This window comes from Rhamphochromis longiceps, linkage group LG12 (genome assembly GCF_057381845.1).
Source record: "Rhamphochromis longiceps isolate RC_006_pf linkage group LG12, R_longiceps_female_GT1.1, whole genome shotgun sequence".
NCBI lineage: Eukaryota > Metazoa > Chordata > Actinopteri > Cichliformes > Cichlidae > Rhamphochromis > Rhamphochromis longiceps.
The window spans coordinates 5,004,907-5,248,699 of NC_140568.1; the positions used below are offsets into that span (position 1 = coordinate 5,004,907).

At 42.7% G+C, this 243,793-nt stretch overlaps 1 protein-coding gene and 1 pseudogene across 1 annotated transcript; one reads left to right on the top strand and one right to left on the bottom strand.

The window, feature by feature from the left end:
- Window positions 1-54,586: 54,586 nt before the first annotated feature.
- Window positions 54,587-59,555, top strand: LOC146656670 (interferon-induced protein 44-like). Its single transcript, XM_085425765.1, has 7 exons — window positions 54,587-54,593; window positions 55,013-55,046; window positions 56,785-56,986; window positions 57,426-57,587; window positions 57,994-58,162; window positions 59,175-59,275; window positions 59,388-59,555. The coding sequence occupies exons 1-7, from the start codon at window positions 54,587-54,589 to the stop codon at window positions 59,553-59,555; spliced, it is 843 nt and encodes a 280-aa protein (XP_085281891.1).
- A 52,992-nt stretch (window positions 59,556-112,547) lies between these two features.
- Window positions 112,548-241,187, bottom strand: LOC146656671 (uncharacterized; annotated as a pseudogene).
- Between the last annotated feature and the right edge of the window lie 2,606 nt (window positions 241,188-243,793).

Here is a 243,793-nt window from a genome sequence, read left to right on the forward strand (position 1 = left end):
TGTGCGAAACGAAGCCGTGATAGAATTATGTTGGATTCTGTACGGCATAAACTTTGGAGAGTGCCCCGGGTCCGATGATGAAAACTTAAAAAACTGGGCCCTGGCTACGGTGGCGCATTCCGTGAAATACCATGTGTACAAGCCTCGAGAGCAACAGGACGCAGAGGCCCTGGTGGTTATGTTCGCAAATGACCACGTATCTACAACAGCACGCGAGATGTCCGACGAATCGCCGCCGCCGCTGCCCAGTCAAACATACAAACCCGACCGCGAGCTTGAGAGTAAAATACGCGCAAACGCTAGATACTCCACTGGCGAGAAGCTCTCGCGTCGCACGGATAAGGTAACGGACGAGTTATACGCCGACATATCCACTGCAGTGGATGTGATGGACGTGGCTCCGATTTCCATGGAAGCCAGAGCGCAAGACCCGGAGGACGTGACTTTAGCCATTCTGTTGTGTTTCCCCAGAGTCGCGGAAAACGCGATAGATCAACTGACGTTCGAGCCGCCTGGGAGAAAATGCTACGTGACGGAGTTGTGGCCTGTGTTTGTGAATTCCACCAGGGCTTGTTACCAGTTATTTAGAGCGCTGGCCATTCCGGTCGCCCCGAGCCCGGCGTACTTACTTGAACTGTTGGCCAGGGGCTGGAGAGGCCTACCCAAACGCACGCTGCAACGGTTCCTGCCCATGACAGCGGGCCCGTGTTGGCACGTGGATCGCAAACACTACGACGTTTACTTCTTAGGTCCACTGGGGAATCTCGTGTCGTTGGGGGTGATGACGGAGAGCGACAGAGGGGCGATCGTCGAAGCGCTTCACCGCGGACTCGTGCCCTGCTTTGCAGGTCGAGGCGATAGCTCGTGCGATCGCCTCTTGAGCTCGACTTTAACGCTGAGCTTTTCCGCGTGCGGGGTCACGGCGCTGTCTCGGTCTAGCCAGGCCGTCGCCTCGGCTCTTGCGTGCGACTTGGTCTGCGTTACTTCGGGAGGACTGTTATATTTCGCGGCTTGGTATCTCATGGTGTATCTATCGGCTATATACGCTCACCCGACGTTACGGAGCAAGTTGTTACAGTCGGGGTCCGACGCCGACAAGTGCCTGTGTCGCACGTTTGACATTTCCGACGCGGCCGACTCGGTCGTGGAGTACAGAAGCGGGGAAATGTCAAAGGCCACGCGCTTGGTGTTTCGGGACATGCTCGCCGAACACACCCGCCTCAGACTGGTGCAGCTTTACGTGCCCGAGATGCTGACACAGCTGCCTTACGTACGTTGCACGGCCCTGCTACCGGGAACCGTGAAGATGGCTATAGAAAGCAGAGACCGTTGGTTCGCCGAACATCACGCTCGAGCCAGTCGACGCGAGGCCGATGCTGATACGGGGCCTAAGTTCGAGTACCTGGGTAACATAGTGTACGGTCTTCACAGCAGCATTAAGGGCAAACTGAGCGCAGACACAATGAGACCCGTGGCGACGTCGCTGGTGGACGGCACCGTCCGAGACTTTGATTTGTGGTGCGATTCGCTATTCGTGTACAGTACGGACCACGGTGACACAGAAGAATCGCTCCGTGGCACACTGGAGGACGGTGACACTACTTTCACGGACGTTGCAGAATCAGTCGACGAGGGTCTCTTGTCGACACCGGACAAGCCGATCGACGAGACGACAAATTCAAATACAACCACCGGTGAGGAGACTACACGTCGACCCGATGCCGACGTCGAGGTGGACATGTTGACACTGAGTGTAGCTAACCTTAGCGTGTCCCAGGGCGTCGTACCAAGACAACACTGTGTATGCAAGGGACTTGTGGTCGACAGCGTCGAGAATCTGGGGTTTGACGAGGAGGACGCGTTCTTGGCGAAGCTGGCCCATGCAAACGAAGAGGAGTACACAGTAAATGACGATCCCGTGATAAACAATCCCTGTATGACCAACATAGGTCGGACATCATACAGTGTACGGGGGTCCAAGGACCACCACGACGTGAACGCTGACAACATTTATCCATGGTTGATACAAGCGTTATGGGTGCTCACGACTAAACGGTCCCATGCTACTAGCGAGCCCAGGACACCAGAAACGCTCGCAGTTATGGTACATTTGATAGTGAAAAGACTCCCCAGTCAACCCAGTACGCTTTCGGTGTGCAACGATATTGTGCAACTGCGTGAAATCTGCGACAGAGAGCGTGAGTTTGTCCCGATAACGGCTATAGTCGGAGGTATGTTTGGGCTGGACATCCAAGTGATCGCGCACGGAAGCGAATACAACGTGTTCAATCAGCACTATGTAAACCGGCCCCACGGTGCGTTGCATTTGACCCGGCGCGGTTGGTGTGTCATCAGCGATCGACCTACACCACGGAGATCGATACCCGTGGGTGACACCTTGAATGAATATCTTCGCTTGAATGACGTTGCAGTGAAACCGGTGAAAGGCGACGGGTACTGTGGATTTCACACCGCTTCGGTGTTATTGGACCGGGGGCAAGAATGTTCATTCGAGGCACGAGACATATTGGTACGAAAAACGGCGGCTCATATCTTTGCGCAAAGAGCGAAGAACCGAGAATTTACAGTGTACCTTAACGACAATAAAGTCGACGGTGAAAACGCTTTGTACACTCTGCTTATGACACCGGAGAGATGGCTTTCGGTGGAAGAAGTACATTTCATCTTATTAGCCCACGGGAAAAACTCTCTGTGCATAACAAAGAACTCATACCCTCTGTACAGCGATGAACATGTTTATTTCCACATTGACAATAATCATTTCCAACCTATTATTAGGGCAACAATGCCCTGAGCGGTCCTTGAATGTACAATAAAGAGCGGTCCTTGAATGTACAATAAAAAAAAACAAGCACTCGTAGACATACAGCAAAATGTAATCTGTGTGTGTATAATAAAGAACCCTCGCCCTCTGTACAGAGACGAACATGTTCATTTTCACATTGACAAGAATAAAAATCACTTATATATATATAGTAAATGAAACCCAGTGCAGCAGGGACTAGTTGTGGCACTCATTAAAGCATTAAAGCAAACACACAGGCGTGCACGCGCATAAATTGGCATTCATATATACATGTACTGGTCAAAGTGAACAGGGACACGAATCAGTCGTCGTAATAAACACTGTAACGTGTGTTCATATAGTCAACATCACGGTTCAATGCATGCGCGTATCTCTGATTGCTCTCAGTGTCAGGGACGGGCGATGCGGGTTGGGGAGGTTGCTCTGTTTCGAGAGAAGGTGGTGTTTGTGGTAGCGACACGGCTGGGGTCGGTATAGAAATTGACCCGCGGGGGGCTGTGCTCTTGGATGGTCTTGGCGCAGGAAGTGGTCTTTGAGCAGGAGCGGTTTCGTTGGGCTCACGTGCAGGAATCCTCGTTGTGGTCAAAGAACGACGCCGTGTGGTCGAAGAAGGATGTTGTTTATTTTTCGATGAACGTTGTGGGATCAACGTAGGCAGTGGCAGAGCGTCCGCTGTCTGTACCGGTTCGACTATTATGACCTTGTTCCACTTGACGTACTGATTGTGTATTTGCACATGAAACGGAGCAAACGGTGCAGAGTGGCAGTTTGTCGTCGGTACAGTGAAAGGTTGATATGTTTCACATTCACCCAGGAGAGACAATATGTCCACGTCCCGCACGTCTTGCTGTGTTAACTGCTCATACATGCTATAGAAAACCTCTATGTCGCCATCGGGAACGTCGTCTTCGTAATCGTTGTCATAGTCGGGCAGGTTTTCCCACTCAGGTACAAATTGGTCGAGGTCTAACGTTCTGAGCGTGTCGGTGATGGCACGCACACCACCCGGCACTGGCCCAATGGGACTGTCAAAGACCTCTTTCCCGTTCTTGCGCGCGTGCACCTGCGAATTCAGTTTGGACGTGATGTGATCGAGCAGACATGCCAGCAAATCCACTTTGAAGCGCGCGCCGTCTCTCCATATCCTACCAGGGTGTAGTCTCAACAGGGGAAACCCGAGTATACTCATTGTGAGGATTTGTGCTTTGATAAGACAAGTGGTGACGTGGTACGCCAGCGTACACTTTTGGCTGTCGGTCATATTTGCCAATCCGTCCGGACTCCCTAAATTCCGTTCGCCCACATGCTCCCCGACAAAGGCCCCGGTGACGCCTGTGTCCGTGAAGGGCATCTTCATGAGGTGCAAGGCGAATGTCCTTGCCACAAACGGGTGTATCTGCAACCGCGTGTGTATGTCCAGTACAGTCTCCAATAACTCTGCGTCTTCGGAGAAAATCCTGTGGATCAAAAGCCCGGCGATGTTCTGTGCGGTCAGTACTTGGCCCAAGTACAAGGCTTCTGTGCTCTTGATGTCGAAAATGGAATCTATTCTCATGCCGATCGGGAATTCGTTGACGTGTAGACACACGTAGCGAAACCCCCGCTCGGGTGGCTTCGATAGATCTACTGCGTAGTATACCCTAGCGCCCGTCTTGCAGTTTATTGTCACCGATGGTATATCCGATCGTGTGTAGGTGAATTCCTTCGGACGGGTAAATTTTCTTGTCAGTCTAGAACATACGTATATGCCCATAATGTAGTTCGAGTTGATATCCTCGACAGCTGTTCTGTAAACATCGGACGCCTGCTGAGCGTTGGCATTGCAACCGTGCGTGCAAACGACTTTCTCTAAGCCCACGGTGGGGTTGGTTTGAGGCGTGTCGGGGGTTTTCCTTAGCATTAGCTTAGTTGTATAGCCTTTGTGTTTCTGGATCTCGAAGGCTGTCGTGAAAGCCATTGTGAAGCAGTGGATTTCTTTGGGCGCGCCGTGCACTGTCACCGCTCACAGGGCTCTCGAGTCGGACGTCATGTACGGCCTGGGTTGGCTGGTCTCCATGACTCGGACCCGCTGGCGTGTCATCGCAACCACCCATCTGCTCACACTGTGGCGCCACCGTTTGCTTCTTGCGTTTGTCTGTGTTACTCAAAGCCAATAAGTCACAGTCTTCGCCATTTCTAACATGCATTTTGTCGGCCGCTACATTGGGAAACAAGCCCGAGATCATGGTGTCGACATCAAAAGAGGCTACATCGTAGGGGTCTACCTCCTCGCCGTCTACCTCCTCGCCGTCTACCTCCATGTTCAGCATTGGAGCAACGATGTCGTAGGAATGATTTGTGGCGTTGTGCAGCATCAGCGCGGAAGCGTCTATAGTATCGAGATCCTCGACGGGTGCCATCAGCGGATATCCAGCGTTTAAATCATCGACGTCCGCCAGCGAGGTCCCAGTGTTGAACAAGCGGCTGTCGAATGGAAAGCTGATGGAATGGCATGGCTCACTCGGGACAACGTTGTCCCCTATACTTGGAAATGTGATGTTGTGGGTGTCGTCGTTATGGGGAAAGTTCATTAGCTCTATGATGATGGGCTCATCGGTGTGCATTTCAACATAAGACACTTTAGGTCGAGCGCTGCCGTTGTCCTGCGGATCGCTGCCGCTGTCAGGAGCAAAGGGCCTCTTACCGGGTCCGTGGTAGGCATTATCACTAGCTTGGCTACGACGGAATTCATGTCGGCGCATTATCATGTCGTTGGGCATAGACACACACATAGCGTTCACTGTGAGTGCACTTGTCAGTCCTCTGAGAGATCCTTCAGATGGCACGGTTTGCTTCGGTGGTATCTCGATGACGGTGACGCGGACAGGTTCGGTCAGGCCGATCTCCGACAGCCGATCTCTCATAACGCTGTCGTCCGTCACGCTGTCGCCCAGCCAGACATAGCCGCTGTCCACTAGCGAGACGCATCGGACGCCAAACGATTCGGGTTGTAACGCGTCCCAAGTGCTCAGATCACGGAAGCCTTCTTTGACAAGAGTAAGAACTGCGACTCGATAGTATGGGCACTGTCCGACGCGTCACTACTCCACCAACCGTCCACTGCACTCTCGACATCGCCGGTGAGGGGTAGCAATACCTGCACCATTATCCCACAACAGGCCTTCCTCAGGCTCGTCTCGTCCGCCGCACTGTTTACTGCCCTGTACATCTTACTCATACAGACATAGGGTAATAAAGACACGACGTCCCACGTGCGCGTGTTCACTAGCAACGTCTTGATCAAGTCTCGGTGGGTAGCATACAGTTGCCTGGGAGGCACTGTGTTTTTCTCGTACATATCCCTGAAGCAGCCCAACACGCCTGCGGCAACCCTGTGCCTGGTCACGGGTAGAATGGGATTGCCGTCATAGCGTTCCCGCGTCAGCCACGACTCGAGAGGAATCCAGATCTCGTGTAATGATACAATTGCACGCAGTGACAGCACGGTGCAGTCCACAGACTCCTCCAACACCAGCGAGTCCAGCCTGGGGGCGAGCGGTTTGCAACACGGCAGCGACAGATCTAAGGACTCCCAATCTGTGGTGTTGTACGTTGTCACAGCGGCGTCCAAGACTGTATCGATGTGAAGCTTAGGCACGGGTGTCTGTAGCGAATACACGACAGAGTTGTTATTTGCACGTGCAACGCTTTGTAATGTCGGAGACGTACATAGCGAAGCGTTGTACGCGTCGTCCTCGCACCACACGTCGCGGCATATGCACGCACTCTTGACAAACGAGTAGAGGGGCTCCGGTGTTCTATCTGCAAATTTGTCGTGTACAGGGTTCCACGTGCCGTGGGTTGTGGTGTTGGGTATTTCAAGATAATAAGGGATCTTGAGATTCAGTACCTTAGAGCTTTGTCGGTTCGTGTATCTCCACCACAGCTTTAGGAAAGTGATATCCTTATTCTGTCTATCGTGAAAGGTCAATGGCGTCTCTCCGTGCCTGTACTTGCTGTAGATGACAAGCACCAGTTCCTGCCTGCTCGCCTGATCGCTGTGTAACACGTGTCGTTTGTTCTTCACTGACCCCAGAAACAACATCACAAAATATGGCGTGTGGTACACAGCTAAGTGTTCCAAGTGCTTCAGAGACAACTGTTCCAAATCCGACATCTCACACCACGGTCCTCCATTCTCGACCCCGTAGGCGACGGTTCCGTCGGCGCTCGGAGCCATTGTCACGCCATTGCACAATGCGCATCGATTGTCAGTGGCTACTCCGGAAAAAAACGCACTCAATTTAAGTTGACATTGTTGAGTGCGACACGGTTTGTCTTTATGAATGTAGCAGAAATCACAATACTGTCCATGGTCATGGCCGCTGACCGCGGCGATGTATGACTCCTGGTAATAGTACAGATGGTTGAGAGCACTTTGGGTCGTTTCGAAAGTCACGTCGTTGTGCAAGGCTCCAGAATGCAGCGCTTTGGCAATGCGCTTCCACTCTGCAACACCATAATCCTGTTGAGCCATGACACTGTCCTGAAATACAAAGCATGAAACAGTATGGACTAGATGATAGTGTGCTTTATAAATAGTGTATAGTGCTACCCCAGTCTTTGCCTGATGGTGTACTACCTCAGTCTTTGTCTGATGGTAGCCCCAGCAGTGGCAATTTATTCACACACACACACACACACACACCAAACGAAGGAGACAACTTAGAGTATCGCACAATACGACGATCAAAGCCTGAACATGTTAAGCGAAGTGTCTGCGTCTGGTACAGTGTGGCACAACATCATCTTGTACTGAGCGTTCTCCCAGCGGTAATACAGTGTGTGCTGAACGGCAAGGCCTTGACAGTCAGCGGCGTCTGTTTTGAGTGTCCATTCGATCAAGTCTGCCTTCATCTCATCTGTTATGTTCACGTCTGCGTATCTATCACCACAAGTGTAAGGCGTTGGATGGCACGAACCCATTGAGGGTAACGTGTACCAGACGTCGAGCGGTTTACCTTGACAAGGCGAGCCCATCCTGCTTCTAGGGCCCGTAACATGGCCGATTGCGGCCGTAGCTGCGGCTAAATCGCCGGTGAAATGTGTGTGTGTGAAAAACGACATGCCGGCGTGAGGAGGCTGCGGTAAAACGCCGGTGAATGTGTCCATGTCCACTAGTATATACCGGACTCCGAGAGTTTCGGCAGTGTAGTCTACCATCTGCACGTCCGAGGGCAATTCGTTGGAGTGGCCAAAGAGCCAACTCAACACTTTGCACTCTGTGTTCTGCACGTCGCCGTTGTGGTTAGACCATAAGATGGCTTTCATGCCTTTGATCCTGGGTATGGCGTGGACGCATCTCGTTCTGGTGTCGAACGCCCTCCACCGTAGGTCCAACACATACATCCTCTCTGTCCTGATGGCCACTTCGTAACGCTCGGAGGCTGACATGTATCCGGGTGGATGCACCGACTCCACGATACCCAACGCTGCGGCCTCTCCGAATATCCTATTGCCGTACTCGGGCGTGAGCCTACTCTGTTTGCGCGTCACAATGTACATGGCGCTGTAGTTATCGCAGCCCGGGAACATGTCAATCGTTATGGCGTTCGGCAGCTCGGGGTCGACGGCTGCTCGGTTAAGGTTGAATTGTTCAATCACAGCTACGGGTCTGTCCACTGTGCAGCCAAAGTGCGTAGGCCTTCTCCTGTACACGTAAAGCCCCGGAGGCAGCCACTTGGATCTCTGTATCTGATACACAACCACAGCGTCGCAACACTTGGTGTAGTCCGTGCTGCGATGGTTCAATATCCATCTGTGCGCCGTGACGACTTGGCTCATCTCGAAGGCCCATAGCGGCCTGCCGCCGGATCGCGCTCGATATTCTGCTGCTCTCGCGGAGACCCGGTCGTGTCTCACGTGATCGACTCGTCGCACTATATCACCGGCTTTGCCGTCTGTACGCTGATCACAAGGACAGCGTGCCTTTGTCGAACTGGAGGTCTGCTGCAGCAGTACGTGTACGCTGTGGGCAAAGTTGAACCTGTGATCTAGACACGGGTTCACCGACATCATTTCAGTCAGACGGAAGCCTTCCGCCCCGGGGACGTACACCATGTCGTCTATCACAGGCATGGGCTCCAGCGACAGTGCTTTGAATAGAGCACAGCAAAGCCCTCGGTTCGCCATCGAAAACGCTTTGTTGTCCGCGACTCGGGTTCCAGAAGAGCTGCTGAGAGATTGCGAGACGAAACGCAAAGACGCACTGGTCAGGTCTGTGTGCAAAGCTACGAACTTGTACAGGCGCGTATCTATGACGAGCTACAAAGACACGCGGAGCGGCCGACTGGGTAAACCCGGACACAAAAAACACAACAGCAATGACTCGAAGTGCCTAGTGTGTCGGGTGACCTTGGTGAAAAGCAGCAAAGACAGACACAGAGCAGGCGTCAAGCTTCGGTGTCCCTGCAACGTGAGAGTTTGCAGCATGTGTTTAGGAGGCAATCCTACATGGTACTTAAGTCAGCCGCACTTCACGTCGTGTGAGGTCATGTCGCGCTTTGTGTGCGGGATATGCTCGACCTTTCAGGATGCTGTGGAAAAAGTGTGCTGTCTTTGGCTCTGTGCCGGATGCTCGGCCGGGCGTAGCGCGGGCGAGCCTTTAGTCAAATGTTCACGAGAGACTACACGTGGCAAGCGTCGTGAAATGTGCACGTTGTGGCCAAAGACGAGATCTGCGGCGGACTGCCCGGCGGATGACACACGGCGCGTTTGCGACGTGAGCAAAGTGGACCGTTATAGACAGGAGATCAGACATCGTGTACTGCGCAAAGTGTCGCAAAGCAGACACATTTCTCCATCTGACATCAAAGTATTGTTTCATGACACGCACGCCGCGTCCGAGCCGTGTGCGTGTGATTCCACTCAGGGATCGGCTCTGTGCACAAGCTGCACTCCGGTGCTGACCATAATGGAACTGCTGGCTAAGAACCCCAAGCCCCTGATGGCGTCTCTCGCAGAGAGAGCTATACCGGGTAGAGCCCTCGTTCGACACACGTACAATAGAGACCTGTTACTGCAAATGTTAAACGATCAACGTTTGCCATTTTGTTCAAACGCACATAACTGCAAAGGCATGCTGGTCAGTGCAGCCGACGGCAAACGCCGGCCGCTGAGAGCATTGATATCACCTCAAGCGTACGCCGACGTCGCGAGGTGTGACAACGACACCACGAACACATACGGAGCAAGCCCTACGGCTTGCATATTGTGTTTGCTGTTCAACCAGTCGAGCTCTGTGTCACGCATGCTGAGCTCAGAATCACTGTACCTAGAGCCACCGCCAGCTGGACCCGTGTACTATTTCAACATAAAGTTGTCACCTGACCTTGGAATACCACAAGTCGACATTGGAGAATATCACAATTACACAGTGTGCTTTAAAGGCACGGCGGGCTGCTTCAAACCTACATTCTATTACAACTGGAGAGACGTGTTGGCTGCATTACGGATTGACAACGTGGGAAAGGTAACACTCTCACCTCTGTGTTGAACGAAGTGAAGCTCGACGGAATCCTGGGCTTGAACTGGTGTGAACTGGTGTGAACTGGACGAAGCGGTGTCCTGTGTGTGCATATTCGAGAAAATCACAATTAATTACACGGGCTGCTTCAAATCCACATTCTGGCTGCATTACAGATTGACAACGTGGAAAACGCAACTCTCACCTCTGTATTGAACGAAGTGAAGCTCGACGGAATCCTGGGCTTGAACTGGTGTGAACTGGACGAAGCGGTGTCCTGTGTGTGCATATTCGAGGAAATCACAATTAATTACACGGGCTGCTTCAAATCCACATTCTGGCTGCATTACAGATTGACAACGTGGAAAACGCAACTCTCACCTCTGTGTTGAACGAAGTGAAGCTCGACGGAATCCTGGGCTTGAACTGGTGTGAACTGGTGTGAACTGGACGAAGCGGTGTCCTGTGTGTGCATATTCGAGAAAATCACAATTAATTACACGGGCTGCTTCAAATCCACATTCTGGCTGCATTACAGATTGACAACGTGGAAAACGCAACTCTCACCTCTGTATTGAACGAAGTGAAGCTCGACGGAATCCTGGGCTTGAACTGGTGTGAACTGGACGAAGCGGTGTCCTGTGTGTGCATATTCGAGGAAATCACAATTAATTACACGGGCTGCTTCAAATCCACATTCTGGCTGCATTACAGATTGACAACGTGGAAAACGCAACTCTCACCTCTGTGTTGAACGAAGTGAAGCTCGACGGAATCCTGGGCTTGAACTGGTGTGAACTGGTGTGAACTGGACGAAGCGGTGTCCTGTGTGTGCATATTCGAGAAAATCACAATTAATTACACGGGCTGCTTCAAATCCACATTCTGGCTGCATTACAGATTGACAACGTGGAAAACGCAACTCTCACCTCTGTATTGAACGAAGTGAAGCTCGACGGAATCCTGGGCTTGAACTGGTGTGAACTGGACGAAGCGGTGTCCTGTGTGTGCATATTCGAGGAAATCACAATTAATTACACGGGCTGCTTCAAATCCACATTCTGGCTGCATTACAGATTGACAACGTGGAAAACGCAACTCTCACCTCTGTGTTGAACGAAGTGAAGCTCGACGGAATCCTGGATGTGAACTGGTGTGAACTGGACGAAGCGGTCTCCTGTGTGTGCATATTCGAGAAAATCACAATTAATTACACGGGCTGCTTCAAATCCACATTCTGGCTGCATTACAGATTGACAACGTGGAAAACGCAACTCTCACCTCTGTGTTGAACGAAGTGAAGCTCGACGGAATCCTGGGCTTGAACTGGTGTGAACTGGACGAAGCGGTGTCCTGTGTGTGCATATTCGAGAAAATCACAATTAATTACACGGTCTGCTTCAACACTAGGTTTACTAACCTGCGCAAATTTGCGTAACTTCCCTAAACCCAACACCCCTAGAATTACTGGCTTTTTTAAAAAAAAAAATTCTGGTGCAAGTCCCGAGGTGTCCATCACCCCTGCTGAGATTTTCACAGGTCATCAGCTCGTTTCTCCTCCGGCCTTTGTTGTGCAAACCACCCATTATCCTTGAGGCCTGGCACATTTGCATTTGCTCACTCAGAGTTGCTCAGATCCAAGGCAGGCCAAACCTCTGTGTTACAACTTTCAGAAATGCCTGCCGTATCTATACAAAATATGCCACACATTGACTGACCTGTAAATATAAAAGACACACATTCACACCTTCCTCGACTCTCAGCACAGATCTTCCATTGTGCCATGCAGGTGCAAGAGAGCTGCAACAGGAAGCGCAGCAGGTTTACCTTTGCGACATGTCAGAAATTCACCTGTGCCAAATTCAGGGATGATGGATACTGGGTCTGCAAACGCTGTAAAGTCTGAAACACTTGGAAATAAAACAGACGTGTGTACCCGTATATTGTGAATGTGTGTCTTTTGCATGTAGGTTGTAACACAGACGTTTGGCCTGCCTTGGATCTGAGTAAACAAATGCCAATGTTACACACACACACACACTCACACACACACACACACACAGCAAATCTGGTTCTCGTCGACCCACAGCACGGTTCTCGCCGACCCACAGCCGTGTTGCCGATGAAGAATAAAGCCAGCTGCTGACCTGTGTGAGTGCTACTATTGTTCTGAAACCATGGACACGAAGGTCGCGGTACCTGTCAAGACATACGATGGTGATGTGTTCCTTGTTAAAGTATGCCCGAGAGGTACGGGTTGCAATACTCCTATAGATGACATTAACGTCAAGGGACGCGTGGAGCTTGGAATCCACCTCGACCTCTGTAAATGGGAAGCCTACCCATGTTCACTCGGGTGTGACCTCACCTCATTGCCGACCGACATTGTAGTGTCCACATGCAGTGGGAGTGTGCGTTTGGGAGACACGTACCACATTATGGCAAAAGGCGACGTTGTGGTAAACGACAACCTGGACTCGCTTGCAAAAGGCCCAGCTAAACGTGATGAACTGCGAGTGCACCTTAACAAGGACGAACGCTCCTGTGTCGTCTACGCTGCCGGTGCGGACCCCGATCGGCGCGACCACGGCGTATGCATTATCGCCTCTAACTTCATAGAACCGAATGGTAGATTGGTGGCCGAAGAACTCGAGGTGATGGAAAGACCTGGGTACACGAAACTCGAACCACAGACTGGGGTGAACAATGAGGTAGATGGCTCCATGATAGTGGACTTTTACATACGCCCCATCGCCCCGGATTTACAATATGACAAGTTTTGGTTTTCCCTTAACCCTGTGAGCGAACAATGTTTTCAACCTCCAGCTAATGTGAAGACGCGCAGGGCGGGAAGCCCCGATCAGGTCCGTGGGGGGCTGACGATATGCAGAGGAGATGCATCTGTCTTCATAACGGCAGCAGGCATGGTTCACCTTAACGGACCTGTGTGGGTGCACGTTGGTACTAGCACAGATCAGGAGAGCCGTGGAGTCAGAACGGTGGTTGTGTTTGAGTGAATGTTTTCATTTTGTCAATGTGATGTCCCGAACACAATTGTACACTGTTGGTCACGCAAAGATCACATCTGTTGTTACTACACCAGACTGTACATAAAACCAAATAAAGTTTGTCTTGTACGTACTATAAACCGAGTCTGTGAACGTTTTGGTATTACACAGCACACGTACTCATACATAGCCGATGACACAGAATTCAAGCTGATACGTGGTAGCCCCTTTGTGTATTTCTTTTGTTTTATTTGACAAATGGTGATTACAATGTCAACACATACAGTAGTGACAAGGATTGACAAGAACTAATATTGCACATAGAAACTAACATAATGCTTTTCCTGGCCAAAAATAACAGTGACTGAATTACATGCTCATGTTGTACCAGTGAGATGGGAATGTATCCCAATATACACATTTATGGTGGCCCTGAGAGGCCAAACGGACTGCAACTTCAGAAAAACACTTACAAAAAAGGAAAATGCTGCAAAAAGAAAAACGCTGCAAAGCAATCGGTGTAATCTATCAGAACAGGTAAAACAGCAATGTGACTTGCAGTGTAAATTATTTATTTCATTTTATGCAGGTTAAATGTCACATCTGTTCTGCATTTCTTACACAAACAAAAGCACCTCCCCAGTGTTTAGGCATTACAGAGCCAAACATGAAAATAAGACAAACACACCGAGAATGAACACAGGTCGGCCTATATAGACACTGAGCAGCTTTATTGTCATTTTTTTTAATTGATACGCATTTTATTATTTTCAAATCAAGCATCTGGGAAGACTATTCTGGACTAGGCAGTCCTGAATTTTATTATAAAGGACTGCCAACCCCTTAGTATTGTGGAGCGTGTCGGAGATAAACATTCCAAGATCAAAGGATCCTTTTAACGTACTGAGGGAATAGGAAGACATCTCATCTGAACCTTTTCCACATGGCTTTACAGTTTTTGTGTACCCCAGCTTCATCTGTGCCAGTGAGTTTTCCAAAGCTGGGGAAATTGCGTCAAAAAAAAGGGCAATAGACTGAATGTAAAAAAAAAACATTGGATAAACCTATTTTTCTGAATAGAAATCTATAATAAACTCTGAGTCAAATAGGTAATAAAACACATTCACAATACTTTCATTTTAATCAGTTAATGTCATTCACAATATATTTTAAAGATGTCTACAATATTTGCAATATAAAAGATATAAAATGATTCTATGGACAGTACAATACCTTACAGTGTATATAAGTATGACTAGGTCATTGAATCACTGTCTGTTGTGAGTCTCAAGTAAGTTGCCTGTGTAACGCGGTTAAAGGACCAGGGCGGGCGCCTGACTGCAGCTTCATGGATAATGAGCCATCAGAAGTAGTTTCGACTATGGAGCCTGAGTGTGTGAATAAAACACAGGAAACCGAAATGGAGCTCAAAAATATATAGATATATTGTGTATGTTACGATAAATATATAGACAGATATACAAAAAAGAAAAAAAAAAATATATGCATATATATCACAAACAAAAATACTTTTAACAATACAAAACAGCGTCTTAGGTTCCAAAAGGAGGTGGGATGAGGTTTAGGCCAGTATGAGATTCAGTTTAGTTCCATGGACCTGTGATAGGTCATGTGTCAACGGTTTAATTCAGTCCATAGGTTTATGATTCCCACCACAACGAAGCAGTGGCCGGGTGGCTCGCCATCCCGACATCCAAACGGACAAAACTACAAAAATCAAATCACTAGTTCAACTCTAGATACGCGGAGCGTTGGAACTGCAGGTCGGGGACGTTGGAACTGCAGGTCGGGGACGTTGGAACTGCAGGTCGGGAGCGTTGGAACTGCAGGTCGGGAGCGTTGGAGCTGCAGGTCGGGAGCGTTGGTGCTGCAGGTCGGCGGCTTTGGTGCTGCAGGTCGGGAGCGTTGGTGCTGCAGCTCGGGAGCGTTGGTGCTGCAGGTCGGGGGCTTTGGTGCTGCAGGTCGGGAGCGTTGGTGCTGCAGACAGACAATTAGTTATTTTAAACTTTTCTAGCAGTCCTTCGGTTATTACCATCTGTTAATACCATCTGTCACTGAGATATATATATTTGTGAGGTAATTATTGTAGTTTTAGTGGTTTGTGCTACATAAACAGTTGGAAGTGAGTGACCATGTGCAGAGTATGGATGGGCCGTCCGTGTCGCAGGAGGTAATCGACGTGGACAGACCATCCGTGCAGGAGGCAATCGACGTGGACGGACCGTCCGCGTTGCAGGCGACAATCGACGCATCTTTCAATGAACCCCAACGGTCAATGTCCTCTACGCCTTCTGTGTCAATCGGAAGACCTACGGACCTATACACGTGTCCCTGTTGTTACGAACGGACACACATGTGTGTGTTTAACTGTGGACACGTTGCATGTGAGAATTGCATCCTGAAAAGCGTGACAGTGTCAGGGTTGCGAAGGTGTTTCTACTGTAAAAGCCGGTGGACGTGGTACCGGTTCGTCCGTATGAGTAGCGTGTCACAGGATGTAATCTTTTCGGATTGTGCTAAGGCTAAGATGTACATCAAGCCTTGCGGTCACGCTAGCTGTGAATGTCCTAATCCTGTTTGTTCAGAATGTGTACGCGGAGAAACGGTCAGGTTGTATCTTTAAGTGTAACATGTGTCACGCATAGACATAGTCTTGTGCACCTGTACTCTACTACGTTTTAGCAAGAGAATGGGCGTGTGTTTGCTTGCATTGTGATGTTTGTACATGTATGTGTTGACATTGTAATCACCATTTGTCAAATAAAACAAAAAAAACCCCAAAAAAACACAAAGGGGTTACCACGTATCAGCTTGAATTCTGTGTCATCGGCTATGTATGAGTACGTGTGCTGTGTAATACCAAAACGTTCACAGACTCAGTTTATAGTACGTACAAGACAAACTTTATTTGGTTTTATGTACAGTCTGCGGTAGTAACAACAGATGTGATCTTTGCGTGACCAACTGTGTATAATTATGTTCGGGAGATCACATTGACAAAATGAAGACATTCACTTAATCACAACCACCGTTCTGACTCCACGGCTCTCCTGATCCGGTGCTAGTACCAACGTGCACCCACACAGGTCCGTCAGCTTCCAATTTACAGAGGTCGCGGTGGATTCCAAGCTCCACGCGTCCCTTGATGCTAATATCATTTACAATAAACTCTGAGTCAAATGGGTAATGCAACACATTCACAATGCTTTCATTTTAATTTTCAGTTAATGTCATTCACAATATATTTTAAAGATGTCTACAATATTATTATATTATATTATATATATATTATAAATCAAAGACGTCTAAAGTAATTTATTTATATTACAAATCAAACAGAAGTAGTACGAAGTGGATCTGGCGGGCCTCTGTCACCGAGAGAAGTGTTATCTGCGAAGCAATTGCCAATATATGACATAGAAAGTTACACATTTCTTGTGATTCATGTTTATTGTGGCACAATGTACAAAGCGGCAATCGTAGTACATAGGAAACATGGTAAGATGTTATATTTGTCATTCCGCGGCGTTGCTGATACACACTTGCATTAGTCCCTTCTTCTGTGTACGTTGTGTTAGTGTGTACATTCAACATACCCTAGGATGTAAGGGCGGCCTCTGCCGGCCGTGCACCATATCAACATACCCGGAGACGGAAAAAAGGCGGCCTCTGCTGGCCGCGCGCCATAGAGCCTGCGCGAAAATGCAGGTATTTCAACTAGGAGGATCTCTGCCTGGAAGGAAAGGCGAGGCTCGCGCGGGTAACGCCTTTAGGGCCGCCCGCGACAGGGGGGTGCGTTTTTAAAACGCCCCCCTGTGGCTGTATATTTTTTTACAGCGTGAAGAAAGCTTTGGCGTCGAGGCGCTTGTTTCCCTTAACCCTTGTGCGCCCGCCTGTTCTCGGGGCGTGGGTCGTGGTGACCCCCCGAGGTGTGTGTGTGTGTGTGTGTGTTGTGTGTGTGTGTGTGTGTGTGTTGTGTGTGTTGTTATTAGGATGGTATTGATGATGATGATGATGATGATGATGATGATGATGATGATGATGGTGATGATGATGATGGTGGTGGTGGTGGTGGTGGCGATGGGGGGTCTTGGCAACCCCCCTGGGGGGAGCATATGTGTGTTTTATGGTGATTAGGGTGGGGGTCGCTAGGACCCCACCCTCGGGCATATGTGATGATGATGATGATGATGATGATGATAGGGTTGGGGTCGCTAGGACCCCCATGGGGCATATGTGATGATGATGATGATGATAGGGTGGGGGTCGCTAGGACCCCCTCGGGGCATATGTGATGATGATGATGATGATGATGATGATGATGATGATAAGGTTGGGGTCGCTAGGACCCCCACGGGGCATATGTGATGATGATGATGATGATGATGATGATGATAGGGTGGGGGTCACTAGGACCCCCTCGGGGCATATGTGATGATGATGATGATGATAGGTTTGGGGTCACTAGGACCCCCACGGGGGCATATATTGTGTTATGATGATGATGATGATGATGATGATGATGATGATGACGATAGGGTGGGGGTCACTAGGACCACACCGCGGGGCGCTCGTGTTATCACGGCGTTGTCGGTGGCGTCCGGGGAGCGGCGGCGCGGGAAGAAGAAGCAGCGCAGTTGGGACAGTACGTGACGGCGCAGTTTGTACACACGTGCGCTCGGCACTCGCGGCACAGGATCTTGGTCTTGACGTCTTTGCTCCTGGGACACACGCGACACCTTCGCCTCTTGACCGGAGAGGAGTCGCGTGGCGTAGCGTTGTTAGAGGCTGCCTCAGCGGTAGCGTCTCGGGCCGCCACTCTGCCTCCTCCTCCTCCTCCTCCTCGCGCTAAAGCCGCCCTGGCTTCGAGCATGGGGCGCGCGAGCGCTTTGCCCAGTCGCTCGAGGAAGAGCCTTCGCTTGTTGAGCTTGCCCGGCATCCAGTCGGGGTGAATTTCCCTCCACAGCACGAACGCGTTGTAGGCCGCCACGTCGACCATGTTGTGGAAAAGGGCCACGGGCCACCTGCGGGTCTTTCTCCTGCAGCTGTACGTGCTCACGACCTTGTCCAGGTTGTCGACACCTCCCTTGGTGCGGTTGTAATGCAGCACCAGGGGCGGTTTTTGCCCCCTTCATGACAGGATCATGAACGCCACCTGCAGCGCGGCCGGCGACGTCCTCTTGCCAAATCTCCCGAGTCCGCCGACCCACCGGGGCGGCGCCTGCTTCTTCTTCCTCTCCCTCTCGGCGGTTCGACTCACCTTGCGAGCCGCCGTCCTGGCAGAGTTGCGACGCCATTTCGTAACCGCGATCCTCTTCCCCGAAATACCTATCCACCCCATCGTTTTCGTCCTCCTGATCCTCCGAGTGGCTTTCCTCCTCGTCGTCTGCGAGCGTTCGGGCCGTCGGGTCGTCGTTGTCGTCCCCCTCGGCCTCTTGCTCCTCTTCCTCCTCGCTCTCGTCCTCCTCCAAGTTCTCCTGTAGCTGCTGCTGCTGCTGCTGCTGCTGCCGCCGCTGCTCTTGGTCTTCCTCGACCCCTAGCCCTCGATAGCGAAACGTGGCCGGTCGCAACAACGGAGCCACCGGAGCCGACCACGCAGCGTACTCCAAATGCGATGGCGATGGCGACGGCGACGGTGATGGTGAGCAGGAGGAGGAGGAGGAGGAGGAGGACACCGCTGGCGATTGCGATCTGCCTGTACCGACCTTAGTGCTCTTTGGCTCCCACGGTCTAGTGCGTGACATTGTCTTCTTCGTCTTATTCTTTCTCGTTGGCGGCACCTTGTCGCCGTTGTTGTTGTTGTTGTTGTTGTTGTTGTTGTACAGCACGCGCCCGGACACTGCCTCTGTAACCTCTGTAACCTGTAACCCCGACACGCTTAGTACCCGCCATCCACGCTCTTATCATCTCGCCGCGCGACGCGCTGTGCTTTCGCCGGGGTGTTTCTCGACCACCTTTTACAAGACTTTATCGTCCACGCTTGCACGTGTGGTCTCTGTCCTACTCACGTCTCTCTCTCTCTCTCTCGCTCGCTCTCTCTCTCTCTCCAATCCCATCCCATCCCCATCCCATCCCCTCGGGGGGGATCTCGCGACCCCAACCTCCTCCCTCCCTCCCTCAGCGGGGGACCCGCATTCCCCCCCCCGAGCCCGCCATCCCATCCCATCCCATCCCATCCCATCCCATTCCATCCCCTCCCCTCCCCTCCCCTCCCATCCCATCCCCTCCCATCCCCTCGGGGGGGGATCTCGCGACCCCAACCTCCTCCCTCCCTCCGCGGGGGACCCGCATCCCCCGACCCCGCCGCTCTCCCCCTGGCGGGTGCATCAGGGTTAAAAGTAGAACGGGAGGAGAGTCTTCAGTTTTCAGGCCCCTCTTCTGTGGAACCAGCTTCCAGTTTGGAATTGGGAGACAGACACTATCTCTAATTTCAAGATTAGGCTTCAAACTTTCCTTTTTGCTAAAGCATATAGTTAGGGCTGGACCAGGTGACCCTGAATCCTCCCTTAGTTATGCTGCAATAAATGTAGGCTGCCGGGGATTCCCATGATGCATTGAGTTTTTCCTTTCCAGTCACCTTTCTCACTCACTATGTTTTAATCGACCTCTTTGCATTGAATGTTATCTGTTATTAACCTCTGTCTCTCTTCCACAGCATGTCTTTATCCTGTCTTCCTTCTCTCACCCCAAACAGTCGCAGAAGATGGCCGCCCCTCCCTGTGCCTGGTTCTGCCGGAGGTTTCTTCCTGGGAAAGGGAGTTTTTCCTTCCCACTGTCGCCAAAGTGCTTACTCATAAGGGGTCATATAATTTTTGGGTTTTTCTCTGTATCTACTGTGCAATATAAAGTGCCTTGAGACGACTTTTGGCGCTATATAAATAAAATTGAATTGAATTGAATTAACTGAGAATTGTCCATATTCACAGCTGAATTGACTCGTTGAGGACACGGTCTATTTCATGTTTAACAATTCTAATTAACAGATTGAAAACAGCAATACTAAGGGAAGAATATGCAGTGCCACACTATCAGATGCTTTCTGGAGGGACCCCGAACCGCCGGAGGAAACAACTCTCAACTTCACATCATCATCATCATCATCGTCTCCATCCTCCATATCCTCGGCCCTTCTACTCCGCGCTTGCAACCGCTTAGCTTTACAGAGGGCAGTGTTCACGTAAACCAGCCAAAGTGGGGACCTCGGACTCTCCCTGCCTCCTAGACCTCCGACCTCCTTCTACTCCGTTCTCCTGCTCCTTGCAGGTGAGCGCTTAGTCGGATGGGCCCTGGGTTATGCCTAAACCGGCCTTCGCGAGGACCAGGGGTGCTCTCTACTCCGTGTGTACACTGTGACCCCCTAGTAATCGCGATGGAGTATTTTGCAACCCCAATGCACATTCGTAAGTTACGATGGCAAACACTGGGGTCTGGAGGGACCCAGAACCACCGGAGGAAACAACTCTCAACTTCACATCACCACCATCATCATCATCATCATCATCATCATTGTCTCCTTCTCGGCAGTGTTCGCGTAAACCGGCCTAAGTGAGGACCTTGGACTCTCCCTGCCTCCTAGTCCTCCTTCCTCCTTCTGCTAAGTTCTCCTGCTCCTCGCAGGCAAGTGCTTAGGCCGATGGGCCCTGGGATACGCGTAAACCGGCCTCCATGAGGACCTCGGACTCTCCATTGCTTCTCGTCTTCCTTGCTCCTTCACCATTGTTCTCCTGCACCTCGCTAGTGAAAGAGCAGCTGCTTGGCCTGCCTTTTACGTGAACACCGCCCTCCGTTTGTACTTCAGACACTCCTTGCCTCCTCGTCATGCTTGCTCCCTCTACATCGTTCTCATGCTCCTCACTAGCGTACGCTTAGGTCTGCGGAGGGAGGGTTTCGCAAACACCCCCCTTCGGTGAGGACCTCGGGCTCTCTCTTGCTCCTCGTCCTCCTTGCTCCCTCTACATTGTTCTCAAGCGCCTCGCCAGTGAAAGAGCAGCTGTTTGGCCTGCCTATTACGTGAACATCGCCCTCCAGTTGGACCTCGTGCTCTCCGTGCCTCCTCGTCCTCCTTGCTCCCTCTACACCGTTCTCAAGCGCCTCGCTAGCGTACGCTTAGCTCTGCAGAGGGCGGGTTACAGGAACACAGCCCTCCGTTTGGACCTCGGACTCTCCGTGCCTCCTCATCCTCCTTTCTCTTTTTTAAAACATTTTCCTCGCACTCACGCACCTCGCTGGCGAGCCCTTAACTTTGCGGAGGGCGGGTTCCATGAACACCACCGTCTGTGAGGACCCCAGTACCCCCTAAACACACACACACACACACACACACACACACACACACACACACACACACACACACACACACACACACACACACACAGGAGGCAGTGAGGAGGAGAAGGATGTTGTTGCTACGCCTGCGTCGCAAAACCATGGCTCATTGTGTTTGCGCCCGGAGCAGCTATGGGGGAAACACATGGGACAACCAACCAGTTTTGGGCCGTGGTTTATTCAACGTGTATTTTCAGTGTGGTTTAACTTGCTAATCTGATCTGAAAGACTTTCCTTGAATGTCCTTTAATTTCACTTCGTTTTTCTTTCTTCTTTTCTTAGCTTACTGAAAATCTTGGCGACCAAAGGCCGGATCCAGGGATGTGTGCTGCTTGTGGTACTCGCGTTATTGTCATGATCCTGGGTCTTTTTGACCCAGCGTTTTGTGTTTTCTATTAGTGTGATTTTGGTTCTGTTCTTCCTCAGTTTAGTGTTTATTCTTTTTTACCCGTGTATTCCTGTGTCAAGTCCGCATTTCTTAGTCTTTGTCCTTGCATGTGTAAGTTGCTGTTTCATTGTGAAGGTCTGCATCTTATGTGAGTGTTTTCAGTTTGCCTCCCTTGTCTTGTCACGTTAATCACTCCCAGCTGTGTGTAATCTCCCTGTTTCTCTGAGTGTATTTAAGTCGTGTATTCTGTCATAGTAGTTGCTGGTTCGTCTGCGTTTCTCTCTCCGTCGTCCTGTGTGGTTTTTCCCTATCTTCTCCTCGTCTTCCTGCATCTCGGTTTCTTATCTCAAGATTTCAGGTTTTTTTTCCTTAGTTGTTCCCAGTTTAGGTTTTCTTAGTTTTGAGCTCACCCTCGCCATCTCTGTTTATACTGATACTGTCCGACGTGGAGCGTGATGCGGCGGAGGGCCAGCGGCAAGACGCCGAGCTTGACGGTTGGGCATCTTCTTTATTCGTCGATACCGTGAAAACTCCTCACGCCTCGTTTCATTCCTTCCATTCAACGTCTCCGGATCACCTGCAACATTGAAGTGGACGACGTCAAGGTCGGCACCGCGGCGGAGACGCTGTTGCATGAGCTGAAATCGGCGAGGAAAATCTTCGACGCCATCACCGAGGCCTACGATGAACTGGTGGGAGAGGATGTGGTGAAAATCGGCCAGCTGCGGCTGGACACAGAGTGTTACAAAGGAGATTACTGAGATTCGTTTGTCACGAAAGGCTGATTCTTTGAATGCACGCATCCTATGGTGATATTTTTATAATGGTACAGGATAGGTACTCCGGAAGTATCTAATCGATTCCATATGTGTGACTAATCACATCCAGTGGGAAAAAAGGAGGGGTCTGTGGAGGGAGGAGAATAAAAACAGAGGGGCCGGCGCACACTTTTCTATGCGCAGACAAGATGGAGCCTTTCACTCTGCAGCCCTGCGTTCCTCTGTACTTGGACGGGGAAGAGATCTGCTCTCCCGACGCCGTAAGCATGGGAGGCAGCAGCAGCGGCTGGTCCTCATCGGTGATCAGCGACACCCCCATCACTGTCTACAGTAACAGATGCGATGCGGCCGATGCTCCGTGGAGAGAAGAGAAAAATAAGAGCGTCTTCATGTTCCGCAGCCAGATACCGGCTCCGAGGAGCTTTGGGGAGAATGGCCTCTACCTTTTGAGGGGTGTGGAAAGTGGGGCTACGTCTTCAAATACGAGCTGGGAGAGCTTTGGTTCTATCAGCTTAATGAAGGAGAAAGCTTGATGGAATCGAGCAACCTTGTGAAGCTGACTTCCGGTGACTGGGCCGTGCTGAAGCTGCTGATTGTGCTGGTTATCGGAGAGGCTAGCGAGGATTTTCCTATTCCAGAAGAGGAAGATGTTGCTCCTAAAAGATGCCGGAGAGAGGAGGATGATCCTCCTCCTCCACCTCCTTCTCCTTCTGACTCACCAGGAGAATCCCCTGCAGTGGCTGCTGAAAACTCTCCTGAGAATGATGAGAATTTCTCCGTTGAAATAGAGGTTGATTCTCCTCCCCACCTCGCTACTGAAAACACTCCGGACAAACAGGACCCCCCTGTAGAGGATGATTCCTCCGATTAGGATGATTCCTCCGTTGAAATAGATGAGGATGATTCTCCTCTCCACATTGCTGCTGAAAAAACTTCAGAAAAGGAAGATGAGGATAAAGAAAATATTCCCACAGCTTCAGAAAAGAGGATGATGAGGATAAAGAAAATGTTCCCCCAGCCGAAAAAACTCTGGAGAAAGAGGATGATGAGGAGAAAGCTTCAGAAGAAGAAGAAGAGGATCTTCCTCCTCCTCCTCCTCCCCGGAACGGGGGCATACGCTTCAAGGACGGAGAAATGGCCAAGAGTAAAATAATCTTGTCAACCGTCTGGTCTTCCGGAACCACAGCCACGGGGAGATGGAGACTGCGGGCCAGCCTGCGCTCAACGGATGAGTCTGATGCACCTGACATTTTTGTCATGGAGAAATTCAACCCCGACTGCGGTTTATTTCGCAACATGATGGTTTTACCCACCAAAGAATGGATCATAAGGATGCTGCAAGTAAGGAAGGATATTACAATTATTTTTCAAAGTTGCCGCTGCTGTTAAATTGTTATTTCTCTTCTTCTTTCTTCTGTTTAGTTTTCTCAAATTCAAATTCAAATTCAAATTTTATTTGTCACGTACACAGTCATACACAGTACGATATGTAGTGAAATGCTTGGACAACTGCTCGTGACCTAAAGAAAACAAAAAAGGAAAAGGCTATGAATAAGTAATTTCTACAGTTTATTTTCTATCTGTTCACTGCAACTGAGAAATAATACTTACCTCTTTAGCATTTATGGACCCTTACTTCTTCAAAGGGATAGAAAAGGTGATATAGAGAAGTAAGACAAAAGGCACAAGATAGGAGAGAGCAGAGAGGAGAGCCGGAAGGGGGGTGTTGGGTCTGTGTTTCCACATGCCCCGCTAGTTTAGAGACTTACTCTCGTGAAGGAAAAACAAAGCAACAGCGGTCAATCGATTTACTTGCGCAAGGGAGGCCTCGTCGGTATCTCAGGAACGCACTTCGAATCCTACCACAAAATGACCACGACTCCGGCCTCCGCTCGCTGCCTTTTATTGGAAAAAACAGTTAAAAGTTTGCACAAGCACCTCCCCTCGTAAAACCCCCCTTGGTTACAAAGACAAGGCACTGTGTGTGTGTGTGTGTGTGTGTGTGTGTGTGTGTGTGTGTGTGTGTGTGTGTGTGTGTGTGTGCACGTGTAAGCACGTGTATGCACACGTGTGTGTGTCATGGGGGTGCGTTTGTGTGACCTCCTGCTGACCAAAAGGGTCATAAAAGCAGGAAGCTTACAACACCAGAAACAGATCTATGAAAGAATATGTCACTACAATCCAACTGTATACAGACATAGGCATTCAGACACATCAGTTGATTTTATTGTTTGTCCATGAGGCTTTCAGCTAACTTCAAAGCTGTAGCTTGGTCAACACCCCTTTTTATGACTCCTATAACCCCTCAAATCTTCTCACTGTAGGCATCCTGTTGGGGTTAGAGTCAACTGGTGAATCATCTGCATCTACAACTCTTCTCCTTTCCTGTTGTCTCTGCAGAAAAAGCTTTGTAAAAGAAATTGGATCAAGCTGTTTATGATCTTATTGGCTCAAAGCTTCAACCAGCTTAGATATGTGTGCATAATGTAAATGTAAACAAACGGCTTCTCTGTTTACATCCTTTCTTGCAGAGGACAAAAAGAATAGGTGATATTGCACAAATTCCATGGTAAATCTCCAACATGGACTGATCCATTGCCCTTCATACACATGGGTAACTGTCCTGCTTCCAGTTTGTTTAGCTGTTCAATACTTGGGGTCAGGATAGCAGGTCTGTCGTACCAGAACAATTCACCTTCCCAGCTACTGGCGAATCAACATTCCATTCAGGTTCAGTGAAGTTGAAAAGTTGGCAGTGTTCCAAGTATGTTTACTCCTGGGTGTGTTGCTCAGGCAAGCAAACAAACTGTCTCACTCTCTGTGGCTATATAGCCACAGCCCAGAAGAACGTGTAGACAGTGGTATGTGTGCACAAGCATACCAATTAGTCTTGCTGTTTATGTGAGCGGTTGTCTTCATAAACTGCCACCAGTAGTTGGTTGAAAACCCATGCAGGTACTGGGTGTGGTATGCTCTGTCCCAGTGTGCTCCTGTTAATCCACTCAGGATCGACAGGCTCAAGAAGGTGGACAGCACATTCCTTAGCCATCCTAAATTGGGTTCTGGATCCATTGGTTTCTTCACCAGGATTGAAACGAGAAGTCCTAGAGATATACTCCCCCCTTTGTACCCTGGACTTTTCACCATTACCCAGAGTCAGCCAGGAAGTGTGTTACCTTTTTGCAGTGCGCTTGATGTATCCAAATGTTTCTCTCAGCAATCTTCACTGCTGTGGGCGTCTTCAGCAGAACCTGATAGGGACCTTCCCACCATGGACTGGACCAGCACTTCCTCTCCATGGCCATTATCAGCATCCAATCTCCAGATTTCAGACTCTGCTCCTGTGGAGAAAAAGAATCATCTGGCAAATCATTTGTTCTCATGACTTCTTTACGTTTAAACATTTTAAGCATCCAATCTGCTAATGTGTTCTCTCTTCTGCTTTTCTATCATCACTACAGAAAACTAAAACCCTAAATAGTCTACCATATATAATCTCAAAGCGTCTCAGACCGTTCTCTGTATCCTCATGTACATCTTAACTAATTCTATACAGTCTAACCATGTCCTGCCTGTTTCTTCCACTGTTTTCCTAAGTCTTAGTTTTACTGTCCCATTAGTTCTCTCTACCAACCCTGCACTTTGTGGGTGATATGAACAATGATGCTGTAGATGCTGTGCCATTAATCCAATCACTTTATATACATAGTGTGGACCATTATCACTATAAATAGTCTCTGAAATCCCGTGTTCCGGATGATATTCTTACATATTGCTTTGGCAACCAAAATGGCATCTGCTTGCCTAGTTGGGACGATTTCTACCCACTTTGAAAAAGGGCACACTATCACTGGACAGTACTTATAGTTATTACAGTTGGACAGCTCTATAAAGTCCATGTGAATAACTTGAAATGGGTAACTGGGTCTGGGGGATTTCCCTCTCTTAGGTCTCAAATTACCCTGAGAATTGTGCTTGCAACATATCATACATGACCTGCAAAATTTTTTTTGTAAGTATTTAATGCTAGACTATGAAAATGTTGCTCTACTGCTGCCATCATCCCTCCTGTTGAGACATGGCACGACCTATGGCTCAAAACAGCAGCAGTCTCATATAAATTCTCAGGCAATATTGGTTTATCACACAGATAATAAACATCATCCTGCAAGCTCGCTCCTTTTGTCAGCCACAACTGTTTTTCTGCAGTAGGTGAGTGGGCCTGCATGTCTGCCAATGCATCTCGTATAATAGCCAATGTCTGCAATGTTTTGCAGGAGTGTGGCGTGTTCTGCAGGTTTCCCTGTAGAGATTGTCATACCCCGTCTTGCCCACTGCGCTGCAAAGAAATGTAATGTACCAAATGCATATTGGCTATCAGTGTATATTGTCTCTCTGCAGCTTTACACGCTTCCGTTAAAACTACTATCTCTGCTTCTTAAGCAGATATGAAACATGCTAGTTGTCCTGCACAGATAACTTTCTCACTATCTACTACAGCAAAACCTGTTTTAGCCTGTCCCTCTGCTGTTGTAAAGCTCAAACCATCAACAAACCAAAACTTTCCCTCAACGAGTGGCACATCTGTTAAGTCATCCCTTGGCTTACACTCCGTCTCCACGTGCTCTCTACACTCATGAGAAGTGCCCTCTTCCTTTGTTGGCAAAAGGGTTGATGGATTCAGAATTGTGCACCGTTTTATGGTTATGTGTGGTTGTAAGAGTAACAATGACATTAGAGACAAGAGTCTTGTAGGTGACAGAAATGTAGTTTTAGTCTGTAGTAGTAAACATCTACCTCGTGTGGAACTAACAGTGTCAAAGGGGTGAAATAAAACTATATTCCGGAACATTGTACAGCTTGAGCCACTGCACACACTGATCTCACACACGGAGGTAAAGCACAAGCAACTAGAGCTAATCTTTTAGGATAGTAAGTTACTGGCTTCATTTTTAGGAAAAGTGCTGTTAGTTATTTCACAGTCACCTGGCATTTGTGCTGTTCACAGAACCACGAGTCCATCGCTGGACCTCCTCTGCGCTGTCACTTTTGGAGCTTGGCACGCTCCTTTCATCCTTCAGTTGCTCATGTTCTAACGCCGCGGACGATTTAAGGCAGAGCACGTCGTACACCTTAGTTGTCTTCCTCAACGTCAACGTTGAATCTCTTCCACTCCTTATGGTTGTTTGCTGTGCGAAGACTCCTCTCGATGATCTCCTGGAAGCCCAATAGCACAGCTCTCTGCGCGATGTCTGCTGTGCTGAAGGTGATCTCTGATCCTTCTGAAGCGCCTCTCCTGGCCTCAGCTTCCATATTGTGGACGCTCCTCTCAGTCACTCCTTCTCGTCATGGCACCTCATGACACCTGCAAATTAAAAAATTGACACTCCTCTTGTGCCATACGGCACTCGCCATGTGTCAACTCCACACAATGAGACATGTACAAGAATGTTGCACATTCTCTCTAAAACAATCTCCAGGGTTTGTCTCTTGGAGCAGCTCCACTCCACTTGTAACCATGTCAAAACTTTAGTCGGCAGTTAAATGTTAAGATTTGTTTAACTCCCAGCTCCATCCGGAGCCTGTATCCTAGAAGACAAAGTCTTTAAGTTAAAACAACTTCACATTTGCAACCAACTGCAACTCATAAGAGTAATAAAGTATTCAGCATCACAGAAACAAGTATCATTGCAGGTTTATTCTAAACCCATTAAACTCATATTTTTCTCCATAATTTGCTCCAAATCATTGAACATCTCAACGTCATTCCACATTGTAATCAGTGACTTTCCTCAAGTTTGTCACCCACCATGAGCTCAATAGTGGTCAGATAATGAGCCCCATATTAACTATTCTGTAACCACTGCACATCTGTTCAATTGTCACTTGTCTGTCTGTGCTGAATCCTTTATAAGCACTCTTAAAGAAAAACAACAATTAGCCACACACAGTTCATCCTGGGGGCCAGGCGTCGGTCATCCAGATTCCAGAGGTGCTGTAAAATGTCAAAAAGTTAACACTCTGCTGTAAAAAGAAGTAACACTGGTTTCAAACACAGTATGTGTCACACTGTATTCACTTCTCCCCTGTAACATTCACATTTTCTCCAACATTTTCTCAACAACACAGTGTAATTTCATCACCAACATATAGCCTGTAACCACAGTTTTCTTCACACAATAAATCAGTAATCCTGTTGTAGGAAAACATCATTAAATTGTGTCCTGCTGTAAATCACATGACCAAATTACATGATTAACCCACTGCTGTAGAAAAGAAATGTAAATGTTAGTGCTGTGCAGGTGTATACACTCTTTCTCACAGTGACTTCTGTGAGCAACACAAAGTGGTGAATAACACCCCCTTGGTAAATTCAAAAACCCAGAAAAATTACAACTAAAAAGGTTAAATTTGCAGAGTTCAAATAGTCATGTGACCCAAGTTTCCTCCTGTGGTGTCCTCCTGCTCCTGCAACAGAGACACACACAGAGATACATCCACACCTTTGTCAGGTGGGGGTTAACTTCGCATAGTGGTGTTACTTCAGTCAGTCTTGTCAGCTCTTGTCAGCTTTTAACAGGCAGTCAGTTCCCCATTTTGTTTTATTTTCACTCATTATTCATTCATTGATTCTTTCTTTGCTGACAGTGGACTTTATCGTCGCATTTTGTTTCCACCCTCAGCAAAACAACGACATTAACAAGAAAAAAATTTAGACTGGATTACCTCGCTGAATCCTTATAGAAAAGGGGACTCGCTTCCTAATTGTCCCAAATAAGTGGCTTTCTCCTGAGCCCATTTTAATTTTGGAGACACTCACTTTGCAACCGTTCACAACAACATGTTGTGTAGTTCTTCCTATTCAACGTTCAGATCTGCTTAGATGACAAAGAATGTTATCAAAACTTTCAGTGCACTGTGAAAGTAACAAAAGAAAAGGAATAAAAGAAAAGGAAAGAAAGGAAAGGCCTTGTTAAGTCATGACGCGTGTTCTTCATCTCAGGGGGGAAATCATACCAAACCTAATTGGCAGGCTCAACTTAGTAACAAAAGACAAATCATCAGCCAGTTCAATCTCAAACATTCATCAAATCAGCCACACACAACATACAGCATAACCCTGTTGTCTCATCACATAATGAGTTTCTTCTCATGTTAAAACTTCTTCACACACCAGAAACTCAACAATTAGCTCACTCAGCTCACTCATGCAAGACCCCTCATCAGCATTCTGTTTTCTCCCTATGATGCAACCATTTGTCCTACTAATAATATATTCAGTCCACTAGTCTACGTATCATTTTCATCTTACTAGTGACTTGGACAAGATGACAAACAGAATCTCATACTTAAGATGCTGACTGGTCTTCATGAGTGTGTGAGATTATTTTGTTATCATATGTTACCTTATATGTGAGATCAAAGTAGTTGCATTATGATACTGTTGTAGATCATATTATACCCTTAATATAGAGGGGGTGATCAGTATGTAGTTTTAGTTTGCCTTAGACCTCTGACTTTAAAGAGTGTGAAAATCATTAGATCTGTTGGATGGACCTGTATTATGTTGAATGTCTTACATTGTTTCAAAGGAGTTGTTAGGATAAAGTATGTTATTTTAATCTCACTGATATCATTTACATGAACTGTTATTATTTCATTGTTACTTCATTAGTCTGCATCAGTTTATCATCAATATTATCATGTATCACTTATCATTTAGTAAACCTGCTACAATAGAATTCTAGATACAATACTCTATCAGTTAGTAAAAGCACCAGTTTAGCTGGGGGTCCAGTCAGGCCGCAGTAAAGTCATATGAGGACACTCAACTTTGGTTGGCCTGAACTCACAATATCACAAAACTGCACACTTAGATACACACTTGGTTATGTTCCCAGAATAAACCGGAGTGGGAACATCTGGAGGCCATATAAGGAGAACTTTCTGACTGAGGGGAAGTTATCATTTCCAGTAAGATCTAATTGTGACGTCATCATTGCCATAAAAGCCTTGTGAGAGGGGTGTTCGGGGGAGATCGGCTCTTAGAGGCTTGTGATGCTCATCTTCCCCATATGTACATATGTATAATAAAATCACTATTCTGGCATCTACTGAGACCATGCAGTCGTTTGTCTTCTCCTCAAAACTCGAATCATGACATTTTTGGTGCCGAAAACCCGGTTTGAGGGGAGACTAATGGACCTTGGCTGACGGTCTAGTGGTGTCAGACGGACAGCCAGGAGGCCGACTGAGTGATGGGCCCCGGAATAGGAGAGGTAAGCACCACCTGTTGACGTCCAAAGGTGCTGAATTGGAAATTAGGGTAAATTAAATGTTCACTCAGTGGGGCTTCTGTTCTGTTCTGATCTTGAGTAATTAGTTTTAAAAATAGGGAATATTGGTCTGACTAAATTTATTGCTGTTTATTTTGGGGGTGAATTTTGAGCTAAGAGGTTATATGTGTTTAAGACAATACGGTTTAAAGTGTTCAAAGAAGAGGTGGGTTGACTGGATGCCAGCCAGTCGCTCGGTAGTGTAGGGAATTTGGTTTTTATTGATCAGCAGAAATTCGGTTTCGGGCGTCAGGTAATTAAACTGGAGGCGGAGACCTCGCAGTGATGCTTATAATATATTGAGTAAACTTGTTTAGAACTGGGGCCGGGCCCCTAAGAGCGCAGCTGCTCAGCGCCGTGGCGGCGACTCCTGATCGTGGACGCATGGTCAGGTTATTGCCCGGTTGGTTGCCGGGGGAGGTCGAGCACCCCGAAGAACCAAAGTGGTCGACGGAGATCACTTTCCTTACTGCGCTATTTTGATTGACAGAGTCGGACTCGGCTGTATCCTGTTAACATTAGGGGCTTGGGAACTTTAAGTAAAGCCAAAAGCGTGATCTGGGATAGTTCACGTGGCTGGTGGAGGTCCCGGTTTTTCCTGGTGGGGAAGCAGTTAGAAATGAATTAGTTTAGAAACTTGACCGCGGCCGGCGAGGGCGTTCCCGACGCGGGGGATTGACCAGCAAGGCATGGCCTGGGCTGAAAGATGCTTTTAAATTGGTCTAAAAGTTAGGAATACCGGTATAGAAATAGAGAAATAAAGAAGATAAGCTGTTCTGGCATATAGTGTTTTCTGTTGTGTCATCCTGTTAAATCTGAAACTCCTGCTAAACTTCCTCTCTACAAACTTATTTCTCTTCTCTTCCTCTTTCTCTCAGATGGGATTCTGTGTGTGTATGTGTGCTGGAGCAAAAAGGAAAAGGGTCTCTCTCTCTCTGTCTCTGTGAGAGAAAAAAGGTGGGGGCCGAGTGAGTCCGCGGGGCCGAGCGGGTCCGCGGGAGCGAGCGTGTATGCTGTATGGGGAAGAATGAGGAAGAAGGGAGTGAGAAGGAGCGAGTGAAAAGAGTAACCGAGTGTTTGGTGATTTTTATTATTTCAGAGGCTGTGTGTAAGAGTTTTGACTATATTGATTAAATTCTATGGTTTTGGAGTTGGTGACTTTAGCTGTGAGAGTTGTGATAAGAGCAGGTTTTTCTCTTGTTGTGATGTTAAGTATAAATTGAATAGACTGTGATTAATCTGTCATTTTCTGCCTATTGTGCTGCGTGGAAGACACAGAAGTGTAGAAATGTTTGTGGTTTATCTTTGTTTGACGTTTTATATAGAAGGGAGTTGGTTGATTCAGGGTGATTTCTCCCGTTTAAGGGAGGAGTTGGATTATTGTTATGTTAAAGCTTTGCTGTTGGTGTATGAGTGTGAATTTTTGCAGGTGTAACCCCTGGTCAGCTTCTCTTTCCAGCGCTGTGTGAATAAAACTCTCTGGACTCGAAGTGGGTAGAGCTCAGGCGTGATTTATTCCCCTGCAATAACATGGGACATGAATAACCATGGGTTTCAGCAACAGGATTCCGCCCAAACTATTGAGAGAAGTTTCAAAATTATTAGACACGACAGCCTCCTCTAGCTGTTAGCCGCTAGCTCCACGTGTCCATTTTTCCTACCGTCTAATCTATTAACTGCAAAACACGGTCATAAACCTGAAATCTACTCAAATACTACCGTATGGGCAGTTCATGCAGTTAGTGCACTGTCATATTAGCTTCAAAGAGGATTTTCAAATATGTTTTAAACTCATGCTCTGTGAGAGCGGACGGAGAGGAACTTACCACAGCGAAAGCTTCATTGCTACTAACGATAGGCTTAGGGGGTAGCCCGTTTACCAGTAGCAGACTTCCGCTGCGGATTTTCAAAATAAAAGTTCCAAAATAAACCCATGGTTGCGATCCCAAGTTTAACAGGAATTTAACAACAACAAAACCATATTCATTCTTTTACATCGTTACACTGGCTTCGCATGTTTAAATTGATGCATAGGAGTTTGTGAGTGGGAAATTGTCTCCAAGAGGGGGAGCAGTGATAGTGGAGGTCACCTTCTTCCCCTGCTGGACACAAGAGAAAATATGATTTGGAGTGTTGTGGAGGAAAATAATTAGTAACAACATCAAGCAGTTTTTGTGTTTTGTGTTTAGTGTCTTTATACAGGTGGTTTTTTCTTAACCTGGAAACCTGAGTATGGCAGCAGAAGACAGGCCAAGCTGTGGCTAAAAATTCACGGCTGGACACCAGAGTTGTCCCCACCGGGGAAAAAGAAAGAATGAAGTGTTAGGCAGGTTTTTCTTGCTGAACTGCTCCTGGTGCTGTGTCCCTGAATCTCACCAGTGTTAACCTCTGGTGGAAGACATGGAAAAAAAGGAAAAGATGTTCCTGGTAAATGGCTGAAACAAATAAAATCACACACAACCAGAGTAAGGTATGAGAAGGGTGTGGAACAGACACATGTGCGTGTTAGAGAAATGCCTCGTTTGAGAAAAAAGTTAAATTAACCCAAATACAGACGCACCCACACATGCAATGAAGAAAGCAGCTTACACTCACTGAACATTAACAAAATACATAGGTACTGCAATGAAGACCTGCTTACACTTATACACATGACATAAGCTGGTATTTCTGACCAGGGAAAGGGAACTTGGTAGTTTAAGTGCTCATGAGAGTAATAAAATGTCTCAGTTGTGTTTCTTCAGGTGGAAAATAAACAGACCTGGATCAATTCTCCACGTGCAGCGGTTGGAAGGAAAAACCTATAGGTTAACTTGACTGGATATGTTAAGGCAAGTTTCTGGTTGAATTGTTCACAGCGCCATGTCTCGATAAACCTGACAAGTGGGCCCTAACTTCTGGCTGAAGACCAGGAATGCTGTTAATAATGTGGGAACTTAAAATTTGGGTTAGCAAATTGGGGAAAGAAAACTGACAGCTTAAGTGGAGAAGTGTGCAGGAGTTTGAAACAAGAGTTTGCAAAAACAACATATGCAAATTAACATTGACAAGCAGAGAATGCATTAACCTTATAAGGATAAGCTCATAATAATTAATGCAGAGACATTGATTAAACCTGGCTAAGAACACAAACATACACAATGAAGAAACAGCTTACATACGGGTGCACGTACAAGCAGGGTTAAAGAAGCGACACTTAACATACACCTGTTTTTGAATGGTATAGTTTATCCACTGCTGACAAATAAACTCTCGGGGTTGCAGGACAACAACTTAACTTCAAAAGAAAAGACACTGGTCTGACCATCCAGTGACGACACGATAAATTTAGTGGTTAAAAGAGTCAAATTGGGACATGTTTTTGTTGATTGCTTAAGACAAATGATTATTGAATGACAGAAAATTCCTTTTTAGGTTTTTAGGCATGATTTTAAGAATTTTAACACATACCTGTGTTGTCCTGCCAACTTGGGGGGGTTATGAGTTAATGATATGGTGAGAAAAAAAAACAAAAAAAGGGGGGGAGAGGAGGCCCCGTTGTTTCTCCCCTCTCTGAATAACACAGCCAACACAACATCATTTTCCTGTTCGCCTGTTTTTGTTTTGTTTTTGTTTTTTCTTTATGTTTGATTACAGGCTGCTTTGATGGCCCTGAAAGCTGGAGCTGACCTGGACTCCTACCCTCCCCTCTACCATCGTTGCCCTCTCCGCTAACATATTTGACCCTTTGACCCCTGAAGGCCACAGCAGCTGGACTCACAACAACAACTTGAGGATGTCAACAGTGCTGCAGAAAGCAATCTCATGCAGCGGAGATGGAGAACGCTAAAGCTTCAGCTGACAGAGCTGTGCCGAGACGCGCATTAAGCCAGGAGGAAAAGGGAGGGTGAGCAAAAGAATGCTGACCTCTGAGAAGAGCCGAACAGCAGAGCTGCAGAAGGCCGTGGAGCAAAGTAAGGACAACATAAATAGACTCCGATCTGACGTGGAAGGAAAATACTCTGAGGTTTTTGCCCTCAGTAAGAGCTTAAGGCATCAGAGCAGAAACTGAGCATGGCTCCGGAGGAGCTGGTTGCTAATTGAACTCATCAGTCAGACTTGGAGTCCCACATACAGGACTTGAAATCAGGCGGAAGCTTGCTGGAGCAGGAGGTCGCCAGACCTGACCCAAAGCTCCAACAGCAGGAGAAAGCCCTGAAGGAGCTACAGAAGCAAAAGGGTCAAGTTACAAGGAGAAGATGCAGGCAGCTGCAACAACGGATGCAAACAGACCCAAAGAGGAGGGCAGGACCCCAGGGCAGGCTTCAGGCTGCTGGTTTACCTAAACGACAGAACAGGAAGGTGATGAACACAAACACACACCAACACACGAACACACACTTCTGCATGCGCCGACTTAGAATGAAAAGAAACACACACATGAACACTTATGCACTTGTTGAGTGAGTGAAAACTGATACATACCCATGCACCAAAATCAAAATGTTGATTCAATTCACTAAGAAGTGACACACAATGCTCCGGCTGCTGCAATGAAGAATGCTTTACTGACAAAGGCTCAATGCTGCAAACAACAAATCCAAATACAGAATCTGTTACAATAATAAGCCCAGAGGGCATTTGTGTGGTCTGGGGAGCAGAGTCCAGAGCAGTTTGGTTATGAAAACGATGGCTGTGCGAGATATCTGGGGCTTAAGGCCTCGACTCAATTGTTTACTGTACACTAAAAAAGAAAAGAAAACAGCCTGAGCAGTGGTGCAGAGTGAAAACGATGAATTAACAGTGTGAGTCTTATTTCAGAGCGCCACATAATTGTGATGGAGATTTAATAAAAGGAGGAACACACGGACAAAAGAAGAAGAGAAAGGGGGGGCCAGCCCTTGACCAGGATTGCCTCAGGTATTAAAGTTCTGTACTAAATTCTGGTTTCCAGTGTGAGAAAAGTCACGCAGTGCCAGTAGTAGAGCTGGGGTGAGTGATGATTCTAAATTACTGTAAGTAAACCATTGTAGACCCGTTCAAGTTTCATGATAACTAGGATGTAGACTTTGTTGAACCCTGGGCAATTTGAAACGGTAAGATTTGAGTGACCAAGTAGCAGTTGAATAAAAGTTATTGAATAAGTGTTGAGATAAACTGGCAGAATTAAGAGAACTAAAACATTTCAAGAGCTCAAATGACTCAATATGGAAACGGTTCAATTTTGTTTCACGAACGCAAAACATATAGGTTTATGAATATGAAAAGGTTGAGGTGGTATTGATTTGACTCTGTTTAGGTTTAGGTTTGGCATTTTTACTGATAGGAGGAATATTCAGTGACCAGTCCTAAGACCCGGGCGTCTGCATTTTTGTTTTTGTTATCTTTCATTTTATTTTGATTTATATTTTGAACAGTGCACTGATTTTTGTTTCTGAATCTTTTCTTTAAGCAGATCTGCACATCGGAAATTACAAGCATTTTTCTTTTTGAAATGAGCTCATTTTGCTGAGGGCGGAAATCTAAATGCGGCGAGGGTTTCCACTATCAGCAAAGAAAGAATGGATGAAAGAAAGAATGGATGAATGAATGAATGAATGGATGAAAGATTGGGAATAAAAACAAACGGACTGACTGGTAAAAGATGACAAGACTTGACTACGACTTAAGGTTAACCTCCACCTAGATAGGACAAAAGGGTGGATGAATTTATGTGTTTCTTTTTACAGGAGCGGATAGATGACAGCGACATCTGAGGTTGCATGACGATTTAACTTTACCCACCTGCGCAGCGTTAACATTTTCATTTTCTTCTCTACAGCGTTACAGTTCTTAATGTTTTCCGTTTTACAGGAAATCTTTTTATAGCACCTCTGGAATGTGGATGCCTGACCACGGTCAGTGTGCTGCTAATGTTTGCTTTGCTTTGGTAAGAATGCGTGCAGTAGAAAACAGACAAGTGACATGAAAACACAGAATAATAATAAAATAAGTAATAATAACAAATAACCAATTTGGGGACAGTTTAACCTAGAGCTCACTAACTGGCCATTAGGGGGCTCTTAGTGATAAACAAGTGGAGTAACATTGCCCAAGTGTGAATAAAACAAATTGCGGCAATAATAGTGATTTACTGATCGGAGAGAACCTGAACATGATACTTGTCTGTTGTGCTGAATCTTTTATTACTCTTATGATTTACAGGTGGTTGTAAATAAGCTGTTTGATTTGACAGATTTGCTTTTTAGGTGAATTGGGAGTTAAAGGAGCTTAACAGGTAACTGCTGACTAATGTTTTTACACAGGGTTACAGGTTGGCGGGAGAGTGTTTTAGAGAGGATGTGTAATGTTCTTGTGCAGTTTGCAGTGGGGAGATTGCAAATACAACTAGAACGATTAATTGAGACTAATTAAAACTAACCTGACACTGAGGAGGTTCTATATAAGGAAGAATTAAGACAGGTATAAAGTGCATTTGACCTTTAATTGCAGGTGTGACCATGAAGATTTTTGGTACATATTGCAGGTTGTTGCTCATTATAGAATTGTGCTCAGGTTCATAAAGGCAAAAGCTATAGAAGGGGTCTATGATTTAGTTTGTGTTTTAATAATTAGGTATGGCAAAATTAAAGGTTTTTAGGCAATTTAGGGGACCAGTGAGAAGCATAATTAGATGATCAGAAACTGAGTACTGCCCTTAAGTGGAAGTTAGAAGTAAGAATGCCCCAATTTGTTTTGAGGTCTGTTGTTCACTTTTATACACACATTGCAAATGTGCTTATAAGGAGCTGGCACTTGGTCATGTGAAGGTCAAAAGCTTCATCCGACAACGGATCGGATTGATATATTGGAGCTATTGACTTCACGTGCAGAGGGTTAAATGCATGCACGCTTACACACATAAGCATAGCATAGGATTGGAATAAACAAAGTCAACGACATTAGGTTGGGAGAGCCAGCGAGGGAGAGGTGTTGGCTTTCTGTCTCTTGCAGAGAAAGGAACAGACACCAGACGGGGACACGGAGATATGAGGACCCTTCACATCAACTGGGGTCAAGTGTCATGGCCTTTGGGCTCCTTGAGAAGATGGATCCCATAACCACAGCAATAACCAGGAAGGGGTTGGCGAAAACTAGGAACACCAGAGACCAACGAGGTTCGAGAGGCTCTGGGCAAAAAGGGGGACACGGCGGTGACAATGGACAACAAACACACAGATCTTTGTTTGAAAGTGGGGCAGAATAATCCCCAGATCTGTGTAACGACTAAAGGGTGGTCTAACCCCGGAAGTCGAAGAAAGAAGCTGAGAATCACCCAACTGGAAGATACTGGTAGCTGCACCAATAAAATAAAGGTTAAAAGCCCGTTAGACAGAGGGGCTATTCTAAGTACATTTGAAGGGTATAAGTGGCGTAAAAAGGGGGTGGAAAACCGGAGCACCAAAATAAAGCTGTGGGAGAATTGGGGACTGATGGGAGTGTCATCTGTAACTGCTGTCATGGGTGTAAATCTAACTTTGCTTGCATCTGAACTGCGTAAAGGCAGAGGTCATCCCCCATATGGTCCACCCGTTAAAGGGGGACAGAGGGTCTCAGGACCAAGGAGATGTGGACGTTGCAACATTAGAGTGGATGATGTAAGGAATCTCTTTGAGATAAGAGATTAAAGGGGGAATGTGAGATTATTTTGTTATCATATGTTACCTTATATGTGAGATCAAAGTAGTTGCATTATGATACTGTTGTAGATCATATTATACCCTTAATATAGAGGGGGTGATCAGTATGTAGTTTTAGTTTGCCTTAGACCTCTGACTTTAACCCTTGTGTGGTGTTCATATTTTTGTTACTCAGCCAGTGTTCATGGGTCTGGTGGACCCGCTAGAGTTTTGGCTTTCCAAATTAACACTATCAAACAATTGTATGTTAAATTACTCAACAGATGTTTACTTCATCCCAATTACAAGCCATATGAACAGTAAACATGGTTAATTTTTTCCCTTTACCTTTGTTAGATCACATTTATGAATGAATGTGCTTCTCGTTTTGTTTTGTTTTTATAAAATGTTATAAAAAAATAAATCAGTTGTAATCAAGTGGAGTGAGTGGAAAGACAACACATTTACACGTGAAGCAATATGTTTCACAACTAAATGGGATCAGCTGCTCATCAATGGTGACATTAGGCCCAGGGATGTAAAACAGGGGCAGGTGGTGCACACACTTATCCCACACTGTCCTGATGGCAGCAAGCTTGTCTCACTGCCGTCGAGCTGGTCTGTCGTCTCGGTTATCAAAACGGATAATCCTGGAAATTTTGTGGAAGTTTTCCAGAGACATTGATGCATGGAAAGGTTCTTGCCGGTTTCTGCATCCCACAAGATTCTGTAGATTCCCCTTTGGACCTGAAAACTCCTGCAAGGATAAGAACCCCAAAGTAGGCCTTTGGGGTTCTTAGATGAATTTGGTCCATATCCTTCCACCTCTCTCAAAAAACACCTTCCTTCTAGATTACTGCAATGCAGAATAATTTTCTGGATGGAATCTGGGATGAAAAGCTCAAATGAAGACTTGATGTCCTGCACATGAGTAACTGTCAGCCGTGTTGGCCCTGGCTTATCACAGTAACAGCTCTGTAGGGTGGCTCATTTCTTGGGCAAGAAGACCATTCAATTTCACCAGTTATTGACATCCATATTTCTTCACTTGCTGTCTGGTGGGCTTGTTCTGGTCCTGGAGCTGGCTGCAGATGGGGTACTCGTCTTCGTTTTGTTACTAAATGATGCTCAACTTCATCCTCTTCTTCAAAGTCACTGTCAGACTGAATTTTCAGAAATGTGAAATATTCTGAAACCTCTTTGTCAACATCATCATCCGAAGTCCCTCTCTTCCAAAATCAATCAGATGGCCCTCGCAGCAGATAATCTTTTGCCATCTTGATCAGTTGTGATAAAGAACCACACTGGCAAAGTCTTATTTATAGTATTATGCCCCTAATTTGCAGGTGGGACAGGGTATGAGAAAATACAATTTGGATCCCTCAAGAAAGAGGGTAAAATGTGTGGGAATGTAAGAGCAGACGGTGTTGATAGTTGAATTTTCAACAATGTTGCAACTTTGTGCAGGAGCAGGAGGGGAAGAAAACACTATCAGCAGCACCAGAAAGGAGGAGGACAGAGTATGGGAACACAGGACCTGCACTTTCAACACTTTTATTAGACCTGGGTCCAGTGGACCCGAACACCTTGTATGTAATGTAAATGCGTGGGGGGAGGTACAGTATGAGGTCATTGAAGATTAGTTCGGATTTATGTTCTTCACAGAAAATAAGCCAAAGCCAATGAATTTCAGGTTGAAAAAATAATTAATTGTTTAATTTTTCTTTTGAGAAAAACTGAAAACGGGTCTCACAGACCCGAACACCATACAAGGGTTAAAGAGTGTGAAAATCATTAGATCTGTTGGATGGACCTGTATTATGTTGAATGTCTTACATTGTTTCAAAGGAGTTGTTAGGATAAAGTATGTTATTTTAATCTCACTGATATCATTTACATGCACTGTTATTATTTCATTATTACTTCATTAGTCTGCATCAGTTTATCATCAATATTATCATGTATCACTTATCATTTAGTAAACCTGCTACAATAGAATTCTAGATACAATACTCTATCAGTTAGTAAAAGCACCAGTTTAGCTGGGGGTCCAGTCAGGCCGCAGTAAAGTCATATGAGGACACTCAACTTTGGTTGGCCTGAACTCACAATATCACAAAACTGCACACTTAGATACACACTTGGTTATGTTCCCAGAATAAACCGGAGTGGGAACATCTGGAGGCCATATAAGGAGAACTTTCTGACTGAGGGGAAGTTATCATTTCCAGTAAGATCTAATTGTGACGTCATCATTGCAATAAAAGCCTTGTGAGAGGGGTGTTCGGGGGAGATCGGCTCTTAGAGGCTTGTGATGCTCATCTTCCCCATATGTACATATGTATAATAAAATCACTATTCTGGCATCTACTGAGACCATGCAGTCGTTTGTCTTCTCCTCAAAACTCGAATCATGACAAGTGTCATTGTATGTGTATACGCATGTAGGGTTAGTATAGTTAATGCATTTTCTGTTTGTGTGTGTTTTTGTGTACCTCTCTCATCACATTTTCATTATTCTCATGACTGCTTAAACAACACACATCTCTCTCTCTGTGTGTTTTTTTTAACCCTCCTTTCTTCAAAACAGAAAGTGGCATTATAGTTGTTTCAGGCTGAGAAACACCAAACACTCTTCATGTTATCAATCATGTTTCATCCACACAACTATTTTATTTCTTTTGTGTCCACTGGGAAGGTGACCTGCAGAATCATGTCTGCCCCAGCTGGATACCTTCTCACTCACATACTTTCACACCTCTCTGTAACTCACACACACCATGACGTCAGACACAATCACCTGCTTTTCGCCAAAACAAAAACATGATGCTGATGTTACAAAAGTCTCACACACGAATCAGGATGCAGAAAAGCTGTTGCCCATCTGAGGTGTGAGGAAGAAACTGAAGTCACGGATAGCTGCTTGCTCGAGATATCATAGCTCTGTTTCCCTCCCTCTGATACGTTCAACTGACTCCTGCTCTGAAAATGTGTAGCTTGCTCATCTGCTTAAAAGCAACTGCATACAAAACGACAATCAGACTCACTCACGCAGACCACGTCTGGCCCGCACATGCACAAAATAGGCCTACCGCTTGCGTCTACACGCACAGCTTGCACACTCTGTTGAAAGCTCTCAAATGCCCCATATGGCGGAGAATTCAACCATCGGACACTCTCCAACGCCCCAAATGGCAGAGATTCCGAACTCTCCTCACGGCGGAGTCACTGAACCTAGGTTGTCTCTACGCCCCAAACGGCGGAGAAGCCTGTGTCTCTCTCACGCGGCTAGCGTGCTCCTGTACCTGCGTTCAACACACGGTCATATAGCCGCTCTCTAAGGCCTTCTGTACTCACTATTCGTGTTGTTTTCGTCCATGGGAAAGTCTCTGGATCCCATCAATCGCCATCCAACCCGAGGGGAGACGCAAACTGTCCAGCCTGGTGACAAAGTTAACCACCAGGTCTTTCAACAGGCATCCCAGACGTTTGCTGCTAGCAGACTGCGGCGGCATCATCTCCCTCTCCTCGGTGGATGTGATGTGTTGGGTTCCGGCTCGGAAGGACCAAATAAATGTTGGGTCTGTGTTTCCAGATGCCCCGCTAGTTTGGAGACTTACTCTCGTGAAGGAAAAACAAAGCAACAGCGGTCAATCAATTTACTTGCGCAAGGGAGGCCTCGTCAGTATCTCAGGAACGCACTTCGAATCCTACCACAAAATGACCACGACTCCGGCCTCCGCTCGCTGCCTTTTATTGGAATAAACAGTTACAAGTTTGCACAAGCACCTCCCCTCGTAAAACCCCCCTTGGTTACAAAGACAAGGCACTGTGTGTGTCTGTGTGTGTGTGCACGTGTAAGCACGTGTATGCGCGTGTGTTTGTGTGTCATGGGGGTGCGTTTGTGTGACCTCCTGCTGACCAAAAGGGTCATAAAAGCAGGAAGCTTACAACACAAGAAACAGATCTGTCAGATAGGATGTATCTACAATAAAACCTCCCTCAGCACAGAGTGGCTGGAGAGGTGATCAGGATCAAAGGAATGGCTTTGATCCTACTGCTTGAACTAAGACTTTACAAATTTAAGAAACACAATGACACATTCAACAATTAGACTTAACAGGGGGCACCCGATCTGGCTTGCCACACCTCCCTGCCGGATCGGGCTGTACGCTCTACCTCCCCATTGCCTCCCACAAAAGGGAAGAAGAGCAGAGAGGAGAAGAGCGGAATGTTTCTTTTCTCTCACGGTTAGCTGACTGCCTTAGCTGCCCAAGTGATGTCGGCCCTTTTTTAAAGTTTTAACCTTTATTTTCAATTCAGTTTTGTTTATACATCACAACTTTAAAACAGTAGTCTGAGGCACTTTGTACTATAAATTCTAAAATATCCGAGAGGGATAATCTGAGCGATTCATTCTTATTTAAAGTAACAAACGTTTTAAAACAAAACCAAACACAGCTTGAATAAATAGTAAGCTGAAGCTTTGAATTTTTCTTACCTTTATGGTGAAACATCTGTCGGAGGTGGTTGCTGGTATGACATCCATCTTATTAGCCAGACGTCTCCCATTCCCAGTGATGACTGACAGAATTGAGGCTTCATCGTTAGGTTCTGTACACTACCACAATGAATTTTAAACGAAACAACTCAGAACTGCAGAGTTTTTGTCACGGACCCGGCTCTGGGGACTCGGGGTCCGTGGGCAGTGGGGACTCTGACTGTTATTGTTATTGTTTTTGTTATTATTATTATTTGGTGTGTTGTCTGCACTGCCCCTGTGCACATCTGTATGTAGGCAGGTGTGTGTGTGTGTGTGTGTTTTTCCTTTCTGCTGTGGCCAAGTTACAGGCACCTTCAGCTCTGGGGGCGTGGTCTACCTTGAGGGCTGGCCACACCCGAAGTCCTGGCCGCACACCTGCTCCTCATCTGGGCTCGTCGGGGGAGTTATTTAGATGAGCGATGGAGCTTCCACCGACGCTGGATTATTGCGTTTGACTACACGTCAGTCTTCAAACTAGTCAAGTGTGAGTGTATGCCTGCTGGAATAAGTGTTAACGGCTGCCTCTATTGTTTTCCCCTCAGGAGGAGTGTGGGACGAGAAGGAGCAGTGAGCACGGGGAGTGCAGAGACACTGGGGCAGAGAGCACTACACGGGGACTTTTGGGAAGAAGACACTACACGGGAGTCTGGGAAACTGGGGATTTATTGTTGTTTATTTCACCACCTTGTAAATAAACACTGTTGCACTGAAGAGTCTGGCGTTTGGGTCCTATTCCCCCATCTCCCCACGGTCTGCCAGCCAGACCGTGACAGTTTTAGCTTTAATTCAGGGGTTGAACAAAGTTGCATAAAAAGGTGAGTAACCAAAGCAATTTTTAACACAATGCCTTTGTTTCAACAGCTCAAAAGTAATAGGAGAAAAAAACTAAATGTTCATTTTTAATATTTGGTTGAAAACCCTTTGCTGGGAATGACAGCCTGAAGTACTGAACTCATGGATATCACCTGATGCTAGGTTTACTCCTTTTTAATGCTATGGCAGGCCTTAACTGCAGTGGCTTTCAGTTGCTGTTTGTTTCTGGGCAAGATTGTGTACTTACCTCGCTCTTTTTGCTTCAGTCTCCTCATCATGCTGCTACTCAGCTGCTTACTTCCATGGTCTTCATGAAATAGATTCACACCACCTCTGCTTGTCGCTCTGCAGTTCAATACCATCTTCAACCTTCCCTGGCATCCTGCCACTGTCTCTCCGGAAAACCAAGGAATTTATGTCCAACAATGGTAACTATTACTCAAGCTTGCACGCTACCCAGACCTTCACCTCCCATTCCAAGTCTCAAGAGCTCTGTGTGCCACGTAAGCCAATCTTACCTTTGCTTCATTAATTCTACAATGAAAAAAATGTAAATGCAACACTTTTGTTTTTGCTCCTATTTTTCATTAACTGAGCGCAAACATCTGAAATTTTTTCTACAAACACAAAACATGTATGACTCTCAAATATTGTTCTCAAATCTTTATAAATCTCTATTAGTGAGAACTTTTCCTTTACCAAGATAATCCATCTCACCTCATAGGTGTGGATTATCAAGGGGCTGATTAGACAGCATGAATATTGCACAGGTGTGCCTTAGATTGCCCACAATAAAAGGCCACCCTGAAATGTGCAGTTTGATCAAACAGCACAATGTCACCTTTGAGGGATCGTGCAATTGGCATGCTGACTGCAGGAATGTCTACCAGAGCTCTTGCCCGTGAAATGAATGTTCATTTCTCTACCATAAGCCGTCTCCAAAGGCGTTTCAGAAAATTTGGCAGTACATCCAACCCCGGCCTCAAAACCGCAGACCACGTGTAACCACACCAGCCCAGGACCTTCACATCCAGCATGTTCGCCTCCATGATCGCCTGAGACCAGCCACCCGGACAGCTGCAGCATGGTTTGCATAACCAAAGAATTTCTGCACAAACTGTCAGAAACCATCTCAGGGAAGCTCATCTGCATGCTCGTTGTCCTCCTCAGGGTCTGGACCTGACTGCAGTTTGTCGTCATAACCGACTTGAGTGGGCAAACACTCCCATTCGATGGTGTTTGGCACATTGGAGAGGCGTTCTGTTCACAGATGAGTCCCGGTTTTCACTGATGATTATGATAAAAATTGGAAGAGATCAGCCCATGTACGGTATCTTAATTTATCATCCACCTGGGTCTGCTGCATCATTTCTGGCAGACTTGCAAGAACTTTTAACTTCCACTATTAAACTGGGCAAGGTCATAATTGTTGGAGACTTCAACATTCATGCAGGGGACTCTTCAATCAGTGCCAATAAGGAGTTCCTGAGCATCACAGACTTTTAATTTTGTTCAGCATGTATCAGGTCCTACTCACACTGCTGGGCACACTCTGGACTTGGTCTTCACTTATGGCATTTCCCTTGACCACTTGAATTTAAATGACGTTGTAGTGACCATAATTCAGTCTCTTTTAATGTGTCTGTCAACTCAGAGTGTCTTCCCCAAGGTTTTATTAGGCGTAGGCTCTTTATTGATGACTCTGTTATTTCTAAATTTTCTTTCCTTTTTGATTTTGAAACTTTTTTTTGACGGTGTTGAGCTCCCTATTAACTCTTTTAATGAGTCTTTCATTTAAGGAACATCTCTAAACTCCAACATATGGTTTCCTCAGCTGAATTAGAAAAAAATTGTTCATGCATTTGTGCCATCGCGTTTAGATTATTGTAATGCCCTGTTTACCAGCTTGGACAAATCATCTCTTTCTCGCCTCCAAGCTATACAAAATGTAGCGGCCGGGCTACTAACTTGTTCTAGCAAGCGTGCTCACATTACTCCCATTTTATATTCTTTACTTTGGCTTGCAATAGATTTTAGAATTCGTTTTAAAATTCTTGTTTTAACATACAGAGCACTAAATGGCCAGGCCCCAGATTATTTATCCAAGTTTCTTATAAATTACACTGCTGCTTGTTGTCTTCGCTCACAGGCTGGATGACAAAAGGGGACAGAGCCTTTCAGTCTGTGGCACCAAGGCTGTGGAACAGTCTACCACCACAACTACCTTTGGTTGACTCTGTGGAATCCTTTAAAAAGCATTTAAATCCTTTTTTTGTTTAACAGGCCTTCTGTTAATCAACACTTTTGAATTGTTTTGAATTTTCTTTGTTTATGTTGTCTATTTTATTACTTAATGTTTTCTTTATTTTAACCTTTGTGTACAGTGCTTTGTGATGCCTGTCTACGAAAAGCGCTTAATAGATAAACCTTACCTTACCTCAAGCCTTACAATCATGCTGCACCTGGATGCATGCCATGCCCCCTCTTGCGTGAACAGTTCTGGTGGGCGACCGCGGGGCCAGCAGCTGAGGTGAAACAGTTCTGGTGTGCCCGGCCACGTGGCCAACAGCTGAGGCTAAACAATCCCCACGCGATGGTGTGGGAGCCGCCGGTGGCAGAGCAGCTTCAGGTGACAAGGCAGGTGCGGAAACCCCTGGCTGAGGAGAGGGAGAGCTCACAGCCGGCCGTAAAGGCTGTGGCTGCAGGTCAGGGAACTGAACTGGAGGATGAATGGGTGACTGAGCCACAGACTGGATGGGAGACTGGACTACAGGCGACTGCTGCCTGAGCTAATAAACTGGGGGCTTGAGCCATAAACAGATCTGTTAATTTAATGAGGGAATATTCTACTTCTTTGCTTTAATAAACTTCTGGGTTGCTTTGGCTGTATGTTTTGGGTCATTGTCCATCTGTATAATCAAGCACCGCCCCATTAGTTTAACTAAATTTAGCTGGATTTGAGCAGACAGAATTCTTTCTGCTGCTTCACAACAGTAAACACTAGTGTCCCGGTGCCACTGGGAGCCATGCACACCCAAGGAATCACACTGCCTGTCATGAATCGCTGTGTGGCAGGCAAGCAGGAGTGGTGGACCCAAAATGCAGAACTCAGACACGGAAGTGAAACTTAAGGCGCAGCTTTATTGCTTAGAAAAACCTCGTACAAACTAAACTCACCAAAAGAAAACCAAAAGTCAGAACAGAGGAACCAAGGACTGAAACACTGGAAAGAAACACTAAACTGGAGCAGGAGACCAAACACTAGGAACATAGAAGCAGAACACACAGCTAGTTGAGGGTACGACGCGACACTGACACAGAAACACAGGGCTTAAATACACAGACGGCAGTAATCAAGGGATGAGAGACAGGAGGGGAACACACCTGGGAGAAATCACAGCTGACGAGACAGGGGAAACGTAAACTGAGCACACTCACATATGACACAAACCTTCACAATAAAACAGGAAACTCAGACACATGGAACCAGACAAGACATTGAACTAACCAGACAGATTCACAAACAGATGGGGTGACACCATAGACAGAGACAGACTCAAAGGCAGACCAAATATAACACACAGAACTCAAACAATAATAATCATCATCATCATAAACTAGAAAATGATAACTAAAAGCGCAGGGTCACCGACCCAGGACCATGACAGTACCCCCCCCCCCCCTCAAGGGCTGGCTCCAGACAGCCCAGCAGAAACACAAAAACGGACCAAAACCAAAAAAGAAAAGCACCCGACCAGGGCGGGCGGAGGGGGCCCAGGACGGAGGGACAGAGTCCAAAAAGGCCCAGATGGTCAAGTTCAGGAGGCCGACCATGCGAATGGCAGCGGGGCCGGTCCCGATGCCGGCCACGCAGTAGGCAGTGGCGTGGAAACAGTTCTGGGGGCCGACCGTGCGGACGGCAACAGCGGCGTGGAAACAGTTCTGGGGGCCGACCGTGCGGACGGCAACAGCGGCGTGGAAACAAGTCCGGAGGCCGGCCACGTGGAAGGCAGTGGCGGCGTTCAGGAGGGCGTCCACGGTGGCGGAGATGCCCAACAGGCGGCCAGGCAGATGACCGACGTGGAGGTGGTAGTAGGGGACCTGAAGGCTGCGTGGCCCCTGCAGCCCCAGGTGAAGCGGAGGCTGGACCAGACGAGGCGGAAGCTGAAGCGGAGGCTGGACCAGACGAGGCGGAAGCTGATGCGGAGGGTGGACCAGACGAGGCGGACGCTGATGCGGAGGGTGGACCAGGCGAGGCTGAAGCAGAAGCGGAGGCTGGACCAGGCGAGGCAGCAGCTGATGAGGAGGCTGAAGCCGGGCCAGGCGAAGCAGCTGATGAGGAGGCTGAAGCCGGGCCAGGCGAAGCAGCTGATGAGGAGGCTGGACCAGACGAGGATGAAGACACAGAGGCTGGACCAGACGAGGATGAAGACACAGAGGCTGGACCAGACGGGGATGCAGAGGCTGGACCAGACGGGGATGCAGAGGCTGGACCAGACGGGGATGCAGAGGCTGGACCAGACAAGGCTGAAGACACGGAGGCCGGACCAGGCGAGGGTGAAGACACGGAGGCCGGACCAGGCGAGGGTGAAGACACGGAGGCCGGACCAGGCGAGGATGAAGCAGTGGCATGCGCTGGACCAGGCGACGCTGAGGATGCTGAATCCGGACCAGGCGACGGCGTAGAGGATGCAGCAGAGGCCGGGCCAGGCAACGGCGTGGAGGATGCAGACGGAGGCGCTGCAGCAGGTGGCGGCATGGATGAAACTGCTGCTGCAAGCGTGGATGAGGCTGCTGGTGGAGCAGCTGGTGGCTGGACGGGCTCCTCGGGCCCCCCAGCTGACGAGGAAGGAGGCTGGACGGGCTCCTCGGGCCCCCCAGCTGACGAGGCAGAAGGCTGGACGGGCTCCTCGGGCCCCCCAGCAAAAACAGTCTCAGAACCAGTGGGCACTGGAGCCCCTGGCACACACAGAACAGAACCAGCAGGTGCGGAGACCTCTGGCAGGAACACAACAGAACCAGCAGGCACACGGGCCTCTGGCAGGAACGCAACAGAACCAGCAGGCACACGGGCCTCTGGCAGGAACGCAACAGAACCAGCAGGCGCGGGGACCTCTGGCAGGAACGCAACAGAACCAGCAGGCGCGGGGACCTCTGGCAGGCACAGATCGGAACCAGCAGGCGCGGGGACCTCTGGCAGGCACAGATCGGAACCAGCAGGCACACGGGCCTCTGGCAGGCACAGATCGGAACCAGAAGGCACACGGGCCTCTGGCAGGGACAGAACAGAACCAGGCACACGGGCTTCTGGCAGGGACAGAACAGAACCAGGCACACGGGCCTCTGGCAAACACATGGCAGACTGCAGCTGCACAGAGCATTGAGTCTGCTCAGGCAGCAACGGCCGGGTGCGGTCCTCAGCTGGCTTCTTAACCGCCAGGGGTCCAGAGTCTGCTGGGGGCTGAAACCCAGCCTCTGGGGAGGCCCTGGAGTGAATCTCAGTCTCAGAACTGGCCAGCTTTTGAGGACTGATAACAATATTGTTTGGTTTGTCTCTCTGATTAGGATTCAAGGTTGTGGAACAGTTCTGTAAGGGTTGGATAGACATAGCTTGCTGTACCGGAGGTGTAGGTGAAGATGATGGCAGTATAGGTGGCTGAGCTGAGGGCAACTGAAGAAAAGGTCGGGAAAATGATGGTTGTGAAGTTGGAAACCGAGCTGACGATAAGGCTGATGATTCCTCTACCAACTGAGCTATTGACTGGGCTAAGGATTGAAATAAGGTTTGTAGTAAGTCAGGCTGTGGATGTGACTGTGCTATGGGAAGCGAGGCTGAATGTGGTGGAGGTGGTGACTGAGCTTCGGGCCGGGCGGCTCACAGAGCTTCGGGCCGGGCGGCTAATAGAGCTTCGGGCCGGGCGGCTAACAGAGCTTCGGGCCGGGCGGCTAACAGAGCTGACATAGCCCCAGAATAAACAGTTCCAGATGAAACAGTCTTAACTCCTGGGTCCGAAGGAGCATCAGAAGCACAGTCTTTTGAACCAAAGTGGAAACGATCGCTCTCAAAATGAATACTGTCATTTTCTGGAACAGGAGGAACAGAAGATCTAGAGTTCATGAAGCTGACGTTAGCGGCCTTGGGGGAAACGGTACGTTTATCCCTCGACACAGAAGGCGAATGTAGGGGGACTTTGTCACTCACCCTAGGCGGTTGGTCGAGAAGAGTCCCAGGCTCCTGCCGGAGCCGTGAGTGCTGGCAGCACGTTCGCCGCTTCCAAGTAGAAGAGGAAGCAGCACTGGCAGAATGTGACAAGGAATGACTCGGCTGTGGCTGCTCCTGCTGTGAAGTGGAAACGCTGGGTGAGTCGGGTGGCACTATAATGATCCCTAACATCTTGTAGAAAGCTTGAGCTGGTGTAAGCTGGTTGCTCGCGGTCTCATAGTAATCCTCCCGGGACCGGCGGGAGCGTTTTCTGTGAGACCGGGGCATCCGGGGGGAAGAAGCAGGTGAGTGGACCGAAGGGTAAGCAGCTAGTGAGGAACGGCAGCACGGAGGCCCTCCAAGCGCTAGCCGGGTCCCGTCAAAGGCTGAGCTGCGCTTCCTCAGTGAGTCTGCTGGATCCATACTGGTCGCGTCGTTCTGTCATGAATCGCTGTGTGGCAGGCAAGCAGGAGTGGTGGACCCAAAATGCAGAACTCAGACACGGAAGTGAAACTTAAGGCGCAGCTTTATTGCTGGGAAAAACCTCGTACAAACTAAATTCACCAAAAGAAAACCAAAAGTCAGAACAGAGGAACCAAGGACTGAAACACTGGAAAGAAACACTAAACTGGAGCAGGAGACCAAACACTAGGAACATAGAAGCAGAACACACAGCTAGTTGAGGGTACGACGCGACACTGACACAGAGAAACACAGGGCTTAAATACACAGACGGCAGTAATCAAGGGATGAGAGACAGGAGGGGAACACACCTGGGAGAAATCACAGCTGACGAGACAGGGGAAACGTAAACTGAGCACACTCACATATGACACAAACCTTCACAATAAAACAGGAAACTCAGACACATGGAACCAGACAAGACATTGAACTAACCAGACAGATTCACAAACAGATGGGGTGACACCATAGACAGAGACAGACTCAAAGGCAGACCAAATATAACACACAGAACTCAAACAATAATAATCATCATCATCATAAACTAGAAAATGATAACTAAAAGCGCAGGGTCACCGACCCAGGACCATGACACTGCCTCCGCAATGTTTTACAGATGATGTGAATTGCTTTGGATCATGAACTGTTTCACAACTTCTCCATATCTGTCCAAAGGATGCTTTTCCAGAACTGTGCTAGTCCATGTCCACTATATAACTATATTTGTAATATGTTTCAGTAAACAGGTTGAAAAAAACAAAAAAACTTGTGTTGTGTGTAATTGTATATTTTCCTTTTCCTCACTTTGTCTTTCACTCCAGCCTGGCACCCGACAGGATAACTGATCTGAATCTGGGCAGCAGTGGCTCCAAGTGTATGTAAATACAGAGCCAATCTGCTCAGCGTGACCCCCTCCCCCCCATAAAAAAAATGTATAGAGTATGGAGCTTGCATGTCCTCCTCTGCTACTTTTTTCATGTCATCCTACTTTGGTTTCCTCCCACAGACCAAAGACACGCTGCTATAGGGGTTAGATTAGTTTGTGAATGTAAATCGCCCATAATTGTGAATAGCTATCGGTCTCTCCATTAGCTATGTGATAGCCTGGTGACCTGTCCAAGGTGTACCCAGCCTCCAGTCCTTTTATAGCAAGGATAGGCTCTAGCCCCCGGTGACACTGATAAGGATAAGAGGAAGAGAATAGATGAAATGTTAATTACAAAATACCATAATGATATTACTTAACTTTGTTGGGATTGGCACTGTATAAACAAAGTTGGATTGAACTGTACCAGTGAAAATGGTGTGCCTCAAAGTGCTTTGCATCATTTTGGGGTATTTACCTTACAATATTATTATATCACTAGTATGGGCTTTTTGTCACTGGTGCTTTGTATGAAAATAATCATTATTAATTTTGGGAAACCATGCCAAACATATTAAATCATGTCAAACATATCCCCAATAAAACCAGATTGAGTCCACCTCAGTTGTGATTAACAGTAAAATACTAAGGGTCAAAACCATTAACTAACAGAGTGAGACTTCTTAAAATTCTGGGCACTAAAAGCAGTTTACACAACTGTACCCCTCCCTGAACATGGTTCTGCCGGATGTTTCTTCCTGTTAAAACTGAGTTTTTCCTTCCCACTATCGCCAAAGTGCTTGCTCATAGGGGGGTCATATGATTGTTGGGTTTTTCTCTGTATGTATTATTGTAGGCTCTACCTTACAATATAAAGCACCTTCAGGCGACTGTTGTTGTGATTTGGCGCTAATTAAATAAAACTGAATTGAACTGACTGCAATTAGCAGATGACCTACTCTACCTCAAAAGCTACAGCCACACCATTGATGTTCCACAAAATTTGATGTATTGGGCAAAAGTGCCCTCTAGTGTTAAGGGATGCTATTACTCTGTCCTGTGCAGTAGACTATTACTACTGATCTTTGTCTTTAAAAGCCCAGTACAACCAAGTACATGATTGTGTGTGGCCATGTGTGTATGTGAAGACTGATTGTGTGTTGTTGTCTATTTAGAGTCTACTTATCAGAAGAATGCTGATATAAGCGCATTAGGTATTGCAGCAGAGAGTGAAAGTGAAAGTCACAGTGTGACATCATACAGTTTATAAAAGCAGGAGACTCTTTCCAGTGATCATCCTGTCACTTCTGTTTCTTCCTCTGCATCCAAACTACGACCACCAGATCATGAGTTCTTGTGAGTAAAGACATTTCACTTCATATTGTAAATATTTTATGTGACTGATGCTGTTTTATTGTAGAAATTAGTTCAATGAAGATTATTAAGAAATGTGTTCAGTAATATCTAAAGAAATGTGACACTCAGTTTAACCAAACATGTATTTTTATGTTATCGTGTTATCTTTAGTTGTCATCACTAAAAATCAGTGTCATCGCTAAGACCATCAGCAGTCACATTTAAATTCTGCTGTTGTCATCTGCAGTTCACCACAGACGTTTCTGCCTAAACAATTTTAATGTAAATTCATGGAATCACTTATTGTATTTAGGGTGATTTCCTTATAGACAGTAGTCAAGTTGGTTCATGATGGCAAGTGGCACGTTTAAGCACAGGACATTAAGCAGAACGAAGTGACAGCAATATAGCACAAAATGTATGACAAACCGAATCCACTAATTGAAATTGCCAGTTAACTGGTTTTGTTTGAATAAATTAAAATTTGAAGCACTCATGCTGAAACATTCCAATTTGTGCCGTTTCACTGCTGGACTTCACTTTGCAGTTGTTTGGCTTTAATTTTTCATTGATATAATAATAATAATAACTTTATTTATAAAGCGCTTTCAGACAAAGTGCTGTAAAGCTATTTGAAAGTTAAGAGATAATAAAGAGTCAAAGTTGACTGAACAGACTCACAGATTTGGGGAAAAGTGCAAAGAAGGTTCATTTACAAAACACAGAATTACTATATACAGAATGTGAGGAGAGTACAGGGGTTCCAGGGTTCTACGGGGTATGGTGAGGGGAATTCTACACATGCTCGATGATATGCTCCCACGCTCCCCTTCGGCCAGGCCACACACACTCTGCTCCTGCCACACAACACGTTTCTCTTTACTCCACTCCACTCTTGCGACTTCACTCATGCTCAGGAAATCCAACACGTTCTCACTCCCTAAGCTTAATATTTTATGCCAGGTGACAAATCGTCAACATTTTACGCTTTCGTGTACCCAACACATTTCTAAATGACAACATCGGAAAAAGGAGAACACATGAGAATCGTTTGGACTCAATCTACACATATTCGTTCATTTTCTTAAAATCGCTTTGGAAAACACTATTTTACGTCATTTAACTGCTGGTTAATGTTAGGAATAAGGTGATTGTTAGGGTTAGGGATAAGGTTAGGTTTGGAATATATGGCTGGAACGTCTACTACCGGGGGACCGTCATTCCACTGGAATTCAGCCATAACCCAGCTTGGACCATAACAAACTCAGGAACGCCGCGGGACGTGACAAAATGTCAGTATACTATGCCCCGGGAGTGAGAACGGGCTGGGAAATCCAGGGATGAGAATCAGGGATGGAACTAGGAAATCTATATACAAAACAGACGACAGATCAAGACCAGGAATTTCACAAGGAAACATAAGAGAAGGTTTGAGCCAGCCCACGCATTCCAGTAACGAGAAGCACTGAGCCACTGCTTTAAATTCACTGTCTTAAATATTGCCTGGGAGTAGCAGGATAATGACAGGTGAATAACTGCTTGCAGGTGTGGTGGGCAAAAGAGGAAGTCAACAGTGAGTTCCACACAGACAAAAAGGAGACAGGAGAGAAATAGTGAGCGAGAGAACCCCCCCCCCCCCCCAAAAAAAAAAAAAAACCCTACAAACTATGTACCCTGTAGCCTTACTGAGATGGCCGGGCAGATACAGGGACAGTGACAATATATTCATGAACATGAATTGTTTGTATAGGCTTGTCTTCAAAGTGTTGCTTTCCAGTGTTTTATGTATGTTCACTACATGTTTTTCTCTCTCCTAAACCTGTGATCCCAGCTTTTCTCTGCGAGTCAGATGATTTCTGAAAAGTATTAATTTTATTATGATAAAATACCATGATTATTCTCTTTGAATGAGGATAATGAATTTGTTTCTTCTCTCTTCCCTTCAGCTCTGGCTGAACCATGGAGGAGAGTTTCTTGGGGGTGAGTCTTCTTTTATTTAAATCCATTGATACTGGAAAATGACTGGAACCAGCTAAACATCACTACCTACCAATTACAGCTACTCCTCTCATCCTCTTTAAATGCAGCGCCGTGAAATGCTGGGAAAGTGCAAAGAATATTTTACAAGGTGGCCATTAAAACTGGATAATCTTAAAAGTAGAGATAGTGTCTGTCTCCCGAATCCAAACTGGAAGCTGGTTCCACAGAAGAGGGGCCTGAAAACTGAAGGCTCTCCCTCCCATTCTACTTTTAAATACTCTAGGAACAACAAGTAAATTGCAAGTATGGTTCGTTTGTGAAGCACTTTGTTGTACTTGTGACTTTTAAATGTGCTATAGAAATAAAATTGAAATTGAAATTGAAATTGAAGTAGGCCTGCAGTGTGAGAGCGAAGTGCTCTAATAGGGTGATATGGTACTACAAGGTCATTAAGATAAGATGGGGCCTGATTATTTAAGACCTTGTATGTGAGAAGCAGGATTTTGAATTCAATTCAATTCAATTCAATTCTCCAATACAGGAAAAATCTGCTCTCTCTGTAATGAGATGAGATAGTCTTTATTTGTCAGTTGCAGTTGCTCACAACCGAGATGACAGACCTTGCTGACTGTACATACAATGCACAAACATCACATTGGGGAGACAGGTTAGGCTAGGTAGCAAGGGAAAAAAAAACATCGAAATGTGTAACACAAAAGGTTATTCCAGGAATGCACAGATATCAACACACCATAACACAATAAAACACATACAAGCAACATGGGGGAATATTTCAGTGTGTACAGCTGGATTTGGGACTGCTGCAAATTTCGATTGCACCTCCAGCTGTTCCGCTGTCCACATCGGATGGGAGGAGGCGTTGGATTTGGGGGAGGGAGGGTGCGTATCAGTATCAGTGTACATGTTTTGTGCATGTGTGTGTGTGTGTGTGTGTGTGTGTGTGTGTGTGTATCCCATGTTCAGCTGAGAGAAAGTGCCACCATGCCCGGTTAAGCAAAGGTCAACATTCTCCAGTGGACCCAGGTGGCCTTGAAGGAGGCAACAATCCTGTTATCGTGGGAAGAATTTGTTGTTCCAGTCAGCTTTGACCTTGGCAGGCCTTCAGCTGGCATTAGTGGGATAGCCGCATAAGTGAACAATTGGGACAATCAGGCTCTCCCAAGCCCAGGAGGGTGTCAATTTCTTTACGGGAACAGTTGATCAAATCCATAATTCTTTAGGTTTTAGAAAACAAGACTGAGAAACTCTGTGAGGGTTAGAGTTAGACGAGACTAGACAAAGACATACAAGCAGCAGCGGGGAAGATAAGGGAGGGAGAGGGTGAAAGATGTGTCCGCCTACTCCTAGAGCAAAAAAAAAAAAATTCAGTACTCAGTACTCGTGCTGCAGCATTATTCACTTTCAATTAACTTTTAGGGCTGAGTACAATAACATCAGTTTTCTCTTAATTTAGAAGAAGAAAGTTAGAGGCCATCCAGGTCTTTACACCTTCAATGCATTCTTGCAGTTTAACTAATTGGTGTGTGTTATCTGGCGTCATGGACAGATGGGAGCATTAGGTATCATCAGCATAGAAGTGAAAATGTATGCTACTGATGCTGCCCGAGGGAAGCATGTATTGTGTTAACATGAAGAAACTAGAGTCTATTAGACTTTTGGAACAAAAAAAAAGTAAAATCCAGAAATCTAGATCATGTAAGTTTGTTCTTTTGAACAGAAACAACAACAGAGATCTTAAGTATGTGAGAGAATACAGGCCAGAAAACAGACAAATCAGCCATCTCCGAGTTCTTCTGCATGGACCTGTCGGATGTGGAAAGTCCAGCTTCATCAACTCTGTCAGCACTGTCCTCCGAGGACGAATCGGAATTCCTGCTTTGGCCAGTGCAACCACCTCTGACAGAAGTTTCACCATAAAGGTAAGAAAACTTCAACACTTCAGCTCACTATTTATTCAAGTTGTGTTTGTTTTTGTTTTAAAACTTTACTTTAAAAAAAATGAATCATTGGGATTCTCCTTCTCTGATATTTTAGAATTTACAGTACAAAGTGCCTCAGACTACTCTTTAAAAGTTGTGATGTATAAACAAAACTGAAGTGACAGAATGAGCCAAGGAGGGGAAACAAAAAGGTGGGAACATTAGGTGACAGAAAACTGAATAGAGAGTATGAAAAACCCAAGAGATGTTAGGACAACATGACATAGGGCAGGAAGAAGTGACCGTGAGTCACATGGACAAAGAGAGGGAGAAAAAACAGAAGGAGACAAGAGAAACTGGAGTAACAGCTGAAACAGAAAGAGGGAACATAAGACTTTTCTGTCAAAACAAACTAACATATGATCTGTTTCTCTTTCAGTTTGAAACTCATAAAATGCCAAAAACAGGAAGAGGAAGCTCCGCTACATATTACCCTGTGGTCTTCAATGACATCATGGGCCTGGAGGAGGGGACTAACTCTGGTGTTCATCCTCATGACATTGAACTGGCCATGAAGGGTCATGTGAGGGAGGGTCATAAGGTATGGCCAGTCATTTTATTCAATGTGATGCTTCAGGTGTTTTCCGCATATTAGTACTTACCTTGGGCACTACACTCAGACCTCAGTGCAGTTAAACTGTAACTACAAATGAGGTGATTGTAGCTCATGAGGTGGAGCAGGTCATCTACTGATCAGAAGATTAGTGGTTCATTCCCTGGCTCCTGCAGTCTGCATGCACTTTAAAAGAATCAGTCCTAACCATCCATTTACCATCCTCAACACACTTTAAATAAACTTAAACCATCAATGTATGTAATGTATGAATAACATTATAAAAAAGCTCCCATATCTAACTCCAAACAGCCTGCATTGTGGCAGATCATCTTTACTTATTTTTAAAGGGCTTAAAACTGGATTGAATTTCAATGTTTTTTACTGCTTCCAGTTCAACCCGGTGGCTCCACTGTCACCAAGAGATCCTGGCTACAACGACAACCCCTATGCAGATGATAGAGTTCATGTTCTGGTCTGTGTGCTTTCTGCCAATGCATCAGAAATCAAGCAATCAGTTCTGCAGAAGATGAATAGTGTGAGACAAACAGCCAGCGACCTGGGTAAGATCTCATATTAGGTTGTTCTAACAGTGCAGCCGGTCACTGATCTAAATCTGTCTAACACAATTCTGCCAAATATGGTTTCAGTTTGATGACAGAAAAGTTAAAGCAGTTTTAAGAAACATTTTAGCCAGTTATAATAATAATGGATTGGATTTATATAGCGCTTTTCAAGGCACCCAAAGCACTTTGCAATACCACTATTCATTCACTCTCACATTCATACACTGGTGGAGGCAGCTACGGTTGTAGCCACAGCTGCCCTGGGGCAGACTGACAGAAGCGAGGCTGCCATATCGCGCCATCGGCCCCTCTGGCCAACACCAGTAGGCGGTAGGGTAAAGTGTCTTGCCCAGGGACACAACGACCAGGACAGAGAGCCCAGGGATCGAACCGGCGACCTTCCGGTTACAGATGCGATTCCCAACCCCCTGAGCCACGGGCCCCTATAGACAAAGATTCCATGATATATTGAATGTACACATGCAGACATGCACACACTGGGGTCTGTACTGTACATATCTTACTGTGTAATACTCTGTACTGCTGAGATGGTTTGAACATGTAGAGAGGAGGGAGAGTGGATATACTGGACAAGGATGATGAAGATGGAGCTGCCAGGCAGGAAAGGTTCATTAATGTAGTAAAGGACACTCAGAGACCTGGTGTGATAGAAGAGGATGCTGGGGTAAGAGAAGATGGAGGCAGATGATCCACTGCAGCAAACCCTAAAGAGAGCAGCTGGAAAAATTTTCTTGCTTATTAATTAGCACATGGTATTTTTGAGTATATAAAAGACTGGAAGTATGGAGTATATGGCAAACAACCCTACAAGTTTGAGATTTTGCCTCTGTAATACTGCTATTAAAAAAAGTCAAATGAATACATCTCAGTAATCTTATTTTTAACCACGTTTAAATCCTCAAAAAAGTAGGACTGCAGAAATAAAACAGCAGAAATTAAAAATTTACATAAGGATTTTTATGGTGTGAATGAGTGTTTCGGTTTCCAGGGATTCCTCAAATGGCGATGATTACCAAAATCGACGAGGCCTGTCCTGAAACTGAGAAGAACCTGAAGAACGTGTATAAGAGCAAATATGTGAAGAAGAAGGTGAGCATGTTTAAGTATGTACAGACATACATGTGATGTATTGTGTAGTGTACTGTACTGTGATGGAAGAGCACAAAACCTGAAAATGACGTGGTGTTTCTTTAACACTCAGATGGAAGAGTTCAGCGCTGCGGTGGGAATCCCAATGAACTGCATCTTTCCTGTGAAAAATTACAGCAATGAAATTGACATGAATGAGGATGTTGACACACTGATTCTTAGTGCGCTCAGAAAAATGCTTGACTTTGGAGATGACTTCATAGAAAAACAGATCGATTAGAGAAAAATCCTAAAATACTGTCTGAAAAAGGTCTATTGTTGAATTAGACACCATATCTAGTGAAAAATCTGAGTTGGTAGTGTGTTAGGAAAGAAGAAAACCTTTTTCTTGTGTATTCATCAAACAGAAAAATATTGCTTTTATTTGATATATAAACATCTATCAGAGGTCCTCCCCAGTCTGTTTGTTCATCTTATTCTACATTCCATCACATCAGAAAAGAATCAGGAATCATAAAGAAATGTGAATATTACTTCCATCTGATACCACATATTCGCTGCATTCTTCTGTCTACAAATTCAACAGATGTTAAAAAGAGACCACGTGAGTCTGTCTGAAACAGACCTGCACTCAAATAAAACACAGAGCGGTCAGAACATCCATTCATTGAAGAAATATCACTGTCAATTCATAATAAAGTCCTTCATAATCTGATACACAATTTGGTATTATAAGCCAAATAAGAGAATGAGGTGGAGACCAAGTCTCACATCTGTGATTGGGGACATGACTGTCTGATATCTAATGACCAATTTGATTCATTGATTGATAATACTTTATTTGATTTGTTTTCAATTTTGGCTCATTTTGACTTGATAGACCATGTTTTTAAAAAAGATGGTTATCTTTTCATATTTTCATTCTTTGCAGGGGTGGTGGTACGTTTTAAACATTTAAAATAGCCTGTTACAGTAACTTAAAATTTCACAGCTTTTTCATGATATGTGATCATTAAAGTACAATAAACTGTAAACTCTTCCACTTCGATGTTGAATGGTTTGTCTGGTGTACCACTGTTTAATCACTGACTGCCCTCACTGAGGCAAAGGACGTATCTCCGGAGATACGTCCTGCACGGCACACTACAACAGGTCTCTAAATGACGACAGTTTTATTACAGACTCTCCCACACTAGTCTAAACAACAGTGTTACACAAGCATTCAGTAGTAACGTTGCATGGTGTACTCTGAGGTTATTTTCTATTAGCTGCAAAGCATCTTTTCTCAGCTCCAGCGAGGCTGCAACCCCTTCCCTACTCCATTCTAGTAAATTTCCACTGGCAGATGGTTCCCTGTTATCAACTTCTGCAGACAAGCGTGGGCAAGAGTCTCGGACATTTCTATCACTAAAGGACATGTGGTCTAAGGCCTTCTCAGGGGCCATGTCAATTTAATAATAATGGATTGCATTTATATAGTGCTTGTCTAGGCACCCAAAGCGCTTTACAATTCCACTATTCATTCACACACTGATGGAGGCACAGCTGGCCTGGGGCAAACTGACAGAAGCAAGGCTGCGATATCACGCCATCGGCCCCTCTGACCAACACCAGTAGGCGGTAGGGTAAAGCGTCTTGCCCAAGGACACAATGACCAGGACAGAGAGCAGGGGGATCGAACCGGCAACCTTCCGGTTACAGATGAGCTTCCCAATCCCCTGAACCACGGTCGCCCCATACTAGACTATATGGTTATATGACACTTTGGTTAATATAAAGCATAGCATTTAGGCACTTCGTGTAATTTCATTTTTCACATCTCACATTGCCCATATACCTGTGATAGGTTTGTAGCATAAACCTATTTGCTGGAACGTTGAAGGCAATATAATTACACCGCAAAGCTAGACATGAAGTAGGTGAATTTCTTCATGTTACTCGTGCACGGGAGAGAACCGGACAAACGCCGTTCCTTCGCTTGGCTCCAATTGCTCTCGTCCGTTCTCCCGTACCACTGTCCTTTTATTGAGGTTACATGAATATGCATAGGTTCATTAACATATGACGTCTACATACACACAAAGAGTACCTTGCCTGTGTGTGTGTGTGTGTGTGTGTGTGTGTGTGTGTGTGTGTGTGTGTGTGTGTGTGTGGTCAAGATGTGACCCTGTGAAGACTCCCCAAAGCTGGTGCCAGGACGTCTAGGTCCATCTAACAAAAGGCTCTTATACTTAAACAGATATACGTGTGCTTGCTATACCATAAATCAAGGATAAACTCTCCTAGGGAGTATGTGGTTTATACCAAGGACACTCTGAGGAATGTATGCAGTCCCTTCTACAGCTACACAGAGTTAATACAGACCTCTTTAGGATGAGACATTCTTTCAATCCACCAATGATTATATACTTCTAAGCATATATGAGTAAATATTTCTAAGCATAAATGACAATCAACAATACAAACCTATCAACCTGAGACTGCATTTTTTTTCTAAGATTGATTTGGTACGGAGGTATCACCAGGTTCCCGTGCACGCTTAAGATTTCCCCAAAACTGCTGTCATTACTCCATTCGGCCTTTTCAAGCTTTTACGCATGCCTTTTGGCCTGAAGGGGTGTCGAACTCCAGGCCTCTAGGGCAGGTGTCCTGCAGGTTTTAGATCTCGCCCTGGGTCAACACACCAGAATCAAATGATTAGTTCAACACCAGGCTTCTCGAGAACTTCAAGGCTTGTTGAGGAGGTAATTTGGCCATTTAAATCAGCTGTGTTGTATCAAGAACACATCTATATCCTGTAGGACAATGGCCCTCGAGGCCTGGAGTTTGACATCTGTGATCTAGATGATATAGTGGTAGCCAGCAGTTCGGAGGGACAGGACATGTTGAACTTGCATCAGGTTTTTCAGAGATTGGCAGCACAGTTCGGAGGGACAGGACATGTTGAACTTGCATCAGGTTTTTCAGAGATTGGCAGCACATGGCATAATCATTAACCTGTCAAAATGTCAGTTTTGTTTGCCAGTCCTATAGTTCCTGGGAAATTGTATTTCCGCAGAGAGTGTGGTTCCATTGCCAGACAAGGTCCAGGCAGTCTCTGCGCATCGCTACTTTATTGTGATGGAAGGGTTTGCATGTCCCAGGAATCCTAGGGGCTATGTTTACAGGGGGCTTTTTGCCCCCTGGTACGGTTTTCCTTGAAAAATTGGTCCTGGTTGAGGGACCACACAAAGAGTGATTAAGAAGACCCCTATGACAAGACAATCGAGGGAACAGTTTACCCTGACCAGGACAGGGTTAATAAGGCCTTGCCCTGAAGCCAGGCCTGCGGAGGGTGCCTGAGGGCGAGCATCTGGCGACCGGGCCTTAGTCCATGGGGCCAGGCCGTGCATAGCTCGAAAAAGGGACATGGGCACATCTTCCTGCAAGCCCACAAACTGCAGGAGGCACCGTAGGGGTCCGGTGCATTGTGAGCTGGGCGGCGGCCAGGATTGGAGTTCCTGGCGGACTGATCCCCGGTTACCAAGACTGACAATTGGGACATTGAATGTCACCTCTGTGGTGGGGAAGGAGCTGAGTTAGGGCTTGAGGTTGAGAAGTACTGGCTCTATATAATCGGGCTCACCTCGACGCACGGCCTGTGCTCTGGAACCACTCTCTTGGAGAGGGGCTGGACTCAGTCTCAGTCTGGAGTTGTGCCTGGTGAAAGGTAGCGGGCTGGGGTTATGTCCGCTCGGCTTACTGCCTGTATGTTGGGGTTTATACCAGTGGACGAGAGGGTTTGTTCCATTCATCTTTGGTTCAGGGAATGGGTCCTGACCATTATCTGTGATTATGTGCCAAGTGGCAGTTCAGAGTACCCAGCCTTCTTGGAGTCCCTGGGTTGGGCACTGGAGGGTGGTCCTTCTGGGGACTCTATTGTTCTACTGGGGGACTTCAATGCTCACGTGGGCAATGACAGGGAGACCTGGAGGGGCGTGATTGGGAGGAACGGCCTCCCGGTGTCAGGGCTCTGTGTGCGGGTAGGCCGAGATGAGGATCCAAACGCAGGACTTGAACACAGAATTGTAACTCAAAATCTCAGCTTTATTGCTGGAGAAAACAAAAAATGAACTGAACAAAGAATACTGGCAAGAGAGAACTGAAACACACGGGCATAATTCTGAGGGTATGACGCGACACTGAGCACAGGAAAACTGTGTTATGATCCAATGTTGTGTTTTCTTTATGTGTGACTCCTCCCACCAGAGAATGGCTGTGGGTTTCTTCCCCTTTTCTCTCTTAGGAGGTGGACACCTGGGCGTGCCTGCTGAGTAGCTGGGTGGAGTCTCTTCCTGTCCTTGGATTGGATAATTGGCTAATCACCTCCAGTATTTAACTACCAGATGACAGCCACCTGGCCCTCCTCTCTCCTAACCGCCACCATCCAACAAAGAACCTGTGTTTTGATTCGTTGCTGTGTAGAGCTTCTTTGACAAAGTGATTTGCAAGTATAACCTCGTGTGTGTGTTTGTGTCTGGTGTTAGTACTTCAATTTTGTAAATAGCTGTAAATAGATTTGTCAAGTAGCAATCGTGTATTTTGTTCTCCTTGTATATATCCTTCACTGCAGCAGCCTAGTAGGCGTGAGAAGCCATTTTTGTTGATTAAGTTTTCTCCTGTTTTTCATTTAGAAAGTTAGGTAAGTGAATTGTCTTTTGTTTGGTTTTCATTTTGTGTAGGAAAGCGCAGGGACCATTAGGGAGTTTTGTTTGTTATTTTTGGCACTGCTCACTGCTGAAGAAAATAAATGGCTGCTTAGCACTTTAAAAAAATATTGTTGTTGGTGTTCTTGCTTGGGTGGTGTGTGAGTGGGCCAACTTCTTGTTGCGTTCAATACTCGCATAGACTAAGAACGTAACAACTGTCTCACTGAAAATGTTCACGCACAGTCATGCGGTCAACGGCAGCACATTTACATCAGTCAGACAGCGCACACAGACATATAGCATACTTAAGTCAAGCGTACTCATATTAGTAAATATGCACACATAGTCAGACTCAGGGAGCATCTCGCCACACTTTTTTTTTCTCTCTCTCTCCTTCTGATGTATTCTCTCCACCTGTTTAAGCAACACACAAAGCGTATCCCCCTAGTTATACAAACACATCTATGGGTACACTGAGGTTCATTACATGGAATATAAATGGAGCTGGCTCCAGAGAAAAGAGGTTAAAAATATTTAACCAACTCAAAAAACTACAGGCAGATGTTGTCATTTTACAAGAGACCCACAGACCTCTTAGAGGTTTGAATGAACTTAAAACACCTGAGTTTCCTAATGTGTTCTCAGCTTGTTATAATTCTAGACAAAGGGGAGTAGCAATTTTAATACATAAAAATATTAATTTCACAGTACTCGATACAGTTATAGATCCAGAGGGCAGATTCTTAATCATTAAACTATCTATACTTGATAAAAAGCTATGTATTGAAAGTGTATATGGTCCAAATGTTGATGATCCCTCATTCTTTCACGGTTTTTTCAGTGCACTCTCTGAACACTTAGATGGCACACTTGTTCTTGGAGGCGACCTCAACCTTGGACTAAATGAAGAAATGGATAGGCTCAATACAGCAGGAACTCAGCGTAATTGGCAGTCCACAAATATAATCAAAGAGTATATGAGCGACTTTGGTCTTTGCGATGCATGGCACTCCCTTCACCCCACCAGTAAAGAATATACTTTTTCCTCACAAGTTCATCACTCCTACTCTCGTCTGGATTATTTTTTGGTCAGCAGCTCACTGCTGAGCGACATTTCAGACACTGAGATTCACCCTATAGCTGTCAGCGATCATGGTCCTGTATCTTTAACACTAATGCACAAGAATAATACTACGCCAAGTCAAATCTGGAGATTTAATATATCACTACTTAAAGATGAAGACTCTATAAAATATTTTAAAAAAGAGTGGACTTCATATTTAGACTATAATGACACTCCCGGAACATCAGCTTCTGTTCTATGGGAAGCAGGGAAAGCTGTGATGAGAGGTAAAATAATTTCTTTCTCATCACATAAAAAGAAAAAAGAAAACAAAAAATATTCAGGAATTAGAAAAAACCCTCAAATCACTAGAAGAAGCCTACGTGTCCCACCAAGATCAGGAAACATTGCACACAATACGCAAAACAAAACTAGAATTAAACGAGATAATTGTTTAAAAAAAATTCTTAGTACAAAGACTACGCTTACAAAATTATGAACATGGTAATAAATCCGGTAAATTTCTAGCAAACCAGCTAAAAGTAAATAAAGAAAAAACAACTATATGTGCTGTTCAAGATTCATCTGGGAACACAATATGTGACCCGAAACAAATAAACAACATTTTCAGGGATTTCTAAAAAACGTTGTATTCACCACAAATAAATCCATCTACAAACGAAATTGATCAGTTTTTGGACAACATAACTCTTTCAAAATTATTAGACACTCAAGCAATGGCACTGGATTCCCCACTGATGCCTGGTGAACTCCAGGAAGCCCTGATATGTACGCCCAATAATAAGGCTCCAGGTCCAGACGGCTTTCCTGCAGAATTCTACAAAGAATTCTGGACGATTCTAGCCCCATTTTTTTTACAGAATATTGTTAGAAATGAAAGAAATGGGCAGACTTCCATCAAATATAAATTCTGCAAACATTAATCTACTGCTAAAACCAGGCAAAGACCCTGTATATCCCTCAATCCAATATCCCTTATAAATGTAGACCTTAAAATAATCTGCAAAGCTCTCTCAAAGAGACTAGAGAAAATAACCCCCCTCTTAATTCATCCTGACCAAACTGGTTTCATAAAAGGCAGGCACTCATCAACAAATACAGGTAGATTACTTAATTTGATAGACTACTCATACAGTAAAAACATCGAAATATAAACATATTTTCTTTAGATGCAGAAAAAGCGTTTGACAGAGTTAATTCGACATTTCTATTCACAACTTTACACAAATGTGGTTTTGGAACCTCTTTCATTAACTGGTTGAAAAATATTATATAATTCCCCAACAGCTTGTGTCAAAACAAATGACCAAATATCCCCTAGCTTCTGTCTCCTGAGGGGCACCAGGCATGGATGCCCACTCTCCCCTTCACTGTTTGCAATTTTTATTGAACCACTAGCAGCAGCAATTATACAGAATACAGTAATTAAGGGCATAAAATGCAAGAACGTGGAACATAAAATCAGCCTTTATGCGGATGATGTGTTACTTTTCTCCAAAACTCACAAACCAATCTCTCTGGGGTAATTGCATTGATAAACTCTTTCGCAGGAATATCAGATTACTCAATTAACTGGTCAAAATCTAAAGTCCTTCCGATTAGTTGCTCCTTCCATAATTCATCCTCTACACCACTACAATCGGGAAATATAACATATTTAGGTATTAATGTTTCTCCCAAGCTTGCACATCTAACTAAATTAAACCATATCCCACTTTTAAAGAAAATAGAAGGCGAACTGGCTAAATGGAAATGTCTACCCATATCACTCATGGGAAGGGTTGCCACTATAAAAATGATGGTCTTACCAAAAATAAATTATTTATTCTCAATGATCCCAACTAAACCGCCACAAGATTGGTTCAGATCTCTAGATTCATATATGTCCAAATTCCTTTGGAAAGATAAACCCCCATGTATAAGCACAAAAGACCAAGGATAAAGGAGACTTAGAACTACTTAACTTTCAGCACTACTTCTTAGCCAACAGGCTTCAATTTATCTCAAGATGGCTCAAACATACCTTCTCAGATGAACCTTGGCTAGATGTAGAACAAGCACTTTGCAATAATCTAGAGATTTCAGACCTACCATTTATCAGCTCAAACATCCAATGACATGAATGCTTCAAAAGCGTCAACATCAGCTCTTCTCTGACAGCATGGTGGGAGTTTCTGAAATTGACAGTCTTCCTTAATCCGATGCAAACATACACCTATCTGGAACAACCCTGACATATACAAAACAATAATATGATAAAATTTCCAGATTGGAGTGGTAAAGGAATCATATACTTAGAAAATATATTAGAAGGAACAGAATTTATTCCATTTGACAGACTAGTTACACAATATGGGATCAACAAGAAAAGATTTTTAGAATATCAACAAATTAAATCCATAGTAAAAAAGAAATTTAAATCCGGTCAAGCTGAACTACAAACACCATCAAGTGTGGTACAATTTCTTACTCTTAAAACACTGAAATTACTTTCCAAAATATACAGAATGTTTTCTAAAACAGATGAATCAATATCACTTCCTATTGCAAAATGGGAAGCGGATTTCAGAATCAGAATCAGAATCAGAATCGTGTTTATTGGCCAAGTATATGCACAGACACATACAGGGAATTTGGTTCTGGCAGATGGTGGCTCTCAAGCACAGCAATGTAAATCACTCACACACACACACACACACACACACACACGTGTCTATATACACACATTACACATACATACAAAAAGCTGTGTAAACCAACTATAAATAACTAATCTAAACTTATATATATAAAATACAGAAATGAAATGAGGTGGAATGAATACTACAAAATGTACATAAGGTGCAGCTGCAGTCTGGCAGTGGGAGCAGTGTGACAGGTCAACTGTTAAGAAGGGAGATGGCGAGGGGAAAGAAACTGTTCCTGTGTCCGGTGGTCCTGGTCTGCAGGCTTCTGTACCGTCTGCCAGAGGGCAGCAGATCAAAAAGTCTGTGTCCAGGGTGTGAGGGGTCTGTGATGATTTTCCCTGCCCGTTTCCTGGTTCTTGAGATGTACAGATCCTGGATGGAGGGCAGGGGGGCGCCGATGATCCTTTCTGCTGCCCGTACAGTCCGCTGCAGTCTGCTCCTGTCCTGTTTAGTGGCTGATACATACCAGACTGTGATGGAGGAGCACAGGACAGACTCAATGACCGCAGTGTAGAACTGGATCAGCAGCTCCTGTGGAAGACTGTACTTGTCCAGTTGGCTCAGGAAGTACATCCTCTGCTCGGTCTTTTTGAGGATGGAGTTGATGTTGGTCTCCCACTTCAGGTCCTGGGAGATGGTGGTACCCAGGAACTTGAAGATCTTCACAGTCGACACAGGGCTGTCTGATATGGTGAGGGGGAGCAGAGTTGAGGGATGTCTCCTGAGGTCCACTGTCATCTCTACAGTTTTAAGAGTGTTCAGCTCAAGATTTGCTGACTGCACCAGAGTACCAGCCGCTCAACTTCCTGCCGGTATGCAGACTCATCACCATCCTGAATGAGGCCAATGACAGTGGTGTCATCTGCAAACTTTAGGAGTTTAACAGCCGAGTTATTGGAGGTGCAATCGTTAGTGTAGAGGGAGAACAGTAGTGGTGAGAGGACACATCCTTGAGGGGCACCAATACTGAGGGACCGAGTTTCAGAGGTGATCTCCCCCAGCCTCACTTGTTGTTTTCTATCTGTCAGGAAGCTGGTGATCCACTGACAGGTAGCTGGTGACACGCTGAGCTGGGAGAGTTTGGAGGAGAGAAGTTCAGGCACAATGGTGTTAAAAGCCGAACTAAAGTCCACAAACACGACTCTGGCATAAGTTCCCGGGCGGTCAAGGTGTTGCAGGATGTAATGCAGCCCCATGTTCACTGCATCATCCACCGACCTGTTTGCCCGGTAGGCAAACTGCAGAGGGTCCAGTTGGTGGCCTGTAATGTCTTTCAGATGGGCTAACACCAGTCGTTCGAAGGATTTCATGACCACAGACGTCAAGACGACAGGTCTGTAGTCATTCAGTCCTGTGATAGTGGGTTTCTTGGGAACAGGGATGATGGTGGAGCATTTGAAGCAGGAGGGAACTTCACACAGCTCCAGGGATCTGTTGAAGATGCGAGTAAAGATGTTGTGATTGGTGTGGGGGTAGGGACAGGCTTGGGGCGTCGGGGGGTTCCCCAGGAGCATCTTCCTTGGAGGGCTCAACCCGGGCGTGAGGTTCTGGGGGCGCTCCGTCTCTGGGCTGGGGCCCTGGCTGGGCCTCGGGGGCTTGGGTCCTGGTTGGTGTGTTGCCGGGGTTGTGGGCGGTTGGGTGTTTGGCGGCCAAGCCTTGGCCCAGGGTGCCACCAGTGCATCGAACCACCTGGGGGGCTCTTCAACTGGTGGGGGAGGTTGTTACATCTTGCAGGAGCTCTCCTCTCTTCAGGAACTCTCTCTGCAGGAGGGGGAGATACAGGAGAGGTGGAGGAAGATCTCAGCCTGGGCGTCTATTGTCTTGTGTAGTCTGCAAGATGAGTGGATGACGGGGTGGGTGCCTTTTTCCTGTGGTGGGGTCGGGTGGCCTGTCCTGGGCTCTGTGGGGTCAGGCGGCGCTGCTGTACTGGGCCCCGGTCCGGATGGGCCCGGGCCCCCTTTCCCTAGCGGGTTGCGGAGTATGGGGATGCCTACTGGGGTCAGCAGGGGAGCTGGCCCCAGGGAGGGGTCACTTGCCCCTCACTTGCCCCTCCCTTCCCTCCCTCCCCACCTCCAGCTGTCTCCCTCTTCCAGCTCCACCACAATCACCCACACATGTAGGGCCTTGGGGTAAGGGTGTGTCACCAGGGTGCAGGGGAGGCATCCACCCCCTCTGTCCCCTTCTGGCTGCCTGTGCCTCAATTTTATCTCACAACTTAGACATTATCATTACTCACACTCTCATAACACATACATATAGGACCTTGGGAGTGGGCACGCTACACGGAATCCAAAAGACCATCAGGGTGTACAACCTCACCCCTGGCGTCTCAATTTTAAATACATGTAGACATTGAGGGCTATCAGGAGGGGCTATGCGCTTACCTGCTGCTCTCTGGCAGGTAGCTCCATGCCCTCCTGGATTTTAAATGCACCTTAAAATGGAGCATGTTTATTCACAATTTGCATAAACCCATCCCTAAAGAATGCCCATGCTAATTCTACATCAGGGATCAATCCTATTTCTTCCAGCCATAGTTTGAGAAATCATGATAAAATGCTTGCTCATTAAAATTTTTAAAAGTTATTTTAAAAATAATACAATGTTTTGACTCGGGCACCTTAGTATTTCTAATAACAGCTACAACACAGTGGTCACTTAAGTCGTTACAAAAGACACCCAAGGATCAAAATTTATGAGGAACATTTTTCAAAATCAAATCAATCAAGGTAGACTTTTCGAGGCTTTGGAGATTCTACCGAGTGGGTAAACTGACCAGCTGGGTAAGATTGATAGTATCACAGAAAGATTTAAAATCATCTGAAACAGTTTTGAGCCAATCCCATTTAAAGTCACCAGCTAAAACAAGCTCACCATAATTTAGTCTGGACAGCAAAAGGTTTAAAGAAGGCAGAGGTTCTGTGGAGGCAGAATGAGGTCGATAGCAACAAGCAACTGTTATGCGAAGACCACTTGCAATATTCACATTCAGAGCCAAAAATTGCAATTGTTTGCAACTGGATTCTGATAGAACGATTGTAGCATCAAATTTTGACTTAACATAAGCAGCAACACCACCACCTTTCTTAAGTCTATCGGTACAATAGATATTGTATCCAGACATGCTAGTATGTTCATCAGATATATATTTAGACAACAAGGTTTCAGAAATGAGGACAATACCTGCATCTCTTGATTGAACCCAAATCTTGATCATATCCATCTTGGATAACAAACTGCGCACATTAAGATGAACTATCTTCAGCCCAGGTGAGGATTTAAATTCAGATGGTGTCTGACTACATTGCAGCTCAAGGCCTGGGTTAGGTTGCACATTACCAAATAAGAGCAGTAGAATGACAATCAGAAGTCTCTGCTTTGTAACATTACTTATTGATGATGATGGGAAAAGTTGAAACAAAGCACTGTTTTTCATAACTAATTTTGTAATCATACAAAGCAAGAAGGTTTTGAAGGTGAGGTAAATCTTTGTGTAGATCAAATGATAAATTCATGTCCTGTTCCCAATACATTGGAAATTGTACAGGATGTACAGCAGCAGTGATGCATGTAGATCTGGGGACCATGTCTTGCAGAATGAGGACACTGTTAAATGTGCACATGAGAGCATGAGGGTGGGAATGAATGTTTGTGTCTGTGTGTGCCTGTATGTCTGTGTCTATATGTCAGGTTGGGTATCAGACGCCACCTCTCTGGGGACACCTCAGGCCCTCCAAGGTTTGGAGGCCTATCTCCACCCACCACCACTTCCCCTGCCGGTGGCGGACTCCCTCAGGTGTCGGTGCGTTGGTGGTTCTTTGTGTCTGGGGGTGGGCGTCCAGGTACACACCGGCTCACTCCTTGGCGGCCGCTTATCGGGGCCTGGAGCCTGGGGCTCGCTCGGGCCCCTTCGGAGGTGGGGTGCCCCCGGCCTCTCGGCCTGGGGCTCGGTCACTCAGGCACAGCTGGGGGCCGGCGGAGCTCATGGGCGCGTCACTGCAACTCCCCCTGGCTTCTGCTCCACGGCTGCTGAGTGAACCCTCATCTGGGACTCTCCTCAGCTCTTACTGGAACAGTGGCGCGGCTGCCCCTCTGTTGGTCTTCCTTGGTCTCTTGTGTTCTGGGGGCCTCTGGATGTCTGGAGTTTTGATCTCCTCCATACCCGCTTCACACCCTGGAGGACGGGGCTGTGGCCCCCCCACACTCCCTAGCAGATCGTTACATGGAGAAACCTTTGGAATACAAGCGCGCTGATCCACACAGGTATGCACACGGGTGTTCACTGCTCGTAGACCCAAATTACACCTTTCTTGGCCGCTACTTCGAAGCACATCTGTCCTGCGTGCTGCACAACAACATTGAATATTTAGTATTTACTGCTGTTTACACTTAGCTAGATTAATGCGATGGTGTTGTGTTTAGTATGTTGCTTTGTTTTTTTTGCTTGTTTTCTATTTTTCTCTCAACAGGTGATCCAGAAGATTTTTATTTTTTTTTCTCCCCCCCTTTCTCACTGTCCCTCTCCCCTTCTGTTTTTCCTTTCCTTCCTCTTTCTTTCTCCCTTTCCTATCCCTCACTCATGTCTGTCCCGTCTGTAACATCTGAAAATAAAATATAATAAATAATAAAAACAAAGATCGACCAAATGGACCAATACGGCAATGCCACGATGATCCATTTGGCAAAGTAAATCCATTGGGTATCCTTGTTGGTCTTCAGACAACAATTCTGATGGCTAAAGAACCAAATGGGACAGGCAAAAAAAAAAAAAAAAAAAAAAAAAAAAAGGAAATTGTACAGGATGTACAGCAGCAGTGATGCATGTAGATCTGGGGACCATGTCTTGCAGAATGAGGACACTGTTAAATGTGCTCGTCGTAGGAAAACTGAGTGTCCCAAAGTCCCCCACAACCAATAAGTAAAGTAAAGTTATTAAAAAAGCCATTATCCAAAACACACAATGATTGTTGATGCTGAATTAAATAGGCTGCACAGACCTAGGATGGCAAGTAAGGCTCCAGCCAGAAGCTCAGGTCCTGGTGGCTTGTTAGCAGAGGGCTTCTGCTAGCACATGCACCAGTGTGGTGTAGAGGGCTTCAATCAACAGCACAGGGCCCGATGTAATGCAGATGAGTTTTTTCTAGCAGCACAGGCCTTGGTGTGGTGCTGATGTGCCATAAGAGATGTGGCAATACTGAACACAAGACACTGATAACACAACAGTCAACTAACTTGGAAGCCACTCTATTAGTTGTTGAATGAAATAAGCTTGTAACAGAGTTCTTAGAGGCACCTACTGACATTCCTCTGTGTTCAATGTTTCTGATATTGATCAATTAGTCATAACAGTCAGCATCTCAACATTCCTGACACTGGTATTGTCTGTGGTTAGCTTCTGAAAATATTCATTCATTTTCAGATGTGACAGATAAGCCTGAAATCTGTTTCTGAATCTTTTCTCCAGAGCATATTTTGGATTAATTATCTAAGGGTGACTGCTACAGAGACATGTTACTTTTACCTGTCAGTTAAAATTATTCTCACCTTAAACTTGTTTCAACAGGTAAATATGGATCTGTGGATACAGGTAACCAGTCAGCAGGTGCCCAGAGGCCAACATCCAAATCTCAACAACAAATACCGGAGGAGCGTACCACTCATTTACAGGTTAGTTAAAAACAACAAAACAACTGTTTCCTCTTAGGAAAGTGACTTAGATGAACTGGAATGACGAGCCAAACCTGTTCTTGTACTTTGAATGATGTTTTGTACCGTAAACGTCCATAGCATGTACTGTCATTTTGAAAATGTGAGGTGATTAAATTTCTGCTTACATGAAGTCATAATCACATGTCAGTACAGATAGCATAATGTGCAGGAGGAGTAGCTGTCCCACAATAACTAGCACACACTGATTATGATGTCAGTGTTGGGAATGTTGACAATGTGCTGACATTGCACCCACCGACTTCTGCAATCAGGCAGAAGGTTCCACACCATCCGGGCAAGGACAGAGAGACTAAAAAGGAACTTCTATCCAAAAGCCATTGGGTCCTAAACCAAAACACACCAGGTGCTAAGGAGACAAGACATTGAAGAATTTGTGAGTGCCAGGATTATGTTAGTAAAGATGATTTGACTTGAATACCAATTTGAATTGTGCCTCCCACATTCTTGCTCTGCGGCTGGCGCTGTCACTTGGTGTTTGCGTTCTCTGTGGTAGAGTATCACTACTTGTTCCAACACAGAGTGGTGTTTTTGTGTAGCTTATCTGCATAGAGTAATCTAATTAACCCTTTAAAACCGGTCAGAGTGGGCACGCTCCATTTTGCGTAACTATTTTTAGATTTCTGTAGAACTGGAACCATATAAGGTAGTGCAATAATTTTTTTGCATATGAAACCGGAGGAGTTGTATTTACATCTTATGCAATTAGCTTGTCCTAGGTCACGGTGTCCTTCTAAATATAGCTTTGCAAAAATCGCATAAAAAGCACTTGCAGCAACAAAAACACAATATTCCAGAGACGCTTTGCGGATCCGATCAGCTGTTTGCAACACTTCCTAGGTTGGAACAGACGTCAGTGCGAACTATTGTATGTCCACCATTACTTGCCTGAAACTGGAAGTGATGCCATTTTTCAGGAAAATGTAGTTTTTAACCTTTAGGGCCTTATAAGCCTATACTTGAGTTTTTAAAAGTCATTTTTGACTTTATGCTTTTCTGTATAGTTTCTGGGATGCTTAGACCTCAAATTGCCTTGCTGGCAATAGTTTATTTTGATGCATGTGCTGTTTTTTTTTTTTTGCAAATTTGCATTACAATATTTATTTTCGTTATTCCTGCAGTATATAAAAATTGGTGTATCTCAAAAATGAAAGTATGAAGACACTGAAAATAAATTTCCTGTGGTTGGAAACTATTTTGTGCAACTTTTTTGTATTTACAGATTTGAGGGAGAAACCTCTTAAATTTCTCTAACTAGAAATTTATATTAAAAAAAACAACCCAAAAACAGATTTTCATTTTTTTTGTAGTTTATTGCACTCTTTTGTAATTTATGTAGTTTTGATGGACTTAATGCATACATATTATTGACATTTGGGCTATAACTGTTGTATTGATGTATAGCAACTTAAAAATGCTCCCAAAAATGGCACTACAGCATGTAAAAATATAAAGATAAGCTCTGGCAGACTTGGTTCTATGGTAGGTCTTACAGGGTTAAAAACCTTTAGATGACTTCTTACTAAATAGTGTTATCTTCATGTGCATCATCTGCAGCACACTCTCTGTGTACTCACTCCCTAATTAATTGCCAAAGTATTCACTCACTGTGTCTTTACTGTTTTGCCGGCTTACCTTATCTTGTAGCAGACTCCCTAGCAGCATGGTCTCTTCACTGGTCACTCCTGCGTTTTCCCGCTCATCGTGTCAGATTTTTAGTTACATCTTGGCCTCCTTTAGTAGTAAGGATACTTGTAATGAATGTAACATATTTGTAGCTCTGGAGTAGGGCTGGGTATCGTCACTGATTTCTAGAATCTATTCGATTCCCATTCACAAGGCCCCGAAATGATTTGATCCACGAAAATTTTTGCCTCAGACAGTCAGAAATATTATAATTCTTTTCACATATCAGTACATTTCAATATTTTTATATCTATAAAAAGAAATCTGACACTTGTGAGACTTTTTCAAAGGTGAAAGCATCACAGCAGATGCCTTTGTGTCAAAGTAACTGAGCATAAAATACAAAAAAAGGCATGAAGGCGTTTATCCTGGCCTGGGATCTGATGCTGCTGAAGTGAAGCAGAGCAATGGTAGAGTTGTGCGTAATAAGCAAGCGAATAATGCAGAAGACAGATTTTTAGACGGGAAACTTCTTGAAGTACACTGAGAGAGAGAGCGCTGTGCATGAAGTGTGATTTTATTGTGTTGGAAGTAAAACAACAAAAATAAGAGGGAATTCATGACCCGCCAAAACATCAGAATCAGCGAGCTGTCGGCTTTAAGCCCCGACCGTGTCTGTGCTGTCAGGTGAGAAAGGTGACATCTCACTGATTTTGATCCGTCGGCGGGTCCGCGCTTTGTGTTTACATTTTAGTGCAGAATCCATGTACATGCTCTCGTTTACTGTTGTAGCTGTTTGGTGGTTGATGAAATTTTGTGAGGTTTAACATGAGATTCTGGCATTTCGGGCAAAATACATGTATGTTTAAAAATCAGGATTTTAATGAACCGCTATCACTTTATCCAAGCTAGAATCGATTTTAATTGATGATCAAAACCCAACCCTACTCTGGAGGCCAGGATTACTGAATTGGAGACTTGGCTTCGTACCCTTGATACACCCGTAGCTAGACAGGCAGCTGTAGCCAGTGCAACTGGAGGTAGCTAAAGGTAAATTCAGTAAAAGCATAATTCACCTCAGCAGTAATGACACCTGGCTGCATCAATCAGAGATCACTAAAATTAATATTGAATTTGTGTGTAACTTTGCTAAAAATATGTCGGACTAATGCTGGCTGTGTGAGTGGTGTTGAAAAAATGATGTGAGCTTCATAGATAATTGGGAAACTTTCTGGAAGAATCCTGGTCTTGTTAGGAGAGACAGCTTCCATCCTACTTTTCTATGGAGCAGCTCTCATTTCTAGAAAAATGGACAAATTCTTTAAATCTCCTAAAATGTGACTATCCAGAGTTTGGACCAGGAAACAGAGTTGCAGTCTTACACGCCTCTCTGCATTTTCTCTTGTTGAGTTGCAAATTTTAAGGCCAATATGATAACCTTACCCCACCAACAGAGTGGAGGTTAATCTTTTCAGATCAAATTAAAATCAAATCACTCAAAAAAGATCCTCTGGGAAAGAGTACAATTCTTAAAACAGAGATTATTAAACAGTGTTTAATAATGTGTTTTGTGTCTCGTTTCCACAAGGAGTGGAAAAGAGACACAAGCTGGAAAGGAAATTGCGTGTCACTAATTTAGAAGATCATCATTTAGCCTGGAGAAATAGTTTTTTGCTTTATAAGAAAGCCCTCCGCAAAGCCAGAACATCTTTCTGTTGATCACTGATTGAAGAAAATAAGAAGAACCCTAGGTTTCTCCTCAGCACTGTAGCCAGGCTGACAAGAAATCAAAGCACTGTTGAGCAAACCATTCCTTTAACGTCAACTAGTAATGACTTCATAAACTTTTTCACAAATACAAAATTTATCTACAGCTACTTTTAGTACCATTGATATTCATTTAGAGTATTTTTTCGCCAATTGATCTTTCTGAGATCCCTAACCCTAACGTCAGAAATTACTTCCTCAAAACCATCAATGTCTTTTAGACCCCTTTCCTACAAAACTACTCAAATAAGTCCTGCCATTGAGTGATGCTTCAATCTTAAATATGCAAACCTATATCTAATAATTGGCTATGTACCACAGCCCTTCAAGCTGGCTGTAGTTAAACCTTTACTCAAAAAGCATCTCTAGACCCAGCAGTCTTAGCTAATTATAGGCCAATCTCCAACCTCCCTTTCATATCAAAAATCCTTGAAAGGGTAGTTGTCAAACAGCTAACAGATCATCTGCAGAGGAATGGCTTAGTTGAAGAGTTTCAGTCAGGTTTCAGAGCTCATCACAGCACAGAAACAGCTTTAGTGAAGGTTACAAATGATCTTCTTATGGCCTCTGACAGTGGACTCATTCTGCTAGACCTTAGTGCAGCGTTCGATACTGTTTACCATAATATTCTATTAGAACAATAACGTTAAACTAATGAGACAATAAAAGAATAATACAATAAAAAGAAAGAAAAAGAAAACAGATAATAATAATAATAATAATAATAATAATAAATAATAAAATATTGAAAATGAATAGATATTAAATGACCGTAAAAATTAAAAAAAAAAGAAGACATAACTTGGAAATCAAAAGTTACACATGAAAACAAAATTAAAATGTGAAAAATAGGAAATAAACAACTAAAAAAAACTTCTAGAGTAATAACAAGGATAGAAGTACAATAGATTGACAATTTTATACGTATAACACTTAAAATGCCAGAAATAAAAGACTAATTATAGGCATTTATGCAAGGAGGATGAACCTAGGTTTCTGTTTCAGGGTCTCCTGGGGGCTACATGGCCATCCTCCAGCGACAACAAAAAACCCGATAAGATAAATGCTTTACAATACTAAAACAAAACGTAAGTCACTAAATATAGGGTCCCATATGATGGGGAGTGACCAAAGACGCTGTAACAGGGTCTCCTGGGGGCTATACGATCGCGTTCCAGGGAAAGAGGGAGGGGGACTGAGACGAGGAGGGGGAATGGGGGGCTACGCATGACGTGCGGTGGCCCGTGCATTTCCAGTGACCCTCTATCCAACCACCCAGTCGTCGGATGCGGTGAGGAGGGTTCATTGCGATCTCTTTCACAAACCCTAACCAGGGGGGCCCCTAGAACACAAAGACAAACACTCAGAAGGTACAACACAAAGTCACAAAAAAACAAAGTAGGACACAAGGAAACAAACAGACACAAGGAGATCTACGAAGGACATGTAACACTGGAAAGGATTAAAGGGAAGGGGGTGCCATAAAGAGAAATATAAACATATAGAACAAAGGACGGGATGTCAAAACAGCAGGGGGTGCCATGAAATGAAAAACAACAATAAGGAAAACAAGTGGGAAATGAAGAAAAAATAGAAAGAAAAGTAATAAACAAAGAAAGACAAAGAGGTCATAAGAGAAAAGAAGTCACGTAAGACAAGAGAAAGTCACGAAAAACAAACAGAAAGAAAAGTAGTAAACACATAAAGACAAATAGGTCACAAGTAAAAGGAAAACAAATAAAGACAAGAAAGTCATGCAAAGAGGAAAACAGAAACAAAAGCAAGAAAGAGAATTTTTAAGAAACACAAGTTGGAAAGCCAAGAGTGGGAGGAGCAAAGAAAGAGTATAGGGCTTTGGAGCGTGATGTCACTGGGGTGGGCGTGGAAAGGATTTTGGCCCGATCCGCCATTTTGGGGGTCTAGCGCAAGTGAAAAGGGAGCGAAGTCACACACAACAGCCATGGTTCGTATTTGCTGTGTGGTCGGCTGCAATGTTCGATCACATGACCAGCAAGAGAATAAGGTTGAAAATGGTTTATCTTTTCATTCTTTCCCAACCTGGAAGCGACATGAGGCAGCTCGTGTATCCGATGTTACAAAACAAAGGCGTCTAGCCTGGATAGCAGCTGTGAGACGAGCTGACGTGCAATTCTCTTCCATCTCCAAATATCTGTTGGTGCTCCAGACATTTTCATTCCAGTAAGTTCTAAATATGTTCATATCACTCTTTATAGCCTATTAGTTTCATTTTCTATGCGCTCTGAGGTCATAGCAAATTAGAACAAACATCCTACTGAGTGCAGAACTACCTTCTATTTATAGAGTTGCTAATTATTTGGCATTATTGCAGCAAACCAGCCTATGAAATGGATGAAACATCGTGACTGGGTTCCAGCGCTACACAAGGGACCTGCTTCAAACATACCACCATGCCAATCAGATTACTTCTTCCATGTGAGGGTGAAGAGGTGACCCTCCTGGATAAGATGGTGAAGGTTTGCTGCGTTTTGGTGAGAAGTGTGATAATAAAACCAGGGAAGAATGAAACCTGCTCCTGTTAAATATTCTTAAGTATTGTGCTGTTAAAATTGCTGTATTTTTTCAAAAGATACAGTAAATAAAGTAATGTTAGTAGTGGGTGATATCATGTAAACACATGATTTTGTGTAAACATTTTGTCATTTGTAAACGATAAATGACATGGATTCTACACTGTAATTGATGTGATGTTCTATAAGGTGGTTTTAATTAAAAAAAAAAAAAGAGGCAAAAATTAGTTTGTTTCTTTATTCAACTTTTGAACAGTGGTACTCAGTCAGTATATATTCAGTAAATGCAAATTATTTACACGGCAGTGCACTACAGGCATAAATCTAGACCCCTAGATAAAACATTATGGGTCATTCCCACAACCCACAGCTTTACTGTGTTCCAGCAAAGTATCCAATAGCAGTGACGACTCCTCCACAGTAGCAGGTGGGATTTTTCTTTTTTGAGGACGGCTCCTTTTACCTGTCACTACAGATGGTCTGTGAATGTTTTGATCAAGAGCCTTTTTTTGGGCAACTGAAGAGGAGAAGTCCATCTTATGGCCAACCTCTGGCTGTATCTTGGTCACATTACCCAGCAAAACTCAGTATGCAGGTTCATCTGTAACAGTCCTTGTGCCACGGATCAACACTGTTGCTTCTACATTAAACAGAAGAGCAGCGACATGGCTGCAGGTCTCTGTGACTCCGGCCTTATAGCTGCAGTGGGCGGCTTCAACCTTCCCTGTGATGCTCACAGTGACCCATGGCTGCAATGCTGGTTCATTCAGTCTTTGAGAGTGCAGTACCTGAAACACACACAGACAAAGTTCATTTAAAGACAAGAACTAATGAGCCAAGGCCGACGTAAATGTTTTATCTACTTTATCATAAATGTAACAAAGTGTTTAGAAAGTTAGCACATACATGTCATTTTTCATTTCTTTATGTGTCCATCTATAGAACGCTGCATGTTATATTCTAAATCTGCCTGTTCTCTGTCAGAAACCTGCCTGCAGAAAATGAACCTAAAGTATGTAATGCAAGGATGTCATCACTTTCAAGATGGAGAAAGCATAAAGTGACAATTATGAATCACTTAATATGATAAGGAGAGTCTGCAGGTCATTAATCAATGTATAAAACTAAAATAAAATGTATTTTTAGTGACACAGGATACAAACATGGAAGCAAGATGTATAATTAGGATTATTTATAATAAATATGAGTAAATTAGTGCAATTTCTTTAACCATAAAGAATAACAATCCTTCAGGACAATGTCACATCAATGCACTGAACTCACTATGTAATCCACCTAACAGCCTCCACATGTTCTCACTGTAAATTCCCCTCATGAATGCATTTATGCTGCACTAATCTGAATGTTTGCAGGGAAATCAAACGCATTTTACTCGCAGTACTCGAGCTGACTTACCTTTGTTTGAATGACGACTTGTACGCGCTGACTCCACAGACAAGGTACGAAAATATGTCAGGCTACGTCAATAGCGTAGGGTTTCTACTCCACGGTCGTATTTCATACGGGTCCACATTTCCAATGCACGCTATTTTCTGCAAGTACCGCTGCTTCGCCTCTGGACGCAATCGGTCTCTATACAGTTCATTCTCTTTTGAGCTGCTTTTAAGCATCTTTCTTGTAGTCATCGTTCCAACACAGTGTGTTTGTTTTGATTCGTAGACCCCGAAAATGGCGCTGCGCTCCCATAATGCATTGCGGCGTGACGTCAACTCCAAAGCCCTATAAAAGCCAAGAGAGGCACAGACAAGACAGAAGTCAAACAGACACAAGACAAGATACATTGGGCCAACCTGAAGTAGGCAAAGAAATGCTGAAACGTCGCAAGGGTCCAATGATGTAAAATGCGCATACACCCAAGATGGGTAATTTTTTGAAACAGGGCAGGGACATCACCACACGGCCCCATTGATGGCCTGTGCACTTCAGGCTGACAGCTTGCTGGTGGCCTGCTCATTTACACAAACCTAACCCAATCCCCCCCCCCCCCCCCCCCCCCCGCTCTAAACCTAACCCAGGCATAAGGCCCCCCCAAAAAACAAAAAAAGCCAAAAAACTGGAAAAACATGACACAGAAAAAAGAACAGAGTGGTTACTGAGGATGGGGGTGCCAAAAATGCAGAAATGACAGAATGAGTAGACTAAGGAAAGGGGGTGCCATGGATAAAGATAAGAATAAAGTGACAAAAGCACAAAGAGAATAAAAGTCACAAAGGATGACAAGAAAGCACAGAGAACATATAAATAGAAGACAAGACAGTCTCTAAATCATTGAGCCCAGCCTGAAGAAGGCGAAGTAACGCCGAAACGTCACCACGGGCTCAATAGACACAGTAAATGGCCACTATAACCCAAGATAGGTAATTTTTTGAACCGGGGGCATCAGTGCCCATCCCAGTCGAGTGAGCGTGCATCAACGGGGGACCAGCAATACTGGGACCCTGTTTCTTTTCCCAAACCCTAACCCTAACCATCCCAACTTGATCTCCCCCTAACCCTATAAACAACAGAATATTCAAGTAGCAACAAAGACAGTCAAATTAAAACACTTAAAACATAAGTCCTTAAAACTTAATATAGGGTCTCATATAATGGGGAGTCACCAAAAGTGGTGTCTCAGGGTCTCCTGGGGGCTACACGCTCACTTTCCGGGGAAAGAAGGAGGGGGACTGGAACGGGGAAGGGGAGTGGGGAGCTACGTATGACGTGCGGTGGCCCGAGAATTTCCAGTAGCCCTCTGTGCAACCATCCAGTTGTCAGATAGGGTGAGGAGGGTTATTGCGTTCTATTTCACAAACCTAAACCTGAGGCAAACATGTACATTATTCATGCTGTCTAATCAGCCCCTTTATATGCCACACCTGTAACGTCGGATGAATTATCTTGGTAAAGGAAAAGTGCTCGCTAGCACAGATTTATAAAGATTTGAGAACAATATTTAAGAGTAATGGGTCTTTGTATATGTAGAAAAATTTTCAGATGTTTGAGTTCAGCTACTGAAAAATGGGAGCAAAAACAAAAGTGTTGCATTTATATTTTTGTTCCGTGTACATTTTAATAAAGATGTCAAAGTTAAATTTGATTAGACAGCACCTTTAATAGAACAAGTGTTGACCAATGTGCTGCACATTTAAGATAATCAGAGGAAGAAATGATGACATTTGAGAAAAACAATCATAAAATAAGATTTGATAACAAACTAAGACAAACAAAAGTCATATAAACGCATTCTAATGGAAAATCCAAGGCTAAAGATGGCTAAAGAACCAAATGGGACAGGCAAAAAAAAAAAAAAAAAAAAAAAAAATCCAAGGGATAAAAGTCGATTTTCAGACAGGTTTTGAAAGTGTCCAATGTTGGGGAGGTCCTGATGTGAAGGGGCAGTTTGTTCCACACTTTAGAAGAAGTCACAGTAAAGTCCTCTGTGCTTTAATCTGGACCTCAGGACAGCCAGAAGCATTTAATCCGCAGACCTCGGTGATCTTGCAGGAGTGTACCAGTTTAAAAGATAGGAAAGGTATGAGGGTGCTAACCCGTGCAACGCCTTAAAAACAAATAATAAAATCTTAAAATCAATTCAAAAACTAGCTAATTTGCCTAAAAAAACACATTTTCGTTTTTCATGTGATTGTTAACATTTATAATTATCCCATACACTGATTATGATTGTTATAGTTTACAGAACCACATGTGAACGGAATAAAGATGACTGACCATCACATGTTTAAGGATAAATGTCCAGCACCATGTTTGTGAACAACATCCTTAAACAGCTTGAGCAGTGAACAATGGTTTTAGCAATTACATTTTCTTTTTATCAAATTTTCTTGTTCCAAACCAAGTATTAATATAGCACATGCCTATACATGCTTGTATAACTCATTCCATATTTCTCTGACAGCCTGATTGCTTTTGTCACACTGCAGTAATCGTGGCTGAGGCTCATGAAAGAAAACCTCAACCTCCAGCTTAACTCTTGGGTATTTCACAGCCCATTTGTGTCCTCCAGTTGAGTATTCAGCATTTCGGGTGTGATGCATCAGCACCAGAATGATGGGTTTATCAATAGATGACACTAAAAAAAAAACAGAAAGAGAGGTATATTAGAACAAGTTTGGAGATTGAGTTTTGACTAGGGTTCTCTGGCTGGTTTAATTGTTTTCAGCTGCAAAGCCAAAACTCAGTTTGCAGACACAGTTGTATATATATTAAATGTGAATGTTTTTCTCTCCTGGCCAAAATTTTGTTTATTACCTTCCACTCTTCTTAGGGCTGCCTCCACATCTGCTCCAATACGTGATGTGATTGGACAGAAAAGCAACATGACATCACAATCTTGCAGGCTAGTAATCAGAACCTGCAGAGATGTTTTGTTCTTCACTTCTTCTAGTATGGATTCATCTGCTCCAAAGGTGCGACCAGTAACAAGTGGGAACACTCTCACTGTCTTTCCTTGTGATGTAGAAAATAGCAGGTTGTTATTATTTATATTTATTTATATATTATTTATAACACTTTTCTGTAAATTTAAAATCTAGAGGTACCTTGATAATAGATTACTCACCACTGAACTCTACAGATTGCGGATTTTTGGTTGTTTTTGCAGATGGATGGATGGATGGATTACCTGTACCAGAATGAAGTTATTATACAACTTTTTAGAGAATAATAAGAATGATTTCCTGAAGTGGTCTTTATGGCGGTGAGGTAGAATCAATTTGACAGGGAAATGAGCTCTACTGCCTCAGGAGCGTAGGGTGGAGCAGGTGTGATGTAAATAGTGGTAATTAAAAGTAAAATAAAATTTCATATGTATTAACACTTTTATTTATAGTTATTTACAGTCCTTTTATTATGCATTTTACACAAACTCCAGCTGCATTTGAGGAAATTTGAAGCTCATTATCATGTCCAATGACACTCCTGAGGCACATGCCTTCTCCACAGGCTAGAAATGCTACAGTGCTCTAACAGCAGAATCCCTGCTAGCCAAACTAATAAGTGCCAGTGTGAGGAATATAGCAGTTATCAGCTGCAAGGCGGTGACTGTGAACCAAGTTATGAAACTGATTTCATTTGATTATTCTTTGCTATGTTTTTCTTGATTATTACAAAATATTCCGACTTTGCAATTGTGTCTGAGTTTTCCCTAAGTTGTAAAAAAGAATGAAAGACACCTTGGAGTTTGGCCCCACATGTTGGACAGCGATTGTTATCTCTATGGCTGTCTGCAGCCTGTGGAGACACAAAACAGTTAGTGAGCATGTTGAAGAAGATGAAAGTTTAAAGACCCCCTCCTGTTAGGAGAGAAAAAGATGACCTTAAGGTACATTTTTATATATTTACGTGGGAAAATAGAGTTCCTTCATTTACTGTATAGGTCTCTATTGTTTCTTTTACACGAGCTTGGTATTCCACGTTCTTCTCTCCAGCAACACTTTTCACTTCATTTAGCTCAGTGGTCTCTGATCTGAAAACTGAGCTGAAATGAAAGACACTACGAAAATCAAAGGGTAAATGTTGAAATAAACCTGCCCATTTTGTCAAAATTTCATTGCAGGAATTCAAATCAATTCAAATCAGTTCAATTCAATTCTGTTTATATAGCGCCAAATTACAACAGTCGTCTCAAGGCACTATATATTGTAAGGTATACCCTACAATAATAAATACAGAGAAAAAACAACAACAAACAATTGACCCCCTATGCGTAAGCATAGAGGGTCATCTGAGGAAAAACTCAGAATCAAAAGAGAAAATCTACCAGAAACACTGAAGCTCACAGGAACCAGTCCAACACAAAACGGGCATGCCAAGGTCAACCATGAGTCGAAGGGAAAAGAGTCCAAAACACAGTTCAGCGAGCCCACCTGGAGACCAATGACACAAAAGTCCACAACAGGGCAGTTCGCGTCGACCCGGAGGGCTACGGCATGTCAGTCCATAGTTTAATAATTCAGGGGGCCAGCCACATGAAAAGTGGCAGCGAGGCAGGTGACAGAGCTTGTCTGGAAGACCAGCTGCGTGGAAGACGGTGGCTGCGACTGAGCAGGTCCGGAGAGTTCAGGAGCCCGACCGTGTGAAATCACAGTTCAAAAGCTGCCCAGGACAGTGAGGTTCCCCAGCCAACTGCCTGGAAAGTGGCCGGCGACGGTGCGCTAGACGTGGACATGATGCACGAAGAGGATGTGGACCAGACCAGGTAAGGGAGATTCAGGCAGTAATCTGGTAACCACAAGTGATGAAGCTGGACCAGAGGGCAGCGTGGCAGTCACAGGAAATGTACCAGGAGGTGGCTGAACTCACCAGAGCCACCAGTGGACACAAGGAGGTGCTGGCTGGACTCACTACAGCCACCAGACTGTTGGAGCGGTTCTCCTGCAGCCCCAGCAGACACAAGGAAGTGCAAGCATGGTTCTCCCAAAACCTTAGCAAGAACAGAAAACTGGTGCGGTTCTCCAAAACCCACTGCAGAAACAGAAGCAGGCCCAGCAGGTGCGGAGTCCTCGGGCAGAGGGGACACTAACTGTAGCTACACAGGGCAGACAGTCAGCTCAGGATTCAACGACTGCGACTGTGTTTTACAAACATTCTCTCTGGGCTTTTTAAGTGTGATGCAGTCCTCAGCTGGCTGAATAAGCTCAAGCAGGTGATGATTGCTAAACTAACTTTCCTGAGCTCCCAGAACACAAGGAAAATGGCTGGATGTACTCACCTGAGGTAACAGCGGAGATGAGAACGGGTGCAGGCACCTGCTGGAAAATAGCTGCTCCTACCCGAGGAGTAGGTACGGGTGCGGAGACTGGCTGTTCCCTGGCGTGTCTCACCTCAGGGACCGGTATGGATGCAGGGGTGGACAGGACACCAGTCACTTCCACCCGAGGAGTAGGGTTTGAGCATCTTATTGTCATTTACATGTTCCAGCTGAGGCACATAAAAGATAACAGACTGAAAAACTGGCAGAGTAACACAGGGAGTCTCAGATACAGGAGCAGGTTTAATACGGCTGGTTGGAAAACTGAACTGTTCATAGGAGCAGCATAACTGACAGTCTCTGTATTAGCTTGCTCAGGCAAAACACAAGGAAAATTGACTTGCTCAGAAGCACAAGACCCACTTAGGGTTATATTAGGATCATAAACAGAAAATGAGGAGTCCATAGAAGCAATCTCCTTATATGCTAAACATAGAGCCTCTGACTCGGTTAGCTCGGCAGCAGGTGGTCCATAGTCAAAATGCTTGGGCTGAGCAAGCAAAAAGCAGTCACGATTAGTCAGGCACGGGGTTTGCTCAGCAAGCATAGAGTGATGGCGGTGTGAACACCCTTTTCTTGGGGAAAAAAGGAAAGGCAATCCACTCCATGAATCCTACGGTGGGCCGAGCTGATAATCCTTTCACGGGCCAGCTGGAGCTGCTGCTCTGGTCGACATGCACAGTGGAGATAAGGAATTCCTGGATAAGAGGGTGTAGCGAGCCAAATAACCAAGGAAGTCTGGAGATCATCCTCTGTAACTGGAGGGATAACTCCTCTTGGTATTCCTTAAGCGGCAGCACTACCCATTCTTGGCAGAAAAATTCCACCATGTAGATAAGACTCGCACGGAGCTCAGCAGAGGGAGTGTGAGCTGCTGGGTCCATTGTGTGGATGCATCCTTCTGTCATAAACTTCCACCTGCAGGCAGGTGAAGACCCAAATTCAATACTCACAGGAACAGGACAGGAATTTAAAGCAAAAAGGAAAAAAGGCAAAATGGTACAAAACTAAACTGGGAAAATACTAAACTAATCATACAAGGAGACACACAAGGAAACACAGCCAGAGAACTGAGGGAGATGTGGACATAAATACATAGAAGGATAGCAAGAAATGTGGGAGCACACAGTGACCAGACGCAACACTAATAATAAGATAAGATAAAATAAGATAAGATAACCTTTATTAGTCCCACACGTGGGAAATTTGTTAATCATAACAAGACAAGGCAGGAGCAAACACAACATGACATACACTGACAGGAGCCTTTTAAAGTAAAACAAGAAGTACACAAAGGCAGACTGGAGTGGGACAGAGAACACGGAGGAGCACGAGGGAGAGAGCAGACATGGCGGTCTGGGGAAGACATAAAAATGATGGAATAAAAGCATGACGGGAAAACAAGGCATAGGAACTCACACCACTGTATAAACGCAGACACACAAGGAGAAATGCAGACTGCAGATAACAGAATTCAATTCAATTCAATTCAATTCAATTTTATTTATATAGCGCCAAATCACAACATAAGTCGCTTCAAGGCGCTTCATAGATACAGAGAAAAACCCAACGATCATATGACCCCCTATGAGCAAGCACTTTGGCAACAGTGGGAAGGAAAAACTCCCTTTTAACAGGAAGAAACCTCCGGCAGAACCAGACTCAGGGAGGGGCGGCCATCTGCTGCGACCAGTTGGGGTGAGAGAAGGAAGACAGGATAAAGACATGCTGTGGAAGAGAGACAGAGGTTAATAACAGATATGATTCAATGCAGAGAGGTCTGTTAATACATAGTGCGTGAGAAAGGTGACTGGAAAGGAAAAACTCAATGCATCATGGGAATCCCCCGGCAACCTATGTCTATTGCAGCATAACTAAGGGAGGATTCAGGGTCACCTGGTCCAGCCCTAACTATATGCTTTAGCAAAAAGGAAAGTTTTAAGCCTAATCTTAAAAGTAGAGATAGTGTCTGTCTCCTGAATCCAAACTGGAAGCTGGTTCCACGGAAGAGGGGCCTGAAAACTGAAGGCTCTCCCTCCCATTCTACTTTTAAATACTCTAGGAACAACAAGTAGGCCTGCAGAGCGAGAGCGAAGTGCTCTAATAGGGTGATATGGTACTACAAGGTCATTAAGATAAGATGGGGCCTGATTATTTAAGACCTTGTATGTGAGGAGCAGGATTTTGAATTCTGGATTTAACAGGAAGCCAAAACAGGAGAAATATGCTCTCTCTTTCTAGTCCCTGTCAGTACTCTTGCTGCAGCATTTTGGATTAGCTGAAGGCTTTTCAGTGAGTTTTTTGGACATCCTGCTAATAATGAATTACAGTAGTCCAGCCTGGAAGTAATAAATGCATGAACTAGTTTTTCAGCGTCACTCTAAGACAGGATATTTCAAATTTTAGAGATGTTGCGCAAATGGAAGAACGCAGTCTTACATATTTGTTTAATATGTGCTTTGAAGGACATGTCCTGGTCAAAAATGACTCCAAGGTTCCTCACAGTGTTACTGGAGGCCAAGGTAATGCCATCCAGAGTAAGAATCTGGTTAGATACCATATTTCTAGGCTTTTCAGGGCCGAGTACAATAACCTCAGTTTTATCTGAATTAAGAAGCAGAAAGTTAGCGGCCATCCAGGTCTTTATGTCTTTAAGACATTCCTGCAGTTTAACTCATTGGTGTGTGTTATCTGGCTTCATGGACAGATAGAGCTGGGTGTCATCTGCATAGCAGTGAAAATGTATGCTATGTCTTCTAATGATACTGCCTAAGGGAAGCATGTATAATGTAAACAGAATTGGTCCTAGCACTGAACCCTGTGGAACTCCATAATTAACCTCAGTGTGTGAAGAGGACTCTCCATTTACATGCACAAACTGGAGTCTATTAGATAGATATGATACAAACCACTGCAGTGCAGTACCTGTAATACCTACAGCATGTTCTAATCGCTCTAATAGGATATTATGGTCGACAGTATCGAATGCTGCACTAAGGTCTAGCAGGACAAGCACAGAGATGAGTCCACTGTCAGAGGCCATAAGAAGATCATTTGTAACCTTCACTAAAGCTGTTTCTGTGCTGTGATGAGCTCTGAAACCTGACTGAAACTCTTCAAATAAACCATTCCTCTTCAGATGATCTGTTAGCTGTTTGACAACTACTCTTTCAAGGATTTTTGATATGAAAGGGAGGTTGGAGATTGGCCTATAATTAGCTAAGACAGCTGGGTGTAGAGATGGCTTTTTAAATAAAAGTTTAACTACAGCCAGCTTGAAGGGCTGTGGTACATAGCCAATTATTAGATACAGTGTCTTGCAAAAGTATTCGGCCCCCTTGAACTTTCCCACATTTTTTTACATTACAGCCACAAACATGAATCGATTTTATTGGAATTCCACGTGAAAGACCAACACAAAGTTCTGTACACGTGAGAAGTGGAACGAAAATCATACATGATTCCAAACATTTTTTTACAAATAAATAACTGTAAAGTGGGGTGTGCGTAATTATTCAGCCCGCTTTGGTCTGAGTGCAGTCAGTTACCCATAGACATTGCCTGATGAGTGCTAATGACTAAATAGAGTGCACCTGTGTGTAATCTAATGTCAGTACAAATACAGCTGCTCTGTGACGGCCTCAGAGGTTGTCTAAGAGAATATTGGGAGCAACAACACCATAAAGTCCAAAGAACACACCAGACGGGTCAGGGATAAAGTTATTGAGAAATTTAAAGCAGGCTTAGGCTACAAAAAGATTCCCCAAGCCTTGAACATCCCACGGAACACCGTTCAAGCCATCATTGAGAAATGGAAGTAGTATGGCACAACTGTAAACCTACCAAGACAAGGCCGTCCACCTAAACTCACAGGCCGAACAAGTAGAGCGCTGATCAGAAATGCAGCCAAGAGGCCCATGGTGACTCTGGATGAGCTGCAGAGATCTACAGCTCAGGTGGGGGAATCTGTCCATAGGACAACTATTAGTCGTGCACTGCACAAAGTTGGCCTTTATGGAAGAGTGGCAAGAAGAAAGCCATTGTTAAAAGAAAACCATAAGAAGTCCCGTTTACAGTTTGCCACAAGCCATGTGGGGGACACAGCAAACATATGGAAGAAGGTGCTCTGGTCAGATGAGACCAAAATGGAACTTTTGGGAAAAAATGCAAACTGCTATGTGTGGCGGAAAACTAACACTGCACATCACTCTGAACACACCATCCCCACTCTCAAATATGGTGGTGGCAGCATCATGCTCTGGGGGTGCTTCTCTTCAGCAGGGACAGGGAAGCTGGTCAGAGTTGATGGGAAGATGGATGGAGCCAAATACAGGGCAATCTTGGAAGAAAACCTCTTGGAGTCTGCAAAAGACTTGAGACTGGGGCGGAGGTTCACCTTCCAGCAGGACAACGACCCTAAACATAAAGCCAGGGCAACAATGGAATGGTTTAAAACAAAACATATCCATGTGTTAGAATGGCCCAGTCAAAGTCCAGATCTAAATCCAATCGAGAATCTGTGGCAAGATCTGAAAACTGCTGTTCGCAAACGCTGTCCATCTAATCTGACTGAGCTGGAGCTGTTTTGCAAAGAAGAATGGGCAAAGATTTCAGTCTCTAGATGTGCAAAGCTGGTAGAGACATACCCTAAAAGACTGGCAGCTGGAATTGCAGTAAAAGGAGGTTCTACAAAGTATTGACTCAGGGGGCTGAATAATTATGGACACCCCATTTTGCAGTTATTTATTTGTAACAAATGTTTGGAATCGTGTATGATTTTTGTTCCACTTCTCACATTTTCACCACTTTGTATTGGTCTTTCACGTAGAATTCCAATAAAATCGATTCATGTTTGTGGCTGTAATGTGACAAAATGTGGAAAAGTTTAAGGGGGCGGAATACTTTTGCAAAACCGATTTTGCAAAAGTTTTTTTTATATAAATTTCTAGTTAGAGAAATTTAAGAGGTTTCTCCCTCAAATCTGTAAATACAAAAAAGTTGGACAAAATAATTTCCAACCACAGGAAATTTATTTTCAGTGTCTTCATACTTTCATTTTTGAGATACACCAATTTTTATATACTGCAGAAATAACGAAAATAAATATTGTAATGCAAATTTGCAAAAAAACCCAGCACGTGCATCAAAATAAACTATTTCCAGCAAGGCAATTTGAGGTCTAAGCATCCCAGAAACTATACAGAAAAGCATAAAATCAACAATGACTTTTAAAAACTCAAGTATAGGCTTATAAGGCCCTAAAGGTTAAAAACTACATTTTCCTGAAAAATGGCATCACTTCCAGTTTCAGGCAGGTAATGGTGGACATACGATAGTTCGCACTGACGTCTATTCCAACCTAGGAAGTGTTGCAAACAGCTGATCGGATCCGCAAAGCATTTCTGGAATATTGTGTTTTTGTTGCTGCAAGTGCTTTTTATCCGATTTTTGCAAAGCTATATGTAGAAGGACACCGTGACCTAGGACAAGCTAATTGCATAAGATGTAAATACAACTCCTCCGGTTTCATATGCAAAAAAATTATTGCGCTACCTTATGTGGTTCCAGTTCTACAGAGATCTAAAAATAGTTATGCAAAATGGAGCGTGCCCACTCTGACCGGTTTTAAAGGGTTAATTAGATTACTCTATGCTGATAAGCTACACAAAAACACCACTCTGTGTTGGAACAAGTAGTGATACTCTACCACAGACAGTGTTGGGGAGTAACGGAATACATGTACCGCCGTTACGTATTTAGAATACAAAATATGAGTAACTGTATTCCGTTACAGTTACCATTTAAAAAGGTGGTATTCAGAATACAGTTACTTTGTTGAAATAAATGGATTACACTGCGGTACTTTCCTGTTTCATTTTGTCGCGGGTCAGGACTGTTTGGGTTTTGTTTGACAGCTACGTTCTTTCGTTCCAGGCGGCAGCGTTACGGTTGCCATGGTTACAGGGCGACGCTCTCTCTCTCTCTGCAACTGTGTGTTTCCTGGGTGAGAGAGCGCCTTTTCGTTGTTGTTGTTGTTGTGCTAAGCTAACAGGCAGAATGCTACAAGCATAGCTCTTTTTTTTTTTTTTTTTTTTTTTGCCTGTCCCATTTGGTTCTTTAGCCATCAGAATTGTTGTCTGAAGACCAACAAGGATACCCAATGGATTTACTTTGCCAAATGGATCATCGTGGCATTGCCGTATTGGTCCATTTGGTCGATCTTTGTTTTTATTATTTATTATATTTTATTTTCAGATTTTACAGACGGGACAAACATGAGTGAGGGATAGGAAAGGAAGAAAGAAAGAGGAAGGAAAGGAAAAACAGAAGGGGAGAGGGACAGTGAGAAAGGGGGGGGAGAAAAAAAATCTCCTGGATCACCTGTTGAGAGAAAAATAGAAAACAAGCAAAAAAAACAAAGCAACATACTAAACACAACACCATCGCATTAATCTAGCTAAGTGTAAACAGCAGTAAATACTAAATATTCAATGTTGTTGTGCAGCACGCAGGACAGATGTGCTTCGAAGTAGCGGCCAAGAAAGGTGTAATTTGGGTCTACGAGCAGTGAACACCCGTGTGTACACCTGTGTGGATCAGCATGCTTGTATTCCAAAGGTTTCTCCATGTAACGATCTGCTAGGGAGTGTGGGGGGGCCACAGCCCCGTCCTCCAGGGTGTGAAGCGGGTATGGAGGAGGTCAAAACTCCAGACATCCAGAGGCCCCCAGAACACAAGAGACCATGGAAGACCAACAGAGGGGCAGCCGCGCCACTGTTCCAGTAAGAGCTGAGGAGAGTCCCAGATGAGGGTTCACTCAGCAGCCGCGGAGCAGAAGCCAGGGGGAGTTGCAGTGACGCGCCCATGAGCTCCGCCGGCCCCCAGCTGCGCCTGAGTGACCGAGCCCCAGGCCGAGAGGCCGGGGGCACCCCACCTCCGAAGGGGCGCGAGCGAGCCCCAGGCTCCAGGCCCCGATAAGCGGCCGCCAAGGAGTGAGCCGGTGTGTACCTGGACACCCACCCCCAGACACAAAGAACCACCAACGCACCGACACCTGAGGGAGTCCGCCACCGGCAGGGGAAGTGGTGGTGGGTGGAGATAGGCCTCCAAATCTTGGAGGGCCTGAGGTGTCCCCAGAGAGGTGGCGTCTGATACCCAACCTGACATATAGACACAGACATACAGGCACACACAGACACAAACCTTCATTCCCACCCTCATGCTCTCATGTGCACTTACTCCACACTCAACCAACGTGGAGACAGACATAAAGAGACGCTGTACACACGATCACACTCCCCAAGCGTACTCTACAAACCGGGTCTAGGTACCCTTGCCCCTGGAGGGAGGAAATGCACCCAGACCCAGGTGGTGTTACCCTTTTCCCTGCGGTGGGGAGAGGCAGACCACCCCGACTCCGTAGCAGCAGGGAGGCCCCACACCCCAGACCGCAGTCGGACGGCCAACTTCTCCTAGCCCTCCCGCTCCAGCAGGCCGCAGAGAACGGGGGTGGGAGAAGACTCCAAACCTCCCTCCACCCGCTCATTGTAGTGTTGATGCATGTGTGTTCTAAGGTGCAATTAAAACCCAGGAGGGCATGGAGCTACCTGCCAAGGAGCAGCAGGTAAGCGCATAGTCCCTCCTGATAGCCCTTAATGTCTAAGTGTATTTAAAATTGAGAGGTGGGCAACGACGCCAGGGGTGAGGTGTACACCCTGATGGTAATTTGGACTCCGTGATTGTTCCCACCCCCAAGATCCTAAATGTATGTGTAATGAGAGTGTGAATAATGTGAATGTCTAAGTTGTGGGATAAAATTGAGGCAGAGGCAGCCAGAAGGGGACGGGGGGGGGGGGGGGGGGTAGCCTCCTCTGCACCCTGGTGACATACCCCTACTCCAAGGCCCTACATGTGTGGGTGGTTGTGGTGGAGCGGGAAGAGGGAGGCAGCTGGAGATGGGGAGGGAAGGAAGGGAGGGGCAGGTAACCCCTCCCTGGGGCCAGCTCCCCCGCTGACCCCAGTAGGCACTCCCATACTCCGCGACCCGCCAGGGAAAGGGGGCCCAGGCCCAACCAGACCGGGGCCCAGTGCAGCAGCGCCCCCCGGCCCCACAGAGCCCGGGACAGTCCACCCAACCCCACCACAGAGAAAACTGCACCCACCCCACCATCCACTCATCTTCCAGACTACATAAGACCGTAAACGCCCAGGCTGAGATCTTCCTCCACCTCTCCTGTATCTCCCCCTCCTGCAGAGAGAGTTCCTGAAGAGAGGAGAGCTCCTGCAAGATGTGACCATCTCCCCCACCAGGTGAAGAGCCCCCCAGGCGGCTCGACGCACCGGCGGCACCCTGCTCCAGGGCTGGGCCCCCATGCACCCACCCGCCCATAACCCCGGCAACACACCAACCAGGACCCAAGCCCCCAAGGCCCGGCCCGGGCCCCAGCCCAGAGACGGAGCACCCCCAGAACCTCACGCCCATCCCGGACCCACCCAGGGCACAGACCCTCCCCTAGCCCCGCTGCACGCAGCCGCGAGGGAACAGTCACCTGAGAGCCAACAGAGCCCCCAACCGAACATGACCGCTACCCCGGGTTGAGCCCCCCAAGGAAGTTGCCTCCGGGGAACCCCCCGACGCCCTAAGCCTGTCCCTACCCCCACACCAATCACAACAGTGAAGGCGGGACCAAACTATGACCCCCCACCCCCACTAGGTGATGGAGCTGATAAAAGGAGCCCAGAGCAATTGATCTGATGTGGTGGCAGAGGCTGTGTCAAGACTAATGTAATCTAATAGATAATTTCTATATTGGTTAGAATTAAGATTATTTTTATTTTTCCAGTTCATGAGGACTGTTTTCTTGGCTATGCATAGGGCAGTGAAAATCATATGGGCTATATTCTTTTCTGAAGTGACATTATCTAAGCTGCCCAGTAAACACACTAAGGGGGAAGTTGGAATGTTACATTTCAGACACTTTGATAAGTCTTCACATATCTCGCGCCAAAACTTTTGCACTGGTGGACAGAACCAAAGAGCGTGGATGTAATTGTCTGGTGTATTGCCTTGACAGTGTGAGCAGTTGTTGGAAGATGTAAAGCCCATCTTGAACATCCGATGACCTGTATAGTGCACTCTATGTAGTATTTTGTATTGTATTAATTGCAGACTGGGATTTTTAATTAATTTAAAGGTTTTTGAGCAAATCTGAGACCAGAAGTTTTGGTCTAAGCTGACTGATAAATCTGCTTCCCACTTTGCAATAGGAAGGGATATTGATTCATCTAATTTAGAAAGTGTTCTGTATATTTTAGATAATAATTTGGGGGATTTAAGAGTAAGAAAATGTGCCGCACTTAGTGGTGTTTGTAATTCAACTTGACTGAGGTTAAATTTTTTTTTTTACTATGGATTTAATTTGTTGATATTCTAAAAATCTTGTCTTGTTGATCCCATATTGTGCAACTAGTCTGTCAAATGGAATAAATTCTGTTCCCTCTAATATATGTTCTAAGTATTTAATTCCTTTACAACTCCATTCTGGGAAATTAATCATATTATTGTTTTGTAATATGTCAGGGTTATTCCAGATAGGTGTACATTTGCATGGGATTAATGAAGACTCCGTTATTTTTAGAAACTCCCACCATGCTGTCAGAGAAAAGCTGATGTTGATACTTTTAAAGCATTCATGTCTTTTGATGTTTGAGCTAATAAATGGTAGGTCTGAAATCTCTAGATCCTTGCATAGTGCCTGTTCAACATCTAGCCAAGGCTCAACTAAGAAGGTATGTTTTAACCATTCTGAGATGAACTGAAGCCTGTTGGCTAAGAAGTATTGGTGAAAATTAGGCAGATCTAATCCTCCTCTATCCTTGGTTCTTTGTAGCGTTTTTAAGCTGATACGCGGGGGTTTATCTTTCCAAAGGAATTTGGAAATATATGAATCCAGAGATCTGAACCAATTTTGTGATGGTTTGTTAGGGATCATCAAAAATAAGTAATTTATTTTTGGCAAGATCATCATTTTTATAGTGGCGACCCTTCCCATGAGTGATATGGGTAAAGATTTCCATCTAGTCAGATTGCCTTCTACTTTCTTTAGAAGTGGGATGTGGTTTAATTTAGTTAAGTCTGAAAGCTTAGGAGAGACATTAATACCTAAATATTTAATATTTCCGGACTGCAGTGGGGCAGAGGAAGAATTATGGAAGGAGCAGTTAATGGGGAGAACTGTAGATTTTGGCCAGTTAATTGAATAATCTGAAACTCTTGAAAACCAGTTTATTAAAGTAATTACCTCAGAGAGGTTGGCTTGTGTGTTTTGCAGAAAAAGCAACACATCATCCGCATAGAGACTGATTTTATGTTCTATGTTCTTACATTTTATGCCCTTAATTGTTGTAGCCTGTCTAAATGCTGCTGCTAGAGGTTCGATAAAAATTGCAAAAAGTGAAGGGGAGAGTGGGCATCCCTGTCTGGTGCCCCTCAGGAGACAGAAGCTGGAGGATGTCTGGTCATTTGTTCTGATACGAGCTGTTGGGGAATTGTATAATATTCTTATCCAGTTTATGAAAGAGTTTCCAAAACCAAATTTGTGTAAAGTTGCGAATAAAAATTTCCAGTTAACTCTGTCAAATGCTTTTTCTGCATCTAGAGATAATATTATGGTTTCGATGTTTTTATCGTATGAGTAGTCTATTAAATTAAGTAATCTACGAGTGTTTGTTGAGGAGTGCCGACCTTTTATGAAACCAGTTTGGTCAGGATGAATTAAGAGGGGGGTTATTTTCTCTAATCTCTTTGAGAGAGCTTTGCAAATTATTTTAAGGTCTACATTTAAAAGAGAAATTGGACGATAGCTTGAGGGAAATACAGGGTCTTTGCCTGGTTTTAGCAGGAGACTAATATTGGCAGAATTCATATTTGGTGGTAGTCTGCCATTTTCCTCGATTTCCTGCAACATGTCGTGGAATACTGGTGCCAAAATTGTCCAGAATTCTTTGTAGAATTCTGCAGGGAAGCCGTCTGGACCTGGAGCCTTATTATTGGGCATACTTATCAGGGCTTCCTGGAGTTCACTTGGCGTCAGTGGCGAATCCAGTTCCATTGCTTGACTGTCTAGTAATTTTGGAAGAGTTACGTTGTCAAGAAATAGATCAATTTCATTTTTAGATGGGTTTATTTGTGGTGAGTATAAAGTTTCATAGAAATCCCTAAAAATGTTGTTTATTTTTCCAGGATCATATGTTGTGTTCCCCGATAAATCTTTAGTAGCACATATAGTTGTTTTTTCTTTATTTATTTTTAGCTGGTTAGCTAGAAATCGACCTGATTTGTTACGGTGTTCAAAATTCTGCAAGCGTAGTCTTTGTATAAGGAATTGTGTTTTTTTATTAATAATTTCATTTAATTCTAGTTTTGTTTTGCATATTTTGTTCAATGTTTCCTGATCTTGGTTGCACGCGTAGGCTTCTTTTAGTGATTTGATGTTTTTTTCTAATTCCTGAATATTTTTGTTTTCTTCTTTCTTTTTGTGTGATGAGAAAGAAATTATTTTACCTCTCATCACAGCTTTCCCTGCTTCCCATAGAACAGAAGCAGATATTCCGGGAGTGTCATTAAAGTCTAAATATGAAGTCCATTCCTTTTTAAAATATTTAATAAAGTCTTCATCTTTAAGTAGTGATATATTAAATCTCCAGTTTTTTCTTGGCGTAGTGTTATTCTTGTGCATTAGTGTTAAAGATACAGGAGCATGATCGCTGACAGCTATAGGATGAATCTCAGTGTCTGAAATGTCACACAGCAGTGAGCTGCTGACCAAAAAATAATCCAGACGAGAGTAGGAGTGATGAACATGCAAGAAAAAAGTATATTCCTTACTGGTGGGGTGGAGAGAGCGCCATGCATCGCAAAGACCAAAGTCGCTCATATACTGTTTGATTATATTTGTGGACTGCCAATTGCGCTGAGTTCCTGTTGTGTTGAGCCTATCCATGTCTTCATTTAGTCCAAGGTTGAGGTCACCGCCAAGAATGAGTGTGCAATCAAGGTGTTCAGAGAGTGCACTAAAAAATCCGTGGAAGAATGAGGGTTCATCAACATTTGGACCATATATACTTACAATACATAGTTTTTTGTTCAATATTGATAGTTTAATAATTAGAAATCTACCCTCTGGATCTATAACTGTATCGAGTACTGTAAAATTAACATTTTTATGTATTAAAATTGCTACTCCCCGTTGTCTAGAATTATAACAGGCTGCAAACACATTAGGAAACTCAGGTGTTTTAAGTTCGTTTAAACCTGTGACAGGTTTATGAGTTTCTTGTAATAAAACAACATCTGCCTGTAGTTTTTTAAGCTGGTTAAATATCTTTAACCTCTTTCCTCTGGTGCCAGCTCCATTTATATTCCATGTGACAAACCTCAGCATGCCCATAATTGTGTGTGTATGTCTAATGATGTACGCTGGGTGTTTCGTTTAGACAGGTGGAGAGAATGTGGAAACATCCCTTGTTTGTAAATAGAAAGAGAAAAAGAAGTGTGGTGAGAGGCTCCATAAGTCTGACTATGTGTGTGAATATTCACTAATATGAACAAGCGTGGCTTGCTTATGTGTCCTGCAAGTCTGTGCGTGCTGTGAGGCTGTTGTGAATGTGCTGCCGTTGAGCTGATGTGTTTGCGTGATCGTGGTGTGAAAATATGGAGAAATAGAGGGTGTTGTTTGTAGGTGAGTGGGGAAGTGGGTGATCACAGCAGTGAAAGACAAGAGAAAGAAAGAAACCACATGAACTGTGAGTAACAACAACAAAAAAGAAACGAAACGGAAACATTCCAATTAAAGCAATGACGGAGGGTGACGGTGTTATATCTGCTATGACATCATATTGATATTACTAGGTTAAACCCATGTTAAAAGAGAAAGTGTGAATGAATAAGAAAAGAGTGTAGCGGGTTCTTATCTGGAGTGCAGTCAATATAACCACGGTGTGGTGCCGGGGTCGCGGTAGAGCTGTCCGTCCACGTAGAGCCGGTCCACGGCGATGACAGCACGGGAGCCTTTCTGGATGAAGCTACGTCGAACTGGGAACAGGACCTTGCGTCGTTCCAGGATCTCTTTGGGGAACTGGTCGTTCACGCTGAAGTCCGTTCCTTTCAGCTCTCTGCCGCGACTCTTCACCTGTTCCTTCTGTTTAAATTGACCGAATTTGGCCACAATAGGCCGTGGTCTCCCGGTCCGCGACCGCGCGCCCCCCAAGCGATGTACTCTATCGAAGTCGATGTTCTTTACAGTGTCCTCCGGCAGCTTCAGGTGGATTTTAATGAAGCTTTTCACCGTTGCCTCTGCGTCCTCTCCGGCAGTTTCTGGAATACCAGAAAACACAAGATTATCTCTCATGCTACGGGCTTGTAGATCGATAATGGACTCTTTTATTTTTTTATTTTCAATGTTTAGCTGGGTCACGTTATCGGTGAGAGATTTGACCGACTCCCGTAGCGTGGCATTTTCAGCGGCAAGCGTTTCCACCTGCCGCTGGCTGAATTCCAGGGATTCTCTCAGAGATTTAAATTCCCGGTGTAAAATCTCCACCAGGGACAGCCTCGCATCGAAACTGGACAATCGCTTGTCGATTGACTCCAGGATGTCTGCGATGTCTTTGCCGGCAGGCGATGTTGTACCGGGGGAGTCTGCCGGGCGATATCTCTTCGATGACGGCGTCTCAATTTTGGCCGGGGAGGATGCACTCTGGGCCTTCTGCATTACTAAATTTTGAAAACAGCGGTCGATGTAATCTTGGAGAGCGTCTAAACTCTCCCCGTTGTCCTCCAGGGTGTTAGAGATGATAAAACAGATGTTGTTAGTTATATGACAATTGATTAGTATATTTGGTAATACTGAAGCTTGAAAAACCTTTGTTAAACTCTATGCTACCATTTGCTTTTTCTCCGCCAAAATCTCCGGCGTCTGACGTCACCTACAACATGGGTCACTTACCTTGTCCGTCACTTCCGTCACTTCCGTCAAGCATAGCTCTAAAGAATGCAGCATCATGGGCAGTGTAGTCCGTGTTGCAGGGAGAATGGACTGCCATACACGTTATGTGTCTGTGAGCGCGAGGAGGGAGAAAAAGGCAAGTGGAAAGGTACGAGTTGTCGTCGAGGAAAAACGGGAGCTGGAAGCATGTAAATATAATAATAACCACTGCAGCCAAGAAGAGTGCCTGACGAGCCCAGTTGTAAGTAAGCTATTAAGACTCGACTGTACACCGTGTTCGTGTTTTCCTCCGAAAACAATAAGTTCCGTTGGAGCAGTCTTTCAACGCCTCTCTCTGTCTCTCGCAAGAAAAGTTGACCCAGACAACAAAGTAAAGCTATTTTTCGGCTACGAGCCGACAGGGACCCCGCCGTATTAGTCAGAGGTCCCTTTACTACAGTTCGGAGTCGCGGACCTTCAGTAATAGTAATAAATCACACAGCAATAGTACATTCACGTTGTTGTAAAAAGCACGATAATATATTAAGTAATCCAAAGTATTCAGAATACGTTACTCTCATTGAGTAACGTAACGGAATACGTTACAGAATACATTTTGGGGCATGTATTCTGTATTCTGTAACGGAATACATTTTAAAAGTAACCTTCCCAACACTGACCACAGAGAACGCAAACACCAAGTGACAGCGCCAGCCACAGAGCAAGAATGTGGGAGGCACAATTCAAATTGGTATTCAAGTCAAATCATCTTTACTAACATAATCCTGGCACTCACAAATTCTTCAATGTCTTGTCTCCTTAGCACCTGGTGTGTTTTGGTTTAGGACCCAATGGCTTTTGGATAGAAGTTCCTTTTTAGTCTCTCTGTCCTTGCCCGGATGGTGTGGAACCTTCTGCCTGATTGCAGAAGTCGGTGGGTGCAATGTCAGCACATTGTCAACATTCCCAACACTGACATCATAATCAGTGTGTGCTAGTTATTGTGGGACAGCTACTCCTCCTGCACATTATGCTATCTGTACTGACATGTGATTATGACTTCATGTAAGCAGAAATTTAATCACCTTACATTTTCAAAATGACAGTACATGCTATGGACGTTTACGGTACAAAACATCATTCAAAGTACAAGAACAGGTTCGGCTCGTCATTCCAGTTCATCTAAGTCACTTTTCTAAGAGGAAACAGTTGTTGTGTTGTTTTTAACTAACCTGTAAATGAGTGGTACGCTCCTCCGGTATTTGTTGTTGAGATTTGGATGTTGGCCTCTGGGCACCTGCTGACTGGTTACCTGTATCCACAGATCCATATTTACCTGTTGAAACAAGTTTAAGGTGAGAATAATTTTAACTGACAGGTAAAAGTAACATGTCTCTGTAGCAGTCACCCTTAGATAATTAATCCAAAATATGCTCTGGAGAAAAGATTCAGAAACAGATTTCAGGCTTATCTGTCACATCTGAAAATGAATGAATATTTTCAGAAGCTAACCACAGACAATACCAGTGTAAGGAATGTTGAGATGCTGACTGATATGACTAATTGATCAATATCAGAAACTTTGAACACAGAGGAATGTCAGTAGGTGCCTCTAAGAACTCTGTTACAAGCTTATTTCATTCAACAACTAATAGAGTGGCTTCCAAGTAAGTTGACTGTTGTGTTATCAGTGTCTTGTGTTCAGTATTGCCACTCTCTTATGGCACAGTTGCACCACAGCAGCATACTGATTTACTGAGTATCTTTTAATGTGTTGTAGTCTAGAGGGCATTTGGCCTTTTAATCAGATCAGTTACCAAAGACAGAGAGTCTGGAGGACAGCATGTGTGTGGTTGGCTGAGAGTTTTTGGGGGCAGGTGTTAGTGAATGTTGTTGTGGGTGTGTGTGGAAAAAAGGAGCGTGAGTTGTGGTTTGTTTTGATTCAGGAAAGCGTGTTTTTTTCCCCTGTTGCTTTGGCATTGGCTAAGGCCCACAGTACCCCATGTTACTGTTGTTAATAAACTCCTGGGAACTGGAATACCGATCGTCTCTGTCTTCTGACAGAGGGACGCTACAGTGGTGTCAGAAGTGAAAGTGAAACTTTTTGCCTCCAGAGTTTTCCGCGCTCGTACAGCCCTTACTCACTGCATCAGCTGTGGATGCTGGAGATTGCTGCAGGACTTTGTGGGATGCCTATAATGGATTATTCCAAGATCAAGCAAAAACCTACAGCAGACGCTCACAGACGCGACTACGCCACTGGGGTCCTTGAAGTTCGTTAAGCACAGAGAGCAGGTCGAGACAAACGACTGCGAATGTGGCGAGGGAAGCCGGCTTTCCATGGGAAGTTTTTAATGCACAATTTGAACTGTTGGATAGGGCTGGTGGGTGGTCTGCTGAAGAGAAATCCCTACAGCTAGCTATGTGCCTTACTGGTGATGTTTTGTCTACCTTACTGCTTTTGAACCCAGAGGGCAGAGGGGATTGTGGTGCAGCCACCGCCGACAAGGGGAGTCTATTAGTGATCTGGCTAATGACATTGACGGGCTAGTCCACTGCACCTATGCCCACAAGCCCCCCACCATCCAAGGTGAATTTGCTCAAGACAACTTCCTCCAGGCCCTGCTTCCAGATGAGCAGCGGGCCCAGAAAATATCTGATGCGACCGGTTGGGGAGAGAGAAGGAAGACAGTATAAAGACATGCTGTGGAAGAGAGCCAGAGATTAATAACAGGTACGATTCAATGCAGAGAGGTCTATTAACACATAGTGAGTGAGAAAGGTGAATGGAAAGGAAAAACGCCATGCATCATGGGAATCCCCCAGCAGCCTACGTCTATTGCAGCATAACTAAGGGAGGATTCAGGGTCACCTGGTCCAGCCCTTGATATATGCTTTAGGCTTAAAACTTTCCTTTTTGCTAATCTTAAAAGTAAAGTTAGTGTCTGTCTCCTGAATCAAAACAGGAAGCTGGTTCCACAGAAGAGGGGCCTGAAAACTGAATGCACTCCCTCCTATTCTACTTTTAAATACCCTAGAAACAACAAGTAAGCCTGCAGTGCAAGAATGAAGTGCTATAATAGGGTGATATGGTACTACAAGGTCATTAAGATGAGATGGGGCCTGATTATTTAAGGGCTTGATTGTGAGGAGCAGGATTTTGAATTCAATTCTTGATTGCACCAGTCCTTGGGCCTTCCCGGTTGTTATGGTTGCAAAGAAAGTGAAGGGTGACTGGCGGTTCTGCGTAGATTTCCGGCCTTTGAATAAGGTGACAAAGAAGGACCCAAAGACTGCATTCAATACCAGCGGAGGCTTGTGGCAACTTAAAGTTCTTCCTTTTCGTCTCTGCAATACCCCTGCCATGTTTGAGAGAGTCATGGGTAAGGTGCTCAAAGGAATTCTCTGTGGAGAATGCATGGCGTATCTGAATGGATAGAGACCATATGATAAACCATACTAGTCTACATTACATCAGTGTCTTTGGGCTCCTTTGATTGGCACCATCTCCTAGTAGGAGTGGGGTTTTTTCCCCCCCCCACTTTGGTTGTTGATGTCTGCATGTTCCCTAGTGGTGGTTTTCTTGGGGGACTCAGAGCAGAGGCAGTGGTCCTGACCTGGATGGGGCTTTGGTGGCTTTAGGCTGGTGTTTTTCTGGTGGCTGCATGCTGCGCTGCTGGGGGAGTCTGTGTCAATGGATGTAGGTTACCGGCCTGGTTGCCATACAACTCCTGGGTGGATTCGGGGCGGGCTTAAGGACTTTGGGTTCCTAAAAGCCCCAACCTTGGGGCTATGACTGGGCATTGGGTGGTGATTGGTGTGCTGCTGGGGTTGTGGGTTGGTGTATGCACTGGACCCTAACCCTCGATTATACAGTGGGGCAAAAAAGTATTTAGTCAGCCACCGATTGTGCAAGTTCCCCCACTTAAAATGATGACAGAGGTCAGTAATTTGCACCAGAGGTACACTTCAACTGTGAGAGACAGAATGTGAAAAAAAAATCCATGAATTCACATGGTAGGATTTGTAAAGAATTTATTCGTAAATCAGGGTGGAAAATAAGTATTTGGTCAAATCAAATCAAATCAAATCAAATCACTTTTATTGTCACATCACATGTGTAGGCACACTGGCACAGCACATGCGAGTGAAATTCTTGTGTGCGAGCCCCACAAGCAACAGAGATGTGCAAAACACAACACAAACGAGCAAAATACAAGAATGGCCAACCTGAAACTAATAAATATATGTACAATATATAATAGTGTATGCATTTCTGGATGTGTATACTAAATGTTTTTCTACGTGTGTGTGTGTGTGTGTGTGTGTGTGTGTGGTGTGTGTGTGGGTGTGTGTGTGTATACACATTTTTACAAATTAAATAGTAAACAATAATAAAATAAAATATATAAAAATATAAAAATATACAGAGTTGAATATGTGCAAAACAGTGGCATTACTGTACAGTATGGAGTGCATAATGTTGAAGTTCCAGTAGTGAAGCTGAGGTGTCTATGAAGTGTTCAGCAGTCTGATGGCCTGATGGAAGAAGCTGTCTCTCAGTCTGCTGGTACGGGACCAGATGCTGCAGAACCTCCTTCCTGATGGAAGCAGTCTGAACAGTTTATGGCTGGGGTGACTGGAGTCCTTGATGATCCTCCCCGCTTTCCTCAGGCACCGCTTCCTGTAGATGTCTTGGAGGGAGGGAAGCTCACCTCCAATTATCCGTTCAGAGCACCGCACTACTCGCTGGAGAGCTTTGCAGTTGTAGGCGGTGCTGTTGCCATACCAGGTGGTGATGCATCCAGTGAGGATGCTCTCAATGGCACAGTGATAGAAGGTCCTGAGGATGCGGGGGCTCATGCCGAATCTTTTCAGTCTCCTGAGAAGAAGAGGCGCTGCTGTGCCTTCTTCACTGTTTTGTTTGTGTGTACTGACCATGTAAGATCCTCAGCCAGATGTACGCCAAGGAACCGGAAGCTGCTCACTCTCTCCACAGCAGCACCGTTGATGGTGATGGGGGTGTGTACTTCTCTGCACCTCCGGAAGTCCACTATTAACTCCTTTGTCTTTGCGACGTTGAGGGTGAGATGGTTGTCTTGACACCAGTGGGTCAGGGCGCTGACCTCCTCCCTGTAAGCCGTCTCATCACTGTTGGTGATAAGACCCACCACTGTAGTGTCGTCCGCAAACTTCACAATGATGTTGGAGTTGTTAGTGGCTGTGCAGTCGTAGGTGTAGAGTGAGTACAGGAGAGGGCTCAGTACACACCCCTGTGGAGCACCAGTGTTCAGTGTGATGGGGGATGAGGTGATGCTGCCCAGTCTGACCACTTGGCGTCTGTCAGACAGGAAGCTAAGGATCCAGCTGCAGAGGGAGCTGCTCAGTCCTAGATCCTGCAGTTTCCTGTCCAGCTTCGAGGGAACGATGGTATTGAATGCTGAGCTGTAATCTACAAACAGCATTCTCACGTACGTGTCTCTCTTCTCCAGGTGTGACAGGGCAGTATGTAGTGTCAGGGCTATGGCATCATCAGTGGACCTGTTGTGGCGGTATGCAAACTGTAGAGGGTCCAGTGAGTCGGGTAGTGCAGAGCAGATGAAGTCCCTGACCAGCTTCTCGAAGCATTTGCTCACGATGGGGGTCAGGGCTACAGGTCGCCAGTCGTTCAATGAGGAGATGGTGGAGGATTTGGGTACAGGGACGATGGTGGCCATTTTGAAGCAGGCTTGGACTACAGACAGAGAGAGGGAAAGGTTGAAGATGTGTGTGAACACTCCAGCCAGCTGAGCCGCGCATGACTTGAGGACGCGGCCGGGAATCCCGTCCGGACCAGTAGCTTTGCGCGCGTTCACCTTCCTGAAGCACTTCCGCACATCCTCCTCAGACACAGTGTGCGCACTGACGTCATCCGCGGTGCGCACACTGTCCGGTCTCATGGTGTTCGCTGTGTCGAATCTAGCGTAGAATACGTTTAGATCCTCACACAGAGAGGCCGTGGTCTGCGGTGTGCTGGTTTTCCCTCTAAAGTCTGCGATCACCTCAAACATGGAAAATCTCTGGCTCTCACAGACCTGTAACGTCTTCTGTAAGACGCTTTTCTGTCCCCCACTCGTTACCTGTATGAATGGCACCTGTTTGAACTCATCATCTGTATAAAATACACCTGTCCACAGCCTCAAACAGTCAGACTCCAAACTCCGCCATGGCCAAGACCAAAGAGCTTTCAAAGGACACCAGGAAAAGTATTGTAGACCTGCACCAGACTGGGAAGAGTGAATCTACAATAGGCAAGCAGCTTGGTGTGAAAAAATCAACTGTGGGAGCAATTATCAGAAAATGGAAGACATACAAGACCACTGATAATCTCCCATGATCTGATCTGGGGCTCCACGCAAGATCTCATCCCGTGGGGTCAAAATGATCATGAGAACGGTGAGCAAAGATCCCAGAACCACACGGGGGGACCTGGTGAATGACCTGCAGAGAGCTGGGACCAAAGTAACAAAGGTCACCATCAGTAGAATCAGAATCAGAATCAGAATGGGTTTATTGCCAGATGTTGAGGTTTACAACATTAGGAAATTGCTGCGGTGCTTCAGTGCAGACAATAAGAATTAAAGTGCTATGTAGAAAGAAAGATATGTGCATGAGATATACATGAGATATATACATGAGAATAAGAATTATGAGTGCTACGTAGGAAGATATATACATGAGTGCAGGTGGTGATCAGTGCCAAACATATATACATGAGAATAAGAATTATGAGTGCTACGTAGAAAGATATATACATGAGTGCAGGTGGTGATCAGTGCCAGACATGAAATGATGCAGTGACACAGCGTAGGGTCATGTGTTAGTGGCGGGGACAGTCATGTGGTTATTGTTCATGTGTCCAACAGCAGAGGGGAAGAAACTGTTCTTGTGGCGAGAGGTTCTGGTGCGAATGGACCGGAGCCTCCTGCCTGAGGGGAGCAGGTCAAACAGACTGTGTCCAGGGTGAGAAGGGTCAGCTGAGATCCGGGCTGCACGCCGCAGTGTCCTGGAGGTGTACAGGTCCTGCAGAGATGGGAGTCTGCAGCCAATCACCTTCTCAGCAGAGCGCACAACACGCTGCAGTCTCCGTTTGTCCCTGATAGTGGCTCCAGCGTACCACACGGTGATGGAGGAGGTGAGGATGGACTCGATGATTGCAGTGTAGAATTGCATCATCGTCCGTGTTGGCAGGTTGAATTTCTTCAGCTGCCTCAGGAAGTACATCCTCTGCTGGGCTTTCTTGATGACGGAGGTGATGGTGGGCTCCCACTTCAGGTCCTGGGTGATGGTGGTACCCAGGAAGCGGAATGAGTCCACAGAGGTGATGGGGGTGTCAGTCAGGATGATGGGGGGGAGTGGGGCTGTGTGCTTCCTGAAGTCCACAATAATCTCCACTGTCTTCTGGGCATTCAGCACCAGGTTGTTGTGGCTGCACCAAGACACCAGACGTTCAACCTCCCTCCTGTAGGCAGACTCATCCCCGTCAGAGATGAGCCCAATGACGGTGGTGTCATCTGCGAACTTGATTAGCTTGACAGACTGGTGGGTGGAGGTGCAGCAGTTGGTGTACAGGGAGAAGAGCAGAGGAGAAAGAACACAGCCCTGAGGGGAGCCGGTGCTGATGGTCCGGGAGTCCGAGACATTCTTCCCCAGCCTCACGTGCTGCTTCCTGTCCGTCAGGAAGTCAGTGATCCACCGGCAGATGGGATCAGGCACATTCATCTGGGAAAGCTTGCCTCGGAGATGGTCTGGAAGGATGGTGTTGAAGGCAGAGCTGAAGTCCACAAACAGGATCCTGGCGTAGGTTCCTGGGGAGTCCAGATGCTGCAGGATGAAGTGTAGGGCCATGTTGATGGCGTCGTCTACAGACCTGTTGGCTCTATATGCAAACTGCAGGGGGTCCAGGAGGGGGGCCGTGAGGGTCTTGAGATGGGAGAGAACTAGGCGCTCAAATGACTTCATGACCACAGATGTCAGAGCCACGGGTCTGTAGTCATTTAGTCCAGTGATCCTAGGTTTCTTGGGGACAGGGATTATGGTAGAGGACTTGAAGCAGGCAGGCACATGACATGCCTGCAGTGAGGAGTTGAAGATGCCAGAAAACACTGGGGCCAGCTCGTTTGCACAGTGTCTGAGGGTGGCAGGAGACACACCGTCTGGGCCGGGAGCTTTCCGAGCATTCAGACTCCTAAACTGCTTCCTCACATCTGCTTCATGAATATGAAGAGTTGTGGTGTGAAATCCTCTTTTGTGTGGGGTGAGGGGGCGGGTGTTGCAGGTGAACAGTTTGAAGGTGGTGATGGCTCTATGGAGGGGGGAGAGGTGGGGGAATGAGTGTCCAAAGTGCCTCTATTGTTGGGGTCGTTGGAGGTGTGAAGGCTGCCTGATGGCTCGTCAAAACGACAGTAGAAGTCGTTAAGGGTGTTGGCTAAGAGCAAGTCATCAGTGGAGTGGGGGGTTTTAGGCTTGTAGTTTGTAATATTCCTAAAACCTTTCCACACAGAGGCCGAGTCATTCTCTGAGATCTGCTGCTGCATCTTCTCAGAGTGCTGATGTTTGGCAATGTCCACTTCCTTAGTGAACCTGTACTTGGCCTCTCTGTAGCAGTCCCTGTCTCCGCTTCTGAACGCCTTACTCTTTTCCAGCCACAGCTTTTTGAGTTTAGGGGTAAACCAGGGTTTGTCATTGTTATAACTCACCCTGGTGCGTGATGGCACAATGCTGTCCTCACAGAAGTGGATATAGGAGGTGACAGTGTCCGTAAACTCGTCCAAGCTGTTAGAAGCAGCCTTCATTGTGTCCCAGTCTGTGGTCTCCAAACACGTGCGAAGCGCCTCCACAGCCTCGTTGCTCCACAGTTTTTTGGTCCTCACGACAGGTTTGGAGAGCTTCAGCCTCTGTCTGTACGCGGGGATTAGGTGGATCATGACGTGATCAGAAAGTCCGAGTGAAGCGCGCGGCCCCGCGCAATAGGCCCCGCTGATCGTGCTGTAGCAGTGGTCCAATGTCCTCTCCTCTCTGGTCGGGCATTTAATATACTGCTTGTATTTCGGAAGCTCATGGCTCAGATTGGCTTTGTTAAAGTCCCCAAGAGCAATGATGAGAGAGTCCGGGTATGTCCGCTCCGTGTGGAGAATCTGCTCTGCGAGTGCGCACTGAGCTGCTCGCGCATCCGCGTCTGGCGGGATGTAAACAGCGGCCAGGATGAATGAAGCAAACTCCCGCGGAGAATAAAACGGTTTGCAGTGAATAAAAAGATATTCCAGAGAGGGAGAGCAGTGCTGAGCAATCACTGTTACATCTGTGCACCAGCCACTATTGATGTAGAAGCAGACACCTCCACCTTTGGTTTTACCGGAGAGAGCAGCCTGCCGGTCCGCGCGCAGCAGATGAAAGCCCTCCAGCTTGAGCGCGCAGTCCGGGATGTCCTCACTGAGCCACGACTCCGTAAAACATAAGACACAGGAGGAGGCAAAGTCTCTGTTCATGCTTCTCATCAGGGCCAGTTCGTCTATCTTATTCCAGAGTGAGCGTACATTAGAAAGGAAGATCCCAGGAAGGGCCGTTCTCAGTCCGCGTTTCCTCAAACGCACGAGTACGCCGGCTCGCTTACCTCTCTTTCGACGTCTCACTTTCCTGATCAGAGTCAGCAGTAAATCTGCCGCAGATGCGACAAATATTGGAAATAAATCCACAGGCGTTGTAGTCCTGCAATTAAGGAGCTCTTCTCTGGTGTAAGAATATCCAGAGGAGTGCCCAGACACAGAAGAAATGCACAAAAACAAGACAAAAGTAACGCACTGAAGCACCAGGGCATCCATACGCGGCGCCATCTTGGTTCAAAAACACACTACAACGGCAGGGAATCAAATCCCGCAGTGCCAGACGTGTTCCGCTGCTGAAGCCAGTGCATGTCCAGGCCCGTCTGAAGTTTGCCAGAGAGCACATGGATGATACAGCAGAGGATTGGGAGAATGTCATGTGGTCAGATGAAACCAAAGTAGAACTTTTTGGTATAAACTCAACTCGTCGTGTTTGGAGGAAGAAGAATACTGAGTTGCATCCCAAGAACACCATACCTACTGTGAAGCATGGGGGTGGAAGCATCGTGCTATGGGGCTGTTTTTCTGCCAAGGGGACAGGACGACTGATCCGTGTTAAGGACAGAATGAATGGGGCCATGTATCGTGAGATTTTGAGCCAAAACCTCCTTCCATCAGTGAGAACTTTGAAGATGAAACGAGGCTGGGTCTTCCAACATGACAATGATCCAAAACACACCGCCCGGGCAACAAAGGAGTGGCTCCGTAAGAAGCATTTGAAAGTCCTGGAGTGGCCTAGCCAGTCTCCAGACCTCAACCCCATAGAAAATCTGTGGCGGGAGTTGAAAGTCCGTGTTGCTCGGCGACAGCCCCAAAACATCACTGCTCTCGAGAAGATCTGCATGGAGGAATGGGCCAAAATACCAGCTACTGTGTGTGCAAACCTGGTAAAGACCTATAGTAAACGTTTGACCTCTGTTATTGCCAACAGAGGTTATGTTACAAAGTATTGAGTTGTATTTTTGTTATTGACCAAATACTTATTTTCCACCCTAATTTACGAATAAATTCTTTACAAATCCTACCATGTGAATTCATGGATTTTTTTTTCACATTCTGTCTCTCACAGTTGAAGTGTACCTCTGGTGCAAATTACTGACCTCTGTCATCATTTTAAGTGGGGGGAACCTGCACAATCGGTGGCTGACTAAATATGTTTTTTGCCCCACTGTAGGTCTTTGTGCTTTTGTAGAACTGGGGCCCCTTTAGCTGGTAGGGAGGATGTCTTGATATATGCGTAATCATCCAGGTACAGTAAGTAAATCTCCAAAAGTTGATTCTGTTCATCTGAACGTAGAGTTTTGTGGGAGAAACGTTTCGTCACTCATCCAAGTGACTTCTTCAGTCTCAGCTGACTGCAGGTTTCCCCAAGCTTATAAACAGTGCATCTGCATAATGACTGAAACCAGCGCACTGAAGGAATGATTGGCAGGGCGGTCAGTTCCTTAATCTTAATTATGCAAATTCTCATGACCATTGATCACTGATCAATGGCAAAGAGTACCAAAAACTCCCAAAACACGGTGCACCAAAAATTGGTCCACCCCAAGGATGCTGTTAAGTGCCAGGAGGACTGGCAGGATTTATACATCAGGGAAACCAAACAACCTTTGGCGAAACGGATGGCACAACACAGAAGAGGGTCCTCGTCAGGCCAGGACTCTGCAGTCTATTTACACCTACAGGCCAGTGGACATTCCTTCAATGATGAGGATGTACACATCCTGGACAGGGAGGAATGCTGGTTTGAGCATGGAGTCAAGGAGGCCATTCACGTGAAAAGGGAAAGACCATCTCTGAATCGAGGAGGGGGCCTAAGGGTACATCTTTCGCCATCTTACAATGCTGTGATTGCAGCCATTCCCCAACTCTCTGTGAATGGTACTCATGGCCGTTGATCAGTGGGTTTTGGTCAGTGGTTGTTGATCAATGGTCATAAGAATTTGCATAATTAAGATTAAGGAACTGACCTCCCAGCCCATTGTTCCTTCAGTGGGCTGGTTTCAGTCATTATGCAAATGTACTGTTTATAAGATTGGGGAAACTTGCAGTCAGCTGAGACTGAAGAAGTCACTTGGATGAGTGACAAAACGTTTCTCCCACAAAACGCTATGTCCAGATGAACAGAATCAACTTTTTGGAGATTTACTTTCCTGGATGATTGAGAATGCATCAAGACGTTATTGGGAAATGATCAGACAAGAGAGGGGTTTTGGGAAATACTATTAAATGTTTAGTTTCTATGCCATATGTTAAAACAACATCAAGATTGAGTTATGTGCATGTGTGGGTTTTGTTTTTTGGGTGTAGCAAATTAACTTTAGATTACATTAAATGCTATGTTGAGGTTGTTATTTTTGCATCTACATAGCTGTTTACATCATCCATATTAATACATTCATCTGAGTTGAGCACTAAATCAGATAAAAAGTCTGAGAAATCAGACAGAAACTCTGTGTAAGGCCCGGTGGATGATAGATGATAACAAATAAGACTGGTTCTTGAGTTCACCTCAGGTGGAAAAGCTAAGCATCAGGCTTTCAAATGAATCGAAAGTCTTTCTGTTTTTTTGGTTGATTAAAATGGCTGGTGTGAAAAATTGCTGCCACATCGCCCCCCACCCGGCCTGTGCTTCGAGGTTTCTGATTAGTTTAAATAAGTCAACATCAATGTAAGACTGCAACTCAGCTTCTGGATCCCAACTCTGGATAGTCACATTTTAGGAGGTTTAAAGAATTTGTCCATATTAATAGGAATGAGAGCTGATCCATCCAAAATTGGATGGATGCCATCTACCCTAACAAGACCAGGTTTCCTCCAGAAAGTTTCCCAATTATCTATGAAGCCCACATCATTTTTTGGACACCACTAAGACAGCCAGCAATTTAAGGAGAACATCCAGCTAAACATGTCACTCTTGGCCTGATTGGAGAGGGGGCCAGAGAAAACTAGAGAGTCCGACATAGTTTTGGCAAAGTTAAACACCGGTGCAATATTGATTTTTGTGACCTCCAACTGACATAATCAGGTGTCATTACTGCTGACGTGAATTATAATTTTACTGAATTTACATTTACCCTTAGCCAGCGATTTTAAATTTACTTCAGATTCGCCTGCTCTGGCCCCTGGAAGACAATTGACTCTGGTGGCTGGTGTCTCTAGCTTTACGTCTCTCAGAACAGAATCACCAATTACCAGAGTTCTTCTGAGTTTTAATTAAAGTCCCACCTCAACATATCAGGATTTTGTTTCTGTTTGGACAGAAAAATCCAATGGTATTTTTGTTTTTGTCGCTTGACTTGTTTTATTCCTCTCCTTGAATCGCTACCTTATCGTGGTGGAGGGGTTTGTGTGTCACAGGGATCCCAGGGGCTATGTTGTCTGGGGGCTTTTGCCCCCTGGTAGGGTCTCCCATGGCAAATTGGCCCTGGGTGAGGGACCAGACAAAGAGCGATTCATAAGACCCTTATGAAAAGGACACCGAGGGAACAGTTTACCCTGCCCGGGATAGGGTTACCGGGGCCTCGCCCTGGAGCCAGGCCCGGGGAGGGTGCCCGAGGGCGAGTGTCTGGTGGCCGGGCCTTAGTCCATGGGGCCCGGCCGGGCACAGCCTGAAGAGGAGACATGGGCCCATCCTCCCGCAGGCCCACCACCCGCAGGAGGCGCCATAGGGGTCGGGTGCATTGTGGCGGCCAGGAGCGGAGGCCCTGGCGGACTGACCCCCGGCTGCCAAGACTGGCAATAGGGACATGGAATGTCACCTCTCTGGTGGGGAAGGAGCCTGAGTTAGTGCGTGAGGTTGAGAGGTACCGGCTAGATATAGTTGGGCTCACCTCTACACATGGCTTGGGCTCTGGAACCAGTCTCCTGGAGAGGGACTGGACTCTGTCTCAGTCTGGAGTTGCCCTTGGTGAGAGGCGGCGGGCTGGGGTGGGTATGCTAATATCCCCTCAGCTTGCTACCGGTACGTTGGGGTTTTTCCCGGTGGACGAGAGGGTTTGTTCCCTGCGCCTTAGGGTCGGGGAACGGGTCCTGACTGTCATCTGCGCTTATGCGCCGAGTGGCAGTTCAGAGTACCCAGCCTTCTTAGAGTCCCTGGGGGGGGGGGGTGCTGGAGGGTGCTCCACCTGGAGACTCTGTTGTCCTGCTGGGAGACTTCAATGCTCACGTGGGTAACGACAGCGAGACCTGGAGGGGCGTGATTGGGAGGAACGGCCTCCCTGATCTGAACCCGAGCGGTGCTTTGTTATTGGACTTCTGTGCTAATCACAGTTTGGCCATAACGAACACCCTGTTCGAACATAAGAGTGTCCATAAGTGCACGTGGCACCAGGACGCTCTAGGCCGTAGGTCGATGATCGATTTTGTAATCGTATCACCAGACCTGCGACCATATGTTCTGGGCACTCGGGTAAAGAGAGGGGCTGAGCTGTCAACTGATCACCACCTGGTGGTGAGTTGGATCAGGTGGCGGGGGAAGACGCTGGACAGACCTGGTGCACCTAAACGCGTAGTGAGGGTGTGCTGGGAACGTCTAGCAGAGGCCCCAGTCCGCGAGATCTTCAACGCACACCTCCGGCAGAGCTTCAACAGCATTCCGAGGGAGACTGGGGACATTGAGTCCGAATGGACCATGTTCAGCGTCTCCATTGCCGGAGCTGCTGCATTGAGCTGCGGCCGCAAGGTGGTTGGTGCCTGCCGTGGTGGTAATCCCCGAACCAAATGGTGGACACCAGAGGTGAAGGGAGCCACTAGGCTGAAGAAGGAGTCCTATCGGGCTTGGTTAGCCTGTGGGACTCCGGAGGCAGCCGACAGGTATCGACAGGCCAAGCGGAATGCGGCTCGGGCAGTGGCTGAAGCAAAAACTCGGGTGTGGGAGGAGTTCGGAGAGGCCATGGAAAAAGACTTTCGGACTGCCTCGAAGAGATTCTGGCAAACCGTCAGACGTCTCAGGAGGGGAAAGCGGTGCTCTACCTGCACTGTGTATAGTGCTGGCGGAGCGCTGCTGACGTCGACTGAGAAAATTGTCAGGCGGTGGAAGGAATACTTCGAGGACCTCCTTAATCCCACTGACACGTCTTCCGAGGAGGAAGCAGAGTCTGGGGATGAGGGGAATGACCCGCCAATTTCCGGGGGCGAGGTCACTGAGGCAGTTAAACAACTCCTTGGTGGCAGAGCCCCTGGTGTTGATGAGGTCCGCCCCGAGTTCCTGAAGGCTCTGGACGTTGTAGGGCTGTCCTGGTTGACACGCCTCTGCAATGTTGCGTGGAGATCAGGGGCAGTACCTGTGGACTGGCAGACTGGGGTGGTGGTCCCCATCTTTAAGAAAGGGGACCGGAGGGTGTGTTCCAACTACAGGGGGATCACACTCCTCAGCCTCCCTGGGAAAGTCTATGCCAGGGTGCTGGAAAGGAGAGTTCGTCCGTTAGTCGAACCTCGGATACAGGAGGAACAATGCGGTTTTCGTCCTGGTCGCGGAACACTGGACCAGCTCTTTATCCTCTCCAGGATACTTGAGGGTGCATGGGAGTTTGCCCAACCAGTCTACATGTGTTTTGTGGACTTGGAGAAGGCATTCAACCGTGTCCCTCGGGGTGTCCTGTGGGAGGTGTTGCGGGAATATGGGGTGTCTGGCCCATTGCTACGGGCCATTCGATCCCTATACAACCGTTGCAAGAGCTTGGTTCGCATTGCCGGCAATAAGTCGGACTCGTTCCCGGTGGGTGATGGGCTCCACCAGGGCTGCCCTTTGTCTCCGGTTCTGTTCATAATTTTTATGGACAGGATTTCTAGGCGCAGCCAAGTGGCGGAGGGCTTTCGCTTTGGTGGCCTCAGAATCTCATCTCTGATTTTTGCAGATGATGTGGTTCTGTTGGCTTCATCGGGTGAGGGCCTCCAGCTCGCACTGGAACGGTTCGCAGCCGAGTGTGAAGCAGCGGGAATGAGGATCAGCACCTCCAAATCTGAGGCCATGGTTCTCAGCCGGAAAAGGGTGGAGTGCCCACTCCGGGTCGGGGATGAGTTCCTGCCCCAAGTGGAGGAGTTCAAGTATCTCGGGGTCTTGTTCGCGAGTGATGGGAGAAGGGAGCCGGAGATCGACAGACGGATTGGGGCTGCAGCTGCAGTAATGCGGACGCTGCACCGGTCCGTCGTGGTGAAGAGGGAGCTGAGTGTAAAAGCGAAGCTCTCAATTTACCGGTCGATCTACGTCCCTACCCTCACCTATGGCCACGAGCTGTGGGTAGTGACCGAAAGAACGAGATCGCGGATACAAGCGGCAGAAATGAGCTTCCTCCGAAGGGTGGCTGGCCTCTCCCTTAGAGATAGGGTGAGAAGTTCGGCCATCCGGGAGGGGCTCAGAGTAGAGCAGCTGCTGCTCCACATCGAAAGGAGCCAGCTGAGGTGGTTTGGGCATCTGACAAGGATGCCCCCTGGGCGCCTCCTGGGTGAGGTGTTCCAGGCATGTCCCACCGGGAGGAGGCCCCAGGGCAGACCCAGGACACGCTGGAGAGATTATATCTCTCGGCTGGCCTGGGAACGCCTTGGTATTCCCCCGGATAAGCTGGGGAGAGGGAGGTCTGGGCCTCTTTGCTTAGGCTGCTGCCCCCGCGACCCGGCCCCGGACAAAGCGGATGAGGATGGATGGATGGATGGACTTGTTTTATTTGTTAAATCCAGCATTTGGAAAAAAAATAAAATTTGTCCTTTTTATTACCAAGAATTTCAGGGCAAATATTCATTTGTGAAATCAAGCCAAATTCAACTCAGGAATTGTTACTGGTTTTATTTTTTAGGGTGAAGATTTTTATTACTTAGTGCTAAAATATTGAACTTTATGGGGCTGTGTTTTTTGTTTTTAGTATATATATTGCAGCTTGTGGGGATAGGTTAATTGGATAATGCAAATTGCCACTAGGTGTGAATGTGCGAGTGAATGTGAGTGTGAATGGTTGTCTGTCCTTGTGTGTTAGCCCTGCGACAGACTGGCGACCTGTCCAGGGTGTACCCCGCCTTTCGCCCTATGACAGCTGGGATAGGCTCCAGCGCCCCCCGCGACCCTGAAAAGGATAAGCGGAAGCGAATGGATGGATGGAGTATATATTTTAACTTGCAGCAACTCAGGCTCAGACATTCTTTGATGTGTCTCACCAAATTATACATTCTAATTTATTATGATGGTGAAAAAGAAAATTGATAATTTTAGGAGTTTATCTTTAAAAAGTTTTGAAATATTTATGTTCAAATGCTTTGGCAGAGTTGACTTTAGAAAAAAAGACCTAAAAGTGGGTTGATCGACCATTTTTATAAAAAAATATATTCTATGACATATGAAGCTAAAATTTGAAAATAATTGTCATATGCATCCAAACTATCTGGAGATGGTCAAGCAAAAGGCCTGGAACGACTTGTGTATAAACCAAACTAGAACCATACAGCGACTCCTATTTCCTCACATTACATTAACCCTGAGGTAATTTGTTCCTTTCACCAAAGGTCTTGGACTGCTCACAGGTCATAGTGTGGAAATAAATTGTGTTCTATTTTAAAAATTGCACAAAAACATTGTTTTATGTAACCTGTGTCCACAGTCTAGAGGCTCAGACAGCGCATTATTGAAGTGTCCAAACTGTAGACATGGTATTGTCCTAAATGTCGAAGAGGCTACTGAAGAGCAATCAAGCGATCAACAGGTAAGAATGAACACGAGGCTCTGGTGAAATATTGGGAACCAGAAAAGGTATAATACTATTGAAATTTATGTACGAGTGCTCAGCAAACACTTTTCAGTCTATAGATGGTTTCAACATTTTACACCTAAAAACTTTTTTTAATTATTTATTTTATTATTATTTTAAATTTAATTAAACAGAAATGTCTGTTAAATATAAAAGCAGTTTGCTTATGTTGTTAAAGAAAGGCTAGATTTGACATTAATAGATAGTGTCTGCATCTCATTCTGTTTCTGTTTTATTTTGATGAGACTGTGTTTCTATGGCTGTATCCCAATTCAGGGTCTTCACCCTTTCGTAGTGGTGTGCGATACTGCATATTTTGGTATCGATCTGATACCAAGTAAATACGGTCCAGTATCACAGATACCGATACTTTTCAATAAATAAGGTGGATTCGCCATTGAATTGCTAAATCTCAATTCATTTTCATGACCTTAAGTGTTTTTTGTAATGTTTCCTTTTTTATTATTAAATTGTTAGAACCCAGGACATAATTGGGACAAAGTTTATAATTAAAAATAAAATACTTTATTATTGTGGCTGGGCGTAGTCTGCAATGCAGTTTCTCTGCAGTTTCTTGTCTTATAGTCTCTCATTGCGAGCCCATAATACAAAAAGTACAATTAAAATTCTCAACAACAAAAACAACTGGTGACAATATAAATGATATGTAAACAGCTTAACAACCCTCAAAGTGTCTAAGTCACGTCACATGACAGAGCAACATCTAAACAGAAGAGGGAGCAGGAGGAGCAAAGTATGCCTGTTCTGTTACACAGCAGCGACGAGTCCAGCAACCTGGCTGTTTCATCTTTGCCGAAAGCACAGCATTCCAAACAAAAGCAGAACTTAAAGTAGAGAATCGATCTCACAAGGCTAGTATCGATCCGATACCAACTTGGTATCAATACAATCGATATTTGGATCGATCCGCACACCACAATCCTTCAGAGGCTGCATTTGAAGGTCGATTACATCACAGTCACGCGACAGAGGCTACTCCAAATGTATCTTTCATTTCCACCAATTCGAAGGATGGATCGGTGTATCCTTCGTGGCCCAACATGTTCCCAGAATTCATAGCGCGGCAGTGGGTGTGGATAATTTTGCTGAAAAAAAACAGCGGACGGCTGAAGTGGGGCGGATGAAGAGTAAACTTTTAAAAGTAAGTACTGAATATTATGTCACTTATTTATGTCCAAATGTTAAATAACGAAGAACATTAAAACATTACTGTTGGCCACATGTCGGCAAAGTTATGTGACATTAGTGATGTTTGTACTTTCAGCGTTAACTTGGTTTTAAAGCCTTTACTTCAAAATATACGCCGTTCAATAGTTGACGTTAATCTTACAGAGAATGTGATGATTTCATGGATAATTAAAGTCAGTCATATATCCACAAACACAACAAGCTGAACGTCGGTGAATGCTGCTCGGTTTGCAGTCCTGAACATCATGGCACAAGCAGGATTCACTGCACTGTTAATGTGAGCTATGTTATATTGCTGCCTCTGTTCGGTGGTGTCGAGCCAAACGGACTTTAACGTGTGTTTGAACGAGCTGACGGTTCACTCGTTAAGCTGAAATAAAGATGCTTTAATCACAGCAGTCACACATGTGTCCACTGCACCATCTGGAACTCTTCTTGTTTACACTCGTAATAACACAAACACTAAATCCTGCTTCTCTGGTGCTGTTGTGTAGCAGTGTGTACACCTGAGACTGTCACCTGTCTGTCCTGCACTCTCTCTCTGTTTCTTTCTCTCTGATTGTGGAATAAAAGTATGAACATGTGTTTATAAGTTACACTTGTGTTTGAATCCTGCAGCTTATCACACATTTGATTTCCATGTGTGACGACTGCAAGTGTCCAGAGTGAGGACAGACTGAGGGACCCACTGCTGCACATCATCTGTGAGGCTTTGCAGCCCTGATGATCCACCAGGACAGACTCATGAGTGTGTGAGGAAGAGGAGGAGGAAGAGCCAGCAGCAGCTGACAGATGGAGAGAATAGACAGACTGTTCCCTGTTTGTGAAGGACTGCTAGGAAAGTTTAACATAACTGTCTGTGCTGAATCAGTCTTATTAGGTAATGTTCAAATAATGTGATCATCCCAGTGTTTCCAGTGTGGGAGAAAGTACTCAGGGCCTTCAAGTTACACACTATGAAAGGCAGCAACAAGTTTAATGTTCAGAAACCTAAAGTATGTATCAGCAGCAGAATGGAGCTAAAAATAAATGTCCATGTTTGTTTCAGTTATATGAAGCTTTGAGTATTTTGGATTAGTAGTACTGCTGTATTTTGTTGCATCATATTGTTGCAAATGTTTATATATTCTTAGGTAAGTTGACCTAAAATGTTACATGATATTTTATAAGGATGTTATGTGGTAGTAGACTTTCTGCCCAGTTTGACCCATTTAGCAGAAGTCAACCTGTTTAAGGGTCTGATATCTATTCTGTATGACTTAAAGCAGTTATGACATTGTATGATTTTCTCACCCAATAAAGGAATATTTAATATATCAGTCTACTCTTCATTCTATCAGACACAGTTATCACAGCTCGTACATTTTCTTTTTACAAATGTATGTAAGCATTGAGCCAAATGTAGTAATACCAACATAATAAAAGAACAATATGTCTCATATATAATACAGCTATTGTCACAGGTATTCGTCTCAGGTTAGGTTTCTTATTATACTTATTAGATTATTCTGTTATTATATGTTACCTTATATATGTAATCAAAGTAGTTGAATTAGAATACTGCTGTAGATCACATTATACCCTTTAATATAGAGTGTGTGAGCTGTATGTAGTTTAGTTCTCATTATACTTTTGAGTTAACAGAACATATTCACATATTAGTTCATTAGATAAATGTGCATCACTCTGTATCCTTGATCTGCTGGGAATGTGTTACACTGTTTTCTTGACATGCTTAATTGTTGAATCATGAAGAGAAGGTTGTAAGCAGGAGACTCTGTGTCTAAAGACAGGGGAGATAGATAGACCACATTCCACACCCCCACCTTACAGAAAGCAGAGAAACAACTGCCGAGGTCATAACTTAGGCGCTGTAACAGAGAAAAAATGTGATGTTTTGGCTTTTACGACTAGCTGGGGGCCACTAGAGACTATAAAAAGCTGAGCAACCCGTCACCATTTTGAGACATGTGCCTGACCCTCTGGTAGCATCTCTCCCGTCCGGACGTTGTAATGCTCTGACTGTTGAATTGTATGGAAATAAATGATTGTTGATTGAGCATTGATACACCGAGTATTGTCCTTCCTTCAGCCCAAAGATTCAAAGAATTGGGAGATTTCAACAACTTGGTGCCGTGTGACCCGGATCTTTGGTGTGCTGAGGAGGTGCAGATTTGACCTTTGGTGAGATCGTGAGGCGAGGTGAACAGAGGACCGGTCCAAAAATAAAAAGGTAAGCACAGCCTGTTGTATTATAAATACCAAATGTGCATATTGGGCTTTCCAAATTAATCTGTTCGCTGAGTCACATGTATTTTCACAGTAAATTTGTCGGTGTCTGGTTTTTGGCGCAAGATACTAACAACATAAGTTGAGGCTGAATTCCAGTGTGTTAAATAAACTGCTTCTACCGAGATACTAATAACATACTACGTTGGACTAGTTGCAGTAAACTGCTTCTACCGAGATACTAATAACATACTACGTTGGACTAGTTGCAGTAATCTGCTTCTACCGAGATACTAATAACATACTACGTTGGACTAGTTGCAGCCACTTTACCTTCCACATTTAATTTTGTCTAATACTGGCTTCTGTAGCAATAATACATTAGAATTTATTCTGAAGACGCGGCCATTAGTCCAGTACATTGAAGTCGAGGTTTGTTTATTTTGTTTATGGTGTCAGTGACGTCCTGGCTTTTGCCGGCTATGAAATAGAAGTTGATTTAAGGAAAAGCAGATGCTGGCTTCACGGTGCAGTTGGACGCTGGCAACGCGAGAGCGAAACACGTCCGTAGGTTTGGTTTATGATACGGCGTGTTCCGGTGGTGCGGCCGTGAAGTGCAGTAGTGGTTGGTGCTAGTTTTAGTACATTGGATAGAGGTTTTGACGGTGGTTTGTGGCGTCAGTCGAGTATAAAGGGCTGCGGTCATAATACAAAGTAAAATTTAAGTACATAGCAACACCTGGTTTATGATGTCAGGTATAACTTCGGGGATGCAAGCATCACTTTTATGATGCGACTTTGCCCCGTGGTGGCGGTCATAAGCGCAGAGAAAGGGGTATTTTGGTCTATGGTGCAGTGTGCTTTAAGAAGATCTAATAGTTGAGCTCAGAGGTTTCTGTGTAAAATTCCCGCTGAGGAAAAGTGTTGTGTGTGAGTGTGAAAGCGCGCTCTGGGTGAGAGAGTGTGTGTGAAGCTGCGAGGCGCGCTCTGGGTGCTGTCTTGTGGGTAAAGCGCGCACTGAGTGAGAGTGTGAGTGAGGCGCGCTCTGAGTGTGTTTTTTGTGTGGAGTGTGAAGCGTGAACACAGTGACAGTGACGGTTGATGTGTTTGATTAGGAGGACATTAGACCAAATACACATTTTAGGATCAAAGGTTGATGCCTAGTGTACCTGTGGAACATTTGCCCTAGGAGTGGCGACCCTCCTGTCCGTGGACGCGTGGCCAGGACCGGCGTCGTCCGGGTGCCGAGGTGGTGACTTGGGGAGGTGAGGGCCCCCGCATAGCTACGGAAATAACACTGGAACGGCCGTGTAATCACGGGTTCACATTTATTCCGGACTAGAACAAGACACATTTTGCGAACAAACGTTGAGTCTAGATTAGTAAAGAAATAAAAAGGTTGAATTCCTCGTTTCAGTGGTTGAAATTGTTGTGTGCCTGTCCCCTGACGAGTGTGAAATTAAAATAAAGAGGGAATTTGGAGCCACATAGAGATAGACGGGCATAATTGGGTGTATTACTCTGTGGTGTAATAAAAATAAAAAGGAGAGATAGTAAGAGGTGTGCAGTGGAGAATTATGGAGGAGTAGAGAGAGGAATGTGTTGGGAGACTGGCGTACAGTTTACGCTGTCAAGGTAGGCGTGTTGCCTGCTTATCGGTTTAAAAGTGATGAAAATGAAATTAAAATAAATCTCTTAGTGTGTTAATACAGGAAGCTGCGGACCTGGACCAACTGCCCCCACAAGCACAGCGGCCGAAGCAAAATTATAGGTAATGGGAACCACACCCAGCACGAATCAGCAGCTGTGAAAAAGACAGCAGCGAGGAGAGAATTAGAGGAGAAATTAAGAGAAGTTTTAACACATAAAATTGGGGCCAACGGACTTGTGGAGGTTGGGAAGGCGTCCGGAGCATCACAACAAAAAGGTGAAACAAAAACACACACAAGCAGAGAAATCTGAGAGAAAGGCTCCTTTTAAGGTAACGCCTAGTTTGAGAAAAGATAAAATTAACCTGCTTTTATACAAATGCACATACACGCAATGAAGAAACAGCTTACACTCATGAACACGTGAAGATTTTCCAGCAAGGTTAAAGAAAAATTAACATACTTAAATGATGAAGTCTATACATTACTGACAAAGAAACCCTCTGGGTTGCAGGACAACAATTTAACTAAAAAAAAAAAAAAAAGGAACACTGGTCTAACCAACCAGGCAAGACACAACAAATTTAGTGGTTAAAAGATTCAAATTGTGACATGTTTTCTGTTGATTGATTAATAAAAGTGATTACTGAATGAAAGAAAGTTCCTTTTTTGGGCTTTTAAACATGATCTTAAGAATTTTAACATATACCGGTGTTGTCCTGTCAACTTGGTGGGTTAGGAGTTGAGTATATCGGGAGACAAAAAACAAAAAAAGGGGGAGAGAAGGCTGACACAGGGCCTGGCCCCATTGCCTCCCCTCTGAATAACACAGCCAACACAACAACATTTTCCTGTTCATTTGTTTTTGTTTTTTGTTTGTTTTTGTTTTTGTTTTGTTTTTGTTTTTTCTATACATATTTAATTACAGGCTGCTTTGCCGGCCCTGAAAGCCGAGGCTGACTGGACTCCTGCTCTCCCCCATACGTGACACTGACCAAATGCTGCAACAGCTGGACCCACAACAACGACCTGAGAATGTCAACAGACCTGCAGGAATGTGATCTCATGCAGCCGAGACGGAGAGCACTAAACCTAAGGCCCGTTTCACTACACGGGGGAAAATTCCCAGACTGCGTCAGCTGACAGAGCTGTGACGAGACGCCCGCCAAGCCCGAATGAAAAGTAAGGCCGAGCGAAAGAATGCTGACCTTGATAACTTTGCATTCACACTGTGCAGGACAGTGATGGACCAACACGGGTGATCGGGTGGCGAAAAAGGGCGTGACCGAGACAAGAGGAGTAACTGAGGACAGAAGGCACCTCAGAATGGACAAAAACACAGAAGAAGATGCAGGTTTCACCTGCGGTGAACATCGACACTGGAGAAAGGACTGCCCCAATTGGGGTCAGAACCAGGACGGACTGAATTTTGAGCAGCAGCAGCAGCAGCAATGGTCGCAAACAAACTGAAAAAGGAGGGGGGCAGGACCCCAGGGCATGCTTCAGGCCGTGGTTTACCCAGAACACCAGAACAGGAAAGTGATGAACACAAACACCCACACAAACACACACATCTACATGCACTGACTCAGAATGAAGAGAAACAAACACACACACACACACACACACACACACACACACACACACACACACACACACACACACACACACACACGCTGATGCAATGAAGAATGCTTTGCTTATGCTGATATGCAAAATGCTGCACACAAACATCCCAATGCATAATTTTTATGAGGAGCCATTGATTACTTAGAATGTGTTATATGTCACCTAGAAGGCATTTATGTAGATTTTAGGAATAAGCTCTAAAACGGTTTGGTTATGAAAACAATGTCTGTGCGTGATGTCTGTTTATGGCTCAAGGCCTTGACTGAATTCTTTGCTGTGCTTCACACAGCCCTGATGAGGAACAGTGGCACAGAGTGAAAATGATGAATTAATAGTGTAAGTTTAGGTTGGAGTACGGCATTTTCTGTGATTGAGTTTTAATTCAAGGAGGAACAAAAGGTGTTACGGCACCTGAGGTTCTCATTCCCACACAATATTGTCCCGGCAGGAAGCAAAATGTTCCTGTGAATTTCTGGTTGATTGTTTGGTTTTGTTTAGCGCTAGCTTGATTTTATCAGTGAGCTTTGGCTTGTGTTCTTTCTCGTAAGCGAGAGAGGGATAGTTTTATGCTTGGACATGTCTGCAACGGGCCCTAATTTGTGTTATTTTAGTAGTATTTTGTTGGTTATGTCTGTTTTCGTTTTTGTTACAGTGCACTGGAGAAAAAACATCTGAGAGGTGTGATCCACCGGTGGTGATATGTTGATATTTTGTGAGTTTATGATTTAACAATCAGCTCTTTAAACCAGGCCTGAAAGATTGAAATTTAAAGCGCTATGAAATATTCTTACAAAAACAGTTGCAAAGTGTGCTTCTCCATGATTGTAATTGGCTTGGGAGAAATTCACTTATAGGGAACACTGAGCCGGCCCAAAAAACAACAAGGAATTGTTTTCCTTTAAAATGATGACGTCATCTTGCTGGTGATGGATGCTCGAATAGGTTGCGCGTGAGACTCCATTATCAGCAACATCTGGTATGAATGTGTATGGAGGTATGCATGTGAATGGACTGTGATGGACTGACGACTAAAAGCTTTGACTGACTTGATACTGAGACAATGACTGCACCCACTTTAGGATTAGTAAATGCCAATAAACAATTCACCCAGCCGACAAGAGAAGGGTGGATGCTTCGCTTTGTTTTGTTTTGTTTTTTCAGGAGCAGGAGGATAAGAGAGACTGGAGGAGGAGACTCTAGCTTCACATAAGTATGAACTGCAGACTTAACACTGTGGTTGCTGATTTTGAGTTACCGATGTTTGCATTAAGAAAACTGTGCTATATTAGCTGTGTTTTGAGTAAGGTATCATGTTATATTATTGGGAATGCCAAATGCTACAGTGGAGAAGACTTTTGATGCCACTCATGACTGGAACATGTTATTATTAACCATAGCAGGCCACTGTAAAAAGTCAATTAAATTTTATAGAGGAAAATCGCCAAAATTGAACAATACCTATGAATGACTGGCCACATTCAGAATAGAGATATGCAATAATAAACATTGGTCCACGTGATTTAGGTTCTCACTTGAAATAGTAAGTTATTAAATGTAGAATATAATCGACAGGGACATTTGATAGGATGTGGTACTGCAAAAGAACAAGAGCAAAGTAAATAAAGAAAATATTGTGTTTAGTTTGGATAAATTCAAATTAAAATGTACCATTACACTCAGAGGATCAATATGAAATAAAACATATGCAAAATTTGTAGGAAGTACATGACTGATAACTGTTCTGTCCTGAGCGTTTGTTTCTAGAGCACCCACTTGACCACACCAACAGTTTCTCGCCACCGAGGAGGGGTACTTGCAAAAAGAATAAAATAAAAATCTGAGTTTAACAAAACATTTTAAATGTAAATATCAAGATTACCTTTCTTTTTCCATGAAATGTGCTTGTGGGCACGCCAGCCATTTTGAAAAGGTGGGCAAAACAATTGGCAAGGCCACACCCCCACACATGTGATATAATTTTAAAGGTACTGTTGCCCTCTCTAAGAAACATCAGGAATTAGAGGAGTGGCAAGTAGAGTATGCGAGCTACAAGCAAAAACTAAAATGTGTACTACAGTGTGCAAAAATGAAATACTGGGTCATCAGGGGGACATGAGGGACATTTATAAAACTAAAAGTCCCACTAACCTTAAAGTGCACTTGAAAAGCTCACACAAGAAGGCTAACCTAGCTTACCTAGAAGACCTCATCAGGGGGAGCACACTCCCCCTCCTTGAAGAGCTCACCCACTCAACCCGCATCCCCAGAAAACAGCTAACCCCAGATAAGGCAGCGTGATGTATCCCGAGACAACAGGACTGGGACATCTAAATAAAGGTGTGAAACAATCGCCTTCAAAAGATTATCAATTCACTTCAACCAAAATTAGGACCACACGGTGCGGCAAGAGTTAATAGTTATTAGTCTCAACACCCAAGGATAACCAGAAGAGCATGACTGATATGATGGAACTGGGATTTTGTTACACTTAATTTTTGCAAAACACAAACAAAACTAAATTGAAACTAAGGATTTTCAGAAAATAAAAACTAAACTAAACTAGCAAACAATTGGTAAAAACTGATTAAAACTGATGAAAATTGCAGAACTATTACAACCCTGGTCCAGACTAAGATGGTGTTGGACATCTTCAGGGCAGAAAAGGGTTGGTGTGACCAAGGTGTGGTTTGGCTTGTTGTATGTACATTTCAAAATGTTACAGCTCTGGATGGACCAGTTACCAGGGCATGGAAGGATGACAGACTTTATTACATGAGGAGAAGGGACATTTTCGGGATCGAAGATCCTCAGGGATGACAAGGCTGGAGCAACGGTACTCGAGAGAAGAATTTCTGATACTTTCTGAGATATGATGTCACCAACCTTCTCTTTTAATTGTCTAGCTCCAATGAATTGACACATGGGAGTGTGTCAAAAAGGGGGAAGTTGAGTCCGAACATCAAACAATGGTTTTATGAACATCTTATGACGTTATTTCTGTGTTTAATAATTTAGCTATGGTAAAACTTAAGCTTATAATGTGTTAGACTTAGAAAGGGTTCACTAATTTTTGATTTCTTTTACACACACATAGATTATGATTAGAATAGGTCCTGAACATAATATTTTAAACCAAATTTGAATCATTAGAACAACAATGGATAACAATATTAGATTATCAAGGCTAGGGAGAGAGGTGTTTTGGTTTTCTGTCTCTTGCAGAGAAAGGAAGAGACACCAGACGGGGACCCGGAGATGTGAGGACCCTTCACAGCAGGGACAGATGTAGGGACTGCCGAGACAGCAACTGGGGTCAAGTGTCATGACGTTTGGGCTCCTGGAGAAGATGGATCCCACAAACACAGCAATAACCATGAAGGGGTTGGCGAAAACCAGGAACACCAGACCAACGAGGTTCGAGAGGCTCTTGGCAAAAAGGGGGACACGCCGGTGAACCCAAAACACACAGATCCTTGTTTGAAATCGGGGCAGAATAATCCCCAGAACTGTGCAATGACTAAAGGGTGGTCTAACCCCGGAGGTCGAAGAAAGAAGCTGAGAATCACCCAACTGGAAGACACTGGTAGCTGCAGCAATAAAAATAAAGGTTAAAAGCTCCTTAGACAGAGGTTCTAGTCTAAGTACATTTGAAAGGTATAAGGTGGCATTAAAATGGGAGTGGAAAACTGGAGCACCAAAATAAAGCTGTGGGAGAATTGGGGAGTGATGGGAGAGTCATCTGTAACTGCTGTTATGGTTGTAAATCTAACTTTGCTTGCATCTGAACTGCGTGAACACAGAGGTCATCCCACATATGGTCCACCCGTTAAAGGGGGACAGAGGGCCTCAGGATCAAGAAAACCTGGACCTTGCGACCCTGGAGCGCATGTTGTAAGTGATCTCTTTCAGAGATCAAAAGGGGGAATTATTAGATTATTCTGTTATTATATGTTACCTTATATATGTAATCAAAGTAGTTGAATTAGAATACTGCTGTAGATCACATTATACCCTTTAATATAGAGTGTGTGAGCTGTATGTAGTTTAGTTCTCATTATACTTTTGAGTTAACAGAACATATTCACATATTAGTTCATTAGATAAATGTGCATCACTCTGTATCCTTGATCTGCTGGGAATGTGTTACACTGTTTTCTTGACATGCTTAATTGTTGAATCATGAAGAGAAGGTTGTAAGCAGGAGACTCTGTGTCTAAAGACAGGGGAGATAGATAGACCACATTCCACACCCCCACCTTACAGAAAGCAGAGAAACAACTGCCGAGGTCATAACTTAGGCACTGTAACAGAGAAAAAATGTGATGTTTTGGCTTTTACGACTAGCTGGGGGCCACTAGAGACTATAAAAAGCTGAGCAACCCGTCACCATTTTGAGACATGTGCCTGACCCTCTGGTAGCATCTCTCCCGTCCGGACGTTGTAATGCTCTGACTGTTGAATTGTATGGAAATAAATGATTGTTGATTGAGCATTGATACACCGAGTATTGTCCTTCCTTCAGCCCAAAGATTCAAAGAATTGGGAGATTTCAACATACTTCATGCGTTATTCCTTTTTAGCTTTTAGTTGAGGTTAAGCCATTAAATATGTTTTCCTTGGTTTCTATGTTTGGGTTCTTGTCTAGTTTATCATGTGTCATGTCTAGTTTCCATGTTCCCTGTTTTATTTTAAATAGGTCTTGTGTTCATGTGTTTAGTTTTACTCTCCCCTCTCTTGTTATTATGTTTCATTCTTGTCAGCTGTGTCCTCATGTATCTCCACTGATCACCTCATGTGTGTATTTAAGTCCCCAGTCTTCCTGTGTTCAGTATTGCATCATCTTTGTTCCCTTCCCTGTGTCTATTTTTAAACTTCATATTGTCCCTTTAACTTTCATTGTATTATCAGTGTTCATAGCTTTCATAGTCTCTCTAGTCTTGTCACAGTTTATTCATAGTTTTCTTAGTTTGGTCTCAGCCTTTTTGCTTCATTTTTATAGGCTCAAGTATCAGCCCCAAATATATGGAACACCAGGACTGACATAATGAATGAATTAAATACACCATTAAATACTTAATCAAATGTGGCAATAATTAATTAAAATGGGAAGTAATTAATTGAATAAATATTTACGACACATTTATTTAATTATTAACACATTTAAATGGTAACTGGACTGATTCTTATATAGTGCTTTTCTACTCTCACAGAGTACTCAAAGCGCTCTATACAACATGCCTCATTCCTCCGGTCAGACCCATTCTCCCAAGCACTTTATCTATACATAGTGCTTTCTAACGACATTCATACTCCGATGGATGCATCGGAGAGCAAGTTTGGGTTAGTATCTTGCCCAAGAATACTTGACATGCAGACTGGAGGAGCCAGGGATCGAACCACCAACCTTCCGATCAGTAGGTGACCAGCTCTACCTCGTGAGCTACAGCCACCCAATGTATTAATGATGTATTTATGTAATTCATTTTGGCACTATTGTACCCTTCATGTCTCACCTTGAAATCATTTACCTCTCAGCCTCACCCATCAAACTAAGGGGGCGGGGTTAACGCTGCCACTGCAGCTTCTTTAACATTTGATTAGTTGCCGTGCAAAGTCAGTCAAGACAGATCGATTCTACATAATCGATTGCTTGTGTGGACTTGGGGCAGCCAGGTATCCCAGAATGCATTTCAAATCACTGGCAGCAATGGTGGTGGTGTAAAATTTTAAAATACCCGATTTTTCTGTCACCAGCTACACTTAATCGTGTTTTAGCCGCAAATATAGTGGTGTAATCTCCACATGTCTGGTCAGGTTGTCAACATAGAACATGTTTGCAAAAGTGCTCAGATGTTTTCAGAGAGGTCACTTGCTCTGTTAACAGTGAGCTGACAGAGTGTACTGGGCTCACAGCCCCGGTGTTGTTTGTTTTTTTTTCTTTTGTGTGCGTGGGGGATCTCCAAAAAGTTGATTCTGTTCATCTGGACGTAGCGTTTTGTGGGAGAAACGTTTCGTCACTCATCCAAGTGACTTCTTCAGTCTCAGCTGACTGCAGGTTTCCCCAATCTTATAAACAGTATATTTGCATAATGACTGAAACCAGCCCACTGAAGGAACAACGGGCTGGGAGGTCAGTTCCTTAATATTAATTATGCAAATCCTCATGACCTGCAGTCAGCTGAGACTGAAGAAGTCACTTGGATGAGTGACTAAACGTTTCTCCCACAAAACGCTACGTCCAGATGAACAGAATCAACTTTCTGGAGATTTACTTTCCTGGATGATTGAGAATGTATCAAGATGTGTGTGTGTGTGTGTGTGGGGGGGGGGGGTATGTTAACCGGTTTGTTTACATATTCCACTCTCCGTGTTACAAATGTTGCATTCGCAGATTCTCATTTTCACCGAACGATCAGCTCTTTCCGCCTGGTCTTGTGTCTCTGTGCTTCTGTAACATAAAGAACGAGCTGACATTTTTCTCGCAACACCAGCGATCAGCTCAACAGGTCCTCAGTTTACCTGCATACATCCTCCTAACCTGTCAGCTGTTTAACACCTGCTGCTAATTCATGAAACACGCCCATGTTACCTGGTGATAGTCACAGATTAACTGGGCAGCCGGAGCTCAATATAACACAATGTCCGCGAATTTTTCTGCACAACATAAGTAAATATAGTTATTTTCCCGAGCGCAGAGCTGCTGGAGCTTGTTTCCCTACAGAGCACTTTATAGGCGAACCCACTTTATCCGCGGCTGATGTTCAATCACCGGCACACAGCTTTGAAACCTCAACTGAGTTTTAGCTCTCAGTGGTTAACCCTTTAAGACCTACCATAGAACCAAGTCCAACAGAGCTTATATTATATTTTTACATGCTGTAGTGCCATTTTTGGGAGCATTTCAAGTTGCTATACATCAATACAACCATTATAGCCCAGATTTTAATAATATGTATGCATTAAGTGCATAGTAATTACATAAATTGCAAAACAGTGCAATAAACTACAAAAAAAATGAAAATCGTTTTTGCTTTTTTAACATATATTTCTAGTTAGAGAAATTTAAGAGGCTTATCCCTCAAAACTGCAAATACAAAAAAGTTGCACAAAATAGTTTCCCACCACAGGAAATTTATTTTGAGTGTCTTCATAGTTTTATTTTTGAAATACACCAATTTTTATACACTGCAGGAAAAACGAAAATAAATATTATAATGCAAATTTGCAAAAAGCAGCATGTGCATCAAAATAAACTATTTCCAGCAGTGCAATATGAGTCCTAAGCATCCCAGAAACGACACAGAAAATCATAAAGTCAAATATAACTTTTAAAAACACCAGTATAGGCTCATGAGGCCCTGATGGTAAAAAAAAAAAACTACATTTCCGCGAAAATGACGTCACTTCGTGCAGGTAATTGCGGACATGCAAAAGTTCGCGCTGACGTCTATTCCAACATAGGAAGTTTTATGAACAGCTGATCGGATCGGCAAAGCGTGTTTCTGGAATATTAGGTTTTTGTTGCTACAAGCGCTTTTTATGCAGTTTTTGCAAAGCTATATGTGGAAGGAAACTGTGACCTAGGACAAGCTGATGGCATAAAATGTAAGTACAACTCCTCCGGTTTCATATGCAAAAAAAATTATTGCACTAGCTTACGTGGTTGCAGAGCTACCGGGATTTAAAAATAGTTACGCAAAACAGAGCGTGCCGGCTCCCAACGGTTTTAAAGGGTTAAACACTGGACTTAATTCACTCAGGTTCTGTCTGTCAGGTCACGTTTACTTCAGTGTTTTATTTACAACTGAGCAAATCGGTTTGGCTGAGGTTAGAGTTACATTTCATAACTGCATAATTTTACTGAAGTTTAATGGCTCGCTAGCACATGTGTTAGACTGAACCATTCGCTTTTCTTTATCAGGTGTGTTTTGGAATTTTTTAACAGTGAATTTTGGGATCAAACTGACTTTTAAAATGTTTTTATACAAAGAAGAAAGACAAGGCATATTTCCACCGAGAGGAGCAGAGTTTGCAACAGCGTGTTTATCATGAAGACTGCAACCTGGACAGAAATATTACATCATCTGTTTTTTAATAGTTATTCAACTGTATTCTAAGCAACAGCTATCTGTTAGAATTTTTAGAGTTTACTTAACTAAAGATAAATGAGGTTAACATATGATTTCTGTGATTTTTTTTTTTTTTTTTTTTTTCGCGGATACAAGCGGCGGAAATGAGCTTCCTCCGAAGGGTGGCTGGCCTCTCCCTTAGAGATAGTGTGAGAAGTTCGGCCATCCGGGAGGGGCTCAGAGTAGAGCCGCTGCTGCTCCACATCGAAAGGAGTCAGCTGAGGTGGTTCGGGCATCTGACAAGGATGCCCCCTGGGCGCCTCCTGGGTGAGGTGTTCCAGGCATGTCCCACCGGGAGGAGGCCCTGGGGAAGACCCAGGACACGCTGGAGAGATTATATCTCTCGGCTGGCCTGGGAACGCCTTGGTATTCCCCCGGATAAGCTGGAGGAGGTGGCTGGGGAGAGGGAGGTCTGGGCCTCTTTGCTTAGGCTGCTGCCCCCGCGACCCGGCCTCGGATAAGCGGTTGAAGATGGATGGATGGATGGTTATGTTTAACTGTCAAAGGCTTGTTAGAAACTATGAAACACATCATGCAGACTTCTGGATGTTAGAAGAAAGCTAATACTGCTCATTAATGAGACTAAAGGCAGGAAAGTGTCCTTTAAAACTAAACATGTTAATAGGACTTCCCTATTTATATCATAGTTTATGATATAGCACGTGTATTTCATTAATTGCCGATTTATTTCAGTGTAGTGGTGAACAGTCACACAGCTCACATGGGCGTTATCTGTGATACTCCTTAACTATAACTTATCCAAGTTAACTTCAGTTAACCATTAAGACAGTTCTTTTGCAAAGAAAACAAACACTCATGTTGCCGGTAGGTTTCCGCAGTGCCAGCTGTTTAAATTACAGCTGCTTACGCAGTAACCATGGTAACCACGGTCTCTGAGCGGCTGGATCGACACCGGTCAGAAAACAATTTTAAATATATGATCTTAAAACAGGACACAGCCACTATATGTACTGACCTCATATCAAATGTGTACATAGACTGTATCTATGTTTGACGTTTGTGTTATATCTCATCTTCCCTCTCAAACATTTAAACAGCAGCGACTCTGCAGCTGAGGGAATACAAACTCAAATTGCCGGAACAGGTTTGATCGTTTCTTGCGTGTATTAATTTGGTGATTTATTAAGATAAGATAGATAAGATACCTTTATTAGTCCCACGAGTGGGAAATTTCATGTTAAGGCTGCCGACCAATTGCACGCAATGGCGGCGCTATCTTACCCCCGACCATACATGCATTACACAAAAACATCACATGGGGAAGACAGGTCAGAGAGGTATATCAATGGAAAATGCACAACATGAGGAAAGATAAGGAGAAAAAAAATAACTCCCCCCAGACAGAGCTCCAACAGGGAGATCAGTTTGAGAACAGAAAAAAGAACACCTCTGCACATAGCACATGAAAAAACTCTTAATACACCAAAGAAACACATGACAAGCAACGGGGATGGGTAAAAGGTGAGAGGCAGCCAGTGTAGACAGTGCATCCGGGCCTGCAGCATATGCACTGGTCTCCTCCTCCGTCAGCATCGGAAGGGAATAAGTGTCGAAGGCGTTTGGAGGGGGATGAGTGTACATCTGCATGTGTGTATATATATATAACACACCCAGCACGCCCATGCGGGCGGTTTATCCTTCAAGCTCGGGTCCTCTACCAGAGGCCTGGGAGCTTGAGGGTCCTGCGCAGTATCTTAGCTGTTCCCAGGACTGCGCTCTTCTGGACAGAGATCTCCGATGTTATTCCCGGGATCTGCTGGAGCCACTCGCCTAGCTTGGGAGTCACCGCACCTAGTGCTCCGATTACCACGGGGACCACCATTACCTTCACCCTCCACATCCTCTCGAGCTCTTCTCTGAGCCCTTGGTATTTCTCCATCTTCTCGTGTTCCTTCTTCCTGATATTGCTGTCATTCGGAACCGCTACATCGATCACTACGGCCGTGTTCTTCTGTTTGTCTACCACCACTATGTCCGGTTGGTTAGCCACCACCATTTTGTCCGTCTGTATCTGGAAGTCCCACAGGATCTTAGCTCGGTCATTCTCCACCACCCTTGGGGGCATCTCCCATTTTGACCTCGGGACTTCCAGGTTATACTCGGCACAGATGTTCCTGTACACTATGCCGGCCACTTGGTTATGGCGTTCCATGTATGCCTTGCCTGCTAGCATCTTGCACCCTGCTGTTATGTGCTGGATTGTCTCTGGGGCATCTTTACACAGCCTGCACCTGGGGTCTTGCCTGGTGTGATAGACCCCAGCCTCTATGGATCTTGTACTCAGAGCTTGTTCTTGTGCTGCCATGATTAGTGCCTCTGTGCTGTCTTTCAGTCCAGCTTTGTCCAGCCACTGGTAGGATTTCTGGATATCAGCCACCTCCTCTATCTGCCGGTGGTACATACCGTGCAGGGGCCTGTCCTTCCATGATGGTTCCTCGTCTCCCTCCTCTTTCTTGGGTTTCTGCTGCCTGAGGTATTCACTGAGCACTCGGTCAGTTGGGGCCATCTTCCCAATGTAATCTTGGATGTTCGTTGTCTCATCCTGGACTGTGGTGCTGACACTCGGAGCAATACTGGAAGAGCATATGGGATATATATATATATTGTCATGGTCCTGGGTCAGTGACCCAGCGCTTTTAGTTTGTATTCACTTTCTAGTTGATGATGATGATGATGATGGTTTGAGTTCTATGTGTTATATTCAGTCTGCCTTTGAGTCTGCGTCTGTGCCTCTGTCTATGATGTCACCCCATCTGTTTGTGAATCTGTCTGTTTAGTTCAATGTCTTGTCTGGTTCCATGTGTCTAGGGTTTCCTGTTTTACTTTGTAGGTCTGCCTCGTTATGCCCATTAGTTCCAGCTGTGTCCCCTCCTGTGTGCCATTTCCTGATTACCTGGTGTGTGTATTTATAGTTGGTGTCTGCCTGTGCTCCTCGTGGCGTCGTCTGCGTTTCTCTGTGAACCTCTCGTGTAGTCTGCTCTGTTCCATGTTTCTTCGTGTCTCTCTGCCCCTCGCCTCGTGTCCTCCATTTTGCATTAGTTTTCCCAGTTTAGGTTTATGTTCGGTTCTGTCCACACCTTGGTTTTCTGCACTGTAAATAAAACCCACTTGCACCTCCGCCATTGTCTGCTATTGGATCCTCCTTTCTCACCCTCCACACGACTGCCGCCCCAGCCGTGACAGTACGACGCCACCACAAGATGGATCCAGCAGCTTTGTCCGGAGAGAGTGACCTCGCACGCATCCAACGCCTGATGGACTGGGTAACCCACACCACCAACGCACGAGCAAAAGTGGTGGGGTTAAACGCCATCGAGGCAATCCTGGAGGGAAATCCCTACCTCTGCCAGCTTAAGGGAGTTTCAGCCTTCGTTTGCGACCTGCATAAAGCCCGGGGGGTGGTGCAAGCTCGGGGATCCACAGGATTTGTCCAGCAGCAGCGGGCTACAGCCGCCCCGGAACGGCCACGTCAGCTTCGCCCGCCGGAGGAGTTACCCGGCCCGCTGGAGGAGACTTTGCCCAGCCCGTCGGAGCCGTCGGCAGGGAGGAGGCGACGATCGCGGCGTCAGCGCGTCACCCCGCAGCCGGATATCAGGACTTCAGAGCCACCGGCTGTGGTTAGTGGGAAGGACCCCTTGTCTGTTTTGGACTGTGGGACAGTTTATTCAGGGGCTTTGTTTGGTGCGGCAGATGACAATGAGAACTGTTTGTTGCCTGTTCATTCTCCTGCTCGGCTGTCTTTGCCTTGTTTAGCTGCACAGCCGCAAGCTCGTGTAGATGCACTGCCGCAAGCTCGTGTAGATGCACTGCCGCAAGCTCGTGTAGATGCACTGCCGCAAGCTCGTGTAGATGCACTACAGCTTTCAACTCGGCCCCCGGCATCCCCGCTAGCCCGGTCATCTATGCCGTCTCCGTCTTCACCGACACCCTCTGTACGGGAGGCTGTGCCTGTGCCTCCCATTTTGGACTCTTTTTCTAGTACACATTATTCGCAGAGAGTCAAGCACGTTAAAAATGCAATCGTCCCTCAACCGCTGGCTAGTTTAGAGACTGTTACTTGCTCCAGGGCCTCACCAGAAGCTAAGTTACAGCCCTCAGCTGACTCTGGACCCCTGGAGGCTAAGAACCCAGCTCAGGACTGCACCCGGCTGTCGCTGCCTGAGCAGGGTCGGTGCTCCGCGCAGCCGCAATCCGATCTGTTCCTGCCAGAGGCCCGTGTGCCTACTGGTTCTGATCTGTTCCTGCCAGAGGCCCGTGTGCCTACTGGTTCTGTTCTGTCCCTGCCAGAGGCCCGTGTGCCTGCTGGTTCTGTTCTGTCCCTGCCAGAGGTCCCCGCGCCTGCTGGTTCTGATCTGTCCCTGCCAGTGGCCCGTGTGCCTGCTGGTTCTGTTGCGTTCCTGCCAGAGGCCCGTGTGCCTGCTGGTTCTGATCTGTCTCTGCCAGAGGTCCCCGCGCCTGCTGGTTCTGTTGCGTTCCTGCCAGAGGCCCGTGTGCCTGCTGGTTCTGTTGCGTTCCTGCCAGAGGCCCGTGTGCCTGCTGGTTCTGTTCTGTCCCTGCCAGAGGTCCCCGCGCCTGCTGGTTCTGATCTGTCCCTGCCAGTGGCCCGTGTGCCTGCTGGTTCTGAGACTGTTTTTGCTGGGGGGCCCGAGGAGCCCGTCCAGCCATCTGCCTGGTCAGCTGGGGGGCCCGAGGAGCCCGTCCAGCCTTCTGCCTGGTCAGCTGGGGGGCCCGAGGAGCCCGTCCAGCCCTCAGCTGCAGTCTCATCACCAGCTGCAGTCTCATCACCAGCTGCAGTCTCATTACTCTCGCCTGGTCCAGCTTCCGCTTCCTCATCAGCATCGCCTGGTCCAGCATCTGGTCCAGCATCTGCTTCAGCATCGCCTGGTCCAGCATCTGCTTCAGCATCGCCTGGTCCAGCCACCGCTTCAGCATCGCCTGGTCCAGCCACCGCTTCATCCTCATCAGCTGCTTCGTCTGGTCCAGCATCTCCACTAGCAGCCTCATCCACGCTTGCAGCAGCAGTTTCATCCATGCCGCCACCTGCTGCAGCGCCTCCGTCTGCATCCTCCACGCCGTTGCCTGGCCCGGCCTCTGCTGCATCCTCCACGCCGTCGCCTGGTCCGGATTCAGCATCCTCAGCGTCGCCTGGTCCAGCGCATGCTTCGGCTTCATCCGCTTCACCTGGTCCAGCCACTGCTTCATCCTCGCCTGGTCCAGCCTCCGTGTCTTCATCCTCGCCTGGTCCAGCCTCCGCATCACCTGCAGTGGCCTCCTCTTCAGCATCCTCATCAGCTGCTTTGCCTGGTCCAGCTTCAGCATCCTCATCAGCTGCTTTGCCTGGTCCAGCTTCAGCATCCTCATCAGCTGCTTTGCCTGGTCCAGCTTCAGCATCCCCATCAGCTGCTTTGCCTGGTCCGGCCTCCGCTTCTGCTTCAGCCTCGTCTGGTCCAGCCTCTGCGTCATCGTCTGGTCCAGCCTCTGCGTCATCGTCTGGTCCAGCCTCTGCGTCATCGTCCTCGTCTGGTCCAGCCTCTGCGTCTTCGTCCTCGTCTGGTCCAGCCTCTGCGTCTTCGTCCTCGTCTGGTCCAGCCTCTGCGTCTTCGTCCTCGTCTGGTCCAGCCTCCGCTTCACCTGGGGCTGCAGGGGTCACGCAGCCTTCAGGTCCCCTACTACCACCTCCACATCGTCGGTCATCTGCCTGGCCGCCTGTTGGGCATCTCCGCCACCGTGGACGCCCTCCTGAACGCCGCCACTGCCTTCCACGTGGCCGGCCTCCGGACTTGTTTCCACGCCGCTGTTGCCGTCCGCACGGTCGGCCCCCAGAACTGTTTCCACGCCGCTGCCTACTGCGTGGCCGGCATCCGGACCTGCCCCGTTGCCATTCGCATGGTCGGCTTCCTGAACTTGACCATCTGGGCCTTTTTGGACTCTGTCCCTCCGTCCTGGGCCCCCTCCGCCCGCCCTGGTCGGGTTGTTTTCTGTTTTGTTTTGGTCCATTTTTTCGTTTCTGCTGGGCTGTCTGGTGCCAGCCCTTGTGGGGGGGGGGGGTACTGTCATGGTCCTGGGTCAGTGACCCAGCGCTTTTAGTTTGTATTCACTTTCTAGTTGATGATGATGATGATGATGATGGTTTGAGTTCTATGTGTTATATTCAGTCTGCCTTTGAGTCTGCGTCTGTGCCTCTGTCTATGATGTCACCCCATCTGTTTGTGAATCTGTCTGTTTAGTTCAATGTCTTGTCTGGTTCCATGTGTCTAGGGTTTCCTGTTTTACTTTGTAGGTCTGCCTCGTTATGCCCATTAGTTCCAGCTGTGTCCCCTCCTGTGTGCCATTTCCTGATTACCTGGTGTGTGTATTTATAGTTGGTGTCTGCCTGTGCTCCTCGTGGCGTCGTCTGCGTTTCTCTGTGAACCTCTCGTGTAGTCTGCTCTGTTCCATGTTTCTTCGTGTCTCTCTGCCCCTCGCCTCGTGTCCTCCATTTTGCATTAGTTTTCCCAGTTTAGGTTTATGTTCGGTTCTGTCCACACCTTGGTTTTCTGCACTGTAAATAAAACCCACTTGCACCTCCGCCATTGTCTGCTATTGGATCCTCCTTTCTCACCCTCCACACGACTGCCGCCCCAGCCGTGACATACATATATATATATATATATATATATGTCTGTGTGTGTGTGTGTCCAGAGTTCAGCTGAGACAGTGTCCTTCGCCCTGCCAGGCCAAGTAAACGCTGAAAAACTAGTTCATGCATTTATTACTTCCAGGCTGGACTACTGTAAATCATTATTAGCAGGATGTCCAAAAAACTCACTGAAAAGCCTTCAGCTAATCCAAAACGCTGCAGCAAGAGTACTGACAGGGACTAGAAAGAGAGAGCATATTTCTCCTGTTTTGGCTTCCCTTCATTGGCTTCCTGTTAAATCCAGAATTGAATTCAAAATCCTGCTCCTCACATACAAGGTCTTAAATAATCAGGCCCCATCTTATCTCAATGACCTTGTAGTACCATATCATCCTATTAGAGCACTTCGCTCTTGCTCTGCAGGTCTACTTGTTGTTCCTAGAGTATTTAAAAGTAGAATGGGAGGGAGAGCCTTCAGTTTTCAGGCCCCTCTTCTTTGGAACCAGCTTCCAGTTTGGATTCGGGAGACAGACACTATCTCTACTTTTAAGATTAGGCTTAAAACTTTCCTTTTTGCTAAAGCATATAGTTAGGGCTGGACCAGGTGACCCTGAATCCTCCCTTAGTTATGCTGCAATAGACATAGGCTGCCGGGGGATTCCCATGATGCATTGAGTTTTTCCTTTCCAGTCACCTTTCTCACTCACTATGTATTAACAAACCTCTCTGCATTGAATTATATCTGTTATTAACCTCTGTCTCTCTTCCACAGCATGTCTTTATCCTGTCTTCCTTCTCTCACCCCAACGGGTCGCAGCAGATGGCCCCGCCCCTCCCTGAGCCTGGTTCTGCCGGAGGTTTCTTCCTGTTAAAAGGGAGTTTTTCCTTCCCACTGTTGCCAAAGTGCTTGCTCATAGGGGGTCATATGATCGTTGGGTTTTTCTCTGTATCTATGAAGCACCTTGAGACGACTTATGTTGTGATTTGGCGCTATATAAATAAAATTGAATTGAATTGAATTCCAGCCAACCCAGGTGGCCTTGCATAGGATAGGAAGAACAGTCAAAGAACAGTCTGTTATCAGGGGTTTTTTGTTCAACTCCAGCCTTGAGACCACAGCTGGCGCCGAAGTGGTATCCGCATGAAGTGATCATGGTTTTTACTTTAGTGCGAACAACTCATATGAATTTCAAAACTGTTCTAACAGTCCGACACTGGTCTCTCAATCTCCCGTTGGAGACCCGTGAGCTTCTCCATGATGTTATCAAACTTACGCTCCGTGATGTTGTCATTCTTGTGCTCCAAGAGCAGATTCTGAGAACTCACGAGCGCAGTGAGCTTCTCCAAGATGTAATCCAATTTGTTCTCAGAGGTCTTATTCTGAGTGTTCACAACAGCTGCAAGCTTCTCCAAGATCTTATCCGTGCTGCACTCAATGAGCCCATTTTGAGAACTCACGCCTCGTCCCATCGTTTCAATCCCAGCGGGCAGCCTTGTGGGAGTTTGAACAGCCGGTTCCGCTTTCTTAATTCTTCGATAAACCAGGGCCAAGCCAGCTCCGATCAGCAAGAACCCTGTTATCATGGTTCCGAATAGGTAGATATCTTCAGCGTCTTCGATCGACAGTCCCGCCAGGCACACGACCCTCCAGTTATGCCACCCGTTTATCGTGTATCCGGCAGGGAAAGTACCTCCAGGACACTCAGGCTCACCCGAGCCCAGACTTCTCGTTGAGAAAAGGGTGTCAATTGCATTCAGGGACCAGTTGATCAAATCCATAATTCCTCTTTTAGGTTTTAAAGAACAGACTGTGAGAGAGTGTTCCAGGGAAAGTAATACAAAAAAAACAGGAGACCAGACAAGGACAGCAGGGAATGTATAAATGTAATTTTTATCTGCTGCTGAGTCTCTTATGCTTTGTGGAGCAGGGAAATTATTTTACTGCTATTGTTAAATAATCATCACCATTACCATTGCATTAATAATAGAATCTGCAGCATTGATATTGTATTCAGAGGTTTAAACAGTGTGTGTGTTTTAGAAAGAATAAGTTGCAGGCTGACAGGAAGTTGCAGAGAGTTTGCAGAAATGAAAGCAGAAGTGAAAGCAGAGTCTAAGTTATTCTGAGCAGGTTAAACGAGGCTATTTGAATTACTAGGTTATTCAAATTGTCTGTTATGCTTTTATATTCTTTTACTAAGCCCTTAGTAGAGGTTCTTGATTAAAACATTTATTCAACATAGTACATGGAGTTTCAGTTAGGTTATTACACATAAGGATGAGCCTCTGGTCTGGTAAAAGGTCAGAAGTGCAACGGGTGAGATGAGAGGGCATGTAAGGTCAACACATACACACACACACATTAGTAGACTCATTTATAGGTGAGAAGTTGGTCATGTTTTTCTCTGGAAAGAGGAACAGCGTCTGGCAGGATGTGGGGCTCGTGTTCCAGACAAGACGAAGACAACGTTCTTTTAAACTGTGTTAAAAGTCATTGTGGTTGATTTGACCTATGTATTCTGTCTGTGACGTTTGAAGGGGCGTCGTTAATTCAAACCCTGATGCTATAAAATCTGTGTATGCTTTGATTAAGTCGAAGATTAATTCCTGTCTGCGTACAGATTAGTCTTCCCACGCGTGTATTCATTAAAATCAATTGTTTGACCAAGATCTTCTGGACCTGGTTGTTTGTACTCTCCTTCCTCAATTATGTGAACCTTAACAGCTTCTTTTAAAAAAGTTTATGCATTTATAAAAACCCTGTGGGAGGAAGCCAGAGTACCAAGAGGAAACCCACGCAAACATGGGGAGAACATGAAAACTCCACACAGAAAAACCCCAGCCTGATGGTGGAATTGAACTCAGGACCTTCTTGCTGTGAGGCAACAGTGCTAACCACCGTGCCACAGGTTTTTAATGCTAGTTATAATTCAGAATTGGCGACTGAAAAGCATATGACACATAAAAACACCAGGAAATGAAAACCTGATAAATATAACCTCAGTAAATTAAGTCCGTGTACAGCGTGGGTTATGGTAGTCGAGTACCAGGGCATGCGCTTTGTCGGCGGTAATAACAGCTCGATTGCTTGCGAGGCTAGCGGGTCTATCCCACGCTTTGCCATGAGACTGGACCGGGCAGACATCTCCGAAATCATTGAAGCAATTTTGTAAAGAGGCTCTATCTTGACAACCTGACCAGATATCTGAAGATTAAACCACTACTGTCATGGTTGTGTACAGGCAGGCAGGGAGAAAGGACCCAAAATGCAGGACTCATTGAGGCAAAGGTGAACTCAAAATAAACAGCTTTATTGCAGTTTGCACATTGAACAGAAGACTAACTATACTTGGGGAAAATAAACTAATAGGCAGGCAAATCAGGTAAACGGCACACACAGAGAAGTTTAAGGATGCGCAGATATTAATAACACGACAGAGAGCAAAGTAAACACAGGGCTCATATACACAGGGGAGCAATGAGGGAATGGGAAACAGGAGGGAGACACAGCTGGGAGAGATTAGGGCTAGAGAGACAGGAGGCAAGTAAAACTGAACACACTGACATCAGACATGAACCTTCAAAGTAAAACAGGAAACAAGAAACAATTTACAAAGACGCAGACTTGACACTGAACTACATCTAGAATAATAATCAAAATATAACCAGAACATTAATCATAATACATAATACCGTGACAACTAAATTCGCGGCTAAAAAATGGTATTTGGTGACACACAAACAGGGTGTTTCAAAGTTCAGTTCTCTTACATTTCACATGCCAGTTGGTGTGTGCAGAAACACCTTCTAAAAACAATGACCACCAGGCCAAAGCAATCGTTTTGACTCAATCAGCGTTAACCCTGCCCACTGGGTTTGATGGGTGAGGTTGATAAATAAAATTATTTCATGGTGAGACCTAAAGGAGTCAACTGTGCCAAAATGAATTAATTAAATATACCATTAAATAATTAATTAAATGTGGCAATAATTAATTAAAATGTGAAATAAATAATTAATTAGATGTAGAAATAATAAACAATTTAATTAATTATTGCCATATTTAATTAATTATTTAATGGTATATTTAATTAATTCCTTATGTCAGTCCTGGCATTCCATACAAATAAAGGCTCATTTTTGTTAAAGTTAATTCCGTCTCCTCGTCAGTGTCCGCACTTGAGTCCTCCTCTCATTCTCCACTTGGTCTGCCTCCCGTAGACCGTGACATCTATATATACGCTGTCAAAAATGCTTGTCTTTGAGTGAAGATTTTAAGTGATAGGAAATATTAATAACTGCAACTTGAATCTTTACTGAAGCTCAGTATTTGACACAGAGTTCAAGTTCACTGCTGTAATAACTAATACTGATTAATATAATAATAACTTTAATGTTGGTCATATTATATTTACATCACCAAAGTGAGATGACTTTAGTCTCATAAAGAACACTACCTAATTGTTGTTTACTAGCTAATCTTAAAATGACTGTTCAGTAAAGAAATGAAGCCCAACAATCATTTTTTTACAGTCCCGTGGTTTCAGCCTCACATACTTATCAAATCAAAGCTCATATAAAAACAAACAGATGAACAACAGATGTGTTACTCTCCCAGCACGAAAAGAACAAAATCACCAGTTTTCTTTCTTTTTTCTTTGGCTGGCAAGATGGCGCCGTTGTAGGTGGCTGCTCGTCTGTCACTGCAGAGTTTGTTCCTGTTCGTATTATTTCTAACTTGTGTCATCCACAAAACAAAGTCTCTGCGGTATGATCGCCAGATACTACTGGACGTCCAACCTGTGGTCCAAAATATTGTGTCGTTTGGAGCTGGTGGGCAGCAACCCCTGCCCCCACTTGTATTTGAAATCCCATATGTACCAGGTTTCCAGGCTACTGTGAGATTATTTGGTTATCATATGTTACCTTATATATGAGATCAAAGTAGTTGCATTATGATATGGTATGTAGTTTTAGTTTGCCTTAGACCTCTGACTTTAAAGAGTGTGAAAGTCATTAGATCTGTTGAATTGACCTGTATTATGTTGAATGTCTTACATTGTTTCAAAGGAGTTGATAGGATAAAGTATGTTATTTTAATCTCACTGATATCATTTACATGCACTGTTGTTAGTTCATTATTACTTCATTAGTCTGCATCAGTTTATCAGCAACATATCATTGTATCATTTATCATATCATTCTTAGTAAATCGGCTACAAGGTAATTCTCCACTAGCTTAGCTGTGGATCCAGACGGCCCAAAGGAGAGTCAGATAAGGACACTCAACTTTCTCTCTGCTTAAACTGTTGCAACATCACCACTCCACTCGAGCTGGACTGTTACATTCAGTTTTGCACGTAGTCAGGCCTCACCAACGTGCACATATATACAGACTTATGTAAAACACGCACGTTCACACACACACTTATTAGGGACCGGGAGGTCGTCTCGGGACATGCTCCCTGTTTGACATATACACACTCACAATAGACACGAATAGATATACACACCACACACACTGGTTTTCTCTGAGTGCTGGGCTGAGTGGAAACATCTGGAGGCCATATAAGGTGAACTATTGGAGGGAACTTCCTGAGTTCTGAGAACTGACTGATACTTATCATGTGACTTGACGTCATCATTGCAATAAAAGCCTTGGGAAGTGACTGTTCGGGGGAGATCGGCTCTTAGAGGCTTGTGATGCTCATCTTCCCCATATGTACATATGTATAATAAAATCACTATTCTGACATCTACTGAGACCATGCAGTCGTTTGTCTTCTCCTCAAAACTCGGACCATGACATTTCTGGTGCCGAAAACCCGGTTTGAGGGGAGACTAATGGAGCTTGGCTGACGGTCTAGTGGTGTCAGACGGACGGCCAGGAGGTCGACTGAGTGATGGGCCCCGAGATATGAGAGGTAAGCACCGCCTGTTGATGGATCTCCAAAGGTGCTGAATTGGAAATTAAACTAAATTAAATGTTCACTCAGTGGAGCTTCCTGGTGAAAGTTTCTTCGTCGCCAGGGTAAACGAAGTGGTCGGCATGTGTATTCTCTAAGGAACTGTTCTGCTGTCTTCCAACCAGCGCATGGATTATTTCCAAGATTGTTTGTATCTCTGCATTTCCTGGATCCTAATGATGCCTGATTGTTGCCCATGATTGGCTTTGATGATGCTCCCTGGCCTCACTGCCCATCCCCTCCCAGGCTAAACCTCTGCCATCAACATTATCGAAACCTGAGATCTCTGCATCGGGTTTCTCAACTTACTGAAACTGGTGCTCCAGCTCTATGTAATGTTATTATATAGATCCAATGTAAAGCACTTTGTTCCAGCTGTGGTTGTTTTAAAGTTCTTTATAAATAAAGGTGACGAGGAAGACGATGAAAAAAAAGACAAAACATTTTCTCCTTCTTTGCTGTCAAACAATGATGTGTGAAATGTTTCCAGTGGTTAGTATCATGGTTGCTAGGCAACCTGAACAGCGCGACAGAGGCTAGACCTTCCTATTTCACAAGCCTCAGACTTCCGGCCTTCTTGGTCTTCGGAGGAGCTGTAGACTGTAAAGGCCGGGTCCTCCGAAGGATGCAGCCCCCGAATTGGGATGCAGCCCATGATCTATGTGTTTAGTTTTACACTTTCCCTGTGATGTCTTCATTTGTGTCAGCCGTTTCCCCATGTGTTAACACTCCCCCAGTTCACCTCTTGTGTGCTTTTAATCTGTGTGTGTTCATTCATTCCTTGTCCAAGTATATGTTATAGTGCCTTGTTTCTATCTCATGCCATGTCTCCAGGGGTATGAATTTCATGTCAGGTTTCTATGTCCATGTGCATGTTCTTGTTCTAGGGTTTTCTTATTTTTAGCTCACCCACTTTATGTTATGGTTTAGTTTTGCCTCTTTCTTTTTTTAATTCTGTTTTACTAGCCTTGAATAAATGGACTTCAGTCTATTTCAATTATAACTATTTCTCCAGGCTAACTTCTCTTCTAAATTTGTTTTAGAATTATCTGCAGTCATACACAGTGAGGATGTAGCACTGAAGACAGTGGTCTCTAGGGGTGTTGATTGCAGCTCAGAGAATTTCAGGACTGTTTCTTCTAAGAGTGCTAATTTAAGCTCAGTGTATGGTAAAAACTGTTTTTGTTTTGCTTCTTTTGAGCCTGGGATTATAACAAAAAATAAACTAAAGGCTAAGTCAGAAAGTGAAAACTCTGAAGCTGTGTATGTAGCTACTAAACTAGCATTTCTAGAGACTGACTCTCTCTCCGGGAGTTAGCATTTTGAGATTTGTACTTTTGTTTTCTTTGGATGGTTGTGTTTTGGGTTTCACTACATACCTTTATACTTATAGCTCTTCTGTTCTCGTTGGTTTGAAATTTCTACTCTTTTGGGTTTTGGTCCCTGTACCCCATGTTCTGTGCAGGTTTACTTCTCTCCTCGCATTTGTCTTTCTGTTCCCCAGTCAGTAGTGTCTCATGTCGCTCCTGTCACTGTACTTGCTGTTGCCTCTATTCAGTGTCTAGTCTGGGTCTCTGTGTTTGTTGTGTACTTCCTGTTTTATTTGAAAGTCTCTCGTCAGTGTATGTCATGTTGTGTTTGCTCTTTTCCCTGTCTCATTATTATTATTATTAGCCTCAGCTGTGCTCCCACATCTCCCTCAGTTCCGTGTCGCATAGTCCCTCATAGTTGTGTGCGTTTCCCTGTGTCCTTCTGTGTGTATTTAGTACTCCCAGCATAGTTTGCTTTTTTGCCCAGTTTTGGTTTTGTATTGCCTTTTTGCATCCAGAAAATAAAGTTTCAATATTGAGTTCACCTTTTGTCCTGTCAGTGAGTTTGCATTTGGGTCCTTTCCTGCCTGCAAACTGCCAGTTCATGACAATAAGTACAAGTTTAGAGTCTGTACTCTTACCTCCACACCACTACCTTTCTTTGATTCTCATTAATTTACTGGCACTGTCACAAATTTACCCATTTTTTTCCTGATAATATTTGGGTGGATGCCGTAGGCATCCACACTATTGAGATCCTGTTTCTCTTTATTCTTTGGGTGGATGCCGTAGGCATCCACACTATTGAGATCCTGTTTCTCTTTATTCTTTATCCTTTATTATTCTAGTTGCTCCGTTTCTTTGCCGCTTAACTACTCCCTCAGTTTTCAGCCGATTTTTACCATTCAAACTCTAAACTGTTCTGCTATTTCTGCTTTCGACTGCTATATCTTTTGGTACTTATTACTATTATACTTTTTAAAATATTACACTTTTTTCCTTTAATTTGTCCCATTGAAATGAATGGGAAACTTCTACAATTCTGCTAAAACTTGCTTGTCTTTGAAACTTAACTACTTCCTCATACTTTCACCTAGAAACTCCATTCAAACTTTAAAACGTTCTCAGATGATTGGGCTATTCCTGTGTGATTCAGCTTTTTCATATCTGTTACCGTTTTCATGTAATGACTCTTTAAGTTTTCAGTTACAACTTTGTGATTTTTCAGAAAATACATGTGTTGCTATGGTTGCTATGCAATTAACTCCCACTGCACACTCGTCCGTTCTGAATTTTCTCTTCATGTCTGAACAACTCCTTGCTACTCGCTCAATTTCCACTCAACTTCCACAAATTATACATCAAAACGTAGGTATTTTTGCTGGCTTTAAGACAGTGTCACTATAATTATTGTGAGAGTTACGTTTTTTTCACAATTTGCCTCGAAGTGACACATGGTCTAAAAACTCCCCATTCAAAGTCTATGGGGAGGTTGTGAAACTCAGAGCTGAAATACTGAAACTGAAGGCATTTTCAAATCGTCATATCTCCTTAACGAAGCAAAGTTAAGACATGAGGCTTGTCCCTGTATATCTTCAGACACTCCTGACACTCACAATTCAAGAATTATTTTCTCACCTATTACCGTTCTGAGATGAGTTAGACTTGTTTGAGGGGTGGAAATCTGTCCTCCTCTCATTTTTCAAATTCCGAAAATGAAGCCGTTTCTTCTCTCGTCATATCTCCGCGACGGAGATACAAAGAGCTATGTAAATCGCAGTCAAAGTACACCAAAGTCCGCTGATTCACCCAGTGCAAGAATTATGCTTCTATCCCACCTAGTTTTTGAGTTACACGACGTTTTGTAACTCCAAAAAACGGCGTTTTTCGCGTCTCACCGCGATCTAATTCTGACTCCTCATCACCCTTTTTTTCAAAGCGCCCGCCCCCTTAGAGGTGGCGCGATTGGTAATGACACCGCTCTTCAGACCAGAGGTCGTGGGTTCGATTCCACCTTGGCCCACATGTTTTTTTTTTAACTACAAATTTATACACTATCACAGACCGGTAATTCATATTGATAATTTATTACAATTCTGCAAAGTTTAATGATTTTAGCAGCTTTTCTAATATGGACCTCAGATTCTGGTTAACAGTCTATGGCAGAAATACATACAAGTACACAGCCTGATGAAGCAGACAGAAGCAGTACCTCTGATTGGTTCCGCAGTTTCACCTCTTATCAGCACAAATCTCACCCTCTTCTGCTGTTTTCACCTCTTTTCTGCTAATTTGAGCTTCTGTTCCACAGTGCACTCAGCCTCTTCTGCTGTTTTCATTAGAATTTTAAGCTTTTCCACCTTTTTTCAGTTACGTGAGAACCAGTTTGGCTCAATGAGTAGCTGAAAAATATCAGCCTCTTCTGCTGTTTTAGCAGGATTTCAGAGTTCAGCTTTTTCACTTGTTTTAAGCACAAATTTCAGTTTCTTTACCTCATTTCACAACAAAGTTCTTCCTCTTCACCTCTTTTCTGCTAATTTGAGCTGCTGCTCCACAGTGCACATTTTCCCTCTCATCATATCTTTGCTTGTGACCAGAACTCATTTGGCTCAGAGGGTAGGGCATCTGTCGTGAGACCCGGTGGCAGAGGTTCGAATCCTACCTGTGACAGCTGCTACACATGTTCACTGCTTGCATGCGCTCTGCTTTCTTGACACTCTCCAGTGTGTCATTACACATACAGCCATCTTCAGCAAGCACTTCTGCTTCTACACTTCTTTTCAACTCGGCTTTTTGCTTCTTTACCTCTTTTCAGCAGAAATTATTCCTCTTCACCTCTTTTCTGCTAATTAGAGCTCCTGCTCCACAGTGCACTTAGCCTCTTCTGCTGTTTTCATTAGAATTTTAAGCTTTTCCACCTTTTTTCAGTTACGTGAGAACCAGTTTGGCTCAGTGAGTAGCTGAAAAATATCAGCCTCTACTACTGTTTTAGCAGGATTTCAGAGTTCAGCTTTTTCACTTGTTTTAAGCACAAATTTCAGTTTCTTTACCTCATTTCACAACAAAGTTCTTCCTCTTCACCTCTTTTCTGCTAATTTGAGCTTCTGCTCCACAGTGCACATTTTCTCTCTCATCATATATTTGCTTGAGACCAGAACTCATTTGGCTCAGAGGGTAGGGCAGCTGCCGTGAGACCCGGGGGCAGAGTTTCGAATCCTACCTGTGACAGTTGCTACACATGTTCCCTGCTTGCATGCGCTCTGCTTTCTTGACACTCTCCAGTGTGTCATTACACATACAGCCATCTTCAGCAAGCACTTCTACACCTCTTTTCAACTCATCTTTTTGCTTCTTTACCTCTTTTCAGCAGAACTTCTTCTGATTCACCTCTTTTCTGCTAAATGTTTAGCCTTTTCACCTCTTATTAGCACAATACTAAGCAGCTTCTGCTAATTTCACCAGAATTGTCAGTCTCTCCACCTCTTCTTTGTAAGAATCAGTTTGGTCCAGTAAGGTGAGACGCCGCCTATAGATCAGAAAGGCCAGGTTCGAATCTCGCTCAGGGCAATGTTTTTTGTTTTTTCAACTTTTTCTGCTTTTTTCAGCAGAAATCTTCAGCGTAAGGCATCCACACAGCATTTTCGCAGGAAATGCAATTTTTTCTAGTTATCCTTTATTATTCTAGTTGCTCCGTTTCTTTGCCGCTTAACTACTCCCTCAGTTTTCAGCCGATTTTTACCATTCAAACTCTAAACTGTTCTGCTATTTCTGCTTTCGACTGCTATATCTTTTGGTACTTATTACTATTATACTTTTTAAAATATTACACTTTTTTCCTTTAATTTGTCCCATTGAAATGAATGGGAAACTTCTACAATTCTGCTAAAACTTGCTTGTCTTTGAAACTTAACTACTTCCTCATACTTTCACCTAGAAACTCCATTCAAACTTTAAAACGTTCTCAGATGATTGGGCTATTCCTGTGTGATTCAGCTTTTTCATATCTGTTACCGTTTTCATGTAATGACTCTTTAAGTTTTCAGTTACAACTTTGTGATTTTTCAGAAAATACATGTGTTGCTATGGTTGCTATGCAATTAACTCCCACTGCACACTCGTCCGTTCTGAATTTTCTCTTCATGTCTGAACAACTCCTTGCTACTCGCTCAATTTCCACTCAACTTCCACAAATTATACATCAAAACGTAGGTATTTTTGCTGGCTTTAAGACAGTGTCACTATAATTATTGTGAGAGTTACGTTTTTTTCACAATTTGCCTCGAAGTGACACATGGTCTAAAAACTCCCCATTCAAAGTCTATGGGGAGGTTGTGAAACTCAGAGCTGAAATACTGAAACTGAAGGCATTTTCAAATCGTCATATCTCCTTAACGAAGCAAAGTTAAGACATGAGGCTTGTCCCTGTATATCTTCAGACACTCCTGACACTCACAATTCAAGAATTATTTTCTCACCTATTACCGTTCTGAGATGAGTTAGACTTGTTTGAGGGGTGGAAATCTGTCCTCCTCTCATTTTTCAAATTCCGAAAATGAAGCCGTTTCTTCTCTCGTCATATCTCCGCGACGGAGATACAAAGAGCTATGTAAATCGCAGTCAAAGTACACCAAAGTCCGCTGATTCACCCAGTGCAAGAATTATGCTTCTATCCCACCTAGTTTTTGAGTTACACGACGTTTTGTAACTCCAAAAAACGGCGTTTTTCGCGTCTCACCGCGATCTAATTCTGACTCCTCATCACCCTTTTTTTCAAAGCGCCCGCCCCCTTAGAGGTGGCGCGATTGGTAATGACACCGCTCTTCAGACCAGAGGTCGTGGGTTCGATTCCACCTTGGCCCACATGTTTTTTTTTTAACTACAAATTTATACACTATCACAGACCGGTAATTCATATTGATAATTTATTACAATTCTGCAAAGTTTAATGATTTTAGCAGCTTTTCTAATATGGACCTCAGATTCTGGTTAACAGTCTATGGCAGAAATACATACAAGTACACAGCCTGATGAAGCAGACAGAAGCAGTACCTCTGATTGGTTCCGCAGTTTCACCTCTTATCAGCACAAATCTCACCCTCTTCTGCTGTTTTCACCTCTTTTCTGCTAATTTGAGCTTCTGTTCCACAGTGCACTCAGCCTCTTCTGCTGTTTTCATTAGAATTTTAAGCTTTTCCACCTTTTTTCAGTTACGTGAGAACCAGTTTGGCTCAATGAGTAGCTGAAAAATATCAGCCTCTTCTGCTGTTTTAGCAGGATTTCAGAGTTCAGCTTTTTCACTTGTTTTAAGCACAAATTTCAGTTTCTTTACCTCATTTCACAACAAAGTTCTTCCTCTTCACCTCTTTTCTGCTAATTTGAGCTGCTGCTCCACAGTGCACATTTTCCCTCTCATCATATCTTTGCTTGTGACCAGAACTCATTTGGCTCAGAGGGTAGGGCATCTGTCGTGAGACCCGGTGGCAGAGGTTCGAATCCTACCTGTGACAGCTGCTACACATGTTCACTGCTTGCATGCGCTCTGCTTTCTTGACACTCTCCAGTGTGTCATTACACATACAGCCATCTTCAGCAAGCACTTCTGCTTCTACACTTCTTTTCAACTCGGCTTTTTGCTTCTTTACCTCTTTTCAGCAGAAATTATTCCTCTTCACCTCTTTTCTGCTAATTAGAGCTCCTGCTCCACAGTGCACTTAGCCTCTTCTGCTGTTTTCATTAGAATTTTAAGCTTTTCCACCTTTTTTCAGTTACGTGAGAACCAGTTTGGCTCAGTGAGTAGCTGAAAAATATCAGCCTCTACTACTGTTTTAGCAGGATTTCAGAGTTCAGCTTTTTCACTTGTTTTAAGCACAAATTTCAGTTTCTTTACCTCATTTCACAACAAAGTTCTTCCTCTTCACCTCTTTTCTGCTAATTTGAGCTTCTGCTCCACAGTGCACATTTTCTCTCTCATCATATATTTGCTTGAGACCAGAACTCATTTGGCTCAGAGGGTAGGGCAGCTGCCGTGAGACCCGGGGGCAGAGTTTCGAATCCTACCTGTGACAGTTGCTACACATGTTCCCTGCTTGCATGCGCTCTGCTTTCTTGACACTCTCCAGTGTGTCATTACACATACAGCCATCTTCAGCAAGCACTTCTACACCTCTTTTCAACTCATCTTTTTGCTTCTTTACCTCTTTTCAGCAGAACTTCTTCTGATTCACCTCTTTTCTGCTAAATGTTTAGCCTTTTCACCTCTTATTAGCACAATACTAAGCAGCTTCTGCTAATTTCACCAGAATTGTCAGTCTCTCCACCTCTTCTTTGTAAGAATCAGTTTGGTCCAGTAAGGTGAGACGCCGCCTATAGATCAGAAAGGCCAGGTTCGAATCTCGCTCAGGGCAATGTTTTTTGTTTTTTCAACTTTTTCTGCTTTTTTCAGCAGAAATCTTCAGCGTAAGGCATCCACACAGCATTTTCGCAGGAAATGCAATTTTTTCTAGTTGGGTGGATGCCGTAGGCATCCACACTATTGAGATCCTGTTTCTCTTTATTCTTTATCCTTTATTATTCTAGTTGCTCCGTTTCTTTGCCGCTTAACTACTCCCTCAGTTTTCAGCCGATTTTTACCATTCAAACTCTAAACTGTTCTGCTATTTCTGCTTTCGACTGCTATATCTTTTGGTACTTATTACTATTATACTTTTTAAAATATTACACTTTTTTCCTTTAATTTGTCCCATTGAAATGAATGGGAAACTTCTACAATTCTGCTAAAACTTGCTTGTCTTTGAAACTTAACTACTTCCTCATACTTTCACCTAGAAACTCCATTCAAACTTTAAAACGTTCTCAGATGATTGGGCTATTCCTGTGTGATTCAGCTTTTTCATATCTGTTACCGTTTTCATGTAATGACTCTTTAAGTTTTCAGTTACAACTTTGTGATTTTTCAGAAAATACATGTGTTGCTATGGTTGCTATGCAATTAACTCCCACTGCACACTCGTCCGTTCTGAATTTTCTCTTCATGTCTGAACAACTCCTTGCTACTCGCTCAATTTCCACTCAACTTCCACAAATTATACATCAAAACGTAGGTATTTTTGCTGGCTTTAAGACAGTGTCACTATAATTATTGTGAGAGTTACGTTTTTTTCACAATTTGCCTCGAAGTGACACATGGTCTAAAAACTCCCCATTCAAAGTCTATGGGGAGGTTGTGAAACTCAGAGCTGAAATACTGAAACTGAAGGCATTTTCAAATCGTCATATCTCCTTAACGAAGCAAAGTTAAGACATGAGGCTTGTCCCTGTATATCTTCAGACACTCCTGACACTCACAATTCAAGAATTATTTTCTCACCTATTACCGTTCTGAGATGAGTTAGACTTGTTTGAGGGGTGGAAATCTGTCCTCCTCTCATTTTTCAAATTCCGAAAATGAAGCCGTTTCTTCTCTCGTCATATCTCCGCGACGGAGATACAAAGAGCTATGTAAATCGCAGTCAAAGTACACCAAAGTCCGCTGATTCACCCAGTGCAAGAATTATGCTTCTATCCCACCTAGTTTTTGAGTTACACGACGTTTTGTAACTCCAAAAAACGGCGTTTTTCGCGTCTCACCGCGATCTAATTCTGACTCCTCATCACCCTTTTTTTCAAAGCGCCCGCCCCCTTAGAGGTGGCGCGATTGGTAATGACACCGCTCTTCAGACCAGAGGTCGTGGGTTCGATTCCACCTTGGCCCACATGTTTTTTTTTTAACTACAAATTTATACACTATCACAGACCGGTAATTCATATTGATAATTTATTACAATTCTGCAAAGTTTAATGATTTTAGCAGCTTTTCTAATATGGACCTCAGATTCTGGTTAACAGTCTATGGCAGAAATACATACAAGTACACAGCCTGATGAAGCAGACAGAAGCAGTACCTCTGATTGGTTCCGCAGTTTCACCTCTTATCAGCACAAATCTCACCCTCTTCTGCTGTTTTCACCTCTTTTCTGCTAATTTGAGCTTCTGTTCCACAGTGCACTCAGCCTCTTCTGCTGTTTTCATTAGAATTTTAAGCTTTTCCACCTTTTTTCAGTTACGTGAGAACCAGTTTGGCTCAATGAGTAGCTGAAAAATATCAGCCTCTTCTGCTGTTTTAGCAGGATTTCAGAGTTCAGCTTTTTCACTTGTTTTAAGCACAAATTTCAGTTTCTTTACCTCATTTCACAACAAAGTTCTTCCTCTTCACCTCTTTTCTGCTAATTTGAGCTGCTGCTCCACAGTGCACATTTTCCCTCTCATCATATCTTTGCTTGTGACCAGAACTCATTTGGCTCAGAGGGTAGGGCATCTGTCGTGAGACCCGGTGGCAGAGGTTCGAATCCTACCTGTGACAGCTGCTACACATGTTCACTGCTTGCATGCGCTCTGCTTTCTTGACACTCTCCAGTGTGTCATTACACATACAGCCATCTTCAGCAAGCACTTCTGCTTCTACACTTCTTTTCAACTCGGCTTTTTGCTTCTTTACCTCTTTTCAGCAGAAATTATTCCTCTTCACCTCTTTTCTGCTAATTAGAGCTCCTGCTCCACAGTGCACTTAGCCTCTTCTGCTGTTTTCATTAGAATTTTAAGCTTTTCCACCTTTTTTCAGTTACGTGAGAACCAGTTTGGCTCAGTGAGTAGCTGAAAAATATCAGCCTCTACTACTGTTTTAGCAGGATTTCAGAGTTCAGCTTTTTCACTTGTTTTAAGCACAAATTTCAGTTTCTTTACCTCATTTCACAACAAAGTTCTTCCTCTTCACCTCTTTTCTGCTAATTTGAGCTTCTGCTCCACAGTGCACATTTTCTCTCTCATCATATATTTGCTTGAGACCAGAACTCATTTGGCTCAGAGGGTAGGGCAGCTGCCGTGAGACCCGGGGGCAGAGTTTCGAATCCTACCTGTGACAGTTGCTACACATGTTCCCTGCTTGCATGCGCTCTGCTTTCTTGACACTCTCCAGTGTGTCATTACACATACAGCCATCTTCAGCAAGCACTTCTACACCTCTTTTCAACTCATCTTTTTGCTTCTTTACCTCTTTTCAGCAGAACTTCTTCTGATTCACCTCTTTTCTGCTAAATGTTTAGCCTTTTCACCTCTTATTAGCACAATACTAAGCAGCTTCTGCTAATTTCACCAGAATTGTCAGTCTCTCCACCTCTTCTTTGTAAGAATCAGTTTGGTCCAGTAAGGTGAGACGCCGCCTATAGATCAGAAAGGCCAGGTTCGAATCTCGCTCAGGGCAATGTTTTTTGTTTTTTCAACTTTTTCTGCTTTTTTCAGCAGAAATCTTCAGCGTAAGGCATCCACACAGCATTTTCGCAGGAAATGCAATTTTTTCTAGTTGGGTGGATGCCGTAGGCATCCACACTATTGAGATCCTGTTTCTCTTTATTCTTTATCCTTTATTATTCTAGTTGCTCCGTTTCTTTGCCGCTTAACTACTCCCTCAGTTTTCAGCCGATTTTTACCATTCAAACTCTAAACTGTTCTGCTATTTCTGCTTTCGACTGCTATATCTTTTGGTACTTATTACTATTATACTTTTTAAAATATTACACTTTTTTCCTTTAATTTGTCCCATTGAAATGAATGGGAAACTTCTACAATTCTGCTAAAACTTGCTTGTCTTTGAAACTTAACTACTTCCTCATACTTTCACCTAGAAACTCCATTCAAACTTTAAAACGTTCTCAGATGATTGGGCTATTCCTGTGTGATTCAGCTTTTTCATATCTGTTACCGTTTTCATGTAATGACTCTTTAAGTTTTCAGTTACAACTTTGTGATTTTTCAGAAAATACATGTGTTGCTATGGTTGCTATGCAATTAACTCCCACTGCACACTCGTCCGTTCTGAATTTTCTCTTCATGTCTGAACAACTCCTTGCTACTCGCTCAATTTCCACTCAACTTCCACAAATTATACATCAAAACGTAGGTATTTTTGCTGGCTTTAAGACAGTGTCACTATAATTATTGTGAGAGTTACGTTTTTTTCACAATTTGCCTCGAAGTGACACATGGTCTAAAAACTCCCCATTCAAAGTCTATGGGGAGGTTGTGAAACTCAGAGCTGAAATACTGAAACTGAAGGCATTTTCAAATCGTCATATCTCCTTAACGAAGCAAAGTTAAGACATGAGGCTTGTCCCTGTATATCTTCAGACACTCCTGACACTCACAATTCAAGAATTATTTTCTCACCTATTACCGTTCTGAGATGAGTTAGACTTGTTTGAGGGGTGGAAATCTGTCCTCCTCTCATTTTTCAAATTCCGAAAATGAAGCCGTTTCTTCTCTCGTCATATCTCCGCGACGGAGATACAAAGAGCTATGTAAATCGCAGTCAAAGTACACCAAAGTCCGCTGATTCACCCAGTGCAAGAATTATGCTTCTATCCCACCTAGTTTTTGAGTTACACGACGTTTTGTAACTCCAAAAAACGGCGTTTTTCGCGTCTCACCGCGATCTAATTCTGACTCCTCATCACCCTTTTTTTCAAAGCGCCCGCCCCCTTAGAGGTGGCGCGATTGGTAATGACACCGCTCTTCAGACCAGAGGTCGTGGGTTCGATTCCACCTTGGCCCACATGTTTTTTTTTTAACTACAAATTTATACACTATCACAGACCGGTAATTCATATTGATAATTTATTACAATTCTGCAAAGTTTAATGATTTTAGCAGCTTTTCTAATATGGACCTCAGATTCTGGTTAACAGTCTATGGCAGAAATACATACAAGTACACAGCCTGATGAAGCAGACAGAAGCAGTACCTCTGATTGGTTCCGCAGTTTCACCTCTTATCAGCACAAATCTCACCCTCTTCTGCTGTTTTCACCTCTTTTCTGCTAATTTGAGCTTCTGTTCCACAGTGCACTCAGCCTCTTCTGCTGTTTTCATTAGAATTTTAAGCTTTTCCACCTTTTTTCAGTTACGTGAGAACCAGTTTGGCTCAATGAGTAGCTGAAAAATATCAGCCTCTTCTGCTGTTTTAGCAGGATTTCAGAGTTCAGCTTTTTCACTTGTTTTAAGCACAAATTTCAGTTTCTTTACCTCATTTCACAACAAAGTTCTTCCTCTTCACCTCTTTTCTGCTAATTTGAGCTGCTGCTCCACAGTGCACATTTTCCCTCTCATCATATCTTTGCTTGTGACCAGAACTCATTTAGCTCAGAGGGTAGGGCATCTGTCGTGAGACCCGGTGGCAGAGGTTCGAATCCTACCTGTGACAGCTGCTACACATGTTCACTGCTTGCATGCGCTCTGCTTTCTTGACACTCTCCAGTGTGTCATTACACATACAGCCATCTTCAGCAAGCACTTCTGCTTCTACACTTCTTTTCAACTCGGCTTTTTGCTTCTTTACCTCTTTTCAGCAGAAATTATTCCTCTTCACCTCTTTTCTGCTAATTAGAGCTCCTGCTCCACAGTGCACTTAGCCTCTTCTGCTGTTTTCATTAGAATTTTAAGCTTTTCCACCTTTTTTCAGTTACGTGAGAACCAGTTTGGCTCAGTGAGTAGCTGAAAAATATCAGCCTCTACTACTGTTTTAGCAGGATTTCAGAGTTCAGCTTTTTCACTTGTTTTAAGCACAAATTTCAGTTTCTTTACCTCATTTCACAACAAAGTTCTTCCTCTTCACCTCTTTTCTGCTAATTTGAGCTTCTGCTCCACAGTGCACATTTTCTCTCTCATCATATATTTGCTTGAGACCAGAACTCATTTGGCTCAGAGGGTAGGGCAGCTGCCGTGAGACCCGGGGGCAGAGTTTCGAATCCTACCTGTGACAGTTGCTACACATGTTCCCTGCTTGCATGCGCTCTGCTTTCTTGACACTCTCCAGTGTGTCATTACACATACAGCCATCTTCAGCAAGCACTTCTACACCTCTTTTCAACTCATCTTTTTGCTTCTTTACCTCTTTTCAGCAGAACTTCTTCTGATTCACCTCTTTTCTGCTAAATGTTTAGCCTTTTCACCTCTTATTAGCACAATACTAAGCAGCTTCTGCTAATTTCACCAGAATTGTCAGTCTCTCCACCTCTTCTTTGTAAGAATCAGTTTGGTCCAGTAAGGTGAGACGCCGCCTATAGATCAGAAAGGCCAGGTTCGAATCTCGCTCAGGGCAATGTTTTTTGTTTTTTCAACTTTTTCTGCTTTTTTCAGCAGAAATCTTCAGCGTAAGGCATCCACACAGCATTTTCGCAGGAAATGCAATTTTTTCTAGTTATTCTTTATCCTTTATTATTCTAGTTGCTCCGTTTCTTTGCCGCTTAACTACTCCCTCAGTTTTCAGCCGATTTTTACCATTCAAACTCTAAACTGTTCTGCTATTTCTGCTTTCGACTGCTATATCTTTTGGTACTTATTACTATTATACTTTTTAAAATATTACACTTTTTTCCTTTAATTTGTCCCATTGAAATGAATGGGAAACTTCTACAATTCTGCTAAAACTTGCTTGTCTTTGAAACTTAACTACTTCCTCATACTTTCACCTAGAAACTCCATTCAAACTTTAAAACGTTCTCAGATGATTGGGCTATTCCTGTGTGATTCAGCTTTTTCATATCTGTTACCGTTTTCATGTAATGACTCTTTAAGTTTTCAGTTACAACTTTGTGATTTTTCAGAAAATACATGTGTTGCTATGGTTGCTATGCAATTAACTCCCACTGCACACTCGTCCGTTCTGAATTTTCTCTTCATGTCTGAACAACTCCTTGCTACTCGCTCAATTTCCACTCAACTTCCACAAATTATACATCAAAACGTAGGTATTTTTGCTGGCTTTAAGACAGTGTCACTATAATTATTGTGAGAGTTACGTTTTTTTCACAATTTGCCTCGAAGTGACACATGGTCTAAAAACTCCCCATTCAAAGTCTATGGGGAGGTTGTGAAACTCAGAGCTGAAATACTGAAACTGAAGGCATTTTCAAATCGTCATATCTCCTTAACGAAGCAAAGTTAAGACATGAGGCTTGTCCCTGTATATCTTCAGACACTCCTGACACTCACAATTCAAGAATTATTTTCTCACCTATTACCGTTCTGAGATGAGTTAGACTTGTTTGAGGGGTGGAAATCTGTCCTCCTCTCATTTTTCAAATTCCGAAAATGAAGCCGTTTCTTCTCTCGTCATATCTCCGCGACGGAGATACAAAGAGCTATGTAAATCGCAGTCAAAGTACACCAAAGTCCGCTGATTCACCCAGTGCAAGAATTATGCTTCTATCCCACCTAGTTTTTGAGTTACACGACGTTTTGTAACTCCAAAAAACGGCGTTTTTCGCGTCTCACCGCGATCTAATTCTGACTCCTCATCACCCTTTTTTTCAAAGCGCCCGCCCCCTTAGAGGTGGCGCGATTGGTAATGACACCGCTCTTCAGACCAGAGGTCGTGGGTTCGATTCCACCTTGGCCCACATGTTTTTTTTTTAACTACAAATTTATACACTATCACAGACCGGTAATTCATATTGATAATTTATTACAATTCTGCAAAGTTTAATGATTTTAGCAGCTTTTCTAATATGGACCTCAGATTCTGGTTAACAGTCTATGGCAGAAATACATACAAGTACACAGCCTGATGAAGCAGACAGAAGCAGTACCTCTGATTGGTTCCGCAGTTTCACCTCTTATCAGCACAAATCTCACCCTCTTCTGCTGTTTTCACCTCTTTTCTGCTAATTTGAGCTTCTGTTCCACAGTGCACTCAGCCTCTTCTGCTGTTTTCATTAGAATTTTAAGCTTTTCCACCTTTTTTCAGTTACGTGAGAACCAGTTTGGCTCAATGAGTAGCTGAAAAATATCAGCCTCTTCTGCTGTTTTAGCAGGATTTCAGAGTTCAGCTTTTTCACTTGTTTTAAGCACAAATTTCAGTTTCTTTACCTCATTTCACAACAAAGTTCTTCCTCTTCACCTCTTTTCTGCTAATTTGAGCTGCTGCTCCACAGTGCACATTTTCCCTCTCATCATATCTTTGCTTGTGACCAGAACTCATTTGGCTCAGAGGGTAGGGCATCTGTCGTGAGACCCGGTGGCAGAGGTTCGAATCCTACCTGTGACAGCTGCTACACATGTTCACTGCTTGCATGCGCTCTGCTTTCTTGACACTCTCCAGTGTGTCATTACACATACAGCCATCTTCAGCAAGCACTTCTGCTTCTACACTTCTTTTCAACTCGGCTTTTTGCTTCTTTACCTCTTTTCAGCAGAAATTATTCCTCTTCACCTCTTTTCTGCTAATTAGAGCTCCTGCTCCACAGTGCACTTAGCCTCTTCTGCTGTTTTCATTAGAATTTTAAGCTTTTCCACCTTTTTTCAGTTACGTGAGAACCAGTTTGGCTCAGTGAGTAGCTGAAAAATATCAGCCTCTACTACTGTTTTAGCAGGATTTCAGAGTTCAGCTTTTTCACTTGTTTTAAGCACAAATTTCAGTTTCTTTACCTCATTTCACAACAAAGTTCTTCCTCTTCACCTCTTTTCTGCTAATTTGAGCTTCTGCTCCACAGTGCACATTTTCTCTCTCATCATATATTTGCTTGAGACCAGAACTCATTTGGCTCAGAGGGTAGGGCAGCTGCCGTGAGACCCGGGGGCAGAGTTTCGAATCCTACCTGTGACAGTTGCTACACATGTTCCCTGCTTGCATGCGCTCTGCTTTCTTGACACTCTCCAGTGTGTCATTACACATACAGCCATCTTCAGCAAGCACTTCTACACCTCTTTTCAACTCATCTTTTTGCTTCTTTACCTCTTTTCAGCAGAACTTCTTCTGATTCACCTCTTTTCTGCTAAATGTTTAGCCTTTTCACCTCTTATTAGCACAATACTAAGCAGCTTCTGCTAATTTCACCAGAATTGTCAGTCTCTCCACCTCTTCTTTGTAAGAATCAGTTTGGTCCAGTAAGGTGAGACGCCGCCTATAGATCAGAAAGGCCAGGTTCGAATCTCGCTCAGGGCAATGTTTTTTGTTTTTTCAACTTTTTCTGCTTTTTTCAGCAGAAATCTTCAGCGTAAGGCATCCACACAGCATTTTCGCAGGAAATGCAATTTTTTCTAGTTGGGTGGATGCCGTAGGCATCCACACTATTGAGATCCTGTTTCTCTTTATTCTTTATTGGGTGGATGCCGTAGGCATCCACACTATTGAGATCCTGTTTCTCTTTGGGTGGATGCCGTAGGCATCCACACTATTGAGATCCTGTTTCTCTTTATTCTTTATCCTTTATTATTCTAGTTGCTCCGTTTCTTTGCCGCTTAACTACTCCCTCAGTTTTCAGCCGATTTTTACCATTCAAACTCTAAACTGTTCTGCTATTTCTGCTTTCGACTGCTATATCTTTTGGTACTTATTACTATTATACTTTTTAAAATATTACACTTTTTTCCTTTAATTTGTCCCATTGAAATGAATGGGAAACTTCTACAATTCTGCTAAAACTTGCTTGTCTTTGAAACTTAACTACTTCCTCATACTTTCACCTAGAAACTCCATTCAAACTTTAAAACGTTCTCAGATGATTGGGCTATTCCTGTGTGATTCAGCTTTTTCATATCTGTTACCGTTTTCATGTAATGACTCTTTAAGTTTTCAGTTACAACTTTGTGATTTTTCAGAAAATACATGTGTTGCTATGGTTGCTATGCAATTAACTCCCACTGCACACTCGTCCGTTCTGAATTTTCTCTTCATGTCTGAACAACTCCTTGCTACTCGCTCAATTTCCACTCAACTTCCACAAATTATACATCAAAACGTAGGTATTTTTGCTGGCTTTAAGACAGTGTCACTATAATTATTGTGAGAGTTACGTTTTTTTCACAATTTGCCTCGAAGTGACACATGGTCTAAAAACTCCCCATTCAAAGTCTATGGGGAGGTTGTGAAACTCAGAGCTGAAATACTGAAACTGAAGGCATTTTCAAATCGTCATATCTCCTTAACGAAGCAAAGTTAAGACATGAGGCTTGTCCCTGTATATCTTCAGACACTCCTGACACTCACAATTCAAGAATTATTTTCTCACCTATTACCGTTCTGAGATGAGTTAGACTTGTTTGAGGGGTGGAAATCTGTCCTCCTCTCATTTTTCAAATTCCGAAAATGAAGCCGTTTCTTCTCTCGTCATATCTCCGCGACGGAGATACAAAGAGCTATGTAAATCGCAGTCAAAGTACACCAAAGTCCGCTGATTCACCCAGTGCAAGAATTATGCTTCTATCCCACCTAGTTTTTGAGTTACACGACGTTTTGTAACTCCAAAAAACGGCGTTTTTCGCGTCTCACCGCGATCTAATTCTGACTCCTCATCACCCTTTTTTTCAAAGCGCCCGCCCCCTTAGAGGTGGCGCGATTGGTAATGACACCGCTCTTCAGACCAGAGGTCGTGGGTTCGATTCCACCTTGGCCCACATGTTTTTTTTTTAACTACAAATTTATACACTATCACAGACCGGTAATTCATATTGATAATTTATTACAATTCTGCAAAGTTTAATGATTTTAGCAGCTTTTCTAATATGGACCTCAGATTCTGGTTAACAGTCTATGGCAGAAATACATACAAGTACACAGCCTGATGAAGCAGACAGAAGCAGTACCTCTGATTGGTTCCGCAGTTTCACCTCTTATCAGCACAAATCTCACCCTCTTCTGCTGTTTTCACCTCTTTTCTGCTAATTTGAGCTTCTGTTCCACAGTGCACTCAGCCTCTTCTGCTGTTTTCATTAGAATTTTAAGCTTTTCCACCTTTTTTCAGTTACGTGAGAACCAGTTTGGCTCAATGAGTAGCTGAAAAATATCAGCCTCTTCTGCTGTTTTAGCAGGATTTCAGAGTTCAGCTTTTTCACTTGTTTTAAGCACAAATTTCAGTTTCTTTACCTCATTTCACAACAAAGTTCTTCCTCTTCACCTCTTTTCTGCTAATTTGAGCTGCTGCTCCACAGTGCACATTTTCCCTCTCATCATATCTTTGCTTGTGACCAGAACTCATTTGGCTCAGAGGGTAGGGCATCTGTCGTGAGACCCGGTGGCAGAGGTTCGAATCCTACCTGTGACAGCTGCTACACATGTTCACTGCTTGCATGCGCTCTGCTTTCTTGACACTCTCCAGTGTGTCATTACACATACAGCCATCTTCAGCAAGCACTTCTGCTTCTACACTTCTTTTCAACTCGGCTTTTTGCTTCTTTACCTCTTTTCAGCAGAAATTATTCCTCTTCACCTCTTTTCTGCTAATTAGAGCTCCTGCTCCACAGTGCACTTAGCCTCTTCTGCTGTTTTCATTAGAATTTTAAGCTTTTCCACCTTTTTTCAGTTACGTGAGAACCAGTTTGGCTCAGTGAGTAGCTGAAAAATATCAGCCTCTACTACTGTTTTAGCAGGATTTCAGAGTTCAGCTTTTTCACTTGTTTTAAGCACAAATTTCAGTTTCTTTACCTCATTTCACAACAAAGTTCTTCCTCTTCACCTCTTTTCTGCTAATTTGAGCTTCTGCTCCACAGTGCACATTTTCTCTCTCATCATATATTTGCTTGAGACCAGAACTCATTTGGCTCAGAGGGTAGGGCAGCTGCCGTGAGACCCGGGGGCAGAGTTTCGAATCCTACCTGTGACAGTTGCTACACATGTTCCCTGCTTGCATGCGCTCTGCTTTCTTGACACTCTCCAGTGTGTCATTACACATACAGCCATCTTCAGCAAGCACTTCTACACCTCTTTTCAACTCATCTTTTTGCTTCTTTACCTCTTTTCAGCAGAACTTCTTCTGATTCACCTCTTTTCTGCTAAATGTTTAGCCTTTTCACCTCTTATTAGCACAATACTAAGCAGCTTCTGCTAATTTCACCAGAATTGTCAGTCTCTCCACCTCTTCTTTGTAAGAATCAGTTTGGTCCAGTAAGGTGAGACGCCGCCTATAGATCAGAAAGGCCAGGTTCGAATCTCGCTCAGGGCAATGTTTTTTGTTTTTTCAACTTTTTCTGCTTTTTTCAGCAGAAATCTTCAGCGTAAGGCATCCACACAGCATTTTCGCAGGAAATGCAATTTTTTCTAGTAGAATAATGTCTTTGGCTTTTGTAACAAATTAGTTTACAATATACTGCCTTGATAACATTCTGAAATCCTTTATTACAAAATGAAACAGTTTGGCCATTATGTATTAATTTCTTTTGTATGTTTTAAATGCAGGAAGACCTTCAAGAGCCTTCACAAAGTATGTACACATTTGATGATTTATAATCCACACATTATTATTTTTCTATTCTATTTTTTTGTGTGGATGCCTTAATAGGCATCCACACTATTGAGATCCTGTTTCTCTTTATTGGGTGGATGCCGTAGGCATCCACACTATTGAGATCCTGTTTCTCTTTATTCTTTATCCTTTATTATTCTAGTTGCTCCGTTTCTTTGCCGCTTAACTACTCCCTCAGTTTTCAGCCGATTTTTACCATTCAAACTCTAAACTGTTCTGCTATTTCTGCTTTCGACTGCTATATCTTTTGGTACTTATTACTATTATACTTTTTAAAATATTACACTTTTTTCCTTTAATTTGTCCCATTGAAATGAATGGGAAACTTCTACAATTCTGCTAAAACTTGCTTGTCTTTGAAACTTAACTACTTCCTCATACTTTCACCTAGAAACTCCATTCAAACTTTAAAACGTTCTCAGATGATTGGGCTATTCCTGTGTGATTCAGCTTTTTCATATCTGTTACCGTTTTCATGTAATGACTCTTTAAGTTTTCAGTTACAACTTTGTGATTTTTCAGAAAATACATGTGTTGCTATGGTTGCTATGCAATTAACTCCCACTGCACACTCGTCCGTTCTGAATTTTCTCTTCATGTCTGAACAACTCCTTGCTACTCGCTCAATTTCCACTCAACTTCCACAAATTATACATCAAAACGTAGGTATTTTTGCTGGCTTTAAGACAGTGTCACTATAATTATTGTGAGAGTTACGTTTTTTTCACAATTTGCCTCGAAGTGACACATGGTCTAAAAACTCCCCATTCAAAGTCTATGGGGAGGTTGTGAAACTCAGAGCTGAAATACTGAAACTGAAGGCATTTTCAAATCGTCATATCTCCTTAACGAAGCAAAGTTAAGACATGAGGCTTGTCCCTGTATATCTTCAGACACTCCTGACACTCACAATTCAAGAATTATTTTCTCACCTATTACCGTTCTGAGATGAGTTAGACTTGTTTGAGGGGTGGAAATCTGTCCTCCTCTCATTTTTCAAATTCCGAAAATGAAGCCGTTTCTTCTCTCGTCATATCTCCGCGACGGAGATACAAAGAGCTATGTAAATCGCAGTCAAAGTACACCAAAGTCCGCTGATTCACCCAGTGCAAGAATTATGCTTCTATCCCACCTAGTTTTTGAGTTACACGACGTTTTGTAACTCCAAAAAACGGCGTTTTTCGCGTCTCACCGCGATCTAATTCTGACTCCTCATCACCCTTTTTTTCAAAGCGCCCGCCCCCTTAGAGGTGGCGCGATTGGTAATGACACCGCTCTTCAGACCAGAGGTCGTGGGTTCGATTCCACCTTGGCCCACATGTTTTTTTTTTAACTACAAATTTATACACTATCACAGACCGGTAATTCATATTGATAATTTATTACAATTCTGCAAAGTTTAATGATTTTAGCAGCTTTTCTAATATGGACCTCAGATTCTGGTTAACAGTCTATGGCAGAAATACATACAAGTACACAGCCTGATGAAGCAGACAGAAGCAGTACCTCTGATTGGTTCCGCAGTTTCACCTCTTATCAGCACAAATCTCACCCTCTTCTGCTGTTTTCACCTCTTTTCTGCTAATTTGAGCTTCTGTTCCACAGTGCACTCAGCCTCTTCTGCTGTTTTCATTAGAATTTTAAGCTTTTCCACCTTTTTTCAGTTACGTGAGAACCAGTTTGGCTCAATGAGTAGCTGAAAAATATCAGCCTCTTCTGCTGTTTTAGCAGGATTTCAGAGTTCAGCTTTTTCACTTGTTTTAAGCACAAATTTCAGTTTCTTTACCTCATTTCACAACAAAGTTCTTCCTCTTCACCTCTTTTCTGCTAATTTGAGCTGCTGCTCCACAGTGCACATTTTCCCTCTCATCATATCTTTGCTTGTGACCAGAACTCATTTGGCTCAGAGGGTAGGGCATCTGTCGTGAGACCCGGTGGCAGAGGTTCGAATCCTACCTGTGACAGCTGCTACACATGTTCACTGCTTGCATGCGCTCTGCTTTCTTGACACTCTCCAGTGTGTCATTACACATACAGCCATCTTCAGCAAGCACTTCTGCTTCTACACTTCTTTTCAACTCGGCTTTTTGCTTCTTTACCTCTTTTCAGCAGAAATTATTCCTCTTCACCTCTTTTCTGCTAATTAGAGCTCCTGCTCCACAGTGCACTTAGCCTCTTCTGCTGTTTTCATTAGAATTTTAAGCTTTTCCACCTTTTTTCAGTTACGTGAGAACCAGTTTGGCTCAGTGAGTAGCTGAAAAATATCAGCCTCTACTACTGTTTTAGCAGGATTTCAGAGTTCAGCTTTTTCACTTGTTTTAAGCACAAATTTCAGTTTCTTTACCTCATTTCACAACAAAGTTCTTCCTCTTCACCTCTTTTCTGCTAATTTGAGCTTCTGCTCCACAGTGCACATTTTCTCTCTCATCATATATTTGCTTGAGACCAGAACTCATTTGGCTCAGAGGGTAGGGCAGCTGCCGTGAGACCCGGGGGCAGAGTTTCGAATCCTACCTGTGACAGTTGCTACACATGTTCCCTGCTTGCATGCGCTCTGCTTTCTTGACACTCTCCAGTGTGTCATTACACATACAGCCATCTTCAGCAAGCACTTCTACACCTCTTTTCAACTCATCTTTTTGCTTCTTTACCTCTTTTCAGCAGAACTTCTTCTGATTCACCTCTTTTCTGCTAAATGTTTAGCCTTTTCACCTCTTATTAGCACAATACTAAGCAGCTTCTGCTAATTTCACCAGAATTGTCAGTCTCTCCACCTCTTCTTTGTAAGAATCAGTTTGGTCCAGTAAGGTGAGACGCCGCCTATAGATCAGAAAGGCCAGGTTCGAATCTCGCTCAGGGCAATGTTTTTTGTTTTTTCAACTTTTTCTGCTTTTTTCAGCAGAAATCTTCAGCGTAAGGCATCCACACAGCATTTTCGCAGGAAATGCAATTTTTTCTAGTAGAATAATGTCTTTGGCTTTTGTAACAAATTAGTTTACAATATACTGCCTTGATAACATTCTGAAATCCTTTATTACAAAATGAAACAGTTTGGCCATTATGTATTAATTTCTTTTGTATGTTTTAAATGCAGGAAGACCTTCAAGAGCCTTCACAAAGTATGTACACATTTGATGATTTATAATCCACACATTATTATTTTTCTATTCTATTTTTTTGTGTGGATGCCTTAATAGGCATCCACACTATTGAGATCCTGTTTCTCTTTATTGGGTGGATGCCGTAGGCATCCACACTATTGAGATCCTGTTTCTCTTTATTCTTTATCCTTTATTATTCTAGTTGCTCCGTTTCTTTGCCGCTTAACTACTCCCTCAGTTTTCAGCCGATTTTTACCATTCAAACTCTAAACTGTTCTGCTATTTCTGCTTTCGACTGCTATATCTTTTGGTACTTATTACTATTATACTTTTTAAAATATTACACTTTTTTCCTTTAATTTGTCCCATTGAAATGAATGGGAAACTTCTACAATTCTGCTAAAACTTGCTTGTCTTTGAAACTTAACTACTTCCTCATACTTTCACCTAGAAACTCCATTCAAACTTTAAAACGTTCTCAGATGATTGGGCTATTCCTGTGTGATTCAGCTTTTTCATATCTGTTACCGTTTTCATGTAATGACTCTTTAAGTTTTCAGTTACAACTTTGTGATTTTTCAGAAAATACATGTGTTGCTATGGTTGCTATGCAATTAACTCCCACTGCACACTCGTCCGTTCTGAATTTTCTCTTCATGTCTGAACAACTCCTTGCTACTCGCTCAATTTCCACTCAACTTCCACAAATTATACATCAAAACGTAGGTATTTTTGCTGGCTTTAAGACAGTGTCACTATAATTATTGTGAGAGTTACGTTTTTTTCACAATTTGCCTCGAAGTGACACATGGTCTAAAAACTCCCCATTCAAAGTCTATGGGGAGGTTGTGAAACTCAGAGCTGAAATACTGAAACTGAAGGCATTTTCAAATCGTCATATCTCCTTAACGAAGCAAAGTTAAGACATGAGGCTTGTCCCTGTATATCTTCAGACACTCCTGACACTCACAATTCAAGAATTATTTTCTCACCTATTACCGTTCTGAGATGAGTTAGACTTGTTTGAGGGGTGGAAATCTGTCCTCCTCTCATTTTTCAAATTCCGAAAATGAAGCCGTTTCTTCTCTCGTCATATCTCCGCGACGGAGATACAAAGAGCTATGTAAATCGCAGTCAAAGTACACCAAAGTCCGCTGATTCACCCAGTGCAAGAATTATGCTTCTATCCCACCTAGTTTTTGAGTTACACGACGTTTTGTAACTCCAAAAAACGGCGTTTTTCGCGTCTCACCGCGATCTAATTCTGACTCCTCATCACCCTTTTTTTCAAAGCGCCCGCCCCCTTAGAGGTGGCGCGATTGGTAATGACACCGCTCTTCAGACCAGAGGTCGTGGGTTCGATTCCACCTTGGCCCACATGTTTTTTTTTTAACTACAAATTTATACACTATCACAGACCGGTAATTCATATTGATAATTTATTACAATTCTGCAAAGTTTAATGATTTTAGCAGCTTTTCTAATATGGACCTCAGATTCTGGTTAACAGTCTATGGCAGAAATACATACAAGTACACAGCCTGATGAAGCAGACAGAAGCAGTACCTCTGATTGGTTCCGCAGTTTCACCTCTTATCAGCACAAATCTCACCCTCTTCTGCTGTTTTCACCTCTTTTCTGCTAATTTGAGCTTCTGTTCCACAGTGCACTCAGCCTCTTCTGCTGTTTTCATTAGAATTTTAAGCTTTTCCACCTTTTTTCAGTTACGTGAGAACCAGTTTGGCTCAATGAGTAGCTGAAAAATATCAGCCTCTTCTGCTGTTTTAGCAGGATTTCAGAGTTCAGCTTTTTCACTTGTTTTAAGCACAAATTTCAGTTTCTTTACCTCATTTCACAACAAAGTTCTTCCTCTTCACCTCTTTTCTGCTAATTTGAGCTGCTGCTCCACAGTGCACATTTTCCCTCTCATCATATCTTTGCTTGTGACCAGAACTCATTTGGCTCAGAGGGTAGGGCATCTGTCGTGAGACCCGGTGGCAGAGGTTCAAATCCTACCTGTGACAGCTGCTACACATGTTCACTGCTTGCATGCGCTCTGCTTTCTTGACACTCTCCAGTGTGTCATTACACATACAGCCATCTTCAGCAAGCACTTCTGCTTCTACACTTCTTTTCAACTCGGCTTTTTGCTTCTTTACCTCTTTTCAGCAGAAATTATTCCTCTTCACCTCTTTTCTGCTAATTAGAGCTCCTGCTCCACAGTGCACTTAGCCTCTTCTGCTGTTTTCATTAGAATTTTAAGCTTTTCCACCTTTTTTCAGTTACGTGAGAACCAGTTTGGCTCAGTGAGTAGCTGAAAAATATCAGCCTCTACTACTGTTTTAGCAGGATTTCAGAGTTCAGCTTTTTCACTTGTTTTAAGCACAAATTTCAGTTTCTTTACCTCATTTCACAACAAAGTTCTTCCTCTTCACCTCTTTTCTGCTAATTTGAGCTTCTGCTCCACAGTGCACATTTTCTCTCTCATCATATATTTGCTTGAGACCAGAACTCATTTGGCTCAGAGGGTAGGGCAGCTGCCGTGAGACCCGGGGGCAGAGTTTCGAATCCTACCTGTGACAGTTGCTACACATGTTCCCTGCTTGCATGCGCTCTGCTTTCTTGACACTCTCCAGTGTGTCATTACACATACAGCCATCTTCAGCAAGCACTTCTACACCTCTTTTCAACTCATCTTTTTGCTTCTTTACCTCTTTTCAGCAGAACTTCTTCTGATTCACCTCTTTTCTGCTAAATGTTTAGCCTTTTCACCTCTTATTAGCACAATACTAAGCAGCTTCTGCTAATTTCACCAGAATTGTCAGTCTCTCCACCTCTTCTTTGTAAGAATCAGTTTGGTCCAGTAAGGTGAGACGCCGCCTATAGATCAGAAAGGCCAGGTTCGAATCTCGCTCAGGGCAATGTTTTTTGTTTTTTCAACTTTTTCTGCTTTTTTCAGCAGAAATCTTCAGCGTAAGGCATCCACACAGCATTTTCGCAGGAAATGCAATTTTTTCTAGTTCTTTATTATTATTCTTAGGACTTCCGTACACTTTTCGCCGTTTAACTACTTCCACAATTTTTGTGCTATTTTCACTGTTCAAACTTTAAACTATTCAGCTATTTTTGCTAATTCCTGCTATATCTTTTGGTATTTTTAACTATTATACTTTTTAAAATATTCCACTTTTTTCCTTTAATTTGTCCCATTGAAATGAATGGGAAACTTCAGCAATTCTGCTAAAATTTGCTTGTTTTTGAAACTTAACTACTTCCTCATACTTTCACCTAGAACAACCATTCAAATTTTAAAATGTTCACAAATTATTGGGCTATTCAGGTATGATTCAGCTTTTTCAAATCTTTTACTGTTTTACTTCTATGCCTCTTAAAGTTTTGAGTTGCAAAATTGTGATTTTTCACAAAATACATGCGTTGTTATGGTTGCTATGCTCTTGGCTTCCAGTGTGACACTGAAGCTTTTGCAGTCTTCTCTTCATGTCCGAACAACTGTTTGCTACTTGCTCAATTTTCACTCAACTTCCACAAATTATACATCAAAACGTAGGTATTTTTGCTGGCTTTCAGAAAATGTCACTATCATTGTTGTGGTATTCATAGAACTTTCGCAAATCTCCTCAGACTAACACAAGGTCAGAAAACTCTCCATATAAAGTGAATGGAGAGTTTGTTCAAAATCACCGCTGCATTTCTGTAATGAGAGGCATATTCGAATCGTCATATCTCCTTAACGAAGCAAAGTTAAGACATGAGGCTTGTCCCGGCATATCTTCAGACACTCCTGACGCTCACAATTCAAGAATTTCTTTCTTAACTATAACCGTTCTGAAATGAGTTGGACTTGTTTGAGGGTAGGAAATTCGTCCTTCGCTCAGATTTCTTCAGATTTCAAACTGTGGAAATGAACCACTTTTTTCTCTCGTCATAACTTTTTGTTGGATTTCCACAGAGACCTGAACATTTCCATGATTGTTCACCAAAGCCTGCTGTCTCTTACGGTGAAAGAATGATATCGATACTCCAAACAGATTTCAAGTTACAAAGCGTTGTTTGAGGGCAAGTCAAGGCAGTTTTTGCTTCGCTCTACTCAGTTATGGTGCATTAGAAGTCTAATATCTTTAATAATTCATATTTTAATGATAAATTGTAAACACTGGAAGATTCCCCCATCTCTTCTGAACAAAACGGTGTAAGAATGGCCGCTCTAGCCCCTACGGTTTGGAAATTATGGTCATTTGTTTGTGGGGAGTCCTCACTATGAGAAATAGGCTGCAATAATCCTGTGCCTCTCTGTGCTGCGTGTGTAAAAAGAGGCACATGTTTTGGCGGGAAAAAGTACACAGGCTCTCTGATTGGTGGATTCAAATTCAGCAGCTCCCAGGCTGACCTAGAAACTTACTTCTCTCTCCCTGTGCATTTTTTTGCTGATTTTTTCATTTAACAAGTATATTTGAGGGACCCTCAGCATGTTCAGCATTTTTTCAGCTGTCCATTTTGCTTTAACAATTTTTCTGTCTAACTTATTACTATTGTGCTAAATCATACTATTTCTGCTATTTTATAAGATTTGTGCCTAATATAGTATTTCTGCTAAATTACAGTATTTCTGCTTTTTATACTATTTGTGCTAAAACATAGTATTTCTACTAAATGTAGTATTTATGCTTAATCATACTATTTCTGCTTTTTATGGGATTTGTGCCTAATATAGTATTTCTGCTTTTTATAGGATTTTTGCTCAAACATAGTATTTCTACTAAATGTAGTATTTATGCTTAATCATCCTATTTCTGCTTTTTATAGGATTTGTGCTTAATATAGTATTTCTGCTAAATTATAGTATTTCTGCTTTTTATAGTATTTGTGCTAAAACATAGTATTTCTACTAAATGTAGTATTTATGCTTAATCATAGTATTTCTATATATTTCTGCCAGGTCCCCAGGCAGCCAATCCTCTGTGAGGACTTAGACATTCAAATTTTCAAATCAGGGCCTGCACGGTTTCCCAGCCAATCATATATGTGTCCTGAGGCATTCAAATTTGCATATTGGGGCCTTCATGGCTTCTAAGCCAGCCAATCATATCAGGGCTGAGGAATTCAAATCCACAAATCAGGGCCTGCACGGCTTCCCAGCCAGCCAATCATATATGTGGCCTCAGCCATTCAAATTTGCATATTGGGGAATTCGTGGCTTCTAAGTCAACAAGTCATCCATGTCATATATCTCTAAAAATTCATATTTTAATGATAAATTGTCAACACTGGAAGATTCCCCCATCTCTTCTGAACAAAACGGTTTAAGAATGACCGTTCTAGCCCCTACGGTTTGGAAATTATGGTCATTTGTTTGTGGGGAGTCCTCACTATGAGAAATAGGCTGCAATAATCCTGTGCCTCTCTGTGCTGCGTGTGTAAAAAGATGCACCTGTTTTGGCGGGAAAACGTAAACAGCCACTCTGATTGGTGGATTTAAATTCGGCAGCTCTCTCCCTCTGTGTCTGTCTGTCTGTGTGTGTGTGTGTGTGTGTGTGTGTGTGTGTGTGTGTGTGTGTGTGTGTGTGTGTGTGTGTGTGTGTTTAGTGGGAGAGAGAGAGGACCCTGCCCTTATTTGGCAGCATGTCATTGTAGGATTTAAATTGAATATAGTTAGACTGGTTGACTGGATTAGAGCCTGTGTTTGTGTGTCCCTCTGTGCATTTGTGTTTCAATATGCCACCATATTTGTAATTTTGTAAGTTATTACTATTCTGCTAAATCATACTATTTCTGCTTTTCATAAGATTTGTGCCTAATATAGTATTTCTGCTAAATTATAGTATTTATTCTTTTTATAGGATTTGTGCCTAACATAGTATTTCTGCTAAATTATAGTATTTCTGCTTTTTATACTATTTGTGCTTAATATAGTATTTCTGCTTTTTATACTATTTGTGCCTAATATAGTATTTCTGCTTTTTATAAGATTTGTGCCTAATATAGTATTTCTGCTTTTTATAGGATTTGTGCTTAATATAGTATTTCTGCTAAATTATAGTATTTCTGCTTTTTATAGTATTTGTGCTAAAACATAGTATTTCTACTAAATGTAGTATTTATGCTTAATCATAATATTTCTATATATTTCTGCCAGGTCCCCAGGCAGCCAATCCTCTGTGAGGACTGAGAAATTCAAATTTTCAAATCAGGGCCTGCACAGCTTCCCAGCCAGCCAATCATATATGTGGCCTCAGGCATTCAAATTTGCATATTGGGGAATTCGTGGCTTCTAAGTCAACAAGTCATCCATGTCGTATATCTCTAAAAATTCATATTTTAATGATAAATTGTCAACACTGGAAGATTCCCCAATCACTTCTGAACAAAACGGTGTAAGAATGACCGCTCTAGCCCCTACAGTTAGGAAATTATGGTCATTTGATTGTGGGGAGTCCTCACTATGAGAAATAGGCTGCAATAATCCTGTGTCTCTCTCTGCTGCGTGTGTAAATAGAAGCACCTGTTTTGGAGGGAAAAAGTGCACAGGCTCTCTGATTGGTGGATTCAAATTCAGCAGCTCCCAGGCTGACCTAGAAACTTACTTCTCTCTCCCTGTGTGTCTGTGTGTGTCTGTGTGTGTCTGTGTGTGACAGAGAGAGAGAGAGAGAGAGAGAGAGAGAGAGAGAGAAAGCCTTTTAATGGGATGATCTCATTCTAAGATTCAAATTCAATATATTTAGACTGGGTGACTGAATTTGATCTTGTGTGTGTCTCTCTCTGTGCATGTGTGTTTCCTTATGTGTACATATTTGTGATTGTGTGGCTGTTATAGATTTTTTTGCTGATTTTTTTCATTTAACAAGTATAGTTGAGGGACCTTCAGCATGTTCAGCATTTTTTCAGCTGTCCATTTTGCTTTTCCAATTTTTCTGTTTAACTTATTACTATTGTGCTAAATCATACTATTTCTGCTATTTTATAAGATTTGTGCAAAATATAGTATTTCTGACAAATATAGTATTTCTGATTATTTATAGTTTTTCTACTAAATCATAGTACAGTATTTCTGCTTTTTATACTATTTGTGCTAAAACATAGTATTTCTACTAAATGTAGTGTTTATGCTTAATCATACTATTTCTGCTTTTTATAGGATTTGTGCTTAATATAGTATTTCTGCTAAATTATAGTATTTCTGCTTTTTATAGTATTTGTGCTAAAACATAGTATTTCTACTAAATGTAGTATTTATGCTTAATCATAGTATTTCTATATATTTCTGCCAGGTCCCCAGGCAGCCAATCCTCTGTGAGGACTGAGCCATTCAAATTTTCAAATCAGGGCCTGCACGGCTTCCCAGCCAATCATATATGTGTCCTGAGGCATTCAAATTTGCATATTGGGGCCTTCATGGCTTCTAAGCCAGCCAATCATATCTGAGGGCTGAGGAATTCAAATCCACAAATCAGGGCCTGCACGGCTTCCCAGCCAGCCAATCATATATGTGGTCTGAGGCATTCAAATTTGCATATTGGGGAATTCGTGGCTTCTAAGTCAACAAGTCATCCATGTCATATATCTCTAAAAATTCATATTTTAATGATAAATTGTCAACACTTGAAGATTCCCCCATCTCTTCTGAACAAAACGGTGTAAGAATGACCGCTCTAGCCCCTACGGTTAGGAAATTATGGTCATTTGTTTGAGGGGAGTCGTCATTATGAGAAATAGACTGCAATCCGGTTGTTCAGTGATGACGCGACGAATCCTACTTCCGGGTCTAAAGTAGTCTGCGTTTAATATGGCATTTGTGTTGTTAACATGTTTAATGTTATGTATTTTCTTCTATTTGATCTCAAAAAGCTCCTAAAACAGTCAGCGATCACTGTTGACCTCCCTCGGCTTTTATTACCGCTAATCATTTATTTAAGCTCAGTTTTTAAAACCTTAGGATGTAACTACAGCCCAGCCCATGCAGCAGTATATGAATGACTAACCTCGTATTGTGGATGGATTATCTCAGTTGTTCTCCTGGCTGAAGTTTGGTCCGTTTACAGCATCCTGCCATGCAATTACATTTGTTCCTGACCACCGAGAACACTCACGGTAACTTTTATCAAGTGGAAAAAAAGTTAGCTTGTTTATATTATGCTAACATAGCTGTGTCGCTAGCGGTCACGTAGCACATCATTATATACCAGCTAGCCAAACTTCAGTAACCCTACAAACGTCACTGCTGTTTAGCTTTCTGTCTTCATTTATGTTGGAAGTGATAACAGAGCTGTACGTTTTAATTTGTTTCCAAAACCCCGCAGTCAGGACATGCTATATTGTATTTAGATAGAAGCTAGCGAGCTAACTCCCTGCTAACTTCTAACTCCGTTAAATGTCATAAATTCTGTTTTCATGGATGCCTGGATGTTAAACTCAATTGTTACACCTGGTAGAGCAGAACGCTGATCATTTTATTAAAGATGAAAGACTTTAGACAGTTTTTCAACTCACAGTAATGCCATAGTGATCGTTTGATATATGGACCTGCAGCGGAGTTTAGACCCAGACACGGCTAGTGACGTCAGACTGAACAACCGGATCATCCTGTGTCTCTCTGTGCTGCGTGTGTAAATAGATGCACCTGTTTTGGCGGGAAAAAGTGCACAGGCTCTCTGATTGGTGGATTCAAATTCAGCAGCTCCCAGGCTGACTGAGCTAGAAACTTACTTCTCTCTCCCTGTGTGTGTGTGTGTGTGTGTGTGTGTGTGTGTGTGTGTGTGTGTGTGTGTGTGTGTGTGTGTGACAGAGAGAGAGAGAGAGAGAGAGAGAGAGAGAGAGAAGGCCTTTTAATGGGATGATCTCATTCTAAGATTCAAATTCAATATATTTAGACTGGTTGACTGAATTGGATCTTGTGTGTGTGTGTCTCTCTGTGCATGTGTGTTTCCTTATGTGTACATATTTCTGATTGTGTGGCTGTTATATATTTTTTTGCTGATTTTTTTCATTTAACAAGTATATTTGAGGGACCCTCAGCATGTTCAGCATTTCTTCAGCTGTCCATTTTGCTTTTCCAATTTTTCTGTTTAAGTTATTACTATTGTGCTAAATCATACTATTTCTGCTATTTTATAAGATTTGTGCTTAATATACTATTTCTGCTTTTAATAGGATTTGTGCTTAATATAGTATTTCTGCTAAATGTAGTATTTATGCTTAATCATACTATTTCTATATATTTCTGCCAGGCAGCCAATCCTCTGTGCGGACTCAGACACATATCACATATCAGGGCCTGCACGGCTTCCCAGCCAGCCAATCATGTCTGAGGTCTTCCGTTTCCTCTCTCGTCATATCTCAGCGACGGTTGTACAAAGAGCAATGAAAATCGCAGTCAAAGTACACCAAAGTCCGCTGATTCACCCAGTACAAGAATTATGCCTCTAGTCCACCTAGTTTTTGAGTTACACAACGTTTTGTAACTCCAAAAAACGGCGTTTTTCGCCTCTCACCGGGATCTAATTCTGACTGCTCATCACCCTGTTTTTCAAACCGGCTCCTCTCTTTCCCAGTGGCGCAGTTGGTAATGACACGGGTCTGCAAGCCAAAGATCGTGCGTTCGATTCCACCTTGGTCAACATGTTTTTTTCCCTACAAATTAATACACTGTCACAGACCAGTAATTCATATTCATCATTTATTACAATTCTGCAAACTTTTATGATTTTACCAGCTTTTCTAATATGGACCTCACATTCTTAACACTCCATGGCACAAATACTCTTCCCTTTAGGCTCTGTGTATGTGTGTGTGTGTATCAATATTTCTCCCATTTTAAAGTATTACTCCTCCATAATTGTATTTCTGTTAAATCAAAGTACTTTTACTACATCTTAGTAGTTCTGCTCAATCATAGTATTTCTGCTAAATCATTGTTATTATGCTATATTGTAGTATTTCTGCTCAATCATACTATTTCTACTATATTATATTTTTCTTTCTAAATATAGCATTTCTGCTATATAATTGTATTTCTGCTATGTTATAATATTTGTGCTAAACCAGAGTATTTGTGCTGTATCATAGTATTTCCGCCAAATTATAATATTTGTGCTAAAACATAGTCTTAATTTAAAATTACAATATTCATAGTTCATCACAGTGTCTCTGGTAAATCACAGTATTTCTGCTATGTTGTACTATTTTTCTAAATCATAGTGTTTCTGTAATGCTTAAGTATTTTTGTCTAAATATATTCTTTCTGTTATGTTATACTATTTCTCCTAAATTCTTGTATTTTTGAGAAGTTATGTTTCTGGTAAGTTACAATATTTCTGCTAAGTTCTGCTATGCTATTGTATTTCTGCCAAGTATTATGTTTCCTCTAAGATATTGCAGTTCTGCTAAGTTATTCCATTTTAGCAAAGTTCCTTTGCTTCTGCAAAGTTTTTACAATTTCTGCAACTTTTCAGCTTTTTCAGCTACTTTTTGCATACAGCTTCAGCTTTAAAGCATCCACACTGCATTTTCGCAGGAAATGCAAATTTTTCTAGTTGTGTGGATGCTTAAGCATCCACACTATTGAGTTCCTGTTTCTCTTTATTCTTTATTATTATTGTGTGGATGCTTTAAGCATCCACACTATTGAGTTCCTGTTTCTCTTTATTCTTTATTGTGTGGATGCTTAAGCATCCACACTATTGAGTTCCTGTTTCTCTTTATTCTTTATTGTGTGGATGCTTTAAGCATCCACACTATTGAGTTCCTGTTTCTCTTTATTCTTTATTATTATTATTGTGTGGATGCTTAAGCATCCACACTATTGAGTTCCTGTTTCTCTTTATTCTTTATTATTATTATTCCGGGTGTTTCCGTACACTTTTCGCCGTAGAACTACTTCCACAATTTTCAGCCGATTTTCACCGTTCAAATTTTAAACTATTCAACTATTTTTGCTAATGCCGGCTATGACTTTTGGTATTTTTAACTATTATACTTTTTAAAATATTCCACTTTTTTCCTTTAATTTGTCCCATTGAAATGAATGGGAAACTTCAGCAATTCTGCTAAAATTTGCTTGTTTTTGAAACTTAACTACTTCCTCATACTTTCACCTAGAACAACCATTCAAATTTTAAAATGTTCACAAATTATTGGGCTATTCAGGTATGATTCAGCTTTTTCAAATCTTTTACTGTTTTACTTTTATGCCTCTTAAAGTTTTGAGTTGCAAAATTGTGATTTTTCACAAAATACATGTGTTGTTATGGTTGCTATGCTCTTGGCTTCCAGTGTGCCACTGAAGGTTTTGCAATTTTCGCTTCATGTCCGAACAACTGTTTGCTACTTGCTCAATTTTCACTCAACTTCCACAAATTATACATCAAAACGTAGGTATTTTTGCTGGCTTTCAGAAAATGTCACCATCATTGTTGTGGGATTTATAGAATTTTTGCAAATCTCCTCAGACCAACACAAGGTCTCAAAACTCTCCATATAAAGTCAATGGAGAGCTTGTTCAAAATCATCGCTGGATTTCTGTAATGAGAGGCATATTCGAATCGTCATATCTCCTTAACGAAGCGACTTTAAGACATGAGGCTTGTCCCGGTATATCTTCAGACACTCGTGACGCTCACAATTCAAGAATTTCTTTCTCACCTATTACCGTTCTGAAATGAGTTGGACTTGTTTGAGGGTAGGAAATTTGTCCTTCGCTCAGATTTCTTCAGATTTCAAACTGTGGAAATGAACCACCTTTTTCTCTCGTCATAACTTTTTGTTGGATTTCCACAGAGACCTGAAAATTTCCATGACTGTTCACCAAAGCCTGCTGTCTCTTACGGTGAAAGAATGATATCGATACTCCAAATAGATTTAGAGTTACAAAGCGTTGTTTGAGGGCAAGTCAAGGCAGTTTTTGCTTCGCTCTACTCAGTTATGGTGCATTAGAAGTCAAATATCTTTAATAATTCATATTTTAATGATAAATTGTTAACACTGGAAGATTCCCCCATCTCTTCTGAACAAAACGGTGTAAGAATGACCGCTCTAGCCCCTACGGTTAGGAAATTATGGTCATTTGTTTGAGGGGAGTCCTCACTATGAGAAATAGGCTGCAATAATCCTCTGCCTCTCTGTGCTGCGTGTGTAAATAGATGCACCTGTTTTGGCGGGAAAAAGTGCACAGGATCTCTGATTGGTGGATTCAAATTCGGCAGCTCTCTCCCTCTGTGTCTGTCTGTGTGTGTCTGTCTGTGTGTGTGTGTGTGTGTGTGTGTGTGTGTGTGTGTGTGTGTGTGTGTGTGTGTGTGTTTAGTGGGAGAGAGAGGACCCTGCCCTTATTTGGCAGCATGTCATTGTAGGATTTAAATTGAATATAGTTAGACTGGTTGACTGGATTAGAGCCTGTGTTTGTGTGTCCCTCTGTGCATTTGTGTTTCAATATGCCTCCATATTTGTAATTTTGTAAGTTATTACTATTCTGCTAAATTATAGTATTTCTGCTTTTTATACTATTTGTGCCTAATATAGCATTTCTGCTTTTTATAGGATTTGTGCCTAATATAGTATTTCTGCTTTTTATAGGATTTGTACCTAATATAGTATTTCTGCTTTTTATACTATTTGTGCCTAATATAGTATTTCTGCTAAATTATAGTATTTCTGCTTTTTATAGTATTTGTGCGAAAACATAGTATTTCTACTAAATGTAGTATTTATGCTTAATCATAGTATTTCTATATATATATCTGCCAGGTCCCCAGGCAGCCAATCCTCTCTGAGGACTGAGACATTCAAATTTTCAAATCAGGGCCTGCACGGCTTCCCAGCCAGCCAATCATATATGTGGCCTCAGCCATTCAAATTTGCATATTGGGGAATTCGTGGCTTCTAAGTCAATAAGTCATCCATGTCATATATCTCTAAAAATTCATATTTTAATGATAACTTGTCAACACTTGAAGATTCCCCAATCACTTCTGAACAAAACGGTGTAAGAATGACCGCTCTAGCCCCTACAGTTAGGAAATTATGGTCATTTGTTTGAGGGGAGTCGTCACTATGAGAAATAGACTGCAATAATCCTGTGTCTCTCTGTGCTGCGTGTGTAAAAAGATGCACCTGTTTTGGCAGGAAAAAGTACACAGCCACTCTGATTGGTGGATTCAAATTCAGCAGCTCTCTCCCTCTGTGTGTTTGTGTGTGCGTGTGTGTGTGTGTGTGTGTGTGTGTGTTTAGTGGGAGAGAGAGGACCCTGCCCTTATTTAGCAGCATGTCATTGTAGGATTTAAATTGAATATAGTTAGACTGGTTGACTGAATTGGATCTTGTGTGTGTGTCTCTCTGTGCATGTGTGTTTCCTCATGTGTACATATTTGTAATTGTGTGGCTGTCATAAATTTTTTTTCAGATTTTTGTCATTTAACAAGTATATTTGAGGGACCCTCAGCATGTTCAGCATTTTTTCAGCTGTCCATTTTGCTTTTCCAATTTTTCTGTTTAACTTATTACTATTGTGCTAAATCATACTATTTCTGCTATTTTATAAGATTTGTGCTTAATATACTATTTCTGCTTTTATAGGATTTGTGCTTAATATAGTATTTCTGCTTTTTATAAGATTTGTGCTTAATATAGTATTTCTGCTAAATGTAGTATTTATGCTTAATCATATTATTTCTGCTTTTCATAGGATTTGTGCTTAATATAGTATTTCTGCTAAATTTAGTATTTCTGATTAATTATAGTTTTTCTACTAAATCATAGTACAGTATTTCTGCTTTTTATGGGATTTGTGCTAAAACAAAGTATTTCTACTAAATGTAGTATTTATGCTTAATCATACCATTTCTGCTTTTTATAGGATTTGTGCTTAATATAGTATTTCTGCTAAATTATAGTATTTCTGCCAAATTATAATATTTGTGCTAAAACATAGTCTTAATTTAAAATTACAATATTCATAGTTCATCACAGTGTCTCTGGTAAATCACAATATTTCTGCTCTGTTGTACTATTTTTCTAAATCATAGTGTTTCTGTAATGTTTAAGTATTTTTGGCTAAATATATTCTTTCTGTTATCTTATACTATTTCTCCTAAATTCTTGTATTTTTGAGAAGTTATCATGTTTCTGGTAAGTTACAATATTTCTGCTAAATTCTGCTATGCTATTGTATCTCTGCCAAGTATTATGTTTCCTCTAAGATATTGCAGTTCTGCTAAGTTATTCCATTTTAGCAAACTTCTTTTGCTTCTGCAAAGTTTTTACAATTTCTGCAACTTTTCAGCTTTTTCAGCTAGTTTTTGCATACAGCTTCAGCTTTAAGCATCCACAATGCATTTTCGCAGGAAATGCAAATTTTTCTAGTTATTATTATTATTCTTAGGACTTCCGTACACTTTTCGCCGTTAAACTACTTCCACAATTTTCAGCCGATTTTCACCGTTCAAATTTTAAACTATTCAGCTATTTTTGCTCTTTCCGGCTATGACTTTTGCTATTTTTAACTATTATACTTTTTAAAATATTCCACTTTTTTCCTTTAATTTGTCCCATTGAAATGAATGGGAAACTTCAGCAATTCTGCTAAAATTTGCTTGTTTTTGAAACTTAACTACTTCCTCATACTTTCACCTAGAACAACCATTCAAATTTTAAAATGTTCACAAATTATTGGGCTATTCAGGTATGATTCAGCTTTTTCAAATCTTTTACTGTTTTACTTTTATGCCTCTTAAAGTTTTGAGTTGCAAAATTGTGATTTTTCACAAAATACATGCGTTGTTATGGTTGCTATGCTCTTGGCTTCCAGTGTGCCACTGAAGCTTTTGCAGTCTTCTCTTCATGTCCGAACAACTGTTTGCTACTTGCTCAATATTCACTCAACTTCCACAAATTATACATCAAAACGTAGGTATTTTTTCTGGCTTTCAGAAAATGTCACTATCATTGTTGTGGTATTCATAGAACTTTCGCAAATCTCCTCAGACTAACACAAGGTCAGAAAACTCTCCATATAAAGTCAATGGAGAGTTTGTTCAAAATCACCGCTGCATTTCTGTAATGAGAGGCATATTCGAATCGTCATATCTCCTTAACGAAGCAAAGTTAAGACATGAGGCTTGTCCCGGCATATCTTCAGACACTCCTGACGCTCACAATTCAAGAATTTCTTTCTCAACTATTACCGTTCTGAAATGAGTTGGACTTGTTTGAGGGTAGGAAATTCGTCCTTCGCTCAGATTTCTTCAGATTTCAAAGTCTGGAAATGAACCACTTTTTTCTCTCGTCATAACTTTTTGTTGGATTTCCACAGAGACCTGAAAATTTCCATGATTGTTCACCAAAGCCTGCTGTCTCTTACGGTGAAAGAATGATATCGATACTCCAAATAGATTTCGAGTTACAAAGCGTTGTTTGAGGGCAAGTCAAGGCAGTTTTTGCTTCGCTCTACTCAGTTATGGTGCATTAGAAGTCAAATATCTTTAATAATTCATATTTTAATGATAAATTGTAAACACTGGAAGATTCCCCCATGTCTTCTGAACAAAACGGTGTAAGAATGACCGTTCTAGCCCCTACGGTTAGGAAATTATGGTCATTTGTTTGAGGGGAGTCGTCACTATGAGAAATAGACTGCAATAATCCTGTGCCTCTCTCTGCTGCGTGTGTAAAAAGATGCACCTTTTTTGGCGGGAAAACGTAAACAGCCACTCTGATTGGTGGATTTAAATTCGGCAGCTCTCTCCCTCTGTGTGTGTGTGTGTGTGTGTGTGTGTGTGTGTGTGTGTGTGTGTGTGTGTGTGTGTGTGTGTGTGTGTGTTTAGTGGGAGAGAGAGGACCCTGCCCTTATTTGGCAGCATGTCATTGTAGGATTTAAATTGAATATAGTTAGACTGATTGACTGGATTAGAGCCTGTGTTTGTGTGTCCCTCTCTGCATTTCTGTTTCAATATGCCTCCATATTTGTAATTTTGTAAGTTATTACTATTCTGCTAAATCATAGTATTTCTGGTACTTTTTGGTACTTGTGCTAAATACAGTATTTCTTCTAAATTATAGTATTTCTGCTTTATTATACTATTTGTGCTAAAACATAGTATTTCTACTAAATGTAGTATTTCTGCTTTTTATACTATTTGTGCTAAATTATAATATTTCTGCTTTTTATACTATTTGTGCTAAATTATAATATTTCTGCTTTTTATACTATTTGTGCTAAATTATAATATTTCTGCTTTTTATACTATTTGTGCTAAAACATAGTATTTCTACTAAATGTAGTATTTCTGCTTTTTATACTATTTGTGCTAAATTATAATATTTCTGCTTTTTATACTATTTGTGCTAAATTATAATATTTCTGCTTTTTATACTATTTGTGCTAAATTATAATATTTCTGCTTTTTATACTATTTGTGCTAAAACATAGTATTTCTACTAAATGTAGTATTTCTGCTTTTTATACTATTTGTGCTAAATTATAATATTTCTGCTTTTTATACTATTTGTGCTAAATTATAATATTTCTGCTTTTTATACTATTTGTGCTAAAACATAGTATTTCTACTAAATGTAGTATTTCTGCTTTTTATACTATTTGTGCTAAATTATAATATTTCTGCTTTTTATACTATTTGTGCTAAATTATAATATTTCTGCTTTTTATACTATTTGTGCTAAATTATAATATTTCTGCTTTTTATAGTATTTGTGCTAAAACATAGTATTTCTACTAAATGTAGTATTTATGCTTAATCATAGTATTTCTATATATTTCTGCCAGGTCCCCAGGCAGCCAATCCTCTGTGAGGACTTAGACATTCAAATTTTCAAATCAGGGCCTGCACGGTTTCCCAGCCAATCATATATGTGTCCTGAGGCATTCAAATTTGCATATTGGGGCCTTCATGGCTTCTAAGCCAGCCAATCATATCTGAGGGCTGAGGAATTCAAATCCACAAATCAGGGCCTGCACGGCTTCCCAGCCAGCCAATCATATATGTGGTCTCAGGCATTCATATTTGCATATTGGGGAATTCGTGGCTTCTAAGTCAACAAGTCATCCATGTCATATATCTCTAAAAATTCACATTTTAATGATAAATTGTTAACACTGGAAGATTCCCCCATCTCTTCTGAACAAAACAGTGTAAGAATGACCGCTCTAGCCCCTACGGTTAGGAAATTATGGTCATTTGTTTGAGGGGAGTCCTCACTATGAGAAATAGGCTGCAATAATCCTGTGCCTCTCTGTGCTGCTGCGTGTGTAAAAAGATGCACCTGTTTTGGCGGGAAAACGTAAACAGCCACTCTGATTGGTGGATTTAAATTCGGCAGCTCTCTCCCTCTGTGTGTGTGTGTGTGTGTGTGTGTGTGTGTGTGTGTGTGTTTAGTGGGAGAGAGAGGACCCTGCCCTTATTTGACAGCATGTCATTGTAGGATTTAAATTGAATATAGTTAGACTGGTTGACTGGATTAGAGCCTGTGTTTGTGTGTCCCTCTGTGCATTTGTGTTTCAATAAGTTATTACTATTCTGCTAAATCATAGTATTTCTGGTACTTTTCGGTACTTGTGCTAAATACAGTATTTCTGCTAAATCATACTATTTCTGCTTTTCATAGGATTTATGCCTAATATAGTATTTCTGCTAAATTATAGTATTTCTGCTTTTTATAGGATTTGTGCCTAACATAGTATTTCTGCTAAATTATAGTATTTCTGCTTTTTATAGGATTTGTGCCTAACATAGTATTTCTGCTAAATTATAGTATTTCTGCTTTTTATACTATTTGTTCTAAATTATAGTATTTCTGCTTTTTATAGGATTTGTGCTTAATATAGTATTTCTGCTAAATTATAGTTTTTCTTCTTTTTATAATATTTGTGCTAAAACATAGTATTTCTACTAAATGTAGTATTTATGCTTAATAATAGTATTTCTATATATTTCTGCCAGGTCCCCAGGCAGCCAATCCTCTGTGAGGACTGAGACATTCAAATTTTCAAATCAGGGCCTGCACAGTTTCCCAGCCAATCAAATAAGTGTCCTGAGGCATTCAAATTTGCATATTGGGGCCTTCGTGGCTTCTAAGCCAGCCAATCATATCTGAGGGCTGAGGAATTCAAATCCACAAATCAGGGCCTGCACGGCTTCCCAGCCAGCCAATCACATATGTGGTCTCAGGCATTCAAATTTGCATATTGGGGAATTCGTGGCTTCTAAGTCAACAAGTCATCCATGTCATATATCTCTAAAAATTCATATTTTAATATTAAATTGTCAACACTTGAAGATTCCCCCATCTCTTCTGAACAAAACGGTGTAAGAATGACCGTTCTAGCCCCTACGGTTAGGAAATTACGGTCATTTGTTTGAGGGGAGTCGTCACTATGAGAAATAGACTGCAAAAATCCTGTGCCTCTCTGTGCTGCTGCGTGTGTAAACAGATGCACCTGTTTTGGTGGGGAAAAGTGCACAGCCTCTCTGATTGGTGGATTCAAATTCACCAGCTCCCAGGCTGACCTAGAAACTTACTTCTCTCTCCCTGTGTGTGTGTGTGTGTGTGTGTGTGTGTGTGTGTGTGTGTGTGTGTGTGTGTGTGTGTGTGTGTGTGACAGAGAGAGAGAGAGAGAGAGAGAGAAAGGCTTTTAATGGGATGATCTCATTCTAAGATTTAAATTCAATATATTTAGACTGGTTGACTGAATTGGATCTTGTGTGTGGGTCTCTCTGTGCATGTGTGTTTCCTCATGTGTACATATTTGTGATTGTGTGGCTGTAATAAATTTTTTTGCAGATTTTTGTCATTTAACAAGTATATTTGAGGGACCCTCAGCATGTTCAGCATTTTTTCACCTGTCCATTTTGCTTTTCCAATTTTTCTGTTTAACTTATTACTATTGTGCTAAATCATACTATTTCTGCTATTTTATAAGATTTGTGCTTAATATAGTATTTCTGCTTTTATAGGATTTGTGCTTAATATAGTATTTCTGCTAAATGTAGTATTTATGCTTAATCATACTATTTCTGCTTTTTATAGTATTTGTGCTTAATATAGTATTTCTGCTAAATTTAGTATTTCTGATTAATTATAGTTTTTCTACTAAATCATAGTACAGTATTTCTGCTTTTTATGGGATTTGTGCTAAAACAAAGTATTTCTACTAAATGTAGTATTTGTGCTTAATCATACCATTTCTGCTTTTTATAGGATTTGTGCTTAATATAGTATTTCTGCTAAATTATAGTATTTCTGCCAAATTATAATATTTGTGCTAAAACATAGTCTCAATTTAAAATTACAATATTCATAGTTCATCACAGTGTCTCTGGTAAATCACAATATTTCTGCTCTGTTGTACTATTTTTCTAAATCATAGTGTTTCTGTAATGTTTAAGTATTTTTGGCTAAATATATTCTTTCTGTTATCTTATACTATTTCTCCTAAATTCTTGTATTTTTGAGAAGTTATCATGTTTCTGGTAAGTTACAATATTTCTGCTAAATTCTGCTATGCTATTGTATTTCTGCCAAGTATTATGTTTCCTCTAAGATATTGCAGTTCTGCTAAGTTATTCCATTTTAGCAAACTTCTTTTGCTTCTGCAAAGTTTTTACAATTTCTGCAACTTTTCAGCTTTTTCAGCTACTTTTTGCATACAGCTTCAGCTTTAAGCATCCACACTGCATTTTCGCAGGAAATGCAAATTTTTCTAGTTATTATTCTAGTTGCTTCCGTACACTTTTCGCCGTTAAACTACTTCCACAATTTTCAGCCGATTTTCACCGTTCAAATTTTAAACTATTCTGCTATTTTTGCTAATTCCTGCTATGACTTTTGCTATTTTTAACTATTATACTTTTTAAAATATTAAGCTTTTTTCCTTTAATTTGTCCCATTGAAATGAATGGGAAACTTCTGCAATTCTGCTAAATTTTGCTTGTTTTTGAAACTTAACTACTTCCTCATATTTTCACCTAGAACAACCATTCAAATTTTAAAATGTTCACAAATTATTGGGCTATTCAGGTATGATTCAGCTTTTTCAAATCTTTTACTGTTTTACTTTTATGCCTCTTAAAGTTTTGAGTTGCAAAATTGTGATTTTTCACAAAATACATGCGTTGTTATGGTTGCTATGCTCTTGGCTTCCAGTGTGACACTGAAGGTTTTGCAGTCTTCTCTTCATGTCCGAACAACTGTTTGCTACTTGCTCAATTTTCACTCAACTTCCACAAATTATACATCAAAACGTAGGTATTTTTGCTGGCTTTCAGGAAATGTCACTATCATTGTTGTGGGATTTATAGAATTTTCGCAAATCTCCTCAGACCAACACAATGTCAGAAAACTCTCCATATAAAGTCAATGGAGAGCTTGTTCAAAATCACCGCTGGATTTCTGTAATGAGAGGCATATTCGAATCGTCATATCTCCTTAACGAAGCAAAGTTAAGACATGAGGCTTGTCCCCGAATATCTTCAGACACCCCTGACGCTCACAATTCAAGAATTTCTTTCTCACCTATTACCGTTCTGAAATGAGTTGGACTTGTTTGAGGGTAGGAAATTCGTCCTTCGCTCAGATTTCTTCAGATTTAAAACTCTGGAAATGAACCACTTTTTTCTCTCGTCATAACTTTTTGTTGGATTTCCACAGAGACCTGAAAATTTCCATGATTGTTCACCAAAGCCTGCTGTCTCTTACGGTGAAAGAATGATATCGATACTCCAAATAGATTTCGAGTTACAAAGCGTTGTTTGAGGGCAAGTCAAGGCAGTTTTTGCTTCGCTCTACTCAGTTATGGTGCATTAGAAGTCAAATATCTTTAATAATTCATATTTTAATGATAAATTGTAAACACTGGAAGATTCCCCCATCTCTTCTGAACAAAACGGTGTAAGAATGACCGCTCTAGCCCCTACGGTTTGGAAATTATGGTCATTTGTTTGAGGGGAGTCCTCACTATGAGAAATAGGCTGCAATAATCCTGTGCCTCTCTGTGCTGCGTGTGTAAAAAGAGGCACATGTTTTGGCGGGAAAAAGTACACAGGCTCTCTGATTGGTGGATTCAAATTCAGCAGCTCCCAGGCTGACCTAGAAACTTACTTCTCTCTCCCTGTGCATTTTTTTGCTGATTTTTTCATTTAACAAGTATATTTGAGGGACCCTCAGCATGTTCAGCATTTTTTCAGCTGTCCATTTTGCTTTTCCAATTTTTCTGTTTAACTTATTACTATTGTGCTAAATCATACTGTTTCTGCTATTTTATAAGATTTGTGCTTAATATAGTATTTCTGCTTTTAATAGGATTTGTGCTTAATATAGTATTTCTGCTTTTTATAGAATTTGTGCTTAATATAGTATTTCTGCTTTTTATAGAATTTGTGCTTAATATAGTATTTCTGCTTTTTATAGGATTTGTGCTTAATATAGTATTTCTGCTTTTTATAGTATTTGTGCTAAAACATAGTATTTCTACTAAATGTAGTATTTATGCTTAATCATAGTATTTCTATATATTTCTGCCAGGTCCCCAGGCAGCCAATCCTCTGTGAGGACTTAGACATTCAAATTTTCAAATCAGGGCCTGCACGGTTTCCCAGCCAATCATATATGTGTCCTGAGGCATTCAAATTTGCATATTGGGGGAATTCGTGGCTTCTAAGTCAACAAGTCATCCATGTCGTATATCTCTAAAAATTCACATTTTAATGATAAATTGTTAACACTGGAAGATTCCCCCATCTCTTCTGAACAAAACGGTGTAAGAATGACCGCTCTAGCCCCTACGGTTAGGAAATTATGGTCATTTGTTTGAGGGGAGTCCTCACTATGAGAAATAGGCTGCAATAATCCTGTGCCTCTCTCTGCTGCGTGTGTAAAAAGATGCACCTGTTTTGGCGGGAAAAAGTACACAGGCTCTCTGATTGGTGGATTCAAATTCAGCAGCTCCCAGGCTGACCTAGAAACTTACTTCTCTCTCCCTGTGCATTTTTATGCTGATTTTTTCATTTAACAAGTATATTTGAGGGACCCTCAGCATGTTCAGCATTTTTTCAGCTGTCCATTTTGCTTTTCCAATTTTTCTGTTTAACTTATTACTATTGTGCTAAATCATACTGTTTCTGCTATTTCATAAGATTTGTGCTTAATATAGTATTTCTGCTTTTAATAGGATTTGTGCTTAATATAGTATTTCTGCTTTTTATAGAATTTGTGCTTAATATACTATTTCTGCTTTTTATAGGATTTGTGCTTAATATGGTATTTCTGCTAAATTATAGTATTTCTGCTTTTTATAGGATTTGTGCTTAACATAGTATTTCTGCTAAATTATAGTATTTCTGCTTTTTATACTATTTGTTCTAAATTATAGTATTTCTGCTTTTTATAGTATTTGTGCTTAATATAGTATTTCTGCTAAATTATAGTTTTTCTGCTTTTTATACTATTTGTTCTAAATTATAGTATTCCTGCTTTTTATAGTATTTGTGCTTAATATAGTATTTCTGCTAAATTTAGTATTTCTGATTAATTATAGTTTTTCTACTAAATCATAGTACAGTATTTCTGCTTTTTATAGGATTTGTGCTAAAACATAGTCTTAATTTAAAATTACAATATTCATAGTTCATCACAGTGTCTCTGGTAAATCACAATATTTCTGCTCTGTTGTACTATTTTTCTAAATCATAGTGTTTCTGTAATGTTTAAGTATTTTTGGCTAAATATATTCTTTCTGTTATCTTATACTATTTCTCCTAAATTCTTGTATTTTTGAGAAGTTATCATGTTTCTGGTAAGTTACAATATTTCTGATAAATTCTGCTATGCTATTGTATTTCTGCCAAGTATTATGTTTCCTCTAAGATATTGCAGTTCTGCTAAGTTATTCCATTTTAGCAAACTTCTTTTGCTTCTGCAAAGTTTTTACAATTTCTGCAACTTTTCAGCTTTTTCAGCTACTTTTTGCATACAGCTTCAGCTTTAAGCATCCACACTGCATTTTCGCAGGAAATGCAAATTTTTCTAGTTATTATTATTCTTAGGACTTCCGTACACTTTTCGCCGTAGAACTACTTCCACAATTTTCAGCCGATTTTCACCGTTCAAATTTTAAACTATTCAGCTATTTTTGCTCTTTCCGGCTATGACTTTTGCTATTTTTAACTATTATACTTTTTAAAATATTCCACTTTTTTCCTTTAATTTGTCCCATTGAAATGAATGGGAAACTTCAGCAATTCTGCTAAAATTTGCTTGTTTTTGAAACTTAACTACTTCCTCATACTTTCACCTAGAACAACCATTCAAATTTTAAAATGTTCACAAATTATTGGGCTATTCAGGTATGATTCAGCTTTTTCAAATCTTTTACTGTTTTACTTTTATGCCTCTTAAAGTTTTGAGTTGCAAAATTGTGATTTTTCACAAAATACATGCGTTGTTATGGTTGCTATGCTCTTGGCTTCCAGTGTGTCACTGAAGGTTTTGCAGTCTTCTCTTCATGTCCGAACAACTGTTTGCTACTTGCTCAATTTTCACTCAACTTCCACAAATTATACATCAAAACGTAGGTATTTTTGCTGGCTTTCAGAAAATGTCACTATCATTGTTGTGGTATTCATAGAACTTTCGCAAATCTCCTCAGACTAACACAAGGTCAGAAAACTCTCCATATAAAGTCAATGGAGAGTTTGTTCAAAATCACCGCTGCATTTCTGGAATGAGAGGCATATTCGAATCGTCATATCTCCTTAACGAAGCAAAGTTAAGACATGAGGCTTGTCCCGGCATATCTTCAGACACTCCTGACGCTCACAATTCAAGAATTTCTTTCTCAACTATTACCGTTCTGAAATGAGTTGGACTTGTTTGAGGGTAGGAAATTCGTCCTTCGCTCAGATTTCTTCAGATTTCAAAGTCTGGAAATGAACCACTTTTTTCTCTCGTCATAACTTTTTGTTGGATTTCCACAGAGACCTGAAAATTTCCATGATTGTTCACCAAAGCCTGCTGTCTCTTACGGTGAAAGAATGATATCGATACTCCAAATAGATTTCAAGTTACAAAGCGTTGTTTGAGGGCAAGTCAAGGCAGTTTTTGCTTCGCTCTACTCAGTTATGGTGCATTAGAAGTCAAATATCTTTAATAATTCATATTTTAATGATAAATTGTAAACACTGGAAGATTCCCCCATGTCTTCTGAACAAAACGGTGTAAGAATGACCGTTCTAGCCCCTACGGTTAGGAAATTATGGTCATTTGTTTGAGGGGAGTCCTCACTATGAGAAATAGACTGCAATAATCCTGTGCCTCTCTCTGCTGCGTGTGTAAAAAGATGCACCTGTTTTTGGCGGGAAAACGTAAACAGCCACTCTGATTGGTGGATTTAAATTCGGCAGCTCTCTCCCTCTGTGTCTGTCTGTGTGTGTGTGTGTGTGTGTGTGTGTGTGTGTGTGTGTGTGTGTGTTTAGTGGGAGAGAGAGGACCCTGCCCTTATTTGGCAGCATGTCATTGTAGGATTTAAATTGAATATAGTTAGACTGATTGACTGGATTAGAGCCTGTGTTTGTGTGTCCCTCTCTGCATTTCTGTTTCAATATGCCTCCATATTTGTAATTTTGTAAGTTATTGCTATTCTGCTAAATCATAGTATTTCTGGTACTTTTCGGTACTTGTGCTAAATACAGTATTTCTGCTAATTTATAGTGTTTCTGCTTTATTATACTATTTGTGCTAAAACATAGTATTTCTACTAAATGTAGTATTTCTGCTTTTTATACTATTTGTGCTAAATTATAATATTTCTGCTTTTTATACTATTTGTGCTAAATTATAATATTTCTGCTTTTTATACTATTTGTGCTAAATTATAATATTTCTGCTTTTTATACTATTTGTGCTAAAACATAGTATTTCTACTAAATGTAGTATTTCTGCTTTTTATACTATTTGTGCTAAATTATAATATTTCTGCTTTTTATACTATTTGTGCTAAATTATAATATTTCTGCTTTTTATACTATTTGTGCTAAAACATAGTATTTCTACTAAATGTAGTATTTATGCTTAATCATACTATTTCTGCTTTTTATAGGATTTGTGCCTAATATAGTATTTCTGCTTTTTATAGGATTTGTGCTTAATAATATAGTATTTCTGCTAAATTATAGTATTTCTGCTTTTTATAGTATTTGTGCTAAAACATAGTATTTCTACTAAATGTAGTATTTATTCTTAATCATAGTATTTCTATATATTTCTGCCATGTCCCCAGGCAGCCAATCCTCTGTGAGGACTTAGACATTCAAATTTTCAAATCAGGGCCTGCACGGTTTCCCAGCCAATCATATATGTGTCCTGAGGCATTCAAATTTGCATATTGGGGCCTTCATGGCTTCTAAGCCAGCCAATCATATCTGAGGGCTGAGGAATTCAAATCCACAAATCAGGGCCTGCACGGCTTCCCAGGCAGCCAATCATATATGTGGCCTCAGGCATTCAAATTTGCATATTGGGGGAATTCGTGGCTTCTAAGTCAACAAGTCATCCATGTCGTATATCTCTAAAAATTCACATTTTAATGATAAATTGTTCACACTGGAAGATTCCCCCATCTCTTCTGAACAAAACGGTGTAAGAATGACCGCTCTAGCCCCTACGGTTTGGAAATTATGGTCATTTGTTTGAGGGGAGTCCTCACTATGAGAAATAGGCTGTAATAATCCTGTGCCTCTCTCTGCTGCGTGTGTAAAAAGATGCACCTGTTTTGGCGGGAAAAAGTACACAGGCTCTCTGATTGGTGGATTCAAATTCAGCAGCTCCCAGGCTGACCTAGAAACTTACTTCTCTCTCCCTGTGCATTTTTTTGCTGATTTTTTCATTTAACAAGTATATTTGAGGGACCTTCAGCATGTTCAGCATTTTTTCAGCTGTCCATTTTGCTTTTCCAATTTTTCTGTTTAACTTATTACTATTGTGCTAAATCATACTGTTTCTGCTATTTCATAAGATTTGTGCTTAATATAGTATTTCTGCTTTTAATAGGATTTGTGCTTAATATAGTATTTCTGCTTTTTATAGAATTTGTGCTTAATATAGTATTTCTGCTAAATTATAGTATTTCTGCTTTTTATAGTATTTGTGCTAAAACATAGTATTTCTACTAAATGTAGTATTTATGCTTAATCATAGTATTTCTATATATTTCTGCCAGGTCCCCAGGCAGCCAATCCTCTGTGAGGACTTAGACATTCAAATTTTCAAATCAGGTCCTGCACGGTTTCCCAGCCAATCATATATGTGTCCTGAGGCATTCAAATTTGCATATTGGGGACTTCATGGCTTCTAAGCCAGCCAATCATATCTGAGGGCTGAGGAATTCAAATCCACAAATCAGGGCCTGCACAGCTTCCCAGCCAGCCAATCATGTATGTGGGCTCCAGGCATTCAAATTTGCATATTGGGGAATTCGTGGCTTCTAAGTCAACAAGTCATCCGTGTCATATATCTCTAAAAATTCATATTTTAATGATAAATTGTCAACACTTGAAGATTCCCCCATCTCTTCTGAACAAAACGGTGTAAGAATGACCGCTCTAGCCCCTATGGTTAGGAAATTATGGTCATTTGTTTGAGGGGAGTCATCATTATGAGAAATAGACTGCAATGATCCTGTGTCTCTCTGTGCTGCTGCGTGTGTAAACAGATGCACCTGTTTTGGTGGGGAAAAGTACACAGCCTCTCTGATTGGTGGATTCAAATTCACCAGCTCCCAGGCTGACCTAGAAACTTACTTTTCTCTCCCTGTGTGTGTGTGTGTGTGTGTGTGTGTGTGTGTGTGTGTGTGTGTGTGTGTGTGTGTGTGACAGAGAGAGAGAGAGAGAGAGAGAGAGAGAGAGAGAGAGAGAAAGGCTTTTAATGGGATGATCTCATTCTAAGATTTAAATTCAATATATTTAGACTGGTTGACTGAATTGGATCTTGTGTGTGGGTCTCTCTGTGCATGTGTGTTTCCTCATGTGTACATATTTGTGATTGTGTGGCTGTAATAAATTTTTTTGCAGATTTTTGTCATTTAACAAGTATATTTGAGGGACCCTCAGCATGTTCAGCATTTTTTCACCTGTCCATTTTGCTTTTCCAATTTTTCTGTTTAACTTATTACTATTGTGCTAAATCATACTATTTCTGCTATTTTATAAGATTTGTGCTTAATATAGTATTTCTGCTTTTATAGGATTTGTGCTTAATATAGTATTTCTGCTAAATGTAGTATTTATGCTTAATCATACTATTTCTGCTTTTTATAGTATTTGTGCTTAATATAGTATTTCTGCTAAATTTAGTATTTCTGATTAATTATAGTTTTTCTACTAAATCATAGTACAGTATTTCTGCTTTTTATGGGATTTGTGCTAAAACAAAGTATTTCTACTAAATGTAGTATTTGTGCTTAATCATACCATTTCTGCTTTTTATAGGATTTGTGCTTAATATAGTATTTCTGCTAAATTATAGTATTTCTGCCAAATTATAATATTTGTGCTAAAACATAGTCTCAATTTAAAATTACAATATTCATAGTTCATCACAGTGTCTCTGGTAAATCACAATATTTCTGCTCTGTTGTACTATTTTTCTAAATCATAGTGTTTCTGTAATGTTTAAGTATTTTTGGCTAAATATATTCTTTCTGTTATCTTATACTATTTCTCCTAAATTCTTGTATTTTTGAGAAGTTATCATGTTTCTGGTAAGTTACAATATTTCTGCTAAATTCTGCTATGCTATTGTATTTCTGCCAAGTATTATGTTTCCTCTAAGATATTGCAGTTCTGCTAAGTTATTCCATTTTAGCAAACTTCTTTTGCTTCTGCAAAGTTTTTACAATTTCTGCAACTTTTCAGCTTTTTCAGCTACTTTTTGCATACAGCTTCAGCTTTAAGCATCCACACTGCATTTTCGCAGGAAATGCAAATTGTGTGGATGCTTTAAGCATCCACACTATTGAGTTCCTGTTTCTCTTTATTCTTTATTATTATTATTCTAGTTGCTTCCGTACACTTTTCGCCGTTAAACTACTTCCACAATTTTCAGCCGATTTTCACCGTTCAAATTTTAAACTATTCAGCTATTTTTGCTAATTCCTGCTATGATTTTTGCTATTTTTAACTATTATACTTTTTAAAATATTCCACTTTTTTCCTTTAATTTGTCCCATTGAAATGAATGGGAAACTTCAGCAATTCTGCTAAAATTTGCTTGTTTTTGAAACTTAACTACTTCCTCATATTTTCACCTAGAACAACCATTCAAACTTTAAAATGTTCACAAATTATTGGGCTATTCAGGTATGATTCAGCTTTTTCAAATCTTTTACTGTTTTACTTTTATGCCTCTTAAAGTTTTGAGTTGCAAAATTGTGATTTTTCACAAAATACATGCGTTGTTATGGTTGCTATGCTCTTGGCTTCCAGTGTGTCACTGAAGGTTTTGCAGTCTTCTCTTCATGTCCGAACAACTGTTTGCTACTTGCTCAATTTTCACTCAACTTCCACAAATTATACATCAAAACGTAGGTATTTTTGCTGGCTTTCAGAAAATGTCACCATCATTGTTGTGGGATTTATAGAATTTTTGCAAATCTCCTCAGACTAACACAAGGTCAGAAAACTCTCCATATAAAGTGAATGGAGAGCTTGTTCAAAATCACCGCTGGATTTCTGTAATAAGAGGCATATTCGAATCGTCATATCTCCTTAACGAAGCAAAGTTAAGACATGAGGCTTGTCCCCGAATATCTTCAGACACCCCTGACGCTCACAATTCAAGAATTTCTTTCTCACCTATTACCGTTCTGAAATGAGTTGGACTTGTTTGAGGGTAGGAAATTCGTCCTTCGCTCAGATTTCTTCAGATTTCAAACTGTGGAAATGAACCACTTTTTTCTCTCGTCATAACTTTTTGTTGGATTTCCACAGAGACCTGAAAATTTCCATGATTGTTCACCAAAGCCTGCTGTCTCTTACGGTGAAAGAATGATATCGATACTCCAAATAGATTTCGAGTTAGAAAGCGTTGTTTGAGGGCAAGTCAAGGCAGTTTTTGCTTCGCTCTACTCAGTTATGGTGCATTAGAAGTCAAATATCTTTAATAATTCATATTTTAATGATAAATTGTAAACACTGGAAGATTCCCCCATCTCTTCTGAACAAAACGGTGTAAGAATGACCGCTCTAGCCCCTACGGTTTGGAAATTATGGTCATTTGTTTGAGGGGAGTCCTCACTATGAGAAATAGGCTGCAATAATCCTGTGCCTCTCTGTGCTGCGTGTGTAAAAAGAGGCACATGTTTTGGCGGGAAAAAGTACACAGGCTCTCTGATTGGTGGATTCAAATTCAGCAGCTCCCAGGCTGACCTAGAAACTTACTTCTCTCTCCCTGTGCATTTTTTTGCTGATTTTTTCATTTAACAAGTATATTTGAGGGACCCTCAGCATGTTCAGCATTTTTTCAGCTGTCCATTTTGCTTTTCCAATTTTTCTGTTTAACTTATTACTATTGTGCTAAATAATACTATTTCTGCTATTTTATAAGATTTGTGCCTAATATAGTATTTCTGCTAAATTACAATATTTCTGCTTTTTATACTATTTGTGCTAAAACATAGTATTTCTACTAAATGTAGTATTTATGCTTAATCATACTATTTCTGCTTTTTATGGGATTTGTGCCTAATATAGTATTTCTGCTTTTTATAGAATTTGTGCTTAATATAGTATTTCTGCTTTTTATAGAATTTGTGCTTAATATAGTATTTCTGCTTTTTATAGGATTTGTGCTTAATATAGTATTTCTGCTAAATTATAGTATTTCTGCTTTTTATAGTATTTGTGCTAAAACATAGTATTTCTACTAAATGTAGTATTTATGCTTAATCATAGTATTTCTATATATTTCTGCCAGGTCCCCAGGCAGCCAATCCTCTGTGAGGACTTAGACATTCAAATTTTCAAATCAGGGCCTGCACGGTTTCCCAGCCAATCATATATGTGTCCTGAGGCATTCAAATTTGCATATTGGGGCCTTCATGGCTTCTAAGCCAGCCAATCATATCTGAGGGCTGAGGAATTCAAATCCACAAATCAGGGCCTGCACGGCTTCCCAGGCAGCCAATCATATATGTGGCCCCAGGCATTCAAATTTGCATATTGGGGGAATTCGTGGCTTCTAAGTCAACAAGTCATCCATGTCGTATATCTCTAAAAATTCACATTTTAATGATAAATTGTTAACACTGGAAGATTCCCCCATCTCTTCTGAACAAAACAGTGTAAGAATGACCGCTCTAGCCCCTACGGTTAGGAAATTATGGTCATTTGTTTGAGGGGAATCCTCACTATGAGAAATAGGCTGCAATAATCCTGTGCCTCTCTGTGCTGCTGCGTGTGTAAAAAGATGCACCTGTTTTGGCGGGAAAACGTAAACAGCCACTCTGATTGGTGGATTTAAATTCGGCAGCTCTCTCCCTCTGTGTGTGTGTGTGTGTGTGTGTGTGTGTGTGTGTGTGTGTGTGTGTGTGTGTGTGTGTGTGTGTTTACTGGGAGAGAGAGGACCCTGCCCTTATTTGGCAGCATGTCATTGTAGGATTTAAATTGAATATAGTTAGACTGGTTGACTGGATTAGAGCCTGTGTTTGTGTGTCCCTCTGTGCATTTGTGTTTCAATAAGTTATTACTATTCTGCTAAATCATAGTATTTCTGGTACTTTTCGGTACTTGTGCTAAATACAGTATTTCTGCTAAATCATACTATTTCTGCTTTTCATAGGATTTATGCCTAATATAGTATTTCTGCTAAATTATAGTATTTCTGCTTTTTATAGGATTTGTGCCTAACATAGTATTTCTGCTAAATTATAGTATTTCTGCTTTTTATACTATTTGTTCTAAATTATAGTATTTCTGCTTTTTATAGGATTTGTGCTTAATATAGTATTTCTGCTAAATTATAGTTTTTCTTCTTTTTATAATATTTGTGCTAAAACATAGTATTTCTACTAAATGTAGTATTTATGCTTAATAATAGTATTTCTATATATTTCTGCCAGGTCCCCAGGCAGCCAATCCTCTGTGAGGACTGAGACATTCAAATTTTCAAATCAGGGCCTGCACAGTTTCCCAGCCAATCAAATAAGTGTCCTGAGGCATTCAAATTTGCATATTGGGGCCTTCGTGGCTTCTAAGCCAGCCAATCATATCTGAGGGCTGAGGAATTCAAATCCACAAATCAGGGCCTACACGGCTTCCCAGCCAGCCAATCACATATGTGGTCTCAGGCATTCAAATTTGCATATTGGGGAATTCGTGGCTTCTAAGTCAACAAGTCATCCATGTCATATATCTCTAAAAATTCATATTTTAATATTAAATTGTCAACACTTGAAGATTCCCCCATCTCTTCTGAACAAAACGGTGTAAGAATGACCGTTCTAGCCCCTACGGTTAGGAAATTACGGTCATTTGTTTGAGGGGAGTCGTCACTATGAGAAATAGACTGCAAAAATCCTGTGTCTCTCTGTGCTGCTGCGTGTGTAAAAAGATGCACCTGTTTTGGTGGGGAAAAGTGCACAGCCTCTCTGATTGGTGGATTCAAATTCACCAGCTCCCAGGCTGACCTAGAAACTTACTTCTCTCTCCCTGTGTGTGTGTGTGTGTGTGTGTGTGTGTGTGTGTGTGTGTGTGTGTGTGTGTGTGTGTGTGTGACAGAGAGAGAGAGAGAGAAAGGCTTTTAATGGGATGATCTCATTCTAAGATTTAAATTCAATATATTTAGACTGGTTGACTGAATTGGATCTTGTGTGTGGGTCTCTCTGTGCATGTGTGTTTCCTCATGTGTACATATTTGTGATTGTGTGGCTGTAATAAATTTTTTTGCAGATTTTTGTCATTTAACAAGTATATTTGAGGGACCCTCAGCATGTTCAGCATTTTTTCAGCTGTCCATTTTGCTTTTCCAATTTTTCTGTTTAACTTATTGCTATTGTGCTAAATCATACTATTTCTGCTTTTATAGGATTTGTGCTTAATATAGTATTTCTGCTAAATGTAGTATTTATGCTTAATCATACTATTTCTGCTTTTTATAGTATTTGTGCTTAATATAGTATTTCTGCTAAATTTAGTATTTCTGATTAATTATAGTTTTTCTACTAAATCATAGTACAGTATTTCTGCTTTTTATGGGATTTGTGCTAAAACAAAGTATTTCTACTAAATGTAGTATTTGTGCTTAATCATACCATTTCTGCTTTTTATAGGATTTGTGCTTAATATAGTATTTCTGCTAAATTATAGTATTTCTGCCAAATTATAATATTTGTGCTAAAACATAGTCTCAATTTAAAATTACAATATTCATAGTTCATCACAGTGTCTCTGGTAAATCACAATATTTCTGCTCTGTTGTACTATTTTTCTAAATCATAGTGTTTCTGTAATGTTTAAGTATTTTTGGCTAAATATATTCTTTCTGTTATCTTATACTATTTCTCCTAAATTCTTGTATTTTTGAGAAGTTATCATGTTTCTGGTAAGTTACAATATTTCTGCTAAATTCTGCTATGCTATTGTATTTCTGCCAAGTATTATGTTTCCTCTAAGATATTGCAGTTCTGCTAAGTTATTCCATTTTAGCAAACTTCTTTTGCTTCTGCAAAGTTTTTACAATTTCTGCAACTTTTCAGCTTTTTCAGCTACTTTTTGCATACAGCTTCAGCTTTAAGCATCCACACTGCATTTTCGCAGGAAATGCAAATTTTTCTAGTTCTAGTTGCTTCCGTACACTTTTCGCCGTTAAACTACTTCCACAATTTTCAGCCGATTTTCACCGTTCAAATTTTAAACTATTCAGCTATTTTTGCTAATTCCTGCTACGATTTTTGCTATTTTTAACTATTATACTTTTTAAAATATTAAGCTTTTTTCCTTTAATTTGTCCCATTGAAATGAATGGGAAACTTCAGCAATTCTGCTAAATTTTGCTTGTTTTTGAAACTTAACTACTTCCTCATATTTTCACCTAGAACAACCATTCAAACTTTAAAATGTTCACAAATTATTGGGCTATTCAGGTATGATTCAGCTTTTTCAAATCTTCTACTGTTTTACTTTTATGCCTCTTAAAGTTTTGAGTTGCAAAATTGTGATTTTTCACAAAATACATGTGTTGTTATGGTTGCTATGCTCTTGGCTTCCAGTGTGCCACTGAAGGTTTTGCAATTTTCACTTCATGTCCGAACAACTTCCTGCTACTTGCTCAATTTTCACTCAACTTCCACAAATTATACATCAAAACGTAGGTATTTTTGCTGGCTTTCAGAAAATGTCACCATCATTGTTGTGGGATTTATAGAATTTTTGCAAATCTCCTCAGACTAACACAAGGTCAGAAAACTCTCCATATAAAGTGAATGGAGAGCTTGTTCAAAATCACCGCTGGATTTCTGTAATGAGAGGCATATTCGAATCGTCATATCTCCTTAACGAAGCAAAGTTAAGACATGAGGCTTGTCCCCGAATATCTTCAGACACCCCTGACGCTCACAATTCAAGAATTTCTTTCTCACCTATTACCGTTCTGAAATGAGTTGGACTTGTTTGAGGGTAGGAAATTCGTCCTTCGCTCAGATTTCTTCAGATTTCAAACTGTGGAAATGAACCACTTTTTTCTCTCGTCATAACTTTTTGTTGGATTTCCACAGAGACCTGAAAATTTCCATGATTGTTCACCAAAGCCTGCTGTCTCTTACGGTGAAAGAATGATATCAATACTCCAAATAGATTTCGAGTTAGAAAGCGTTGTTTGAGGGCAAGTCAAGGCAGTTTTTGCTTCGCTCTACTCAGTTATGGTGCATTACAAGTCAAATATCTTTAATAATTCATATTTTAATGATAAATTGTAAACACTGGAAGATTCCCCCATCTCTTCTGAACAAAACGGTGTAAGAATGACCGCTCTAGCCCCTACGGTTTGGAAATTATGGTCATTTGTTTGAGGGGAGTCCTCACTATGAGAAATAGGCTGCAATAATCCTGTGCCTCTCTGTGCTGCGTGTGTAAAAAGAGGCAGATGTTTTGGCGGGAAAAAGTACACAGGCTCTCTGATTGGTGGATTCAAATTCAGCAGCTCCCAGGCTGACCTAGAAACTTACTTCTCTCTCCCTGTGCATTTTTTTGCTGATTTTTTCATTTAACAAGTATATTTGAGGGACCCTCAGCATGTTCAGCATTTTTTCAGCTGTCCATTTTGCTTTTCCAATTTTTCTGTTTAACTTATTACTATTGTGCTAAATAATACTATTTCTGCTATTTTATAAGATTTGTGCCTAATATAGTATTTCTGCTAAATTACAATATTTCTGCTTTTTATACTATTTGTGCTAAAACATAGTATTTCTACTAAATGTAGTATTTATGCTTAATCATACTATTTCTGCTTTTTATGGGATTTGTGCCTAATATAGTATTTCTGCTTTTTATAGGATTTTTGCTCAAACATAGTATTTCTACTAAATGTAGTGTTTATGCTTAATCATCCTATTTCTGCTTTTTATAGGATTTGTGCTTAATATAGTATTTCTGCTAAATTATAGTATTTCTGCTTTTTATAGTATTTGTGCTAAAACATAGTATTTCTACTAAATGTAGTATTTATGCTTAATCATAGTATTTCTATATATTTCTGCCAGGTCCCCAGGCAGCCAATCCTCTGTGAGGACTGAGAAATTCAAATTTTCAAATCAGGGCCTGCACGGCTTCCCAGCCAATCATATATGTGTCCTGAGGCATTCAAATTTGCATATTGGGGCCTTCATGGCTTCTAAGCCAGCCAATCATATCTGAGGGCTGAGGAATTCAAATCCACAAATCAGGGCCTGCACGGCTTCCCAGCCAGCCAATCATATATGTGGTCTCAGGCATTCATATTTGCATATTGGGGAATTCGTGGCTTCTAAGTCAACAAGTCATCCATGTCATATATCTCTAAAAATTCACATTTTAATGATAAATTGTTAACACTGGAAGATTCCCCCATCTCTTCTGAACAAAACAGTGTAAGAATGACCGCTCTAGCCCCTACGGTTAGGAAATTATGGTCATTTGTTTGAGGGGAGTCCTCACTATGAGAAATAGACTGCAATAATCCTGTGCCTCTCTGTGCTGCTGCGTGTGTAAAAAGATGCACCTGTTTTGGCGGGAAAACGTAAACAGCCACTCTGATTGGTGGATTTAAATTCGGCAGCTCTCTCCCTCTGTGTGTGTGTGTGTGTGTGTGTGTGTGTGTGTGTGTTTAGTGGGAGAGAGAGGACCCTGCCCTTATTTGGCAGCATGTCATTGAAGGATTTAAATTGAATATAGTTAGACTGGTTGACTGAATTGGATCTTGTGTGTGTGTCTCTCTGTGCATGTGTGTTTCCTCATGTGTACATATTTGTAATTGTGTGGCTGTCATAAATTTTTTTGCAGATTTTTGTCATTTAACAAGTATATTTGAGGGACCCTCAGCATGTTCAGCATTTTTTCAGCTGTCCATTTTGCTTTTCCAATTTTTCTGTTTAACTTATTACTATTGTGCTAAATCATACTATTTCTGCTATTTTATAAGATTTGTGCTTAATATACTATTTCTGCTTTTATAGGATTTGTGCTTAATATAGTATTTCTGCTTTTTATAAGATTTGTGCTTAATATAGTATTTCTGCTAAATGTAGTATTTATGCTTAATCATATTATTTCTGCTTTTCATAGGATTTGTGCTTAATATAGTATTTCTGCTAAATTTAGTATTTCTGATTAATTATAGTTTTTCTACTAAATCATAGTACAGTATTTCTGCTTTTTATGGGATTTGTGCTAAAACAAAGTATTTCTACTAAATGTAGTATTTATGCTTAATCATACCATTTCTGCTTTTTATAGGATTTGTGCTTAATATAGTATTTCTGCTAAATTATAGTATTTCTGCCAAATTATAATATTTGTGCTAAAACATAGTCTTAATTTAAAATTACAATATTCATAGTTCATCACAGTGTCTCTGGTAAATCACAATATTTCTGCTCTGTTGTACTATTTTTCTAAATCATAGTGTTTCTGTAATGTTTAAGTATTTTTGGCTAAATATATTCTTTCTGTTATCTTATACTATTTCTCCTAAATTCTTGTATTTTTGAGAAGTTATCATGTTTCTGGTAAGTTACAATATTTCTGCTAAATTCTGCTATGCTATTGTATCTCTGCCAAGTATTATGTTTCCTCTAAGATATTGCAGTTCTGCTAAGTTATTCCATTTTAGCAAACTTCTTTTGCTTCTGCAAAGTTTTTACAATTTCTGCAACTTTTCAGCTTTTTCAGCTACTTTTTGCATACAGCTTCAGCTTTAAGCATCCACACTGCATTTTCGCAGGAAATGCAAATTTTTCTAGTTATTATTATTATTCTAGTTGCTTCCGTACACTTTTCGCCGTTAAACTACTTCCACAATTTTCAGCCGATTTTCACCGTTCAAATTTTAAACTATTCAGCTATTTTTGCTCTTTCCTGCTATGATTTTTGCTATTTTTAACTATTATACTTTTTAAAATATTCCACTTTTTTCCTTTAATTTGTCCCATTGAAATGAATGGGAAACTTCAGCAATTCTGCTAAAATTTGCTTGTTTTTGAAACTTAACTACTTCCTCATATTTTCACCTAGAACAACCATTCAAACTTTAAAATGTTCACAAATTATTGGGCTATTCAGGTATGATTCAGCTTTTTCAAATCTTTTACTGTTTTACTTTTATGCCTCTTAAAGTTTTGAGTTGCAAAATTGTGATTTTTCACAAAATACATGTGTTGTTATGGTTGCTATGCTCTTGGCTTCCAGTGTGCCACTGAAGGTTTTGCAATTTTCACTTCATGTCCGAACAACTTCCTGCTACTTGCTCAATTTTCACTCAACTTCCACAAATTATACATCAAAACGTAGGTATTTTTGCTGGCTTTCAGAAAATGTCACCATCATTGTTGTGGGATTTATAGAATTTTTGCAAATCTCCTCAGACTAACACAAGGTCAGAAAACTCTCCATATAAAGTGAATGGAGAGCTTGTTCAAAATCACCGCTGGATTTCTGTAATGAGAGGCATATTCGAATCGTCATATCTCCTTAACGAAGCAAAGTTAAGACATGAGGCTTGTCCCCGATTATCTTCAGACACCCCTGACGCTCACAATTCAAGAATTTCTTTCTCATCTATTACCGTTCTGAAATGAGTTGGACTTGTTTGAGGGTAGGAAATTCGTCCTTCGCTCAGATTTCTTCAGATTTCAAACTGTGGAAATGAACCACTTTTTTCTCTCGTCATAACTTTTTGTTGGATTTCCACAGAGACCTGAAAATTTCCATGATTGTTCACCAAAGCCTGCTGTCTCTTACGGTGAAAGAATGATATCGATACTCCAAATAGATTTCGAGTTAGAAAGCGTTGTTTGAGGGCAAGTCAAGGCAGTTTTTGCTTCGCTCTACTCAGTTATGGTGCATTAGAAGTCAAATATCTTTAATAATTCATATTTTAATGATAAATTGTAAACACTGGAAGATTCCCCCATCTCTTCTGAACAAAACGGTGTAAGAATGACCGCTCTAGCCCCTACGGTTTGGAAATTATGGTCATTTGTTTGAGGGGAGTCCTCACTATGAGAAATAGGCTGCAATAATCCTGTGCCTCTCTGTGCTGCGTGTGTAAAAAGAGGCACATGTTTTGGCGGGAAAAAGTACACAGGCTCTCTGATTGGTGGATTCAAATTCAGCAGCTCCCAGGCTGACCTAGAAACTTACTTCTCTCTCCCTGTGCATTTTTTTGCTGATTTTTTCATTTAACAAGTATATTTGAGGGACCCTCAGCATGTTCAGCATTTTTTCAGCTGTCCATTTTGCTTTTCCAATTTTTCTGTTTAACTTATTACTATTGTGCTAAATCATACTATTTCTGCTATTTTATAAGATTTGTGCTTAATATACTATTTCTGCTTTTATAGGATTTGTGCTTAATATAGTATTTCTGCTAAATGTAGTATTTATGCTTAATCATACTATTTCTGCTTTTCATAGTATTTGTGCCTAATATAGTATTTCTGCTAAATTTAGTATTTCTGATTAATTATAGATTTTCTACTAAATCATAGTACAGTATTTCTGCTTTTTATGGGATTTGTGCTAAAACAAAGTATTTCTACTAAATGTAGTATTTGTGCTTAATCATACCATTTCTGCTTTTTATAGGATTTGTGCTTAATATAGTATTTCTGCTAAATTATAGTATTTCTGCCAAATTATAATATTTGTGCTAAAACATAGTCTCAATTTAAAATTACAATATTCATAGTTCATCACAGTGTCTCTGGTAAATCACAATATTTCTGCTCTGTTGTACTATTTTTCTAAATCATAGTGTTTCTGTAATGTTTAAGTATTTTTGGCTAAATATATTCTTTCTGTTATCTTATACTATTTCTCCTAAATTCTTGTATTTTTGAGAAGTTATCATGTTTCTGGTAAGTTACAATATTTCTGCTAAATTCTGCTATGCTATTGTATTTCTGCCAAGTATTATGTTTCCTCTAAGATATTGCAGTTCTGCTAAGTTATTCCATTTTAGCAAACTTCTTTTGCTTCTGCAAAGTTTTTACAATTTCTGCAACTTTTCAGCTTTTTCAGCTACTTTTTGCATACAGCTTCAGCTTTAAGCATCCACACTGCATTTTCGCAGGAAATGCAAATTTTTCTAGTTCTAGTTGCTTCCGTACACTTTTCGCCGTTAAACTACTTCCACAATTTTCAGCTGATTTTCACCATTCAAATTTTAAACTATTCTGCTATTTCTGCTAATGACTGCTATGACTTTTGGTATTTTTTGCTATTATACTTTTTAAAATATTAAGCTTTTTTCCTTTAATTTGTCCCATTGAAATGAATGGGAAACTTCCAAAATTCTGCTAAATTTTGCTTGTTTTTGAAACTTAACTACTTCCTCATACTTTCACCTAGAACAACCATTCAAACTTTAAAATGTTCACAAATTATTGGGCTATTCAGGTATGATTCAGCTTTTTCAAATCTTTTACTGTTTTACTTTTATGCCTCTTAAAGTTTTGAGTTGCAAAATTGTGATTTTTCACAAAATACATGCGTTGTTATGGTTGCTATGCTCTTGGCTTCCAGTGTGACACTGAAGCTTTTGCCGTCTTCTCTTCATGTCCGAACAACTGTTTGCTACTTGCTCAATTTTCACTCAACTTCCACAAATTATACATCAAAACGTAGGTATTTTTGCTGGCTTTCAGAAAATGTCACTATCATTGTTGTGGTATTCATAGAACTTTCGCAAATCTCCTCAGACCAACACAATGTCGGAAAACTCTCCATATAAAGTGAATGGAGAGTTTGTTCAAAATCACCGCTGCATTTCTGTAATGAGAGGCATATTCGAATCGTCATATCTCCTTAACGAAGCAAAGTTAAGACATGAGGCTTGTCCCGGTATATCTTCAGACACTCCTGACGCTCACAATTCAAGAATTTCTTTCTCACGTATTACCGTTCTGAAATGAGTTGGACTTGTTTGAGGGTAGGAAATTCGTCCTTCGCTCAGATTTCTTCAGATTTCAAACTGTGGAAATGAACCACTTTTTTCTCTCGTCATAACTTTTTGTTGGATTTCCACAGAGACCGGAAAATTTCCATGACTCTCACCAAAGCCTGCTGTCTCTTACGGTGAAAGAATGATATCGATACTCCAAATAGATTTAGACTTAGAAAGCGTTGTTTGAGGGCAAGTCAAGGCAGTTTTTGCTTCGCTCTACTCAGTTATGGTGCATTAGAAGTCAAATATCTTTAATAATTCATATTTTAATGATAAATTGTCAACACTTGAAGATTCCTCCATCTCTTCTGAACAAAACGGTGTAAGAATGACCGCTCTAGCCCCTACGGTTAGGAAATTATGGTCATTTGTTTGAGGGGAGTCCTCACTATGAGAAATAGGCTGCAATAATCCTGTGCCTCTCTGTGCTGCGTGTGTAAATAGATGCACCTGTTTTGGCGGGAAAAAGTGCACAGGCTCTCTAATTGGTGGATTCAAATTCAGCAGCTCCCAGGCTGACCTAGAAACTTACTTCTCTCTCCCTGTGTGTGTGTGTGTGTGTGTGTGTGTGTGTGTGTGTGTGTGTGTGTGTGTGTGTGTGTGTGTGAAATCCCACAACAATGATAGTGACATTTCCTGAAAGCCAGCAAAAATACCTACGTTTTGATGTATAATTTGTGGAAGTTGAGTGAAAATTGAGCAAGTAGCAAACAGTTGTTCGGACATGAAGAGAAGACTGCAAAAGTTTCAGTGATACACTGGAAGCCAAGAGCATAGCAACCATAACAACACATGTATTTTGTGAAAAATCACAATTTTGCAACTCAAAACTTTAAGAGGCATAAAAGTAAAACAGTAAAAGATTTGAAAAAGCTGAATCATACCTGAATAGCCCAATAATTTGTGAACATTTTAAAGTTTGAATGGTTTTTCTAGGTGAAAGTATGAGGAAGTAGTTAAGTTTCAAAAACAAGCAAAATTTAGCAGAATTTTGGAAGTTTTCCATTCATTTCAATGGGACAAATTAAAGGAAAAAATCGTAATATTTTAAAAAGTATAATAGCAAAAAATACCAAAAGTCATAGCGCACATTAGCAGAAATAGCAGAATAGTGTAAAATTTGAACGGCAAAAATCGGCTGAAAATTGTGGGACTAGTTAAGTGCCAAAAAGTGTACGGAAGCAACTGGAACTAGAAAAATTTGCATTTCCTGCGAAAATGCAGTGTGGATGCCTTAACGCTGAAGATGTCTGCTGAAAAAAGCTGAAAAAGTTGAAACAAAACAAAAAAAAAAGCTTCCCTGAGCAGGATTCGAACCTGGCCCTCCTGGTCAAAGTGCAGCTATTTTGCTCACTGAGCCAAAAACTTTCTCACAAAGAAAAGGTGGAGAGATTGACAATTGTGCTGAAATGAGCAGAAGCTACTGAGAATTGTGCTGATAACAGGTGGAAAGGTGGAAAATTTTTCAGAAGAGGTGAATAAGCAGAATTTGGGCAAAAAAAAAGGGGTGAAAATTCTGCTGAAAAGAGTTCAATCAGCAGAATTTCTGCTGAAAAGAGGTGAATGAGCAGAATTCTGCTGAAAAGAGTTTTTTTCTGAAAACAGCAAAAAAAACTGAAAATTTTGCTGAAAAGAGTTGAATGAGCAGAATTCTGTTGAAAAGAGGTTTTTGCTGAAAAAGAGCTGAAATAGTTTGGATTTGTGCTGAAAAGGGGTTAAAAAAACTGAAAATTTTGCTGAAAAGGGGTGAAAAAGATGAAATTTGTGTTGAAAAGAGTTAAAAAAAAGTTTAACTGTTACGTGAAAGAAATGTTGCCATAAGCTGGATTTGAACCCAGGCCTCCCAGTCTGAGAACGGATGCTTATCTCACTGAGCTAAAACACAGCTCAGCCCATCATGCAAAATCAGTGACCACATTGATAATGTGTTCCATTCATTTCAATGGTCAAAAGTCATAACACACATCAGCAGAAATAGCAGAATTTTTTAAAGTTTAAACATAGTATTTTTGCTAAAACTTAGTATTTATACTAAATAATATTTTTTTCCTGCCAAATCATAGCATTTGTGCTGGAACACAGAAAGTTCTGCCAAATCATACAATTTGTACTAAAACATTATTTATGATTTAGCAGAAACACTGGGACTTGGTAGAAATACTATGATTTACATGAAATACTTTGACTTAGCAGAAGTACTACAATCTAGGAAAAAAGTACTACAGCATAGCAGAAATTCTATCATTGAGCAGAATTACTAGGATTTAGAAGAAATACTAAGATTTGGCACAAACACTGATGTGGCTCAAGAACCTTTATTGTGCAGTTATACTATGATTTGGAAGAAATACTATACTTTGGCACAAATACTATGATTTGGAAGAAATACTATGTTTTAGCTCAAATACTATAACTATCCTCGTTCAGAAGGAGAGGCTGACATCCAGGGATTAGATTACCACAGGTGGAGTTTATTGCGGTCAGATGGATGGTACAGGGAGGTATGGCATACAGTAGGAGGATGTGGAGAGGTGAAATGGTGTGGTTTCTATGATTAAGAACAGGGTATGCATTACAACATGCATACAGATTAAAGATTAAGAAAACTGGCAACAAATTCCTCCACTACAAATCAGTCTGATGCCACTTTTTACAGGGTTCCCGTTTACTAAGGCACTACCCAAAAGGCGCCACAAGAGGGCACTCCAACACAAGAGATGACCTATTTACACTGATTCACTTAGTAAACAGCCCCTACTTAGCCACTACATAATACAGTGATATTACAGTATACAAATTTACACAAATACTATGATTTGGCAAAAATACTATGACTTAGTAGTAATACTATAACATAACAGATTTAATCAAAAAACTATGAAATTGCAGTAATTCTATGACTTGGCAGAGATACAACGTTTTAGCACAAATACTATAACAACGCAGGAATACTATGACTTAGTAGTAATACTATAACATAACAGTTCAATGTTCTTGCACAAGTACCACAATATGGCAGAAATACTATGTTTTAGCACAAACACTATGATTTGGTATAAATATTATGATTTGGCACACATACTATATTCCGCAGATACACTATAACATAACAGATATTCTACGACTTAGTAGTAATACTATAACATAACAGAATTATTAATTGGGCACAAATACCACGATTTGGCAAAAATACCATGATTCGGCACAAATACGATGACATGGCAAAAATACTAGGATTGGGTACAAATACTATGATTTGGCAGAAATACTATGATTTGGCAATAATACTGCGTTTTAACACAACTACTGAGATTTCATTGAAATACTATGATTTAGAAGAAATACTATTACTCCATACAAATACGATGCTTTGGGACAAATACTATGATTTGGTTCCAATACTATGATGTGAAACAAATACTATGATTTGGCAGAAACACTATGATTTAGTACAAATACTATGATTTGGCAGACATACTATGCCTTAGTAGTAATAGTATAACATAAAAGATATACTATGGTTTTGCAGACATACTGTGTTTTTGCACAAATACCATGATTTTGCACAAATGCTATGATTTAGCAGAAATACTATGATTGAGTACAAATACTATGATTTGGCAATAATACTGCGTTTTAACAACAAGTAATGAGATTTGATTGAAATACTATGATTTAGAAGAAATACTATGACTCCATACAAATACGATGCTTTGGTACAAATACTATGATTTGGCGCAAGTACTATGATTTAGTACAAATACTATGTTTGGGCAGAAGTACAATGTTTCAGTACAAATACTCTGATTTGGCAGAAATACTCTGATTTAGCAGAAATACTATCTTTTGGTAGAAATTCCTGCTAAAAGGCACTATTTCTGCTTTTTAGCAGAAATACTGTAATTTGGCATAAATACTATAATTTGGGATAAATACTATGATTTGGCACATATAATATATTCAGCACATATATTATAAAATAACAGAAATATTATGATTTGGCCCCAAAACCATGATTTTGCACAAATACGATGATTTTGTAAAAATACTATGATTTAGCAGAAATACTATGATTTAGCAGAAGTACTAAGATGTAGTAGAAGTACTTTGCTTTAGCAGAAATACTATGATTGAGGAGTAATACTTAAACATAGGAGAAATACTGATACACAGACACACATACACTGACAGTAAAGGGAACAGGAGCTGTTGAGAGTCTGGGCTTGGTATATGTAGGTCAGTTAAATTAGCTGCACCTGCTGTAGTCAGCCCTTACACACAGACACAGAGAGAGGTGTGCGTTTTCTTCAGTGTATTTCTGACATTCAGGATTCCCCTCGAACAAATGGCCATAATTTCCTAACCGTAGAGGCTAGAACGGTCATTCAGACATCGTTTTGTTCAGAAGAGATGGGGGAATCTTCAGGTCTTCATAATTCAGAGATAAAATATAAATTAGTAAAGATATATGACTTGTAATACACTGTAACTGAGTAGAGGCGAAGCAAAAACTGCCTTGACTTGCTCTCAAACAACCTTTGGTAACTCTAAATCTATATGGAGCATCAAGATCATTCTTTCACCGTAAGAAACAGCAGGCTTTGGCGAACAGTCATGGAAATTTTCAGGGCTCTGTGGAAATCCATCAAAAAGATATGACGAGAGAAAAAAGTGCCTCATTTCCAGAGTTTGAAATCTGAAGAAATCTGAGCGAGGGACAGATTTCCACCCCTCAAACAAGTCTAACTCATCTCAGAACGGTAATAGGTGAGAAAATGATTCTTGAATTGTGAGTGTCAGGAGTGTCTGAAGATATACAGGGACAAGCCTCATATCTTAATTTCACTTCGTTAAGGAGATATGACAATTTGAAAATGCCTCTCATTACAGAAATCCAGCGGTTATTTTGAATAAACTCTCCATTGACTTTCAATGGAGAGTTTTGAGACTTATTGTTGCTCTGAGGAGATTTGCAAAAGATCTATGAGTCCCACAACAATGATAGTGACATTTTCTGAAAGCGATCAAAAATACCTACGTTTTGATGTATAATTTGTGGAAGTTGAGTGGAAATTGAGCAAGTAGCAAGAAGTTGTTCAGACATGAAGAGAAAATTCAGAATGGACGAGGGCTCACTCTGAGTTAATTGCATAGCAACCATAGCAACGCATGTATTTTGTGAAAAATCACAATTTTGCAACTGAAGACTTAAAGAGGCATTAAATGAAAACAGTAACAGATATGAAAAAGCTGAATCATACAGGAATAGCCCAATAATTTGAGAACATTTTAAAGTTTGAATGGAGTTTCTAGGTGAAAGTATGAGGAAGTAGTTAAGTTTCAAAGACAAGAAAGTTTTAGCAGAATTGTGGAAGTTTTCCATTCATTTCAATGGGACAAATTAAAGGAAAAAAGTGTAATATTTTAAAAAGTATAATAGCAATTGTTACAGGAAAAATGATTCTATGTTTCTTTACCTTCTTTTAAATGTACAAAGATGCCCTTTGTCTATGGTTAGATTAGTTTAGAATTATCCTTTTAGACTTTCCCAGCAAAGACATATTGTTTTGGGACATATTGTTTTAGATTGTTTTATCTCTCACAGCTCTCTCCCAGGTCTTTGCTGACGAGACTAGTACCACATATGGAGTTGTTTATTTTATCTGTTTATTATTTTCTTATCAGGGAATGCATTCTCACTGTCTCTGTGCTCTGTGCCTATAAAAAATGCCAAGCCACTGTGCATGGTGTGAGTTGTTTTCTGGCAGCTCACCCGTGTACACGTTTAGCAAAGAAAGTAACTTTGTCTCATTGTGTCTTTTTTTCTCCTGGGTTTTTTTTACAGAGTTTCCTCCTAACATTTCTTGGTCCTTCGGAGCCGGAGCACCTCCATCGTGTCCCATCTCCGTGACCAGTCCACGTTGTTCGCCTATCGACAGCTCACACACTAGGTGTGTGATAAAAGTCCAGGAGCGTTACATTCGGGTCCTGGCCAACGTCTTAGAAAGCAACCCACGGTGGTGGGGCCCGATCGAGGTGGACCAGACCCGGCAACACTGACCAGGTAGATACAGACACACTGACACAATCTTGCGTAAAAGCGTATTTTAAATTCAGGGAATTTGAAATAGCGGAAGTAGCTCGTCGAGACTGGAAGCTCCCCACCTCTGTGGCTTAGGTTTAAAGTAGCTCGTCGACTGGTAGCTTAGAGCTCGTCAACTGGAAGCTCCCCACCTCTGTGGGTTAGGTTTGGAGCTCTGTGTAGCTCCCCCAGCTGGATCTAGACAGGGTCTAGGGAATAAGTAGCTCGTCTACAGAAAGACTGGCAGCTCCCCTTATGATAAGGGTTCCGATCGCGTGAATAGGTGTGAATGTGAATGTGTGTGTGTATTGTTTTAATTAACGGAGCAAGCTGACTTTTCACGGTCCAATAAGAGACTGAGCTGCTCCTACTGTGTTTTTCTTTTACTGCTATTCACTGACGTGCTGGTGAGTTGAGAGAACGGTCGAGTTCCGTCTCGTAAAGTTCACACCGCTTTCGGAACTAGTCCGAAAGTCGAAGGGCGTGTGAGCAACCACTCTCGTCTCTAATACCAGCGAAGGTGGATAGCAGCTGTATTGCCAGTGTACAAATAATATAAATACATGCATGACTAAATAAATAAATAAATACATAAGTAGGATACGCTAAATAATAAATAATAGAAAAATGGGAAATGAAACCTCAAGACCTGTTGCCAACAGTGGACAGTATACACAAAAACTCATTAATGATGAACAGTGGCTAGAAAATAAATATCCAGGTGCAGGAAAAATCAGCGCAAGGAGATGGCGTAATCCTAAAAAGACATCATGTCCTGGGTGGGAGGGTACGTGCAGCCCCGCAGCTTTAACGCAGCTCAAAGACAGCCTATTAAAAGAAATAAGTGCAACCACAAATCTTAGAAAGAAAGGAAAACGCACAAATGAATTAACTTTCCTAGATGCATGGAAAAAAGAGCAACAGAGACGTGCTGAGAATAAAGAAAAGAGACAGAATAAAAAGCAAAAACAAAAGCAAAGCTGTGAGGTGCCTGAAGCAGCGACTGCAGCCCCTCCCCCCTATGTTACTGCCCCTGCATCAACTCCCAAGCACACAGAGAAAGATAAAGCTGTGAATAACCCATATGGTTCAGTACAGGCAGATTTAGCAAAAATGTCCTTAACACATGCACCCAAAGCAGATATAGGGGACGATCATGTAGGCAGGGACATATGGCCTGACCCCCCAAGCCCCCCACGAGTATTTCCTTTAATAAGCGCACCAAACCCCAGATATGGTCAGCCGGCTGGACCTATGGGGCATAGAGATGCCCAGCCCACAATTCTTGTGTTTAGACCTTGGTCACATGAGGATCGCAAAAAGGTTCTTAAAGATGTCCCGCCCCTGTATGATGGTTTTGACACATTGAAGAGAGCAGTTGAAGCAATTAGGACTCAGTGGTATTTAAACGGTCATGAAATGTACCAGGTACTTCAAGATCTTTTAGGTTTGAAGTTTGGCTCAGTGAAAAGCTCTTTCACTGGGGGGGCAATTAATAATCCTTTAGATTCTTTAGTGGTCGGTAACGGGCCACAACCCCTGCGTGCAGGTGACCCTGATTTAGAAGGCCAACTACATAACTTCTATGAACGTGTGAAGCTACAGCTGGCCCCCAAGCCAAACTACAATAAAATAGGAGAGGTGAAACAGAAAGAAAATGAAACCGCATCAGACTTTCTAGACCGCCTGTGCCCAGTTTTTAGGCAGCATTCAGGTTTAGACTATGCCGATGGCGATGCAACGCCATTTCAGCAACAGTTAAAAAATGCGTTTCTAAACGGCCTACTCCCACCAATCAGGGCACATGTAGAGAAACATTGGGTCACAATGAACACTGGCAGCCTGCCAGACGCTCTGTTGCACGCTGAACACACCACAAAAGTGCACAAGCAGAAAAATAAGGCTGACGTCTTCACCATAGATTCAGAGACAGGTTTCCTTACATTTGCAGGACGCTATCAGAGGCAGAGAGGGAAGCAAGGTAATCGACAGCAAGGCCGCAGACACCCAAACAGAGACAGCAGATATGACAGAGACAATGCCTGTGAAATAACACGCAGTAAAATGTGGATCATGTTGATTATGTTTATTCCAGTGTGCAGAGCAAGGTTATTGTTATTAACGAAAACAAATGTAATAATGAAAACTAAACTAAACTAGCAAACAATTGGTAAAAACTAATTAAAACTGATATAAAATTGAAAATCTGAATTCGGAGCTAATTAAAAATAAAAACTAATGAAAATTGCAAAACTATTATAACCCTGGGCCAGACTAAGATGGCGTTGGACATCTTCAGGGCAGAAAAGGGTTGGTGTGACCAAGGTGTGGTTTGGCTTGTTGTATGTACATTTCAAAATGTTACAGCTCTGGATGGACCAGTTACCAGGGCATGGAAGGATGACAGACTTTATTACATGAGGAGAAGGGAGATTTCCGGGATTGAAGATCCTCAGGGTGAGTGGTTGACTAAAGCATGCATAAAATAATCATTTTGTTATTGAATGTTAATTAATTGATAATTGGCCACATTTACAGTTGTGTTGACTTGTTGTGGACGCAGTCTACTTCATGTTTAAGGATTCTAATTAACAGATTGAACACTAAGAGAAGAATAGGCAGTGCCACACTATCAGATGCGAGTGATGGTTGGGCTCAGTGATGAATTAGGATGATGAATTCGACAATGAGGGAAAAACAGTGGGTAAAAAGGGAGTGACAAATGTGTAGTTCATATTAACACACAATTTTTGTTTTTAGGTAGTTCTGCGGATACAGGCTCTGGGCGGAGCCAGGAGTTTAACAGATCTAACATGATAATTAAATTGATTTTATTCTCTAACACAGGATGACGAGGCTGGAGCAACGGTACTCGAGAGAAGAATTTCTGATACTTTCTGAGATATGATGTCACTAACCTTCTCTTTTAATTTTCTAGCTCCGACGAATTGACACATGGGAGTGTGTCAAAAAGGGGGAAGTTGAGTCTGAACATCAAACAATGGTTTTATGAACATTTTATGACTTTATTTGTGTGTTTAATAATTTAGGTATGGTAAAACTTAAGCTTATAATGTGGTAGACTTAGAAATGGTTCATTAATTTTTGATTTCTTTTACACACACATAGATTATGATTAGAATAGGTCCTGAACATAATATTTTGAACCAAATTTGAATCACTAGAGGAACAATGGATAACAATATTAGATTATCAAGGCTAGGGAGAGAGGTGTTTTGGTTTTCTGTCTCTTGCAGAGAAAGGAGCAGACACCAGACGAGGTCACGGAGAGATGAGGACCCTTCACAGCAGAGACAGATGTAGGGACTGCCAAAACAGCAACTGGGGTCAAGTGTCATGACTTTTGGGCTCCTTGAGAAGATGGATCCCATAAACACAGCAATAACCATGAAGGGGTTGGCGAAAACCAGGAACACCAGACCAACGAGGTTCGAGAGGCTCTTGGCAAAAAGTGGGACACGGAGGTGACCCCAAAACACACAGATCCTTGTTTGAAATCGGGGCAGAATAATCCCCCTGATCTGTGCAACGACTAAAGGGTGGTCTAACCCCGGAGGTCGAAGAAAGAAGCTGAGAATCACCCAACTGGAAGATACTGGTGGCTGCAGCAATAAAATAAAGGTTCAAAGCTCCTTAGACAGAGGTTCTAGTCTAAGTACATTTGAAAGGTATAAGGGGGCATCATAATGGGGGTGGAAAACTGGAGCACCAAAATAAAGCTGTGGGAGAATTGGGGAGTGATGGGGGTGTCATCTGTAACTGCTGTTATGGTTGTAAGTCTAACTTCTTGCATCTGAACTGCGTAAACACAGAGGTCATCCCACATATGGTCCACCCGTTAAAGGGGGACAGAGGGCCTCAGGACCAAGGAGACGTGGACATTGCAGCATTAGAGTGTATGTTGTAAGTGATCTCTTTGAGAAAAGAGATCAAAGGGGGAATTGTGATATTATTCTGTTATCATATCTTACCTTATATATGTAATCAAAGTAGTTGAATTATGATAACAGCTGTAGGACATATATTATCCTTTAGTTTAGATGGTGTGCTGTGTATGTAGTTTAGTCCTCATTGTGATATCATAGGTGAATACAGGGTCTTTGCCTGGTTTTAGTAAGACACTAATATTTGCAGAATTCATATTTGGTGGTAGTCTGCCATTTTCCTTGATTTCCTGCAGCATTCTGTATAAAATTGGTGTCAAAATTGTTCAGAACTCTTTGTAGAATTCTGCTGGAAAGCCGTCTGGACCTGGAGCCTTATTGTTGGGCATACTTATCAGGGCTTCCTGTAGTTCACCTGTTGTCAATCCAGTTCCATAGCTTGGGTGTCTAATAATTTTGGAAGAGTTACGATGTCGTGAAATTGATCAACTTTGGTTTTAGATGGGTGTTTTTGTGGTATGTATGAAGTTTCATAGAAATTTCTAGTAACATTTCTGATATTCTTTTGAAATGTATTTGAAGGACAGGTCAGAAATAACTCCAAGATTCCTCACAATAGATCTCTCTGCATTTAATCATTAGTTATTATAAATCTATGTCTCTATTCTACAGCATGTCTTTGTCTTGTCTTCCTAACCCTCCTTCCAACTGTCACCAAGTCACTTGCTCATAGTGGTTATTTGACTGTTTGGATTTTCTCAGTTTTCTTTGTATTATTGTCTACATAAGAATATAAAATGCCTTGAAGCAACTATTGTTGTAAATCAGTGCTATATGAATAAAATAAAATTGAATTGAAAACACCTGGAAATCTTTGTTACAGTTTACAGCTCGAAAAAGTCTGTGTTTCAGAATGGTTTGTATAATCTGTTTAAGGATCAGAACAAATAGAAAAGCATACAAAGCGTACAGAGCAAACAAGCTGATTTGTAGAAGACTTTTCATCCTGCTGATTTGATTTTCAATTCAATTTAATTCAGTCTTATTTATATATTGCCAAATCACAACAACAGTCGCCTAAGGTGCTTTATATTGTACAGTAGATCGTACAATAATAGATACAGAGAAAAACCCAACAATCATATGACCCCCTATGAGCAAGCACTTTGGCGACAGTGGGAAGGAAAAACTCCCTTTTAACAGGAAGAAACCTCCGGCAGAACCAGGCTCAGAGAGAGGCGGGGCCATCTGCTGCGACCGGTTGGGGTGAGAGACGGAAGACAGGATAAAGACATGCTGTGGAAGAGAGACAGAGGTTAATAACAGATATGATTCAATGCAGAGAGGTCTGTTAACACATAGTGAGTGAGAAAGGTGACTGGAAAGGAAAAACTCAATGCATCATGGGAATCCCCCGACAGCCTACGTCTATTGCAGAATAACTAAGGGAGGATTCAGGGTCACCTGGTCCAGCCCTAACTATATGCTTTAGCAAAAAGGAAAGTTTGAAGCCTAATCTTGAAAATAGAGATGGTGTCTGTCCCCCGAATCTAAACTTGAAGCTGGTTCCACAGAAGAGAGGCCTGAAAACTGAAGGCTCTGCCTCCCATTCTACTTTTAAATACTCTAGGAAAAACAAGTAGGCCTGCTTGATTAATTGATTGATTGATAATGCTTTATTCATCCCGAGGGAAATTGGGTTAAGGCTCCCAGCTTTGCCAGCGCTATCTTACCCTTCCAACCATACATACATTACACAAACATTACATGAGGATGACAGGTCAGAGAGGTATAACGTTGGAAATTGAACAACATGAGGAAAGACGGGGAGAAAAAAAGAACTCCCCCCAGACTGAGCTCCAACAGGGAGATCAGTTTGAGAACAGAAAAAAACACCTCAGCACATAGCACATAAATCATCACATCTCACAACATAGAAGACATAAGCTTCGAAGGCATTTGGAGGGGGTGGGGGGTGAGTGTAGGTCTGTGTCAGTGTACATGCGTGTGAGTGTGTGTTCCAAGTTCAACCAAGAGAAAGTGTCCCTTCACCCGGTTAAGCAAAAGTAAACAAACTTTGGTCGATGCAGGTGACCTTGAATAAGGAGGGAGAGAGTCATAACAAACAGTCCTATTATCTAAGGGAGAATTGTTATTCCCCTACGCTTTTGCCTTGAGCATCCAGCTGGCACCAGGGGTCCGCATGAGATGAAGATGGTTTTTGTTTTGGTTAGTGCGAACAAACTGCATCCAATAATACAGTTGGTCTAATGTCGGTCACTGGTCACCAGGTCTCTGAATTCCCGTTGTTCTTCTTCAAGATGTTATCCATACAGCAGAGCCATGAGCATCTCCAAGATCTTATCTATATTACATTTAAAAAAACACAGTCTGAGTACTCACAGCCCTGCCCATCGTCTATAATGTCGGCCAGCCTTGTGGGATTTTGAACAGCTGTAGCCGCTTCTTGTGCTTCGATAAGCTGTCATGGTCCTGGGCCATGTGGGCCCAGTATTCTCAGTTTTGTGTGTTTTGCATTTTATTCCCTAGTTATGCCTTGGTTCCTAGGATTATTTAGTTAAGATGATCCTTATTTGGTTACCTCCTGTGTGCCCCTGTGTATCTGTGAGCCCTCGTCTCTCCTTGTGTTTTATTCTATGTTTTCCCCAGCCCGTTATGTCTGTGTTTTCCCCGTGCTCTCTCTCCTCCTGTCTGAACCTCTGTACTTCCTGTTTGACTCTGCCCGTCTCCCGTCAGTGTGGTGTTCACTCCTGCCGTGTCTTGTTATGATTATCAGTGTCACCTGTGTTCCCCGTGTGCTCCCACTTCCCTCGTTAACCCTCTGTGTATTTATGTCTGCGTCTCCCTCAGTTCTGTGTCGCATTCTCCCTCATGCTGTGTGTGATTCCCCTGTGTTCCTTGGTGAGCTTTATGTTAGTTTTTCCCAGTTTAGTTTTGTATTTCCTGTCACCCTTTGTCAGCAATAAAGCTGCTTTTTGAGTTCATCCCCTGAGTCTGTGAGTTTTGCGATTGGGTCCTCATCCTGCCTGCCACACAGCGATCCATGACATAAGCCAGGTCTGAGCCAGCTCCAATCAGCCAGAACTCTGTTACCGTAGTTCCGAATTGGTAGATGTCATTCAATATCCTCCATCGAGAGTGTCGCCAGACACACGACGCAACCGGCCATCGAGCATCCGGCAGCAAGCATCTCGGCAGGACAATTGGACTCTCCCAAGCCCAGGAGGGTGTCAATTCCGTTAAGGGACCAGTTGATCAAATTCATAATTCTTCTTTATGTTTTTAGAGAACAAGTCTGGGAGACTCTCTTAGGGTTAGAGAATAAGCGAGACTATACAAAAGACATCAGAAGCCAAGCAGGAAAGATAAGGGAGAAGGAGAGGGAGAAGGAGAGAGAGCAACTGCCTCCATCAAGAGCCAAGAGAGAAGAATTTAGAGATGGGAATCGAAAACTTGTTCCTGTAGAGAGCCAGCCGTGTAATTAAGGAAGGTTTCAGGGTCACCTGATCCAGCCATAACTATATGATTTAGAAAAAAGGAAAGTTTGTAGCCTAATCTAAAAAGTAGAGATAATGTCTGTCTCCCGAATCCAAACTGGCTACACAGAAGAGGGGCCTGAAAACTGAAGGCTCTGCCTCCCATTCTACTTTTAAATACTCTAGGAACACCAGGAAGTAAGCCTGCAGTGTGAGAGCGAAAAGCTCTAATGGGGTGATATGGTACTACAAGGTCATTAAGATAAGATGGGGCCTGATTATTTAAGACTGTTACACCCCTGTCTAGGGGTACAGGAACGTAGCATAAGAGTTAAAAAAGGAAGTGACTGTCGGAATGAAATATTATTTTACATTCATAATCTATCTTACTATTCATAATCCTTATTATTACTGTTGCATCATTTATGATTTATCATTATTGTCATTTCATTGACACATTTATTGAAACAGTTGATGTTATATTAAAGTCTGTATTTCAGGTGTTAGCGTAAGCACATAATAATCTTTCACATATTGCCTGTGTACATTCAGCAGCCTGCTACATTGGAGTTTGCCTGTTAACAGATGACATAGAGGGGGGTCATGCACTGAGGTTAACAACACAGACACATAGTCTGTCTAGGTAAACTGATTGCAAATGTTGTGTAAGTCTAGAAAAGAGTAATAACAGGATGCATCTGGGAGGCGGTGGAGGAACTGAGAAATGATGTTTTTCATCTGCGGTGACGCGAGTTACTGGTCATCATAAGTATAAATATCACACCCACCTATTTTTCGGGGGAGATTGAGGCTGATGTTTTGCAGAGCCCATCTTCACCACATATATGTGTTTTAATAAAATCATTTATGTTGACCCACTATGGACCTTCAGTCGTATGTCTCTTCTCAAATTCGAACCACAACAGTTTTGGTGCCGAGAACCCGGTTTGAGGAGGGACTGGGGTTTGGCTGAGGTCTAGTGGTGTCAAACAGACGGACAGCCAGCAGGTCGACTGAGTGATGGGCCCCGAAATAGGAGGTAAGCACCACCTGTTGATTGATGTCCAAAGGTGCTAAATTGGAAATTAAGCTGAATTAAATGTTCACTCAGTAGATTTTGGGGTAATTAGTGATAAAAGTTTGGGGAATATTTGACTGACAAAATTTATTGCTGTTAATTCTGGGGTGAATTTTAAGTTAATAGGTTGTGTGTTTAAGTTAATATGTTACGTGTTTAAATTGATGTGTTATATTTGTTGACTGTGATGCCAGCCAGGCAAGCTTTAGTTTGGAGTATTTGGTCAGATTGAGTACCAGGACGAGGTTCGGGCATCAAGTAATAACTGGGGGGCTGAGAGCCCACAGTGATGCTTTTAAAACACGTAAACAAATTGATTTAGGACCGGAGCGAGGCTCCGAGGAGCGCAGTTTCGTTCAGCGTTTTGCACCGACCAATAACCGCGGACGCGTGGTTATTTTTTGCCCGGAGTGGCCTTCCGCAGGGATTCGAACTCCTGTTAACAGGCCAGGTGAGGGAGACTGCCTTTATATACTGCATTGTTTGGGGGAAGGGTGAGACCCGGCCGTGACCATTCAATGTGACTGACTTGTGAGCTTTAAGTAAAGCTGAAGGTGTGCGTGTGATGCTGTGCGCCGGATGTGGAGCTCCCTCTCAGCTGCGGGAAGCGGTTATAAATTATTTAGGGCTTAGAAATCTGACCGCTGTCGGTGACGGCGTTCCCGAAGCGGGTTCATTGATTAGCAAGGCGAGGCCTTTGCTTAGATGCTTTTAAATTAGTCAAAAACTTAGGAGTACCGGTACAGAGGTTCTGTCGAAGTGATGAAGATAAGAAGAAGTGATAAGGAACTGTTGAATAACTTGTCTTGGCATCTGGTGTCATTTGTCATGTTGATACAGGCCTGAGTATATAAATAAAGTGTAAATCGGCTTGGTAAATTGCTTATATTGATTATAACTGCGTGTGCTGTGAAAATGATTTAATACAGAAGCTGAGTGTATGAGGATTAAACAAAATAGTGTGTTTGTGGTGTGTAGAAATCGTGGTAGGAGGCCGTGTCACGAGTTGTTGCAAACTGTGAAGTAATTTGGGGGGTTGAGTTTGGTTTTATATTCAAAACTGCAGTATTGAGTCTGTGGCGCAGTTTGAACAATTTGTGAGGTGCATAAGAGCGGATGGCAACCGCTCTGTGTCTGTGAGAGAAAGAAAAGGTGGGGGCTGTGAGTGTGTGTGAATTTCTGCATGACAGAAGAGGAAGGAGAAGTAGGTCAGTTAATTTTCTGTGAAATAATAATGGTTAGAAATCCTAGTGATCAAAGAGGTGATAGTGAACTGAAAATAAATAAAGAAAACTAAAACAGTGGATTAGTTTTAAGGTAATGATAAATAAATAAAATTAACAGTGACATTTAGAGGTGATCAAGTACTCAAGGATGAATGGAGGATTTGATTGCTGACTGCATGAGAGCTGTTGGGGTGAAAGGAAAATGAGGTTGGAAGAGTGAGTTAACAGGTTAATGTATGTGTGCGTGTAAAAAAAAAAAGAGAGAGAGAAAGAGAGTGATGAAAGCAAAGAAAATAAAAGTGTGGAAGTGTGAGAGAGAAATTGTCTCCGACTGGGGAAGCAGTGATAGTAGAGCTCACCTTCTTCCCCTGCTGGACACAAAAAGAAAACATAATTTGGAGTGTGGGGGATGAAAATAATTAATAACAACATTAAGACGATTTTTGTGTTCGCGGTTAAAAACAAATAAAATTTCATTTTTGGGGTTTAAAGTCAGAGTTTAAAAGAAAATAAGTAGAGATGTGTTGCTTTCGGAGTGATGAAAACATATGCAGTCACAGTGAATAATGAAAGTCTCTCAGTCTGTCGATTACAGGTGGGGAACGGACCTGGATCAATTCTCCATGGGCAGCAGTCGGAAGAAAATTATAGGTTAAAATCCTTAGAAACAAAATAAAACATCCAGCCAGAATTTTTGGCTGAGTTGTTTTGCGGATCCCCGTCCTCATCCTGAACAAGCAAGCTCCAAGGAAGCTAATCTCTCCCTGAAGACACCGAGTGCAGTTTCAGAAGCATGAACATCAACAGTGGACAGAAGTCCAAGAGACAATACCAGAGTTCTGAGCAGAGAGGTCCAGCAGCGCTGTGGGCAAACGGCATCAGAAAGAGAAGAACCACCATCTAGATTGGATGGATGGAGATGCGTTTCCAGCAAGCTGCAACCTCACTGTGTGTGAAGGACTTTTGAGAAGACTGTCTGAGTTTGACATTTGCCATGTTTGGAGTGAGATGGCAATGAAAGAGACAGTGGGACAAAGAGAGACACGGGACAAAGCTGAAGAAAACTGACTGCCATTGGACTGACAAGTGGGAGAGAAAGGAGCAGAAGAGGGCTGAGGCTGCTGTTTTAGTATGGGGAATCAAATTAGGTTAAGGAATTCGGGGAGACAAGCGATTGCCTGGAAGTGGAGGATTGACACAGTGTCCAGACCTCCACAAAAGGGGGAGGAAGACAAGCACTGAGGTATGCAAGTGCACTGTTAGAAAAATGGAAAGGTGACACCACACATGAAAATAATATGGACCAGAGATAACATAAAACTATACATAAAGTGTAAGAGAATTAAAAGAGGGCATTTGTAGAAGGGGTTAACAACACTCAGTGTGGTTGCCTATGGTAACCTGCAAGCATTTGGGGTTTAGCTGTGCCTGACTATGACAGAGTTTTTCATTTAGATGTTTCTGGAACAAAATTTGGAGTTTTGTTTCAGAAAAAGGGGGAAGGTACATAAAAGGACACACAGAAATAGAAGATGTATTAACCTTAGTAACACACACACACACACACACACACACACACACACACACACACACATGGAATGAAGTAATGAAATTCATTAGGACTAGCTCATTAGGATGAAACACAATTTTAAGTAGGTAATACTGTTACCATCATCCTGTCTGGTTTATTGAGTGGGTTGAGAACTGATACATAGACGACTGAATTAGTATTATTTTGGGGAACATGATAGCAGGGTGAACAGAATCCTGCAGCCAGAGTTTAAATGAGTGAAACTAGCAGATTTTTGTTTTGTTTTGGGTTTCTTTGATTTCTAGAAGAAGTGGTTATAATGTAGGCTTACACATAAAGATATTACATAGATTTATTTTTAGGATAAAGGGGAGAGCTTATAAGTATAAATGATTGCTATACATATTGCATTTTGTGCCTTTAAAGGAGTTGTGGCTCAATTCGTCTCTTGAGGGTCACGAGCCTTTGGCTAGCGCTATGATTGGCCAATCTACTGTGAGGATGATATGAGTTATTAAAGGATTGCACACGCTTACAGGCACAGAGTCCATAAACACACATGACAGTATTGATTCAAGGCAAAAGGCCTCAAATTCATTTAGCTTTTAACTGAACTTAAAGACGGACCAAAGAGGAAGGAAAGCATATAGTTTGGTGGAGCAGGGAAATTATTTTACTGCTATTGTTAAATAATAATCATCATCACCATTGCATTAATAATAATATTTACAGTATTGATATTGCATTCAGAGGTTTAAACAGTGTGTGTCTTTCGGAAAGACTAAGTTGCAGGCTGACAGGAAGTTGCAGAGAGTTTGCAGAAGTGAAAGCAGAGTCTAAGTTATTCTGAGGAGCAGGCTAGACGAGGCTATTTGAATTATTAGGTTATTAAAATTGTCTGTTATACTTTTATATTCTTTTACTAAGCTCTTAGTAGAGGTTCTTGAGTAAAACATTTATTCAACATAGTACATGTAGTTTCAGTTAGGTTATTACACATAAGGATGAGCCTCTGGTCTGGTAAAAGGTCAGAAGTGCAACAGGTGAGATGAGAGAGCATTTGAGGACGACACACACACACACACACATGCAATGAAGTAATGAAATTCATTAGGACTAGCTCATTAGGATCAAACATAATTTTAAGTAGGTAATACTGTTACCATCATCCTGTCTGGTTCATTGAGTGGGTTGAGAACTGATACATAGACGACTGAATTAGTATTATTTTGGGGAACATGATAGCAGGGTGAACAGAATCCTGCAGCCAGAGTTTAAATGAGTGAAACTAGTAGATTTTTGTTTTGTTTTGGGTTTCTGAAGTATGGGGAAGGTTTTACCATGGCACCAAATTTTAGAGTTGGTATTTTTTCACCTATAAGAGAAAGAATATTCGGTGACAAGTCCTAAGACCCGGGCTTCTTTTTTATTTAATTTTGTTTTAAAGCTTTACTTATGATTTTTGATTTATATTTTGAACAGTGCACTGATTTTTGTTTGTGAATCTTTTCTTTAAGCAGATCTGCACATCGGGAATTAAAAGCATTACACGTCGGCGAGAAAATTGTTGCAAGTGAGTTTCTCCACATTAAAATGGGCTCTGGAGAAAGCCACTTATTGGGACAATTAGGAAATGAGAGTCCCTGCCTAAGAAGGATTCAGCGAGGTAATCCGATCTAAAGTTCTTGTTTTTCTTTTTGAAATGACATCATTTTGCTGAGGGCGGAAATCTAAATGTGGCGATGGTTTCCACTCTCAGCAAAGAAAGAAGGAATGAATGAAAGACTGGAAATGAAAACAAACGGACTGACTGGTAAAAGCTGACAAGACTTGACCACGACTCAAGGTTAACCTCCACCTAGATAGGACAAAAGGGTGGATGAATTTATGTGTGTTTCTTTTAACAGGAGCAGAAAGATGACAGCGACATCTGAGGTTGCATGACGATTTAACTTTTAAATGCTACTTTCTGTGTTTGTGAATCTACCAGGGGGGTTGTTCAGGGGTTTGTGTTGTGTTGCTCACAGAGAGAACTGTGAGAAAGTGTGTATACACCTGCGCAGCGTTAACATTTGCATTTTCTTCTCTACAGCATGACAGTGCTTAATGTGCTTTGAATATGTGATTTATAACTGGACAAGTAGTTAATGTTTGCTAATAATGTTTTCCTACTACAGGATTTCTGGGCTAAAGTGTGAAGAAACGGTGTTTATAGGTTATGTTTTTACACAAGCTTACAGGTTGGCGGGAGATTGTTTTAGAGAGAATGTGTAACGTTCTTGTACAGGTCTCAGTGGGGAGTTGACACGTGGCAGAAGCCAGGTGCAAGAGGAGGGTCATTTTAATTTGTAGGTGTCGTGAGGTGACATGACAAGAAGTGAGTGAGGAAGGGCGCCTACAGGATGGAAGCGGAGTCCAGGATGGAGGCTTGAGGAGGATCAGTGATCATTTTGAGGAACAGCAGTGTTGGAACAGGAGAAGCTGAGGGATGAAGGGAGCGTGCCAAGCTCCAAAAGTGACGGCTCGTACCACAACAGCGGTCCAGTTGAAGGGGACAGGCAGGACCTAGTTCCATTGGTCTCAATGTGCAGTAGCAGATGAGAGCTTGGTGGAGACAAGCTCATCTCCAATTAACACGGGTGGCAAAACAGAGGCAGAATAAACCCTCTGACCCGTGCAACGACTAACCAGTAGTCTACCTGGGAAGTTGAAGAAAGAAGAGAAGGATCGCAGAGCATCACTTCACTCAAAGAGGAGGTGGCTGAGTGGCTCGACGAGTGAGACAATAAGAGGAATGTTGGCCTTTTTTGAGGCCAAAGAGGAGGAGTGTCGAGATGAAATATTATTTTACTGTCACTATTCATAATCCTTATTATTATTGTTGCATCATTTATGATTTATCATTGTTATCATTTCATTGACACATTTATTGAAACTGGTGAGGTTATATTAAAGTCTGTATTTCAGGTGTTAGCATAAGCACATAATCTTTCATTCCAGGTGCAACTGTAATCATGTTATACACATATTGCATAATTAAAGGGTTGAAGCTCGGTTAAGTTAATTAATGGTTTGAAGCTACGGGCAGCGCGATGTCTGGCCGATCAATGGAGCAAAGTTCAGCTATTGAAAGGTTGCCTACATGTTTATAGTATAATTTACTACATGTTGCCTGTGTGCATTCAGCAGGCTGGGGGGGTCATGCACTTAGATTAACGACACAGACACATAGCCTGTCTGGGTAAACTGACTGCAAGGGTTGTTTAAGTCTGGACAAGTAGAATAACAGGATGCATCTGGAGGAACTGAAAGAGGAACTGTTCTGTTTTAGTGACGCGAGGTACTGGTCATCATAAGTATAAATATTACACCCACCTATTGTAAGGGGAAGATGGAGCTTGATTTTTTGCAGAGCCTATCTTCACCACATATATGTGTTTTAATAAAATAATTTGTGTTGACCCACTATGGACTTTCAGTCGTATGTCTCTTCCTCAAAAATTCGAACCACGACATGACCTAGCCCTGGTCCCCAACACCATACACAGGAAAACCAATTTCTTAGGGAACAGTGGTTTATTTGTCTACACTGAAAATGAAGCTCCGGAGTAAACAAAGGCCAAAATAACAAACAAAACAAGCTAAGTTGGGAGAGGAGGTGTTGTCTAAAACCCTATGTGAAACAAAAACCAAACAAAAGACAAACGCTACACCTAACTCCCTAACTGAAATAAACAGGAGAAAACAGTACAAGGAAAAACAATAAGGCAGCTCACCCCTTCTGTTTCAGTGCTATTTACAATGTGCTCTTTACAAGTGAAAACTAATGTACACACTTTAAACAAAGGTCGGTAAGTCACGAGAATCCCAAACACAAATGTCACAGGTTTTGGAGGCCAGGGTCAGGTCTGCTGCTGCTGTCAGTGGCTGCCACAGCACAACTGCTGGTGAGGGATTTTGAAAAGAGGGCCAATCAGCTGTCGCCAGCTCTCCAATCAGGAAGGACCTGTGGAGTATTAAAGACAGAGCACAACAAAATTACACAGCCGGCCAAGGGCCGTAAGAAAGACCATGTATGTGAGGAGCAGGATTTTGAATTCAATTCTGGATTTAACAGGAAGCCAATGAAGGGAAGCCAAAATAGGAGAAATCTGCTCTCTCTTTCTAGTCCCTGTCAGGACTCTTGCTGCAGCATTTTGGCTATGCGTCCATTGGATTACTAGATACTATACAGAGAACTTCAATAAAACAAGTGAATCGGTAAAAGAGAGAAGTTTTATATAGCGCTTGGTGTGCTTTATATAAGGTTTGTATATGGTTTTTATATAAATTGGTTTTATATACAATGCTGAGGCTGTCATTTTTAGCATCTACATGGATGTTAAAATCACCCACATTAATTATTTTATCTGAGCTGAGCACAATAGATAAAAATAAAATGAGAAATCAGACAGAAACTATGTGTAAGGCCGAGATGGACGATAGATGATTACAAACAATACTGGTTTTTGAGTTTTGCAACCGGGTTGGACAAGGCTAAGCATCAGGCTTTCAAATTAATTTTATGTCTGTCTGGGTCTTTGGTTGATTGACAGGTCAAATCCAGTTATTTTATTCTTTTACTGGACAGAGAAAACACGACTCAGTTGGTCAAAGTATTTACAATTATTTTAGTCAATCATTACTTTCCAGAAAGGGATGTGCATAAGGCTACACCCTCTGCAGATCCGAAGCATTACAAGCATATCCCTATGTTATAATCCCGCTCGCTCCTCCCCTACTAAACCATCACTTTATCTATTTCAGTACTACATGCCTGCCCTATAGCTGCAAAAAAAATGTCTTCAGCCTAGCTGCCATGTCATACAAACTCTGAAGTGCACTCTGCCTAGTTTCACTTCCTGTCTACATCCTGTACCCTGCAACTCTGCACAAAACCTTTCATTCTGAACAGTTTCCTGTGTTGCTTAGCGATCTATGACCTCTCACCCACTTTACGACTTTTCTAATATACTGACCTAACTAAAACAATATAAACAGAAAATAAGCACTAAGAGTATATATTTTACCTTAACAATAGGCTGGTGTGGAAAATTACTGTAGTTATCACTCTAAGGTGTTGATGTAAACAAAATCATCCTGCTGTAACTAGGTTTCTGTAAGGCATAGTAAATTGATTTGTTGATCAACAATAAATTCATGTATTGCCAAGAACTTTGATCAGAGAGTCTTGATCAAATAATTGCTGCCACACCGCCCCCTCGCCCTGTGCTTCGAGGTTTCTGGTAGTTAGAATGTTGATTCGGGTGTTGATTCATTTGAACAAACATAATCATCCTGTTGTAACCAGGTTTCTCTAAGGCAGAGTAAATCAATTTGTTGATCAATTATTAAGTCATGTACTAACAGACTTGGAAGAGAGAGACCTAACGTTTAACGTTCCCAACTCCCCAAGACCCCAACTCCTTCATGACATGCATTTTTAATTTCTCTTTGCTATTTGGGCTGGTTGGGACCTGATGAATGTAAAAACAAAGATTTTTTTTTTTACCTGATTTTTGTTTCTTAGAAAAATGACATCCGCATATGAGGACGTTCACTTTAAATTTAGATATAACAGCGGCAGTATAAAGTCCTCGTAAGTGGATATCAGACCCTTGTATAGCAAAATTTAGTATTCTGGTCTAGACAACCCAAAATGTGATGTCCACATATGTGGGCGCAAGGTCCTAGGAGGTTGATAATCCACATTTCACTGTTTTACTCTTTGGTGCAGATGTGTATACTGTATTGTTCTTTCTTTGTGATTATTTATATTTACGTATTTTTTTTGCTGGTTTTTAGTTGTTTTTTTGTCTGTTAGGGAGCTGACACAGTCTCTATGGAGATAGGGTTTCGGGGTGTTAGGGAATAAATATATCTTCTTAAGTGCTTATTTTCGGTTTATATTGTTTTATGTAGGCCAGTATATTAACAAAGGCCAGCTTTCAGTCATAAAGTATGTGAAAGGTCATAGATTGCTAAGTGAGACAGGAAACTGTGCAGAATAGGACGCGTTGTGCAGATCTGCAAAGGAACAGGATGCAGACAGAAAGCGGAACTAGGTAGGGTGTAGCGCGGAAGTTGTTTTGATCGAAACTGTGTGTTTCGTATAACAGGCTATATTATACGCATCCGGCTTAATGCTTCAGATCTGCAAGTGGCTTAGAGTAAATGGTAAATGGTAAATGGACTGGTTCTTATATAGCGCTTTTATAGTCTGTCTGAGCACTCAAAGTTCTTTATACAACTAATTCATTCACCCAATCACACCCATTCACACAAGCACTTCTAAGCTTAAGTGCTAAGTATCTAACATTCATACACATTCACACTCCGATGTACACATTCACACTCTGACGCATCCATCGGAGTGGCTTATCAGCTCTGCCACCTGAGCTACAGCCCCCTGTGCACATCTCTCTTCCGGAAGATGATTGAATAAAATGAGTATAAATACTTTCATCAACTGTATTGCGTCCTCTCTGTCCAGTTAGGAGAATAGAAGAACAGGATTTGATAGGGTGTAATGGCAGGAGAGAAGCTGCAGAGAGGCGTGTAAGACTGTAACTCTGCTTCCTGGTCCCAATTCTGCATAGTCACATTTTGGGGGGTTTAATAAATTGGTCCATATTTCTAGAGAGATGCTCCATCCAAAGTGGGATGAATGCCGTCTCTCCTAACAAGACCAGGTTTCCTCCAGAAAGTTTCCCAATTATCAATGAAGCCCACATCGTTTTTGGACACCATTCAGACAGCCAGCAATTTAAGAAAAACATGCGGCGAAATGTCACTCCTGGTCTGATTGGGGAGGGGATCAGAGAAAACTAAAGAGTCCCACATTGCTTTGGTAACGTTACAAACCGATTCAATATTGATTGCATTGACCTACGATTTACGTAACTGGGTGTCATTAATGCCAATATGGATTATAATAATAATAATTATATATATATATATATATATATATATATATATATATATATATATATATATATATATATACATACATACATACAATGTTGCGAAGGTTACTTTTAAAATGTATTCCATTACAGATTACAGAATACATGCCCCAAAATGTATTCTGTAACGTATTCCGTTATGTTACTCGATGAGAGTAACGTATTCGGAATACTTTGGATTACTTAATATATTATCATGCTGTTTACAACTACGTGAATGTACTATTGCTGTGTGATTTATTACTGTTACTGAAGGTCCGCGGCTCCGAACCATAGTAAAGGGACCTCTGGCTAATACGTCGGGTTCGTGTCGGGCTCGTAGCTGAAAACTAGCTTTACTTTGTTGTCTGGGTCAACTTTGCTAGCGAGAGACAGAGAGAAGCATTGAAAGGCTGCTCCAACGGAACTTATTGTTTCGGAAGAAAACACGAAGACAGTGTACAGTCGAGTCTTAATAGCTTACTTAAAACTGGGCTCGTCAGGCACTCTTCTTGGCTGCAGTGGTTATTATTATATTTACATGCTTCCAGCTCCCGTTTTTGCTGGATGACAACTCCCTCCCTCGCTCACAGACATGAAACGTGTATGGCAGTCCATTCAAATTCAAATTCAAATTCAAATTTTTATTTGTCACGTACACAGTCATACACAGTACGATATGTAGTGAAATGCTTGGACAACTGCTCGTGACCTAAAGAAAACAAAAAAGGAAAAGGCTATGAATAAGATAGGAATTAAATATGAAAAATTAAAAAGGGTAAATTTAACTAGGAAGGAATAAAATATAAATTAAGGTTAAAAATGAAATAACTGTACAACACACTGGGAAAGAATAAGATAAAATATATAAATTAAATTGAAAATAAAATAACTGTACAACAAAATACACAATATAGAACTATATAAGAATGTATGAACAAAATACACAAGAAGTATAAATAAATATATACACAATAACAGCAGCAGTGATTTAAGTGATGAAGTGAAAACAATGTCCAGAATGTCCAGTGTGTGTGTAAGAACCATATGTGTGGGTCAGGACTGTGTGGTGGTGTGATTGTGATTGAGAGACCATATCGCCTGCTGGAAGAAGCTCCTCCTCAGTCTCTCTGTGTTGGTCTTCAGGGAGTGGAATCGCTTTCCTGACCTCAACAGAGAGAACAGTCTGTTGTTGGGATGGCTGAAGTCCTTCACCATCTTCCTGGCCTTGGTCCAGCACCGCCTGCTGTAGATTGAGTGCAGGTCAGGGAGCCTGGAGCGGATGGTGCGCTCAGCTGACCGCACAACCCTCTGTAGAGCTCGTCTGTCCTGCATGGTGCTGTTCCCGAACCAGGTTAAGATGTTTCCCGTCAGGATGCTCTCTATGGTGCACAAGTAAAAGTTCCTGAGCACCTTGGAGGGCAGTTGGAAGTCTCTCAAGCGTCTGAGGTGGTAGAGACGCTGACGGGCCTTTTTCACCACGGAGTTGATGTGACAGGACCATGACAGGTCCTGCGTGATGTGAACTCCGAGGTATTTGAAGCTGTCCACTCTCTCCACTGGGCACTCGTTGATGACGGGGGTCTGGTAGTTCCTCTCCTGCTTAGTGCTGAAGTCCACTATCAGCTCCTTTGTCTTACTGACGTTTAGAAGGAGGTTGTTCCTCTGGCACCAGTTCTCCAGATTCCTAATCTCCTTCAGGTAGGCCGTCTCGTTGTTATCAGAGATCAGGCCCACCACGACGGTGTCGTCAGCAAACTTGATGATGGTGGTGGAGCTGGTAGTGGCCACGCAGTCATATGTGTACAGAGAGTACAGCAGGGGGATCAGAACACACCCCTGGGGGGCTCCAGTGCTGAGAGTGGTGGAGGCTGAGACATGTCCGCCCATCCTTACTGCCTGTGGTCTGCCAGTTAGGAAGTTGGAGATCCACTGACACATAGATGAGCTGAGTCCCAGATGCTCCAGCTTGGTGGTGAGTGTGGAGGGAATTATGGTGTTAAATGCAGAGCTGTAGTCTATGAAGAGCATTTTAACATAATTCCCCCTTCTAGTGTCCAAGTGAGTGAGTGATGTGTGGAGGAGATGAGAGATGGCATCGTCTGTGGAACGATTTGGACGGTAAGCGAACTGTAGTGGGTCCAGTGTGTCTGGTAGTGAAGAAATGATGAAGTCTCTGACCAGGCGTTCAAAGCACTTCATCACTACTGAGGTGAGGGCTACAGGGCGATAGTCATTGAGAGAAGCAGGGTGGGGTTTCTTCGGGACACGAACAATGATGGACTCTTTGAAGCATGTGGGGATGACCGACTGAGATAAAGAGATGTTGAATATCTCAGTGAACACAGGAGCTAGCTGGTATGCGCAGTCTCTTAGGATACGACCTGGGATGCCGTCTGGTCCTGCTGCTTTCCTGGTGTTCACTCTCTTGAAGGCTCTCCTTACTTCATGCTCGGAGATGACGAGCACGTTTCCGGTGCTGGCAGTATCTTCCTGTCTGCAGCCGTTAGCGCCGCTAGCATTAGCATCGTTGGAGTCCTTAGCTGCAGCCTCGAAGCGAGCATAGAAAGTGTTCAGCTCGTCTGCCAGAGACACGGCCGCGTTCGTCATACCGGTTGTTGGTGCTTTATAGTCCGTTATTGTCCTTAGTCCCCGCCACAGGCTCACTCTGTTGGAGTTGTGACTCTAGTTTCCTCCCATAGTGCTGCTTCGCCTCTTTTACCGCCCTCCGCACATTATATGACGCGGCTTTGTACGGGTCCATGTCCCCCGTCGTGAGTCCCGTGTTGTAGGCAGCGGTGCGGGATCTCAGAGCGTCGCGGATGGTTTTATCCACCCACGGCTTCTGGTTGGGAAACGTTGTGATAGTCTTTGTCTCCACGGTATCATCCGCTAGTTTCCCGATGAATCCCACATCCGCTTCCGTAAACACGTTGACATCATCATCGGAGCTGTTTCTGAACATGCCCCAGTCTGCGTCATCGAGTGCGTCCTGTAACGCGGCCACTGATTGATCCGTCCAGCGCGCGACCTTCCTCTGAACCGGAACTTCCTGTTTCAGCCTTTGTTTATATTTTGGCATGAGGAAGATGGCGGCGTGATCAGATTTGCCAAACGGAGGGCGGGATTGTGCCTTGTAGCCATCCTTGACCGTAGTGTAGCAGTGGTCCAGTGTTCTTTCACCTCTGGTGGGGCAGGTGATGTGTTGATAAAAGTTCGGCGCTGCGCGTTTGAGGTTGGCGCTATTAAAGTCCCCCGTCACAATAAGCGCAGCGTCCCGGTGTTGTGTCTGGTGCTGTGTGAGTGCCTCATGCAGCTCGCATAAGGCGGTGACCGTGTCCGCTTGTGGTGGAATATAAACGGCACTTATAATGACCGATGTAAATTCCTGAGGTAGATAAAAAGGACGACACATGATGGACAGTAGTTCCAGATTTGGTGTGCAGGAGCGTGTGAGAGGAACAACGTTCGCACTGTTGCACCAGTTGTTGTTCACCATTAAACACACGCCGCCTCCCCTTGACTTCCCCGAGTCCCGTGTCCTGTCCATGCGGTGAACCGAGAAGAACTCGGCCGGCTGGATGGCGTGGTCCGGCACCGCTGGGTTCAGCCATGTCTCGGTGAAGCAGAGGAGATTGCAGTCCCGAATGTCTCTCTGGAACTTTATCCTGGCCCTGAGGTCATCAAGCTTGTTCTCCAGTGACTGGACGTTGGCGAGCAGGATGCTAGGCAGAGGTGTGCGGTGTGCACGAGCTCTCAGTCTGTTCCTGACGCGGGCTCGCTTCCCTCTAGGCCGCCACTTCCCTTTGTTCTCCCTGCAGCACGGGCTACACTGCCTATGATGCTACATTCTTTAGAGCTATACCTGTAGCATTCTGCCTATTAGCTTAGCACAACAACAACAACAACAAAAAGGCGCTCTCTCACCCAGGAAACACGCAGAGAGAGAGCGTCACCATTTAACCATGGCAACCGTAACGCTGCCGCCTGGAAAAACAGAACGTAGCTGTTAAACAAAACCCGCCACAATATGAAACAGGAAAATACCACCGTGTAATCCATTTATTTCAACAAAGTAACTGTATTCTAAATACCACCTTTTTAAACGGTAACTGTAACAGAATACAGTTACTCATATTTTGTATTTTAAATACGTAATGTGGTACATGTACATGTACATGTATTTCGTTACTCCCCAACACTGTATATATATATATATATATATATATATATATATGCAGCTGGATAGCGTAGTGGTTAAACTACACGCCTTTGGAACAGAGGATCGCAAGTTCGATTCCTGCCTGGGGCGTCTGTATCCAGTAAGGGTCCTAAGGCTAGACCCCCTATGCTAAGCAAGCCTACCGCAGACATGAGCGAGACAGATAAATATGAAGGCATGCCGGCTCGGACGTCGCCCGGATCAACAAGGTCCGCGTCAGGTGTTGAGGAACCAGGGCACCCTGACGAAAAGTGGGCTACTGGAACAAGAAGGCATCGGTGGGCAAGGGACGAAAACAGGGCGTTGTTGGAATGCTACTACGCAAGTAACCCCGGCGGAAGGGGCTACATGAATAGGATGAGGGACCTATGGATTCTTCGATACCCAACATCCACAATGACGGCGAAACAACTAGTAGCTCAGTGTTCCAACATTCGAAAGAAGGGACTGCTCTCACAGCTAGAGATTGACGAGGTACAACACAAATGCTACGGCAAGGAGGAGTCAGGACGCCAGGTCAGGGGGGAGATATCATCACCCCCACCCGAGATTGGGTACATAGCCCCAAGTGCGATAGAAGAAGGATCGTTGAGTGCGAGAGGAACTGACCTGAAAAATAGGATCATGGCCAAGCTTGAAACCTGGATCCCCCGTAGCCGGTTACCAAGATTACGTGAAGTACCCTCAGAAGGTCTGCTAGATGATGTTAATGCAGCACTACGGGCAATACCTACAACCACGATTACCGACACTAACAAGCTGATCTACAATACGGCAGCAGTGATCAGTGAGATGCTTGGCTACAAGTTGAACAGCCACAAGGGGCAGTACCCTCCATGGAGAAGGAGGCTAGAGGGCAAGATCAAAGTAGCACGGAGGGAGGTTAGCCAACTAACAGAGTTGCAGAAAGGTGCGACAAATAAGGTGCCTAAGAAATACAGCAAGCTGTCCATACCTGAGGCCTTGGAAACTGCCAAGCAAAGACTCACAGCCTTGGCCAGCCGCTTGAGGAGGTACACCAGAGAGATAGAAGGCAGGAGAATAAACCAGCTGTTCTCCACAGAACCAGCAAAGGTGTACTCTCAGTGGCAAGGGAACAATAAGAGAACAGCACCACCAAGGCTGGAGACGGAGCAATACTGGAAGAGCATATGGGAGAAGGACGCAACCCATAACGGCAATGCTCAGTGGCTAGTGGATCTGAGGGCAGACCACAGCGACCTCCCTGAACAGGGTCCAGTAACCATCACAGTGGCAGATATCCAAGAAAGGGTCTCCAGTATGAAGAGTTGGACAGCACCAGGGCCCGACATGGTTCACGCCTACTGGCTGAAGAAGCTGACTGCACTCCACGAGCGTCTGGCAGCACAAATGAACCAGCTGCTAGTTAACGAGAGACACCCGGAATGGCTAACCGAAGGCCGGACGGTCCTGATCCCCAAGGACCCCAAGAAGGGACCGGTCCCCTCCAACTACCGACCAATAACCTGCCTCAGTACTACATGGAAGCTCCTGTCAGGCATCATATCGGCTAAGATGAACAGGCACATGGGTCAATACATGAGCGGGACACAGAAAGGAATTGGCAAGAATACCAGAGGTGCAAAACACCAGCTACTGGTAGACAGAACAATCAGCCGAGACTGCAAGACCAGACTGACCAACCTGTGCACTGCCTGGATTGATTACAAGAAGGCCTATGACTCAATGCCCCACAGCTGGATACTGGAATGCCTAGAATTGTACAAGATCAATGGGACCCTAAGAGCCTTCATCAGGAACTCAATGGGGATGTGGCGTACAACACTAGAGGCCAACTCCAAGCCCATAGCACAAGTTACCATCAAGTGCGGGATCTACCAAGGAGATGCTCTGTCCCCACTGCTGTTCTGCATAGGCCTGAACCCCCTCAGTGAGATCATTAACAAGACTGGCTACGGATACCGACTATGGAACGGAGCAGTTGTCAGCCACCTCCTGTACATGGATGACATCAAGCTGTATGCCAAGAGTGAACGAGACATCGATTCACTGATCCACACTACCAGGCTATACAGCAATGACATTGGAATGTCGTTCGGACTGGAAAAGTGTAGTCGGATGGTAACAAAGAGAGGGAAGGTAGTCAGAACTGAGGGGATTGAACTACCAGAAGGCAACATTGCAGACATAGAGGACAGTTACAAGTACCTGGGGATCCCGCAGGCAAATGGGAACCATGAAGAGGCCGCTAGAAAGGCTGCAACCACCAAGTACCTGCAGAGGGTCAGGCAAGTCCTGAGGAGTCAGCTGAATGGTAAGAACAAGATCCGGGCCATCAACACATACGCCCTGCCCGTGATCAGGTACCCTGCTGGGGTAATAGGCTGGCCAAAGGAGGAGATAGAAGCCACTGACATAAAGACAAGAAAGCTCCTGACCATGCATGGAGGGTTTCACCCCAAGTCCAGCACCCTGAGGCTGTACGCTAAGCGGAAGGAAGGGGGCCGGGGACTGGTGAGTGTCAGCACCACAGTCCAGGATGAGACAAGGAACATCCAAGAATACATTGGGAAGATGGCCCCAACTGACCGAGTGCTCAGTGAATACCTCAGGCAGCAGAAACCCAAGAAAGAGGAGGGAGACGAGGAACCATCATGGAAGGACAGGCCCCTGCACGGTATGTACCACCGGCAGATAGAGGAGGTGGCTGATATCCAGAAATCCTACCAGTGGCTGGACAAAGCTGGACTGAAAGACAGCACAGAGGCACTAATCATGGCAGCACAAGAACAAGCTCTGAGTACAAGATCCATAGAGGCTGGGGTCTATCACACCAGGCAAGACCCCAGGTGCAGGCTGTGTAAAGATGCCCCAGAGACAATCCAGCACATAACAGCAGGGTGCAAGATGCTAGCAGGCAAGGCATACATGGAACGCCATAACCAAGTGGCCGGCATAGTGTACAGGAACATCTGTGCCGAGTATAACCTAGAAGTCCCGAGGTCAAAATGGGAGATGCCCCCAAGGGTGGTGGAGAATGACCGAGCTAAGATCCTGTGGGACTTCCAGATACAGACGGACAAAATGGTGGTGGCTAACCAACCGGACATAGTGGTGGTAGACAAACAGAAGAAGACGGCCGTAGTGATCGATGTAGCGGTTCCGAATGACAGCAATATCAGGAAGAAGGAACACGAGAAGCTGGAGAAATACCAAGGGCTCAGAGAAGAGCTCGAGAGGATGTGGAGGGTGAAGGTAACGGTGGTCCCCGTGGTAATCGGAGCACTAGGTGCGGTGACTCCCAAGCTAGGCGAGTGGCTCCAGCAGATCCCGGGAATAACATCGGAGATCTCTGTCCAGAAGAGCGCAGTCCTGGGAACAGCTAAGATACTGCGCAGGACCCTCAAGCTCCCAGGCCTCTGGTAGAGGACCCGAGCTTGAAGGATAAACCGCCCGCAGGGGCGTGCTGGGTGTTTTATATATATATATATATATATATATATATAATTATAATTTTACTGAATTTACGTTTACCCTTAGCAAGCAGTTTTCCCTCAATTTCCCCTGCACTGGCCCCTGGAAGACAATTGACAAGCTAAGCTAGTGTAGCGAAGCAGTAAAGACAGAGTGAGTGAATACTTTGGCTATAAACTTTTTCTATAAATTATGGAGTGAGTGCACAGAGAGTGTGCTTTGGATGAACCATGTGGAGATTACACTATTAAAGAAGAAGTTATCTAGAGGTTTTTAATTACATTGCTATGCAGAAAAGCTACACAAAAACAGCAGTGTCTGGGAACAGGAAGTGATACTCTTCCACAGAGAGAACAAACACCAAGATCATGATCAAAGATGTGATATTTGCTTTGAGAGTATTGATAAATTATAGAGAAAGTCAAAAGTTGCTTGACTGTGTATTTGTTGATCAGAAAAAGCAGATGACAGGGTGCTGAGAGAGTAACTGTGATATTGCATGAGGTAATCAGGAGTGTCCGAGAATTATGTGAGGGTGGTCCAGGACATTTTTGAGGACAGAGAGACAGTGGTGAGGTGTGTGGTGACAGATGGATTCAAGGTGGGGTATGGTTCAGATGAAGTACATGTAAACACAAGAAAAAGTTGAAAAGAACATTTTAAATAGCTGTGATGTTAAAGTGTGTTTGTGTGAACACTGAAACTACTGTGAACTCGTCTGTGAACTCATCTAACAAGTTTCACCAGGAAATAAGTGAGCTACCATGTATGGACTGCATTTGCTTTCTGTTTCTTGCTATGAGGAAACATAGCCTATTATTCCTGATATGAAATGACTAATTTGGATGCCTCACATGGGTTTAAGCATGAAACCGAGTGTTGAAAGGACTGTGAGACATCAAACAAGAACAAAAATGTCTTCAAGGATATCCTCATTCTTCTCTGGCATCTTTTGAGCCCTCAGACAATGTTTTTCATACCAAAGTAAAAGAGAAGATATTTATCGGGGGTGGGGTGTTGTGCTTTACTAAAACAACAAGGTGTATTATATTTCTTCCTTTGGTAACTGTCTGTCTCTGTTGTTGTGCTGGTTCTCTCAAGGCACTCTGGCTTCCCTCCCATTGGTTGCAGGCAAGTAGACAGCTACTTATATAATGCCTTTATAATCAATTTGAGCATTCAAAGTGCTTTCTACTATGAGTTTTGTTCAGCCAGTCACACATAAACATAAGGCACTCTTATTTGACATTGAAACAAACTCACACTCCAATGGATGCACTGAAGGAATTTGGGTTCAGTATCAGTTTCTTACCCAAGGGAACTTTAGCCTATAGCTCTACCTCTTGTCTCGGGCTTCACTTGTCTCAGAGCAGAATGGCCAATTATCAGAGTTTGATCCCTGGCGGGTGTGTCGCTGAGTGGGGCAAAACGGTTTGACACATGATCAGGTTGGTGGTGTACCTTGGGCTTCTGTTTAAGACTATGCTTCCGTTTCACCATCACCCAGCCAGCCTCTTTCCCCGGCTGTTCGGAGACTGCTGAGGGAGAGCTAGTGGGGCCTACGCTACTTTCAGCTGCACCAGCTACGGGGCCTGGCTAGCTATGGTATTTTCAAGGATGCGAAGCCAAGTCTCCAATTCAGTAATCCTGGCCCCCAGAGCTGCAAATAGGCTACATTTATTACAAGTATCACTACTGCTATAGCGGGCTGAGGAGTATCTAAACATCTGACACACTGAGCAGGAAAGTGCAGGAGGGACAGGTCAAGAGGCCATACTGCTAGCAGCATGGGCTCAGTTACAAGCTAAGTTAGTCTAGCGAAACAGTAAAGACAGAGTAAATGTTTACTTTGGCTATAAATTAGGGAGTGACTACACAGAGAGTGTACTTCGGATGAAGCACATGGAGATTACACTATGAAATAAGAAGTTATCTAGAGGTTTTTCAATTATATTGCTACTGCAGAAAAGCTACACAAAAACACCACTGTGTGTTGGAACAGGAAGTGATACTCTTCCACAGAGAGAGCGAACACTAAGATAATAATCAAAGATGTGATATTTGCTTTCAGAATATTGATAAAGTATAGAGAAGGTCAGAAGTGTTTGTGGATCAGAAAACGCAGATGATAGGATGCTGAGAGAGTAACTGTGGTATTGCACGAGGTATTTAGGAGTGGCCGAGAATTATGTGAGGGTGGTCCAGGACATGTATGAGGACAGAGAGACAGTGGTGAGGTGTGTGGTGACAGATGGGTTCAAGGTGGGGTGGGATTCAAATGCACTACATCGAAAAACACTTGGAAAAAAATGAAAAGAACATTTTAAATAGCTGTGATGTTAAAGTGTGTTTGTGTGAACACTGAAGCTACTGTGAGTTCACTGAATGCTTCAAATGTACCAAGAACTCATCTAACAAGTTTCACCAGGAAATAAGTGAGCTACTATGTATAAACTGCATTCACTTTCTGTCTCTTGCTATGAGGAAACTTTGCCTGTTATTCACGGAATGAAACGACTACATTTGGATGCCTCACATGGGTTTAAGCATGAAACCAAGTGTTGAAAGGAACAAAAATATCTTCAAGGATATCCTCATTCTTCTCTGGCATCTTTTGAGCCCTCAGACAATGTTTTTCATACCAAAGTAAAAGAGAAGATATTTATCGGGGGTGGGGTGTTGTGCTTTACTAAAACAACAAGGTGTATTATATTTCCTCCTTTGGTAACTGTCTGTCTCTGTTCTTGTGCTGGTTATCTCAAGGCACTCTGGCTTCCCTCCCATTGGTTGCAGGCATGTAGACAGCTAATTATATAATGCCTTTATAATCGGTTTGAGCATTCAAAATGCTTTCTACTATGAATTTTGTTCAGCCAGTCACACATAATCATAAGGCACTCTTATTTGACATTGAAACAAACTCACACTCCAATGGATGCACTGAAGCAACTTGGGTTCAGTGTCAGTTTCTTACCCAAGGGTACTTTAACCTATAGCTCTCCCTCTTGTCTCTAGATCTTCTCGAACTATAAAGAAAAAGAAAATATTGAAATTAAGTGAATGTCTCTAGTTAAAAAAACAAAAAAACAAAAACAAAATCATGCTGTGATATTATAGTACATAGTATATCAGAAATCTGTTCACTATTTTTATTACAAATTATATCAGTAAGGAAGCTGACTAAATATTAACTGATAATTTATGGCAAAGGGGTGGGATTAAATAAGTGTTTACTTTTTCCCACTCCCTTTCAACATGTAAATTAATCAGAACGTTTTTTTGTATGTATTTTGTATAGTATTTTTTCTCTCTCTTATTTTCTTTTTTAAATGTACCTGTATATTGTTCACATGTTTGAAATAAATTACCAAACTCAAACTCAACTCAAAAACTTGTCTCAGAAAAGAATGGCCAATTATCAGAGTTTGAGTTTCCCTGGCAGGTGTGTCGCAGAGTGGTTGACACGTGATCAGGTTGGTGGTGTAACTGGGGATTCTGTTTAAGACTATGCTTCCTTGTCACCTACACACTTATGTAGGTGGAGGCTGTATCACAGTTGTCTTGGGACTAGGAGCACAGAGACTCAGAGGAGAATGCTCAGAAGAAATGGTCTTTGTGTCTTCAAACTGATGGTTGACAAGTCCAGGCTCAAAAGGAGCAGAAGGAAAACTGGTTTTTCTGTGACTGCTGATTTCTTTGTTTTTTTTTGGACAAAAAGACAGTCTCTGGTTTGACAGTGTTATTAAGTGTTAATGGTGATGATCGTATGGTCACGTTTAGGCTGAGAAATCACAGAGCTGTCATGCTGAGGAGTTTCTCTGGAAAGTAAAATGGTATTACTCACAATGGGTTTAATACCAGGGGCCGCAGCCACAGCTGATGTGGGTTGGGAAACAGTCTCAAGCAGAGGATAAAGTTGAGTTGTTGTGGAGGAAATCCAAGATCAGCGGATAGAGTGAGTGCAACAGCCAGGGGAGGCTGTCACTTCAGTCAATCAGTCACTTCAGCCAATCAGCCACGGTGTGCCAATTTTCCCGCCCAGAGCTCTCCAGCCGCTACTAACACAAAACATCCACAGCATGAATTAAATCCTCCTGAAGCTCCTCAGAGGGGCCAAGTGCTGCTGGGCCCATTGTGTAGTCGCAGTCTTCTGCAATGTACTGTGTGCGGCAGGCAGGAATGGTGGACTCCACCAGTGCAGATTCCAGTAGGTAAAAGTGCACTCAAAACAGCTTTATTGCCGAACATCAAAAGTAACCAAACTGAAAATACAAATAAACTACACAGGCAGGCAGGCTACTGACCTAACACACAGTATAGAATGTGGGAAATCGCACAGGGTGAACAAAGGGCTTAAATACACAGAGGGAGCAATCAGAGAATG

Excerpts from the sequence above, each read along its gene's own strand:
- LOC146656670 (XM_085425765.1), top strand. Across the intron at positions 56,987-57,425 it reads ACAGAAGTTTCACCATAAAG|TTTGAAACTCATAAAATGCC; the intron begins GTAAGAAAACTT and ends TTTCTCTTTCAG. Across the intron at positions 58,163-59,174 it reads ACAAACAGCCAGCGACCTGG|GGATTCCTCAAATGGCGATG; the intron begins GTAAGATCTCAT and ends TTCGGTTTCCAG.